Source organism: Athene noctua, chromosome 3 (assembly GCF_965140245.1).
Source record: "Athene noctua chromosome 3, bAthNoc1.hap1.1, whole genome shotgun sequence".
In the NCBI taxonomy this organism is placed as follows: Eukaryota; Metazoa; Chordata; class Aves; order Strigiformes; family Strigidae; genus Athene; species Athene noctua.
In genome coordinates this window covers 35,812,437-36,100,794 of record NC_134039.1, presented here as the reverse complement: position 1 = coordinate 36,100,794, position 288,358 = coordinate 35,812,437, and the positions used below count along the sequence as shown (strand labels likewise).

At 40.2% G+C, this 288,358-nt stretch overlaps 6 protein-coding genes and 1 non-coding gene across 12 annotated transcripts; 4 read left to right on the top strand and 3 right to left on the bottom strand.

Annotated features, from left to right (window-relative positions):
• Window positions 1-38,125: 38,125 nt before the first annotated feature.
• SNRPF (small nuclear ribonucleoprotein polypeptide F) lies at window positions 38,126-39,521 on the top strand. Its single transcript, XM_074901475.1, has 4 exons — window positions 38,126-38,246; window positions 38,389-38,514; window positions 38,768-38,832; window positions 39,403-39,521. Exons 1-4 carry the CDS (start codon window positions 38,244-38,246, stop codon window positions 39,467-39,469), a joined length of 261 nt encoding a protein of 86 aa, XP_074757576.1. The 5' UTR covers window positions 38,126-38,243; the 3' UTR covers window positions 39,470-39,521.
• Window positions 39,522-48,032: 8,511 nt separating this feature from the next.
• AMDHD1 (amidohydrolase domain containing 1) lies at window positions 48,033-60,772 on the top strand. Its single transcript, XM_074901474.1, has 9 exons — window positions 48,033-48,169; window positions 49,850-49,956; window positions 50,945-51,009; window positions 51,597-51,874; window positions 55,816-56,041; window positions 56,983-57,107; window positions 59,487-59,580; window positions 59,993-60,153; window positions 60,607-60,772. The coding sequence occupies exons 1-9, from the start codon at window positions 48,033-48,035 to the stop codon at window positions 60,719-60,721; spliced, it is 1,308 nt and encodes a 435-aa protein (XP_074757575.1). The 3' UTR covers window positions 60,722-60,772.
• Window positions 60,773-64,682: 3,910 nt separating this feature from the next.
• HAL (histidine ammonia-lyase) lies at window positions 64,683-77,661 on the bottom strand. The gene is made up of 20 exons (XM_074901473.1): window positions 77,415-77,661; window positions 76,896-76,956; window positions 76,698-76,725; window positions 76,333-76,407; window positions 76,170-76,242; window positions 76,016-76,082; window positions 75,795-75,832; window positions 75,589-75,714; window positions 74,128-74,267; window positions 72,634-72,681; window positions 72,301-72,448; window positions 72,116-72,211; window positions 71,941-71,999; window positions 71,072-71,152; window positions 70,107-70,172; window positions 69,836-70,001; window positions 67,291-67,425; window positions 66,052-66,160; window positions 65,878-65,947; window positions 64,683-64,832 (listed from the first exon to the last, which is right to left on the bottom strand). The coding sequence occupies exons 1-20, from the start codon at window positions 77,659-77,661 to the stop codon at window positions 64,683-64,685; spliced, it is 1,983 nt and encodes a 660-aa protein (XP_074757574.1).
• A 1,534-nt stretch (window positions 77,662-79,195) lies between these two features.
• LTA4H (leukotriene A4 hydrolase) lies at window positions 79,196-97,019 on the bottom strand. Of its 3 annotated transcripts, XM_074902707.1 has the most exons (19): window positions 96,823-97,019; window positions 95,660-95,790; window positions 93,460-93,580; window positions 92,894-92,962; window positions 92,124-92,228; window positions 88,812-88,864; window positions 88,096-88,168; window positions 87,636-87,776; window positions 87,414-87,437; window positions 86,320-86,390; window positions 86,095-86,206; window positions 85,007-85,151; window positions 84,827-84,930; window positions 84,408-84,478; window positions 83,790-83,844; window positions 82,889-82,984; window positions 82,292-82,374; window positions 80,972-81,076; window positions 79,196-80,819 (listed from the first exon to the last, which is right to left on the bottom strand). In XM_074902707.1, exons 1-19 carry the CDS (start codon window positions 96,967-96,969, stop codon window positions 80,699-80,701), a joined length of 1,827 nt encoding a protein of 608 aa, XP_074758808.1. In that variant the 5' UTR covers window positions 96,970-97,019; the 3' UTR covers window positions 79,196-80,698. The 3 variants fall into 3 exon arrangements, with proteins under 3 accessions (XP_074758808.1, XP_074758809.1, XP_074758810.1); XM_074902708.1 differs by lacking the exon at window positions 82,889-82,984; XM_074902709.1 differs by lacking the exon at window positions 92,124-92,228.
• A 2,825-nt stretch (window positions 97,020-99,844) lies between these two features.
• Window positions 99,845-99,916, top strand: TRNAD-GUC (transfer RNA aspartic acid (anticodon GUC)). The gene has a single exon. It is a non-coding gene; the product is annotated as a tRNA-Asp (tRNA).
• Window positions 99,917-142,446: 42,530 nt separating this feature from the next.
• On the top strand, window positions 142,447-180,620 carry ELK3 (ETS transcription factor ELK3). Its single transcript, XM_074901472.1, has 5 exons — window positions 142,447-142,855; window positions 158,915-159,123; window positions 168,121-168,915; window positions 175,153-175,275; window positions 179,011-180,620. The coding sequence occupies exons 2-5, from the start codon at window positions 158,917-158,919 to the stop codon at window positions 179,107-179,109; spliced, it is 1,224 nt and encodes a 407-aa protein (XP_074757573.1). The 5' UTR covers window positions 142,447-142,855; window positions 158,915-158,916; the 3' UTR covers window positions 179,110-180,620.
• A 3,936-nt stretch (window positions 180,621-184,556) lies between these two features.
• On the bottom strand, window positions 184,557-280,907 carry CDK17 (cyclin dependent kinase 17). Of its 4 annotated transcripts, XM_074902705.1 has the most exons (18): window positions 280,417-280,907; window positions 241,939-242,087; window positions 237,399-237,437; window positions 226,826-226,990; window positions 220,424-220,557; window positions 203,708-203,833; window positions 199,731-199,787; window positions 197,353-197,467; window positions 196,738-196,832; window positions 195,827-195,889; window positions 192,544-192,667; window positions 191,427-191,547; window positions 190,794-190,891; window positions 190,387-190,492; window positions 189,587-189,629; window positions 188,668-188,758; window positions 188,361-188,438; window positions 184,557-187,935 (listed from the first exon to the last, which is right to left on the bottom strand). In XM_074902705.1, the coding sequence occupies exons 2-18, from the start codon at window positions 242,054-242,056 to the stop codon at window positions 187,898-187,900; spliced, it is 1,611 nt and encodes a 536-aa protein (XP_074758806.1). In that variant the 5' UTR covers window positions 242,057-242,087; window positions 280,417-280,907; the 3' UTR covers window positions 184,557-187,897. The 4 variants fall into 4 exon arrangements, with proteins under 4 accessions (XP_074758806.1, XP_074758803.1, XP_074758805.1 ...); XM_074902702.1 differs by lacking the exon at window positions 237,399-237,437 and having other exon boundaries at window positions 280,417-280,904; XM_074902704.1 differs by lacking the exons at window positions 237,399-237,437; window positions 280,417-280,907 and adding an exon at window positions 280,055-280,142.
• Between the last annotated feature and the right edge of the window lie 7,451 nt (window positions 280,908-288,358).

Genomic DNA, 288,358 nt, shown 5'->3' with positions numbered 1-288,358 from the left:
CAGTGACAGGGGAAGAAGGTCTGATATTGCTGAAACTGATCCATTACACAGAAAACTGGAGAAGATAAAGGACAATTTCCAGATAACTCCAGGTAGGATATTCAAAAGTTATCCTGAGTATCCAAAAATTTGAGAGAGCTGATGAACTGCCCTCACCTTGGCAGCATAAGCTTGCTTCTTCGAGATGCTGCTGGCTCACATGCCTTGGTCTCCTCATAAGACAATTGAGTTTAATTTTCTTTCCTGCCTAGCAGTTCTGCATCCTGATAAAACATGTTTGCTCTTCCTAGATTAATTTGTTTTAATTGTTGGAGGCCACACAGTCTGCAACTCTGGCCATGGGTAGCTCAGATCCTCCTGACACCCGCTTCCTGGCTCTTGGCTGCCCTATGGGACCTGCACAAACATGCACCCATGAGTGCACCCAAAGGCAGTGGCTCTGTGAATACTCCCTGCAGAGCTGTGCATGACCACAAGCTGTGGGCATCTTCCCAGGACAGGCCTGGCTGCCTGCTGCTTCACAGGGCTGGTGGGAGTTCAGCAGAGAGTAGAAAATGGAGAGACATTTCAGCAGTTTTGTTTTCTTTGTCTGTCAGTGTTGCCTCTTGAGGTGCTGGAGGAGAAAATCACGTTGTTACGAGGAAGGGAGTGTTCACCTCTCCCCAAACTTTCTGCAGGATCAATGGCTTTTGCTTTCATACTGTACTGATGGTTAAGGAAGAGCAAGAGATGTTTCCAGCTGTCATTCTGCAGAATGGTTGTAGGTAGCTGAGTAGACGAAAAGGCCCAGAAATGTGAAGATCACCTGTCTTTGTCTGGTGTTTGCTTTTCTTGATTACACTTAAAAAGTCTTTACAGAGTGATGATGTTCCCTGAATGTATGTGTCCCAGTAAGTTAGAGGGGAATAAGCAGGAGTGACAGGCCCAGGGGATGGCTTCAGAGGTTCTGAGGAGGCAACCTGGAGCAGGGCCTGCTGATTTGGCAGAGGTCACCGAGGGCATGATACTGTCCCTGGGGAGAGGCAGCAGAAGCTCTTCAGATGGAGTCCTCTGCAGATCCATTCTCCCAAGCCCCCTGCGAAGGGTAGAGACGAGTTGGGAATAAAATTTTCAAGTGAGTGAGTGAAGCTAATTTTAGAAGGAAACCTCATCTACCACCCAGTCAGAGCCATCTGGCTTAGACTTTTGTCATAAAAATCTCAAAAATTCAAAAGATCAGGTTTACTTTTAACTAGAGGCTTGTTCAAAGATCACCGTTTTTGCCATTGGCATCCGTGTAAGTATGCAGAACTCCTGTTATAGTTTAACAGGAGGCCCTTGGGGCCAATGCAGTCTTACAGACACACCTGACTATTTTAAGTGGTGTCACATGTGCCATCTTGGGCCTGCTCATGCAGTCACTGCTTCTCCACACACTAGGCATGGCCTGCTCGGTTCTGTGTGAGGAGCTGAGGTGATACCCAAATGGAGCATCACACTTCGGTGGGAAGATGAGAGGCCAGACCGGAGCACTCTCCGTCAAGCAGTGTAACTGCAGGGCAGCAGTTCCAGCTGGAACAATTACCTACATGCTTTAGCTCTAGAGACGCTTATTTTTAGTTTGTTATTTTTCATTGAGGGGGCCTTTCAGATGTCCTCTGGGCAGGACTGGATGTATCTCACACACAGCTCAGCAGTAGGTTGCTGGTGGGAGAGACAGAGGATAAAAGGATCCTCCCCCCTACAGACACACTGGTGCAAAGTGTGTTGTGTTGTGCTGTACAGAGTCTTTCCCCGTGGAAGCTGCGCCTTGCTCTGTATTGTTTTCATTGACCTATTTATCTTTTTCCCAATATTTTGGGTGATCAACATAAAATATCAAGTGATATGGTACTGGTCCTTTGCTCTACTGCATGGGAGATGGTGATGCTACTGTGTCTACCAGGGGTCTACTGGATCGGCAGAAAGTGTCCTTTTGACTTTAGAGAAAATTTAGTGGCTGTTCTCAGAAAATAACCCACTCCTCCAGCCACAAATGTAGGTTAATGGACTAGATACAAATTTAAGCACATTAAAAGGGCATTGTGGAAAGGAATAGAAATTTATTTCAAAAAAAAATATGGTCTCAATTCAAAGTCCACTGAAGTCAATGGCACTTGACATCTGATCAGTGGATTTTGGATGGGGTCTGAAGCCACCTCCCTCTTGTCTGTTTTGGTACCACATCTTTAATCCGTTCTATTAAAACCTCTCGTTAAGTCTTCCACTTTTACATTTTTCTGCAAATCACTGAAAATCTTCCAACCGTCATCAAATGAGCAATGAAAACATTTCTCTGACTCACGGTATTTTGAAACAGCTTGATTCCTACATGTTCTGTATGAAAATAAACCAAAGGATAATCCAGAGCATTAATTACTGATTAAAGCTTCACATTTCCTTGCTCAAGATCTTGTTAAAGCTGAGTTCTGATATAAGGCGTCACCCTACAGACAACTGGAGAAAACGAAGGAACCAAAGTGCCCTTACTTTTCCCTTCCCTGTAGTCAGTGATCAGCTTTTTGGAGCCAAGTATTTTGCATGCTGGACCAGTGTGCATGCAAGAATGGGAGTCCTTTCATGGAATTTAGTAATTGGAAGTCAAGTCACGGAAGCATTATGGCAATGATAGCGCTGCTCTTCAGAAGTCTGTAATGAGGATGGAAAGGACCTTATTTCTGCCACCACAGGGAAAAATGCAAAAGGTCGGTAGGGAACCTGGAAAAGATAGGAAGAAGAAACCCTGGAGTTACTCACTGTGGTTCATTTTATACGGGGGCAAAGCTGAGACCGTCACAGTCTTTGGGTAGACTTCTGCACATTACACGTAATGATAAATCCCTTTATTGAGCACAGACAAACCCATTTACTATGTAGGCTGGTAAAGATTTGAACCTTTTCTCTCTGGTTATAGCATCGGTCCTTTTAGTACACAAAAGGGTCTCCCCACACCACTCAAAGGGGTCCAGTGCTCCAGCAAGGGTTCATCACCTGGTCATGAAGTCAGGTATCGCTTCCACTTACAGTCTTCTCTTGGGATTCACGGGAGGGACAAGAGGGTTAAGGCTCGTTCACGTGTCCAGGAGGTCTGATAGTTGCTACACTTCCTGACTAACAGCACCAAAATGCCTTTAGGGGCACCACACAGGGCTGGATCCAGGTGCATTAGATTCTGTGTATCCACTGCTAAAAATAACCAACCCAAACCCCTATTTTCAATAATACTTTTTAAAGGTTCTGCCATCTTTCCGGAAGTAAGGGGTGAGTTGGTGTTTTATTCTCCAAACTGTAGCAGCTTGTAAACTCCATCATTTATTGCGTGCAGCTGTTTTTTATCCACAAGCCACAGCTCTAGGCATTTTGAGTTTATTCTTTTTTTTTTTTTTTTCCTTTCTCTCTACCTCTCTTCTTACCATCCATTCTGGACAAGCAGGAATGAAGGGGAACCAGCTAATCTTCCCATGTTCCATTTATAGGAGAATTCAGGAGGAAAAAAAGCTAAGCCAAAAAGAAAAAGAGATGGGGAGGACTTGCTAAAGAAAGAAATGTGTTGGTAGACAGGCAGCATAATTTTTTGCAGTAAGACCTGCGCTTGCCAGATTATTGCCATCAGTTTTCTTAGCTCCCACCTAACCTCTGCCCCTCCTCCTTCCCCCCTTTCCTGGGTAATTGATATGCAGAGATCAAGACAGGGATGAAATTTAAATGCCATAGGAACCCACAGCTCTGACACTTTCTATGTCAATTCTCTGCTTCATCCTGCATGCTACAGATTATTAGGAGGATTAACCTGCTGGCTGCTTCTTGCATGCCACCTCTGCCAACTTCAGCATCTAGTCGTCAGAAAGCCTCCAAAACGCTCCTGGCAGCCAGGAAGAGCAGCTGGGGTGGCAAGAGGTGGCAGGGGCAGTGAGGGGCAGTGAGGCAACGCCATAGCCGGCAGCGTTGGGGCTGGCAGTGGGACGAGGGCGGGCACGGCCCTCCTGGCCCCTCACTGGCTCTTGTTTCAGCTCTGGCACCCGGCCCGAAAGCTGGGAGCAGGGTGCCGGAGGGCAGCCCAGCAGCCAGCAGCAGCCACAGCGGCGGGATATGGGGCCAGGAGGAGTGAGCTGGGGCAGAGGGAGAGGGGTTAAGCGAGGATGCCTCCCATCACCTCTCCACCACCCTCCAAGCCATATGGGGATCTGATCCGGATGCTGTTTTGTGCTAGAAAGCCACCAAGTGCAGCAGGGTCAGCACATCTTTCGTCTCTGAGAAACACCTGGCTGGCCATGGCATACTGCAGCCTGTTTCTCAATTCCTGATGAGGGAATAATGCTCAGCATTGCTCTGCCTCACCACTGATGTAAGGTGAGCCAAACTCCCAGCACCGGGGTTTGGGGTGACCGAGGGAGGTATCCTCTGCTGGCTGGTGTTAATATGTGCATGGAGACAGAAACCACCGTGTCATGCTTCCCTCTGTGCCTTCTCCAGCAGAAAGGGAGGGCAGGGCAGCTGTGTTTGCTCCTGCCTCTCAACCGGAGCATCTGCCAGCAGAACCCATTTGCAGGAGATCAGGTTTCTGGGGATACAAATGCTGGTGGGTCCATGCTACCCCTTCTGGCATCCACTCTTTGCCATTTTGTTCAGTCCCTGAGCATCATCCTTCCAGAATCCTCCTCGCTCCTGGGCTGCTGAGACAGACCCTGAGGACTGTTACGGCATCTGTCTCTTTCAGAGTGACCCGATCGATGGGAATTTGGTTCTGAAGCACATGCACAAGCCTATTGCAGCGTAACTTACAGAAAGGTAATAAAGCAGAGACACACCTTCAGGGACTCTCTGATACAAACACGGAATTTAGAAAATGGTCTTAAAATGTAACTTCATAAGTCAGGAGTAGGCACTGGATAGTCAGGGCTTCCTCCAGGGCAGTGACTTGCTGTTGAACCTGCCTCCCCAGTGGGACTGTTTGAGAACCACATTACATTTGAATTAAATCAAGTTTAATAGCCTTCAGTTACAATCATTACTCATGTGGAGGAAAGATGGTATTAGTAGAAAGCAAGACTGGAAAAATGTGCCTCTGACTGCCTGATCAACAGGACAAGCAGTGAAAATCTGACACACTGAATTTATGAATGCTCAAAGAAGCATTTGGCAGTGGTTTCCTGGCAAACTTGGGGAGGGTTACGTGGTTGTCCAAGCTGGAAAACCTTGGCTTTTGTCTTTGCCCACTCCTTGCCTGCTTTGTTTTTTACTAGCAAGAATTGTGTGATGATTTCTTTGCTTTTGAATCTCTCTTTGGGGCACCAGTTTGGCCACACAGTCAGAAGTTCCAGCCTTGTTAGGTGTGCAGTCTGGTGAGCCCCAGCATGGTGGAAGGTCCCCATTGCTAGGTGGCTTCCTTTCCATGAGACTCTAAGAAAGAGAGCCCTGCATTATCTCCAGACACACAAAGTCTTAATTCAGTGTTGTGTAGCTTTATCCTTTTGTCCACTTGCGAGTGAAAGTGCCACGTAGTGTTGCTAAGAGAAAGGGAATGTGACAGCACAGATATGGTGGGGTACCAGGCACTGGATCTGATGGTGGGTTCAGGCTATGCCTTTTGTGCTAGTGGAAGATGCAAAAAGGTGTAATTTGTCCTGCTGACTCCACACCATCTTTTGTTCTATTAGCTCAGGGCCCAAAATGCTGCTTTTACAGCCAACATTTATGTATTTGCAGGGCAGAGTGGGCATACTGAGAACCAGGAAAGTACAGCCTGGAGATGTGCTGGAACCTCTTGGGCACAGAAGAGGATACCCATGCAGGCACATAGGCACAGAGAAACCCTGGTGTGCTGGTCATGACTGGTTTTGGGCTCAGGCAGGTCATGCTATGTATCTGGAGAGCTAGATTTTTTTATGACATAGAGTGGGACTGAATTTGGCTACACTTCTATTTCCTCCTGTGTCAGTTTATTAACATCTGTGCAGGTAAATTGCAGAACATAATGCATGTGATACAGTGGCATCATTAGTGCTTACTATGATCTTTAGATCTGAGGGGACTTAAGTATCCTCAGGAATTAAACACCTGAGACTGTACGTACTAAGGAGAGTGTTAATAATATACAGGGTAAACAGATGACACTCTTGAACAAACTACAAGGCTGTCTTTAAAATCTTGACCTCCAGCATGTCAGAGAAATCTATGTCCCTGTTCCCTTCCTTAGTATCAGAATCTCAGCTCAGATGTTGCTTTTACTGTGGGGTCTTGGCAGCCCTTCCTAGACATTGTTTTGCTCTAGACATTGTTTTGCTTTCTGCTGGATGTACATGCAGGGTGACATCATGGCTATTTCTGGTCTCTGACAGTAATCTCTCTTTTGATAGGCAGAGGACAAAGCCATTTCATATTTACCATTTCTTGACCCATATGAGACTGATGCGCAGGAAAATATGTACAGTAAGACCCATCACATTAGGATGCATGCTTGGTGCCACAGAGAGCTCATGCACTCACTACAGTCATGCTGCAGGTTACTGGGTGTGAATAACACTGAGTGCTGGCATAATGTGTTGTGGAAAATACACCTTAAAAAGGGAATTTCTTTTTCTGTATGTCTAACACACATCTAGCAAATTATCTAGAGTACATCACATAGTCAAATGAAGTAGCTTCTTCTAAGTGAAAATGGAAGACCACTTAGCTCTTTAAACTGAAAGAGCTTCATAAATGTGGAACGTGCTGTGTCTGTGCTGTTGTGGCAGCATAATGTAACAGGGCTCACATAGCTCATGCATGTGAGTCTGCATTTAGTCCAGTCACCCTCTGGCTGCTTTCAAGATTGGATCACTAGGGAGCTTTTAAATGTCATTTTTTATAGGTAGTTAAATACGACAGACCTGGTTGTTCAGTGTATCCATGGATGTAGGACATGCACAGAGTGGGAAGACAGCCAGGGAACCAGCCTAAGTAACACTATTCCCAGCTGCCTTATTCCGGCATATGCTAAAGATGCCATGGGCCTCATGACTTCTTTTCTGGTTGAAAATTGAGCAATTAAGCTAAATTAGCTTGTATTAAGCTCTTGCTTACAGATAGTTTCGGTAGCTTTAAACCATGCTGCAGGCATCAGTGAAGACATGAAATATCAGCATGGCCAGAAAGAAGCCAAATCCCCTCTGACAGAATCCTCTGGGGGATCTCCATCCTCTTCAAAGCAGCTCAGATTTCCAGGCCCTGGTGTGTGTGCCTCTGATTCCACAACGTCCAGCAGGAACATGGGGATCTGGAGACATTTTGCAGTACATACAAGTAAAACAACAGATTGTTACCAGCCACATGCCTTTAACCGAGAGGTTTAGGAGGAGCTCTCAGAGAAGAAACAGAATTTGAACCAGCTTCACTCTGCGCAGCCTCTTCTCACCCAGCATAGACCCAGGCTGACCAGGTAAATTCACAGGAGGAACAGAGAGCATAGCTGCTAAAGGGCTGGGAGGTCTTAAATGCCCAAGTCACTTCTGCAAATGGGCTGTGGGCCCTACTGAGAAGTCACCCATTTTGCTTGGGTCCTACATAAAAACAGAAGAGACTGCTACATCTGCATGCAGCCAGGTGCAACTGTTCACCTAGGTCTTTCAGCAGGGACCTGTGGACTCATAAAAAGACATTTCAATATGCAAGCCTTCTTTAAGTGATTGCTTTAAACTCTTGCCTGAAATTTGCAGGGTAATTTTGATAGTTGGTGGCTGAAGATCACCTTTAGTGGGCAACTGGAACCTCCATCAAGTACCACTGCTTGATACTGTGACTCTGCTTGGAAGGGGAGGAAAAAGCACACAAAAAAGGACAGATACCAGCCAGACGCTACTTAGTTTGTACAAATGAGACCATTCTATAAACAGCCCTGATGCTCTTGCTCACAAGGGTATATTATTCAGCAGGGAACTGGGACATTTTTACAGTATTTTTGAAGAAGGAGTATGAGTTGCTAGTATGCTTAGACTGGGACATGCCAAAAATAGCGGGGGGTGTGCTCTCTTTTTGCTGTTGCTCTTGACTTGGTTCCCTGCCAGGTTTGCTGTTAAGCCTGAGGTGGGATCTCTGCTTCGGGTCAGCTGGCACAGCTGCACTTTAAGGTATGATTGCTTTTGATGCTTATGTTGGGGAGATTCAGCTCATTCATTTACTGAGGCTGCTGAAGGTCCCTGGCAGACATTACACTGTCAATCCTCATGGCTTTCCAAGCTGTCTCCACGATGAGTCCCTGAAATCACTGAGGGTCGGGGTGCTGCTGTAGCACTTCAAGTCCACGGAAGCATCATTTTCAGGTAAATCAAACCCACTACCTAGGACTGAGTCATTAGCTGTTTTTTTTCAGTTCACGATCTGATTAGAAGTTTGGTTGTTTTCTTCTTGGACAACCTCACATTAAACAAAAGGAACAATGCTAACCATACCAGTTTCTTATTCCTGAAATGAAAATCTGAACAACATTGATTTTTGGAGCACCTTTTTTCATATCCTTAGATGTTATTACTGGCTATGGTCCCTGAAAGTTTTGCTATTTGCCATTTTCAGCATTCTGAAATGCCAAGTTCCCAAAGCAGCTGAAGGAGTGAAAGATGATCTCACGCGCAGTAAAGTATTGGTTTGAGTCCTGGGCAGAATTAAACCTACTTCTCAGGAAAGCATCCTAACCAATCAGCTATTGTAGACTGAATTTTCTCAGTGTTTTTTTCTTGCTCATTTAGATTTCCTTAGCAAATTTCGCAGCCTGCTGCAGCAGAGAGATTGTGCATGAGAGGATGGCTCTATCACCTGGTGCTTTGGGCACCACCCTAGGAAGAATGACCCACCTCTACAGTGATATATATCCAAGTGCAAACTAAACGTATATGCAGAGTCACAGTGTCAGCAGAAGTAAGCAAAAGCAGCATACCCCAAAACACCCACCAAAACCCAGAGAAGTGTGGTAGGAGGTATGGGTGCAAAAGTCTGTAGGTAGAGAAAGAGCTTGAACCAGGGTCTCCTGCATCCTGAATCCTAGATGCACTGCAATTTCCACTGGGATGGCACCAGTAGCAGTCAGTGTTGATACTATTACTGCTTGAATTTAAACTCTGCCTTTATCACAAATGAATAATAAAAGTTGCTGTGGATATTATGAAAAGGTTTATTCCAGCATTTCCAAATCGTTGTTTCTTGTTATAGCCAAATCTATGTGCTTAATCCACGATATTTTCAGCTACTCTGAAATCTCTTTTTCAGTGAATGATAGCTTTGACAGAGACATTGTTTTTCTCCTTGTTCTGAACTGATCAGCTGAAACACATACCATATACTTTAAGGAGGAAAATTTTGGTCTCTTTGAGCTGGAAAATAAAAATATATGACCTTTCATTTCTATTGTGTCTTTTCTTGATCTCCTCTTCTTGGTTTTTTCCTTACCATCACCTCTTGAGTCTCAAACTTTCTCTGCTTTTCCATGTTGCAGCCTAGATCCATCCTTTACTTCTTGCCATCATGGTCTGTAATTCACTCCTGTTCACAAAACCAACCCTACATCTGTAGCCTACACTTGGTATCTGTTGTCTCATCCCTGATCTTTAATCCATACCTGCCCTCTGCATCCCTATCTCCTTCTCTTCCCTCATTCCCCTTGTGCTGGTATTTTTTTCACCAAATTAGTATAAGATTGTGGGTAAGAAATTACCCTTAAAGAATGAGACAATCAAATAATAAAGGAAATGCTCAAGCATGACAGATCATACTTTTCTAGGTCATTATAACATTCCTTACTTTGTGCTGTAAAGCATGAATCCAAAAGCCAAGTGATCTGTGGAACTAAAAAATGTGAAACAATCACTCTTTGTGCTTTCTGTCTTTATAATATGAGTCTAGACCTCTTGGAAAGTGTCCATTGATAGCCTTGACACCCCTTCTCCACAGGACAAGCACAGTACTGCAGTGACAAAGTAACTGTTGTGCTTAGTGTCTGAAAACAACAAAGTCCAGCAATGCAGTGGCATGTTTCCACCATTATGCCCATAAAATCTCTGAAAGACAAAAATGGGAGTAGTCTTGGCACTGCAAGAGTGGTAATACAGTTTTAATACAAATCCCCTGATAATTTCTACTTATTACTGGTTGGATTTGCAGAATGGTTCTGGCACATGAGAACAAGATTTCCTTTGAAGGCTGCTAAATGGGAGGCTCTGCTCCAGGTGAGCACCAGCTGCACTCCGGCACCCAGGAGCACATACAGGATCACACGAACAACCAGTCCTTTGGGCAGCTATAAACCTGCATGACAGGGACATCACAGTCCAAAGAAAAACCCTTGGACATTCACAGAGTAGATGCTACTTTGATCTACTGATCTCTCTAGCATGATTAATTATCTGCTCATGTCCCGGATCTCTAATGCCCTGACCCCTGTAGTCCCATTCCTGGGCACCTAATGCTCTCCATTTCCTTACAGGGAGCACAGACAGCTCACTCAGAGCAGTATGGACAAGAAGGTGGCAAGATGCCTAAAAAGCAGATGACAAGATGCTCAGATTTGCAACACTTCTGTCTATTTGTGGCCCCAGTCCCAGTGGAAATTGCATTCCTACTCACTGAAGCACCACTAAGCCTTTTGACCCTAGTCCTTTAGCTTGAGTTTTATGAGGCCAGGCGATTGGGCTCACTGCCCACTGACAACACAGGTGATGAATTATTGTTCCTTATGCCCCAAGATCTTTTCTGTAATAGAAAAACTCAGACAGGACCTAGAGGGCTGTTCACCACTTTGGGAACTCCACTGTTGGAAAGATGCTGACATGCTGAAGGGATTCGTACAAGAACAGGAAGAATCAAAGGGGGAGGACTGACTTCTGCTAGACAAACAAAGAAGTCTGATCTGGCTGAACAACTGGAGAGAAATACTGACGATATACTGATGGTATATGAGTCATGGTATGGTTGTGCAAGGCAGTAGAGCACACAGAGCAGGTGAGCAAAATAAAATCGTAACTGAATGCCAGGAAAAATGAAATGAAAGAAGAAATGAAAGAAGTTTAGGGGATTTCCAGCTCCATAAAAAAACCTTACTAATGGATAGTATAGGAATATCACAGCGCAGAAAGAGTGAGACAGATGAGAGACTCCTTTTTCCATTTCCAGTTTCTTAATCTTTACAGACCATGAAACAGAATGTGCTGACCTGCAGAGCTAAGATTTTTAAGGGAAGCAAATACATACATAGTTGCATATCAATGAACGGTCTGTAGCAACAAGCAGGATCAAAAACTTTTTAAAGACACAGAGCAGACACTAAACTTTGGGGAATATCTCTAACTATGGTCAAATAATTTAATAGTTTTCCATTCTGGGCTTACTTGGCTCTTCCCCAGGTCTTGGCCATTCTCAGAGATGGGACACTGAATGACTGAATTATGACTGAGATAATGTTCTTCCTTAGTTTAAAAACAGAAAGCACTGGAAAAGCATGAAGAGAGATAAGCAATGCTTCAGAAGAAAATTCAGAATGATCCAGAGTTAGCAAGGCTGGGAATATTTTTTACAGCTTTGGATTTTGGCATCAGACAAAATTCTAAGTACATTCCTGACAGATGAGATCCCCAAACATCTGGAGAGATACAAGCCGATAAGAAACGACTTATTCACATTTCATAAAGGGTAAATTTAGATATTTCTAACAGCTGGAGTGACTGTGAGACTTAGGGAGAGCCATGGACACAAACTATTGGAAGTTCAGCAGGGAAACGGTCTGGCAGCCAGGCTAGAGGCCAGGGCTTTACCTCGCTGTTGGAAAGGGGAGGATTTCTCCAGTGCACAGGGGTAACAAAATTCTCTCCATGTCTTGCATGGACCACTGCAGGTCCAGGTGGTGGGAACAAGTTCCTCCAGTTCCTGTAGGCCAGTGATATCCTAACCCCCCTTATAGGTACCTGGCATGGAAATGTTTACAGGACTCTACAGACTGAAACAACAGCTCTGAACCCCATCCATCCCTGGTGCCCCCCAGAAACCTGCTGCTTTGGGGAGGGGGCTTCTAACAAACCTGGCAGGGACATGGGGTGCTCCCAGGTCCTTCTTTTGTGCCAGGACCTGGCCACGGGCTCCAGCAGCCTTGTGTATCCACAGCAGTTGCAGCACTGCACCCTGCAAGGGAGGGGACAGCCAGGACAAACCTCAGACCATGAACTGGGAGGTGTTTTGGCACCTTACTGCCCTTGCCTAAATATGTCTGAGCTTCTGGAAATCAGGCAGGAGTGAGAACACCACAGGACAAATGGCTCAGATTTTTAAGGAGTTTAAAATAGGTTTGAAATCAAAGAAGATGAGATCCAGTGATCCAATGTTGACTGACGTTCCTGAAGGCAGCCAAGAAAAACAAGCTGCTGTTCAGAAACCTGCCAAAGAACAAAGGAGAGAAGAAGGAGATAAAAGGGAAAATGGAAAAAAGCATGAAGCCACCAGCTCAATACATGTATCTAGCAGAGGACTGCCATGTCAGCACTGATGTCTAATGAGGTCAGATGAAAAAGGATTTTTTGTTTGATAAGAAGATGTTGATGTGTTTGAAATGTCTCTGATTTTAATAAGAAAATAATTTCTAATTTCTAAACACATTTCAAGCCATGAATTCCCTTCCAGATTGGATGAAAGCAAAACAAGTTTTGGGGTTTGGTATAGTTTGAATGGAATTGAAGGAGTCATCTATCACTCTCTATCCATCCTCCAATGTATAAAGCAATACTGCCTTCCCATTTGCTGATTTAAACTGAAGTATCTCCCTTACCTTGTAGTATTTATTTATCCTTTCTAGTGTAGGAAGGCCAGAGAAAAAGAAGAGGCAAAAATGAAATGTACTTGCTTTTTTCTATAAGGGCTTAAAAAAAAGGGTTTATATTTGTCTGAAACCATGTTTTTAAAGCCATTTCACCAAAAATTCTGTTTAAAGTGTTCCAACAGAAAGTAATACTCATTTTGATCTTCTGCTTTATTTAACATACAGCATGTTCCCTGTTGCTGCAGCAATGCATCACTAAATCTGAGCAAACTTCACTATTCTTTGAAAGGCAAGGAGATGTGGAACACATTATTTTTTATACATTTCATGAACAGGAATACAGAAACAATGAAAGTACTGAACTTATCCCAGCCTGCAAAGAAAGTCAGAGGCAGAACCAAGAGCACAGGTTCAAAACAGAGCCTAGAGAAAAGTCAACTGTGATTCATTAGATTGCAGTTGTGAACGGTTAGTCCCCAGTCTTCATCTTCAGTGAAATTACTTATATTTTCTATCTTGGTACAATGTTTTTTTCAGTGAGTAATTATGTGGGTTTGTCTGAGGCCTCCTACACACAGAAGCTCAAAGTATTCTGTGAAAAGCGATGTCTGGTGGGGTTCACACTGAACTGTCTGACAGCAGATTTTAGTGTTCAGTGAACAGCGTATTGTATTTTTGAAAGCAAGAACAGATATGAAACACACTTTAGGTTTCTTTTCCCTAGTTAATTTTCAAGATAATTATAAAAAAGAAGACTGAAGCACAGTCCCCAAAACCCAGCACCCAGTTTGCAAATGTCCATATAACAACCGTAACATTCATGATGTTGCTGTGATATGTACCATCTTTACGGGCTCTTGGTGTAAGAATTTTAATTTATCTTAAGTTAAGAGTTTAAAGCTTGTGCTAACTTGTTGCAAAGACCTTTTGCAATATTAACTGATTTATGTCATGTATTTTCTGTCAGCTATAAGATTTGTCATAAATCACAAGAAATCTTGTAATAATGTAGTTCTGTCTCCAAAAAGCCCCTTTCATAATGGGAAATACTGTCTTATGTTTTTTAATGTCTTTCTTTCCTCCCTTCCCTTGGGCTGTTCTTTTTTCTTTCTTTTGTCCTTTCTAGGGAAAGTAAAGCTTTCCTTTGGAGTATCTGGAGAAAATCAACCATTTAATTAAATTCTACATTTGTATTTTCTTTATCTCCCTGTAATAGAGGCAATTTCTTTTCATCTGCACAAATATTTAGTACAGTGGACTCCACATTTTAGTTTCTCCTCAGTAGTTTCTCATTTGAGAACTTTTAGCAAAGATAGGCATGAGTGAGCTTATGCAAAAGACTTCTAGATGCTGGGGACATTTGGTTCAGAGCCAAACCCACCTCCTGTGAATGACCAACATCTACAAACCTCCAACCTGAAATACCGGAACCAGATAATGCTGCCCGTTGGAGCAGATTCTCCTAACACAAAAAGATCTCCTGGATGTTACTCTCCTTGTATATCCTCGAGAGGGCTAGGGCAGAAGATGCCATCCCACTGGCACAAGGATGCCCAGAGCAAAGGTAACAAAGCTGAGCTGGGCTACATGCCCATTTGCAAATTTTTATGCCCCTGGGCAGTGTTCAGTGGTAAGCCAGGGCTGTGCACTTCAATCTGTAATACTGAAGGAGCATGTGAAACAGGAGAAAGCAGATGCTGGCACTAAAGAAAGCCAGTGAAAGGCTGTCTTTGAGCAGGGAATGCATCCAGGACCAGTTGATGGGAGATGCTGCGTCCAAGCTGATGTTACCACTCTGTGGTGACTCAAGGCAGGCAGCTGCCTTGGCTAAACTGCACACAGCAGTCTCTGGGATATGGCCATTTCAGATCAAAACATGAAAGGAGCAGCTGCTGCAGCCTCTTCAGTTCCAAGAAAAGCCTTGCAGGAGTGTGCAAGTCTTTGAGGAATACGTCTGTGCAAGGCTGGCACGTAGAGTCCCATACTGGGGACTTTGATGTATTTCTGTGGTGAACTGAGAACCCTGTTTTGATCACATTGATGACCTCTTCTCCCATCTCCTTTCAAAGACTGCTGGCTTTGAGGCTGATCTGATCAAATGGTAGTCCTTGCTGAGAAGCAGCTGGCTCCTGCTCAGACCCACCTCAGCATATAAGCTTCATCTTCAAGGAGGGACAAATGAACCTGGGTGAGGCTGTCAGGTCACCTCATGAGACATAGCCAGATGCAGCAATGTAATGAAATAGGAACTGATTCTGGGGCTTTGCTCCAGAGTCTTGTTCAGTGTGGACTTTAGACCCTGAAGTACCCCTGAAATGCCATGTAGCCACCCAAAAAGGCTTTGAGCAGCAATTCAGTGACAGGCAGGACGCTAGAACAGATCCCCTCTGCGGATCCCCTGGTCATAACCTCTCAGGGCAGTCACATAGCAGAGAGTGTGTAGTTTTGGGAAATGAGTCTGAAGCATTTGGGGTTTTTTTAAGTATTAGCTGAATATCTGGGCAAATAATTTTCCAGCTATGGGTGTCCTACAAATTGATGCTGTCTACCATGTTCCACTAACGAACCTTTGTGACCAGGGTGCCTTGTGGGCGAGTCAGTGTGGTTTCTGATTCCCTAAGCAAACACCAACATTCCCTAGCATGAGCAAGTTGAGTGGTGAGCAGTGACTAATGAACAGCTGGTATGAATTCTTGACACTCTGAATCCAGAAATATGTTGATGACTTCTGGCAGAAGTCCAAATATTTGCAAAGTAATGACTAAGGTGGTAATGAACTACAGCTGAGTGGCTTATTCATGTTCAGAGGCTCAGTAGTTTATTCCAGCATACTTCCAGCATCTCTGGCTGAGTTCTGAGTCACCATTTTGTGTCTGGAAGGTGGTGGGTGCCTGGGGATGCCATAAGCAGGATGAGGACCCACAGTAGTACTGGTGATCAGCTGCATCATGCACATGCTCCATTTCAAGGTAACCAGGACTTCTGGCTTGTGTGAGGGCTCCAAGCCCCTTCCCGTGTGCAAGGCAAGGTGCACAGACAGCTCTACAAACAATGGCCCAGGGAGAGTAGGTACCACAGGGAAGGAGAAAACTAAGCATCAAATTAGGAAATGCCAGTGGCCTCACCTTGTACAAGAAGAAGCGCAGAGAAGACCGAGATTGATGAAGGAGATGGAGTGACTGCCAGGCCAGAAGGGACTGAAAGATCTAGGATTAGATCATTTCAAACCGAGAAGAGGATTATTCTCTGGAAATACAACCCTTAGATAAATAACAGAGAGGGATGGGAAAAATCTATGTTAAAGAGCACAGATTCTATACTTTGAATATATGTATTTACAGATGCTGACAGGCACCAGTAAATCTTGTCCTCTTCTAATGGGTCATCTTTGAAAATGGGACCTAGTGTGACTTAGCATTTTTGAACACGCTGCCTCCTGATGAAGCATCTGCTAGATTTATATCAATGCCCTGCACTGATTTCAAAGGTTTCTATTGACATGCACAAAGACAAATATGACCAGACCATCCCTCGGACAATCTTCTTGCAATAACTGAGTACATATCCAGCTTGTCTTCCAGCTCTCCTGTGTAAGTAGATGTATTAAATACCGTGAAGACAGGCATTATTTCCCAGCCCACGCTGGGAATGACACTCACAAATTTCCTTGGGTAGATTCAGGCAGGCATCTCAAATTAAACTAAACTCAACCCAACAAATGGCCTCACTTTTCCTTTCCCTTTTTTTGAAAGGGATTTATTCTAATGATGAATGAATTTAACTAGCAGACAAAACCACAGATGGGTGAACATGACAGATTGATGTAGCCAGATGGAATCATGTTTGTTTTAATCCACAATCAGTAGGCACAGCAGCGACAGCCTTTTCATGCCACTTTACAGGAAGTGAAACTTGGTTGGAATTATGTCATGAGAAATAAATAGCCCAGATTGAGACAGAGATAGTAGAGGGTGCAAGGCAATGGTGGTGCAACACTGCTCCAGGGGGAAAAATGTGCCTTATAAGTTGTTGAATGTAACAAACCCAAGGACTAAGAGGAATAAGCTACCCTGGGGGGACATTTTGGCTGTCACTGACCTCCCATCTGCCATCAGCAAAGGTCTCCACAGTATTCAGGAGTGGCAAGAAATGCAGCCCTGAAATAACAAAAGATGTTTCTTGGCAAGTGACATTTTCCCACTGTCTGCTACAACCGCTGGCCTCCTCCTCCTCCTCCTGCCTCACCATCAGCGCAAGATGCAGACCCCACTGATGCCACAGGGACACGAACCCCACCATCTATGGGCCATCTCCACTGCATGCACCCACTGGCTGGAGGCTTTCTGCTGACACGCAGGGGCTTTGAATCAGGGCAGGATTTTGCTTCTGTGAACAATTTTTTTAGTTTGCTCACCACCAGATTTGAAAGAGGAATCTGGACTGCTGATGAAGTTCTCCCCTCTGTCCCCACCAGAGCCCCTGACGCTTTTGTCATGAACCAGTCATAGTTATTAGTGCTTTCCAAGAAAAGCAGCAGTGTTTTGCTAAAAGTGTCGGCTGGCAGCAGATTGGCATTGGGTTTCTTTGTTAAAAGATGACAGAGCTTATGTTTTCCAGGAGAAAGAAGAGTCTTATTGATATAATAATATCATGCCAGGCAGACAGCCCTGCTTGTGTAATCCACTTTGAGCACAATGCTGTGTTGTGGCTCAAGCATTGTTTCCAGCTGAAAAGTGGCTGTGATTTGCCTGGTCAAGGACGTTATCCTGACTGACAGCTCTACAAAAGGAGACGGCATGTGTGGTGGGCTGAGAGGCCAGAGGAGTCCACCTGAGGGGTGAGGGGATGGCGCAGGGATGAGGGTGCAAGGACCTTCCCATGCGTGCACCTCCCTCCCATGGGTTGAAGGGGTGCCAGGGGCATCCCACAGTGCTGGGGGCATCCCACTGTGACGGGGCCCTGCTTTCCCAGCGCAGCAAGGAATCACAGCAAGGCTCATTGGATTAAGAAGTTTTTACTGCAGGGCACATGGCCACAGCAGAGGAGAAGGAGGAATCCACATCAAAAAAAGCTACCCCCAAGCCCAATCCTCTTTGGGGCTGATAGTTTGATACCTTACCAGAAACAGGATGATGTCTCTTTTTGGAAAGGCTGATGGTGCAGGGTACCTGCTCCAGACAAGATGATTTCCCCCCTGCAATAGTCAAGGTATTTCTATACAAGCTCTGTATGGGGCTATTGCCAAAATCTTGTTATGCCAGAGAAATAGCAAAGCTAGTTTACAACTGCAGTGACAAACTCCCAATACCACTAAGACCACCTTCTTCCTTTAATTGCTTTTCCAACAGGGCTGTAGAAGTACTCACCTTGGACACTGAAATGGCCCTTTCCTCTCAGAGCTATGATCCCTGAAAAAGGTTGGGCATTTAAACTGTTAATTGATCACTGAAAATTTCAAAGGCACTCAGGTTTTGGATGAATATTTTCTTACTGGGGAGAAGAAGAAATGGAAATAACAGATAAATATTAGACTACCGCATAGCAGGTGACTGACTGTCATTACACTCCACCACTAGTGCACCGTCTTGTTTAATCAGATGTCCTAGAAGTCACAGTAAAAAATGGAAAACAGGAGAAAAGTTGTGCTGATTATGTACATTACTAACAAAGAAGAGAGAGCTTTTTTATGTTCAAATTAAAACATATGGATAGTTTCTGCCTACCTAGAATTAGCAATTGGCTGCAAAGGGAACACTGATATTTCTAAATCTGACAGCATTATATAAACAGAATTAGACACTGTTTGAAAAAGACCCTTGATTTTCACTTTTTTTTTTTTTTTTTTTTTTTAGTTTAATGGCTATTGAAAAGCCAAACAGGTTGACACTCTCAAAAGGTGTGATGAATGTGACAACATTTCTTAACACAGAGTTAAAAGATGGTACCATGTCGTAGGCAGGAATCTGCCTTTGGTTTAGATCTGTAAATTGCCCCTTTACCTTCTATTTCTTTTTGACAATTCAGGTGAAATCGGAAGCGCATCATGACTTCAAGACATTGATCCTGGCTTCCTTTGGACCAGACATCTATTCTGTGGCAAAGATGATGAACCATGTGGGTGTTTCTGTCACCCGATGGGCTGAGCTTTGTGTTTGCAACATAGCTAGAGAGTTACAGAGTTGTTATAACTTTGTAGCAGAAAGTCTGCTGCAAAGTTTTCCATGTGTATGTACTAACCTGAAGTGCTAAGGCTTGGACAATAGGCCCAAGCCAGAGTTGACCTATAGATGAATCCTGTATATTTCATAACTGGTAACCATTATGCCAACAGGTATTATACTAAGTTATAATAAACCACATATCCTGATGTAAAAGGTGGAATTGTTGAAGCCTGAGAAACAGGCCCTGAACTGAAACTGTTAACCCGGAATGTAATCCTTAATGAAATATGCACGGAGGATGTAGCTATCTGCAATGTATCCTTCCCTTCCTTTGTATGTGAATAGAATAACAGCGTCATGGAGGCAGGTGTCTGTCCCCAACACTTGATGTGAGACCTTGCGTATAATCCCATCAGATAAGCAGAGAAATTCCTTTGGCTTCTTCCTTGAGCCCTGGTCAGGCTCTGGGGGGAACCTATTATGAGACTGAAACCAGGTATTTCCGCTTAAAACAAAGATGCCAGCTATTCTGGCTTGCTGATTTTTGGGTATATAAGGCTGGGCCCATTTGCAGCGACTTTGGAAGCCTCACCTATGGGCGGACGCGCTGCGTAGGATTTCCCACTTGCCAGGACAGGCTCTCCAAACCCTCACTGTGACCGGGGCTGCCCAGCCACTGCGGGTCTGGATGACGGTAACGTAGGCAAGTGGTGATGGATCTTTCTTAATCACTATTCTCTCTCTCAGGTAGTAATGATTTGATGCATTACCCTGTATTCTCCTATTTGTTTAAGCACGCTGTTCTGTCTTTTCTTACTGTATGTTTTCTGTATTATTCTGTAATATTATTATTTCTAGTAAAATACGCCTACTCTTCTCACTCTGGTGTCTGAGTTTAATTTGTATCCCTGATCAGCAAAACATCACCTTTCTCCAATTGAGGAGCATTTGTCATTGGCAAAACAGTGTCTTCTATGTGAAGTGGTTTATTACAATCACTTGTGTTGTAATGACCATCCCCAAGCCATTGACAAAACCTTCTTTAGGGCTAAACTCAGCTATCAGCTATACAGTGATAAATCTGGTTCACACTGAAGTCTTACACAGGTTGTTCATGTGTCGCATGCTAGCCATTTAAACAGAGGCCGAGTTTCACTCAAACATGAGAAGTGTGTAATAGCAGCATGGCCAGATGAGTGTAGGGATCAGATGGTTAAGCAGGACAAAGAATATGGGAAAGAAGAGAATCGCTCTCCTCTTTGGAGCTTGATACCTCAACCAACATCCTTCCTCTAGCAAAAAAATATTTCAGTATTTTGCTGATGATAAATGAGCATCTGCAGCAGTCCAGCCTGAACCATCAGCATTTTCATTATGTATTCAGGGGATGACACTAGGAGAGGGTGCTATGCAGATGGCCAGCACACGTGTTCTGCTGCATCAGAGTCCTTCTCTGTCCTCTGGATAGGAATTTTGGGATTTAAATGCCAAGTATCTCTGTGCTGGTCTTCAAAATCAGGCTGGCTTTCCCTCCCCACATGGAAAAATGAGTGTGAAGTGCTATGCATGTAATTAAACCAAACTCTGCTCCAGAGTTCAAAAACTGCCAGGCTAAGCATGGCTGGGACAGTAGTTGATTACTGAGGGAAGTGCATCACCCGCAGCCTCTGAGACCACTCCTAGCTAAGGCAGGTAATTTTTTGACAACTTTCCATCCAGTACTGACCAGGCCTGAACATGCTTAATTAGTGAGATCTGATGAGTGCTAAGCCTGAGGTTGTACTAGTCTAGCTTCTAAATTTGGACACATGCTTTGAACTATCAATACAGGAGTTAAAAGCATCATGTAAACACGATTAGACTTGGCTCACAAAACCTTGGCTTCTTCCTTGTTTGAAGGAATAAGAGACAGCAAGACAAAAATGGCTAGTAACTCTAAAAACACACCCTTCAACATCTATCTTTGAGCATGTAAGAACATGGTATGCCTGGGGTCCCATGATGGGTGTCAGCACTTGCAGGTGGGATGATGTGCCTGGGAGGGCAGCACAACTCAGCAGCAGCAGGGAGAGGAGTCTGCCTACGGCCCCCACCAAGCAGAGGCCTGGCTGCCCCGTTCAGAAATATATGCCCATGGGATGGCATTGCACATTTGCAGGGACTGGAGCAGCCAGTGGTATGGAGCAGCCTGGGAAGGTGCATCATTGCCCAGCCTCCCCACTGCGAGGGAGGTAAGGAAATCCAGAGCCCTTAAAGGGAGATGGCAAAAGCCAACTCAGCAAAACTTCCAGGTGGAAAACAAATGAAGTGTCCAGGGAAAAAAAAATTGTGAGGTTTACCCAAGGCTGAGACACATCACTTTGGCTGTTCCCTGGATCCAGATCTTCTGTTGCCAGACTTCAGAGTTCATGGACCAGGCAATCACTGCCTCCGACCAGGGTATGGACACGATGAGCACTGGAGAAAATAATATATGAGAGCCTTCCACTCAGTGGTGTGCTGCAGGCTCTACTTCATCCATTTATCCAGGGATTTGCTGTCTCAGCAGCAGTGCACAAAGAACACATGGAGCTTGATATCTTTGAAAATATGTCAGACAGCACTCAGACCCATGCATTGATGGATGTACACAGCTTAGTATGTTTCATACATCTGAAATACAGCTTTATGAGAGAAATTCAACCTTTTGGGAGGGCAGTAGCTTTCTGGGAGAGTGTCTTCATATGTGTAAATTCAGCCTAGTACACGGGAATCCAGATTCTTATTTGATCTCTTGACATTTTCCTATATGAGTACTAAATGATAATTTATCTTGTCTTCTGAATATGATCATGGATGGCCCCAGTTTTGCAGCTCTGGGTGACATGGATGCTCTTATGTTCATATCATTCTTGTCCAGTCCCCAGCATCGATCTCCCTGAGCAGGGATCTCCCAAGGTAGCCAGAATCCCTTCATTTGCATTTCTGTTTAAGAGAGTTAAATCCCTTTTACGTATTACTTGCCTTATTTGCTTTTTCTCATTTATGTGCAGATGTTTCAGGACTGGAGTGCTTAGGAAAAAAATCTCCCATCTGATGAACAAAAGACAGTACATAATTTAGTTACTTTAAAGTAATCCAGACAAGCCATTCAGACATTTGTTGCCAAACAATATCATCAAGGCCAAGAGGCTTGTATATACTATTCCTATTGTTTTGGTCACTACTGCCTTGTACTTAGAGTAGTCTATAAAGTATTTCTCTCTATATAATGAGAAGGAATCTTACACATGTAAAGAATTCTCCGTGTTTCAGTTTACAGATGTGATTTAACAGTTCTTGCCCTCAGAGAGCTTGACAGAGAAATATCTGAGGTATCTAAAACATTATGAGAGTTCAGAAATGGCACCGAGAACTTAGGGCTGGCTGCTTTTCTGCACTCATTCAGCCTGCTGCAGTGAAAGAAGTGCCTTGACTTTGGGAAAGAATCTTTAATGGGCTTAGAAGGAAGTGTACAGAAGCCAAAAACATCTCCTGGAGAGTTTGAAAAACATCCTCTTTTTTTTTTTTTTTATGTGTTTGCTTTCCCACTGAAAAGTACTTTCAGTGGAACATATCAAAATAGCTCCACTGTGAAGGCTTTCCAAACATTATTAAAACACATTTTATATATAGCCTCCATACCATAAAGTGGAAAGACTCATCTCCTGAAACCATTTTTTCCTTGTCTTACATACTTCCATAAAAACACAAACCCAGAAAGTGGAGCTGTTCACACACTGGGAAAAGTAACATCAGCTCCACCCTTTGCTCTGAGGAATATCAGATGAGTTGTGGTGTGTTGTATTCACAAAGGTGATGGCCCTTAGCATAAGTCTCCTCTCAAGGACCCTCCTCTGGCGATTCCTGCTGACTCGCTTCCCTCCAGACTCCTGCATTTCACCAGACACTTTTGGATTCAAACACTGGACACCACCTCACTTGCAAATCTGTTGTCTGGATCACAGTGAGGAGAATATTGGTGCAGATATTTTATTTGAGATTTTAAGATGCATATGTCACTGGAGGGCTGCAACCAACACAGTTCCGTTAGTGGCTCTGAGATGCAACACTGAAATCTTTGCTCCTTTGGTCCAATCAAGATTTGTATTTCCTTTTTCCTTAGTCATTTTGAGCCCATTTCAAATTCAGTGCTGAAAATGAACTCGGAAGCCAAGCATCATTTTTCTAGTTATGGCTGTTCTGTTGGAAGATGTGGCACCATCAGCTGGAGTCCATCCATGTGCAAGTGAAGGAACCACTTCAAACAGCCTTTAGCAACAGTTCAACCACTTTCAAAATGTAAAACAATTCAAAAATATACAGATATCTCCATGAAGATCAATATTTTCCACCCTAGAAGAAATTTCCTCACCCAAGGAGATCATTATTTACAGAACACTTAAATAAATCCAACAGAACGTGCATTTTCACAGTCACTTTTTTTTTTTTTTTTTTTTTTTTCTGCATAAGCAAGTCTTTAGTACTTGAAGAAAGCTTCCTTGATAATAGTTTGGAAAGTTAGAGTTCCTTGAAAATAGATAATAAAGCTTGTTCTATGCTTTGTACTATGTGCTTAAAGGCAATTCAAGAGTATGAACCTGCTCCAGAAAACTGGACACTGGTGTTGCTGGTGAATCCCCCGGAGGAATGCCTCCAGAGGAAAGCCTCTCAGCTGTATGTGGTTGCCTCCCTCCCAAGGCTGTTCTGTTGTGTACAAAACCCCACCTGCACCCCTGCCTACATCACTGATCATAATTCCTTCTTCACAAAGTTAGAGATTCTCCCTCTAGCAACTGAATCTTCTTGGTGGGTAGGACAAGATATTTCTGTGGTTTATCCCAGCAGCAGATTCTGACTTTTCCTGTCTTTGATAAAGCACATCCACATCCACAGCCATTTCATTCCTCTCCTGTTTGAGTCTCCTGTGAAGGACTGCACCTAGGGTTTAATTCACGTCTTTCTCGAGACAGTCTGGGAACATGTGCCTTGTTTACTCAGCAGTATCTCACCACAACCTCACAAGAGATATCTCACCTTGATGTACATCTGCCAGGCCTCTATTTTTACAAGAGGTCAGTTCCTATGGCACTCTGAACAGACTGCATGTGTTGCAAGCAGCAATGTAAAACCTAGATCAATATATTCAGCTTCCCTTTCAACAGTCATAGTTCCTGAAACGGAATGATTTTATACCAATTCTGCCAGATCATTTTAATCTCCACATTTGTCTTTGAGCAATTTTTCTGCCTGCAACACATCCAAATTTAACATTTTCTACGAATGTAATTGACATGCTCCTCCCTTTCTAGTTCATTAATAAAGTTGTTAAAAACATTTTGTGGCCTTCAGTGTGATTTACTACATGGTTTTGCTTCCATGACTATGGAGGACTATTAGCGGGTCTGGAACATCTCCAGTGTGCCTGGAATATCTCTGTATCTCTATAGTTTAAGTCCTGCCTACAAGACAGGCTGCCTAGAAGACAGCAACAATAAAATAACACAGTTTTAGACCACTGCATGTGGATTCATCCCTTCCCATTTCTCTTCCTTCTGAAACAGAAGTTGTTTCTTTGTGATTTTTACGTCCCTTAAAACTCTAGCAATAGCCATTATTCTTCTTTGGCCACAATGCCTGAGTACTTAGAGACCTGTGGCTTTATTCATATTTCCAAAGCAGCTGACCTATTGGAATGGCACATTGTGAGGATTCTTTTTATTTATTTACTTATTTATGGCCTGAACTGGTTTTTACTTACTCTGATGTCAAATTAGGTCTTGCTGAAATTTGCTTTAGAGTGACTGTCTCCATTCCTGGTAGACAGCATTTCTCCACAGTAGTGCTGAAAATTACTACTCTTGGTGAAGCCCCTTCTTGTTTCTGCACTAAAATGTGGAGGAAACTCATTAAATGCAGCCAGACCTTATTAATCAACTGTTTTGCTCTTTCCAATGATTAAATTTAAAAACATCAGTTAGAGGACGTGCAGTCCAGGGTTTCAGTTTGCATAAAAAATTGCCTCTGATATTACAAGATATATGTAGCAAAGGTGAAATATGTGACCTCCTTTAACATTCTCCGTGTCTTGCTCCCATCCTATTAGAAGCAAGGGCATCTCTTCCCTGTAGTGAACAATCTACTCCACATTGCTCTTGTTGGGTGCTTTGAATGAAGATCTCTCCTTTGCAAACATCACTCTCCAAGCTGGAGGTAAGGTAACAACATTCCATGACAGCCAGAAAAAAATGGCTCTTCATGGATAATCCTCCACATCCCCTCCTGCTGAACCAGCCTGTGGAACTTCTAGTTGGTGGTTTCCATAGACCGGTTACACCCCAAGAGCCCTTCTGCAGGACTCAGAAGTGCCCTGCATATCACTCCAGCGACACAAGGGAGTGGACAGGATCTCACATGTAGTTCTCGACTGGGCCAAAAAATCACAGGGTAGTTTAGTGCATCTGGATTTTAAAAGACAAACAACAGAGAACACTGAAAAGCAATATTTGATATAGTCTTCCTGGTTCTTTTCTTGTTTTCTTTTTCCAGACTGGTACCTCGATCATGATGTCCTGGTGAAGTCAAAGGAGGAAGAGAGACAGCACTACAGAAATCAGACCCAGGACCTCAGAACTGAACTGCTGCCTCGAGGGTGGACGATGTGTTTGTGCGTGCCTAAGCGGAGGGCAGCCTCCCATCCCTTTGAACAGCTGTGGTTTCATTGTAGTATCATACAACCCTCTGCTGGCCTCACTTTCCTCCTCAGCACTTACTGTGCTGCTAATTTTCCTGTCTTTTTCCCCTCAGGATGCTTCATGGAGCCACCCTCCACAGGTGCTCCTTTCTGACGATGAAAGTAACTTTTTGGGGAAAGGATGGCTCTGCAAAGGTCCAACCAGTGTTGCCTGGCATTGTCCTGCTCCCTCTGTGGCGGCAGTGGTGGCAATCCCTGGCAGGAACTGACCGTATCTCAGGCTAATGAGTTGTCAGAAACCCATCCCCATCCCACGCCTCCCAGGCAGGTTATTATTATGAGGCCTGTCAGTGGCGGATGAGGATGGGGCAAGCAATCCATTTCTGCAGCCAGCGGGGAGCTGCGAATCTGTTCACAGGGGATCAGCGGGGTGCTGTGGGAACTGGCCTGCCCTGCAAGCGTCCACCAAGGGCTACCATTCAAGAGAGCGCTGTGGGTTCATGGCGAGCGCAACAAGTTTGCCTCTAATGTATGCCCTAATGAGTCAGCGGAGGGTGTTCTGCCTGCCTGAATGTCTTTAGTGTGGCAAAGCAGAGTGGACATTCCCATACAATAGTGGGCTTAAATTCAGCTTCTCACCGATGCCTAATTCATGGGCGGAACGGCTTTTGTAATACCTATAGAAGAGGAGTACAGTAGGTCATTTCACCAACTAATTGGAGTCGACAATCCCATATCTATCCATATCTCAGAGCCATTTGCATGCATTTGGAATGGGAAGCATTTTGTCTTCCCTCTTGTGGCCAGCCACGGAGAAGGGAAAAATGTATGCATGGATTTGTGCTTTAGACATTCACAGCTTTGCAAGAAAAACTAATATATTCTGACAATGACAATGCCTTTCTCACTTCCTGAATGGCAGGTAGAGCATTAAGGGTTATCTTTCTTGCCCACATTCTCCACCTTTTCAGTGATGCTTCCTTTCCCCCACCCATGGTTTGACATCTCTGCAGGGCACCCTCTTCATGTTTGTCAGGTGCCCCACAGTGCAAAGCTGCAATCTTGCACAAGTCTTCTAGGTGCCATCATAACATCAATAAAATAATGCGATGATGGTCAGAATAATAATAAATGTTCCTGCTTTGCAAATGGGAGTTCCACAACTTGCTGAAGGCCACTTGCTGGACAAGTAGTAGGGGTAAGACCAGTTCTCGTTCCCACAACTGTAGTGACAGAGTGCATCAAAGCTGCCACGTTTTAGTTTTTAGGGGCATAGGATGAATTTTATTTGCTATTATCAACACTTCATTCACTGGCCAATTTAGATACAACAGTTGCCTTTGAGTATGTACCCAGACAGTATTAATTCTTCCATTTTTAATTAGGCATGTAACACCTGGAAAAGAAAACTTCCCACATTCTCTGGGAAGCCAAATGGGTGCTTTGGAGTGCTGTGCCAGTTAAAACTGGACCTTCCCCTTTCTTCAGTAGACCGTTCTGTCCTCAAAAACGTCAGCCACAGAACTAAGTCCTGTCCTCACCTATGGCAGTCTTTGGGAAGAATTAACTGTGGCTTGAGCTAATTTGGGGAAATTTTTGTTATTGTTGTTAATAAAATCTTGGGTTTGTTCATCTGTCATGCTAAAACCTCCAGGCTTTCTCAGTGCAACCATCAACTCCATTAACAGTCTATGATAAAATCATACAACTAAATTAATGGCTTCTTCCACTCACTAAATGTTTATTCCACATGGGATCTGAAATGTGGAACATGGTAAATTGCCTGGTTGGTACTTTGTGCTGGGACTGAAGGAGACTGTAACACCACTTGGATGGAGACAAATAACTTTATGCATTGATCCTATCGACTCAGAGGTAATTTAGTTGTTCTTGATTTGACATGGAAGTTTTCTAAGATGCTCTAAGCTAGGAAGCAGTATAAAGCCACACAAGAAATAGAAAAAAAGATGACAAATTGCTGTGATTTTTCTTTCTGAACATGTTCATTAAGGATAATACTTTGCTTAGGATGGAAATACTATGTTTTTGCTATTAAAAAACAATGATCTGCTGGAAGTGTGGGAAATAAGTTTAAAAAAACCCAGTAAATGGAGCACATGTCAGTAAAGACAGCTCAATTTCGTTACGGTGGTGTGATCACAAAAACATTTTCTACCATGCAACTTTTAATTAGTCTCGCAAAAAATTATTCTGCTTCACTTATACAGAGTACAGTAAATGGCTACATAAATGCATAAGGAATGAAATAAATATGCTTTGTTCAAATGTGGTGACCTTTCTGAGACAAAGATGATAAGAGAATAAAGTTTCTTTCTGTTTCCTCTTGTATTTATCATGCAGCAAGTCAATGTTCCCTCATGAAATACAGTAATTATGATAAAAAATAAACTGAAGTGAACTTCTTCACTTCACACTTCAACAATCTTCCAGCCATACAGACGCATTCATGCATGTATGGCTGTCATTTCCAATCCAGACAATTTTTGATAAGCTTTAGCTATTCTGAGGTGCTGCCAGTTTGAGTGACAACCTTGATACCTGCAACTAAACGGTTAATCTGTTCACCATTGTGAATGTAATCAGTGCTCTCAGACACAGCAGAATCCCACATTTTTCTGATCTTTGAAATAAAATGGTTGTTAGTAAATAATATAGAGTATATATACATATAACATGTAGCACATGAAAATAATATGCATGGTATTGTCTGCGCTGTTGTGTGTTATCACGTGTATATATATATATATGAGTATATATGTATATACTCATATATACATATGAGTATTAAACTAGAGAAAATATGGAAAGTTAAACTTATTCTAAAATGATATAAAATGGATTTGCCTTTGCTATAAATAAAAAAAAAATAATTAAGCGATAATCTGCATTGCAACAGCATTTCAGATGTACAGCTTGGGTCCAAGTCATGTGTGCTCTATGACTTTTTAGTATAATTTAGCATCCATTTCCCATGGAACTCAGGGGCATTGTGCCCTTGAAAGTGTAGTCATTACTTCCATCCTGCTGCTATTTAAACACAGTTTGAGATGATGTGTACTTCCAAATGTGAATAAAGCAAAACCAGTGAAGGCAAAGGTTATGTAGGCAAAGGGTATTCAATTTCCCTCATTTGCTAAAGATATTAGAGCTCTGATCAATGTGCTTAACTTGCACCTTTTAGCCCATTATTTGAGGCTGGAGTCAACTTGGCAACATCATAAAGGTTGTATTTTTCATTTGTATAAGCTATGATATACTCATATATTTGCTCAGCCTCAGAAACACTGGTGTGCAGTATTTTCCATCTATACTAATTTACTGATGTTGACTACTCAGGGGAAAAAAAAATCCAATTTCATGCAAATGAACTTTTTACTTTCAGAATAAACTCCATGAAATTCTGCCAAGTTTAGCACTGCAAGCAACTGATCCATAAATAGAACCTATTGTAAGAATAGCAGATTAGAGGAATGGAGATCAGTTAGATATAACCTCAAAGATACCTCACAAAATACAGGTTCTTAAGTCTGGTAAGTGTTGCTCTCCAGACACCATAAAAAGTAGAGCTGTATTATAAAGGTCATTGTCAACATGGTCTGTGGAAACTCCTTCCACAAACCTAAATTCAGCTAGTTATTAAATGGTGAACAAGTAACATGGCAGTCAGATTTCCAGCCACTCTTATCTTCTGGATGGGTAAAGTATCTGCTGGGGTCTTATAGTGGGAGCTGGTGTCTCAGAAGCACTGTCACCCACCGCCATGACCATGCTTCTCCTTGGACAGCCCAGTTCAGAGGGGCATGGGAATTGCCATCCACTTGACTCTATCCTGAATTATCTTATCAATTGCTTAATATAAAGTCATACCTCCATTAAAATTCTTGGGGTCTCAACATGATAGTACTGTGAATTAAACTGAAACAAGACTGTTTAGCTGTGGCTTTGATGTCTGTTGTTAAATAAATCATCAATTGTACCATTTAATGCTCTAGCTCTCCCAGAGATAAAAAATGAAAAGAGCTTCTTCCTGAGCATTTAAAGCAAGAACCCACAAAACCACAGATGAGCTGAAGTGTTTCATGTCCAATTTACAGAAGCCTGTAAATTCATGAAGTGTCACAGGTATGGACTAGCCCTTTTCTCCATCTAATTACGTATCTTTTACAATCTGTCAAAACAAGTAGTCACTTGCCTTACATAAAGCATCATATGAAAGGAACATCAGTATCAGTCCATTGCAACCTACAACTGACCAAACAACCTTTAGGACAATTTTAGAAATACAACATTTGACAGAAAATACTCAACATTGTTCATGGATATGCTAGATCTTTGTTTATTGTTTAGCAAAAAAATGGTACAATAGTTTCATATCTAAGATAGCATTTATTGTATCAAATCCATATTAAATACATCTGTTTATTAAGCAATGTTGGCAATCCTATTATTAAGATTTCACTGTTTTCCATTCTAAGCTCCTCTTTCTTTGTGGCTTATAACTTTGGCAGCCTTTAAGTGTTTGTATAAACATTTACAGGAGGCAGATATCTAGAAAAGCTTTTCTGAAAGCAGGAAATATCTGCACCAAGCTGATATTCTTCAAGAAAATTCCAGCCAAGAAGGTAATTTCCAAGAATGGTGCTTGGAAAAAAAATAGGTTCCTTTTCCCTTATTTAAAAAAAACCCAAAAACATCTTTCTTCTGGAAAGATTATAAAGAGCTTTGGAGCAAAGGCTTGATTGTCACAATAAATGATCTTTGTTAAGGGTACATCTTTTGCTGCACTTGTGAAATGTGGCCATAGTCTAACCCTTGAACATATCCCAATCCTCCAAATTATCACAGTTTGCACGTGCTGGTCAGAGCAAGCCAGCTCAGAAACCAGAATATGCTTGTTGGCAGAGAAGCAGGTTTTTTCAGTTGCTTGTATTATTACTCAAACTAGATTAAGTATCTCTCTCCTGTATTGCAGTAAACAATATGGTCAGGGCCTGGTCTCTTCACTTGCCTGGTCAGTAGTGTGTTTGTTACTGCATTCTGCGGCAGAAGAGTGGATCCTCTATTGACCATCTCTGGGTCCTATTACAGGAATATGCTCCCCTTACCTACTTGGCCCTTCCTGTTACCTGCAGCGTAAATTGCCCCAGAGAAGACACTGCTCTGGAAAAGGAAGGCACCAAACCCATGTAAATGCCTCTAAGACATGCTACGCTGTTGAGGCCACCCGTGCCAAGTGTAGACAGTGGCTGCTATAAAAGACTGTAAAGAACAGAAAAGTACCCAAAGGGAGCAGTGTGGCAGCGGGGCCAGGTCACCTAGGGCATACAAGGAGCATCACGAATTGTCAGTGCACCATCAGGAGCACTGAAATGGCTCCTGTGGCTCTCCAGGCTCTTGGTGCCCAAGCGGGGAAGCCCAGGGCACATCAGCTGCCTCTTCAGAAACACCTGCTGGGAAGAGAAGCCAGCTCCCAATCTGTGCGCATCAGAAAAAACTTTGTAACAGTTCTGTAAGTGACCTAACAGAGCATTCAGCAAAATGCCAAACTAAATGACAACTTAAAAGCATTACAGAAAGCACTTGTGACAAGGGAACACCAGCACATCAGTGACCTCCTGGCTAGAAGTGAACCAGGTAGAGCTGGTCTCTGTGAGCACTGCTGCTGTTGACACAATGATGTGGAAACTTTGCTAGCCAAACCTCTAATGTACTGAACTCTTGAAGCATTCTGAAGAAAGGTGTTCTTGTGGTGTACCCAGAACATACAGCTGGGCACTGCCCCAAGAAGTATGAAAGTCAGGGCACTGGTAAATAGGGGAAGGTTGGCATAAGCCCAGCATAAACAGCTTTAGCCATGTTCTCTCTCCTGGATTTGCATCAAATGATGTGCGTTGAACCACGGGATTCTAAGTTACTTCTGCCCTGACCATGCTTCAGTCTTCTGTGCTGTCTGCCTTGGGCATCGGGCCCTAATTCACTGACCATCCCTACGGTTAATTCCTGGTCCCTGTAACCCTTCCTACCTTGGGTAGGTTAAGCCTATGGGGTTTGTGGGGTCTGAGAAAAGCTTGCTCACCTACTCAGGCTTGGACTCCTGCCTGTTTCAGGCATGCAGTGAGATGCTCTGAGGTTCTGGTAGCTGACCAGAAACTGGCTGCATGAAAGCTTCTCCTCCACTCCACTCCATGAGGAACGTTGTACACATATGTTTGACTTTACAGCGGACCCTCACCACTCCCTAGCCCTGGAGTGGCCATGACAAAAGGACCGCCAGTTTAGTGGAGAGGCAGAAGTCACTGGTCTCAGATGCAGGGCAGTGACTGCTGCATCCCAGCTGAGATGTGAGCCCTGGGCTCAGGTTCAAGTCAAACATGAAATGCAGACATCACCTCTGGAACATTTTCAGAGCACGGGGGTTTGGGGATTTTTCCTGTCTGCAGACCCTTCCTGAAAATGAGACTTTCTGGCCCAGCTGCCCCAGGACCAACTCTGATTCCCCTGGGAGAGGTGCAAATAGCAAACAGCCCAGCAGACTTTTCAGAGGCTCCAACTTCAGATCACTCTTCCCTTTGGCTATCACAAGAATAGATGTATCCAGCCAAATTAATAAAATCACAGCACATTAAAGCTTCACAGTGTAATATGTCCCTAGAGCTGCCAGTCACCCTCGATGACTCATGGGTTTCTTAGGGACCCAGGCTTCTACTTCTCTGCCTCGTCTCTTCAGAATATTGCTTGGGCTCAGACAGAGTTTTCTAAGAAGTTCAGGAATCCTGGATTTAACTCCTTCTTTTAACACAGCAGCATTTATCTCTTTTACTTTATCCTCTGCAGCTAGTTTCTGTCTGTTCTTTCTCTGAAATTATGAGGGAACCTCTTGTACAACGTCTAGTCTCTCTTGACCAGTGTCCCCTGGTGACCCATGTACCCACTCAATTGCCCAGATGCCTAAACATTCCTTCCTCTTCTCTCCCCCCACAAAATTCACTGTTAAAAATTGCTTTCCTCTGTTTGTCAGGATAACTGTTTGTCCAAGAGGGCTTCAGCATGAATAAAGGATCATTAAGGTTTAGAAACTATTGTTAGCTTTGTACCACCACCACTGGAATTTCAGTCACAGCTGGAGGTAAAAGGACAAGAGAAGCAGCAGACAAGCTCCTCTGTTAAAATACAGCTTGCCACCTAACAGAGAGCCTCCAACACCAGCCAGACTTTCTGAGCTCTGCTCAGACAGGTTTCTCAAAACACTATTACACAGCTATTAGTTTCCATTAAGATGTTTGTGTGAAAGCACAGTTTCCAAATTCCTTCTGCACAATGCTTGATCCTCCCCACTTTTTGACACACACAAGAATGTCATTTTATTATTTATACAGATCACTTTGTTTTCCTCAGCACATAATTTCAATTCCAATTCATTAATGTCAAAGGACAAAAGAAACAACATCACATAAAGCAACAAAAGTTTGCCAAAAGCAGAAGATAACAGCTGATAATTAAGGAAGTCCCATTATTTCTTGGCAAAGGAGCCTGTGTTTACAGAGACACATTCTTAAAGGGCCTCTCTTTAGTGTAGCTGCATAATTTGCATGAATACTATTTGCACAGATAAATAAAGGTTTTCAATATGCATAAAAGGAGGCTTTAATGTTCCTGTAATTTCTGTACAATAGCCATCCCATGCTCCTTCTCACTGGCACAGCCCCAGCCTGGTGACAGGTTCACAGCAGAGCCACTCTGGCAAACCTCCATGGCAGAGGCAAAAAATTGTGGTGACTCCATCAAGATCTGGGGGCTTTAGTTAGCACACACCTGTCACCCCCCAAATCTCATTTCATACTGACACAACTCTGCAGTAAAAAGGCATTGTGTTGATCTGAAACTGCACATAAATCCTCTACCCAAGAAGAAACCCTCCATTTCCATCTTCCCAGGCTCAACTCTGCCTTCTGCCCTGGGATTCCTTCATAGCAAGATCTCTGCTCGCTGGGCAAGTCCACCCCAAACAGACTTTTGCATCTCACTTGTGCTTCCTCACATTAGTATGCCAGGTACTACCGGGAGATGGCAATTCTCTTTTTTTTTTTTTTTTTTTGTGGTTCCCCTGTGCTCTTCCCTTCAGCTGTTTCCAAGAGTTATTCCGCAAGACTGAGCATCTATTCTAGGCTACAGCCTTACACTGAGATGAAAACATGGCAGCATGTGGAAGGAGACATGTTACTTGGATCAAACCTGAAACAGGCTAACCAGTTTTGTGGCTCCTAGCATTTGGATTCTGTATACCCACCCCTATAGCACAGCTCGGCTTTGGTTTGGTTGATGAGGATCTCAGAGAGAAATTACAGAACCCCCATTCTTCTGAAGCCCGATGTCACCCACTACCTACTGGATCCCAGTCCTGATCCATGGTGGAGGTCTGTGATGGATGGTTATTACCTCATTCGTGGAGATTTGATCAAAGATGGTGTTATTAAAGTCACAAATCATCAATAGAGAGGAAAGAAGTTTTACTGGCAGAGTTCCCTGTGCAAATACTGCTTGAACAGAAACTGTTTTATTCTGGCAAAGCCCCAGAAGGTCAAGATTATATCCTATGTGAGGGCTGTCAACAATCCACACATACTGCCACAGCAGTTCCCAAGTGACCAAGAGCTGATAACTGATAAAGATTTTTTTTCACATACAAAAAATTTATATTTCTACTGAAAAAGATTTTTAGACAAAACTTCATCAGATACTTTCTACAGAAAATTTGTGGGCAAGAGTAAATTCTCCATTGCAGTATGAATTATAATTGCAAATCTTCCACTATGCCTATTGCTGAAGGAAAAATAAATTTATTTCATGGCAAGATTTGGCCTGAGTCCTAGATACACTCCACATTTTAGCAGTATTGATACAGCAGCAAAACTCTCCAAGGGTGCACACAGCCTCAAAATCCTTCTGGGTCCGTAAGAGTCATAACCACTGCATCCCCCAGTAGAAGAGAGCTTCTCAGAAATTAGCTCCTGGTCTGCACAAGGCTACTGAACAACTGTCTAGCTTAGACCAAGGCATCATATCACCAAATATTTTTAAGAACCAGACACTGCGGTCTGGGAGCCTGGCAAGGGGGAGGAAGGAGGGTGGTACATCTTCACCTGTGACAGGTCTGTATGGGGAGAGCAGCAGGTTCCTACATGGCTTTGTCAATTATGAACCCAACAGAACCAGAAGCTGAGGTTCATCCATTGCATAGCAGGTCTAACTCTGTGCTACTACCCTGGATGCAACCCTGGATTTTGATGCAAACCTGTCCTTTGAAGATATTGTCTCCTGGTGGAGCTTCTTGTTTTGTTGACTCAGCTCTCCCCACTCTTAATTCTTGGCTGTGCTCTACACAGCTGCTTTAAGTTCTCCGACTGCAACCAGTGCCCACCTCATGGTGTCTTCGGTGTGATGGCAAAGTTGCTGGTGCTACTACTCTGGTGGAGATGAACTGTGTGGTATCAGAAATAACTTGCTTAACGTGGGAGAAAAGCGCAGCAGAGCAAAACCCCATTTACACCTATATATTTCTAGGAAAAGGTGTGGGATGGTCACTAAATGTGCAGCCCAGAAGCTGAAACATGGGGCAGCTCTGAGTTTCCCTAAGAAACGGGTTTATGGCAGGCAGAAGGGGCTTACTGCTGAGAGTTCCTGTCTCGGCAACTCAGTTCAATCAGGAAACATTTCTGGGCAGCTCAGCTTTCTCAGCGATGTGAGGGTACAGGGGCTAGCCCTCTCTGCCTGGCATTATGGTGTGTTAATGATGTCAGTGAGCATTTGCACTTACACAGATAACACCACCTAATGAGTCCCTCCACCAGAAATGCTGCTGCCATTCGATGTCCAGCTGCTTAACGTGTTTTCTTAGGAACAGAGTGTAGGCAGTCATGCTAAATTCCCACCCCTGAGCTGTAAGAGAAAATCCTATCCATCCACCCAAGATCTAAGGTTTGTATTAATCTACGACAGAAACCCTTTCCTGCTCATTTCCTGTTGAGCAGCAGCCTAAATACCTTGGCCCAAAGGCAGAAAAGAATGCAAACGATTACTTCCCCTATTACAGTGGGAAATACAAAGAGGACAAAAGGTGAACTTCACCCCTGTGCTGAAGGTCAGGAGAAGACCCACGTAAGCAAACTGAGTCAGAATGATTCAGTCAACAAAGTAAACAGCAAATTCCTCACAGGAGGAAAAAAAAAGCAAAGGCTATTTTGTTTCCTGATTAACCAAGTTATCCAGTTAACTACATCAGATGTAGTCACGCATTCTGTGCTTTCAGTACTCCCTCCTACCCTACCACCACACAAAATCGCTGCAGACCCAGTCTACAGCTGATGAGATTATTGACGCATGAATTCATGCACTGATTATGAAACTGGAAGTCAAGCTCTCCTGCTCTCTGACTTCTATGCTGACATCTATGACCCTGGGAAATTCTTCTGGTTTTTAAAAATTTTATAACAACAGGGCTGGAATATTTACTCATCTGTCAGAGAAACAGAGTGTATGCAATTGCTGAATGTAACTGCTCCTGCATTTCTTGATACACAAAAAGTTTTCCCAATGTGAGTAGAAGACATTATGATCAAAGTTGGTTCAACAGGTAAAAATAAGAAGTTCTGTTTACAGATAACATACCAATCCTGTTACATTACCATTCACAGATGTACATATTTAGCATTGGCAATTGTCAGAAAAGTGCAAAAATTGTTTCCACAGTATGATTTTATCCAAGACACTCACGCTATGCTCGTTGCATTCTGCCACATTGTACATGTTATCACTTGAAATCAGCTATTCCTTACTCCAAATGGCATGAAAGATTTTGCTAGATATACCATTTGCCATTGTGTTCATGCCTTTCCTATATAGCCTCAACACAGACTTCCTTACAGAAATCTTACAACTTAGTTACTCTTTCAGCTGGCCCATAGTGAGTCTCACTGCCAGGAGACTATTACCATAATTTTGAGGTTGCCTCTGTTGTCCATCCAATACACCCTAAAAGAAAATCACACTCATTTCTAATGATCATGGAAACAAGTATCTGAGGGCACTTTTGATACATGCTGGTTGAAAAGAATTAAAATTCCAACTCTTATTCACTCCTACACATCCATAAAGGTATCACAACCACTGCATGTGAAGACAGTGTGGGTCTGGAGAAGGTAGGTTGTTGAGTTGACAGCATTAAACACTCAGATTTAATCAGGTTTTGCTTTAACATTAGGGCACTAGACTGAACTTTGGAAGGTAAAGCGCACGGAAACATGTAATAGTTCTGTTACAGAAAGGTTAGCCCTTTATATATGTTTTACACATTCAGCATCTAAAGATGAAGGGAATATGCTGTATGCAGGAACACAGACGTTGTGCATTTGATGACTTCAGACATAGAGTAGTACAAGACATTAGCATAGACGTGACAAATGAGTAAACAGTACAAACGCTGGCTCAACGTATTTGCCTGTCAAAGAGTCACAAATTATAGCCAGAGCAGAACTGATGTTTCATGAGTGTGAACACAGGCTACTGCTCCCCACAGCTAAGAAAAGCTCTGGCAACTTTTTCACCTGGGACTCAACTGAGACTGAGCAGAGCACTTGACCATTGGCAAGGACATCACTCACTCATCCTTTACGTTCTCGGATTTTCTATCCGTGCATGCGAAGAACCAGAAACGCGCCGGCCTGTAAATTTATTCGTGTAGACGAAGCGATGTCGCCCCGCTTTCGCGGCCGGCAAGGCTCGCAGGTAACAGCAGCACAGGAGCGTCAGACGCCTCCCGTTACGCGCCGCGGCCGCCGCACAGGCTGAGCGCTGCCCCCGCGCGGAGAGACTGGGGGGAGCGGCGGGGCCGCCCGCTGCCGCCGAGCCGCCCGCTGCCCTCTAGGCTGCTGCAGCTCCGCGTGAAAAGCAACCGACGCCCCGCTGGGAAGGGCACGCACACACTCGGCTGCTCAGAAGCCGGGAGGGCAGCTGCTGCTCCGACCGCCCGGCTTCCAAGGCAAAATGAGGTTACTGCTGGCCTGAGCGGGGCAAAACCGGCCCCCTAGGACCTGCGGGGCCGTGCCGGGCCGTGCCGAAGAGATCACAAGCCGGGAGGGAAGGGCCTTAGGGGCCTGCAGTTCGCAGGAAAGCGCCGGCCTCCCGCCGCCCGGCTCCCCCGCCCGGGGATAGCGGCCCGAGGCGCCCGGCAGCCGAACGGCGCTGCCCCCGCCCCTGCAAGCGCGGAGGACCTGGCAGCGGCAGCGATTGGCCAGAAAGCGGGGGAGGAGGGCGGTCAGCCCAGCCAATGAGAAAGGCCCGGGGCGCCGCCGAGCCAATGGGCAGCCCCGCCCTTCACTTGGCGCGTGAGGGCGCCCCAGCCTATGGGGAGTGCGGCGCGGCGGGGTGAAGGGTCAGAGGTGGGGCGGCGCTCCCGGAAGCGGAAGCCGCAGCGGCGCTGCCTCCCATTCTCTCGCAGCCCGCGGCGGCACGAGGGGTTCCCGCGTGGGCCTGTGTTTGTCGGGCAGCTGCCGCGCGCCGCGTCGCCATGGTGAGAGCGGCGTCCGCGCCGCGCGCGGGAGCGGGAGGCGGGGAGGGGGGGCGGGAGGGGCGCGCGGGCAGCAGGAGCGCGGCCGTTAACGGTCCGGAGGGGGCGGGGCGGGGCGGCACTGACCGGCTGCTCTCCCCGGCAGAGCCTGCCCCTCAACCCCAAGCCCTTCCTGAACGGGCTGACGGGGAAGCCGGTGATGGTGAAGCTGAAGTGGGGGATGGAGTACAAGGGCTACCTGGTCTCCGTCGACGGCTACATGAACATGCAGGTGAGGGCCGGGCTCGGCGGCGGAGGGGCAGGAGCCGCGCCTGGGCCGGCGGTGGCGCTGGGCCTCGGCCCGGGGGGCGGCGGACGAAGCGGGGCGCTTCTAAGCCGTGCCTTGTTGGTGGGCTCTGTGTCGGGTGGGAGCGGGGTCGCTCGGGCTCCCCCGTTCGCTGTAGCCGGGTTGCGGGGAAAACCCCGGTGTGCTTTGAGAAGCTTCTGTTAGAAATATTCTGAGGCTTGCTGGTTTCTTTCTCCAGCTTGCAAACACAGAGGAGTATATAGACGGTGCGTTGTCTGGACATCTGGGTGAAGTTTTGATAAGGTAATGAGGATATTTATGGCAAAGGCAGGGTTTCTTGAAATCTTGCTATTACTTCATTAAAACTTGTATTGCTAGGTGCATTACTGCATTTCTTGTCTAACTGACATGCTAAATGTTAACGTAACGCTTATGTGAAGGCTGTGAGGGGGGTAAACATGAATTTTGAAATATTTGTGAAGTGGTATTGACAACCTCTTCTCCAGGTAACTAAATACCTTTTCCAGATTATTGTACATCTATTAATCTCTTGGCATTAGTAGAGTATATTAATGGTTTCCTACTGAAAGCATTTTGCGTGCTTGGAAATTAAACTTGACCGGAACTGTTAACCTAAGAGTAAAAATTTCTTGTACAGCATTGTCAACCAGTTACTGCTGTTATAAACTTGATGCTTTTGCAGTTGTTATGAACTCTGTGGAAAGCTGTACAAGGTCAACAGCAGCAATTTGTTATGCAGAATTTGTCTTTTGCAAGGCTACGCTCCAGCAGAGAAATGCTTAAAGTAGTCTATATAAGGGGTGGAAAATTAAAACACTTATAGTTAAGGGAGTTCTTTGTTTCTATTTGCAGGTGCAATAATGTCTTGTACATCAGAGGTGTGGAAGAAGAGGAAGAAGATGGAGAAATGAGAGAATAGGTGTTTTGTATATCTGGAAATAAACCTTTTTCTTTTTTTTGTTTTTCTATAATTTTGTAGTTATGTATTTACTTTTTCATTTTATTTTAATATGGGGAAAGTTAACTCTTGAAAAGTCTTTTTAAGTCTTAAGACTAACCTTTATTGGCGTCTAAAAAACTAATGTTGGAGGAATAGGCAATTATTTCAATTTAAAACTGAAAATATTAGAATGAAAAGTGAATATTTAAAACCAAAAAAACCCAACCACCCACAACTTTTAAGTATTACCAGTGTCAACAAATGCTGTAACTGTCAAGGGAAATACCTGAATTTAAGTGATTCATGGAATAAATTAAATCTTCAAAGTTGTGTATACCAGAAGAAAATAGATGGTTCATCCATGTATCAGGTCAGTTTAGCATCAGTGTCAGTACTCTGCCATTAGGTAGTTATGCTGAATGCAGACTAGCGTATAAGAGAAAGTGAAGAAGTTTTCATCACCTGTATGTGACACTTGTGTTACTCGAAGCTGCGCTGCCGAGTAGATTGATGGAGCTGCAGGAATAGCCTTTTCGCTCCATAATGGTAATATGGGGTGTGGAATGAGCAACAGAAAAACTTTTAAAATATCAGCAGACAGCTGATGATTTGGTAATGATTCCTTCAGCTCTGAAGTGGTGAATTAAAGAGGATGCAGCTATAATGCTTTGTAGCCTTATTTCAGTAGAAACTACGTTTCACCTCTCCGTGAAAATCTTCTGTATTTACAAGAACCTCATTCTTAGCTGTCTTCTCCACTTTAACAGCTGAAGACTTTGAACAAAATACCGGTTATTTTCCTATGTGAAATATAGGAAAATATGGCAGTCTACATGTTTTACAGCCTGTATGTAGTTACTGTTTAAATACACTTAATCTTTAAATCTGGTCATAATATTTGGAAATAGTCATGAAGACCTCACAGCAGGTGAGATGTGGAGCTCTGTTATACCCCAGTGTCTGCTGCTTTGAGTCATGAAGCTTGAAGTGTGGCTGTACAGTTGTTATTAAGAAATGACAAATTTGCATTGACTTTGTAGACAATATCCACACAAACAAAAGCCTCCTGGCAGCTATACTGCACAATATATACACTGTGCAATAGGAGTGTACTTTCCCAGTCTCTGTCATAAAAAGAAAGTCTTTGTTACCAGGCATCTGGAATGTTAAGTTCTGCAGGAGCACAACAACCATGTTTTTGGATGTTTACTCTTAAACTTTGAGGTTAACAATGTCCTGTACCTATCAGCATTTCTTAATGAAGGGCCATTGCTTTGTCAGTGCTGCCAGGCTGAGACTCCCTGTTGGAGGCTCTGATGGAGCTATGAGTTGCTACTGGTAAGAGGTGGTTTGGAGGGGCATCCTGCAGACCAGAACCCAGACAGCTAGAGGTACGCTTCATGAACCTAAGTTAAAACCGATGTGTTACTTTAACCCTTTTCTCATCAGTGGTCATTTACCATAATGCTGCTGTCAAATACAGAAGTATTACCACTGTTTTACACATGCTGAAAATAGAATTCTTTTATCCCTCTTTGATCCCAATTGGGGAGCTTCACAACAGATAAAAATTCCTTTGGTCCTCTGCTGGGTCTGCCTTAGACATGGTCATAGGGTGGAAAAGGGAGAGGGAGGGACCCCGTTCTGCTCTTTGCAGACTCCAGCCCCTTCCCTGACCGGATTCCTACAGGCACATTGCACTGAAGCCCAAGATGGTACGGGAAAAGGTTTTCTGGAAGCCTTCAACATGCACCAGGTTGTGTCATGGGCTTACTTGGTTTGTGTAAGGAGAGGAGCTATGTGATGGTGAGCTATTTAGGGAATAAAACCAACAACATATGGCCAGCTTCTCAACTTAGGTTTAAACACCACAGAGCACTGGGTATGAGCTTTGAGTAAACCACTCGAAGCAGAGGGTGATGGGGGTGCTGCCACTGGTGTCCCAGAGGCACCGTGGGTTGCTCAGCACCAGCCCCATCTCTGCATCATCCCCAGTAGCAGTTCAGTGCAAGGGTGTTTGAAATCTGGTATTGCCATGGAGGCAATATGAACTCAATCTCAAACCTCAGTATGCTCACAAATGAGTTTATCTTTCAGATTTAACACCGTTGTCACCTATAGAAAACCATCAGTGGTTTGAGCTGTTTAAAGTGAAAATCTTAAGAGACAAGTCAGTCATGAGTGCAGTTCCACAAAAACTCAGCTAGTGCTGGTTATTTAACAGTAAGTGGTAAATACCCATAGAAGGAAGAAATTCTTTACTACGAGCATGGTGAGACACTGGACCAGGTTTCCCAGAAGCTGTGGATGCCCCTCCCTGGCAGTGTTCAAGGCCAGGTTGGACAGGGCTTTGAGCAACCTGGTCTAGTGGAAGGTGTCCCTGCCCATGGCAGGGGGGTTGGAACGAGGTGATCTTTGAAGGTCCCTTCCAGCCCAAACCATTCTGTGATTTATTCTATGAAATGACCCCACAGAAGTCCCTGCATGCAGATCTCAGCTCTTTCTACCTGGCCACCAAATGTGGTAGAACCCTGCAAGTGCTCTGGCTTTCATTTGTTTTCATACTAAAATTAGAGGTTTCTTTAGTAGCAGACTATAGATGCTGTAGTGTACAGACAGGAAGAAAAATTATAGTTTATCACAAATTCTAGCAGTCCTTGAAGGTAGATACAGTTCCAAATATTTTTTTTTCACCATCCTCTGAAGGACAAACTGTGGAAAGAAAGAAATCTGTGCAGACTGCTGTGTTTTTAAAAGGCCCAGTAAAATCAGTAACTTTCTAGGGGGAGACAGTGTTCTGAACAAAGACCTTGGCCTTAAAACATAGATGAAAAAAGTCAAAATTCTGTGAGAATCTAGGCAAAGATCAATAATATCAAAGGAAAGACAAGTGGACTTTCATCTTGCAAAAGCAAAAGCCCAGTCAGAACTAGGAAAACAAATATATTCTCCTGTAATATCTCCTTTCAAAGACTGAGATCACTTACTTTACAGAGCCTTGAGTTTTCATTCTTAATGAAAATGTACTCCTTTCATGTAGCTTCAAACTCTTGGGATTTTTTTGTTATGCATCTACAGGGTTTTTTTTGATAGATACATTCATTAGACTTCAAACTCAGAAAGATGCTTTTATTTTTGCATAGCACTAGGGATCAAACACACTGACTAAATATCTTGGTGTATAACTTCATAGCTAATCTTAGTTCTTATGCCCACACACTGCAAAGATGGATGCATGTGTTTATCTTTGCTACCATGAAGTGTTCCTTTCATTTCAATGGGAGAAACCATGCAGGTGTAGTTAGATAAAGACTTACACATGTGCTTAATTCAGATTTTGGTCCTAAATGGTGTGAAAATAATTGCAATACAGATGAGGTAAGGTACTCTGAGTATAGCAATGTAACTGGAGCTGGTCCTTAGTTGGTATGGAGTAAGCCCCATGAGTATAAACAGATGTTTCCTTTCTTCTGAAGCAAGTCCAAAAGGCAGAAGACTTGCAACCATTCACTTATATATCTATTAAAGATACAAATAAGAGGGCTCATGATTTTACTTTTGAATTATAAGGTACAAAAAGTAAATAAAAATTTAAATGCTTTCATGTGTTAAATTGTTCAAATTGTTTGTAGGATAAAAGAAATCAGAGACAAAGTGGTAGGACACTCCATCAGCAAAAGATTATACCCTGCAAAACTACTTACTAAATATGGTAAGTTACATAGTCAAGAACAGCCTAGAAAGGCTTACAGCAAGACAGGAGACATATGACACGTAGTTTTGAGCATATTTTTTTGTGTTACTCATTTGAGTATAGGTTGTTTGCTATTTATTTTTTACTTTGAAACCCTCCCATTTCTAGGAGTAGCCAAAAAAAGAGTACACAACCTAGCTAAGAAGACCCTGAATTCTTATTGTTGCTAGGAGACAAAATGCTGTGAATTCTGTCTTGTGCAGATCCCTGTCTGCAAAGAATTATGAGCTTTGGCCATAAGGCCAGATGTTGGCATGATACCAGTTCCTGTGTCTGGATGTGTCCATATCCTCACTCCCAGCAGGACACAGGTGCACACAAACTCATTTTTCCCTTAGCTGCAGCTTTTGTGAAAAGGAAACCTAGGTGTAGAGGTTGGAAAGGTTTCACTATGATCAGAGAGAACCATTCCTGCTGAGTTAGGTCCCCTGGGGCAGATCAGTGTTTCCCCAAAAGGCTCCCCCATCAATAGGGGATTATGGACTTTGCCAAAAAAGTTATTAAGACAGAACCTGGGAACAGAGGGAGGATTTGGGAAGCTCGCCTGAGCAAATGCAATGTTTCCATGGTTTGAGATGCAAAGTTCTTCTGAATAGGAAAAAGAAAACGCAGAATTACTTCATTTCTACTTTTGCAAAACTGCAAAAAATATTCGTTAATCTGATAATCTGATGTAAAACTCAATCTGATATGAGGAGAGCCAAGAGTGCATAACAAATTTGCAATTTAGTCGGGGTGAGCTCCGCATTTCAAAGTCAGTTTTCATCCATGTGATGCAATTTCTGTTTGATCCTCAGGGTCTAATAACCTCTGCTGCTTTTGTAAACAGGGAAACAGCATTCAGTAAGATCCACTAGCAATTAACTTAAAACAAGCATAATGCCTTCTTTCAGGGCATTTCATTGTACTATGTGTATTATTGTAAAGGACTATTTAGCAGATGAAAAAAACTAACATAAATTTAAGGAAAATTTAGCCAATTTTGGACTAAGACTTATATCCAGCCTTCTGTATTTAATTACATGTTGTTTACAAGACTAAACATTCTAAAGTAACTGGCAGTGTATTTGAAAAGGTGATCCTTGAGGAATAAGCATATCATACACTCAGATAAAGCACCAGCAAGAGAGATGAAATCTCAACCAATTGCCAGACACTCAACTGACTTATTTTTTTTTTACTTATCTTTATTTTTACTATTTTTTTCCCTTTCTATTCTTTTTTTTTTTTTTTTGTGAAACGAGTTATTTTCCAACCCAAACTAGCAAACTCAAGGAAATTAAAATATCCAATGATAATAAAGTAAAATGAGCATAGGATATTATCCTCACGCTGTTTTAGGAACACACGAATTTTCAGCCGGCAAAGACCTGCCAGCTCTGTAAAGAACTGGCTTTCCATCTTCTATGGTAAAAGCAGTTCTTTTGATTTTTACCAACACCTATAAAATTTTGGAGAAAAATAAATTATCAGACACTATTAAAGATAGCACATTTTAAAATTATTTTCAAAAAACTTTCACTGGAACATTAAGGTTGTGATTTAAAGTCTCTAAGGAATTTAGGCAGGGTTCCTCTAGCACTCTACTGTCCTCAGAATCATCTAGGTTGGTAAAGACATTGAAGATCATCCAGTCCAACCATTAACCCAACATTAAGAGTTCTCAACTACACCAGATCCCTCAGCGCTATGTCAACCTGACTCTTAAACACCTCCAGGGATGGGGACTCCACCACTGCCCTGGGCAGCCATTCCAACACCCAACAGCCTGTTCTGGAAAGAAATGCTTCCTGATACCCAGTCTAAACCTGCCCTGGTGCAACTTGAGGCCATTCCCTCTTGTCCTATCGCTTGTTACTTGGTTAAAGAGACTCATCTCCAGCTCTCTGCACCCTCCTTTCAGGCAGCTGTAGAGGGCGATGAGGTCTCCCCTCAGCCTCCTCTTCTCCAGACTAAACACCCCCAGTTCCCTCAGCTGCTCCCCATACGACCTGTGCTCCAGACCCTGCACCAGCTTCGTTGCCCTTCTCTGGACACGCTCGAGTCATTCAATGTCCTTTTTGTAGTGAGGGGCCCAAAACTGAACACAGGAATCGAGGTGCGGCCTCACCAGTGCCGAGTACAGGGGTCAGATCCCTTCCCTGTCCCTGCTGGCCACGCTATTGCTGACACAAGCCAGGATGCCATTGGCCTTCTTGGCCACCTGGGCACACTGCTGGCTCCTGTTCAGCCGGCTGTCAATCAACACCCCCAGGTCCCTCTCTGACTGGCAGCTCTCCAGCCACTCCTCCCCAAGCCTGTAGCGCTGCTGGGGGTTGTTGTGGCCCAAGTGCAGCCCCCGGCATTTGGCCTTATTGGAACTCCTGCAGTTGGCCTCAGCCATCACTCCAGCCTGTTTACAGACTGTCCTCTGTTTACACCCAATGAACTCTGCCAACAATTTTAAAATACAGCCCAATGTTAGAATCTGTTCTTTTTGTATCAAACACAAGAATTTCCTTTGGATGCAACCTAGAAACTACTCCTGCATTTACCTTTCTGGGCAGCGTTCTTAAAAATACATCAGGCACAGCACGTCAGAAACCACTGACTTTGCAGTGAATTGACCTTTTGCTGCATAGACTGATATATTACAGAGAAAAATCTTCACCAGAAAAGAACTAGGGCATATACAAATACACAAGCGCAGTTTTAAGTTTTCTGCAAGCAGAATATGTCTGAGAATGAAATACACTCCTATCTTACTAAGCATAAAATCACCTAAGGATTTAGATCAGGATCTGGCCTTGGTTCTTGGAAAAACCTAGTGCACAGAACTGAATTTTATCCTTAAGAGTGTAACAACACACTTCTTTCAGGTGTAAAGTTTTACACAGAATTGATCTTTCCTTTTTTCCCCCTTTTACCACAACTAATGTTATGAGTGGCTGGAGTCTGAGACTGGATCACCAGAAACAGAGCTGCAGATGTCACCTTTGCTCTTTGAATTTCTCTCTGGAATTGCTGAAAGAGACAAAAGGCAAAAAATATGTAGATGGGAGAAACATATATATAAGAAGCATTCAGGCCAGTTTCTGTTTGACTTCCAGCCCTTGTTCACAGAACCAGCAGATGGCCAGGCATTCAACTAAACAGGGATGTGCAAATACAGGTGGGAATTTAATGTTCTCTGGTGGGCCTCTCAAGGGCAGAAAGAGCAGCTCATGGAACATATACTCTAAAATATTTGTGAATAAGAGAACAATGATTTTGCAGTACTTACCCTGCCTTAAGACTGCACTACAGTGAAGCTATTCATTCTAAACCTATTTTCCTGCCATCCCACTGCACAGGGAAGTGAGGTCTGTATGTGCGGGGGGGTGCTCCCTTCTGCTCCAGCTGAATCATCTTCTCCCCCGCTGCTTTTATCGGCAGCACCGATCTCTCGAGTGCCAGACTCCACTACAACGTGCGGCCTGTCATTCCTGACACACCAGTTCTCAACTGCTGCTTAAGCATCCCCCCTGCAGTGGAGTGTCCTGCCATTGCTATGATGCTGTTGCAAGGTTCCTCTTTGATTTCTGCTTTCAAACATACTGCAGTACTGCCAGTGAAAGCCAAAGGCGACAGCAGGAACTCCTGGAAGCACACCTAGTGAGAGTGTTTAGAAAGAAGATGAGATTGTCATGGTGTAGTATTGAGCAAGATAATACCCAATGCTATCGTGGTTTTACTCACTTTTCAGATTTGTTATTAAATGAAAAATACTGCATTTTAGCTGCATATCTTGACTCATTTGCAAACAAGACGAGCAAAAAACTAATTCTAAGAGCTAACATACCCATCTGTTTCTGCAGTACAGGAATATGTATATGCACATACAAACATTTTAAATTGATCCTCCTTTAAAAAAAAAAGGTGTTTAAAGAAGATTACCGCCACCAGATAGGTGTTTGAGGGACCACTTATTAAGAAAGACACTATTTTCCAGCTGGGAATTACTGGATCTCTATACACACTATGAATGTTTGAAGAGAGAAGAAAACTGAAAATCCATGTTGAAAGTATTTGTTCCCTGATTCTCTCATCCCTAATTCTGTAGGGGGCAGCAGCATCGCACAAACCTTTCAGTCTGCCTGGATAAATTAATATCTACTTGGATAAATGAATGTCTGCCTGAATATCTGGTGCAGTGAGAGGTGCTATGGTCCCTCAGGGGCTGGTGCTGGGATGCTGGCAAGGTGATGGGACACCGGGGAGGGGGTACATGGGCAGACAAATGCTCCCAATTCAGAATCTCCTGTTTTCTTGGCAAAAGGAAATCTCCAGGTGGTGCAGTGCGGACAGTGAGCTCTGGGAATCCCCAGCTGGCAAACCCTGTGCTTCAGAGCTTAGCATAAACCAGCACGACATATGGATGTTGTCACATCACCCCAGCCCACAGCAAGAACAGCATCTTTTGCCTATAGCTGGCTGCTGCCAAATTCACTTTTAAAGCCCTGTAGCTTTTTCAGCCCAAATTTCTGCCGAGTGCCGAATGTGGCACAGGTGAGGATGGTCACCACCATCCGCCTCACCCGTGTCCCAGAGGAATCATCCGGCCTGTTCCCCGCTTTGTTTCCCACCTCTGTGTCTTCGCCCCTCTTGGGGGTTGGTTGCAAAGACTACCGCGGCCAGGGCCAGGGCCAGGGCCAGGCCGGCGGGCAGGCAGCGGCCTCTCCCGCGCCGCCCCGGGGGACTTTGAGCCGAGCGGCGGCCGCCCTCGCCCGCCGCCGCCGCCGCCCACCATTTCCCGCGCTGCCCGCTGCCATGGCGGGCAGGCACCGGCTCCTGCTGGAGAACGCCCAGCAGCTGGTGCTGGTCTGCGGTCGGGGCGAGGAGTACCTGCTGCGGGAGGCCGCCGCCAGCCTGGCCCTGCTGCGGGGCGCCAGCCTGGTGGTGGGGCTGTGAGTGAGCGGCCGGGGCCGGGGCCGGGGCCGGGGCCGGGGGGGGTGTGGTGGTGGGATCGGGTCGCCGGAGCTGCCCCTGCCCCGACAGCTGGCCGCGGGCTGCCTCTGCCCGGCAGTTCCCTGCGCTCGGTGGAGGCGGCAGAACGGCGGCCACCTCCCTGAGTTGAAACGTGCCTTCCCAATTTTGATTATTTCAGTCCATATCCTGGTAACTTCTATTATCATCCAGTGTTACGCTTCCAGCCTTGTAAAGATAACTTCTAGCCTAGTGCTGATCATAACTGCTAGCCTCTTCTGCCTCTGCTTTGTTTCTAGGTGAACTGGCGTGAACTAATAGCAATCCTATGAATAATTGGTGTAATTCATTAAATTATAGTTAATTATTAACCTGTATAGTTACATCTCTCCCATTTCTGAATGCTCTGACTGCTATTTGCTCTGTCGTGGTTTAACTAAAAACAGCAACGAAGCCCCACACAGCCACTTGCTCCCTCCTCCCTGGTGGGGTGGGGGACAGCATCAGAAGGGTAAAAGTGAGAGAACTCTGGAGTTGAGACAGAGACAGTCTAATAGGGAAAGCAAAAACTGCGCGTTCAAGGAATTCATTCACCGCTTCCCATCGACAGGCAGGTGTTCAGCCACCTCCAGGAAAGCAGGGCTCCATCACACATGTTACTTGGGAAGACAAACGCTGTCACTCCAAACTTCACCCCCTTTCTTCTTCTTCCCCCAGCTTTATATTGCTGAGCATGATGTCATATGGTATGGAATATCCCTTTGGTCAGCTGGGGTCAGCTGTCCCAGCTGTGTCCCCTCCCAACTTCTTGTGTACCCCCAGCCTACTTGCTGGTGGGGTATGAGACGCAGAAAAGCCTTGACGCTGTGTAAGCACAGCTCAGCAGTGACAAAAACATCTCTCTATTTGCCAACACTGTTTTCAGCACAAGTCCAAAACATAGCCCCATACTAGCTACTGTGAAAAAAATTAACTCTATCCCAGCCAAAACCAGCACAGAATCATAAAAATTCAGCTGTGTGGTGTAGATACCTTCAGTCAGGTACCCAGGATGACTCCCAATTACTACTATTCCAGTGACTTGAAAAGAGCGGGAGAAAGACAAGGCTTAAAGGACAGAGATGCTGCGCATGCCCTGGGAGGGGCATGGTGGAGGTGAGGTGGAGCTTGATGCATGGCTGGAGGCAATCCCTCAAGTGCAGGATTCCCAGTACCATCCTCAAGCTCCACTGGGAGAAAATTGCTGTTGAACTGAAGGTCAGCCCCAAAGAGATGTATCCCTATGGCTTCCAAGGGCACAAGGGTATGATTTGAGGACAGTGATGATAGTTCGATTTCTGTGAGGGGAAGAGTGCCCTGCAGATACTTGCTGGAGGAATGCTGTATATTTGCTGATCCACAACAGAAAAATAATGCAGAAATCAGAACAAAAAGTAGAGGACAGAACAAGTGTTACGACAAACAACTTGAAATGCATGGCATTACCCCATCATTTTCTGTGCATCTATAAGATTAGCAAATGACCTCCTGTGTGCATCTTCAATCCTGCAGAAGGTCCCTAGCCCTGCTTTCAGAGAGTTGTTGCTCCAGGAGCTCTCTCAGTGAGCACTTGACTTTTCAACAGGCTCACGATTCCTTTGTTCGTTTTCTGTTGTTTGCAGAGATGGTTGTATCAAAGCTGTGGGCCAGGCAGATGTTATTCGCAATCAGTTTTCAGGAGCAACATTTGAAAGAATAATTGACTGCTCTGGGAAGTGTGTGTTACCAGGTAGGTGTGTTTTTTCATAATGATACAATGCCAAATGGTGGCAAGTGCTTAGAGACAAAGTACGTGTGTGTGAAATGTCCCTTCGTCCTCTTGCCTCTGTATTCAGTACTGGTTTGATAATACCTTGTGCTAGGGGCAGAGTACTGCAGCTTTTCCATCGGGAGTGCGGCAAGGAGAAAACTGTAGCACTCAGGATGGTTCTTTTGGGCTTCATGGTGGAGCTCTGTCTCCTTTTGTTTCGTCTGACATCTGCTCCTCCGTGTCATAGATCACAACTGTAACATAGCTGGCCTAGTGACTTTTCAGATTCACCTCTTTTCTGTGCCCTTCCTTCCCACCAGCCACGGAGCTCAGTCTTTCCATCCTGTCTGCAGCCAGTTGGAGGGAAAAGGGCAGTGCAAGACTTTAGTCACATACTCTGTAACTTTACCTGATAAAAATACTAAACGTGGACAAGTCTATTGTGTGTTAAACTTCGCAAGTGGTGTTAGCACACAAGCTGTTAGACCTCTGTTTCATTTGGGCATTCAATAGTGTTGGTTTCACAGCTTTTAAAAGAAGCTCCTGCTGGACTAAGTGTACTAAGTGGAGGAAGTGCTAGAGTAAGTGCTAACATGCTAAGCCCAGCCTGAGCACTGCTTTTTTTAAAGAACACAGACTTAGAGCCTAATGAACTCTTTCAAAGTTTGTAATTTATAATTTCTTCCACAGTTTAAAAACATCATCAAAACAATATGAAAAACTCAGCAACTGATGCATTTACAGAGAGACATTTTGGGTATGGTGTTACACCTAAAAAAATTGAAAGAAAATTAAGAGCCTTTGAAGAAAATCCTATTTTTTTTGATGGTTGGATTTTTTATTTTCTCTAACCAATAGAGACTTTATAGGGGAACTTCTGCTGTCCATTTAATTTGCTTGCATCTTCATAACCTTTTCTCTTACACAGTGAAATAACTCGAGTGTATGTTTACTTTGTTTTCTTTAGGCCTGGTAGATGCACATACACATCCAGTGTGGGCTGGTGATAGGGTTCATGAGTTTGCAATGAAGGTAACAGCATAAAATTACACAGCTGGATTTTTCTTCCTCTTTTTTTTTTATCCATAACTATTTCTGCTTTTCAGTGACTCTTATCTTTCATTTGTAGAAAAACATGTAATTTCCATCAGATAATCTGAGAGAAGAGGGATGATTTTTTGAGTACTGGTAGGATGAGAGAGGAGTGTAACTGCAGCCTTTTCAGCCAGCCTTGATATATTTTTGCATTAATTGAAGTAGTACAGGAGTGCCACCTTCTATTACCATGTAAATCTTGATTATTTTTTCTTCTTTTTTTCCATGCAAATGGATTTTTGAGCTAGAGATAGGTTTTTCCCTTGGGCTCAGGGGAAAGCAGATCTTCAGAATAATTCTCTTTATGTCGCTTCTTACATAATTTATTCATTTAAGTGGAGGGGAGAGAAGGGGGGGAGAGAGGAAGAACTAGGGGGGATTTTTATCCCTGTCCTTTTCTCTCTCACTGCAAAGAGACCTCAAGGCACTTTCCCGAATCCCTTGGATAGAAAATGCACATTTAATATCTAATTGGGGGGGGGTGGGTGGGTGGGTTGGTTTTTGTTTTCTTTTTTTTTCCCAAGCTGGCAGGTGCATCCTATATGGAGATCCACCAGGCTGGGGGAGGAATACATTTTACTGTGGAACACACTCGGAATGCCACAGAAGAAGAGCTGTTCAATACTTTCAAACACCGACTTGAACGCATGCGCAGTGCAGGATCTACTTTGGTTGAGTGCAAGAGTGGATATGGCTTAAACTTAGAAACAGAGCTTAAAATGCTCAGGGTGATCGAACGTGCTAAGCAATCCATGGATATTGGCATTTCTTCAACATACTGTGGAGCTCATTCTGTGCCAAAGTAATGTGAATTGATTTTTCTTGCTCTGTTAAGTATTACTGCTTTGCATTGAAAATTGGCTGTTATTTTCAGAAAGGTTTCTTCTGCTTACCCCTCCTAAAATATAACATAGTTGAAACAATAGCCAGTATTTACAGAGGGCTCTTCTAAATTTTTATTTGAAGGAAGACAGGGAAACATTAGCTAGTGGCTACTAAATGCCAACATGACTTTAGCACAAAATGTCTGCCTCCAGCTGATGCTCACACTGAACATAATGCAGATTACAGGGTTTCTGTAAAGAAAGTTGTTCTGCTTGGGTTAGCTGATACCCTTCAAGCGTAGTCTCTGCCACGAGCTTTTATTTTGACCAGCTAACAGAAAAAAAAAAAGCTGTATTTAATCCTTATATACTTCAGTAAACAAAGCTTAATTGTGCTTCCATGCAGAGAAGAATTGCATACATCTTATAGGTATGAGTAGAAGATTAAAGTAAACATGCTTAATCACAAGTATTTTGATGGCTCAAGCCAGCCTTTCTCACTTCAACATTTCTTTCCCTATGATGAAAATAACATCTTCAAGTTACTAGATTTCATTGTATGAAAGAATTAATGAGGAGTTTTAGCTAGGTGGGTGTATGTGTATGTGAAACATATAATTTGACAGACTAAGCAGTAGGCTGCTGCAAAACAAGGCTTGTAAGATGGAGGCAGGCCTAGCATCACAGAGATACTGTGGCAGTCTTTAAGATCAGGTGTTAATTTTTTTAAACAAAGCATACTCCAAAAAAAATCTACCTCTTCCAGCATTCAAGAAAACATGGCCTGAATACATTTATTTGCAATCTAATTATGCTGTATTTGGAGCAGGTTGGGAAATTATCTTTTGTTAATATAATTATTCAAAAGGAATCCTGTATCATCTTCAGTAACTGGAAGATGGTTAAAAATAAAGTAACTAAAATTTGCTGAAAACACCAAATATTTATTTCAAGACATTCTACTAAAGTTTGGATGACTTAATGGTAAAATATAATTGAAGTTTTATGCCAAACTATATATATATTTCTTAGCCCTTCCTTTCTTCTTCCCCTAAAAAAACCTTGGGAGAATTTCAGTCAAAATCCTCGTAAGTAGTCTTTCCCACCAAAATATTTCAAGCATTTCTGTGAACTAATGAAATAAATTCCAGTGTTTTTACAAATATATCAAATCTTACGTGTTAGAAAGACAGGTATGCCATCTCACTCTGCACAGTTCTGTCCCCACTGACGCACATCAAGCGTAACAAAATATAGGTAGTGAGTATATTGTATTTTATGTAAGGAGAAAAGGTACTTATCTGTATTTTCCAGTTTGGGTCTTCTTAAACCCTGTTCTCTTTTCATTCAAATGTTCATGTCTAGAATATCTTGCATTAATTTTCTGCTACCCTTCAAACCTAGTAACTGCCTCAGGTTTTTATTTTGACTGGGAAGAATTCTGCAGTTCTTCCCTGATTCGTGGCCTGATGTTCAGAGCTGTGGTCCTCAGCCTTTGGCTGGCTCCTGAACATCTGGGACAGTAATGTGCTGAGGGAAGCATCCTGCTCTGTTGAGCTTCAGTTTTAAACTCTGAATTTCCTGCAGTTTCAGTAACAGTAGAGGATTGCAAAGGGAATATGTTGCCTGCAGGCTTGGGGCTGGGAATTGCTCTTTCATTTATGCAAATAAGATGATGATCTTGTGGATTCTAGAAGCTGTTAAACAGATATCTTCTAAGTCACTTAAGCTCATGCCAGTTTTCTTTCATCATTGTATTCCATAAAACTGCCCTGTAGTTCAGTTATGCATAATTCATACAAACAAAAGAGTAAGATTGATTTAACTGTTTTTATTTAAATCTTCTTGATTTATGTAGATCTTAAAATATAATGCCCTTTTTTGTTGTAGGTACTTCATGCCAACTCTTGATGAGATTGCCATTAAAAGTCTAATAACCTGATGATTTTGGAACGATCATAGTCATGCAAGTCTGTTACTGCTGATCTGCTAACACTGAATCAATTTAAAATAATTCTATTTAGTGTGAAACAAAAGAGCAGTGTTACACTTGCTCATGGAAAATGCTGCTTAGACACCTGTGGAGCTGCTGCTTAGGAGCTTTGTTAAATTCTTGCTAAGCCACTTGCTTGCTTGCTTCTTACACTTGGCTTAATTTAATTTAATATATAAATATGGCCTCTTAGATCAGAAGCGTCACCAGAAAGTTCATTTAATTGATAAAAGTGTCAACTCTTTCATGTTGCCAAGTCTTGCAGTATGTGTCATGTCTTGTAAAGGTTCAGTATGTGGAATCTTAACAGGAGCCTACCTCCAGATTTGCCAGCACCATTTTTTCTTTTTTTTTCCCACTTGGAAATTAGCTTTGGGCAGATGTTGAGAACTTGCTGCATGTATCTGTGATCTCTAGGTATATGGTCATTCAGTCTGATTTTCTGCTTCTAAAAGGCACCGTTGACACATGATTCAAACTGACCCTGCTCTGTAGCAGGGGTTGGATCAGATGAGCTCCAGAGGTCCTTACAAACACAGTTATTCTGTGGGACTGTGATACAGTGTATTGGTAATAGACAGTACTTCCTGAAGTATGTGCCAGATGGTGCAGGCTACTTTAGCCTGAGCCATCCTAGAGAAAAATAAGGCTGCTCTGTTTATAGTGATCCTTGTTTCTGTCTATTGCTTTTAAAAAATGTTTCCAACCTCAGAACTTCCAGACTTGGGGTATCTACAGTTCTTTAGGAAATGAACCTAAAAAGCTCACAGCAGGGAGGCAAAGAAATAACTGATCTGTCATCCCTCTAGTCATCATTTGGAATCAAATTCATGATTTTGGGGATGTCTGATTGTAATTTTGGGGGTTTTTTGATTGGCAAAGCTTCACTGGGCCCTTTTCATCTTTAGGAAGACATTTTCAAAGTAATTTCCTGTACGGAAGTCTCTCGCATTAAAACAACAGCAGTTTTGCGTTCTAGGGCATTATGTCCCCAAAAAAGTGAAACAAGACTTATGTTTCCCTCTGTTTTGCCTTGGCTCTGGTCCTAATCTTTCAGACCAAATTCCTCCAATGGCTGCTGAGTAAAAGAAGAAAAGGGAGAAGGCTTGGCATGATAAAAGCCTGAGCAACTCCAATGACTGTTTCAGTGAGAGGTGAACAAAAGAAGGGCCACAAGCCAGGTTTTGCTCTGCTTTTTAACTGCACAACCTCGTTTACAAATCCAAGCAGAATTTGGCTTCTTGAATTTCCTGCCTCTGTAAACCCCCCAACTCGCCCCCATGTGGCACTCATGCCGGGCTGTGCATGCCTTACAGTGCCTGAAAAGACGATTGAGATGTCACATTTAGCTGCAGTAGGTCACTTATCTTTAGATCTTAAAATTGCAAAATACTAACTCAACTGCATATTTTTGGATTGTTCTCTCTTTCAGAGGCATTTGCTGATCTCTCCTGGGCTATCTTTGTGTAATAGGGGGTTCATAAATGGTTCTGACTTTGTCAAATTGAACCTGGGGAGGCCCCTCTGATTTAGAAACAGTTATCTAGCTATCAGTCTGAATGATATAAAAGGAGGAGAGGCAAATTTAAAATAATGATTTGTGCTGCACGTCCCCTTTGAGCTTTGATATTTGCATAAAAATATTGCATGAATACCATTTAACATATTTAAATAATCATTTACATATTTTAAATAGTTATGTTTTAGGATAGAGTATAAGGAGGTCAGAGATTATGAATAAAAAAGCAGAAGAATTAGTTTTCAAATATCAAGTATCTTGGTTAGCATCTGAGATCTGAAGGTTTTTGGAGTGATTCCTATTTGCATCATTTTGTAAATAATCTAGTAATTGCATGCATGATCTGAATGTTTGCCAGACTTCAAGGATGTTATTCTTATGTCTCCATAACATTTTCTTTTCATTAGAGGGAAAACTGCTACTGAAGCCGCAGATGACATTATCAATAACCATCTCCCTAAACTGAAAGAACTCAAACTAAGTGGTGAAATACATGTTAACAATATAGATGTGTTCTGTGAGAAGGGAGTCTTTGATCTAGAGTCTACTAGGAGAATTCTTCAAGCTGGAAAAAATATAGGGTTACAGCTTAACTTCCATGGTGATGAACTCCATCCGATGAAATCTGCTGAGGTATGTCTGTCTTAACATTCAGTTAAGCCGTTTCTGCTCTTGCAAGAGCTAAATCTTTGAAAGGATTGCAGTTTTGAAAACCAAGGTTTTCTTTTCTAAGACTTTATAAAATAGACCATTCATAGACATCTATCAGATGATAGAAAGTGCAGCCCTTATGCAGCACATGGGAGGAAGCCTTGACCTCTGAGACTAGCAAGCACTGCCTAATCAAACATTGACTTTGCTTATCTTCCCCATGGGATACAGATGGGGAAGGTGGGTATCTGTGAACCCAAGAATGGCGAAAATATGGTTTCTATGCAAATTGAAAAATCTTTTTTCCTTAAATGTCCTGTTAGCAGCAACAAGTTAGATGTGCAGTGAGCGCACTCAGATGGGTTAGTCAAGAATAGGCTCCCGAATATCTTGATAAAGAAAGTCAGTCTGAGACCATGTTTCACCGTCATGTTAACATTACTTCCTTCCTATGAGGTCTGCTCAAGTTATTCTCTGTTGTATTTGAAAAAAACAAAAACAAAACAAAAACAAAAACTCGATTGATCATAAAAGCCTTTTTGGTGCTTCACCATTGAAGGCAGCACTTGCACTACTAGTTCTGCAACCAGTGTCAGTTTTGTCAACAATTTTCTGCTGTTTACTTTGTAAATGGGATTTGATGATGGTTTTATCCATAGCTCTCCCATAGCTTGCATGCTAATCTGTTAAAAACACCACTGAAGGTATGCTTCCATTCAGTGGATGGTTAATACCTTTTTGTGATCAACTTTTTCTGCAGTAATTTAGCAAATATTTTGTCTCTGTATTCCATTTGTTCTTTCAAGCGTTCTTTTAGTACATTTTACATTAATAGTGAATTGTCTCCTCCAGTCATTTGAAAACAACATTGCTTTACTGAACTAATTGAGAATGGTGAGTAGTTTTCTTGAAAATTTGTTTAGCTTGGAGCTGAGCTAGGAGCTCGGGCTGTCAGCCACCTGGAAGAAGTTAGTGATGAAGGTATCACAGCGATGGCAAGAGCTAAGTGCGCCGCTGTCCTCTTACCAACAACTGCCTACATGCTGAGGTAAGGCTACCTGATTGGAGGAAAACTTTAATAACAGCGAAAATTTTTAGTTTTAGGGTGTTTTAGTGTAAAAGCGTAAGCTTGTATCTATGCCTTAAAGATCAGGCTGGATCAGTGAAGACACAAAGACAAAGAGCTGAATGAGCCTCCTTATGTCTTGTTTCTAGTGGAAATCCTCAAAAATGAGGCGATACCCTAGTTCTGGCAAGTCTCACAGTAGATCTGGAGTGTTTCAGTCAACACTGGAATTTAACCCTTATGACAGGCTAAGGTAATTATCAGGCATTCTTTAAGAAGAAAACTGGTTTGCTTTAATCCATTTAGACTTTGAAAACTGAGTTGGCGTCTTTTCAGGCAAATTATATCTAAATGTATGTATTTACTCACTTGCAGAAGGTTTTACTGGGTAATGAATCCTTTGGTTATCAAAAGAGCTGAAAGATTGTGGGTAGCATTTTTTAAATCTCGTCTGATTTTACCCAGGCAACACTGAGCAGAATTGCCTTAAGAATGCTATTTTCCATATGCAGATATTAGAGATAAGTATAGATGGCTCACCTGCTTACACCTAATGCCAAAAATAAGCCAACTAGATGATGAGGACCATGACCCAATAATACTTTCCCCCCTGAAAAGAGAAGATCCTTGAGCTGATTTTGGTTTATTTTCAACAGCCAACTTTCCTGTGCATTGAGGCTTGTGCCACTGCCACTTGTCTTCGCTTCTATGTCTGTGCTTGTGTTTCTGTTTGTGGTTAGCTGTTCGTGACCTGCACCAGTGCTTTTCAACCACTGACTGATTGCAATTACTTGCACTGCCAAAATACAGATCTCAGGGAGGATGTGTGGTCCTGCAAACTGATCCCAGGCAGGGAGGTAGAGGAGACAACAGAGACGCAGGCACCTGTGGAAAAGGCTGCGGCTGTATCTCACGTCTTACTCCAGAGACTCCATGCAGTGCAGAGTTTATAAGCTTAGGATAAGCCTAAGGTGGGGATAAGAACAAGCTGTAGGAAATGAGGCCTCATTTCTTGCAGTGTCCAGTGCACTATTTACTGAACACAGGCCTCCCAGTCTAATACACTCTAAAAATGATGAAGACATGGGTGAGATAAATGTTAAAAGAGTATTAGAGGGCTGAAAGCTGTACAGTGTATGAGAAGAAGATGCTGTGAGGTGATGTGGTACATCCTTTGCTGGCCTCCCTCAACTCTTTCAGCATCACTTACAAGAGCTCAGAATTCAGGAGGTTTTGCGCCTATACTGTCCCCTGGTTTTAAGAAAAGCAGCAGTGGCCAGGGATTCACCTGATGACTAGAGGCGGGCTGGAGAGTGCAGCCAGCAAGTTGCTTAATGGTAAGCATACTCTCATTTGAGTCCTTGCTAACTGTTGCCTGCAGTACTCCTTAGGAGTCTGGCAGCAGAGCATGGCAGGGGATGCAGAGGCTTGAAGGACACATGAGGATGCAGAACAGCTCTTCAGACAAATCTTTTTAAACACAGTTAACTCCTGGAGCATCGTGTTGTGCATGAACAGGTAGTAGTTTTCTCATAAATCTGTGAAGAGGCTTCTATAGGGAGAGGATTGTCTTATACCAAATGTAAGCACTTCATTGAGATCTTGTTTATTCTTTTCTGTTAACTGCAGTGCTTTTAATACTACTTTTTGAGCAGCAGTTGCTCTAATGTTTCATTTTTATTACACTGGTTTATTTTCAGACACGATGTTTGGTGCTATTGGCTTTACAGCAGTTATGGCTAAAACTTTTTAAGAGAGTGTTATTTCCTAGTGTCTACCCTTGCAAGCACCTACCCAGATTAATCCAGTGTCTGAAAAATTTTGAAATGGCTATTCCAGATACTGAAGTTATTGAAGATATCTTTTGCATTAAGACTAAGTAAGAAAATCCTCTAATGCATACAAATTAAATTCACAGTCTCAACTTACTATTTCAAATTGCCAACAGAATCAGGAAAGGACTATTGCATTGCTTGTGCTACTGCTCATATGTGGGAGCCTGTCTCTGAAGATATAAGGATGGGAAAATTACTTTTTTTGAGAACTGAATATTTTCACCTTGTAAATCCTTAAGTGGCTAAGGTGTGAATAAATACCAAAATTTCAGTGGCCTGAAGCCTGATGGTTGATACTGGCTGCTGCCACATGCTGTTACTTCAGAAGCAGTGGATCACACTTCCCGTCAATGCTGTCCATAGGTGATACGTAGGGAGCCAAGAGGAGAGTTTGGGCTTTCATCTCCAGAAGGATTACTCTAACTGAATGCATGAACGTATCCAAACCGAGTGATGACTTCTGCTCCTATAAATCTTCATATATTAACTAAGTGAATTGTACTGACAAGTGTCTTCTTCCCACCAGACTGAAGCAACCTCAAGCTAGAAAAATGTTAGACGAAGGAGTTATAGTTGCTCTTGGCAGTGACTTTAATCCTAATGCATACTGTTTTTCAATGGTAAGCTATTCCTAATACTTATGACACCATAAAATTATGAAATCTCTTGCTAGTATAACTAGTATAACTTGTGTATAGATCTTGCACACTTGAAACAGTCTTCATAGCCACAAAGAGAGCTGTATGCCCTGCTCAGAAAACTGCTCATGCTTATTTATGTGTTGGTAGTTTTTGCCAGGAATTCTTGAAACCAGAACGGGTTTTATTCTTCATATGCACTGAGAGGCTTATAAAAAATGCTCTCAAAGTTCCTGATTTTAGAGTTCTCATTTTGGAGTTGGGAAGATTTACATTATGCAGGACAACTCCTTCTGTTGCACAAGGAGGGAGGAGAGTGCTTAGGGATTTGAGGCATGAACAGCTTTATTTGTGTTACTGGTAACTCCCATTTTCCACTTAACTTGCCTGCTAGCCTATGGTGATGCATCTGGCCTGTGTAAACATGAAGATGTCAATGAATGAAGCACTAGCAGCTGCCACCATTAATGCGGCTTATGTGCTGGGAAAATCAGACACACATGGCTCCATAGAGACTGGCAAGCAAGGGGATCTTGTTATCATAAATTCATCGAGGTTTGTTCTTCCATTATTGTTTGAAATGTGATTTAACATAAGGGGCTTTGTTTTTCACCATGTTTGGATAGTGGAGAGGTTAGTGAATTTCTTGTGCTTCAAAAGTTATTTTGATCTGAATAAAGGGACATTGCTATCATTTTAGACCAGCTTTCATGCTCCGTAATCACTCCAGTGGAAAATAAAGCCTCAGAATTTTGGGGCCAATATTAAAAATAATCCATCCCTATTTACAAATTATCTAAGGATAATACCTGTTTATGTTGTGAAAGGAATTCTCTACTGATTTGTACATTAACTCACTGTATTCATGGAACAAGAGATCAACATGTAGACATGGAATATTGTTCGCCCATGGTTCAAGCGAATCTTTTATAATTGCCAGATATAGGAGGTACGTGACCTGCTTTTATGCAGGTCTGGCTATTCTTAAACATCTTGTTGTCTTTTTAGGTGGGAGCACTTGATTTACCAGTTTGGGGGACATGAAGCACTGATCAACTACATTATAGTTAAAGGAAAAGTCGTCTATGAAAATGAGAGGTGTGAGACAATGAGCAGTTACTGAGAGAAGACAATAATTTAGGAAGCTACTATAATCAAATTAGCATGGAGTATTTCAGAGCAACAGACAAATCAATTTTGTATTTAGTGGTAAATTGTTTGGTGCTCACCTTACCAGCCCTCTTATTCAAATAAACTTTACCAAGCATTACCCATTTGGTGCATCTTCATGTCCATTCTCCTCTCCACTGCATGAAAATATTTTCTGATTGTATCCTTTTGAAATAAGACAGTTTCCAAAAATGGTTTCCTATACCATTTTAATCTATAAAATTATTATATTTGAAAATAACCCAAACAAACCACGAGTGAATGAAGAAGTTTGTATCCAGATAAGATTTATTGGGAGGACTGATGTTAAATAACCTGTGGTGGAGGGCTGGGGTTCAGGTGTGCACATTCGGAATGGCTCTTCATGGTGCTGGGAGGCCACAGCATCCCGAGGCAATGTTCATAGCTCCCGGGTCTGCTCAGTCTTGAACTCAGCAGATACCAGGAACCCAGTCATGGTGGGAAGCACAGTACCTTACCTCTCCAAAATAACAAGTCTCCTGGTTTCTGTAGCCTTGAAACTCAGTGAGAGTGAGCAGCTGGGAGCCCAGCAAGGTGCTGCTTATCAGCTGATCTGCAACATCTCCCTTGCTGAGGATCTCGCAGCTCCTTCAGGGCTGTAGGGGCACCAAAAGAAGGAGGAGAGGAGAATGCAACCAGGTACAGCACCCACTGGGCTGCTAAAAGTAGGAGTGCACTGTAAGTTAGAGGTTGAATCTGGCCTACTGTTGGAAATCAGTGATGCCAAAATCTTACAGTTTACTCTTAGAGGCAGTTAGCTCAGTGAGGTCTGGTGAGTACAGCCAACTTCTCAAAATTTCAATTACTTTGACATTTAAAAGATCACATGCAGTGCTGTACAGATGTTCTAAAAAAAGACCTTATTTCATTTATTCTAGGCTGAATCTGAAATAACATATGTTTGTTTATGGAAGTTTGAATGTGCTTCTGATGAGAAGTTGAGTGTGAGTATGACAACTCCTACTCAGAGCAAATGTCACAACTTAAGATCCTGGGTTTGTTTAAAGTTTTTTTTTTCTTTCAGCTACTGTCTTTTTCTGGGGATTGTACCATTATTTGGGGATGTGGTATGTAGAAAAAAGGAGGACACAGTTCTGGAGAGTTCAGGCTGTTGTAGTGTTGTTTAAGCAGGGGGTCTAGGGTAGGGAGGGTGTCTGGATACACACCAATGGGGGCTTTTCTCCAACTTTTCAAATGGATGGTGGCTGCAGAAACAAAAGGGCTTAACTTTCTGAAGTTGAAGTCAAAACCACAGCTGACAAGCATGAAGAACTTAGCATAAAAATAATTATTGATATAAGCAGGTGACATAACCTGTGGTGTGCTTTAGTGAACCAGACCCCTGAGGAAGGACAACAGTCTCATTCTGATTAACAGATACTTGGAAGCCATCATCACAAACACACATGAGCTTTATTATGACCTGATCTCCCTGAGCCTTAGGCACATGTGTTAACATCCAAAGTATGTAAACCACCCCATAGAGTATCTTTGTTCATGCTTTATTTGAGCCAGGCTAGCCAAGTAAATCAGTTTTTAAAAGAATTTAATGGCATTCCTGCCACTAGACGCATTTTTCTGTGAGCAGCTGTTGTACCAGATGTGGGTGTGGACCTTTGTTTTTATAGAGCTTGGAAGAACATCTGAAGTATGTGATCACACAGTCCATTCTGCCCAAGATAGCCTTCATAAATAAAATTTATGCAGGCAGTTGGGGAAAGCTGTCAGGGTACAAGTGCAGGCATTTCTGAAATGCAGCGTGTGGCCAGAGCAGTGCCTCTCGGCTTTGCACAGGCATGATGCAAAGCTGAGACCGCCGTGCTGCAGCATGTGCTGGTGGTCCCTTGCTCCCAGGCAGCCAGAAGCAGATGTGAGTGGGAAGGAACACCCAGCGCCTCCTCTCTGAAGTGCCTGAGGCATTTGGGGGCCCACGATTGCATTGGGAAAACAAATATTCTCTTGCTGGACAGGAATAGGCATTCGTGGCCTGAAACTACTGACGTGAGGCGATTCTGCTCTTACGCACACCTTAGCTCTGACAAGAACCTCAAACCACATGCTTGCCCAATCAGCTTGGCTGAATCCAGTATCCATTTAGGAGTATGCCCCAGGGCTGTGACTAGTGGCAGGTTTGCAGTTAAGAGAATGTGGTTATACTTTTGTGGCACGGTTGGCTTAAGTGGTTCCTGACAGCCAGCTATGTGGTCCTACCATTGTGCAGTTTTCAGCACTGTTAGGTGCAGCAGCTGGGGAAGGCACACCCCACTGAAACACAGGAAGATTTTTGTTTATTTGTTTTAATGTGGCTCATTTCAGCAATGATGTTCAGCTTGCTGGCTCCTGCAGCGGCTGGGTGCAGGACGTAGGTAACAGTGCAAGGGTAGGAACTTCTGCTGGCTTTGCTGCTGAAGGAACTGTATTCTTTAGCCATAATGTGAGAATGCAGGCAAATGGTTGACCCTACAAGATATAAGCCTGGCTGTTTGTTCTTACACTTGATTTTAATTAACACCTGATTTTATAGAAAATGGAACAGCTTCAGGGGAAGATTGAGATACACCTGCTACAGAGACCCTTGAGCTGAAAGGGTAGGGACTTGGCACAGGAGGGAGACAGAGGCTGAAGGTGCTGCAAAGCAGGTGCAGAAAGAAAGAGCTGAACTGGGAGCTCACACACCATGGCTGGGTACCCTATCTTCCAGGTTTCTGGCCAGGTTAGGTGTCTCCCTGATAGCCTGCCAACAGGCAGGAGTCCTCTCCTCAGGGCACACAGCAGGTCTCAGACACCTGAGGGTAGCCCCATACTAGTGTTTCAGGTGCTCCCTGCAGCACATCTGATGGCCTGGGAAGATTTCCAGCTCATGCTGAACACCCCGAAGCCATGGCTATTAGGCCAGCAGTGGTTGTCAACCAGCCTTTACATGTCATCACTGCACCATTACATGAAGTCTAAATCCTGACTCTTCCCTTGCAAAATAAAGTCTGTGCCAGAGGTCAGCATGCTCTGTGTTACAACACTATGACACGAGCCCCTTGGTGGGGACAGGGCCCTCAGCAGCCAGGCAGATACCCAGTGAGCCGCAGGAATGTAGATCTTGGTGCTATTGCTTCAGCATGGGTTCACATCCACCACTCCTACATCTCCTCCTCTTCCTTTCCTGGCCCCTGTTTCACGCATCCTCTTGTTTCCAAATTAGGCTTTTGCTTTACATTTTCATCATCATACATGACAGGAAAATAGAATGCTACAGCTATATGTGAAGCCTCAGTCTATTGCAGGTGTGAACCCATATCTCTTGGAAAGCCGCATTAAGTGTAGTTCATCACCATCACCAGAATACAATATATTTGTTCTGGAGCAACGATCTCCATAGCATATTTTTATACACACAGCTTTTCTGATTTATGAAGCACCTGTTCTAAAAATGCTTTTGTTACACATGAACCTGTACCTCAGATATGATCTGCAAAAGAGAGGAGAATTAAGTGTAAAGATAATTTTGCTTGTAGCAGAATGAATGGGACCACAGCAGTTACCCAAAGGAAAAAAGAAAAAAAAAAAAAGGTGAAAACATTAAACCTAGACTGTTTGGTATCATTGGCACAGATGGAGACAAAACAAGCGAAGAGGTGAAGAAACAAACACAGGAAGTCCTGTATAAAACATCCACTGGTTTCAGCAGGAGTCTAAATGTTTTGTGTTTGGAAGCTTGGGAAATTCAGTCAAAACCACACTATCATGACAAAGCTGTCTTTGCTATCTTGTATGTGCTCCTGAGCTAGACCATCAGGTCCTTTGGGTCACCTGAAGAAATCATGTTGAAGTCAAGTAGAACAGCCACCCTCAGGCAAGGTCCTGGACAGGATCTGCTCTCTACCAGAGGACCGCAACTCTTAAAGTTCATCCTCATGTCTGTGGTCGTGACCAACCCCCATATTCATTTCCAGTGATCCCAGGGAGAAAGCTGTTGGTGAAATGGGTCTCGATTCAGGGATATGTTCCCTCCTGTACTTTTCAATGTAAGGTTCAGCCACTTCCCACACCTGTGAAACAAGATAGTGAAACAGCAGAGTCAGAGGCAACACAAAAGATCAGGTAAGACATCAATGCACAAGTTCAGGAAACCCTCTAGAAAAGTTTCTGGGACGGAGGCGAGAACTAGAGACCTAAGTAAATATGCTGTACATGATCAGCAGAACCAGAGACACAGCCAGAGTGAGGTTTAGGGAAGAGCGTGTAGATGGAATTGACAGGGGATGGAAAAAGATATAGCTCCAGGGGAACAGGGTGAAAGGATTCAAGGTGAAAACATTGCATCTTGTCACCAGGATAATGCTTTGTGTGTAATAATTGGGAGAGGATCACTGTCATTTGCTAGAAAACCACATGGTCATGAAGGAGAAGGGGAAGCAAAATGGCAACTGGCATGGACAAAGAAAAAGGAAAGGAAGAGTGGCTGGGGTTTAAGGCAGAAAAGGAAAAATGTTCTAGTGTCCTTTGTCTCTCCTCCTGTAAGGGATGCAAGGCAAAAAAAACCCAACCAATCCACAAATAGGATTTTCTTTTCCCATTTGCTTACTCCTCAGTTCTGCTACTTATATTTTACAAACAAATAAAATAGATCCCAGAGCTGGACAAACACTTGGCCCAGGTTAACACATTTCACCACGCTATTCCCTCATCCACATCGCCTTATTGCTTCCAGACAATGCCCAAGAGCCTCGAGGCTGGAGCACACTCACTGCCCCAGGAATGAGGATCACCATCTGTAGAGACTGCTGACTTCTTTGGACATCTGTGGGGTTATAGGACCCTGCCCTCAAACAATTCAAAGCTGGACCTATGTCTGGACCCTGATAGATCTAATAATGTAAGCTATTTATTACACAGGGCAATTTTAGGAACTTGTTTCTAAATCTATCCCACTAAAAATAAGGAAAACCAAATCTCAGAAAATCTGGTGCGTTCATTCCAGACAGAGGAATAGTTTTAGTGAGGCCATCCAGTGAATGGAGGGTATTTCCAAACCAGAACTGCAGCATGGTCCTCCAGACAGTCCTACTACATGTGCTGAAAGTCAACACTTGCCTTCTGCTCCACAAGCAGCTTGTGAGCTGCTTCAATGTCTGGTGCCATGAAGCGATCTTTCATCCAAGGCCTGTAATGAGACACATTGCAAACATTGGCCAAATATTAACCACCACTGCCAGCAGCCAGTCTCCAGATGGGTAACCTCTGGGGGAGCCATTTATCTGATCTTACCTCACAACGGAGCGCACAAGGTCATAGACCTTCTCCAATGGGGTTGTCGTTCTCAGAGGGCGTAGGAATTCAATGCCCTGGCAGGCTGCGAGCAGCTCAATAGCCAGAACTAGGAAATCAGAACAGTGAAAGGGATTTTCAGCAGGTACAGCTCAAGGCAAGGTTTCCCTTATAAAGCTATCCCTGGCATTTGATCTGGCACAGCTCAAGGTGAGGTTTCCCTTATAAAGTGATCCCTGGCATTTGTTCTGGCCAATATGATGTGGTTTTAGGCAATGTGAAAAGACCAGTGGCTTCACACACTCCAGAGAGGCAGCCCAGCAGCAGGATCATTTCATGGATGGTGCTGGGGGTATCCAGCACTTCAGCAAGCAGATTTTGGGTGCTCTGCCATACAGACGTTTCAGTGTGCCAGGAACTCCTGGTCACCAGTCTTAAATCCACAGGAATCTCTTCCAGGGTATCTTGAATATTCAAATTAATGGCTAACATAAATCGGAAAACCTCTTTAGGACTGAGAAGAAAGGGACTTGAGCTATAAAAGAAAATTCTGCCTATGAAGCTTGCAAGAGCCCATGTGAAAGCACTAGTAAAATTACAGAGCTTTGGAAGAGTCTTCTGTCTGGTGAAGTTTGCCCCGTATCTGCCTACCTCACACCTGATCGTTATTAGCATTAGTTTCTCATTTTCACGAGCCAATTCATGCAAGGAACTGGGTGAACCAACTGGACCTAGGACACACTGTTTCTCAGCATGTTGTTGAAACACACGGTTTCTCAAACTCATTTTTCTGCACATGAAAAATGTATTTCTATAGAACTAAGTCTTCAGAGCACAAAAATGTATAAACTTAAGTGGGCGAGTTCAATATTTGTGTGCCATGTATTACTCTGCTCTTCCAATAGCAGCTGACACCTGTATCTAAGCATACTATCTGCTAAATAAATTTTAAAAAAGGTAAGGGAGCAATCTGTCCCTTAAGCATGAGGAAAGTTTCACTGAGTGTCCTGCAGTAAGCAGTTTTGTTTCACAAGAAACACTTAGTGCTAGATTTACCTCATTTCTGTTAGAAAGATCCAAATACTTGTAAAAGTAGGTAATTAACATAATATTCTTTAGATAGTTCTTTCAGATGCATTAACTTCTTTTTTCTTAAAATATATCTAAAACGAATGGCACTAATATCTTAATCTAGTTACATACATGATGCCTGTCTGGAAATCAGCATTTTCATTTTACCTTGTTCCACGTGTTCAATAACTCTCAAAGCTTTTCTTGCAGCCCATCCTCCCATGGACACGTGATCCTCCGTAGCAGCACTGGTTGAGAGGGAATCCACAGAAGAGGGGTGGCACAAGGCTTTGTTTTCAGAAACTGAAAAAAAGCAGCACAGTGAATGTAGGACAGAATGGGCACTAGACAGCAGAAGCAATGGCCAACCTGGAGCAAAGAGCCTATCCACTACCTAAGGTCCAACTATTGCTCCTCTTCGAGAACGCATCAGTGTTTTACCTGGACTGAGTAATCTGTAATAAACATTTGAAAACTACCATTGTCTCTGAAAACAGTAACCAATATCAGTCTTCAGATGCAAATGTTAACCAAATATAGAAAGACTGCTTACTCCTCCTCCATCTCTGGAGCTGGGTTGCTCTGGCTCAAAGGCCTGATGGAAACTGAAGAAAACGAGTGGACAGCATAACTGAAATACAAGCCTGGTCTTGCCTGTTACTTTAAGGCAACTCTTTGTAAAGAGCACTGGTTCCCTGTGGTTTTGGTCACAGATACTGCCCCCACCCTGGTTGTAAGAAGAGACATAGAGATCAGCATCTGGTCTCTACTCATGAGAGCTGAGGCACTTGCAGAACTTGCTCCAGGAAGATGCTGCAGGAGCGTGGTACAAATTCTCAGGGGTGTGTGTGCCCAGAGAAGGGATGTGGGCAGCTCGTAGTGAGGCAAGGAGGGTAGGAGTGCTCCGGCTTTGAAAGCCGGGTGCGAGACCTGGAGTAAGTCTCATGCTGCACCCAAAAGCAAGGGGAATTTGGCTGCAGGAAGGGCTGTAGGCACCATCTGACAACAATCTGAGGTTGAGAATTGCTCTTCAGAAGAGAAGAAATGAAGTCTGCATTCACGGTGCTCTGGCTGCATGCAGACCTTTTCTCTCTGAAGCCCAGCAGGATGCTGTGTAGCACCCTCACCAAATGAGGGGCTTCAGAAAAGCAACAAGAGCAACAGAGAGGTGGTGATACCAATTGCAAATAGGCTGGGAGTGACACAGTCCAGGGCCAGAGCCCAGCTGGTGCATTCAGGCAGGCAACAGCAGGTCCCAGAGAGGCTGCATGCGGATACTGCTAACAGTTTGCTCTGGCAGGAGCAGTGTTACCAGAGAGGAAGGGAGAGACCCGTCCAGTGGCATTGTGAAACATCTGCAAAATTTTTGTAGCTTTATCTATTAACCCTGTAAACAGGGTTAAGAGAAGTGAACAACATTAGATGGTACACAAACACCTTAGAAACTGGCAGAGTGACTTAAAAAATATTAGTAATGCCTTGTTAAAAAAACAGAAAGAGCTCAAACTTCACTTTTAGATAAATTCCTAGCTATTTTGACCAGGGAAAGATGGTTTTAACCCAAGGACTTCTAGTGTCACTGCAGCAATGAGTTAGAAGGCAGGGCTGTCATTTTAATTCCCTGCAGCAGAGACCACAAACTCCCTAGAATCTCTTTCTGCAGACTGCAGTAGTGAGCTGCAAAACATGAAGCCAAACAACAGCTAAGGTCTGGAGCCATCCTAAACTCTGCCCAGCCAAAAGGAAATGTTTTCAGCCTTCCAACAAGGGTACAAGTATTTCAAGTCTTTTTCCAGCTCCACTTCCCAAAATGGCCCCTAGGCAGGATTGTTTTATCACATCGATTTAGTTCACCGACTTTTTTTTCTGCAGGATGTTTATCTACACATTCATCTGACAACTTCTGTGCTTTTGTCTGTTTGTATCTCTACTCATAGCATGTTTATGTTGGCTCATGCCTTCCTGAACCTATGAACTGTAATATCCCAGTGGTCAGCAGGCTCCTTGTTGCCTTAGTCATAAGTACTAGAGGAAAAATTGCACTAATGCTTATTTTTAGTGTGCTCCTCCGATAACCAGCCCTGGGAACTCCAGTCTCCTGAGGACTATGGAGTCTGATATTGATGTATAGACCTGGCCATCAAATGGAAACAGCGAGTACTAAGGGTATCAGGCCCAGCTTTGAGACAAGTGGTGTCCCCATGCTAGTGAGAAGTGAGGAATAGAGGTATACCCTGCTTACTGTTCAAGCAGAGGTTCTAGGTTCAGCAGAGTAGTCAGACAGATGTATGTTTGTTGCCTGCAGCGCTTGCTGTTAATTACAGCCCTATCTGAGCTGATTTGCAGACTCATGGATACACAGCTGTCACTGATTTCAACTAGAGCTCTTACGTTGGTGACTGTAAATCAGAGCACTCCCTGACAGCTCCATAAAGATGCAAACTGACAAGCATTCCCACCGAAGTCCACCTAAGGGCTTGCATGCTCAGAGCACTAAACATGCCCATGGGTTAGTGCAGAATAAAGAATCCCAAGCTGAAATAATTGCAGCTTCACTCAATGCTCAAACTTTGCACCCAGACAGCACGAAGCACATGGAGAAGAGATGGAAAACAGGAGTGAGATGCCTTTGATCTACTATCAAATTACAACTGCCTTGATATAAATTGGTCTTTCTAGCTTGCTCTCTTGATGATATTGCTCAAGCACTTACCGAGGGCAGCTGCTGTGCAGTGTGCAATCATGAAGCCAGAGTTCAGACCTCCTTCAGTGACTAAAAATGCAGGCAGTTCGCTGAGTGAAGGGTTGCAGAGCCTCTCAATTCTTCTTTCACTAATTGCAGCGAGTTCATGCACACCAATTGCCAAATAGTCCAGAGCCTATAAAAGAAGATCTCATTAAACCAGATGACAGAAAAACCAAACAAATTAAAAAAAACAAACCAGAAACTTTTTTTTTTTTTTTTCCTCCAAATGCTTAATTACCTTTGCAGGATATTCACCATGAAAATTTCCTCCAGAAATGGTCTCTGCTCTTTCAGCAAACACCATCTTTAAGGAGAAGTTAAGGCACAAACATGAGTGAAATACAGTTTACATGACAGATATGTGTCAGTAATCAGAATATCTTAAGTGAAAGAATGTTTGTGCTAAGAGACTTTTATTTGCAAACACATTATATTACATCTGCATGTTCACTTTTCAGAAAATGAAGACCCAATCTCAGTTCTACAAACTTGTAGGTACAGTTTTGACATGTATTTTTCCAAACAGACTACATAAAATGAGGTCTTTGTTCAGGGGTGGGAAGAGGGTGCAAACAAACACATGTGTTTGGATCCTAGCATAGCTTCTCAGTTCCTTGGTAGATTCCCTCCATGGCAGATAGCATTTTAGATACGTTGCAAGCAGTAATACTTACCAGCCATCGAAATGATGTTACATACAGTATCATTATGCTGGTGAGGTGAATCCAGCCTTGCTCAGTGCCAGCGCAAGAACTGTGCAGAGTTTACCAGGCTGAGCCATGTTGAGGCTTACCAGCCACGCATCTTTTGTCTGCCTTCCCTGACTGAGCACAAATCTTGCTCTATAGTGCAGGTTTCACACATGCTGCACCAACAGATGTTTCATATAACAAGTCACCATCCGACTACATCCGTTTGGTTGCCAAATCCCATCTATTCAATATCAGTGTATAGAATCTCATCTAGGAAACGTTTAACATGCGTTAAACCACATGCACACGTGGTTTCCTTGCCCCAGCACACACTTGCGTGCACCAATGCAGACATGGGGAAAGGAAGAGAAGTTGCTGTTGCAACCATTGGTAGCTCTTGGCTAAAGCCACTTACGACTTTTTTGCCTCCTACACAAATAATTATAAAGAAGAAAAGCATAAAACAGGGCAAGAAAAGGTTTACATAGAAATGAAGTAATCAAAAAGATACAGGGTTGTCCGTGGCACTATTGATTTCAGTCATCATGATGTCCTTCACAAAAGCAATTGTATCATTTACAACTCCGTGGACCTAGAACAAAAGACATTAGCACCTGAGCTTGGTATCTACACTTCATCTTCAGGATGCTGACTGAGCTGCAGGCATTCTCCTTCCCATCATCCCAGTCTCTACATCCACACATGGACATGGTCTTAAATGTGCAATTAAAATCAAGAGCATCATTGTGGGACACTTCCCATCCTGGATACCTGAAAGACTATATTTATTATTATTATGGCAGTATGGCTAAAAGGGTAATCTGAATATGGCATTCTTTACTTGTCTGGGTTGGTTTACCCTAAATGGAAGATACTCAGTGGCAGAAATATTATTAGGGAAAAGTAGCCTTACAAAGTCCCCTCAGAAAACAAAACCTCTCATTGATTAAATTCCATTAATTCCACTGATTTAATAGCTTTGTTCATGTTAAAATTCATGGGATTGAGTTCTTCCAGTACATTTGAGATATTATACTCTCTCTGCTTCTGGAAACACTTCTCCCCAGCTCATGGTCTTAGCGTCAATGCAGAAGAAATGCCCTACAATGTCTGCAAGCACAGAAACCAGCACCTTCACCTTGCTTTGGACACATGGCCTCTTCCACATCTGAACACAACTTTGTCAGACACTGTCTGATGGGTGTGTGCATGGGATCAACGACTTACCTGTCTCCGTTAACACTAACTTTGAAGTGAGGGAGAAACAAAATAAAATCGCTTCCTCTAATGGAGTCAGACAGCACATAATTGACAGTATTTCTGAGGTGGAGACTGCATCATTATCTATTGCTATGAAAGGAAATAAAAGTCAGTTTTTACCTGAGGGCAGCAGCGCATTGTGTACGCATCCTGAACTCGGTCACAGAACCTATGGCTCTCTGGAAGGAACAAGGGAGGGAAAAAACAAATATTCCTCACACAAAAGCATATGGGCTACTGTAGAAGACTCAGCCTGTCCCAGTAACCTGAGAGGGTGAAGGTTAAGAGTGTTCACCTGCTATTTCTGATGGATGATGGTCAGAATCTAGAAGGGATCTGAATCGAAATGCCACTTCAGCCTGCCCTCGATGTGGGCGCACTGCGTGGATATCTAGTAAAACAAGTTAGATTGTTAGGTTCTGCCCCAGTCAGTCACAACAGTCAAAAGCTGTTAAGCAAAAGGAAAAACCCAGTACCCACCAGTGTCAAAGGCCCTTGTTGTACCCTTCAAGACTTCAAGTGTAAGGGCAGCAATTATGTCAGCTTGTCTAGCTATAGCACCAGCTCTTTCAACTGCTTCACATCCCAGTGAGGTGATCATTTGTGTCCCATTGATGAGAGCCAGACCCTTCAAAGGGAGAGCAGACATTAAGAAAAATTCATTGCAGCCATTCCATATGCTGTAATAATTCTTCTTCTCATATGAATGAGTTAAAGACCTTTGCTCATCTTCCTGGATCATCCTGAAATCATAAAATGCACAGCTTGACGGGACATTGTTTTCCATCAGCTGGCTTCATTATGCTTTATTACCTCTTTTGGTTTCAAGGTAATAGGTCTCAGACCATGGGCTTCCAGAACCTGTGAAAGAAATGACAAAGTAATTAATGAAAAATATTTTTCTTAAATGTTTCCATAAATTAAAAAAAATATAAAAATATTAACAAATTCCTTAAGTGATGGGAGAAAAAGAGCTTTATATCAGAAACATTTTAAAATATTTTTTCTGCTGGGCTAAATAAAGAACAGCATTTTTGGGCTTCCAAACTAGCACCTCATTTACCAGTGCCAGTAAAAGAAGGTAATACTGAAGCACTGAAGTGAGATACTGTCAACATCTCCCATACTGATGGGAGAGAGTAATAGGAGAGAAGGCTGGAAACATCTTGGGAAGGTAGTTCTGCCTCGCCCCTACCTCATAGCAGGTTTGGTTTGGCATAAACTATTCTTTTATAAATGATTCCCAAACCCTTTCCATAGAAAAATCTCCAATGGCAGGAGGAGTCTTACTCAGTTTATTCTATATGTCTATTCTATAGGGCAATCACTCTTGTGGGAATGGTATAACCTTGATTCTGATTAGAATCCTCTCAACCTCTCCAACTGAAGAGGTAATATATGTCGAAGGTGTACAACTGTAACTTCTGGTCCCACACGTCCGGGACACACTGACCTGCCTCTTCCCTGCTCTTCTCCCTGTGAGTTCTCAGTACTTCTCCAACCTACGGTGATGGTACAGCTATCAATCCATGAATAAATCTGGTGTTCAAATATTCATGGATAGGAGTAATAAGTGTAGCAGAACAAACTACCATGAAAGTCTTCGGAGGGGCCAGACTTGGAGATATTCAACACTAGATCAATCTGCTGATGTACCAGTGACAGAATAACAATTAATTAAAATTTAATTTCATTGTAAAGCTTCTACCTTGCAAAGGAAGATGCTCTAAAGGTTCCTTGTAACTCTAGTTAATTTATCAAAAATGAAATGTCCAGACTTGTGTATTCATTTAAAGCCATTATAAAATCAGTAGAAATTTTACTGATAATTTCCTGCCTCCAATAAATCTCCAGTTACTCTCAGCACTGAAGTTCTGAATCTGAGAGATGATCTTGGGTTTGTTGTAGCAGTTTGATGTTCATGGAGCCGAAGATGTAGTAATAGTTCTTTCATGGCTGGTATCATATCCCACCCCTCTCTCCAGGTCCTAAATGATGTCACTGTGGTATCCTGTGTTGCAATACTATGGGATGGTATTTTTTTGGGACTTAATAACATGCTCCATATACACATCTGCTCCAGTGACATGTGTATCAATTATTCCATTCTCATGGATCCATCTTCCTCAAGGTAGAGGATGAGTTACTAAAAGCAACCTAATCCAAATGCCAATGGGTACAAAAAATCCAAAGACTTTTACATGTTATTAGTCTGAGCAAAAACTCTCTTTCTCTCAGTGTTACATGCAATTTGGCAAATGAGCCAGAAAGTAGAAAAAAAAAGCAAATCAGCTGCACAAATCTTACATATTTAGCATCAGCCCAGCCACTCTTTGGGGACCACATCTTTCCTTCTCCAATTAAACCCAGAGCAAGATGAGAGAGGGGGGCCAAGTCTCCACTGGCTCCAACTGTCCCTTTCTCTGGGATATATGGAAGGCAGGATGCTAGACAGAAAACAAAAATTACTCCTGTTAGAGCTTCCCCTTGATATACTCCTTGGAAAACAGAGAAGCCAGCACATGAGTGTGGTCACAATAACATCCTTCAGTCATGGTCAATGGCACCAACAGGACTACTCTTGTTGCAGACTGAGATTTGTCCCTGCTTGCAGGCTAGCTGCAGTTTATAAAGACATAAATTCCCTTAGTTCTGCATTTAGTTTTGGAGTGTGTGGACCACAGCCCAGGGTGACTGTATCTACATCTACACACAGCCAGGCAGGTAGAACATCACTCCTCTCAGTTCTCCATCGCAGGGTGACCACCTGGTGTGGACAAAGCTACCTCTTCATTTCTCACTCCGCTAAACATTGGATAACAACTACAAACCATCTTTGGAGCCCTCTTCCCCCTACCCCATCCCCCTGAGCACCGAAAGTGTAGAAATGAAGAAATGGAGCCCAGAGAACTGCAGAAGAAGCAAGAAAGGGATCTGTCTGTTTCATTTCTTTTGCAGAGTTAAACACTGAATTGCAGCTCCTTCATTTATGAGGGAGGAGAAGGAGGAGAGTGCAAGAGAAGGCAGCACTGCAGAGAGAAAGTATTCTTTGCTCACCACAGCCACGCTGCCTTGCCTCACCAGAGGGACCATTAACAGACATCAGCTAATGAACAGCACAGACACCCCTTTGGTTTCCCTGTCGCAGCATCTGGCAAGGCCACCCAGTTTTAACTGCTTTGACAGCCATGGCCACATGAGCTGCTGACCAGTCATGTTGTTCTGCATGGCTGCCTTGTAGCTCTTGCTCATGAACGCTTATGTAGGTCTCAGGCGGTCTACTCACAAAACAGGTGCTGCTCAAGCAGGTCTGCTTGAAAAACACAAACGTGCAGTTTTCTATGTGGTAATAGCTCCACCCAAAAAGCCTGGCGGCCCAAAAGATGGTGGCACATGTGACAGAACAAACATTAGACACTTGAGCCTTTGTGTAAGAGCTTGCCCAGTCAGTGATGTTCTCAGTCAAGCTGAGCCCTGAACTAATTACTTGGCCTCTTAAGGGCTCATTTCCCAAACTTCTACCTGTTGTATCCCTTTCAGCCTTTACTGTCACTTCTGCTCACACCCATGTTCTTCAACAGAAGAATGGTCTCTAGCCATGATCTTCTACAGGACTGGTCACAGCTGAGCTTTGGTCCTGAACTCTCACAACTACCAAGTCAAAAGACCAACATCCATAGCTTGATCCATCGAGCTACACCCTTTAATGAAACAGTTAGAAGAGAAAAAAAAAGGGGGGAGGGGGATTTTCTTTAAACATCTTTTTACCATTAAATGCTTCAATAACTTGCTGGAGCGTTTCTAGGGATATTCCACTGTATCCTTTTGCTAGGACATTGATCCTCAGTGCCAACAGCATGCGAGATCTCTCTGGGCTCAAAGGTTTCCCCACACCTGAAACAGTAACCCTCTCAGTTACCAACCCGCTACCAACAGTGGCAGAAAAGGGAAAACACCAAGCAATTTCTTATTACCTGCAGAATGTGAACGAACCAAGTTCACCTGAAGCTCCCTATGGAAAAAAAAAAAAAAAAAAAGTAAAAACCCAAAAAAGTCTTGTCAGGTTTTACTTTGCACAAAGCAAAGGGAAATACTGAAGCAGCCCTCTCATCTAACCACGGAGTACAGAGTTGAACTCCTCCCTCCTCTTCCTTTTCAAAAAGAAAGGATGGAGAGAGCTCGCCCCACAACTTACCTCAGCTTACTGTTTGGAATGACAGTCCTGGCAAACTTCCCAAACCCTGTTGTGATTCCATAAACAACTGCAAGAAACATACACTGCTGGTTAAGGAGGGAACTTGATAAAGTGTTTTTTTAAATGAGTAATAGTTAGAAGCAAAAATATTCACCTGTCTGTTCCTTTATGATCCTTTCAATCACTTCTCGTGATTGTTTGACTTTAGTTTCAGCTTCAGGTGTGAGCTGCAACATAGTTTAAGTAGAATTTTATCTATAATTATTTAATTGTAGAAAGATACATATTTTTTAGCTACGTTTGTTCAGGATCTTTACCTTTATCTTGTAGAGCCCCTTTCCTAAATTGACCAAGTCCTCCGTTGTTAGGCTGTTGCCATCTAAAGAAATATACTACACCAAAGAATCACCTTTTAGTTTGGGATATGTATAAAGTTGCTTAAGAATCAGAATTTAAAAAAAAATAGTCAAAACTCAGCAATGACAGGAAGCTTACTCACACTTATGCATAAGGCAGGAACTTGCTAACAAAAACATAAGCAGCACATTATAATTTAGATTCCTAGACCCAGCCAGTCTAACACCCCCTGCTCTCTTGAATGCAGCAATAGCTGAACTCTCAGCACATTCTAGTAAAACAGCAGGATTTGTTACCAAGTTGTAAAATTACTGGCAATTCCCACCTGTTCTGGTTCTCGGTATTTGCTGTATCTGAAAGTTCTGTAAAGGAAAATAAAGGACAGACAGGATTTCACATGTAGTGACCATTCAATTACAGCTGGTAACAGGTTTTAAGAATGAACACTAGAAGAACAGGGAAATCTAGAAAATTATAAATCTGGAGTTGTAACAAAGTCCACAAAATGCTCAGAAAAGGATACAAATGAACTCCTTCTGGCTGAGATGGTATGAAATCTGGAGACATTATATCTCCTTCTATAACTAGAAGAAATATGGAAATAAACATGAACAGTATTACATTGTATTCTATATACAAATTAAGTTGTTATTCATTGTGATACACATCTGTAAGAATTCTAATATGCAGTTATCAGCCCCAAATATATTCGTATGCTTCTAGGAAAATAAGGGACTATGTAGCTTAGTTAAGGTACTCTAAAGGCAAAAGAGCCACCCAACCCTTGGACACATGGTCCATATCCCATACAATCATATAGCATATATGATATCATATACAAATGATGTGCATAAATCCTGTAGCTTCTATACCTTATATACCTTATATAGTTCTATACTTAAAACCTAAGGGTGGATTTTGATATTTTTCCATAAAAATCATTGACACTATCTCAGAAGCAGTTCTAGATAAACTAAATGACAGTTTGCTGACTCAGATGCCAACAGTCACTCTGCGATGCATTGCTTAACGTTTTGCTTACCAACTTCAACAAATTCATTGTCCTCTAGAGCATCCTCCACTGTATCATCAAGATCCAGCAAGCCAAGTCCCTTGCACCTTCGAATGTAAAATTTTACTTCTTCCACGGAGGCAAATCCCCCGTTGTCAGGTTTGTTTTTCATGTACCGTCTCACAGCTTCCTTTCCCAGCCACCTGATCGTGTTCGTGCCGTTCAGGCATGGCACTGCGAGCCATTCCCCTCGGACATGCACCGTGTATCTCGGCATGCTTTCTCTCCAAAATTATCCCTTGATCAAGAAGGGCTGCAGTGTGCAGCAGCCCTACATTTACCACGTGACAGCCTAACAGCAGGGTCTAGCTAGAGTCCAGTGTCGCAATCAGATACCAGCAAAAATCCACCCCCAAAATCCCCACCTTTGTAAATAAGCAAGATCAATGCATCCACCTGACTTCATCCAATCAAACCAAAGCCTGGGAGCACACCCTTTTCACAGAAAGGCAAAAAATCCCAACCCTATTATCTCAGGAATTTTTTTCCAAAGATCACATCAGGAATACGGAAATGAAAATCTGTGAGCTGGAATTTATGTAGCAAGAATAGATAAAAAAATCAGAATAAGCTGGAATGCAACTGTTCTAAAAACTTAACAGGTTTAACAGAAGTTAATGGAGTGGTCACCTGGCACTAACAGAAACCTCTGTGAGGGACAGGGCTGGAAGACAGTCACCGCGTTATGGGTTGGCCATGGCTGCTAGGATCAAAAGGAAACTGGATTATACCCATATGCTTCTATCCAGAGTAGGATGAGGGCAGGCAGGGTAGGAAGCAAGCCTGCTTTGCTCAGTCCAGGTGGAAGTTAGGGAAGACTTTTGTATCATACGGGAGGAGAAGATTAATGGGTTTCCCTCCGTTATCCCTTCACTTATGGTCTGGAAGATGTTGCTAGAACACGTCGCACAAGTATTAGGCTGCACCTGCTAGTACTGAGGCTGGTGCTGTTACATCATGCCTCTTTTCCAGGCAGATGCAAAGTGGAAAAGATGTGGAGAAATACCTGTTAAGGTGGTATCAAAAAAAAGTTTAGCAATAACCATGTCCACACAGAAACTGAATATACGTGTCTTTAAAGACAAAACAGTAACAACACTTGTAGTCCATGCTACCCACAATAGCATTCTCAGACAAAGAGACTACTATAAAGCGCACTTACCTGGGGTGAATTATCGTAAGGAATTTTACCCTGAGACCCATCAATGTCTCTAAGTAGGAGATGTTGCCCCAGCACAGCAGGACAACACTAGCAAAAGCCATGCCTGCCACTTTTTTCCTTCCCCCCAGTAGTTCCAACAGCAAGAAATCAGGATTAGCTGGCAGCATGAACTCCCAACTGCCAAATCACTGCATATGATATATGGGCTTTTATGACAAAATGTTACCCCAAAACTAGTAACATAAACCATTTCTGAAACAAAGAACAGAAGTTCTCAGTGCAATCTGATAGCTTGAACCAGAACCTGTTAACACCAGATACCCCTCCTTCTACCAGAGCCTTGACCAAGAATCCCCGTTCATTCAGGTGATGCTGTAGCAGAAACCTAACTAGATTTTGGGACTGAATGAAAGGAACTGCCTACATTTTTAACCTGAAATATAGAAAAATTCTCAGTGAGTTTTCCAGCAGAGGTTATCAGTCATTCCAAGGAGTAGCAAGAGAATGAGTGGTTCATTAGGTCCTTAACACAAGAAAGCCTGTAAGGACTTTACACACAAGAAAATGACAATATTCTTGTTCCAAAAAAGCCAGTATTTTATTGCGTTTATTAAAAGCTGAGTGTCACAACATTCATAGAAACAATTTGAACTGGGTTTTGAGCCTCAATCACCTAGGAGTTAATTTTTCTCTCATTTTTATTTAAACTATGTAGACATATGTAGGATAAAGTTGAATGGAAGAACTTGGGATGCCTTGAATCAATAAAATCCAACAAGATGTGTTCATGCCTTAATTTATATTAGAGCTTCCAGCATGAAAAGATGAATCTCCTGGTAAAGTATGTAACGTCATCTACTTGAAAGCTTATACTGATCAAAATTTGGAAGAGAAACTGACTTATAGGCCCTCCACTCCCACCTGAAGTGCTATTATTAAATCCAAGCCTTTTGCCACGACCTGTATCTGGTATCCTCCTCCTCTAAACAGCATCTTTTTTTTTTTTTTTTTGGTTACTCCTTGATATGGGGTTATCTCTATGTCAACAGATTAATTTATGCTGATTGTCTCCAGGAAAAGCAGTTATCAGTCACTTCAAAACCCGATCTACAGATGGCAGTATTCACAAGTTTCATCTAAACCACCGACTTGCACCGAAGTGCTGTAACAATTACAAGAAAAACAGCCCTTCAATTGTTTTTAAACTTATTTCTAAGATGTTATATTAGTGTAAGCGGTAGTGCCCAGAACTGGTTAAAAAATGCAAATGAAAGACTTGGGCTTTAGTGCTGCCTGCAATTATGAGAAGTTCTAGAAATATACAGTGGTTGAAAAATTTTGGAAAAAGTTGCTAAAACTAAAATTTGGTTAAAATCCCAAGTTTGTTAAAAAAAGAAAACAAAGAAGTATTTCAGACAACTATTAGTGCACAGCATAGGATCCAATAGGAATAACCAAGTAAGACCATATTGTGATTAATGCAAGGAATTGACTAACATAACAAAGCCATGACAAATAGGGCTAGATGGAAATTCTGCTCTAACACTAGAATGCTGTGATCCATTTAGGTCTTCACAGTCCTCCTGGACCCAAAATAAAAATTTCTCCCACAACAAAGAAGGGCAAATGAAACAAAACTATTATTTCAAAACTTTTCTTATGGATCAATACACAGACAAGTAGACAATGAAAAGATTTAATTTTTCATCTTCAGATACTTGGAAATTTCACCCACATTGCTATGAAAAAGAAAGCTGTGCACAAGGAGCCGTACCATCCACCAATTAATTTTCCATGTTTTTAAATTCCATGACTGACAACTGACTACATCTCAGAACAGCTTTTTTGTGTGTTCTAAAAATCACTTGTAACAAAACCATTCTCCCAATTGCAGAGATTTAGCAATTTTGCTCTTTTATGTGGAAAGGCAAAACAAAGTACTGAACTTGATTTGGAAAGTTCATTTTTAAGATAAATTAGTACCAAAGCAGCAGAGCATTTTATGGCAATAATCAAGCACGTATATTAACTGTCTCTGGAATCAGTCTCTTCCTTCAGCAAGAAGAAAATTTCAAAGAAATCAGTAAATTTGTCACTGATCCTGTTTCAAGTCTTTGCCCACAAGCATTGAAGTGACTGGGTGCATAGAGGCTCTATGCTCCAGAAATGTCTTGACAGCCAGATCTCGACACTTGTCAAAACTGTAAAGGTCCCTGTAAAAGAAGAACAGGGGAAAAAAATACAGAAAATTCTGTATTATATCACTTCAAAACATAAATACATGTACAACGTCAAGTATTATACATTCCATCATATAAAAAAATGTCAACAGCATGAGCTCCTATAATTTGGAGATTACTTTTACCTGAACAATGGTCGAGTAAACTTCATCCTGCCCTGATCTGTTGCCATTTTTAGAGCCAGAGGAATAGCTTCTTCCCACTTGGACTTGATGCAGAGGCGCAGCCATCTGGGGAGGATGGGGAAGTACACTTTTATTTTCATTTGTGGTGGTTAGTTGTCTTACGATTCTATTCCTACAGACACTCTGGGCAGTGCTGTGTCATCATAAGAATGAGATTCTAGCTAAGCTAAACATAAAATATTTACTGTCTGACTAGCATGTTACAAAAGTGGACTTTCATATAAAATAGGAAAAAAATTGCTTCAAAGTTTCTCCAAAATGGTCTGATAATTTTCTGCAACTCTATTTTTCTTTTATATTACAGTAGTTCCAGCTGCATCACTCAGAATTAGAGGAGCACTTATCGTATCTGACCAAGCAATTAAAAAAACCCAACAAAAAATCCAAACAGAACATCACCAGCAACTAGCATGTGCTTGTTTTCTTTTAGAAATAAGAAAAAAATGGATCTTGTTACAAGTAGAAACTGTGCCATATGTTTAAAATACTTAGGTTTCTTAATAACGAACAAAGAACTCCAAGTTAGTTAAGGCAGAATAACTGTCACTATTGCAAATGTATCCAAGTATGTAACAGTAGCAAAACATGCAATACTTCAAGATACTTGTGCAGATTACTTATGTTTAAAAAAAAGGTATTGTTGAGGACAAGTGACACATGTAAACACAACACACAAACACAAAATAGAAGAAATGAGGATGGCACAAGAATCAAGACATTTAGGTAGAAGCATTTCCTACTTGTTTAGAAACGTACTTTGATAAGACAAAAGCTTTGTAATAGCGAGCATTAAAACGGGACAAAAAATTTCAAATTTGTGATGAAAAAAACACCAGAACATCAACAGAAGAACTGATTAGGTAAGGCCAGAAGACCTGGCCCTGACTAACTCATGGAAAATTTTTTCAGGCATCTATCTCAGAGTCACAGAAAGGCTAACTATTGTATTGTTTAATACCACCCCCAAAATAAGTTATCAACCCACTGGGTTGCTTTGCTAGCATGACAGAGCAAAATAAAGCATAGCAATCCACTGGTTACTTCTGGTTCTTCTACTAGACTATATTTACCCAATTCTTAAGTAATGGAATACCACTCTGGTAAGCATGCTTGCACGTGCACTAAAAAAAAAAAAAGAAACAAACCAACCCAAAATACTGCACCAGTTCTGTACAACAGTGTGTCTCGGAGCATTTATGAAGCAGGGCACTGTTTTAGGAAAGCATTTAAGATTAGAAAAATGTCCATGCTAGAACAAACCTGAATCTTATTTCAGAATTGTTTATAGCATTGAAGTCATATACTTGCTGCATTCGCTGGACATGTGACACTGGAAGAGGAGCCTGAAAAAGAAAACTGCAGTCAGAATAAGCCAGAGGCAGACTTTAAACCATGTACTTCCAAAATAAACAGGTTCATTCAAGAATATTGATGCTACAAAGGAATTAAAAGTTCACCATGACAAATATTTGTATTTGTTTCCTTTCACCTTCTCATAGTATTAGGAAAGAGGCAAGGAATAAATGTTAGTAAATTCCCATATCCAGTACTACCAAAAAAGGATTTTCATTCTGTTTTATTTAGATCTTATTTGCTATAACATCAAATACAGACAAATTCAAGCACCTTATGCTTTTGTTGTTACCTTTCAATCCAAAATGCTCTATATGTTGCTTGTTAGCTGAAGAGCCAGACATAATCAGGGAGGCATGGCTGAAGGTTTTAGTAATTATGTGTAAGAATGGATTATTTTAGCAAAACTCAAAAGAAAATGGACAGCTTAATTCCAAAGCACACTTGGGCTTCCGTGTCTGTTTTTATGATACCAGAATCAAGTTGCCACAGGTGTGCATTTACCTCCAGAAGCAACAGTGCCAGGAACTCAATCAACTGATGAGATGACATTTCCTTCAGGTCTGCTGAGCTGAATGAGCCCAAATCACTCTCTTTTGCCTAAAAGAGAATAGTTTAAGTTTTTAATAGGTATTTCAATATACAATCAGGTGTAATTTTTTGTTTGGACATCCGCCTTTATTACTGAGCCATTCCACGTAAAAAAGATACTAATTTGTATTTGTGCATGATGTTACAAGAAGACGAGTGAGGGAATTAAGCTACTGTCTGATGTTTGGTATTCCTCAATTTTCACTTGTTTTCTTTTCACTGATTTTTTTATCTCCCCTGTCTTTCTGTTAAAGTGAAAAATCAAATACTTTTAATATAAAAAGTAACATTGAGAAGAAGAAAGATAACATACAAGTATAGTGAAAAGCCACAGAACTAACAAAAGGAAGGTATGCTGAATTCTCTACTAGTTATATGAGTTTTATGGTTAACATTATGAGAAAACTATCTGATATTAGTTACTTATTATGATTTATGTATTTCAGTTTTTGATGAGAAATGCATACTAGCTCCAGTATAATGTAGAGAAATCAGTAACGCACAGATACCTTGGCATTTGTTTTTCAAACAAGCTATAATACCTGGGTTTCAAAAAAAGTATTCTCAGTTTGGTTACTACATGCACGTAACAAAAAGCTGGATGTGTGCCTTGTTAAAATGTACTGCATGTACAGAAATCATGGCAAATCCACAGACTCTCTCGTCTATGAAATGCAAAATCCCTGGCAGCTGTGCCATCACCATAAATACACTCTCTCAGCAAATGGTAGATTTCAGAAGAGAACGGCTCAATTAGCACGAAGAGAACTAGCTTTTCAAGATACGAACGCTTCATTGTTTCTTAGCTACTCACTTTGATCCATCTTTGGCTCAAGGCTACACAAGCATTTGCTAGTGTCATATCATACCTGTCAAATATTAAAAACAAGGATCACGCTTTGGAAACACAAAAAGCTCCTGTAATATTTTTATAAGAATGCTATAAATTATTTTCAAATGGCTCCACATTTATTCGTTGCAGTTTCCAACTCAATATTGCAACACAAGTTACAAAAGATCTATTATGAAGAAATATATTTCAGTTTTAGTTAGAAGTACTTTGCGTACAGGTGACACTATCCCTTGATCCCGTACATTCCTAACATGATCAATACTTCTGAGCATGCATGCTTGTACATGTATTATAGCTTATAGATGAAAAGAGAACACTGTTTTAACAAACAGAAAAAATAATCCTTCCTGGAAACTCTTAAAGCAAAATAAATTTCAAGCATAAAAACCTGAAAGTATTAACAGCAACGTTTTTTTCTCCTAAATACACTTATATCAATCTCTACACAGTACTAGGACATTTTCTAATAAAACACTGTGTGAAGACTTTCAACCTGTTTATAAACTGCTTTATGACCGTTTGGAAAATCATGTGCAATCTGGAAAAGGAGAAGATGAACTATAAAATAATGCAGCTTACGTAGGCTTCACTGGTGGCATTCCTGGAGCATGAAACCACAAATTCCAATCAACTTTATCAAGAACATCTACCTACAACGCAACACAAATTCTTATTGTTGTAAGTATAATTTTTAGAGAAAAGTATATCCTAAAAAAGCTAAATTCAATCTTTTTTTTTTTTTTAACATCCATCCAATTAACCTGGAGAATCCTATAGAGATTACTTCGAAAGAAAATATTGCCTTCTAGAAAGAAAAAAAAAAGAGCATCATAAGGCAAAGCCATATTCATAAGATTCCAGACTATATCATATTAAGATCTTGAGATGAATAAAGAGAAAGATAAAGAACTGGTCCTTAAAGAAGGTAATTCTTGAGCTACGCCATAGTTTCACATAATTAAAAGGTTTTAAGTAATTAGTTTTAAATACCACCCAACCTTATCCTTGAAGTAGGAGTACAAAAACTTCTTCCAGTCCTCGGTTACTATGCTCTTATAAGCAAACTGCTGAATGTAAGCCTTCAGGAAGCCAATGAAAACATCTAACAGTTAAAAAAACAAACATTTTAGTGTTTGAAAATACAATGGGAAACAACAATATGTCTGACTAACACTTACCTGGTCCTCCAAGAAGTTGTTCAAGGTAAAAAAGCAAAGCAAAGCCTTTCTCATAGGGAACAGATGAATAGGCAACATCAGGATCTACTTCATTCAGATTAGGGATAAGGTTAGTTACAGGATTTTTATCTCCAAGAGTATTTATCTGTGACAAAGACACAAGAAAATACATTCATCTAGGAAAACTAGCATTCTTGAAAATCACTACTCATCCCATCCTATTTATAAAGGTATAATTCATCCAAAACTAAGATGACCTCATTTCAAAGTATTCTTCCTCATTCTTTTTCCCAAAGTACTGAATCTGCACGAATTCCCTAAACTTTTTTCTCATTTTGTTTTATCAGGTTCTGACAGCGTATCAAATAGAAAGATGTTAGGATCAATCACCCTGTGCTCCAGTTATCTCAAAGCAGTTAATTACCATCATGTCTGTCATAATCATGAGCACCTAGTAAACTATCTGTATTTATCCCTTTATTAACAACCTATTTAAACTACTTGATTTAAATAGGTGGTATAAAGCATAAAATACGACGAGGAAATATTCATAGCAAACTAGGTAAACTGCATCACCTGAAACTGAATGAGAGGGAGATCTACTATCACAGGCTGGAAATCTGAAAACTAAACTATGCTACCTAAATACAAATCTAAAGAACCATCCTAGACAGTAACAGATTAGGAATATCCTCAATTATAATGCAGTACACAGGAAAAAGAGCAATCAGTTACTTGCATGAGGCATTGGAAATTCTGATCATGCTTGAAGATAATTTCAACAAGCTTTCAGTTGCCTACTGGTATGCTAACAAGTAATACTGCAGCTCAGCCATACCCAGAACAACTTAAGAGTCTGTAATGATGTTCATCCTTGCAGAACAGCTTAAAAAAGTTCGAAGCTTTATATAATCTCCAAGTATATTATTACCTTGGGAAGAGAACATATACCTTGGAATCAAAGTTGTTCATCCTCTAATAAGAAAGTGTTAGAAAAGCTGACTAGACAAGTCTTTTTAGTGCAAAACACATGAAATCAGCTTTATTTTATTTAAACATAGAGTTATCATAACATTAAAAATATTTACCGTATTCTGCAGGTCCCTCCAACCGCCTAGGGCTTGAAAGTGCCTGAACTGCTCACCAAACAACCGACCACCAATCCTGCGTTCCAGGTACACAGTATGTCCCTCATTCAGCCTGGAAATACATTGATAAAGCTAGAACTGGTAGGATGGCAAAATTAATTTAGTTGGTCTCTTTACAGATTAATTTTAAAATATGATTTGCATGGCACTGAACACCACACCTACCAAAAATGCTCCCATGTTTTGTTTGTTACCAAGTTTCCTGTCCAGCTGTGAGATATTTCATGAGCAATAACCTAAAAACCAGAAAACAATGACAGAACTACTGTTTAGACTCCTCTGGAAAATGAACATCAAATCCCAACAGAAATAAAAAAGTCCTAATGGGATCTCATTTACTGCACTCTCTTCCCAAAGCCAGTCAGAATTCACAGCTCTGTAAATTTACCCAAATAAATTCTATTTAGAGGACTAACGCTCTCCTACCAAACCTTCTCCAGAAGTAATTTTGAATGTGTGGCCTGCAAGCCATACAGTCACACTGATCAACCAAAATAATTCCCCTAGTAGCATAGTGCAGGTACTTGTTTATGAAATCACATTTCAGAATACTGGATCCACATCAAGTGATGGACTAGTACTACTTCCCCACCTCAGCAACTGCTGTAGTGCTGGGAAGTTCCAAAATATCAAAGAGCAAGAAAATAGTCACCCCTAGATGGATAATGATGCATGATACTTTTTTTAATGTATCCATGTCAAATACTTCAGTGTTGTCAGGAAAAGACCATCATATTCTTCTTTAGGCTTTTTTAAGCAGTGTATCGGTCTAGTAGAAAGACAAATGAGGTAAAACAGCATCCAGAGTACTCAACGTCCCAGAAAAAACAGAATTTACTCAAATCATACTCATTTTTCACTTTAAAAGAAAACTGTACACAATGAGAGTTCTAGTGTCTATACAGATATAGGGAGGAATAAGTTTCTTACAGTTTCAGTGAGATCAATTCAGTTCTGGTTTTTAAACATTATACACAGGACAGGAAAAGAGCTATTGAGCAGCTAAATTCAGTCAGTCCTCTATGCATACAGGTATGCCTGGTTTTTATCTGTTCATTATACAAAACAGATATGTCTCCAGTTTTTCTAGAGTTTACTTAGAACTAAAATGCACCTTTTAAGACTTCTTGAGTTATTGCCATAACTTTTAATTCTCCCAATGAATAGAAGACCAAGTTTTCAGGTATCTATTACAAAGGAAGATAAGATGCAACTTTAAGTTGTGTTCTACTTGAAGACATGAAACTATTTGGACTTACATTTGATAGAGATCGATCACCTGCCTAAAAAAAAAAAAAAAAGACAGTTGTCAGTTCAAACAAACCTCAAAACATACCACTTAATGCAGTTTCATGTATGATACCTAACTTGAAAGCAGCAGGAATATTTACAGTTCTTTCTAGGGGGAAGATTAATCCAATTTGTGGATTAATATCAGCAAGCCCTAAGGGAAATCTGACTTTTGTCAGTGTTGCACTTACCAACAGTGTTGGAGTTACAAAAGTAAGACAAGGATTCTCCATACCACCATAAGGAAAAGAAGGTGGTAAGACTAACAAATCATACTGTCCCCATATGTAGGGTCCTGCTAAATCTTCTGCTGTTTTCAGCATAGCTTCAGCCTGAAACAAGAATTCACGTTAGTTTCTAACATGGCTTCTGACTTGAAAACTGAACAAGTTATAGCTATTGATCCCATTCGTTCTCTCCATATTGATCCTTCATTCTCTCTTACCTTGGGATGTCCCACATGCAAAATGATTACAAGACTGTATCAATATTTATGTTCAGTAGTAGTTTTGTGTTGTGATAAAAGAACAGCATTTTTTGGGGTGGAAGGTAGAGAAAGGAGGACTACAGGTGAACAAACCACTGAACTACAATCTGTTCCTTTCCCAAAGCTATGTGAAACAGTTTACAAAACATTTTTTAATTACCCACCTCAGCAAATTCATAGGCCGATTTATCCACTAGCTCCTTTTCAGCCCACACCAGTGTCCTTGGGCCAATCTTTCTGTTTAAAATAAAAATGACACTAAGACACCATGAACTGGAAAGAATTCTATGAGAAACTAATTGAGAAAGGATATGTTTAAATGTGCTTGTGAGTAACCCATGTTGGTGAAGAAACTTGAGTCTTCCTCTACTTTTCCTCTCCATTGCTACAGTAACACTAGAAAAAGCTTTAGACAAACCAAACACACACACATCCACTGTTCAGGACAAATAAACAGGAAACATATGTAAAGATTTTAAAATGCTGTAAAGTCCTAATACAAAAGCATTATTATGGGCTAGATTAACACAACCTTGTGCAGATGAGCAACGAGGCCGAAGCTATCATTTTCTGTCTTTTGTACATTACCTGTTACTGAAGGAAAAAAAATATTATTGCCAGAGGTAGAAAAAGCCCTTAGTGGTTCCAAACAATTTCAAACTCTTCAGGGTATTTCTTTAACTTACAGCAAAACTATATTCTATAGAAAAAATGATGCAAGAGTGATTCAAGATACATGCAGTTAGATACAAATAAACAGGCTCATTGAAGCTCTAAGACCTTTTAAAACTAGAAACAAAGACCAAGAAACAAACAAAAAAGGTAACTCTGAAAATTGATTATGATTATTAATACATATACTCTGTGCAGATTCACTCACCTGCTTTCTAAAGCTCCAACCACTAAAGCAATCAAGTAGCAAGGTATGGGAACCTAATGGAAAACATGAGAAAAAAAATCTTATCTGTAATACAAGTTATCAACACCACTGATTCAGTCAAAGAAAAACAAAAGCACGTAAGTAAAGAAGCGTATGCATTTCCTTCAGAGATTCCTGCCTTATGTTATAATAAACGTACCGGTTTTTCTCCCCAAATGATATTCCTTTATCTACAAAATCTACTTGTTTCATGGATCTTTTATGCAATTACCACAAAATTGTAATATCCTCTCTGTCTGAAAAAAAAATATCTGTGCATCTAAGAATATACAGAAATGCCACTAGTTTGCTTACTGTTCAAAAGATAGTTTTCCATATTCACTTGAGTACCTATTAAAGGAGAACTTAAAAAGATACTGCTTGGGTAACAGACGCATTACACAAAATGATGAACGAAAAGCTTTAATGAATTCAAGTGAACAAAGAATATTTATGGATAAAAAAGATTCAGCAAAATGAAAATGTATATATTTGATTTCCTTATTTGGAATTAAATTCTAAATATTTGGTTTTTTAATGAAAAAAATCCAAAGCTACAGTGTCTTTATAGAGAAATTTTTTCTCAGTGCTCTGGAAACAAAACGGGAAAATGCAGCCATTCCTGTCAAAGTTCCATTTTATCTGACTAAATGCTATTAAATAAGTAAGGCTTTAAACCATAATTAGTCGGAGACAACATTTCAGACAATTTTATTCCACTATTTTTTATTCCCAAACTATTTCAATATAATTTATTAAAATACTCATATGTGTGTTTAAATTTTAAGTATTAGTCCACAGAACATATTCTTGAAAAGATTTAAGCTGACGTGTATAGACATGTTATCAAAAGATTGTCAATATATCCCTACATTTTGATGCTCAATTTGCTAATCTGAAATTTTAAAGTTACTTCAAAACTCACTGGATGTTGGGCAATAAATTAATTTTTTACAGAGGCAACCACACTTCTCACCAGTCTGGCCATGCAGGACCAAAACAAAGTAGTTTTAGGTAAGGTCAGCACACATACGCATTCAAGAGCTCAACGCATTTGTCTTTTTTGTCTAATGAAACATAGGCCTTTGCTAACAAATCAATCTTGTGGTATGTTAGATGATGTATATGTCTTTTTTAATGCATTTGTCTCTTTTCATTTATATCTTTTATGATTAACAAATAAGATTTTTTTTTTGTTTAACAAAACAATGCCTTTTCTAACAAATTATTGGTTTTCTATATTAGAAAGTGAAGTATAATTTCAATTAGACTAAATGCTATTCCTTGTACAGGTCCAGCAAACTTATCAACAGTGTCTTTCTAGATAACAGACAGCTCTGGATAACATACAACACAGAAGACTTATGCGTTTATGTTTTGGCTCCACAGAGAAGGCAGAACACTGCATACTGAAGAGCTCACAGCTAACATGACAATTTTTTTTTGCCTCTCCTCTTGCCTCTCAGGTTTCACATAGCTGCCAAATAACAGCTGCTGCAGTTCAGGGGAGGTTCCCCTCCTCTCATCCAGTCACATAATTCCATCCCTCCTTGCACTCATTCTGTCCCTCAGCTGCCCAGATCAGCTTACTAAAACAATTTTTTTAAACTTATGTTAATTGTTATCTGCTTGTTCAGCAAAATGAACTAGATGCACCAGGAGATACCATAAACATCAGAACTGTAACCCAGAAAAGCTGTGAGAACAAAAAAGCCAGAAGAGTAAATTAAGACTGCTATTTTAGGAGCAGTGGAATCATTAAACTAGCTGCACCACTTAATAAAACTTCATCCTTAGAGGAGTAATCCCTAATTAGCTGGAGACACTCTCTCTAAAAGTCACATTTTCACCTTTTAAGAAATCTGTTGCCAGAATTTGCTTACAGTCAAGTAATTGGTTCCAATGCTCAGCTTCACTGCTAAGGTCTTGGCAAACTTAGAATTTGCAGGATCTGTTTTTCAAAACTCACTCCCACATTATTCAAGACCACACATTATTTCCCAAGAACCAGTGCAGACAGAATGGGTTTTGACAGTACTAGCTTTGAGTATACTAAGCATTCTCAGAACTTGACAGGCTTTTCTGGGAATGCCAAAATGATGAATAAACGTCACCAGCACCTACTGACTTTTTAGAGTTGGAAATTTGTAATACCCCGTATTTTTATAGCGGCAAAGAAACATTGTCAAGTCACATGACTGAGCTGTGGTGAATGAAGTTAAAACCACGGTAAATAATAGCCGGTCACGGGTGGTGTTCCCCAGGGCTCAGTACTGGGGCCAGTTCTGTTTCTTATCAATGATCTAGACAAGGGGATCGAGTGCACCCTCAGTCAGTTTGCAGATGACCCCAAGTTGGGTGGGAGTGTTGATCTGCTCGAGGGTAGGGAGGCTCTGCAGAGAGACCTGGACAGGCTGGAGCCATGGGCTGAGGCCAACTGGAGGAGTTTCAATAAGGCCAAATGCCGGGGGCTGCCCTTGGGCCACAACAACCCCCAGCAGCACTACAGGCTTGGGGAGGAGTGGCTTGAATGCTGCCTGGCAGAAAAGGACCTGGGGGTGTTGGTCAACAGCCAGCTGAACATGAGCTGGCCATGTGCCCAAGAAGGCCAACAGAATCCTGGCTTGTATCAGAAATAGTGTGGCCGGCAGGACTAGGGAAGTGATTGTCCCCCTGTACTCAGCACTGGTGAGGCCACACCTCGATTCCTGTGTTCAGTTTTGGGCCCCTCACTACAAGAAAGACATTGAGATGCTGGAGTGTCCCCAAAGAAGAGCAATGAAGCTGGTGAAGGGTCTAGAGAACAAGTCTTATGAGAAGTGGCTGAGGGAACTGGCGTTGTTCAGTCTGGATAAAAGGAAGCTGAGGGAAGACCTTACCGCTCTCCACAACTACCTGAAAGAAGATTGTAGCCAAGTGGGTGTTGCGCTCTTCTTCCTCAGGGCAAGAGGAAAGGGCCTCAGGTTGCACTAAGGGAGGTTTAGATTGGGTATTGGGAAAAAATTCTTCACTGAAATGGTTGTCAAGCATTGAAACAGGCTGCCCAGGGTTAAGTCACCATCCCTGGAGGTATTTAAAAGACACAGCACTTAGGGACATGGTTTAGTAGTGGACTTGGCAGTGTTAGGTTAACAGTTGGACCCAATGATCTTAAAGGTCTTTTTCAACCTAATGATTCTATGATTCATCAATGATATGAAAACCTTATCTGAAGTGAAATGCACAAGTTAAAATAAGACCCTAAGCATCTATTTACTAGCCTGTAGCACTTACGTTCTGACTGAAACGATATATCTTCCGACTGCTGTCCTCTGGGTCAGGAATCTCTCCATCACGATTAGCACTCATAAGAGCCACCAACTCTTTAGGAACAGAAATCTGAAAGAAGGTCATCCAACTATGAGGAATTCAGATGGCACACAGGATTATATAACATACTAAAAGCAGCGACAGTAAAAAGTGTAGCCCAGATTTGTTCCTTTGTTAAGTTCTCCCCCTCAAGTAGAATACAAGGCATAAAGAAAATTTTGTCTTAAAGGCTGGCAATATTTATTAAACCAAAAGGACTACCTTTGACAGGAATTGAAAGTTTTACTTTCTTCAGACTACTGAACTGTAATGTCACATTGGCCATCTTGCTTTTTGCTTCCTTAAACTAATCAGACTATTTATGCCAGGACTGCAAAGATCCTCCAACTATGTACCAGAGGACGTTACTCAAGGCATATACGAGAGTAACTTCAAGTAATTCTACTTTACAGCACTCTTTGTTGTTTTACTGTCAGCTTTTCCTGATTTAAGAACATTTTTCTTTCCTATTATAGCACTTTTTTTTTCTTTTTGAAATAAAGATACACGTAAATGAAAAAAAGAGATGAGATATATATATATATATATATAAAATGGTAAATCCAGAGAAATGACACAGGTTTTGGTTCTTATGTTAAGCTAGAAGTCAATATTCTTTGTTTTTATTTTAGACAAAAAAAAAATTTCACCCATTGTGGTAGTCTTTCAGACCCACATGACTTAGGTTCATCTACCTCTGCATAGTATGTTAGTTTCACAGCAGGTGTGTCTTGGCATGGAAGGATGGCTCTGCAGTGGGTAGCCTGGAGAAGAGGAAAAAAAGAAAAAAACTAAAACATAAAAATCTTTCTAATGCAAAGGACTAGAAATAAATCAAACTAATATATTAGATTGGAAATCTATACAGCTCCTCCAAAGAATTCATTACCTAAAAGCCAATACTCCCTATCATTTATAGATTATAGTAGTTTTCAAAGTTAAGGCTTTTCTAAAAGAAATAATGGTAAGTAAGACAAATCAATAGTCACATATATTGATTGCAAAGGACTGCATGTTCTTCAACAAGAATACTGGAGAGCGTAAAGCAGTTCTGGAATTATTAAATCGCAAACGTAATGTCAGGATATTGCTGAGATGTTATTAAGTGTTTTCATTTAGAACCTCTGACACAGACCACTGGAAGTTATGGGCTACTGTACTTTTGCCTACCTGCCTTCCTCTCCAACTCTGGAAACCAGAGGGAATTACAGTGGTAGGTAAACAACAACTTTAATACCAAAGTAAAATTAATCCACTCAACCTGACACTGGCTGAAGAGAAATGGATGTTTCTTTCCAGACGTTTGCTCTGGGGAAAACCACTGGAGAGCTGAAGACTTTGGAGAGCTTTCAAAGGAGATTTCAACAATTGCTTCTTGTCCCCTGTGTAATAAAAAATATAGTCAGACTGTTCTGATGCAACTCCTGATCACTACTGAAATTCCTCTACAAAGATTTCTGGAAAACAGGTCTGGAGCACTTTTTCAAAAGCATTAAAAATAAGAACAAGTAGCATATTAAAAACTTTTCCCTTTCAATTAGGATAAATTAGCCAGTTTGTTTCAACTTTCATGTCCCAAGACACTTCTATTATTGTTTTTACTAACCAGAAAACTCTTTCTCTCCTTTCTTCAAGCAGAACATGGACTTTTTCTTTAGACTATTTGGATGAGCCACATACATACAGTTTTGTTACAACTATCTAACATTGTACACATAAGTATAAAAAAATCCCCACTGCAAAGAACAAACAGAAAAGTGTATAAAGTCTATGTAAGAACATACATGCCTTAACGACATAGAATTTGTGCAGTCTGTAAATAAAAAATTCAGATTTTGCAGCTGTTGTTATATCTTTAAGTATGATCCTTAAGCAGAAAAAAAATACTGAAAATAGTAATTACTGAAAAACCCTATTAACAGTAGGGTTAACAAGAAAAATAGAAAATGTTCAAATTTTATTCAGGGTTTCAGAACTGGTGTAAAGTAAAAACTAACAGCTCTGTGCAAGACAGATACTAGCTTGTTAACAAGAGAACACACACAAACCTGACACATTTATACTCTTACCTTTTAAAAGCATATCAAAACCATCACTGACACCAAACACACAGAGAGGTACTTGCTTCTGTTATCTGGAAGTTCCAGGTTATACATGCACTCTCTGGAATTAACAATCCAACCATAAATTGGAACAAACTTCAGCTAATCAGAGGAGTTGGATGCTAGATAAGCTGACCAGGTATATGTATGTGGTTTATAACCAGTATTCCAAAGTACACATTTGACAAGAAAAGAGAAAATAAATTGTAAGGCACATTGCTTACTGAACAGTCAGACTTTCAGCTGTAACTCCTACCCTTTCCTATTACTGTTTTATTGCTACTTACATGGGGAACTATATCTCACACAAGATTATAAATTCTTATGATCACAACTCATAACTCCCTCTTTGTAGCTTTTTTTCTTACAAGGAAATCCAGAAAAAAAAAAAAGCTGAAAGTCAAACAAAAGAAACAGGCCTATGTTTCTGCTGTGCCGTATTTAAGTACTTAATTTGTTTAGTTGCATATCAGATCATGTGTTACCCCAGAAGGGACAACTATCATATGACGTTCTTTCTCTTCCACATTATGTGTGTTTCTAAACTGCACTAATTCAGGGAACAAAAAAATAGTAATTAAAAACCAGACATGAGTTTGTAGCAGTAATAACCAGTTTTGAAAACAAAACAATAAGCAACTTAGTATACAATTTTATTCACACAAAGGAACTTCCTTACTTACACAACCACAGCTTTCAGCTTTGGTATGTGAGATGCCATGGAGTTACAGCATACAAAGCAAATGGCCAAAACCCACACTGATTTGGCAACAACTTTTTATTTCATGAAACTTAAGAGGTAGATTATGGCTAGTTTACGCTCCATCATGCTGCCAAAACTCAAATTCCCGTTTTCATGGACTTGGGCTTAGCTAATCGATACAGTAAGAATTTTATTTGAAAACATGTTTCTATCTAATCATAGTGGTAACCTGCAGTTCTACAGAAATACAGGATCAGTCCTTGTATAAAAGAAAACAAAACAGAGGTCTGTAACTCCATACATATGTTATACTGTAGCAATTCTGAACATGTCTAAATTCAGATAGTCGAAGCAGAAAGAATATTAGTCTTATTAGCACTGGAAAAAAATGTGATACGTTACACATCAGTTTGCTACTTAAATTTAGCAAGTCATTTTGCACATAAGACCTGGAAACAGGTACAGAGACTCCCAAAGTTTTGGCTGTCTGATGAAAGACAGATATTAAATGAATCTGCAAGATCGTATACCAAATAAATGCAACACCCTCATTTACAACTCCCTTTGCAAGCTTTACACAACCACCCTACAGGCAGACAAGCAGTTTATACAGTGCATTTTGGAAACTACCTAAAGGGACAGGCAAAAGCGTATACCTTCTTAGTTCAAAAGGAAGTGTGATTTCCAGGGGGGTCCCCTTGAAAGGGTGTTTTTCTCCAAAAACAAATTTTGCATCCTGTCCATTTACAGTCACTTTAAATACCTGTAGGTCTTTCGTATCCAAGACCTGTAATGAAGCAAATACTTGTTAAATAGCGTAGTAATGAACATAGCACTCATCACATCTTAAAACGAGTCTCTCTGAAGGAAAAAGCATTTACTAAGTAGAAATCAGAAAAACTGAGCAACTATGTTGAATACTGGGAACCAGCACTTTAAGAGAGCAGTACTGAACTTGCAGAACTGGAGGGGGAAAAGGAAAAAAAACCAACTTCTGACCATAAAAGTGTAAACAGGAGTTTACTAACTAAACTACAAAGGTAAAAAGCTTCACAGTGCCGCTTTGAAATGAAAATGATGGAAAAGCCCCTGCCAAGGCTTCCATCCTGGAACTAGCCACTATGAATCTAGACATTCATGCAACAGAAGATGAATTAAGTAATGCGGCACTTCCATATGCAGCAATAGCAAAGTTTTACTCTTTAACAGGATGGATTTTTTTCTAAAAAATAAGTGCCAATCACAAAAGGATTTTATGGACCTGCCAGAAAAATCCCACAAAGCCAAAACCTGACTTTGCATATGGAGTAAAGCTAAAGAGGTTTACACGTTTATTTGCACAGCCGAGAAAGTAGCCAGTGTAATAAAACGCACACGTGGAAAAGCCACGAACGCAGCTTTCCAACGGTTTATTCTCATCTTTTCGGCAACAGGCTCTTCGCCATTTTAACGGGAAAACGCATATTTCTGCCCTTCCGTCGCACAACGCGCCGGCCCTAGGCGCGACCGGCGGGAAACCGGGCCGCCCAGAGGCCGCGAGGCGCACGCAGGGGCCGCAGGCGAGCCCGACCGCCGCGGAGGCTCCAGTCGAGCAGGCGGCAGGGTCGAGGAGCCCGAGAGGCGGCTGCGGCGGGAGAGAAGGGCGCGCCGGGCCGGCGGCCGCGAGGAAGGACGGGAGAGACGGCTGAGGAGAGGAGAGGCGGTGTCCCGCCCGCCGCGCCGCTCCCCCTCGGACGGCGGCTCCGCGGTCGCCCCTCACACCCCCCGGGCGGCGCGGGGGTCGCGCCTCCGCCCCCCTCCCCGCCGTCCCCGCCGTTACCAGGCAACGCAGCGCCTCGCGCTCGGCGCGCGCGGTGAAGGCCGCCGCGCCCCGCAGCGCCCGCGCGCCGAAGTCCACGCGGCAGCGCAGGTAGAGGTGCCGCGTGAGGCAGCAGGAGGGCGACGCGAAGGAGCTGGGGTCCGCCATCGCCCGCGCGCGCTGCCCGCACCCTGCCGCGCGCCCGCCGGCAGCGCCGCCCCGCCCACAGCGGGCGGGAGGGCAGGGGCCCGCGCACGCGCCGGCCCTGGGAGGCGTAGTGCCGCCCTCGGCGGGAAGGAACGGGGTGCGGTGCCTGTGCCGCGGAGTCAGGGGAAGGCGAACGGGGGTGCTGTAGGAGGAGTCTACTATCGGGCACCCACCCAGGACAGAGAGGTGGATGAGATACTCTATAGGCACTTAGGTGAAATCTCACGATCGCTTGCCCTTGTTCTTGGGGGGGGACTGTAACCTCCCAGACATCTGCTGGAAATACAACACAGCAGAGTGGGACATGTCCCAGAGATTCCTGGAATGTGTGGCAGATAACTTCCTGACACAGCTGGTGAGTGAACCGACCAAAGATGGTGCCCTGCTGGATCTCCTCTTTGTGAACAGAGAAGGACTGGTGGGTGATGTGGCGGCTGGAGGCTGACTAGGGCACAGAGATCATGAAATAATAGAGTTCTTTATTCTTAGAGAGGCCAGGAGAGGGCCAAGCAGGACTGACATCCTGGACTTCCGAAGGGCTGACTTTGTCTTGTTTAGGCACCTGCTTGACAGGATCCCTTGGGAGATGATTCTGAAGGGTACAGGGGTCCAGGAAGGCTGCACGCTCTTCAAGAAGGAAGTCTTAATGGCTCAGGAGCAGGCTGTCCCTAGGAATCATCCTGCTGTAAGCGCAGCCGGTGGCAGAGAAGACCACCTTGGCTAAACAGAGAGCTTTGGCTGCAACTCAGGGGGAAGAGTTTACAGCTTTTGGAAGAAGGGGCTAGCCACACACAGTGATTACAAAGAGGCTGTGAGGCTATGCAGGGCGGAAATCAGGAGTTGTAAAGCCCAGCTGGAAATTAATTTGGCCTCAGCAATCAAGGACAACATGAAAGTTATAAGTATGTCAGTAGCAAATGAAAGACCACGGAGAGCCTCCATCACCTTCTAGATGCAGGAGGAAACATGGTAACCAGTGATGAGGAAAAGACTGAGGTGCTTAATGCCTTCTTTGCCTCAGTCTTTAATAACAAGACCAGTTGTACTGAGGGAATCCAGCCTCCTCAGCCAGAAGACAGACTGGGAGAACGACCCCCCTGCAATCCAGGAGACAGTCAGTGACCTGCTGCATCACACAGATACACACAAGTCTATGGGACCAGATGGGATACACCCGAGGGTGCTGAAGGAGCTGGCTGGGGTGCTCACCAAGCTGCTTTTCAGCATTTACCAGCAGTCCTGGCCGACTGGGGAGGTCCCAACAGATTGGAAATTGGCCAATGTGACGCCCATATATAAGAAGGGTGAGAAGGATGATCTGGGAAATTACAGGCCTGTCAGCTTGACTTTGGTGCCCGGGAAGCTGATGGAGCAGCTCGTCCTGAGTGCCATCACACAACACATGAGGGACAACCAGATGCTCAGGCCCAGTCAGCATGGGTTTATGAAAGGCAGGTCCTGCCTTACAAACCTGATCTCCTTCTACGACAGGGTGACCTGCTTATTGGATGAGGGAAAGGCTGTGGATGTAATTTACCTTGACTTTAGCAAGGCCTTTGACACCGTTTCCCACAGCATTCTCCTGGTGAAAGTGGCTGCTCGAGGCTTGGATGAGCACACGCTTTGCTGAGTGAAAAACTGGCTGGATGGCTGGGCCCAAAGAGTTGTGGTGAACGGAGTTAAATCGTGTTGGCAGCCGGTCACGAGTGGTGTCCCCCAGGGCTCGGTTTTGGGGCCACTCCTGTTTAACATCTTTATTGATGATCTAGACGAGGGGATCGAGTGCACCCTCAGTCAGTTTGCAGATGACCCCAAGTTGGGTGGGAGTGTTGATCTGCTCGAGGGTAGGGAGGCTCTGCAGAGAGACCTGGACAGGCTGGAGCCATGGGCTGAGGCCAACTGGAGGAGTTTCCATAAGGCCAAATGCCGGGGGCTGCCCTTGGGCCACAACAACCTCCAGCAGCGCTACAGGCTTGGGGAGGAGTGGCTGGAGGGCTGCCAGTCAGAGAGGGACCTGGGGGTTTTGATTGACAGCTGGCTGAACAGGAGCCAGCAGTGTGCCCAGGGGCCCAAGAAGGCCAAAGGCATCCTGGCTTGTGTCAGCAATAGCGTGGCCAGCAGGGACAGGGAAGGGATCTGACCCCTGTACTCGGCACTGGTGAGGCCGCCCCTCGATTCCTGTGTTCAGTTTTGGGCCCCTCACTACAAAAAGGACATTGAATGACTCGAGCGTGTCCAGAGAAGGGCAACAAAGCTGGTGCAGGGTCTGGAGCACAGGTCGTATGGGGAGCGGCTGAGGGAACTGGGGGTGTTTAGTCTGGAGAAGAGGAGGCTGAGGGGAGACCTCATTGCCCTCTACAGCTCCCTGAAAGGAGGGTGCAGAGAGATGGGGATGAGTCTCTTTAACCAAGTAACAAGCGATAGGACAAGAGGGAATGGCCTCAAGTTGCACCAGGGCAGGTTTAGACTGGGTATCAGGAAGCGTTTCTTTCCAGAACGGGTTGTTGGGTGTTGGAATGGGCTGCCCAGGGAGGTGGTGGAGTCCCCATCCCTGGAGGTGTTTAAGAGTCGGGTCGATATAGCACTGAGGGATCTGGTGTAGTTGGGAGCTGTCAGTGCTAGGTTAACGGTTGGACTGGATCATCTTCAATGCCCTTTCCAACCCAGACGGCTCTGTGATTCTGTGAACTGCGGCCCCCGTGGTGCGTTGCGGGAAGGGGCGGTGCGGGTGCGCGCGGGGCGGAGCGGTTGGCATCAGGGCCCGGGCAGCCCCCGCCGCCGGCTGCGAGCGGGAGACACCATCTGGCGGCTGCCGGAGGAACCCTGACAGTACGGTTCCTCGTTAGTATAGTGGTAAGTATCCCCGCCTGTCACGCGGGAGACCGGGGTTCGATTCCCCGACGGGGAGGTACGGTTCTTTTTTTCTCGTTTTCTTCCTCCCCTTCCTAACGTCGCCTCTACCCTAGAGGCAAAAAGCAATTCTTTGCGAAATCAAAACTGCTGCCAGACAGCCCTTAGAAGACTTAGAACGACTTTAAAACAGGAAGCCCAGAAGAAAAACACAGACGGGGTCTGGCTGCGTACCTGCTTCAGGGCTGAGGCATCCTGGGGGCCAGCGGCGTGGTTGAAGGAGTTACAAACTCAGCTGCTGAACTGGGAGAACACGTGGGGAAAGTATTTTCATATTTAAATAGCTCAAACAGCTGAACAGGGAGCTTAATTAAGCCTTCCTTAAACATTCACCTTTTTTCTTAAATCAAGATGGGGAAAAAAACCCTCCTCAGCAAAACCCATCAGGTAGAAACAATGGGAAGAGGAAGAGGTCAAATGGGCATGGCAGGAGAGGTAAAACAGACATAGCAGAAGGGGGAAGGTGGAAGGCTGAAGGCCATTTCCTGGCCTGTGGTAATTAAGCTCCTCATTTTAATCCTCAAAGCGAGTACTTTGGAGACCGGGAAGCCTTGAGGCTGCACTGGTCCCAGCCCCAGCCCATACTTCCAGCCAGCAGGCTGGTGTCATCTGCTGCACTAGCAAACATTGCAAAACAACTGTGAGACTCATCCCTGCTTGCATTTACTTAGTATCGTTGGAAATGCTTTTTTAGACACACCTCCTATTTTTTATTCCTTCTGCCAAAATGCATTATTTATTTATTTATTTGTTAACATTTTAGCACAAGGATACTAATAGAGATCTCCTCCCTTCTGTGGGAGGATGGCAGATGCCAAGCAGTAAATGCAATTGCCCCAATTTCTCTTTCTCCAAGTCAGGAAAGAGCACCATGGCCGATCACATGTAAAAAGGGTAAGGAATTAGGACCTGAGACAAGAGGCCAAGGCACTTGGCTGCGAGGGGTGCGGGCTGCGTGTGCCTGGTGTTCAGCACAGGAGGCCCAGAGGGCCCTGCTCTGGCCCAGCTTTGTGTACTCAAGACAGTTGAAATAAAACCAATTTGACACCGTGACCCAGGCATTGAAAGCAAATTTTTCTGTACCACGAGTGACCTTGCATTAACCACACAAACACAGCAGCAAGCACTCAGGTGAGGATGTACACAAGAAAAATTATTTCTGTGGAGTAAGAGCTGAGGTCCAATTTGGCAGCAAAGTTTGGAAGCAAAGGGTGATTACTCTTGACAAAACGTTGCTGGAAGCCGTGGATGTGATGCCAAATGCAGAAGCTAACTTTTGTCACCCTTAGAAATCTGTTCCCAAAACAGCACGTTTTCAGCCTGTGTGCTCACAGCCGCAGGAGGAGCACACCAGGAGCTGTGGGGAGCTGCAGGCACAGGAGGGATGCAAGGCTTGAGGTACAGTGCGAGACTAAGAGGTACTTTACATGGGCTCACCAGCTGGTGGCATAGCTCATGGGCCTCCCAAAAGCATTCCACTACCTCAGCTGTCCCGTCTGGATGTGAGAAGCACAGAAAGAAGAGGGGATGTGACATGGATGTCATCAACAGTGACACCCTGGAGCTTTGTATATACCAGCCACATGCAGGCAAACCCAGACAGGAGAGGAAGGAAATTTCAGTAGGTCTATTGCTGTGTACATTATAGAAAGAAGAAATAACCCCAACATTTTTCCTTTTGCAATTTCTGAATTTCCCCCCATGCCCACTTCCCTTTCTCAAAATCCACATATATGTCATTAGAGACACAAGGAAAATTATTTTGTTTAGTAGGCAGTTTATTTCAAAACAGAGGATGGACCATAAAATAAGATGTAAGAACCATTTAATAGTTCATATGTGTTGGCATCCAGTCAGGCAATTTCAGCTGTCATAAAACAATAAGGTATTAGAAAAGCAATTCGTTCAAAACAGGAATACGCTGACAGTGCTTTGCAGGCATAAAAAAGAGTCTTGCAAGCAACTCCATACCTGCTTAGTCAGGATTCCTGTTTTCAGATTAAGCTTTCACAGCGTACAGGCAAACTACTAAAGAGGCAAAGTTTTGCTATAGACATGCAGCTTCTAGAGCCCTGGGAAGTCACTCTAATTTGTGCTCAGGGCATTGAGCATTGACCTTTTATAAGATCAGCCTTTCTCTCCCTGCAGGTACTTTGTCCTCGCCTAAGTCTCCCTCAGGTCAGCTCAAACTTTCCCCTCTCCTGTGGTATGGAATCCTTCCCATGCACCCCCACGGTGCTGTCACACCCCACCTGGCAGTGTGCAGCCAGCACTGCTGGAACACCAGCAGCGATGCCAGCAAGCTCAACCCCAGCAGCCCACACCACCTTGGACCGCTGTGAGAATTCTGGTGTGGTTCCAGTTGGCTTTCCTTTGGGCAAAGTCCACAGGAGGCACAAGGCTAGGGAGCCCTGTCAGGAAGCCTCCTGCAGTGTTTTCAGAAGGGAAGTTTGAATAAGGCCTGGCATTAATGAAATCTGGAGGACAAATACTGTTGTATTGCTAGCAGAAATCTTGCCCTGATTTTGTCTTCAAATGCCTACTGAATTATCCACATACAGCTTTCATCTGCATCTCTTTTGATGTTTCCAGTCATCCCACTTGGCTTGCCATCATGTTTGTGTTTTATTATCCTCACCTTATCAAAAGCTCAGGGAGAGCTTGTATCACCTTATGGCTGGGAGAGAAAGCTGTGGCCAAAGGTGCAGGACAAGAGTGGGCTAGGAAGTCAGCTACTGCTTGCAGCCTTGCTAATCACACACACAGTGTGGTAGCAAAGCAGCGCCGAGGGGAGGTCTGGGCTGGAGGTTCAGCCTGGGCATGTTAACATCACCTTGTTAAAGCGTCTTGTTTAAGCATGTTCAAGCCCTGGGTACTGTGTAACTCTGTGTATTCTGTCCTCTGTGTTGTATCTACATGTGTGTTTAAATATGTGTGTTTTATGTATGCTTAACTCTGCCAAACATTTGAATTAACCTTTGTCAGAAAGATTTTTGGAAGGCAAACAATTGCTTGCAAATGTTGGAAACTGCTTTATATCATTAGTAATGAGGAAACACAAACTTATGAGCACTGAGAACCTTGGAAGTTTTATGTTGTTGGCTACTCTAAGGGCAAGGAAGAGAGGACCCCCTTCTTAAACTTAATAACTATAGCAATTAATTTATGTTTTAAGCCTAGTTAAAAATAAGTTCTTGGCAATTATTCTAGGCAGTCCCAATGGGGAAACTTAAACAGAACCAGCTACTGAAAATATGCTAATTGTGTTCTCACTTAGAAGGAAACTAATTAATAAATAAAACTAACTAATTAATAAAAAGGTAGAACAGGTAGAGCAGAGTAAAAAATGTTGTTATAAGTGCTCAGCAAGGGCTAATAGCAGGAATAGATAATGTCAAATTGTTCACAAGCTTTCTTGCAGGTCAAGACATCCAGTGTAAGTGGGATGAACTGACAATTTAGGAGGATACAAGCTCTCTATTCCACCTTGATTCTTCTACAGAGACTCCTTGGTGCTAAACCTTTTGGCTGGTAAGAGGAGAGGGGAATGTGGTTGCTCCTCAGAAGGTGCTGGAGCATCAGTAACTGCTATATGCTTCTGATACCTACACATGGTGAACAAGCTGATCAAATAAATCAAAAAAAAAGCATCCTGGAAGAATTTAATCTTCATTCAAGAAGATTAGCCTGTCATCATTAGTATCCACTAACAGTGGACCTCAAGGATCCCAGCAAGCTCTGCAGTCTTCTCCCTGCACTGAGGAATCTGGCTGCCAGTGCCCCTGACAAGCTCTGTGATGGTGCCAGCCTTCAATCAGTTCCTAGGAAAAGACTTGTGTGAGGATGAAAACGGGGCCATGGCTGTTCCTGGTTGCTGCCACCATCCCAGCCCTGCTCACCTTTTGTGCGTGCTTGCAGGGCTGTGCCCTTGTTGGTGGAAGCACGGCCCCACCAGCCCCCAGGGAGCGGCCCACACCTGCAGCTCCTTGAAACATCAACTGTTGCAGAGCAGGATGGAGGTCTGTGAGCACATCGTGCCACCTAGGAGCTGGTGGTGGAGTCCCTTCACTGAAAATTTCCAATCTCTTTACACAGGTCTGGGTCTTCAGGTGCTGTGTGTTGCTGCAGCCCAATTTGGGTCAGTGGAGCAACGCTAATCTAAGCCAGATGGGATGCCGACCTACCCGCCAATTAAAAAATACCCAGGCCACCATCAGGCATTTGATCTCAATGCATGCTGTGGTTTTATGACTCCTCCAGAATAGCCTGGCATCTTTCCATGTTAGCTTATAATAAGGGTAAATTAGATGTCCATTTTTTCCCCAGTAGCTCTTAACATATCGAGCACTTAATACTTGAGCATAATGATTTACAAGGAACTGTTCAGTTTTGTACATGAATGACCAGTAATGGATCCAGTTTCCTTGGACAAATAGGGTGAAAAATATTTAAAAGTAATATCTTATTGATAGTTTATCCTGCATTTATTCTTAAGCAGCTTTAGAGCATCTATTCCATTTCTGTTTTTCTGAGACAGTTTCTCAGTCCTGTCTTCCCTGCAGAAGCCAACAACCATTTCATACAGCTGTATTTCTACATGTCAAATGGTCTGTTAAATATAATTTCCATCATCCTTCTTTTCATTTAGAGGGAATCTATTTTGTAATTTTTTCAGTTCCTCATTTTTTTCTGATTTTTAAAATACTTTTGCACAGGCAGTCATTTTTTTTTTAACTTCCATGTTTTTAGACATGCACACAGCTTACACCACCAGAATGATTAGCTTCAGCTTTTAGGTGCTATGTTTAAGGTATCATAGAAACCCAATGTTCAGAGTCACTCATATTATTTCAAAACTAATGCACCCAAAATCACAATAAACATTTGAAAATGTTAATCTACAACTTTGGGATACAGTATTAAGTAACTAACCTTAAAATTGCCACTTTTACTGCCTGTATTTGCATTTCTGGTTATGACACTATACAATTTTACTGCTTCAAGGTGTGCAGTGTGTTTTGTTCTACAAGAGGATGTTATATAACAGCATGCAGAGGTCTGGCAACCTCAAGATGTCATCATGACAGGCTCAGTTAAGGACAATTCCTGCCTCAAAAATGAAAATCCAGATGATGAAGAGTTAACTCTCCTGTTAATTTGATGCTAAATGTCTATTACACCACTTAGCTTGCTCAGCATTTTGTTTTTTCTGAGATATTTTTTTTGTAAAAGCTTTTGAAATATGGATGCAACACTTCCTCTTTCTGGTCACATTATTCACATTTACCAATAGTGGGCTGCAGCATCTTTCTCCATCTGAGAAGCCTAGCACACACAAAACTTTGTTATACAGACAGAATTGCAGTATTTGAAGAAATCACCTATGTTTTCTATGTATCTATACCTATTATTAGCTTCATAATCTTCTCAATTATCAATTTTTAAAACAATCTGGGTGATTGGGTCCTTTCTGTTCCATGAAGTACCAAAGAAGTTCGTACTAATTTTTAAGCATCCAATAATCGGTGTCGAAAAAAAAGGGGTGGTATATATGTTTCATACAAAGCATGTTCATAAGCACTTTGCTTGAATAGGATGCAGATACTTGTCTTCTTGCAGAATAAACTCTCAAAGGGATTTTTGTCTCTGTTGTCTGATATATAAAGGTTTCCAAGATGAGATTTCTTGTCTGTTTTCATAGTGTTCAGCTTTAAGTGAACTTTTCCCTGGAGATCAGTACAAACTAATCTCTGGATAAACTCGAGGTATTGTTTTAGGGGTAGGACTGCTATTGAGTTGTGCCTAAATCTAGTCTTGACTTTCACCAGCAGATGACAGAAATACATCCATCTCCTCCCTCTTTCACTTGAGGCAATGGCTTCTGGTCCGTGTAAAACATGCAGTAATTAGGCTGCTGTTGAGCTCATTGTTGAGCCAATAGTTTTCATCCGTAGATTGGTAGGTTGGATTTCCCTTAACTAGACTTGATGGTTTTTTAGTTAGATATGCTTCTTCGAGCTGTTTTTGATTCTTCAGGGAGGCGGTGCAGAGCTTTTGCATGCAATTATCTGGATATTTATCCCTCATGTCCAAGTTTAGAGCAGGAATGCAAACCAGAGCAAGAACACAAGTAGAAATTAAATAATTGTGCAGGAAAATACCATATTAGCCAAAAGCTTCAGCAAAAAGCTGAAGTCTCATACATGTCAACTACAGGTGTCTTTACTCAAGAATGGGAGCAGAGAAGAAATATTTACTAAACAGCAAAAGCTTGTATTACAATTTTGGAAGAAAAACTTAGTCATGTGCTTTCCTCTGGTTCTGCTGTTAAAGGAAATTGTCACAAACCATTTGATTTTACATTTCTGCCCCCTCTTATGTGTAGACTTGGAGTGTGATCTGAAGACTTCAAGCATTAGAGCAGTGTTTATATTACTACACATGCTTACGTGGTGTTGCCAGTCCCTCCAAATTTCAAAGACTTTGTGTCTGGCACAGAAGAATCTCATGTTTTTAAATTGGAATTTGTCTCTGTGAACCTTCTCCTAGACTTTGCCTGGCAGCAACATTGGCTTCAACTTGTAGAGGTCAAGTTGGGAAAATTTCATGCCAGTACTTAACAAATTCTGCTTTTTCACAATAAGCAATGAAAGAGGTTTAGTCAAAAAATACTGTATTATTGAGGAGGAAAAAAACAAGAAAGGAAGCAAAAGAATTTTCAAAAAAGACAAAGATAAATGTTTTCTTCAAAATCACTGATAATGTGAGACTTCATCACTTCACAGTGAAGGGCTGTGAGGGTGTGAACAGCAACCGCTTGTTCACAGCTTGTTGTACTCTTTACTTCTCAAACCCAGGTATGCCTTCGCTTATCCTCATTTAGGCTACTGATTGACAAGTCCCACCATTTACTCTGCAGTGATGAGCTGCTCCCCGCAGTGTTCTTCATTGGTTGTCACTGTTATTCCTTTGCCCCCGAGATTTCAGCCCCTTTGCAGGAATACCCACAAAGCTCACACAGTGTTCTTGCCCTAATGGGAAGGCTCCCTAGAAAGATGTACTTGCAGATTTCCCCCTTTGTCTGTGTTGGGGATGCTCCAAGCCTGAGAACAACCGGAGACAATTACCACAGGCATAGTCAGCTTTTCACAACACAGGCAGTAGCTTCCTGATTTCTCTCATAGTTGTTTTTGGTACGGCTATTTCGTAAGGCAGAATTGCCTTCCTGCCTCTCCTGCAGCTTGTTACATAACATGCAACATAACAAACTGAATTAGGTCTGCTGTTTGGGTGACACTCTCTTCACTAGAAACCTGTGGAGCACACCATCCGTCGAGGTTTCCATACCTGTGATGTTCTCAGCAGTGGGATGGATCCCTTCTTGGCCCACCTTGCATAACCTCAGACAAGTGATGTTGCTACACCAGGATGCCTGTAACCCTGCCCTTTCTGTGCAAACTCCCTTTCCTCCTGTGAAGCAGGACATTCTTAGGAAAGGCCACTGTGCTGGTTTAGGCCCTGCTGGGACCAGAGACCACGTTGCTGTTGTCCCTCCTCTACCCTCGGAGCGAGTAGGGCACAAACCCCAGGGTTGAAACAAGGCGAAATTTAATACAACAGTGTAATAAACAATCTGAACAACCACAATAGCAATAATAACAACAATAAACAGTGATAACAGTAAAAAAGACAAAAGATATACAGAGAAATACAGCAGTGAACACAGCCAGCCCGAAGCGCATGCTTTCCATGACAAAAGCCACAAAGGAAAGCTTCCCGCGCTGCCGTGCTGGACCTGACTTCAGCATGGTATGAATAACCCGGCTGGAGATCCCTTCCTCCCGCTGGGGAACCTTAACCCTATCCTAGCTGAACCAGGACAGCCACGCACCCAGAGGAAAGGGCTCCTGTGAAGGTTTGTGCAGAGGTGTTCTGGACCATGAACTGTAGACCTTTCCCCCTTTCTCCCTCAGCTTCCCTGCTGAAATAGGTGGGGAAAATCCCCAGCCTGAGGGAAAACTTTGGGGCTGCATCCTTACTGCCTGACACTGGTTGTGTTCAGATGGCCTCATCCCAGAGCACTGACTGAGATGATTTTCCATTGTACTCAACACATGACCTCAGAAAGGTCTTTGCTGAGTTGTCTGGGACCATCTTCAGCAGAGAAAAAGGTTCAAGAAATCCCAAGTGATCAGAGCTGAAAATGCCAACTGAACAAGAATAGCATCAAGGTACAGGCGGGCCCTCAGGCTTGTTAAGAAATGCTGCTTGTAACTGGTTGGACTCCTCTGTTGTGGGATCCTCTCATCCTGGGCACTCATCAGGATGCCTGGGCAGACGTTGCGCAGCCTGGACTGAAGAAATGGCATAGATGGCTCTAGCAATAGCATAGATGCTCATTAGATGGCAGGAGCTGATGTCATTTCGGCTCAAATGGTCTCACTAAGGAGAAATTATAAGTTTGAGAGACTTCTTCAGAAGACATGCTCACATACATTTATTTTTAAAGTGCCTGACTTCTGCAGGTATCTGTCTGAAGTCCCAGGCAGCCCATTTACCTATCTAAAATCTGGTTTCAGGCACTCCAGGGTGGCCAAGGGGGCTGCATACCTTCCATAGCTTTTGGAATTTGGATGTGTTAGGACCAGCAGTGAGACCTTCCTTCACTCATGCCCTCTGTAAACCAGGAGAATAAACAGTGAGCAACAAAGGATTTGGGCTTTTGTGAGGAATAGAGCATGCACCCCAGCTCCCCATACTGGCACCTTTTACCTTCCTGCCCCTGTTAAGCCAGGGCTGGGCTGCAGGGAGCACTCCAAGGAGCCCATGGCCCCACTGATCTTTGGTGGGTCTCAGGAGAAGTGAGACCCTGCTGAGGTGGGTCTCAGGAGCAGTACAGACAGGCCATGGTGAGTCTTGTGCCAAAACCAGGTATAACCCCTTAAAGCCTCCCCAGCATCCCTCCCCACCTGTTTTTTATGAAGCACAGTGCAAAACCTTCTCATTGTCCTTCCACTCTCAGAATATAAAAATGAATATTTCTACTGAGAGTCAATAGATTTATCTTTTCAGTGTTGTTGCTTTGTTTTTGGTTTTGTTTTTTCTTTTTTTTTCTTTTTTTTTTTTTTCTAGCTGATTCCCCTCATTAACTTACCAGCACCTCCTGGCAGGGTAAATTTTACACCAGTGTATGGGCTGCCAGAGGGAGTCTAAAAGTCCACCAAATACCTTAAAGAAATGAACAAACAAGCAGGCACAGACATGCTGGGTAGCCCCTGTTTCCTCTGGGACAGCAACTTATGTCTTATCAAAAGGAAATCCTTTCACTTCAACTTATGTCTTATCAAAAGGAAATATGACCTTTCACACTGCAGAGCCTCACTCCTGAATTTATTAGAAATAAGCAGCTACGCCTAGTTTTGACTTCAGCTTGCATTTAATATATAATTGTACCCCATGCCTATTCCCAGCTGGCAGCAAACCTCAAAACATGGGGCAAATCCCCATGCACACAAATAGGTGCTGGAAGTTAAATTGCTGGTTTGGAACTCGCACCCACCGGCAGGTGAGGTTTTCCAGCCATCAGTCCAGATCATGGGTCATGCAGCACTTGCCCTTCTTACACTGCCAATATCCCTCTGCAATTTTCCTCCAGTTAAGGTCTGGAGCAGGAGCACTCTGAGCGTCTGAGACAGTCCAATGAGGGAAGTATTCATCCAGTCTCACTTTAAAATAAATACTTCCTACCAAACTCTAAAAAGGAAGAAGCATTATTGCTGCACAAATATGCAAAACAATGCAAGAGGCTTGGCTGGACATATTTACTTCTGTTGCTAAAGTATGTAGCTGGACAATAGCCATGGCAGGCTTCAACCCAAGTAATATAAAACAGGTTATATGTTTACGTCAAGGCATTGATAAAAGGTCAGGGAACATATTTTTAAATGTGTTTTAATATAGATGTCTCTAAAATCACAAGTGGCCTGGAGAAGATGAACTGGGAATGCTTATTTATTGTTCCTCATAAAAGGAGAACTAGGAGGAATTCAGTGAAATTTTTGGCAAGCAGGCAAGTGAAAGAAAGCTCTTTTTCATGCAGTTAAATGAGTTAAATGCAGCCATGTAAACTATGAAACTCGTTGCAGGATGTTGTGGATACTGGGAATATAAACAGGTTCAAGAGTTAAACAGTCATAAAGCCTAGATCTGACAGTGCCTTTAAAACATTTATCAGTGGACACAGCTTCCAACTCCTGAAATCTATAAAGTGCTGATTTCTATAACCTGGGAGATTACATAGGGGGAAAATCAATCCATACTTCATCTTTCTTAAACTGTTCTCCTTAAACAGGGAAAAGATACTGAGTGAGTTGGGCCTTTGGTTTGGTCTGCTTCTGGAGGCTCTTAATCAGTTATGTTCTTAATTAGATATATTGCTTTTGTCCCTGTCAGGCCATATGTCCTACAAGGTGCTCGTTTGGACTCAGAAGTGTCGTGTCTGACTGGAAGAACACAGGAATGCTCAGCATGGGTCTTGTCACAGACACTGACTAGGATTCTGGAGAGTGTTGTGTACGTTCAGGCTCTGCCACAGACTCCTTGTATGGCTGATTTAGAAATTTTTGCTAAATGAGAGTAATTTCCCCTTTGTCTATGTTGTGATTTTGACTGCAGAGTTTTGTGAGGAAGGCATGTGTACTATACACAGAACCTAACATTGTGGGGGCCTCTTCAGTCTCTTTAGATACATCTAAGAAGCAAGAGAGCATTGCAAGGAAAGAAACCACTCTAGCTTCCTCCCCTGATGGGACTAGGGTGGAAGGTAGGAAGAAAAGATTATTGCCACAAGGTCCTCACACTTCGTTAGGTTGGTGTTGCTGCCCCAACAGTATGGAAGAAGTTGCCACATCAGAGAAACAAGTCTGCACAGTTTCAGGCCAAAATGACCTCGTCAGCCAGTTAGTGTGACAGGGTGCTCGCCCGTTAGCAAAGATTACAAATATTTTTAATTCCACATTGTGACTCATGTTCTGTCCTTCAGCCACTTGTTTATGTTGCTAAGTAAATGTCAGTTACAGCAGGAAATTTTAATCTTGAATTTCCAAAGAATTCTTGTTTTTTTAAGATATTGAATTAATTGGACAGACATTGCCGGTTACAGTCTGGCAATTCACCCCCCTGCCCTGGCCACTGTGCTCAGGGGGCTGGAGCTCTCCCAGCTTTCAGAGAGTTGGGTCAGGCAGCCGTGCCAGGAGCCAAAGACTTACAGGGTTTGCCTGAGGTTTTGTTAGGAAGCCAAGCTTGCACATACCTAATCTGGCTGATCTAGGCATTTTGGCCATTGTTTCCAGTTTATGATGAAAGCTTCCACGTAAGGAGTTATTTAGCTCCACGCAGGGATTACTGATCATCTGAATAATCGTGACAAGTTAACAAATATTGCTGTAATTTCAAAAATCTGTTTCGTCAAGCAGATGACATATGCTTTTCCCAATAGTGGTTTCGTACTAACAGTGTTTAACTCCCTGTAGTACAGTCTCATGTCATAGGGAAGCTGTAGAGAGTTATGGTACATGAGACAGAGAAGAGAGAACACAATTCAAGTTGTGTTCTCCACATGAAACAAAACTATCTGTGTTAACCCCACTCATTTTGGGCCTGTGAATCCACAACTAGACTAGTGGTCTGTCAGATGATGTGAGGCCAAGTTGCATCATGTGCAGGGCTGATCACCCATTGAGGGCAGCAGCAAAGGCTCAGTCCCAACCATAAGCAGAGGACAAGCCAAGAAGCAAGGCAAGCAAGGCACCCTGAAGGCCAGGCAAAAGCCTTGCTTTGCAGTGCTGAGGCTGAACGTACCCAGAAGTTAAAACCTCAATGTGAAGAGCCTGAAACCAAACTGTTCCCGAAATGGCAGAAGTTTTGGGGATCTGCCCCGTCTCATCCAGTACCACTCTGTCCACACACTTAGCTTGTTACCCAGGAAGATTGTTTTGTTGGAGTAGCCTGGGGATCCTTAAGAAAGAAGTACTGCATTTGTGATGTTACACTACTTTATAGATTTATCTCCTTAGAAATCTACTGCTGTGGAGTGGTGACACCTAATGGTAGGGACACAATGCAAGACACAGAAACAGCAGTGGTGCAAATGAGCTAAAAGAACTTTGTCACTCTTCATGGATATGAAGCAAATGTTGAGATATCTTACATGACTTACACCTCCAACTGTGCAGAATTTTAATGCAATGTCTCCATTCAGTCTTTTCTATCTCAGTGTAATGTCTTATTAAGATTTGCTCATGGAGACTTCATTTAATGTTCTGATACCATCCTAGTCCTTTCCCCTTCCTATCCCCTCCTGTGTTATCCTCTGCTCTGCTGACTCTAGCCTACCCTTTTTTTATTAAACCTTGCAATTTTTAGCTTGTCTCAGAGCAGCTTGTTCAGATTAAACTTGCCTAGGGGATAGTTTAAATTGCTCACATGACTTCTTGTAAGAAACATTACACACATGTTAAATTCATGAGCCAAAGTAGGCTTGTGTGTGGAGCACTCTCCATTTCCCTTTGCCCTTTCCAGGTGGCTTTTTCCTCATCTTTCCATACCTTTCCCACATTCCCCTTTGCCTTCCCCCACCCCCCTTCCATGCCTTTGTATGGAAACAAAAAGAATCTCATCTCTGTACAACAAAATACAGCAATCCAGTCTGACTATTTAAATATTCAGAATTGGAATCTTTCCCTATAATACCTGCTTGTAGATAATTGTAATACAGTATGCAAACATAGCTGAAATGTGGAAAGAGAGCAGAAGGCGCCATTCATATATCCAGTGCATTAATACACAAAGGAGGCATTTTTGCCACTGGTTCTGGAGAGCACAAAGCAAAAACTGTTGTTCCCACTTAAATTTAGTTTCAGATTGCCCTGTATAGCTCTCAGTGCAGAGAATAGCAACTTTCTGCAGTCCTACTCTCAGTATGACCCCAACGTGTCTTCCAGAGCTGAGAGTAGGACTCCTGCAACTTTGGTTACTGGGATACCTTTCCTGCAAAGAGTATCCCTGGAGGGTCAGAAACACCCACCTATGTCTCTGTGACTCTGCTATGTCAGGAATACAGCCTTCTTCTAACTTCAGCTTCTTCTAGCTCTTTGCTGGGAGGCTAGCAGGTGGTCAGGATGCTGGTGTGTGCAGACAGGTTTGTTTGGAGGTGGGCATTTAGGAAACAAAATCACTCTTAGTGTGTCTGAGACTAGTTACAAATAGAGGGGTAACAACCAGCTATGCTTAGCCCGGCTACTGTGAGCCGAAGAAATGATGCTCAGTAGGGTTAAATGAAAATTAATAATGGGAAGAAAAATCCTACTAGTGCCTGTATTGAGGGGAAGGCTGTGACGTTTTGCCATCTTCTTGCATTTTCTCAGGAAGAGGAAAGTTATCTGCTAGAGTTTACACCTCCTTTGATGCCAGATAGTTCAAATGTGAGAGGTCTTCCTAGTTCCACCTCCTTCTCCTTCTGGTTACTTAACAGACTGTGGTTATTACACGTGCAAATGGCAGTATGGCAATGCAATTAAGCCAGTCATCTGTTCCAGCTAGCAGAGAATGGGCAGAGCATGTTTCCACAATGGGGAGAACTGGCTGAAGGAATGACACAGCCACACCATTTTCCTATTTGGATGTAATCTGAGCTGTTAGTGCTATGTAAAACTGGATGGTAAATGGTTTAGAGGCTGGTCTTGAGGACCACATCTTCCACCACAGACCTCCATGGAAACTCAGACAATCAGAGGCGTTTTTCCTGAAAGTCTATAAATGTGCACCCAGGATGTGAGTAATTTTCAGCAGAAGGACTTCAGCTGTGCAGCACGCTCCTCTCAGCAGCCTGCTGGACATCACTGGTCTGCAGTAACGTTTACCTAGCTGATATCATGCCTTGACTTCCTAAGCAGGCTGGGAAGCTGCTTTTGTGCTTTTTGGTCCTTTGGTCTAAAGCTCTTCCAAACTTAAAATTTAACTACAGGGAGTTCCCCTCTTGAGAACCTTCCTGCCCCTTCCCAGTGCTGGAATCTATGCCAGACTCAGACCTGCCAGCCCTCCTGTACCCTGTACTCTCCTGCTCTTCCAGTCTCCTTGCTGACCCAGGGTATTTCCCCAGCACGTCAAGAAATGTAGTCCAGAAGAAATCCCCATCCTTCCCACAACAGACTGCCAGCTGTGCAGTGCAGTACCGCAGGCTGCTTGCCCTCACTCCCCACCTCTTCTTTTTTCCTGTGGCCTCCGGACTTGCCTGTGATCTTTTCTGTAACCCCATCAGGGTCAAACGCTTCCATTTACTGAACTGTTGATAAACGTCCACCTGTTCTGAAAGCTGTTCCCATAAATGATCATAATGAATGCCTATTCACTCCCTGGGCACCCCCACTCCCACTGCTTTCCACTTTATTGAGCATCTCCTTTAAAATTAATTAGTGGGAATTATGGAAAGTTCTTTTTCATACAACCAGCAAAGGACAAATGTGTCCCAAAGCAACTTGCTGTCAAAGACCAGGCCCTCTTGATTTAGGGCAGCAAAGGTTCTTCCTACAAATTTTTCAGTTCTTGGTTACGCGCATTAAACCAGTAAAGTCACAAGGGCTTTCCTTAAATGTCATATGATATGATGTCATCAGACAATGAGAGTCTGGGTATGCACATAATTGCTGACAGTAAATATCTGCTTACCATTTGTGTGCCTGAAAAATACATGTATTTGCTTTGCCTGCACACCCCCTGGGACTCCTGGGGTGCTTAGCCACAACACCAACAGCAGAGCCACAACACCAACAGTGGGTTGGAACAACTGCGTGGTAGGTAGAGAGCTACTAATACTGAAGGAGCATAGCTTAATTTCTTCAAGGAAGACAGTTCAATTTAAGGCTTTAATTTTCATCAAAAACATACAAACCATATTCACTTGGACTAGGACATTATTTATTAGTGAATATGAGTAAACAATAACAATGCAGCTGAAGCAGTAGAGCGCATGCTTTCCTGGCATGCTTGGTTATAAAAGAAATCTGGTGTGTTGCATTGCAATGTATTCAGAAATGTCTTTATTATTTATTGTTGTATTAGTGTTTCTTTATTTGGACTACACAAAGCTACTACACGAAACTATACAGAGAAGACCAACTTCTCTGCTAATATAAATCATGTTAGAAGGAGATAATTTCCATCTACTGACATCCTGCCCAGTCCAGCCTCAACCAAGACTTCCTGATGATAGCTATGTAGATGTGGTAGTTCCTGGCTATATTTGGTGTTAGTTGAATATTTCACAGAAAATGGTGACTGCCTTTGCAAAGTGGCAGAAGGAACTTTTTAAGAGTTTAGGTTTCCAGATTATACTCAAAAGCTGACTGAGAATTCATAAATACAGTCAGCAACTATGTGGAAAGAAGAGAGTCTTCAATGAGCTGTACATCTTGTACTGAAGTACAGGCAAAGACATTCTTAATGTCTTTACAGTGTTATTATTCGATGCCCCTTTAATTCACGTTCATGAACATGTACAATGCAAGTTATTTTACTTAGATTTTTATTTACTATACGACTATTGCACAAGTTACAGAACCCTCCACACACACACTTTTCCTTGTGGACGTCTCTCTGGAGAGACACACTGTTATAATTTCCAATCCAGTACATATTGTTCTGTGCATCCAAAAGGTTTATATTCTAGTCATGTTTTTATTGGGTGTACTGACTTATTTGGCCTTGATGCTGTGTTCTGTATAAAAAAAAATATTTTGATGTCCTGATGGTGGCAGTAGGAGCTTTTACAACAGAGTTTGCAGAAAAAAATTATCCAGCAGTAAACACCCTCATTATGTCTTAGAGAGGAAAAGCTGTCTAACACATCATACCATTACTTATTTTGGTCTCTCCATTCAAACACAACTCAAGTGACACATTCTCATTCACAGACATCAGATAAATAACCAGGAATCATGAGCTCTTCAAGAAGCACTGATAAAAGTGAGTGATTGCCTGAAACACAGAAATCTCCCTGTGTAAAGTTTTCTTAAGAGGAGAAAGGAAGAAGCATAAAGGAAGAGAAAAGCTGCAGAGAGAGGACTCCTATCCGTGCTCTTCAGACAGCAGAAAACACCACACACCAACCATGAGCATTTCATCACCTGTGTCAGGGCATTCATCCTGCCCATCCTTGGGGAACAAAAGGAGGTTGTACCCATGGTGATCAGAGGCTGTCTGTTGGTGACAGCGAGTGATCTGTGACCACACAGGATTTGTGTGGGAGGCAGGAGCAAGCCTGCTGTGTTGCAGACATGCAGCACCAAGCACATGCCTGCCCAATGATCCCACCTGCTTCACAGCTTGCTGCAGACAAGAGATATAAAAACAAGACTTTTTTTCCCCTCTGTCTCCTCTTGCTGTGTGCTTTGTGCTCTGGCAATGTGTCTAACTTTGCTCACTTGACCCCCTGTCCATCGGGGGCATGAGATGGGTGGGACATCCATAGACTGGACTGGGTGAGCCCCGCTGCCCAGCAACACTGGCCCTGCTCAGAGATGGGAGATGAGACCAGTGTGTCCTTTACCATCCAGCAGAGGCAGCAAGGGTGACTGGCTCTGAGCTGTCCTGGTGTGGCAGTGTGAGGGTGACAGGTAGCAAGGGGCACTACAGCTGGACATGGTGGGGGCCTGGTGTCCCAACATACTACCAGCAGACACAAAGACTGTCTTGGTCCTGTAGACCTTACAGTGCCAATGTGTTCATGATGCAATTAGAAAAGGACTAAAAAGACAAAAGAGCAGGGAAGCACAGGTACAAACGTGCCACAAAGTGACATGAGTGGGTAGATGCATGGTTTCAGCCTCTGCTGCCCTCTCCTTCATTCAGCTTGCGGCTGACACAGTGGCCGTGTTAACTAGGAGCAATTAATGAGAGACTTAAGCAGCTCAACAAGTCTGCCAGATTTTTTGTACTTAAAAATTAAACAGTGATAATTAAAAGTGGTAATAGGGCTTTAAGAGACATTAAAAAGAGAAAAAAAAAATCTCCATGGAACGGCCAGAGACTCCTTAAAAATTATGTTACAGGAAATGAATGCCGGGAAGTGGAGCAGAATGGATATATTCACTACCCATATCGCAGAGGCAGACTCTGCTACACAGATCCTTGGAAAAAGAAGCTGCGAATGCCAATAGCTTGATCCTTATCCTGCACTTACCCTGGTGTAAAGGAGGAGCAGCTCTGCAGGGAGCTCAGGGAGTTAAACCCACTCTAAAACTGATTTGCATGGGACCTGAATCACCCCATCTTGTGTCCAGAATAGTGAGCTGAGATTGATAAAACTGTTGCTGTGGCTCTTGTTTAAAAAGTAACCTCAAACAAAATGGAGATACTGCTGAAAATGAAACAAAAAAAATGTGGTAGGACCTTAATAACTGGGAACATGCACCAGCTATTGTTTCACAGACTGAAATAATAAACCTGTATTAAGGCCATCGGAAAATGAATTTGGAGCATTAAAAATTTATAAAGCCTTTTGAGTCCCTAGAAAGATCATTACTAGGCAACATATTGCTGTAGTTCCCGGCACAAGGCGCTGAGATGGTACAGACCTGACTTCATATCAGCCCAGGTCCCTCCACCCTTGTGGTGCAGAAGAGGGAGCCTACTGAACACTTCAGTCCCATAAAGTGCCTTTGTGCTAGATGTTTGCTGCTGTGAGGAGCATCAAGTCAGCAGGAGTCTGCTGAGGCATGTGGAGTTGGAGGACTGAGGTCTCCAGTTATCAGCATCCCTTGGGTTGAACTATAGACAGCCTGGTTATTTCCCACATTTGCTAATCAGTGTAGCTTTGACCTTTTCCTTAATGTGAGTTCGCACTTTTCCCCTCTATTTAGCAGGTTGAATCTGACTCAAAATGCCCCATGGGAAATACTTCAAATGAACAGTTTTCATAAAAATTCTTTGACTCTAAAATGGCTTAGTATTTCATAGGTACTGCTACTGACTTCATCCAGTGCGACTCCCCTTTTTATAGTGTGTACAGTTTTCTCATTTACTGCTGGGTGGTTTTGTGGCAAAAGCACTCAAGGGGCTCACAGTCTCCTCAAGGCTCTGCCTTTCTCTTTCGGCCATAACACTGAATGTGACACTCTCTCTGCAATAACTTCTGTAGTTTTGAATATGGAAAATAACACACTGCCTCTGAAGTATTAAAAACCTCTGTTCCTCATATTTATGAAGTGCTTTCGGTTTCAAGAGGAGGTGCAATGTGCTGTAAATGCAAATTATTAGTAGTTATTACTCATGTAAATAAAGGACAACTTTTATTAGGCGGGTCTCAGATGAAGTGGAACAGTCACATCAAGTATGTGCTGTGTTAGTAACAGATGGGTGAAAGGAAAACCAAGATCCCAAACTGTAGGGATTCATATCAAATCTACACACAAATGTATTGACAGAGGTCAGTGTTAGGTCTAAGGATCTGCTAAATGTTAGATAGGATTTACTAGGCTGTTGTTCTCTCAACAAGATTTATTGCCAGAAGGTTGTTTTATTTCTTATGTCCATTGCTTTATACTGTATCGGTTGTTTAGATATTTGTGTTCATTCAGGAGCAGCAATTTCATCTCTCCAACAGAAAAATGTTGCAGCTGGCAGTGGCTCTGGGCCAATAATACACAGGATGTTCGAGCAGCCCTGTGTTCAGTGTTCCTCTGCTCCAGCAATCTGGATTATGTTTTTGTAAATTTATTTGATCATGGCACTCATGAAAATTACAAATCAACATCAGTAAGTAGGAGCTTACATGGTCTCAGTGCATCTTGGATAATCTTTGCCCAGCTTAGTCCTGGCCTGCTGCACTTCTTCCTTTCTCGAGGTTATGCTCCTTTCAAGACTGACGCTGATGGTGCACCACAGAAACTGCAGATGGTAAGAGAAATGAAGGATAATGACCAACTTTATGTAATTTGAGACTAGTGTGAAACCCTGTCAAGGTCCCTATAATGAGAGAAATATGAAATAATAATACTTCAGTGCTGTAGTAACTGACCAACCATCAAGGTTTTCATTAAAGCCCTGAGCATTTAAGAATATAGTTAGATACATCCCTACTTTGCAGAGCATTCCTATGTTAATATAGCATCCTTCATTCACACAAACTTGTTGATTGCCTTTGTTTGTGCTTTAAGTGAATAGTTACTCTTGAATATGATTGTAAGATTTCATCCTTAGATGAAGAGAGTCTTATTGATTGATTGAAGACTGGTACATGATGGCAAAATGACGCTGTTTAAGCCTGCAGTACTAATTTCACACACATACTCATCATATCAATCTGTGTTTTTTAACCACTAGAAAGTGACTTACTTCTGCACTGGGAGAAATATTAGTCATCATCATGGATTTTGGCAATACTGAAAGAAAAAACAACAAAAATTTAGCATCACATAGCAAGTTATCCACACTCTACATTTGCTAAGATGACATCCCAAATATGCCTTGGGAGGGAGGCAGGCAAACATGAAGTTGCCTCAGTGAAGCCATTTACACAAGCAAATCATCACCTCCCAGTGTGTAAGTCCAGATGAAGCTTATGTAACTAACCTGAGGAAAATAGTCACTTGCCCTCTGAAGAGCTGTTCAGTAGGTGAGAGCAAGAGAGATCAATAGAATCAGCTTTTGCCTGAATTTTCATCATGAGAGCTTACAGGAAATTAAATGGAATTTAATGTAACAGCGTAATACCATACTGACATTTAATTGCATAGTAATATATCACATAAAATGTTCCCCAAAGTTTAGCCTGTTAGTTCATTTGGTTAATTGAACATAGCACTTCCTCCCCTGTCTCCCTACCCTCTGTTCCCTCCTCTTCAAAAGAAAAATTGATCGATTTATTCATTATTGTCTCCGCTGCAGAATAATTTGCTCTCCTTTCCAGTGGCAGTATTCAAGTGTCCTTATCAGTTTGAAAAAACTAATAATAAGAGGGTGAAAGAGAAAGAGAGGCTTTTAAAAGGAAATCACAAGCTAAAAACTGTAACATTTGCAGAGAACAGTACACTTCAAATTTTAACATTACTTTCCATTTCTGTGACAAGCTAAACAAATCCATTACATCTGAGCATTCCCACACTCGGATCTCAGGCTTACCTTTGCTCTGCAATTACTGTTCCAGCGGTTTTAATAGTCATAACAGTTGGCTTAATCACATCCACCTTTCCAGCAGCTGGGGAAGAAGGCAGCCTGCCAGCACACCCCCAGTGCGGAGCTATTGCTGCCTTCTCCTGCCTAGGTGCAGGCTCACTCGGTGGTGTGCCTGAGCCATGGTGCTGGCCTGCATCCTGTCTCTGTGCTCCTGCTGGCACACCTCAAGTTGCTTCTACACATGCTCATAGTGCCAAGGAGCAGCTTTAGACTCCTTCAACTCATTCCTGAGAAGTCAGCAGCTAACTAGGTGATCTACTCTGGAACTGGAAATTTGAAAATAAAAATTTTAGCAAAGTCTGGCTCACAATATTTTTATTAGAAAAGCAGAAACATTAGGAGGAATGAAGATTCATACAGCTGGTTTTCCCCAGAAACTTCCCTCTTCTACTTAGAAATTATGTCCAAACAAATTCAGAGATTTTTTTTCATGCTTATCTCAGATTTCCGGATGTTTGATAGCTATAACTGATTGTACAGAACTATCTCAGAGCTGGGACTTGGCCCTCACTATCAGATTTGACCATACTGTGGCAAGGCACAATGTCACTGATAGTTTAGGGCAATGCGACTTGCTGCTTTGAAGCATGTGTTTCTCTTGGGCTCTGTCCCATCAACATCACTACCTGCGAAGTTGCATCAGGGGATTCAGAGAACAGGATAATTTGCTCCATAGTTCTGTACTGCACACTGCTGCACGAGATCGGTGCCTTCCAAACGTTACCTCTGAACCCTTGTAAAGGTGTGACCATATGGGAATCAGGCTGAAAACAGAAAGCATTGCAAAAATTAGGGCAACACTGTAACAATTTTTGCAAATAGTTAAAGAACATAAGCCCTGTAAACAATGTCCACTACATTTTGTAACTCAAAATGCTCAGCTAGCGTAGGCACTAGACCCTGGAGTTGCATACAAAATACTTCTAAGATGTGATCTGCGATTTTGCTCAAATTTCTGCCTGCATAGCGTTAAAAGTCTCGTAAAATGGCAGAAAGTAGAGGACCCCACACAGAGGAACCAATAAGCAAAGCTGATGGAACACCTGTTGCAGGTGGCAAGATGGGATAGTTGTGCAAGCTTCACAGAGCATGATGTGCAAGCTGTCTGATTTTGTGTGAGAGCACTGGTCCAGTTAGCCAGTAAACACAGGCTGGTTTATGAAAAAGGCATTACCATGTTGCTCCAGTGGCAGCTCAAGCTGTGAACAGCAACACTGGTTTTTTTTTGTTTTCCTTGAAAGACCACAATATGTCCTTGCTGAAATGTAGAAATCTGTTGTAGCTTAGTTTTGGCCTCTCTTGGGAGCCTTGAAACAAGACAAATATGACTACTCTGTGAGCACAAGGCAGAGCAACAACACACGACTGAAAAGTTGGAAGCTGTTCTTCCTGACCTCAGAGAGGAAACACCAAGCTCCTTTTAGCTTTGCTCTGGTTTTCAGTTTTCACAGTAGGTTGTTCATGTCACAAAGTCCTCGTGCGGGAACCCCATCCAGCTAAGACCTGCTCCAGGTGGCTCCAGAGAGGGGAGAGGAAGCAGTCACCAGAGTCATTGCATAGGCTGCTGATGGGAGACCCTGCAACACCAGGTCCAGAAGAGCCTTCCCAGAATTAGACAGGAGGAATAGCAGTCTCCTCTCCTCTCCTCTCCTCTCCTCTCCTCTCCTCTCCTCTCCTCTCCTCTCCTCTCCTCTCCTCTCCTCTCCTCTCCTCTCCTCTCCTCTCCTCTCCTCTCTCTCCTCTCCTCCCCTCCCCTCCCACATCACCAAGCTTTGGAATAGGCAATGAGATAGTAATTCTTAAGACTCCCTGTATATGCACAAAGAGCTGCTTAAGAAATGCTGAGTTTAAGAAATGAGATTTGCCTTTGGTTTCCACTCACAAAGCCTTCAGCCATTCCTGTCTCTTATGTGAGCAAGGGGTGTGGTTTAATCCATTCCTGTGGATTTCCTTCTATTGGTAATAGCATTCCTGCTCCAAGAGGATGCAGATGTTAAAGCAAGGTGTTGTCACAGACAGAAAGCACTGGCCTGTCTCAGGAAGGACTTTCCTACCTGGAGAACTGGAGCTGAACTTTGCATTTGTTGGTGACCAGTGCTAAGATGAGCATCAGTGTGATGTGGCTGTGCTGCCTCGCTCAGCAAGCAGAGAACTGGACAATCAAAATGTGTGCTGAAGGGAGTTTTTTTCCCAATGCACAAGTACAGGAACACCTACAACAATTTGCAGCTATACTGGATGAATTGTTGATGCTAAAGATGCTCTGACACTGTGTCCAGAAGTTCAGCTTTCAGGCTATTAAAGGGTTGTGATTTTCTCAGCAGCTATGATGAGTTTTAGCTCATCAGCAGCTAATATGAAGTTTTAGCAGTCTTGAATTTTAGGGTTATTCAGAAGCATTCAGGCATCTAAATAGGTCAAAACTCAATCAATATTTAGGTTATGTGCACAATATTTATCAAGATGGCATTGGTAAGGACAGGCATTATCAAGACTTGGGAGATGAGGCTGAATTTTTGTGCTACGTATTCCAGAGAGATCGAGTGATTGCTAGTGCTCATGCATTGAGTTCAGTCTAAGACGATGATGGCCAATTCCTGCCGTTTCTACTCACCCTGCAGCCTCTTGAAGACCTATACCAAAGAGCTTGGATACCTTTTTCAGGATGAAGGTGCACGGAGCTGGCCGAGGTTGCTCACCGGTGTTACAAGTGCTGCCTCTGCACTATGATCTGGCTGGTAGAAATCCAGCAGCGAGCAAGCAGGATGTGCTGGAGGCTGGGTTTTGCTACTGGCAGATCTCTTGATGGCAAAGCCCTTTCACAGGCAGTTGTAAACCAGAAAGACAACAGATTTTAGTTGTCTCTGACCGAGAGGGCATTTAATGCTCTCATTCTGTCTAGGTCTTATCTGTGCAAATTGGGCTTTTTTCCCAACGGGCAGAGATAAAATCTAATCAGAAATGGCCTATTGCTGTCTTTGTTATCCTATTGGAATAAAATTTAGACCTCCAGAAGGTAATAGCCACTAATATCATTATATTTTTCACAGGAGTAAAGTACTCAGAAGTAGGAGGAAGAAATACATAGACTAAACCAGAGCTGATGACTGGGAGCAAAGAAACATTAAAAAGATGGAGCATGCCAATGTTGGCTCATTTGTCAGAATCAGTGGCTCTCTGATATGAAAATGTCAGATCCAAGGGTTTATAAATCACTAAAGGGTCTGTTTCTTCTGCACTGTGATGAAGAGGATGCTGTGTAAACACCACCTTGTGTCAAAAGTTTAAAATACGTAGTCACTTGAAGAGCTTTATCATTTCTGTGTATCAGCATCATAGGAGCAATAAAAGAAAGAGATGTAGGAGTACAGGTGGATAAAAAATGCAGCAGAAGGATTTAGATGTGTTAAAAAAACAGCTGACAAACCAGCAATGGGCAAATGCTAAGAAATTATCAGACCAACAGTTGAGGAGACTGAACTGCCTTTCCACTTGAGTTGAGGATCCAGGTGCAGGGCTGATGGAGATGTTAACATGCCTTCTACCCTCACCAAATTAGATTAGTGACTGAGAAAATGTTTCAGTTCCCTTCAGCTGGCTCACCTGCCAGGAGGCCACACTGCTGCAGTAACTCAAACACACAATTATAATGTGTGGAACAGAAAAAATTGCTTGTTGAAAAGAGCACTTACTGAATTTGTCACTTTGACTGGGGCAGTTGTTCTGCTACTGTAAGGAGATTAATTCCTTGCATGTTAGATTATTATTTTTAATGTTCTGGAGGAGATGAATTACTCAGGATTAGGAAATATAAACTACCGAGCAATTTTGCAGGTCTGAGCTCCTCTTCACAGTTATAACGTCCTAATTGTTCTTCAAAATTTACTGTAAGGAGGGTCTCACCCACTGAATGATGTGTGTAATCTAAAATGGTCCATGATAACATTTCCTGTATCTTGAAAACAAAATGAGGAGAGGGGAAAAAAAAAAAAGAAAAAAAGGCCAAGAAGAGAAACAAGAGAGAAGGAGAAAAATGTAGGAGAATTTTGGTTGTATTGTTACTGAGGCTTTGAATTGCTACTTTTGATGATCCTTTTTGAGAAAAAGGTAAAATGGGGAAATGAGAGAGATTCTCTCATGCCTATTTTTAATATGTCTTGCTGTCTCAGAAACCTATGCTGAGGATTCAGACATCTGTTCTGTGGGACAGACGTGCTATAAAATACAAATTATGATGTCTTTGTGGCAGAAGAGGTTAAGCCAAAGCTTGTTAAAGTCAATAAAAAACTCCCGGTGTTTTCAATGGGTTTTGGATCAGGTGCAAAGTAAGTGATGAGGAACTATGGGGTCTGTGCTACCTGCCCAGCTCTAACACAGGGTTCCCAAGTGACCCCACTAACTAATTTATGTTTTATGCCTCAGTTTCCCTACTTCTCTCAGTCTTCTACAATACCTACCCAAAAGCATAATTAGGTTTAATGGCTCATAAGGTGATTGAAAAATCTTAGAAAGTGCTATAGGACTGCAAGGTATTCCTGGTACCCAGAAAATGTTTTATTTTATGCCTGGTTAAACACTTAATGTTTAAGATATAAGGGGCTGGTGAACCCAAGGTTAATAACAGGTTCCATAGATTAGGTTTTCTCCTGTGGGTCTACTTTGAACTTCATTTCTCTGTTTATTTAGCTGTGCATATGTGTGTGTGGCCCTGCATGTAGCAAAGGGCCAGAAGGACCGAGCCCCTCCCTGAGGAAGCTCTAACAGAGGATCTGTGCAAATGTGCTTCCTCTTCCTTTTACTCCCCAACCTTAAGGTCAGAGGATCTGGAAAATCCTCCTCCACCCTGTGACTTGATCTGACGATTGTAAGAGAACCGTGGTTCCCCTACGCCTTCCGCTCCCCACCCTTCCCTCTTGCAGGCCGGTAACCCTTTAAAGCCTTCTCCAGATTGATGCCTATCTATCCTGGGCTCTGAGGAGGGATGCAGGGGGTGTTGGGTGCTTGTATTTTTACAGGCTAAGCAGCCCTAGGTGTCACAGGTTGTAGGTAGGCTGTTTCTGTGACCCTCATGGGCCAAGGCAACACATGAAAACAGTGTCTCAAAGGTTGCTCAGGGGCACTGCTTCCTGCTCCCAGACGGACAAGAGGCAAACCTGGAAAATGCATCAATTATTAACTCAGTTGAAAAGAGTTAACTGCTTTTTTTTTTCATTCTTAATCTCAGATATTTGGATTCAGGTCAGCTGAGTCAGGAATTCCTGCCTTTGGCTTCCAGCTCCGTTGCGGCATGAGGGGCCCTCACGGCAGCTGGCAGCGCCGTGGCCGGTGCTGGTGGCCAGCATGGCTGGGAGCATCAGGGCTGTGAGGACGCTGTTCAGGGGTTCTGGTTTGGGTAGAGCTCTCCCATTGGGACGCTTTCCCACAGTCGCTGGCACTGCACTTAAACAACTGCTTTAAGGGCTCTCAGAAAAGCCTTCAGGGACCCCTGGGTGGAAATCACAGGAAAAGGGACAGAGTGTCTCCATGACCACAACAAACGTCCAAGATGGATGCCAGGCAAAACTGTAAGCAACTTCTTCTCGGAGCATCCCTCAGCCCCAACAAGGCAGCACGCTTTCCACTGCCCATGTCTCCACCAGCCACCTCCCTGTTGTGGCATAGAAAGATGGCAGCTGCACTTCGGCCCAGGGAATGTGGAGACTGCTGTGCCCCATGCTATCAGCCACAGCGTGGCCACCTTTGGAGAAATCATGAATTAGCCTTCTTTGGGCTGAAGATTTCTTAGAAAAAAACAAGAAAACCAATGGCAATTGAAGTTGGTTTTATATGCCTTCCAGCTTCTGAGACTTTTAGGGCTTTTCTCTGGCCCCATCAGAGCTAGAAAGTTACTTTTTGTTTTCAATGGAGGTGCAATTTCCACAAAGAGGAGCTGAGGCGCTCTGACAAACACACCAGCCTCAGTCAGAGAATTAAAGTGTGAGTGCAAGCTGCATGCCATCTGCAGCCCGGAGGCCTGAGCTGTGGTTCAGGATGGACACTGTCTCCCACAAAGAGTGGCCATGCGCTTGCTGAGGCTGACTCATGGCCCAGCATGCCCCTTTCTTCCACCCAAAACCAAGTGATCTTGGGTGCTATGGGACTTTCAGACTGCAAATACTCCAGAGCTTGGCCTCAACTGCCATTTTTAATGTGGCTTCAGTGAAATGGAGTGCCCAGCTTCCCAGTGGAGGGAAAACAGCAGCTGCAGCTGTCCTTCTCACACCACAGCCTGCAGGGCCTCACCTCCTCGCCTCTGTCCTTTGGAGGATCAGGCTCATGTCCCTCTCTGCAGCTGCTTCTCTGAAGGAAGAGACCTTGCAGTGTGGCGATGTGACCATCAGCTGCTGGTTCAGGTTGCAGGTTCATGCCCGTCGGCCACCTGGCTGGGTTGGCTCTTCCTGCACACCAGCCCTTGCATGAGACGGGGGTGCAGGAAAGGGTGCTGGAGATGGGATGGCTTGGCGTGTCTCCAGTGACAGCCTTTGTAGGTCCTGGGCTCATTTCAGTGAGCGAAGGAATGGTCCCCTCTAGGCTGGTGGCAGTGTCCCCCCTGCTGCTCCTATTAGCAGGTGAAGAGTTGATGCAGCACTTTCCAGAGATGGTAAATGTGCTCACAAACTCTAAAAGCACACCCACAAACCTGATTATTTCATATTAATCTGAATTTTTTTTAAGGAACTGTTTATTAGGATTTGTTCCTTTTGTACGCAGTCTGACATTTCTGGTGTTGTGTGTAGACTTTGCCTCCTTAAAAGGAGCAGAAGGTACTCCTCAAATTGCAAATTCAACGTTTGCCTCCGTTTCTCCACTCAGTCTAGACTGAGCAAACATTTTAGGTTCTATCAGTGTTTGTGGTCTGCAATTAAAAAAGCTGAGACAGATACAGGTTAGTCTAGTTCTTCTGTAGAGTGATTTATGACAGACATGCAGGCCAGGGACTGCACACTGCAGCAATATGTCTGACCCACAGAATAAGTACTTTCTAATATTAGCATTGACCCAGGCGAATTACACAGAGATGCTTGCATAATTATGTGTCTTTGAAAGGCCTTTCAGTAAACATATATGTGTATAAAGTGTCTTTCATTTAAAAAACATTGAGTCTTATTCCATTCCATTTACACTAAGGCGCTATTACCCTTCTGTGGAAGAGAAACTATACTGGGCTTCAGCCTGGGGAAAACCACAGGTGTTTGTGTCCTGCAGCAAACATTTCTGGGTGCCTACACTAGCATTTGTAGAGGTAATCACAAAATGAGTTACCATGGGGCCACAAACCTGGCTATAAATATATGCACAAATTTCACGTTTCCTGAAGCAGGAACTGCTATTTATTGTGTACAACACCTGACACAATGCAGTCTTGACCTGGTTAGGGTTCCTGTGCTGTCCTGCAGTGAAATGGTAAATAAAATAGCAATACTGATGTTTTCTCCTTTTTTTCTGCATGGTGTTATTGCTGGGGTGTTTTTGTTTAGTGGGTCTAATTAGCAAACTTGTGGAGTCACTATTGAATGAAAAGGATTTGGAAAAAGACACGTTTTTGCCATTTGTAGAGTCCCATCTGCTTTAAAACAGGGCATGGGTTTCTTCAAATTTTGTAAGAAACAAAACCATGCTTTTTACAATAGTAATGAGTTCTATGCAGTGCAAAAGGTCATGTAAAAAGCAGCAGGAGGACAGGATGCTGGGATAAAACACTGAGCAGATTTACTTCCTAAATTAACTTTTTTTTTTTTCTTTTTTTTTTACTCTCCCTGGGACTTTGTGGAATCTTGTGCTACACAAAGGAAATGAAAGAGCATTAAGTACAGGTATACTGCAAACGTGGTAGGCAAAATACTGGAACATTTCTAAAGAAAACCAAAAAAAGAACCCAACAAGGAATGCAGATTTAAGGGGAAACATGCAGTTCAGCTTATCAGCAACTTTACATTTTTATTCATTGTTAAATGTATTGGGAAGATGTTAAGCGGTCAAGTATATGTAGAAGTTGTCAAATATGATCAACAAGAATGAAGTCACTGAATTTATGAGAAACTCATGTGCATCTACCCATGCAAGTATGAAGTAGGGTTATTATACCTCGCTATATATTTCCTGATTCTGAAGAGACTGGACCAAATTCTTCTCTACCACAATTTCATCAGTCTTCAGACATTTATTAAGCTCATACTTGTCTGGTGTCAGTGCCTGAAAATGTAAGCTCCAATAACACTTCAATCCAACAGATGTATGGAAGTTTGTTTTAATAAATGTAAGGGTCACAAATTCAAATGTTTGAGATGTTTGGAAGAAGTTTTAGTTAAAGACAAGTTTAGCTCACTGCAGCGGCTAATAATGAGCTTGTACAAGGTGTTTGACTCATCAAGAAAAATCTATGGCAAGGCATAAAAAGTCACAACATAGACTTTGAAAACCTTGCTAAGTTTACAAGAAGGGCCTGTACACATTTGTTGCTTGCTTTACTCGCTGGGGCCTTCTGCCTGCTCTGGGGTCTCAGGAGGACTCTGCACTCAGCAGCCCCAGGCCAGCAGGAGCACTGGGACACTCTGACAACAAACCTTCCTCCCCAAGTCCTCATCCACTTGGTGGCAGGACTGACTTATCTCACTGTCCAGCCATACCTTCCAGCCAGTGCAAGAGGGGGTCAGCGCCTTTCCTTGCCCTTCCCTGTCCTCCTGCATGCCAAGGAGATGTATAAAGAACTGTCCTGACATCTCTGCCCATTCTTCTCTTTTAGCGTCCTCCTCCACGGGACTGTTTCTAATTTCTTGCCTTGCTGTCACACTTCCTGGGCACACCCATTCATCCTCAGGTTCCTCTGGGATAAAAGAAGGATTGAGTTGCCTGTTTTCTCTTTTTGGGCAAGAGTTTCAGAGCTTTTTCCTGTCCTGAGCCCCTAGTATCCTGCAGGGGCTCTCCAAGGATAAGCTCTTGCAGAAGAGAGAAAGCAGAGAAGACAGCCATAGCAACAGCACTCCTCCCTCCTATTGCTCTGCATCTCCCTGCATGCACCTTCTGGATTTTTGTCTGCAGAATGGAAAAAGATAAGCTTTGCCCCCTTTTCCTTTCCAACAGGCACTGGAAGATTACCAAGAGGGCTGGGAGGTGTAAAAAGGATAAATATTAAGGAAAAAATAGGAAAAGCTGCAAGATAGAGAAGTGTATAAGTAAAAGGAAGAAAATTATGAAATAAGAGTGAAGTAGAGGAAGGTGCAGAAAATAAATCATTATCCCAAGTACCTGTGTAGCTGAGGCTTCCACTTCCACAGTAATGTGCCCTTTCTAGATTGCCATAGCTGTTCAGTAGCATTTTGTGCTCAGAAACACTAATTTCACACAGAACCTGTTGAAAGGATCACAGAAACCCAGTCTTTTATGAAACTATATCCAAGTTATAGTTCCGGGGACAGGGAGAAGACAATACAGCATGGTGGATTAGAACATGCTTCCACGTTCTGCCTGATGTTGTTCCCCAAATCCTTACTGGAATAAGTTTAAATATTGAAGATCTATGACCAGTACATACAAATTGCATCCTCCTTGCCTTTTCTTTATCATCTTCCTCCCAACCTTCCTCTTACTCCTTTGGGTCAAAAAGGCACAACTTCCTGTCTGCTTCCTAAAGCTATAGTCTTTTTTATTTTGAAACAAGAATAAGCAGAAGATTAATTTTATTTTGCAATAACTGAACATGAAAACATTTGAAATAAATAGGAACAGAATTTGAGTGCTTTTATAAAGGAAAAAAACATGCAAGCAAAGTGATTCCCTCAGAATACTTGCAAAAAAGAAACAGATGTGAAAAAAATCTAAATGTGAGTATGAAAATAAAATCCAGACCTGTAAAACCTTTTTTTTTTTTATTTTTCAAAGAAAGCCAGATTCATTAATATATCCTCAAAATACGGAAACAACATATTTGAAAAAGTGAAAAATAAGGTGAAAATACAGCATCATAGGCATTAAAAAAATCAATGTAAAGAACAAAGTGAGTGAGGATTTGCAGAAGTCAAATAAACACTGACATGACTTGAAGAGGGCAAATAAAATAATCCAAGCTAGAAAAAGGAAGTCTCTGCATCATAGCTGAAAAAAAAAATGGAGAGATGACACTTAGAAAGATGATCTGTCATTTCCATCAAGAATTTCCTCGCTAAATTCTGACCCTAATGAGGTTGTAGTATAACATTTCTGCAGCTGATCATCATGCTACTTAAAATTATGTTTGTTTATCTTTTAGAAATCGGAGACTAAGGCTACTTTGAAGTTTCCAGATATTAACATCACATATACTCCACCACAGTGTGTGGGTTGTTTCCAGAATGAAAACTTTAAAAAAATGTACAACTGATCTGTGAAGTACAAAATTCATCCCAATGAGATGTATAAGTTAATCAATTTAACATACATAAACTGGTTTCTTCCTCACTATTTTGAGGAAGAACATAATAAAAGCCACACAGGAAAAATGTGGGGTTAGAGACTTCATCCTTATCTGTTGAAAACTTAGCACACATAGCTATAATCCTTATTCCCACTAGCAAATTAATCCTCATTCTCAGTGAACTTTGATGTTCAAAATACAGGCTCTCTCAAAAAAATTCCAAGTATGTATCTGACTAAACCCAGGAGTTTGGTTGTTACCTGATTTTCTTCTTCGTAATTTTAAGACATGTAAGATGTTACACACATAGTTACAGATTCCTATTCTTCAATGCATTTGTCTTGCAATATGCAAGAGGTCAACAGCCAAAATATTGGAAAGAAAATGTGACAAGACTTTTGATTTTTTCTGCAGAGATTTCGTTTGTGTCATTGACCAAAAAAAAGTGAGTTCTTTAATTATGACATCAGTGCAAGGTCTTTCTGAAACTTCTTAAGCAATGATGAGAGCCTAAAGCAGCAACTTCTAAACTTTCTTCAGTTCATATCTTACAGACCAATAATTTTATGCAGCTCCTAATGTTGGATGCAATACTGTACTGTAATCTCATATAGTAGCACAGTCAGTACAGAGCAACCCTATACTTCAGTGTTAATGTCAGCGAACACAAAGAATTTCTGTTGGGTGTATAAGCTACATCTGAAGGTATAAATCCCGATTTATGGTATTAGCATACATAAACTGCTAGATAGCTGTTTCAATCCTCTTCTCTTCTCTTCTCTTCTCTTCTCTTCTCTTCTCTTCTCTTCTCTTCTCTTCTCTTCTCTTCCCTTCTCTTTCTTCCCTTCCCTTCCCTTCCCTTCCCTTCCCTTCCCTTCCCTTCCCTTCCCTTCCCTTCCCTTCCCTTCCCTTCCCTTCCCTTCCCTTCCCTTCCCTTCCCTTCCCTTCCCTTCCCTTCCCTTCCCTTCCCTTCCCTGCCCTCCCCTTCCCTCCCTTCCCCTCCCCTCCCCTCCCCTCCCCTTCCCTTATCCCATCCTCATCTCACAGACAGGTGACTTCTTGTCATCTCAATTTACCATCAAAGATTGCCCTCCCCTTTCTATGCAATTTAATTGAAAAGGTTAGCAGATAATGCCAGAAGCCCTAACTTCGACATCTGGGGCCACACCTTCTCCTCATGTAAGTACTAATACATATTTTCCAGGCAGAGGACCTCCCTTTTTCTCCAGACCCAAGAAGGATGACAATACAGTAATTTGCAAATCACTGCAAGATAATATTCCCTTAAAGATATAAAATATTCTCACAGTTCAGCAAAGATCTTGAAACAGCTAGTAAGTTCTCCATTCCTGAAGCAAAGAACCATTATCAATAACTGCTCATCACTTCCTGGCACCCTTTGCCACAAGACCCAGAACATCTCAGTTCCCTGTTTCACCCCATTCAGCAGTTACGCAGAACTTTGAAGAGAGGGGCTGAAACGACATGCATTTTGGGAAAAAGGCACCAAATCTGTTTTGGTAAAGCTCCATGGAAATTAAGCAGTTTTGTGAGCAGAAGAACTCATTAAAAAGGAGCGAATTGCTGCAATTCCAGATTGTGCCTAGAGGTCTCTAAATCAGCAGACCTACCTTAAAAGAAGATGGCAAAGCTGCAGTGAGTCAAGACAGAGGTGATTCTTGTTGGGAGAAAGACAGGCATCATAGAAGTTGCTGTTTCCTCTACTATACCACACATCCTCAAGGGCATCTGTTTCTAGATTATTAAATTAATCTTTAGCCTGTGACTCATTTTTGTTTCTTCACAAACATAAACTCCCCTGACAGCTGTTCTGCTCGACTGAGGAAAATATCAGGCCCCAAAGGAAGGTTTTTGCATGTGGGAGAGAAATGGAAGTGGAGACTGTGGTACCTGCAGGGGCAGGTGCAGCCCAGTTCTAAATATATCTTAGAGCAATGATTTAGTGATGTGGCCCTTGAGTGCATGGAGGTCTTGCAGACCTTGCTAATTGGGGAAGTTATGAGGAAGAGGAAGGAAACCCTTTCAGCATCATGGTAAATGCCCAACTTTGTTACCTCCCACAGGAGATGCAAACCATGATTCTGGCTTCACTGTTTTCAGAATGACACAGAGCACTCATCTTTTCGATGTGTCTTTACCTCAATAAAATCCTCATAGAAACACACACATAGACCTTTCATTTAAATTTAACCAGATAATGAAAGAGGTCTTCTGGGGTGATTAAATAATTGTTTGGAGCTGCTTGTAGGAGGTTTAAACAAACAAACCAACCAACCTCAAAATGCTGGCTCTGAAATAATTGCTAAACTAAGAGGATGTTATTTACCTTTAGTAAAAAGTCTTTCACTAGAGCATCCCCTGTCCACTTCCACGGAGCCCTGGTTCCCCTTGTGACACCACCGAGCAGTAATTTAATGATAAAAATGCATTAACATAAGCATCACATGAAACCAACCACCTATATGTCTCATAACTCAATTTTACTAATGCTGGTTTGGGTTCATAAAGGTTTCCACTTGCCCTAGAGGAAGCAATGAGTTTACAGCCTTACGTATATAGATAATTGGGGAAACTAGTTCAGAAAGCCACTGGTTCAAAACCATCTGTGTGGCTGTGCAACAAGAGAACCCTCTGGAGACTGAAGAAAGCCATTCACCAAGCTACTTGTTTATATTTCTTTTCCTCTATGAAACTCAGCTGAGACTATCTTATCTAATATAGCTGATCCAAAGTGTAACTGATAAATTAGGGTAAAATATGAATTTCTTCTGGTTTTGCTGAGTTTTCACCTTGTTTTTAATAAATGTTGTTCTTGTTAAGATCACTAGCACATATGTAATTTTACGCTGATGCCCTCAAGGAAAGAAGACTCCTGCAACCTCTGGGGGAAGGTATTGAACAGCTTGCACTGCTTTTGAGGTTAATCCAGAGTGCAGAACAGAGTTATCTCTACCTTCTGAAATGTGGTTTCATGAGGCTCTGATAGGCAATCCAAGATTATTGAGAGAACCAGAAAGACCAAAGAAGAAAGATATAACAAAGGAGAAGCAGGCTGAAGACCGTTAAGTAATCTATGTTTAACTGGCATAACACTGGCACCCAAGACAGACCGGTCTTTCTTAGTAGTCTCCTGTGTGTGTTGGACAAGTAGAGTTGAGTTTATATCTCTGTGAAGCTGTGCAAACCCCCAAGTTGTTCCAGAAAAGAAGAGATAATGAAGTCTGGCTTCATATGGCTTTACATATTTTGACTTGGTGCCTAGTAAGTGCAAACTCCAAATGACCCTAATCACATGACTAAAGTTTTAACAGCGTACCATCATGTGGACTCACTGGTGTCCGTGACTTGTGGAGTTCAGTTACACTTCCTCTTGTTGTAGCATTAACAGGGTCTTTCTTCTGAGAGCTAATTTTCACAGAATTTTCATGGAACTGAAAAGTAATGTTGGTTGGACCTTTGAGACCGTTTCTGTGAATTTTGCTGAAACAGGACAGCGGAGTTATTTGTTATCAGGGAGAACTGTCAGACACCAAACTAACACATCAAAGTGTGCAGAGCTGGAGTTGCACAGACATAGGTTCTCTTACCTGCACTCACATGGTGTGTGATCACAGGAGATTAATTTCTTCTAAAAAATGGGCTAAGGATATTTCTGTTTCTTTGGGATTGGGAAGACAATATTTATTTCTGAAACACCAACAAGGGCCGGAAGTTGTTCATAATTAGCCCAATGAAAATTCAGAGTAACACCAACAATTTCAGTACAGTTCTGTTAATTCAGACATGAGGGAGCCTCAGCAGAACAGGAATTGGAGTCAAATCCATTAACCATAAAAACAGAAAGTCTAACACAATCAAAAATGTTCACTGCATGCAAAAGTATAGTTCCCACTGCTAACTGGGATCTTGGGATTTGCTTAGAAAAAAATATTCTCATCGATTTACAGTGTCATTGTATCAATTTTAACCACATGGGATTTTAGGGACCATTCTTTGCCATATGTTAGCCTTATGATAAATTACTTATTATTTAATAAATAATTTTAATAGAAATAAAGGTCAGACAGAAACATTTTAATATAAATGGTAGGATAAATAAAATAATGGTTAAATTGATATATACCTCTTAATCAGTTTGGTAATCAGCACAAGTTTTAAATGATTAATTTTGCTGGCTACATCCTTATTTTGTTCTTCATACTATTAATTTCCTACAAGTCAAAACATTTCCCCTTATTCTGTTGCCTGTTCTGTTTAGCACAAAGGGAAAATAAACAGGCCAATAAAATATATATATTATCAGAAAAGGTGGAGGGGAAAATCAAAGACTGATAACTATAAGAAACTTTTAACTCAGCAGATCTCATCCAAGCAGAAGGAGGCGGTTTTTGTTTTGTATTATTTTAAAGGTAAATTTTAAAACTGTTTGCTATGTGTTTCAGCAATTTGTCTGAAATCTCTACATATTTTTAACTCTCTGGCTTTTTACATTATTGTAATTTGGCAGCCTTGTGGATTATTTATCATTTTACATACACGAACTTAATTTGAAATGAATAATCAGTTGGTTTTCTGATCTTTCCTGTCTACCAGGCTACAGAATAATTCTCTTCTGTCTTCACCACTGTCATGCCTTATTGCTATTGCTAGGGAAGAACTGCTAAATGATCTAAACGAGAAACATACATATAGACATCTGCATTAATACATGTGTAGGGTTATAAAACAGGCTTCCAACATACAGAGCAACAGTTCAATGGTAAAAGCCTACACTAACTGCTCAGGAACATGGCCCATTAACATTAACTAAGCTTTTAAAGTCCTGTTCCTTTATTTTATTGCAAGTATTGACTTTTAGAATGAATTAAGACTAAAATTCAGATCAAAGGCCCTTACTAATTTCCTTACTTATTACTGGGAGTTAAGAAATTTCCTTACAATTCCTACTAGGATGCAGACAGAGTCTGGACAGACAGACAAGTGAAAAGTGGGAGCTAATGAATATTGCTCTAGTGTCAGACAGGTAAAGCACTCCCCCCTTCCTGTTAATTCAGTCGAAACAATGAAGAGAAAAACCCAACCCACCCTTGTCTGGTTTGGCTTAGACATGAACCCTTGATAAGATGCTGGAAAACAAGAAACTTTGTAATAGATTTTAACTACCTTTGGCTGAGAAACTCATATGTCATAAAAATGTAAAAATAGTGGTGTACTCCTGCAACCAATGTACAGTCAGCTTGTTATGTTGTAGATAACAGAAAATGACTGAGATAAGGAATAATATAACATTTTTACTTGAATATTACATACTTTACACTTCTCTACAGAAAGGATATCCCAGCAGGAAGGAGAAAGGTGGAGCACAATCCCTGTAGCATTTCTTGTTCTGCATTGTACAAAACTTTGTAGGGACACAGGAAGAGGATACGGAAGGTTCTACAGGAAAACAGAGAGAAGTTCAAACATAAACAGCATCCAAAAAATTTACCAACAGTTTATAACATTTCCTTTTTCTCTTTAAATGTTTAAAGATACTTACATTACAGTATAGTTTACTATACATTCTATGTGTATATATTTTTACAATTTCTCTTACAATAATAGCTCAAAGCAATTTTAAACATTAATTATGCCAGCTATATTACATGGAGTAATGTAGGCAATAATCTATTTGGTATAGCATCTCCCTTTCAACAGAATGGGCAAGTGTCGGACTAACAAGTCTATACTAAAATATGTGTAGGATTTTGAATAATCTTGATATTTAACCAAAGTCCCCCTGAAGAGCACTTCCACAACAAACCCCTGATTGAAACCCACTGAAGTCAAAAGAAACTTGCCATAACCTCAACACATTTTACACAACGATGTAAGATCTTGCTTCAGTAAAGCTTAAGAACGTGCTTAAATCTGGTGTTGCATGCAGCTGAAATGTGAATGAGAGGGTTAATAGCCGAAGACCTGTCCTCTTGCTTGGAACAGCCATGCTTCACTGGATGGTGCCAAAGGTGGGATACAGCCATGTTAGCCATTCCCATAGGTTTGTGGTTGCTTGAATTTATTTTGTGTTTAAAATGCAACATAAGAGCACATGGTTAACTCTTAAGAATTTGTTTAGTAAGTATGAACTTAGGCTTGTGTTTACAGTCTTTTGCTAAGTCTGTTTATGAAGGAGCCTACAGTTTGTATCAAAAAATCTTTCCATGGAAATGTGGCATCTCTTGATAACACCCAGTCAAGAGTGAACAACAACAGCCAAGGCCCTCTTCATATTGTACTGTTTGCAGCTCTGGGGCCTCCGGAGTAAGAAAGACATGGGGCTGCTCGAGCAGGTCCAGAGAAGGGTCATGAAGATGATCGGGGAGCTAGAGCACCTTCCCTGTGAGGGCAGGCTGAGAGAGATCCAGTGGAAGGTGTCCCTGCCCATGGCAGGGGGGTTGGAACTAGGTGATCTTTAGGGTCACTTCCAACCCAAATCATTCCATGATTCTATGATTCTATGATAACTGTAGTTTGGGATGCACATCAGCAATCTTCTTAGAACTCTATCACTAATACATGATAAAAGGGTATCATATGGGCAAATGGGTATCAGATTTTGAACTTGTATATTTAAGGTACAGGCAGGACAGCAGTCCTGATCTAACATAGAGGAAACCAGTATATGAAAGATGTACAAACTGGGAATTTTTGGAGGAACAAGATCACTTGATCATTGCATGCCTACTTTACTTGAGTTTTTAGAACAATCAAAATGCTGTTGCTTTTAAATGACTTAGATGTAAGTATGTCTACACTGAAAACTTTTCGTAATTGTAGTTCAAAGGTATAACAAAAAAACCCCACCCAAAACCCTGAATAAAATCCCCTCATAGGCAGCTGAAAAGTGATTCCACATTTCAGCTGTACCAAAGGCACAATATGAATCTAAGGGGTATCTATGTCTTTTGACTCTAAGCACCTAATTTGGGCAGCTGAATTAGCTGTGGACACTTCCCAGGATCCCTGCATAGTCAGCAGAGAGAAACAGGCACCTCTAGATGCCTGACTTATGGCAGGGTCCTAACTTACATGCTTTAAATTGTTTTCTGAAGTCTCTCTCTGTTACCATTCATCAAGAAAAATGAGTGCACATTCACGTGTAAGGTAAAGGTATTAAGACACAATCAGTTTTTAACTTTCTTGTGTGACTTAGAAAAAGGATTTTCTAGCAAGCAAAAGGCAGCTACAATTATGCTAATAGCAGTCATTTCCCATAAGAAACACATAATGCATGTACTTCATGGTCTGCACCAACGACTGATAAAGGAGTTAGTTTTGACTTTAAAAAAAACAAAGGTATTTTTAAGGTTTATTTGCTTTTCCAAAGTGTTTTTGCATGAGGCTTTTAATTATGGCTATGGAGTATGAGAACAGGGAGGGCTTTAAGAAAACATTGATTATTTTATTAGAAGATGCACATCACCAAGAACATGCATAACTAACTGTGTAACTACAAACACAATAATACAATCATTGGAACATCATAATTAAATGCACAGTAATTAGAAAATAAAAGAATATTATCATTTGCACCTAACTGAAAATTGTTAAGTTCTACATTTCTAATGTGTCTCAAAGTGTGCGTCATACTGGGAAACATAAAAGCTATAAGGTCAATGTTGAAGATAAAATCTGCACGATTTAATTTTAATTCGTCATCTAAAAATCTTAGAATTAGTGTGGGCTGAACAGAAGTGGCAGTGAGTTGCGCTCCATTTGACCAAAAGCACTTGAGAACAGTAAAAGCAGTTTAATTATATTCAGATGCTATGGTGATATTTGGCAGTAGAAATACCTTGGTTAAGTTATATTTAGAGATTAGGTTAGAATAAAATAGACAGATGGGCGACAGGGAAAAAAAATATAAAGAGACCAATAAAATGTAACTAAAGTTCTAGCCCAGACCTTTAATTAATTAGCCTGGAAAAGAAATAGCAGTAGAACAGATTGAAAGACTTAAGAGAAGAACAGTGACCTATGAAATAGTTAATCTTTGCAGTTAGAACAGACCTCACGGTTATTCAAGGATTCTTGGAATCCTCATTCCCTGTTTTCATGAGTTGCTCATTTAGGTGCTATAGGCTCCTTCAACACACAGTGACACAACATTCCTTAAATGACAAAAAGTCACGGGCAATTACACTACACACAGGAAGCAATTCCTTATAAATCTTTCACTAAGAAGGCAAACCTAACGAAATCGTACACACAAGTGATGCTTTTTTCGAAACATGTTGGGTCATGTGCTTTCTTCCACAACACAGAGAAAGCAAAACATTCAGGAAAGCAAAAATGTGCCAGAGGAAGAGGAGTGTAAAAGCAGTAATTTTCCCCCAACACTCTTTCCTGATCAAGCCTCACAGCCTTCCGGGGGTGGGTAGGGGAAAAGAGGAAAACCTTGGGGTCTCCAAAACATAATTCCCATAAGACCAAAGGCAGATTTCTAATTGCAACCCAGCAGTGATTCTCAGTCACAGCCTCTGTCACGAGGGACTGGAACATGCTCCGAAGGGAAAAAAGAAGTCCCTGGGAGGATGGAAGAGGTTCCCGCTTTCTTGCCGAGGTCCCATCATCTGCATGGTATGCTTGTTTCATGGTGTGAAGAAGCACTTAGCCCTTCTCCTGCCCCTGACAGGAAACCTTTTAGGTTAAAACTTGCAGAATTTCTTTGTTCCAGAAAATATGGCTTGAGGTTTTGAACCTTTTGATGATGACATGCAATTGTTTTTCCCACTAATCTGATCCAATTTCAACCAAGAGGTTTCTCAACAGCGAGCACAGTTCTGTTGATGTCTACCATCTAAAACCTTTTCTAAAGTTCACAATTTTACTCTAGATAGCTCAGCAAAAAGCCCAGGAAGAAATAATGCTTGTCAGGGAACAATGTGCAGTCCAATCTCTTGAGTTTACATGGGTTTATAGTCAGTGTTACACCCTGGAGGTAGCACTGTACAGTATTGCAGACAACACTTTTCTCGCCAGTGAAGCTGCCTGTGAGATGAGATAAAACTGAGGACCTGACCACTTTGTGAGCAGTATGCATCCCCTGGGACTTTTTGCAATAATGATGTTGTTGGCTCTGAAGCCTGTGTTTGTCCAGCTACAGGAAAGTGTGAAAGAGAAAAGCCAAACCTGCTAGAGGAACATTCGTCAATACTGATGCAACGTTTGTAAGGCATTTAAATAGTATGTTGTGAAGGGCAACCAAGAATCCTACGTGAATTAGGCTGTCATTCCAACTCAGGTAATTCGTTTCTATATACTCGCTTTCCAGACTCCCCTGGAAATCCCCCTGTAACCTGGCAGGTGCTTATTCAAGCTAGAATTACTAAAAGATAAGAGAGAAAAACGGTTACGAGTGATTCTCACATAGAACCTATTAGTTTTGTTGTCATAAAGGCAGACACAGATTTGAAGCCTCTTCACTACAGAGCCTATAATCTAGAAAGAAACAGAAAATGTTTAGAGAGGGTGAAACAATGTATATACATTCATTAAATATATTCACAATTAAAATATTAAAGAAAATTACAATTATTTCCAACTGCTTTCAACTTTGTTCTTGATAATTACACATGATTATAAGCATCTATGTACATTTAAGGAAAATCGTGCACCGCAAAGTGACATTACAATTATTTAATGTAATTTAATAATTTAATTACAGTGGGACTCAAGGCTCGGAGTGAAATTACACTAAAACCTAGACCAACACAGACACGAGCCTCAGCCTGAAGAGCTTAAACAGAGATCTGGTGCACAGCAAATCTACCTTTATTGTTTTGTTTCCTTCTTCTAGATGGGTTAATTACAGCAGCCCATGAGATTTATTGAACAGTTTAAAAATACGGTAGAAACAATCTGAAAGGACAGACAAAGCCTGGTTCCTTAATTGATGTAATCTAATAAAAATGAGGCAGAATTATAGTCGCTATACTTAGGAATGCTTTGGGGCAATTTTTTCAACAGAAGGACAGGTTTATAAATATGGGCTCTTTTACAAACTGCACTATCCCTAGATAAACAGGACACAGAGACAACCCAGGTACGTATGTTTGTTCAAGGATCGCCTGAACCCATCAGATTAGGACTTTCAGCGGCAGTAACCTGCTTTACTGGTTGAAGGGGAGCTGTCTCTAGTTACTCCTAGTCCTTTATGAGTGCGACAGCTGTTGTTTGGACCAACTCTGAGCAAGGAACAACAATTTCCAAAGCTAAACCACCAGATCTTCACAGCTTGAGGACAGGATTCAGGCTTTATAATTAACAGTTGTAATGATAATGTGTGCTGATGAATGGATGTGAATCGAGACAGAAGCTGACTAGTGCCTCTAATAAAAACATAACTAGCATTTTTATGACTACGTTAACAAACAGGTTTTCTGAGTGGAATTGCTTTTGAAGAAGAAAAAGGCTTCTACACAATAAAAACCTGCAATTTTCCTCATTCATCATCTTGTATCTTTGCATCAGATAATCCTTAAGGATAAGGATACAGCAAGAACTTCATCCACTACACATTTTAATCTAGGAAATATACTATCTCAAGTGAAACATTTTAATGCTTCTTTATTTGGGAAACATGAAATGAGGATTTAGCAGACCTCGCATCTGTATGCTAAAATTCAGAATGACTTCTAAAAGGGAATTATTTAAGGAAAATAACCAAGTTATGTTATTTGATGTGCCAGTACCATGTTAGTCTTGCTCCCCCATGGCACGTTAGAAGACGAGAAGGAAGAAACCTGATGGACTTCCACAAGAGACTTGCAATTTGCTCACCACCAGCTGTTCGGATGCTATTGACTAATGCTTAGTGACCAACTGTGACGATCCTTTTAATTCCATCAAAGCATACTTTTGTTCCCAATGACATCGTAAACAACAACCCAATAGAGTGGTTAAAAAATAATCATAGCTTCTGTGTCATTGCACGTCAAGAACATTCTGAACATTTATTGTGTTGGAATGATAAATCTTGTGACTGCTAAAGGAAATAGCACAGTATTGATTTTAAAGTATTATGCGTCGAACATCGCGGATGAACTGGGCAGACAGAAGATAATGTCACTCACTGAGAATTTCCAAATAAAGTTAGAAATAGACAGTACAATGCAGATATACGATACTCAAGAAAAGACTTAAAGGATGTAAACTCCGAAGACTGGAAATGTGTCCCTTTTAATGAATCCACACCAACAACCGTTGATCTGAGGTCTACAGCGTGAGGGTCAAAACCTAAATCCCAATCAGCAAACTACCACTGGTCTGTCTCCGAGATGCGACACGGAGCTGGAAGATCCAGCTCAGATTTGCCAATCTGAGTGCCCCTTGGCTTTTAAAGCGTCGTTTCCCTCGGTGTACGTCGTGCCGTGTGGCACCGTTTCTGTATTTTGCCATCTACGTGACGTCCGGCTCGGGAAGGCGTCCAGCGAGCCAACCACCCCCCCCCCAACGCCTCAGCTTCCACGGACCCAAAGCGGAGGCTTCAGCCAAGGCTTCGCTCCGCCGCGAGCCGAGCCCCCGCTTTGGCGGGGCAGGGACGGCCGCCTCTCCCAGGGCCAGCGCCTCGCCGAGGTCCCTCGCGACCACGCTCCGGGGGGACGGAGCGCCGCTCGTAAGCGCTTCGCCAGCATCTCTGAACTGTCACCCGCGGAAAAGCGGGTGTGATTTTTGCCAAGCCACTTCGGCCGGCTGGTAGCCGGGTGCTGCCGGTGGGCCAAGCGCGGGGCTGGCGGGAAGCTCCTCCCCAGGGGTGTAGCACAGGAAGAGGTGGAGGTCGGGGGAGCCGCCGGAGCTCTCTGCGAGCCTGTGGAGTTACCGTTACCCGTTTTACTATGTGTGTGTCTTATATTACAGCCATGCTGCACATCAGTGGCCAGAGCGAGGGGAGAGGGGAGGAAAAGCCTGTTTACACAGACTGCAAACCGCCTGGGGAATAATGCAGGAAAGGAAGTGAGCCGGCTCTCTGTCTGACTGCTCTGACTTCCTGCTCGCTCTCTCACACGGGCACACACACACACACACCCCCGCCCCCCCCCCCCCAAAAAAAAAAAAATTTTGAAAAGGGAAAAAAAATAGGGGGGAAAAAAATCAGGATCTCGTTACAGGAGCAACAGAGCGTTTGCAGAAGACTGTCAGCATGGAGAACCTGGGCATTTTACCCAGCTCCCTCTAAACTACCAGGAGAGAGCGGAAAAGTCCCTCAGGCTCTGGGTAGGTACAAGTGCCGCTGCGCCGGCCCCGAGTCCCGCAAAGTTTCGGGGGGCTTCGGGGAGGGGACGTGGAGGCCGGCGGCTGCTGCGGGGGGCTCCGGGGACCGGTGCCCCCCTCGCTGGTGGGACAGCGCGGGGGGGGGACACGACTCCGCGGGGCAGACCGCGGGCGTGCTGGAGGTGAGGAGCGCCGGGCGGAGCGCGGGGCGGGGGGCTCGGAGCCCCCCACGGGGCCCGGGGGTCCTGCCGCAGGCTCGGGCCCGGCCAGCGCGGCGGTAACGAGGGCGGCGGGTGGAGGGCGCCGGGGGCGGCGAGGGGGGCTCCCGCCGCCTCAGGGTGCCCCCCGCCCGGGTCGCGGGCTGCCCCGGGGCCCCGCCGCGCCCCGGGAGCTGGCGGGCGTAGGTCAGGGGCCGGAGCGTGTGTGGGGGGCGGGCGGGCGCGGGGGCAGGGGCCGGGGGGTGAGGAGAGGCAGGGCCGGGCGGGGGGCGCAGCGGGTCCGGGGGAGCCCCGGGACCCCTGGCTGCCCCGCAGCCCCTTCAGCGGTGCCGGGTCGTATCCTACTCCCCCCCCCCCCCCCCCCCCCCCGGCGGTGTCCGGCGGCCGGGGCCGCGCGGACCTGCCCCCTACGAGCAGCATCCTGATAACGGCGTTTGGGGCGGCGGGGGCCGCCCGGGTGCCTGTCAGGGCGGCGGGGGGCGGCGGGGGGCGCCGCGGGGTCCCCGGCGCCGCTGCGAGGCCGAGCGGGGCCGGGAGGGGAGGGGGGAGGGAGAGGAAGGCTCCTGCAGAAACTGCAGAAGGGGCTTTAAAAAAGGGAAAAAAAAAAAAAAAAGTGTCGGGAGAGTTTCTGGCTTGTCTGGAAACAGCAAGACTAATTGCCATGCGCTTCCGGTTTGAAACTGGCAGCAGACAACATCTTGAAAATGAGTCACTGCAGCTCACAAAGAAACTCTGTGGTTTTCTCCCTCTCAGGTTTATATATTTGCTCCTTTTTACAGTTTTCTTTGTAGTCTTCTGCCTTCTCGGCCGTCACCCTCCCCGCTTTTCTTAGCCGCCCCCTGCCCCAAGACCCCTTGGCCGACGTCGGTAGTTTCCATGACCAACCGAAAAAACCCTAAAAATGTTTGTAAGGGAAAGGAAAAAAAAGGAGGGAGAGACAGAGAAAGGGAGAGAAAGCGGAGAGTTGTTTTTGGATCTGGCTTTGCTGAAGGTTAGAGGGACTCTGATGCTGCAGGGGGAAAAAGTTCCCTGAATTTTCCACTGGCTGCAGGAAGAGAGCCCATTTAGTCATGGCTAAGTAATGTCTGCACACACACCAACTAATCTCATTAGGAGTTTCCGTTCCCTAACACAGGAGGGTTTTGTGAAGCCCTGTCAGCCTTTCTAACATTGCAGTTGAAAGGGAGACAAGTTACATCTTTATTTACTTAGGGGTGTAGTGCTAAGACAAGTTTATACAATGCAGCATCTTTTCATTCATGAGGACTCCCAAGTTCGGAAGTCACTGGTTTCATTTAATTTCAAGCAGAAAGTCATGGTTCATCTCATATTTTGCTCATACAGATTTTTTTTTATTATTTCAGATTAAATGTATTTTATGCATAAATAGTTTCATAGGGTGAAGTGCAGAAATGGGATGCACAAAAGGCTGTGTTACTACGTCAAGCATGTTCTATGTGTCTGTGATGATAGAATGTAATTGCACGATTGGAAGACTCTTGTGCCAAGATAGTAAAGTGATGGGCATGTTTGAAAAGTATATTCACTCATATAACCTTCCTGTATTGGTACTTTACACATCTAAGTTTCAAGTGATTTTGTACATACCCCTTTTGACTTAGTGGTTTGTATAATTATTTCGTGATGATTTATTTTCACAGCGGTCATGAAAGAAGTCTGTGTTCAGAATTAGAAAGATTTTTGCCATGCCCTTTAAATTAGAAGTTAACAACCTTTTGCAAAAAAAAAAAAGTCTGAAGCAAACAAAGAAAATGGAGCCTTGCTTGCAAGTGGGTTTTAACTTAAGGAAATGTCGAAAAATGTGAATAAAATTGCGTGTAATAGGAAATAACACTTAGCTATTTATTGAATTACTATGTGATAGTTTTAAACTAGCAAATATTGTGCAAAAAAGTAGTACTAATTGGAGTATACCACGTGTTTTACCTTTGAGGATCTTCAGTGTTTCCTGTACTTCCTATGTCCAAGCTGCACAGAAAAGTTCTTCACTAACATCACGTTACAGAGGACTTTTATTAGTGCATTAGTGAAACAGTCTCCTCTCGACTGATCAGATGCCTCTTGATTTCCTAGTTGGACAGAGAATAAATTTTAGAATATATGTAAAGCAGAAAATGCCTGGTCTCTGTTTCAATCCAATACAATCATCACGTAGTGAGAGCTGTTTTCTGGAGTTTTATTTCTTTTGCAAAGTTTTGATTTTTCGAGAGAGAGGTACATTATTGGGCATAATGTTCAAAAATCTGTTAAATGTTATGGAACATTTAGTGTGGCATACAACACCAAAGCTTACTGAAGAGCACTCCCTAGCTCTTATTACCTCTCTTTGAAATAATGGACATTAAATTGTAAACTTATTGCATTAAATATTTGTGGAATTTCAGCATGCTATCTGCAGAATCAGTGTAGATGAAGCACACACATTCATACATGCCGATATATATATAGTCTGTCTACACTATATAAATTTCATATATTGTATTCACACAGCATAAGTAAAAACATCTTGATGTCCTCATAGAAAAAGAAGATGCAGTAGTAGTGTACCGGTCATGTGTTCTCTATATTTGAAAGAGTGAGTGAGAAGTAATCCATAGATGTGTTAAAAATACAGCAGTTCCGTTTGGAACAGAAAAAAAATCCCAGTATCAAATAATGCATGACAGTTCCCACTCAAATTATAAACAATTCTTAAAGGTGTTTTCACTCTAAGTATGATTTTATTCCTTAGCTGTTTTAATTTACAAAATATAAAAGTGTGTGAGAGGAATATATACTGTCTGCTAAGGGATGAGATACTATCATAATTGCTTATATCTCGATTTTCCAAATCACCTCCTTGAGTTGTTCCTAAAAAGAAAAAACCTACAGGCTTATATCCTTTCTGGTATCACCAACTCCACGTAAATACGACAGCTGAAATAAGTGACACGCTCTCAGGGGGAGAAACCCAGCTACAGCCTTCCTTGTAACTGTATTTCTAAATCCCTGTGCACATGGATGCTTTTGTATGTAGAAACAAAAATCTGTTTTGTTTTATTCATTAGCAGTTCTCACTGCTTACTGTTTCACAGTGGTTGTTTGCTCCTGTAACTTAATGTTATTTCATTAAACTTAAATCCTGAAAACAATTCAAATATTTCACTCCAAAGGCTGAAGTATTCGCCTTTGCTGTACATAAAGTCCAATTACGTAAACTTTACCTTCTTGTTGTAACGTCCTTCTTGGGATGGAGGCCTTCTTATGATAGAGGTATTCTTATGGGAAAGTATTACTGATCAAGTGACTTAATGTAATTGAAACTGAAATTTACCTTAGTTTAAGAATCTGTTCTGGAGGACTTGGCACAGAATGAAGGTCATTGTGCAGGTTCACCAAGGTGCATGGAGCTTGCTGCTTTGCAGTGCTCATATGTAGGAAGGTTACATGTAGGAAGGTAGGTATGCGTAATACGGAGATGGAGGTCCATCAGCTGTATAGAAAATACAAATCTTAGCCTTGGGAGTGCAATCACATGACAACGTGTTGCTTCAGAAGAAAGAAATAGACGCCAAAATAAACAGACACTTGGCTACTAAAGATAAGGGAGAGTGGGATAAGGGTGGGAGAACCAACACATAGTTATTTGTGATGCATGTATTTATAAAAATTGATTTTAGCTAGTGTATCTTGGTGACATCATAAAAATTTGTATGCTCATGTAGTTACTGTTATCTCTGTGAGTGGTTCTCTGTCATAGTACTAAATCTAAGATAGCAAAGAACTGATAAATTAGCTAGCACTTCCCACAAAGATATGGCAAGTTGGACTTATGCAATTCAGACTATTTATCAGTCTATGGTTTTCTTCTCGTAGTGGTGGCTCCAATGTGCAGCATGCCTGGGCACTGCTGCTTGAATGCATCTTGGAGCCGTGACACTGATTATAGGACACTCTCAGCCTGGGCCAGTTTCAAAGAGGGCTGTGGGTTTTGAGCTGCTGTGTATCTTTTGTAACCACACCCAATGGTTCATGCAACAAGCTGTCACTGATGGCCCTTTGAAAATCATGTTGCGCTGTGTATCCCTGGATTGATTCACCATGGCTTTCTCCTCGGTGTTTCCCATAAGAGGGAATCTCACAGTCTTGAATCATTAGACAGATGTTTGCTTCGTCTGTGGCTTGTTAAATGAATCAACTAATATTCTGGAGGCTGTTGAGAGCTCTTGAAGGACTGAATATGTCTGTTCTCATGTTGAAGTTTTTTGTTGAATAGTGAGTGATTAAAGAATTAGTCATGATTTTTGAGGAGAATGTCAAGGTGTAGGCACAGGAAGTCCAGCTCACTGCACTGCAAAATACAAGGCTGCATGTATGGAAACTGAGCAGATGAAGCACAAAGTACTTCTTATCTATGCACTTCACAAAAAGAAAATGCATCTTTGTCCTTAAAACTTTCTTTAACTCATTATCATTTTATATCCCAGTAATTACATCAGAATTCAAATTCTCCAGGGTTTGCTGTTAAGAGTGGATTTTAATTCAAAAGCTCTTTGAAGGTTACTTGCTGCTTTTCTAAAAGCAAAAACTAAAGAAAATACCTGCTGTAAGCATTGATGTGAAAGTATCACTGAGGCACTACCTGCCAGCTAATTCAACAGCAATTAATAACTGTACAGTCCTTCTGCATTTTTAATTTTGTGTGAATATTGTGGTAGTTTTTGCAATATCTAGAAGTACCCTGGAATTGTTGATCTGCTTAATCAGTGTAATTCATGGTCAGTATCTCACAGTGTACTGAATAACTAAATATTTAAGAAATTATTTTAAAGTTATATTACTGTTAAGAACATTAGAGGCCAAATTTTGCCATGCCCTAAGCAGATACAGCTCAGCTGAAAATGATACTTTTTTACTGCTATGGAGTTATGGTTACCAGCACCGTGTCTGATTGTGGCCTGCTTGTTCAAGTGGCCTTGCTGTGACTACCGAGAGCATTGACGTTTGTCCTTTTCGCATCTGTGGATCCATAATTATTTTTGAGTGGTTTTGCAGATGCCTGTGTTGCAGTTGAGCCTACTTTAGTACTGTGGTACTTTTGCCTGCGCTTCCAGAGGAATCCATTGACACCTCCATGCATGGGCCACATGTAGAAAACTGCTTACCTGTATGCTGACATGAAATTTTAAGATAAGTATCAATTAACTATGTAAAGAAAGGTTTCTAAAGACTATGTGCTCTGTCTACATCTGAGCAGTTAGATACAGCTCAGGTCTTCAGGAGAATTTCTGTAGGAAGCCACAAACTTACTTTGTTTCCATCTTTTAAAGCACTTAGGCGTGTATTTATTTTTGAGTGTGTCAGCATTTCTGTGAATGCACCGAGACTAACTGCGTGTTGCACACATTTAAATGCTAACTTACGCTTTCAGTGTAACTGAGGCATTGGAGTAGCTCTTGCTTGCTCTGTGCAAGTGTCCTAATCTTCCATAGCTTTGCTCTAAATTTTGCAGTGTTGGGTGTGTGAAGGATATTGCCCATTTTATAGCTTCCCCCAGACCCATTTCAGAGAGTCATTTCAATCATGTCTGTGTCTCTGCTTGCCATTTTACTACTCAATATTTGAAGATTCAGAATATAGCTTTGTAAGTACTGATTACTACATGTTAATGTATTTTGCCTCTCATGCAAACAACCCTGTCAGTTTCTTCAGCTTTACAGTATATGATTTTTTTTATCTTGATCCTAACTTGAAGATCATTTGAGGTACTAGGAGAGGAAAATTTACATCTTACATATTGTCTTTTAGTTTTAACTGTCATTAAATTATGTAATGAGTCATTTGGTTGTAATTTTTATGATTCTTACCAATGATTCAAAAATGGTAAAAGCTTTCTAAGCACTAACCTAAATATTAAGTCCTGTTAATACAATTTTACAAGATGAGTCTTTCTCTGAAAATATTAGTGAACAAGCAAAGAAGTTTGTGTAAAATACACTTTTGCAGTTGTACAAAAAAAGGCTAGACTTGGATTATATACTTTATCTAAAGAATCTAAATGTTTTTAATCAAATGCCCTCCTATAATTTTCCCATCCTCATTTTGCAGCTGACAGTTCATCTGGAAAACAGATTCCTATTATGGCTTCCATTTGCCTCTAATGTGGTGACAACACCTCTTTACTGTATCTCTGTGTATTTCTTCATCTCTTTTTTTTTTTCTTGATGTGAAGAAAATTGATCAGATGTATTTTAGTTTAAGCTTTTTAGGAAGGATGCTAATGAGTGTTACTGTTTTTAAATGTTTATATTGTGGTAATTTAAGTGGCCTCTGTTGTATCAAGTCACAACACAAAAACTTTATAGACTCAAGTACCACTATTATCTCTTCACAGCAATTAGCACTAATCCATGAGAAGAAACAATCTTCAAAAACCTTTTAGAAAGTAAGAAGAAATTCCTATTGCAGTTCTGTTAGCGAAATCTGGAGAAAGTTGACTACCTTTACAGAATTTCTTCCATGCTATACTAATATAGCTGAGATGGGAATGTGGGTTTAGATTCTAGATATAGACCTCTGAAGTCCGGTGACTCAGAGCAGACTCAAGAGCAAGTGGCATGTGTGGTTAGTTTAGCAAACTGTGAGCATGGCAGAGGACTGGTATAGAAGGTGTGACTGCAGCACTCCTTCAGTACTGCCGCTTCAGTACTGAAGCTCTGCAATGCAAATGCTTCCAAAACAGGTCAGTGTCAAGGCTGGACTGATTCCTTGGGAGTAGGATACAGTAAAATTTACTGCAGTCTCATCCAAGTTGAGGAGACGGGATAGAGTCTTTACATTTTATTTAAATGTGGAATCTTATCCAGGTTTCAGTGTACAAATCAGAAGAGCAGCTGTTGCGTATCCTGAGCAGCAGAGACACTAACAAGCTAGCTGGTGTACTGATGTCGCTTCTAACCGTAGGCAGTCTAGGCACTTTGTATACAACAAAGTTTGCTGTAATCATTGAAACATTGTCCCATTTGTTGCTCCTTCAGAGTTCGCAGCAGCCATGGGAATTAGTTTAAGCACACAGGACACAGACAGTATTCAGATCTTCTGCTGGCTGAAATCTCATGTATTTTGTGATACATTCTGTTGGGTATTCCCGTGATTAATGAACAATGTTAGGAGAAATGTGTAGGTGTGGCCTTCAGGTTCTTATTGGTGTAGTTGACAAGTGAATAATGTCAGAAGATAAGAATCTTTTCATTGGGTTTCAGTTTAGCTTAGCCCATGATAAACATGCATATCAGAACTTTGATTAGCACTGAGAAAGGAGGAGAATAGCAGACTTTTGAGATTCTGACATGTAAGAGTTATTCTTAATTTAGGTTTCTACTATGAGACCGTTGTGCACCAAAATAATAGCATTTAAAGTGAAAAATATGGACCTTGACTACTGCTGTGACTAGTTGCTTATTTTTTATGACTAATGAACTTAGACCCTGGCTTGTGCTCCAAGAAATACTGCAGTAGTGCTAATGTTTCTGGGAAGAAATTGTCCAGGTAACATGCCTCTGTATGCATGCAGGTTACCATCTGCTGAATTTGCAGTATTTAACCATTTTCAGTCTACTGCTGTGACTGACTCCACTTGCAACATGATAATACACAGGTAGGCCTGTATATTACTTAATAGTTTGATGGCTCATTTTGCTAATTCAGCAAATTCTGAACATTTGATGTGTATAGAAAGGTGAGCTCTGGCTGCCAGTGTAAGCTGTGATGATCTTGCTGTGCTTCAGGTTTCGTGGAAATTGCCAGCCACCTCAGATTGCCTGAGCAGAACTCCCAGGACTACATTTCCTTTCCTTTTGGCCAGGTTCTTCTCTGCTCACAGTATTAAAAAGACCTGCTTGTTTATCAAAGTCAAGGAAAAATCGGGTGAGAGGGAAAGATTAGTTTAAAAATCTGAATATGAAATGTATTAAAAACAACATTTGAGACAGTTGATAGTATTAATACACCATTTAAAATATTAGAGCCACTAGCATAAGTTACAGAGCATTTGGTCTGCTGTCACAAAATTGGAAATTTTAATATTTCGTTTTAAGAAGGGAGAACAGATAAGGAAAAAGCATTTACATTTGGGAATAATCATTGCTTGATATGCCAAGTAAACTTTCAGAACAGCCACTGTTCCTGGAGGCTGTACTCTCTGTCCTCTAGCTACTTTTTTACTTTCATGCATATTTTCTCTGTATTTATCAGAGCGACTATCAGAAATTTTATATAGGACAGTCAAATAATCATGATCTGTGTCCTACTGATGCCGACAAAAATGTAAGAGACAGTCATGTGGGAAAAATAAACATATAGGGCTGGCTTTGAAAGTAGAAGTCCTTCACATTGCAGTGTAGCATATTGCCAGCATGCCACAGATGTGCACCACATGAGCAGACAGAAAGCAGTGTGAGGAGTCTGCATTCGTTTTACATCTGTCCCAAGGTGAACGGTTGGAGCCATTATGGATTTATGTAGTTTTGTTTACAGCTAGCTTTAGAAATAGTCGAGCAGATTTTTTTTTTTTTAAGCCTTTCTCAGGGAGGCAACTAGCCATATTACCTCTTGCTAAGGGCTTTTACTCCATTTAGATTAAAACTGTTTCTTGAATTGCATCCTTATGAAGAATCTGAAAACACTCATGTTTTAGAGGCGGTGTCATCACACCTCTACTTGGCAGGCAACCAGTCCTTTGTTGTATTGATTTGGAAGTTGCAGAACTTTCTTCCTTTGGACATCTGTCTCAGCCTTTCTTTGACTTAGTTAAAAACGTTAAAAACTGCGAACACTGTATTACCAAATGTACCTACTGGAAGAGTTATTGGACATGTGTGTGAGTGCTTTCTTTTCTGCAGTGGAATTTGATGTTATCCTGTAATATTTTGCTAGATCTTGCTGCTGTCTCTTTTGTGTTGCTCTTAACCACAGGAGTCTGTTTATTTTTTTAAATGCGCTGGTCCAGAACAGTGGGTATTCTTGTTTGAGAAGGAGACCTTATAAATTATTACTGTAAATAATCTTTTAAATTAGAATATAAAATTAAAAGAAGACTGTTACACAGGAGCGGCAGAGTAGACATACTTCAAGTGACTCTGTTAAGTACATTGGCCAGCAAAACCTTCTGTGCTTTTTTGGCACATCTTTAAACTAGTCTGGGTTTGTGTGGCAATATTACTATAGTTTTGCTGCAAATCGCAACTTGCATGGTGGGGTACTCTCTAACTTTTTCTAATGTTTCCACTGGGTGGTGCTGCAGGAATTCCTTTTTTTTTTTCTTTTTTTTTTTTTTTCTTTTTTTTTGTTTTTCACTTGAATCTGCATTTCCCAGAAAGACGCCTCTAAAATATAATAGGAGGAAGTCCTGATTTAGAAAGTTTTTGCAGTTTCAACACAATGGAAGAACTCTGAGGATGCTCTGGCAGGAAATGTCCTGGTTGCTGGATGTGGAAAAATTACCAGCATTCTGTATCATATGCAGTCAGTTCCATAAAGTGCCCTGGGTATGGATTGCACCATTAGTTTGATTTATTACCTTTAACAGAGAAAGTTCTGCATAAAGTCAAAACAGATATATTTACACACTTAGTTTCGAGCTTATTTTTTCAAGGCCAATTAAATTAGCAGTGCAATCTCCTTTGAGTATTTGAAAACTTTCTGAGTAAACAAATTGATATTTGTTTTTCCTTCTTTCTGGCAGAATCACTAACTTTTCACCAACCACATCCTATTTATCACCCCTGAAGCATCTCTGTTGAGAAATAAAGTGTGAGGACTGACTCAGACTTTTGCCTTGTTCTTTCAAATGTTTTTGAGCAAACATTTGAGCAGATTTGGCAGTTGCCTTTAATCTCTCATGATATACTCATTGTTATACAGATGAATTTTCAGTGGAAAATATTACAGCTGCCTGATTTCTTTTATTTTTCTAGAAAAGTCTCTTTTCTTGATCAGCACCCTTTTGCTTCTGTAATCAAATGCAAACCCAAGGGTGCTTAAATTTTTAAGACAAGCTAAAATGTAAAAGAGAAGAATCAGCCTAGAAGATTTGTAGGCTGTTCAACTTTCCATATGGACATTCACTTTAGAACTATGTTAAAAATGTATACAGCTGAAACAGCTAGAGACTGCCATATTCCATATTTTTCTCTAAATATAGTCTTTGATATTTGTCATTATGGAATGTAATTGTTCTGGTAATTTCCATCAAATTTATTTAAAACTGACATAACTTTATTTTTCAGGTATTAATATACTTGAAAAATGAGTGCAGTTTAGCAAAATCTCAATACCTAGTATTGAGAAATGGTGGTTAAAAAAATAATGATAAAACAGTCACATTCTTTCACGTGTTGTCACAGCAGTCATCTCAAGGGTTAAAATGAACCTGAGACACTTAGAAAAATAAAACCAGAGCTGCTATTACAAACTGGGACAGATGTAGGAGGCCAGGTTTCCTGTGGCCCATTTTCCAGTTTCCTGGCTGCAACCTGCAGAAATAAAGGAAGCCGAATGCTAACGTGAATGAGAAGCTAACAATGCCCCACGTCACGCTGCTCAGAGAAACGTGCTGTTGGCCAGAATTAGGATACAGAAGCAATAAATGGACTTACAAATATACACACCTTTTCCAGAGTAGTCGAAAAGGGGAAAAAAAAGGCATCTGTTACAGTGAAATGCTGTGTGCTTGCAAAAGCACACACTTGCTTGTAAGGGAAATGTAAGTGGAGGTGTGTGCGTGCTGTGGTGGGGCATATGAAAAGGAGCCGAATCTTTTGCAGCTGCTTTGGCTACAGGAGGAATCAGCAGTTTCTTAATATGCTAAGGGAAGTTAATTTCCCTGCCCTGACTCTGCCTCTTATTCCTTTTCATGTGCATGTCTGATTACCATCTTTCTGTAATTAGCTATGGTGCATGATGCTGGCTAACATCTTCTAGGTCTTCCTGGTTTAACTCCAGCTGATTTTTTCAGCCTCTGGACTCCCCAGCCAGTCTGTCCCACTCAAGTGTCCCTCCTCTGCCCCAAGTCCCACGGTCTGGTTTATAGCTCAGAGTCCCAGATGTTCCTCTGTGGACCCTCTAAAGCAACAAGGGGCTGGTTTTGATCCTAATGCCTGGAGAGCTTCCTAGTTTTAGCCTTCAGAACTTGTTCAGGTTGGTTGATTGTCCAGGATCAGCAGTATATCTCTTTATTTTAGAAAGGCTGTGGGGGAGCTGACATAGAGTGGGGAGAAAGAATCCAGGTAGGAACCTGGACTATGTGGGGGAACAGAAGATAAGAACACAGCTGTAACATAGTTGTATGGAAGCTAAGGACCTCTGCAGAGTCCTGAATGCTACAGAGCTGCTTTCCAGATTTCTGCCTTTTTCTTCTAGCTTTTCCTATGCAAGAGTCCTAGGAAACTTAATGCCCCTATATATATAAAGACTATACTACTTATCTCACAGATCATGTAATAAATATTTCTGATACTGAGCTTTTTATTTAGCTAGCCTTGTTTCTGAGCCTTCTGGTTTTCTACTGCCTTAAGATGCCTTGTTTATTTGTTTTATTTTGCCCAGGAGGTTAATAACACTTGCTTGTGCTGGTAGAAGGAATAGATGTTTCTTACATAGGTTACCTGTCTCATTCCGTACCACAGATGGATGTCGCTATCTAAATAAGCAATTTTAAAAAAATATTTTTCTTCTAATCCATGCAATTCAGTATGTATTATTTATTGCCCAGCATTCAAATCCTGTGCTGAGCACAGAAGTAATAGGAATATTTATTATTACTACTTAATAAAGAGTTGAATGAAATGTGAAATATATGCTCTGTAGGAAGTGACCACATCCTAACACAGTTTCTGTCAAATTAAGGCAAGACACCGAATTCCTTTTGAGTCAGTAAAAATTCAAAAGAATTAGAAAATACATAAATGAAATACAATGTTTTCTAAGATTTCCAACTCTTCCCAATCATAATTTATATTTTTTAATACAAGTGGCACATTTTTGGTTAAATTATGTGTCTTATAATACATCTGTCATGATTCTTTTGCTCCATCACTCAAATGAGGCACAAGTTAAGGCTTAGTACACTGTATGGCCATGTTGTCCTCCCAAGAGGATAGTTAATACTTTGTGGAACCCCCAAAGTGGTGCCTACAGAGAAAGACAGGTTAATACTTCTGTTGTCCTGATTGGAAATGAAATACTGTGCATCAGTTAAAAAATCCTGTCACCGCAGGATCTTATATTTTTACTGTTCTCCTGCAAATCACATTTTAGAGAATGGAAATGAGATGTAAAGATTAAAACCAGTTTACCGAATTGAAGGTATTTAAGATTTTACATCACTGTATATGTTGAGCACAAAGCTTCTGTTAAAGGTAGATACAGCTGTGAATATCCAGTGCAACTCAGACCTGAATACCTCAAGTTGGGTACTCAGAAGAGAAGGACTATACAATTAATGATCAGCTGAAAATGTAATTTGCATGATTTGCCTCATGTAGGAATCAAACATACAGTTGTTACACAAGCAATATGGGGAGCTTTATACAGGAACTCAGTGACAAATAGAGGGATGGAGTACAATAAAGCATTGTGCTGTTTTAATCTCATTTCTGTATGAACAGACTTGGGTCATATCCAGTAGAAGATTTATACAATTAAGCACATTGATGCTGAATTCTGAGGTGCACAGCTCCTTTGTAAAGCCTGTTCAGAGCTGTGCACTTGGAGAATTGATGGTAAGGCAAGCAGGGTAGGGAGGAGCTGCCTAAATCTAATCCGACTACAGCCATCCACCCTGGATCCAGCACCTGAAGGGCCCCCCCGAGATTATGTGCATATCTCATCTGGTTGAAGAACTGATCACCAAGAACTGAACCTCTCTGAAAAAGGTGGCAGTAGCCTTTTATATAATAACCTGATAGAAGCCGCCTCTCCTTAGTCACTGGGACAGATCGCGTGGAGTGGGTACTCCTGTGGGATGTTCTCACCCAGGCTTGCACCGTTCGTGCATTTTATATTACACCTATGGCTGAGTCACTACGAGGCCCACAGTAGATAAAATGGAATCCAAAACTGTTTACATTTTACAAATGATAAGCATCAGAAAACAGGTTCATAATGGAGAGTGTAGTGCAATGTTAGCTGTAGGTTACTCTGTGAGTGTCGGGCGGAGGTGAATGAAGATTAAGGAAACTGCAGCAAAATGCGCTTCACTGTGAGTTCAGTTCCACGTAAACACTCTGAAGGGGTGTGACTGCTGATGATCTGTAGGAAGATGGAATTTAAGGTCTGGATGAGAGAAATGCATCTCTGATTTGGCTAATGGCATGGTGGTGGAGTTGGTATTGGTGCTTCTGTCACTCTCGCATGTTTAATTTCCTCACCTAAAGTTCTACTGACAGGTCTTTGTAGCATGATACACCTGTACACATTTTAATACAATTATGAAGAAAGGTATTTATAAGTCACCTCTAATTTTCCAGAGGAGAAAAAAGTTCTATTTGTGATTTCTTGTTTGGAACAGTTTTATGATACAAATTGAAATTATGAAGAGTATTGCTTATAATAAGTGATGAAATTATGAAGAGTATTGCTTATAATAAGTGATGAACAGAAATAATTATTTTAAAGTAATATGGCTGTATATACACATTTAGTGAAGTTGCAAAATTTATAAATATTAATTTTAAAGTATGTATATATGATGCTAGATTATCAAGGATACTTTATTAGCTATGATGTTTTAGATAAGTAATCCATTAAAGATGTTAATACTTGTACAGATGGTGTAATTTAAAAGTTTTTTAAAGACTGTAAGGTGACTCTGTAACTTTCAGGTATATTTAATTCTAGCTATACATTTTTTTCTTGCCTTACACCATATGGAAAAAGATTTGTATAAAGTGATAAAAAATGCAACAAATGAAATGCAAACATTTGAAAGTGCCAAATCATCCATACAGGCAGTTCTGTTTCAAAGATCCCTAACAGTCCTGGGAGCCTCTGCTGTCTCTTGAAGGTGCTGTGTAGTTACCGTGTTACACAGCTGGGTGTCAGGGATAGATATTTTTGTCCTTGTTATTCAGTCTGGATTCTCAGTTAATCAGCAAAATGAGGGATAATAAAACCATCCGTTAATTCTGTAAACCCTTTTTTTGGCCAGTGTACTGAGAAATTATTTGGACTAAAACAGAGCTCCAAATCCTGTTTTTCTGTAAAATTATTGACAACATTCTGTAGCATCTTAAACTTGCTTTTACACTAGTGAAGCTTATGCAGCGCATTTTCCTTTATACTAGTGATGTTCATGCAACGTGATTTCCGTAGTGCTGGGGCAGACTTGAAGAGGCAAATCTTCCCTCAGCCGCGTGTTGCCCGCTGCCATGTGGTAGGGAGATAGTTAGAAGTCTTGTGCCCTCTCGTGGTCAACACACCCAGGGAAACGTCAGGCGGGAAGCCTGGCATATTCCGGCTGTGTAATCTGTTAGGGCACAAACAGTAATACATTAGGAAACAAACTGAGCAAGGAAGTTAAAAATCATGAGCTGCTTTAGATAAAGACAAAAATACCCGTTGTTACACGTACAAAGATGTCAGGTAATAATTAGCCCCATTAGCACCATAGTTAACCCAGTAATACCATCATCTTTAAATCTGCGTTAGTTAGATGTAACATGTCCAAATTAAAGTATCGGAAGAGGCCAAGAAAAAAAATTATTTGATGCAGTGTTAACATACTAAGGCTGGCAGTGTTGTTGAAAGTGGGGGGAAATATCATTTTGTAGTTCTGTAATTTAAAAGGTCAATTTTAGCAATATCTTCTTTGCAATAATAAATTGTCTTCAGTGGTAATGCTCCCAGGTTTTAAGTTGTGTATATATCTGTGCTGAGTTGGTTCATAAATTTGTCCTTCTATTGCAGTGCCTAAAAAACCCGTTTATTCAAGGGAGGGCTCAGTAGCACAGGCGGTTAGTAGAGAAAAAAATTTCAAACAACCTTCAGCAGAGAAAAAATATTCAAACAACCTTAGAAGTAAGACTCGGACACTGTTAAAAATATTCTTAGTTCTCAGTCGTACATATAGTAATGAAAGGGAAGATTGCTGTTAGAGAAAAGTTCAGGGTACACAGCACTTACGTTACTGTACTTGAGCGTACTGAACTTTCAGCATTTCTGCAAAACACATAATATCTTTTGACCTATTTGAATTGGCAAACAGAAGCAGCAAGAGCCATTTCAGGCCCTGGAAGATACAAAGGCCATATGACACTGGGGAAGACAGGTGTGTGTGGTGGCAGGGGGAGGTTTCTGGTCCTCTAGCCAAAGGTGACTGCTCTGGCCTTCCCTTTTCCTCCCCTTCTTCACAGTGATGTGTCCGAACGAGTTATACTGAACTCTTCTCATGACAGTAAACAGCAGTTTTTCGTCTCACTTCAGTGGATAGTTACATCAAGTCCTTTTTTTTCCCCCCTGTATGTTCCTTTGAAGGGTGATTGCATACATTGAATTGAAGACACTAACCAGAGATAACCCTGTACCATGTGAACTATGTGGGCAATGCTTTTCTAAATACTTACTCTATTTTATGTGTCCCTTCAGAAAATAGCAGTGGAAAAAGTACTGAAATGGGAGTGCCAGACCTGTAGGTCTTGTGGATGTTCAGTTGTAAGTGATGCAGTAGCTTCCTTTGCTCAATTACACAGGATGATTCCTACACAGAGCTTATTACTGAAATGAGCGTTGGGTGAAACACCTGCTCCCAAATGTTTTTCACACTGTTGCTCTCCTTTGTTCCTTGTAGGTATGGAGAGTGCAATCACACTGTGGCAGTTCCTTTTGCAGTTGCTGCTAGACCAGAAACATGAGCACCTGATTTGCTGGACGTCTAATGATGGCGAATTCAAGCTACTCAAGGCAGAAGAAGTGGCTAAGCTGTGGGGACTCAGAAAAAACAAAACTAATATGAATTATGACAAACTGAGCCGAGCGCTCAGGTACTATTATGACAAGGTAAATTTTGTTATTCTCATGCAGACTAAGAAAATAGAAACACTACCATTTAATATTTCACCTCTATATGGAAGGTATTCTAAAGTTCCTCTAACTAGTTCTTACAACAGACAACACTATTGAAGGCAATCGCAGTGGAGGTAAGAGGACAGCTAAAAGATGTCCAGGAAAATGATGCACATCCCATTTCCTGAGGAGAGGAGGTTTTCACCTAGATTTACACTTAATGATACTTTCATGCGTTTATGCATTTGGCTACCCAATATTTTCTGTAGCTTTTGCAAAGAATAAAATAACTGTGGATAACAGAGAACTGTTTGATTATTACAGCCTGCATAGGATCTTCTGGGACGCAGGGACGTGGTAGAAAGCAGTGATACTGTGATACAGCAGGCAGAGTGGCAGCTTTACCAGCAGGTATCACCTATGTCAGAACAAGGAAAAGTCAAACAGCCGACCCAAAAGCATAGAGAGCAGGGTTGAGTTTTCACAGTTTTCATGGGACACATGGGAGCATAGATCCTGTTGGCCAGTGTTTTAGCTAGTCTTGCCTGAGCTTTCTGGTAAATCTTTTCTACAGTTGTATTGGGTCCTAATTTATTAGCTGGAAATACAGTGCTGAAACACTTCTGCAGTTATGACAGTGCAGTATTACCTTAGCAGGATCTCACTGTAACTATTGCTGTGTTAATGCTCAGTGTTTCTAAGAGTCTGGAATTTTTCCACTGTGTCATTTTAGGACAAAATCTGTGTTAGCTTCCACAGTAGTCTAGATTATATGTTGCTGTCATTTAATTAGCAGCAATATATATGAAAGAGCACTAATGTCATGTCCTACTGGATGAAAGTGCAGAAGAAAAGCAAACAGAGGGAAAAGCAGCTGGTCAGATGCTGGGTGTCAGAGCGGGGATATGTTTGGGTCTGTTTGTCAAGGTAGTAGTCTCATGCTGAGCTCATCTTAGCTGAAGACTGTATCTGCTGTAGAATGTTAAGTTCCCAAGTCAGAGTGTATTTATCTTCTGGGTATCTCAAGTCAAAAGAGTGGAACATGTGCTTTGGTAGGTGTTTCTTCATCCAGTTTTTCTGCCTTGCAAGACCTACTGAATCTTGCCCCTCCTTCACAGATACATCTGTTGAGGTTTGATAGAACTAATAAGACCCAAGAAATCAGCACAATTTAGGCATAAACCTTTTAGCTGGCAAGCTGTGGTTCTTTGCGTGCTCTCAGAAGCTGGTTACACCTAGTGCGGAGCTGTTGGCTGTTGAGAACTCCACTTTCAACCTCTTTATTTAAAACTGAAATCTAAAATAGTAACATATTGAACATAGTAATCTGGAATTATTTAGATCACTCAGTTTTCTTCTGATTTTCAGACATCATGAGCATGACCACAATCTAGGAGAGGTCAGTAGAGGTTACTGGTAGCTAGCACCTCTGAAAATAAAATTTCTGTGGTATAGTGGGAGTTCATAAGATCACTGTCACTACTGTGAAACTGTCCTTCCCTTTGACATTTAGTCTTTGGTCTTATTCTTCAGCCTGAAGCAAGGTGGCAACAGTACAACAGAGAATGCAAAAATGAGAACAGGGAGTAAGAGTGTATGTATTAGATTGCTGTAACAGAAAGATATTTGAAGAGAATCTCTCAGATGTGTCAAGATATTAGAAGGAAAAAATTGTAGCACGCAAATACAGAGGTGCTAAAATATCTTGCACATCCATCCTTCTCAATTTTAGACTCCATCACATTCAACAAGGAGTTTCCAGATGGTTTTTCCAGCCTTTTTTGGCTTAACTGTATATTGGTTGTATTATATCTTTTCAGGATTAGTTCCCCGTAAATGGATATTTTTTATAATATTTCTAAATTAATAGGGTTTACTATTTCCTATATTCTTGAAGATTATTAAAGAGAAGGACTGTTACAGATATTGTGTATTAAAAAGGAAAACTTCATAGCCATGCTTAGTGGTCTGTTCTCATCTTGATTTTCAGAAAAGGCAGTGAGATGAGATTATACAGTGAGTAAGACCAGTGTTCAGCACAGTTAAGCATGCATGCATGCTTGCTGCCTGCACAAGGCAGAGGAAACTAGTGAGCTCAGAGTACTGTTGTCATGTATTATTTGTAGTGCACCAATTCTTGAAGGGCATGGTAGGGCTGGGTGCTATGCAGCCAGTCTAACAGACCAATCAAAGAACATGTTGACTGCACATTAACTGTGCATGATTTGATGATCAGACTTTTCATTACTCACATTGGAATTTGGAAGGGCTCCTTCTTCTGTAAGATTTTTGGTTTCAGATTTAGAGCTGTAAATTCTGCAATGAAATGTTTTTAGTATTTTGTCCACTAGAAGTCAGATTTTTCCACTTAACATGTTTCAAAGGTGGCCTGACTGAGAAGGCACAAAAGGATTCAGAGAGGACAGTGCAGTGGCTGTTCGAAGCAGTTGGTGTGATGAATTCCCCTTCACTAAGTGCTTTCTGCTCAGCGTGAGGAAGCTTGCCTCATTATATGACTCCAACCCCTCTGATTATAAACTTGACTGGGATCAATGGAGACAGAGTGCCTGCTGGTGAATGGACAGCATATCCAGGCAGAGCCCAGATACACAGGGGCTGAACAGACATTGCTTAAATACAAAGGACAAGATATTTGTAGCACTCATCCTTCAAGATCTTTCTGATCTCTTCAGATCAATGGAATATAATGGCTCCTTACTTGAGGCTCCCTTTCTTCTTTTAACCTTTTTTTTTTTTAACCCTTGTACTGTTTTCAGTTGCCCACCCCCCTCCACCCAGCACACACCCTTTGTCATCTGTTTTGTCTCTGCTAATGCAGCATCTGCTAGAGGAGTGGCTGTACAGTTTCTTCACCAGGGCTCTGGCTGAGGTCATTGCTTGCTGTTCTTACAGCTGCTTTCTTTCTTGAACTGTGTGCTCTCTTCTGTCTGCAGTTTTATCTAGGTGTGGCACAAGGATTTTGGCCATTTTTCCAGGAGTTCTGCAGCCCAGTGGAGCTGGTAGCTCCTAGATGGAAAGAAGGATAAGCTCTTCCCTATGTATTGTGATCAGGGTTTGAACCTCAAACCAAAATCATGCCTATTGCTATTTAAATTGGAGAAGTCCTTTAGCAGAAAACAGTGGGAGCTTCTCACCCACTGTGGGGGTTTGCTGTGTTGTGTCCTATTGGTTCCCAGGCAGTGGAGAAAGGCAGATTGTTAGGAAAGTGCAGAGGGACAGGGGAACTTGCTGCAGGTTTTGAAATATGAGAGATACTGGCAAGGATAGTGGATAATGAATCCTAGTAGGCTGGCAGGAAGTGCTTAGCAGTGGGTTCAGTCCTAAACACTTTCTCTGCCTTCAGTTCAGTCTGTGCTGCATAGCACAGAAAGGGAAGAAGTTGAGGAGGGAAGGAAGGGCTCCTTAGCATTCTTCTTTCCCTTCTGCAGAACAAAAGAGGAAGGGCTGGTAGAGGTGAAAGAGCCTCTCAGACTTTTGCACTCCTCTCCCCTGGACCATTCACCAATTTGTGGGATAAACCAAGAGCAGTGTAGACCTTGAGGTAGCCTTGAGGAGCCTTCTGAGATCCTTGTCCCCTCCATTGCTGTTGGCAGTGATGGCTGTGTTGGCAGCTGGATGTGCAAGGGCAAATGCGATGCACACTGAGCAAATAGGATAAACATTGTGCTGCAGTCTGGGGAGTGGCAGCAGGAAAGTCAAGAGGTGGAACTCTGGACAAGACTTCATTTGAGTTGGGGAATTATCAACAGGAACTTCTCTACCTATAACCCAACTGGTCTGGCAGTATGTGAGTTTGAGGCAAAGGGCAGTGACGTTTTAGAAATTATGATGACACATGGGATGGGCCTTCCTTTCTTGGGCTGCCCTCTGCTGCTACTGCATTAATAGCTGTCGCTACCTGAGCTACTGCTTCATGTTTTGTCTTTGAAATTATTCACTGTGGAGAAATAAAAACTGATCACTGGATAAATGGAGGTTTATGAGCTCTGCTATTTTGCTTGGGGGGGAACACCGGCTTGTTAAAATTCATCATCTGATTCATCTGAACTTAAAAATTAAATTAATTCCAGTGCTGGAGAAAATAACAATTAGGACAAGTTCCTTAGTCTCGCTTTGAAAGCAAGCATAATGTGCTCTTGAGGCTGATGGCTAGATTTATGTTAAATTCACATATAAAGCACCCCAGGAAATGTGGAGTGTGGCATATCTTGACTGTAATTTCCTACCATGATTCTGTTTGCTAAAGGTTTGTAGATAATCTGAAGACTTTCCATTTCCTGTTTCATTTGTACCTGAATTCCCCTCCTCCCGTTTTATTTAGTGCATTTCCCCTGTTGCCTCAACAGAGCAGCAGAACAGATGACAGATAGCACTGAGGAAAGGCACCCTGCACTCTTTACCTACAGCTTGAACAGCATGTCCGTCATGTTACACACTTCTGCTGGTCGAAAATCTCTTGTAATGCTTTCAGGCAAGGAAACCCTTCACATCTATTCCCACGCAGAGCACTCTTTAGCTTCATGTATAGAACTAAAATACCTTTACAAGTAGGATTAGTAGGTTTCTTTTTGCTGAAGTTGTGCAGTTACTTTGTTTTTCTGATAGCATAATGACAGATACCTTTTGGAAGTCTCTAGGGGTTTCAGGGCTACTAAAGGTCCCCATGAATATTTCAAGATGACACCACAAAAGGAAGCTAGTGAGTTTTCCCCATGAGGTTTTTTTTTTTTTTTGAGGGAAGGAGGGCGAATCCAGGAAATAACATGCAGGTAATAGAATGTAGCAGTTGTGGAATTCAAGCCCTCAGAAGTTAGGAAATGCAAGAATCACAGTTCCCTGGGTAACCTTAATGTTTGCACGAGTTAAGCTTGCATAATTAATTGCACAGTCACATACTGTTGTGATGAGCAGATATTCGGTATTTTTGCATCCTCTCTGAACAGTATGTGGCCCCAGGCTTTACTTGGTGCATGCTATTCAATCATTTTAGTTTCTGTTAATGGCTGCCTGCTTGTTTAGATGGGTTGGCAGTATGATGTATGGTATATAAATAATATGGGCTTATTTGTGCTTGTTGCAGTGTGGGGGACAGAGCTTCTCAGGTGCTCTTAGGATTCAGAGGTGCCCTCCCCTCCTGTAACAGGTCAGACCCAGTAGCCTGGTTACTAGTTCCTATTTTTAGTGCCCAAGTGTGAGAGGCAGGGTCCCAATCTGGTCTTCCTGCCCCTGAGGCCCCTCGTTAGTCTGAAGTTCAACTTGGAACCAGGATCGCATTTCCCAAGTGGCTCCTGCAGCCAGCAGCAAACTTGCTAGCTAAGAGGCTTGAGCCAAACCACTAAAATCCTTGTGTCACGCTGGTAGCATTGTTACACCTTAGCTCTAGATGGCTCAGACAGGGAGTAAGAGTCAGAGATGATGAAAATGAAACACAAACACTTGATAGAAGAAATGAAGTCTGAGTTGCAGCAATGCACAGGAAAACTTCTGGGAGGAAAGAAAAAAATGGAAAGAGAGGTCATGTGCTGTTGAGACGGGCAAAAGCTCCTGTGTATTTCAGGAGGGCATATGCATAGTTGACACAAAAAACCCCGAGCCACATTATTGACTGGTTTAAGCTGCAGGGGGAACCAGGCCACTGAGCCTTTGGCATCTGGCTCACCCAGCTGGTCTGTGGAGGACAGGGGGAGAGACCATTCCTCCTTCTGGTGATTCAGAGCACCTGGGTAGGGCTGGTTTTGGAGATGCTCATAAGTGAGTGTCTGAAGTGATATGGTGTGAATAAACCTGAGCTCCCTGACACAGCTGATGCACTAGAGCAGACGTTGGGCAGTGCTGTAGCCAGTTTGGATCAGCAGCTTTCAAAGCACTTTGCAATGGGGGATGGTCATGTTTGCTGTATTCACTGTTTTACAGACTGGAGACAGAGGAGAGGAGCTGTAAAGTGTTCAAGTGAGGAACAGTCAAGAAGCCAACAGAAGAGGAATGTTCCCAGTTCCCTGCCCTCTTTCTAAATGTCAGAGTGCTGTCTCTTGATAAGATTTTTTTTTTTTTCCAAGCTATTGGACTGGAGCCCTTGGTCCTGGCCTGGTTGTTCAGTTCTCCTCCCCAGCAGTTGCACTGGCCCAGCAGTTGCCTTACTGGCAGTGCAGCCCCGGAGCTCCCTGCAGCCCTGGCTGGCAGCCGCTAGCACTCGTCGTAAGCCTGCTCATGAGGGAATTTACCTAGAAAATTCAAACAACAACAAAAAAGGGCTAAATGTGCACATGTACTTACTGTCCTGCTACCAAGCAAGTGGTCTAGTCTCCCTGCAATTGAAGTCCTTAATATAAGGAAGCCTTCTTTGCCCTTTCAAACTGAGGGTGGAAAACCCCGGCTTGTCATGATGCCTGTCACTCTCTTCTGTGGTTTGAACCATCATCCACAGCTCAGAATGATTCTGACAGATCACTGAGGTGGTGGTAAAAATAAGCTGCTTTTTACCTTCACTTCAATTACTTGTCAAAAAAAATTTAGAAAAGTCAGTGGTGTTTCGGAGGCATTTAATTATTTGCATCCTTATTTTCTCTAACACGCTGATGGAGATATCCTCGGGCTTCACATTTAAGAGAAGCCTGCAAAGTGCTTGAGGGATCTGCACTTGAATCCTTTTCATCTCCAGCCATTGTTAAGTGGGCCTTTGCTTCAGGCTTATGGAGTCAGGGGAGCTGCACTGATAGACCTTCTTAAAACATAACTATATTTAATAATAACAGAGGAAGTATAAACTCACCAGCCTGTTTGCTTGCTTTTTATAGCAGTGTTCCCCTGTTTTAAGCTTGTACCCGTGTAAAAGTGCCACCCTTAAATACATTTAATCTTTTTATGCTGGGAGTCACATTTTCCAAGTAGGAGCTCTGTTGCCAGCAGTTGATGTGATAGTAAGTTAAAGCTGCCAGGAGCAGAGGGGAGGTATTACTTTAAATTAAAAAATACTTATTAAAAAAAAGAAAACAAAATCTATTTGGAGGGGTTTTTTTCATATGTTGAGTAGTTTGGAGATTTTACATTTTTCAATAAGAATGTAATAGAGAACAGAGAATGTGTGTCCATCCAACATTTCACCTAATTAGCACCAAAAAAAAATATGTAGGCCATGGGAATTAAAGCTCATGCAGACTGAGATGTCCTGAAATTTTAGAGGGCAAAAATAGGCATTGCAGGATCTGTGAGGTGGGTAGACGTGTGTACAATTCGTCACGGAAGAGGGCAGTTTTGTGCCTTTAGTCTGAGCGTGCTGAATTTAATTCCTCTCCTTGCTACAGATCCCTGTTATCAACTTGTGAAACAACTTTTTCCATTTGTGCCACAGCTCCTGACCTGTGAAGCCAAGCTATATCCCAGAGCTCTTTGTAGGATTAATTTTGTATTCAAGAAGGTGCCAGGACGTTTAGACGGATGAATTACAGGGTGCAGTAGCTCAGCTGAAAGATGGAAGAGGTTCCGATACCCAGGTGCAGACTCTTCTTTCCCAAAATGAGCCTTGCTTTTGTGACAAAAAAAGGTGTCATGCAGGCACTGCAAGCATCCAGCACTAGGTACTGTCCATATATAAACAGGGATAGTGTTTGTGTTTCTTTTTCTTTCTTTAAATTCTTTAAATTTCTTTTAAAATTTTCAGTCAATGTAACTAATGTTTCCTCTACTGGTCTCAGAATCTGTGGTAGAATGAAAAACAGATTTTTAGGAATATTGTAAATATTTACATTCCCACATGTACAGCAAAGCAAATGTCTTGTTTGCAGGGTATCAGCTGGAGGTGCAGCAGACGTGCTGCACTAAAGGGAAGCTTCTTGGAAGGGTTTTTCAGAGGTGACTTAAAGACAAACTCTCCACCAGGGACTTCAGGAAGAGAGAAATAACTATGGAAATTTCAGGAAATACTGCTTCTTGCCTTCCACAGCACTTGACTTAGGGTGGTAAATGTTTCAGTCCTTTCCGTAGGCCAGGCCAGGACCTGGTGCCTTACAGTGGAGGAGCTCACATCACGTCCCTGGGGACACCACACATGGTGTTAGAGCATGCAGCGTACCCGGGTTTGCAGGAAGAGAGCTTAGGACTGAAAATGGGACCTTCATGAAAGATTTCAATTTCAAAGGGAGTCAGTTGTTTCCATAAAGGGGACACTTTCATTATGGCAAATATGAAGAAAAAAATAAATAGTTCTACAAACCTTTGAGGGGTTTGGGATTTTTTTCAGGAATTAATTTCTATAACCAGTTTAGACTGATGGAGACCTTCTGCCTGCACCAGTGAGCATCCTGAGACTAAACCTGGAGATAGCACAGGCGATACAGCAAGACACAAATACTTTTCCAACACATGCAAGTGATTGCGTTTGTCACGGACATAGTTCGTGACAGTTGAAGGAAGGACAGTCACCGTAAGCCTAGGTCAATCCTTCTGCACATGGTCAGGACAAGAAGGTAAATGACTGGAGCAGGGAGGCCGAAGTAATTTTGTCCCTTGAAGACATTTGAGCGTTTTTCATACTCTAAGTAGTTGGTGTCAGTTTTGGGAGGCATAAATGAAGGAGTTTGCCTTTGTTGTGAAACACAAATGGTGGCATGGCTCGAGTCTGCAAGGTGGCAAAATTGTTTTTACTAGAAAAAAAATATTCCTAACATACCTCAGAGGAAGTTGGAGAAAAACAGCTCACCAGCAGCCAGCAGGTCTTTATCACCTAGTAATGGTGATTTTGTTAGACACCATGAGTAGCTGGGGAGGGTCGGGGTGGGGGGGAATGGTCTCCCTAGCTGAGCAGAGCCATGTGAATGAGCCAAAGATGAGCAGCGTTAGAAGCCTCAGGGGAATGACCTGCTCAGCTTGAGGAGGAAGCAGTGCCCCTCCCTACCCTTGTGAGCCCCCTTATATTTGCTGGACTCAGTGCCTCTCAAATGCCGATCTTTCTAGCATCTGCTTTTGTATTTGCAGAACATCATCAAGAAAGTGATTGGACAAAAATTTGTGTACAAGTTTGTCTCCTTTCCTGAGATTTTAAAAATGGATCCACATGCTGTGGAAATCAGCAGAGAGAGCCTTTTGCTGCAGGACAGCGACTGTAAGATGCCTTCTGAGGGCAGGGATCAGCACAAGCACAGCTTGTCAGCATTGAAAAGCACAAGCCGTAATGAATACATCCACTCTGGCCTGTACTCCTCTTTCACTATCAACTCTCTGCAGAACCAGCCAGACCCTTACAAGCCAATCAAAACAGAAAAACTGGAGGAGAAGTCAGAAGGAAACACACCAGTTGAAGAAGTTCGGACTGTTATAAGATTTGTGACAAACAAAACAGACAAACAAGTTATGAGGCCCATGGTGTCATTGCCTTCCACTTCTGAAACAGCAGCTGCCTCTGCTTTTCTCAGCTCATCAGTATCGGCTAAAATATCTTCCCTAATGCTACCCAACAGTGCCAGCATTTCATCTCCATCATCATCTTCCTCCAGGTCACCGTCTCTGTCTCCCACCTCACCCCTTCCTGCAGAACACAGGAGCCTCTTCCTTGAGTCCAGTTGCCACGACTCAGATTCCCTTGAGCCTCTGAACCTCTCCTCAGGCTCCAAGGCAAAATCTCCATCTCTTCCCCCAAAGGCTAAAAAACCCAAAGGCTTGGAAATTTCTGCCCCACCTATGGTTCTCTCCAGCACCGACATCGGTTCCATTGCCCTCAACAGCCCCGCGCTTCCTTCGGGATCCTTGACTCCTGCTTTCTTCACTGCACAGGTAAGACCTGACTGTCTCCTGTACTCTTGGTTCAGCCAGGTATTCCTTCTGTGTGGCCAAGAGTGTTAGCTCTATGGGTCTGTCATCATCCAGTAGAATATAGAAGCATATGGGGAAGAGGGAAGTATCAGAGGTCTAAACAAAGGGTGGAAAGTAGGTTCCTCCTGGGGTGCCTACGTGAGCGTGGGAAAAGTCATCGCAGTTCACAGACTGCCTGGAAGGATGGTGAGATGGGCAGCCGATAGTTAACACGATTTAATCGCTTATCAGTTCAAACCAGCTTCCAGGTCTGCAAAACAAGCAGGAAAAGCCAACAAGAAAACCACAGGGGTTTTTTAGGTCATGACTTGAGCATATGCATTGCGGGATGCTTGGTTAGATTTCTCTACTAGATGTTGTATCCATTCAAACAGTGTGACCTTTTAATTAGTTTTTGAATATGGAGCAAATTAAGTGGTTTCTAAGACAAGGCTCTTAAGCCAGTTTCAATTTCCAAAGTTTTACAGATCCAGAGAGTACTTGCCAGAGGTGCCTTTCAGCACAGACCTACTGAATAACCAGTAGGTTATTTTGTTCTTTTTTTAAGCATGTGTTTGTGGTAATGTCAATGGCAGGTTCTCATTTTCAAGCAAGTCTATGAAAGAAAATCTAGCAGTTGAGAGGAGAAGAGGAAAATCTCATAGGTAATGACCTGGTGTGTTCACTGGTGAGTTTTGTCTTACACTACTACTGCAAAATTAGACAAAAGAATCCAAAGTAAAATCTAAATAAAATTATCCCAATGGGGAACACCCCCTAACTTCCTCCCCCACCCCAAAATAAAAGTTGATGCAAATACTAGCATTGAATGAAACAAACTGAACAGTAAATAAATAAATACAAAGGTGTGTGTTACAAGCTCTCATTTACTTTGGGCTGTCTGGGGGTCACATAATCCCCTTACCTCTTCCCTTTCGAAGAGGTTTTGCACAGATGATGCCTGCAGTGCAGCCAGGTGTTAGAGGTCTTCCAGCTGGGCATGGGCAGCATTGTGTGCCTGCACAGCACGAAGGCCTGGCAGAGGTGAGAGTGTCAGCAGGAGCTCTTGACCGGTGCGGCGCTTGCTGTTATTGAGGTTTTCAGCTGGCTACAGAGCAAGTTTGTGTAAAGCTATTGCAGTTGAGACACACCTGTAAGCTACTGAGATATGAAGTTGTGTCACAAAGAAAGAGGATTTTGTGGGCTGTTATCTGTGATATTTGACATCATGAAGCCTTCAAGTGAAGGTATGTTTGGCAGAAATAACAGAAGGGTGGCAAACCAAAACTGAGGTGCATTGACCAACTCCTGTAACCTCTAACTGTGGTATAACCACAGTAAGTATTTTGCTTGTAGGGAGCAAATCTGACAAATAAATCATATCAGATGCCAACCAGGCACAATGACAGCATGAGTTATTACAAGCTTGCTTTAATTTACTGCTCTTCCAAGACTCAGTATGAACAGAGATTTCTTTCCTCATTTTGTAATTATTTCTTTGAAAAATAATTTTCTCATTCATCTGTAAACTGGTATACTTGCTGTCCCTGAAGGACAAAGAAGGGAATTAGGTGGATGATTGTGGCCCTCCTTTAGCAGGATGGCTAGCTAAGGCCGTGGTTATTGTTAGTCAACTTAATGCCATTACATATCTTTTTTACAGGTTAAGCTATCACTGAAGAGGCAGGTGGCACCCATGTAGGGTAGTTCCTGGATCTGTTTATTTAAACTTTAGGCTATACAGCAACATAGCTTTTTCCCTCTCTTTTAGCCTTCTATTTCTAGTGTGGGTAAGAAGCACCCTGCATCCTAAATACTTGACCTAGTGAATATAAAAGAAAAACAATATAACAACTGTGGTCAGATAACTCTAATACCGCAGTACAAAATAACTAAAGCCATAATTTAGGCTGGAAATACGCAGTCCATCCCATTATCTTAGGAAGAGCATGCATGATATCTCAGATGATCTCTGATTTATCAGATCCGACTGGTAGACACCTGCTGCCAGGGGCAGGTGCAGAACGGGATGTCAGGCACAAGTTCCTGCTCCAAGAGCGATGTAGGTTCGGTGAAGGTCCTGCTGCCTGAGAGGGTATTTCACATAGCTTTCCATTGTACCTGGTCATGAGGAATACCCTCGGATGGAGCCCTGCAAAAGGACACGTGATATGCACAACCAATTTCACAACAGAACAATAGGTCTGAAGATGTCAGTGCATATAGTACCGTACTTTGATAGAGAAATACCAGCTTTCCATTTGTTTAGCTTCAAAGAGAGATATTTAGATTTCACTCAGTACTTGCTTCTTTTACAGATTATTTATTATTGTTATTTTTGTTGGCTTTCCCTTGGCCAATATGGATATATTATTTTGACTCACTCTCTTTCTTCAGGCCTCTACTTAAGCATTTGTAACATTTACAACATGCTGTTTCCTTATGGACAAAGTAGTGTGCCTGCAGTCAGCATGTGCGTGATCTGTATTATATCCACATACACCATCCAGGCTCTAGCACATGCCTAATGACCTGGGAAATAATGTGCGTGTGACAGCACTTGTCCATTATCTGACAGCTAGAAGTGACAAGAAAGCTTGTACTTACACACATTCTTTGTCAGAGAAGTTAGGAGCCATGAGCATTGTTGCTTAACATAATCATCTCTGCGCAATGAATTATTTCTATTTAAACTGTTCCTATGCTTAGATTATAATGATTTTTTTAAAGCAGGAACTTCCCACTGGGTTCCACATCTAATACCAGATGTACAGCTGTATGAGGGCAGAAAATGAAGTGACACATCAATTTCCACGTGTAGTTTAAGGATAGCCTGTGCTGTGGTGTTGTTTACACTTAGGTTTCCTCTGGTGGTTTTGATGCTTGGCTGATGGCAAAACTGAGAACAAGCCTGAGAGGCCCTGTGCTCTTTTTGCATTAAATATTAACAGATTTGGAGGCTTGCTTTGGCTGGCTTTTGGCTCTGGCAGAACTTGCAGACATTAGTGTTCTGATCATTGGAGGACATGCGCTTTTGCTTAGCACTGTTGTTAGGCTTGTTAACATGCTTCCAGAGATGAATGGAGGACATCTCTGCTTCAGCTGCATTTTCAGTTCTGAATATCTGCAGCTTCTTAGAGAAAAAATAAAGAACTGAGGCATAGCGCATTGGGGCTCTTAGTACAGTTGGCACAATACTGTGTCCTTAGTCAAATATTGTTGGGTCTTGCTGCTTACATCTTTGGTTTTAAGGTTAGTAGGCTCTTCTGTAAGTAGATCTCTGAGTATTTATCCTGACCTAATTCAGTGTGTTCTCTGTCAGTCTTGTAAATCCCCATCAATAACTGCCTGCCTGTGGAGCATCAGCTTGTAATGCAGCACAGGAAAGGTGCTTTCACTGGTACTGCAGTTTTCCTGCCCCATGAAAGCACTGTGGTGCTGGGAAGAGGGCGTTTGTGAAGGAGCTGTTCACAAGTGCCTGCTTGTCAAGTATTTTTTCTTAGATATCTTGACAAGAGCTGTCACTTGCTGAGATCAAGACAGAAGTTTTCTCCTTGCCAGGCCTCCACCAACTCTTTGTCCCTTTTGTTGTCAGCCAAATATATGCAAACCCTGACCTCACTGGTACTCCAGTGACCACCATACCTGCTATTTTACTGCATAAACACCTTTTGCTTTCCCAGCAATACCACATGTTTATTACTCCTTGTGACATAACTGTGGTTTCTTCCACGGGGGTTTGGTGTTTCTGACCCACCTTCTTCAGCACAAGGGAAATGGCAGTGTCCTTTTCCTTTGCATTTCTCCATGAACCCTGCTTCTTTTGAGATTCCTTAGAGAAAACATCCCTTTCAAGAGCAGTCAACCTCTTTGTATTAAACAGCCTTTCAGACACCTTGCGACAGAATCACTGGGAGGACCTTAATGTTTGCTGCGCCTTGTCTCTCCCATCTATTCTGCTGGTGTTAAAATAATTGTTTGACCCGGTTGTGAACTCCAGTGCAAGCACGTCAGAGCAGGTCTGTATTCCTGGGTGTTTGCACAGAGCCTCAAACACCACAGCTGATCCTTCAGGCACTACTTTGCAAATAACATGTCCATCATATTGGAAAATCCACATGACCCGTGGTACCTGCCTTTCTGAGCCTGCTCACTGCAGAGGCTGGTGACAGGATGACAGCCCATGGTGAAGCAGTTATTAAGTGAGACCCCTGGTTGCAGTTGCCATATGTGGGAGTTTTTATCTCTGGCCTGGTGGGAAGCTAGCAGGTACCAGAATGCATGACGTGCTGTTTACTAGGGGGAGATACACCTTATCTTCAATCTTCTATCTTTGCTTTATGTGTTTTAAACTCTGGACGAGCTGGTGCCCCAGTTCAGCAGAGCACTGAGGCACTTGTCCCACACAGTGTAACACGTACTTACTTGCTAAGTGTGCACTCAAATTTCACAGAATTACATAATCATCAAGGTTGGAAAAGACCTTGGAGATTGTCTAGTCCAACCATTAACCTAACATTGACAGTTCCCAACTACACCAGATCCCTCAGCGCTATGTCGACCCGACTCTTAAACCCCTCCAGGGATGGGGACTCCACCACTGCCCTGGGCAGCCCATTCCAACGCCCAACAACCCGTTCTGGAAAGAAATATTTCCTAACATCTAGTCTAAACCTTCCCTGGTGCAACCTGAGGCCATTCCCTCTTGTCCTATCGCTTGTTACTTGGTTAAAGAGACTCATCCCCAGCTCTCTGCACCCTCCTTTCAGGTAGCTGTAGAGGGCGATGAGGTCTCCCCTCAGCCTCCTCTTCTCCAGACTAAACACCCCCAGTTCCCTCAGCCGCTCCCCGTACGACCTGTGCTCCAGACCCTGCACCAGCTTCGTTGCCCTTCTCTGGACACGCTCGAGTCATTCAATGTCCTTTTTGTAGTGAGGGGCCCAAAACTGAACACAGGAATCGAGGTGCGGCCTCACCAGTGCCGAGTACAGGGGTCAGATCCCTTCCCTGTCCCTGCTGGCCACGCTATTGCTGACACAAGCCAGGATGCCATTGGCCTTCTTGGCCACCTGGGCACACTGCTGGCTCCTGTTCAGCCGGCTGTCAATCAGCACCCCCAGGTCCCTCTCTGACTGGCAGCTCTCCAGCCACTCCTCCCCAAGCCTGTAGCGCTGCTGGGGGTTGTTGTGGCCCAAGGGCAGCCCCCGGCATTTGGCCTTATTGAAACTCCTCCAGTTGGCCTCAGCCCATGGCTCCAGCCTGTCCAGGTCTCTCTGTAGAGCAGTTAATTTCATTAAGCACTTTGCTAAATAGGACTGATTTTGATAACTGGCATCAAGATTACTGGTGAGATTAACTCATTATGCCAAATGCTTTGTTCAAAACTGTCACATCACTTTCATGTTCTTTTTTGGAAAGATAAAGTTACTCTGGATACAAAATAATTAATGTGATTCTTCCTTTGAATGGAGATCTGCATGTGCTTTAACTATACCTCCCCTCCAATTGTGCTTTGGAAGTGCTAAGAGCATTTCCAGGAATGCTTGTGTACCACAGCACTGGAAGGAGCCACTTCCAAGCTGGAAAAAGTCTTGGATTCTTAATTCTTGACATTTTGGTTCTTTTCAAATAATTAGCTGTGCTGTCCGCCGTGCCCCTGGGCACCCAACCCATACACTGGTCTCTCACTGTGTCAGCCTGCCAGTTTCTTGAAACTTCTTCCGTTTTGAACAGTTGCCATCGGAGGAGTAAACTTTAAAGGCTGGCAGTGGCTCTTTGGCTCCACACACAATTGCATTAATGCATCAAAAGCTGAAGTCAGTTCAAGCAATTGCTACCCTTCAGAAGTTAAAAAATAAAGGAGATAAGGCTGTGTTTACAGACACTGGGGCATCATGGTATTTTACACAGTCGCATGAGCATGGTTCACATAAACAATCACTGTGCTTCTCCTTAAGCAAATTGCAATAGAACTGAAATCAATTTGCATCTGAAGGAATATTAAATGTGCAGGTATCCAGTATTGACCACTGTGGAGACAGGATGCGGGGCTGGATGGGCAGTTGCTGCCAGCCAGTATACTCAGTATGTTATGTTGTATGTCTGAATTCATTGGGAAAAAGAGCCAGTAGGTGAGGTGTAAGACTTCAGAGGTTGTGATTGTTGTATGGAGCTGTAACCCCTGACACACGCATCATGGGGTTTTTTTTTGTCTTGCAGACCCCAAATGGATTATTGCTGACTCCAAGCCCACTGCTGTCTAGCATTCATTTCTGGAGCAGCCTCAGTCCTGTTGCTCCTCTGAGTCCTGCCAGGCTGCAGGGACCAAACACTCTGTTCCAGGTAGGTCTTTCCAATGCACAGGTTTCATTTCCAAAAGCACACATGTGGAAGAGACATTAGGGGAGCATCTCCTCACATTGATCTGGAGCTCTTCAGATAGTTAAAAAAAATACAGGAGTTAACATGCACTTTTAAAGAAAGGCCTACTTACTTGTACCCTCTTTAAACCCTTGCCAGCACAGTCAGAACAACAGGGAAGTGTCTACTGCAGCAAGCACACACGTATTGTATGAAGGAAACAGAAATAAGTGCTGGACCACAGTAAGAGTAGGTAACTGAGCTCTCAGAGCTTCACGAAGAATGTGCAGACCAGTCAGGGACCAGCCAGGAGAGTGATGGAACATGGACCCTGGGAAAACCAAAGCCAGTTTGGATCTCACACAGAGAGGTGGGTGTAGGTTTATCCTTGTCTTAATGAGTTACTTCTCACTCAGAAAGACAGGGCATAGTTGTATTTACAATAAGGGCACTCTGAACCTGAAGGCTCAGTTGTGCAAATTATCCATGTGTCCTCAACGAAGTTACTTCATACCTCTGAGCACAACTTCTCCATATGTAACTCTCATGGGTACTGGGAGAGTAAAAATCTCAAAGTTTTGGTAAATACAAAAGTTATTAAGTAAACTGCGATGGCCACAGCACTCAGCTGAAGCATTCACTCAAGGCTTAGGAAGAGGATGGCAGGGATGGTATTAGCAGCTCCAGCTGTAGCTGCTGCAAAACAGTCAGTTCAGTAAATCACAAAAGAAATTCTGCTGATCAGCTAATTGGCAAGAAGCACAAGAAGCTGATGACCACCCAAGTGGCTGAAGAATGAAGGGACACCCCTGGAATGAACTCCCTGAGTGCTGTGGAGGGCCAACGCTAACAGAGGGGGCTGCTGCTAGACAGGGATCCTGCTGTTAGTCTGAACCTTCAGGGAGACTGACTGCCCAACTCCAGGGCTGGGCTTTGGCTCAAGTGCTCTGCTCAGGCACAGTCCTCGCTGGGGTAGTAAGTCCTTCTGCCTCCAGTGGGACATTGAGCATGGAGCCCTAGGGCTCCTTGTTTATGTTTCAGATAAACTCATTTATCCCTATTGGACCTTAGTTTTGCACATGTGGTTGAAAACCACCAGCCATTTCATTTGAGAGGGAAGTGTCTACACCAGGGCCTGGAATGAATTTGCAGAATATATGCTGGCCACCCACTGAAAGTGAAGAGTGGCCTTGGCTGTTGCCTTTCTGAGAGACCCAGGCCTTATAAATGATGTTTGATTCAGGCAAGGGCCACAGTGACAGGTTTGTAGAGCACAAAGCTTTATTTTAACAGCAAATAGGAAACAACAACCACAGCTGAAGCCTAGTGACCGCACTGAGAACTGCTGGTCATCCCACGTAGGCATTGGGGCAGAGCTCTCACTGGGCTGCCTGCACAAGCCAGGCCATTTCCACGCAGCTTGTCAGGGAAGGGAGGAAAGAGCTGGAACTGCTTCACAAATTGCTTTTGCTTTCACCTGGTCATTTGCACTGGGAGTTGAAAGAAAATTTGGTCACTGCTGAAGGAGTCAGAATCCTGCCAGCAGCCAGAGGCCAGGGCAGCTCTGCAGCTGCCTGCCTGCCACTGCACCCTTGCCTGCTGATGTGCATGGAAGAGAGATCAGATTGCTGTATTTGTTTCAGGTGTGTGCTGCTTTTCATAATGGCGCTATTCCTGGCACTGCCTACAGTTCTTTAGTATTAGTCTTTGCATAGTACAAGGACCAGGAAGGGAGCCATCCACATCCATGGTCCCACTGAGCCCAGAACAAGCCTATGGGAAAGTGTGGTCCCTCCTTTGGTGAATCAGGAGGAGTGCTGGACACAACTACTTGCATACTCCCTCACAGAGCATGTAGATGCTTATTAACTTGTAAAAACTGTCATTCGATGTTTATAAGGTGTAAGCAACTCCCATACACCTACGCCTATACATTCTTACAGCCTATGCAGAGCATCACTGAAATCTGCAGTCTCCTTCCACACAATTTACCTTGATATATTGACCTACTGGGAGAGACATCCCTTTAATTACACAGCAGTGTGGCTTCAAACTTATTTTGATGTTTTGTCTTTAGTTTGAAATTACCACATAACTGGAACAGCAAGAGACTTGCACAGAATTGGTTAATTCAAGAAAATGCAGCCAAACTTAAGGACTACCAAGTTACCTTGAATTAAGTGCTAATTAAATCAAGTGTATTTTCCTTGTTACTACTGTAGAGATGGTAGCACTGAGAGGCCATAGTCAAGTCCCAGATCCCCACTGTATGGAGGTGTATGAATAAAGAACATCATCCCAGCCCCAGGGGCTACAGAGACAACAGGAAGAACGAGAGAGCAGAGTTGGGCTGGAGGGCAGGGGGAGAATGAAATCGTGATGTTAGCATTGTTTGCATCTCAGGCCATAGTGCCAGCATGCCACCCGCCTCGACAGACACCAAAGATCACACAACCCTCTTTTGCTAGCTTTGGGAATCACATGAAACACATTGTAATTTACATGTCTCGCTAGAAACCTAGACTAGAAAAGCAAGAGCTTGTAATTTAGTTCTGTTTTTTAACGAATCTTGGCAGAAGCGATGGAAACATTTCCTGAGGCTTGGGTTGGTTAAAAGCGAGGTATCAGCCAGTCCTCTGCACCAGGAGTGTGGTGCCAGCCCCCCCCAAGCACACGGCTGCGCCTGCGCTGCTCGGCCTGATTTTCAGCTGAACGCTGGAAGATAGGTATCATTAACTAACATCTTAGTGGAAGAGTAATCCTGCTACAGGCACATCATATGCACGTGTAGAGGTTGATTACACCACAGCTGGCTGTTGAAGGACTGATTTGGTACGGGGTAAAAATACAGCAGACACTTGAAGTTGAGAGCTGTTACTCAGCTCTGTCTCTCTCAAGCTAACAGGAACCCAGCACGGCTCGTGGAACTGGGCCTCAAGGCCAGATTGGTATCTACCACTGGGATAATTCCCACCTCATGCTGCAACAAGTTCATTCCACCTACTTGCTTTGCTTTTTCTCGGGTCAGATGTTAAGAACTAGTCAATACATGTCACTGCAGGCAAGTTACAGTCAGGATGCTGTCATGAACTAGGAATATACAGTTTATGTATTAAGTATTTTTTTGCACAGCATTTCAGAAGCAGAAGGTTAATACCATGTACAATATATTCTGCTTCACATGATCTGGTATAGCTAGTTTATGGTTTCTTAGTAAATCCAGAGAGAAACTGCAATTACTTGAGGGTAACATTCCCCATGCTTTGTATTCACAATTGTACTTTTTCTGCCCTAAAACTGCATCACAACTTTCACTTTCACAAAGCTCTTCCCTGCTTAGATTTTAAGAAAGGCAGACAAAAAGTATGTATTTTAATTAAATTGTAGACTGCAAAACATTTTTGGAAGCAGAATGGATGGCAAAGATTTCTCTATAGCACTCAATTTCCCAGGGTGATGATAAATGTGTTATATGAACTTTTATATAAAATATAGCCAATAATAGATTTATATATCACTGTACATTTACAAATTATTCAGGTTTCTCCCTTTTTTTTACATTCCTAATGGCTGATGCAGGCATTTGGTATGTGTCTTACTGTATAGAAATCACAAGTCTTGAAACCATCTGGAGGCAGTTGCTAATGCTAAACCCATGTGCTTCTGGGCTGAATGCTTTGAGATAAAGAGTAATTTTTACCTTTTGGCCTCTTACAGTTTCCAACTCTGCTAAATGGTCACATACCAGTGCCACTCCCCAGTCTGGATGGAGCCTCTTCTCCAGTACTGCTTTCTCCAAATGCTCAGAAATCCTGATGATGCCTCATCACACCAAGGACTTACTGGTGGATTTAACACTTCATTCCTATGGGCTAGTTTTTCCTGTGTCATGAGAAGGACATTGTGAAACCCTCTATTACTTTGGTTTGCACTTTTCATTACATGGATAATCTACTTTTATTATGTTAGCATTTTTAAACAGTGTTTATATATAAAAGTATATATAAATCTGTTTTGCATTAAATGAATTATAATTTTTTTATATCATAGCTCTCAAGTGTTGAACACTTCTGTTGTTAAGTACTTTTCTTAATGGGTTGCAACAATGTATCTAATAAGGATGTGAAGCTTCTTTTTAATCCCTTTTTCTGCATATTATGCATTGTGCTTGTGTAAACTATAACCGGCCGTGCCTTCTTTTGCATAATGTCATGTAAATGATTTATATATTTTCTAGTATTAAGATAAAAAGTTGAAAGAAAAAACTAGTATTGAACAGCCCTATGGTAGTATTTCAGTATTTTCTCCACAGATAGGCCATACGATGCAGTGTATTCATGTAACTTTGTATTAAGTGCTTTCAAATTGTATAAAAATAGCCTTATAATTTTTCTTTGCTGAAGTGAAAAACGTAATCAACGTTACAGTCAGGAGATACATTTAAAAGCCACATTTAACACATTTATGCCCACCTTCTTCTGTTGAGCTGCAACAGGGAGGAACTGGGCTGTGTGTATTCATGAGATTTCCAGCATTTGAGAATACTTCTGTAGAAGAGGAAATGTTGCTCAGAATTTATTTGGTATCTATTTCTTACGAACTGTCAACATTACAGCTGGAAAGACTGCAGGTAATCTCTGTCCTCCCAGGGAATGAGGATCATTCCCAATAAGAGAATTTGCAGGTGCTTTGTTCAGTCGTGCCAAGTGCCTTCTACTCCTTCCCTGGAATGATTATTCTAGCTACTAAAGCTCAGAAGGTCACATTTCCCCTTCCCCCAAAGCTGGAAAAGTTACAGGACTGTAAACTAATGCCTGGTGCTTGTGAAGAGGCATACTGTACATGTGGATGTTTATGTATAAACATCTGGATTAAAAAACAGCACTGTGTTACTATATGCTTGCAACTTGAACTTTCTGGGTATGTCCTTTACCTTGGGGTGGTGGTTTAGTCATCTAAATGTCAGGTTAGGATTAGGCTAGACTCCCTGGCACCACAGATTCTAATCTTGGCAGGGCTGATGCAAATCTTCAGTTTTCTGAAGTGGCTAAATTGGGTTGAATGCAGCTTTAGCATGTAGGTTTTCAGATGAGACCTTCAAAAACCAAAACAAAATCAGAATCCTGTTTGCTACAGATCATTATAGCTTCTACTTTGCTTTCTAGCCAAGCGGCTGGCCAGAAGTCCATTCATTTTGAAATTTATGCAGTGACTTGTCTGCTGATTTTCTGCTTAAATGCATTTCAGTGATGATGTGTGTAGTTAATTGTAAAGTGCTTTTGGATCCTTCAACCTGAAAGGTGCTAAATAAACATTTTATTAATGCAGTTCTGATGTTGAAAAGCCATTTTTCGGGCAGAGGTAGTCTGACAAAAGACAGCAGGAATTTTCCTCAGGCTCCTGGGTTGCACAACCAAAAATGACTCCTCAGTTTCACTCACAGTAATTAACAGGATAAAAAGTTGCTCTGTCTGTATGAAGTACCAGTGCTGATAGAGCAATTAGATGCAAGACGTAAGGAAAAAAGATGAAACACATGGGAAATCGTTCACTCGGTTCAGTGTTTTAAGCACTCCAAAAGCTACCACCTGAAGGAGTCAAAATCAGAAGATGATCCTATGCAAAATTTATGAGCGAAGGTAAATTTTACACAAAGTAAAATCAGAACAGGTTAGAGGAAAAGGCAGCATATAGATGGGATAGACTAGTCTCATGGAGACAAATTGGGCTTGCAGATCAAACGTTTCTCTTTCAATAGATTCTCCCAGATACATGGAGTATTTTCCAGTAACTAAGTTAGAGAGTCAATTATTCACACTCTAGAGCCAACTCTCATCTTGTTTTTGAAGAAGCACAAATGCCTACTTCAGTTGAGTGTCATCTTGTACACACCAGTATAGCTAATGGGAGAACAAGACACGGAGATGCAGTGTTTCTCACTAAGTGTTTAAAAAGTAAAGAGAGATACTCATGAAAATTTGATCTTTAACTTAGTAAGAAGTGTCGAATACCACACTGCAAAAAAGAGATGAACACAAGAGGAGGGAGTATGTGACAGAGAAGATAGTCTTAAAAGAAAAAGCATTCAGATTCTCATAATTTTGTTTCTTCCAAGGTTTTACTATTAATAAGGCATATTTTTTCTTTCCACAACTCAACACCCTCAACAGCCTCAACACAACTCACCACCACCACCCCCCCTCCTTTACACACACCTCCCCTCCCACCCTCCTGCCCCTTGAGTGACTTTGTTCTTTTAAAGACAGCAGAAAATAGCAAGCTTGGGACAAAAAAAAAAAAAAAAAAATCAAATCTATTTCAACAAATTACTGTAAAGGAACCTATAATCCAGTAGAATTTAAAGGAAGACACCCAGGAACAGGAAAGTAGTGCTGTCTTCTCACCTTTGAGAGACTAAAAATAGCAGAAGAACACATCTTCTGCTAGTTGACTTCTCAATTTTAAAAAAAATAGGTTGTCTAAATGAAATCTGTCTTCCAAACTGGTCGATAATGTGGAATAAAAATTCTCCTTACTGGGAAGAATTTATACAAATGGAGTCCAGCCTCTCAAGTCTAACACTTACCTAAAACACTAGATTGTTATGCCTTATGCTTTGAAGAATGTATTTTATTGGCAATTTTCTATTGAATTTTACTAAATCTTTTTAACTGTAGAGAAAGAATCAAATAAATGTTTTTAAAATACTGTGAAAGCATCAATATTTCTGTGGCATGGAGAGCTCCAAGCCAGCAATCCTGGGGAACAAAACAGGAGTTATTGTCTCCTTCACTATTCTTGGCAGTAATTGCAGTTTGATAATACTTGAGGGATTTTTGGGGTAGATTTACACTTTATTCATGCTTCAGGGTACACAAAAAGTTTTCAGCATTATATAGGCTGGGTGCACAATTAGGCTATTTTTGATTCACCTCTACATTGTTTTTTCAGAAAAGCAAGCATCTACCAGTAGGGCCAGAGCTACTGGGCAGCTTTGCCAGGAGATTGCACACATCATCTGCCCTGGCACAGGTAAGTGGCTTCAGTTCTAAAGAAAACTTTCAAGGTGGGGAAAAGCGATGGGTGATAATAAACTACAGAAAAAGAAAGATCTGACACACATCCATTACGTCAAAGAAAAACTTGTTTTGTCTGAATAAAATAGGCACTTGCCAATCTGGAATTACGTACCAAAGAAATAATGAACTGTCAACAAGATAACTGTTTAAAGGGGAGATCGTCTTTTAAAACAACTGTAGCATTTAATTTCAACAGAACAAGTCTCTACATTAGGAGGCTGTGTAATCTTGTGCCTACAGGAGGCATCTTCAGAAGCCACCATGACCACCAAATGAATTTAGGAAAGGCACTGTTAAGTACAGGTAGTTTTTTAAGTAAGGGTATTGCTGTTCCCTTCTGATCTTGAGATGGGCTCTATCCTGTAGGACAAACACAGATGAATCAGATTTAAGAATACCTCTATGAAGTTGTCAGAAAACTACAACTTTTGAAATCCCTTTTAGCCCCAAACTGTAAATGCTCTTACCGATTAATACACGAGTGCTCTGCCTACATGGACTACAAACCTATTTCTGGTGGGAAAAGAGACCTACTGCACCAGTGAGGAGGAGTATAAATTTATTTAAATGAAAAAAGGAAAATGAATCTCAGGCAAGGAGCCTGGAGCAATCAGCATCATTGTCTGCCTTGGGCAGGGGTGGTATTTGTAGAAAAGCGCCCCGGAAGAGAGTTCTTGTTCATTCTGCAAGAAGGCGAATAGGTAAACGTTAACCTTAATTATTCCTACCATGGTTCCAGGCCAGCTGCGGCCTCCTGCAAATTAAGGAAAAGGACATGGAAGAGGGAGAAAAGAAGTCTTTGAAAAAACAAGCTCAGGGTGTGAAAGAGGAGGAGCAGGCAGCCTGATGCCACCATGCAAGGCCTGGAGGGAGATGCTCCTGCCAGAGCAGGCTAGAAAGGGGATAGGGAAGAGCATTCTCCCTGGTTTGCAATCCACACTGATGGCAATTCCATCAGCAAGAGGATCCCACTGCAACAAATGAAGGAACTTCATAGCTCTCTGGGGAAAAATGTGTTTCAAGATACAGCATCTGAGCTGAACAAGACACTTACTTCATTATGAGGACCATAAAAGCAATCTGCTCAGGCAGGCCTGCTGCTTAGGGGATTTTGGAGAATGCAGCCAGGACAATAAATTAAGCAGTTATTTACAACAGTAAGCATGTGCATGTGTGCATTCACAGTTTAAGTTGGCTCAAAAAATTACAGAACTTAGATTAGTTAAGGGATTTTATAAAAATGTGAAAATAACAGAAAATTGTAATGGACACATTTTTCCACTGACATAAATCTGTTTCTTTCAGTTAATGAGACAGTGACAGTGCAGCCCAGTGAAAATCACACACAAAAAATTGAAAAAAATTTCCACTGTGGCCTAGAACAAGAGTGTGATTTCTGTGCAACTAAACTCCACAGATGAAGAGGCTGTATGCTATGAATTACAAAGCCCATGTATCTACTTGGCTTTTACACTTCTCAAAATCATCCCACCTGTACAGCCAGAGCTCACTTTACAACGTACCAATTAGTTGAACACTTGTACAGTGCTTCCTTTCTGTTTTACAATCTATACTTGTTATCTTGTCAACCTCTTCAATAGGTCAGACATAGATGCTGGTGACATACATGGATATTGTTGAACCACATACAGGCTAAACAGTAGCATTAAATCTCTAACAGCCCAGTCTCCAGGGGGGGGGGGGGGGGGGGGGAAATCTGTGAGAAATACAGATTCAAGTTCCTCCCCTAAATTAAGAAATTTCATAGAAATATTGCATTTATTTCAAAGCCAAACATTACTAAGGGAAAAAAGGTACTGAAACGTGCTAACAAAGGTGCATGAATTATTTCAACTCCGCCCACTGAGTGACCAGACAAAATGATCACGCGTTATCACTATCTGCATTTCCATGCCCTAATTCGTTTGGATTTCTTTCAAGTCTGACTTTAATTCCAGGTATTTCCTGGGTTTATGATACTTAGCTTGGGGATATTTACAACATACCTTTCAGACACTTTGTCCTCAATAACTGAAGGTATTCTAACCTTAATTCCATCTTAATGTTGCAAAACAGAAACAATGTACCTTTATCACACTGAAGAATTCATACGCAAACAAGAAGCAAGCAGCCCAAAGAATGCTACCTTGCAGTTTTTCAAATGATTTGCAAATACAAAGTATGTTGATTCTTTAATAATTGTTTATTTTAACTTTCATTGCCCAATTCAGGGATACACTCTGGCTACTTAATGCTGTGGTAAAGCAGCACAAAAATAACACAGCTGTGTTGAGATGCGCGTTCCACTAGAGCATTGCTGAGCAGCTGGTTTTCCCCCTTTTATCTCTCACTCTGTCCTCTCAATCCCCATCCTCCACCCACCCTCTCTCTTCCCTTCAACCTTCACTTCTGTGTGCACACAACCTCATCACCACCTGCCTCTCTCTTGTCTTCAAGCCCACCCGATTCCTACACGCACCTATGCACGCACCTTGGCATTCCTACCCCGGGGTAGATGGAATACGCCGGGTATCTTCTAAAAAGAATTAATCAGCAGCAACTTGCAGGCCATTTCTCATTGACTGATCACTCATCTTCAAGCAAAGGCTGTCACACCAATCTTGGAAAAGTCATCCATTTTTAGCAACTATCTGCTTAGTTTTCATCACGGTTGAGGTCTTCCCCCAAAAAGGCCAACATGCCCTACAGTTCTCAGGGCAGTGAAACCAAGTCCAGAGTGCCTGGTGCTGTCAGACAGGAGGCAGAACATTGAACTGCACGAAAAGGATGTCAGAGAAATGCCCAGCGACTTCAGACTCACTGACTACTGCCCCAAACAGGCAGCTGCCACAGAACTGTCTCTGCTGAAGTTCACTTATAGACAGTTTTTTAAAAATAAAAGAAACTGACTTGAACACAGATGCCAAGTTTCTTAAGAAATATATTCTTTAAAGCTACCTCCTAATGAAGCAAACTGATTCCCTTGCAGATTCTTAGAAAAATGTCTTTATAAACAGAGTGCTTTAATTTTATAGAAGATCTTTTAATCTGTAACAAAAACCCTGAATTCCTATTTAAAATTAAAGGAAACCTCCTTTCGTTAGCTGCAGCTGATCCCTTTCTATATTTGTTAATGCACTTCATTTTACCAGTTAAACCTTTAAGTCTTTTCCTCTTTAGTGCCACATTATTATTTGTTCTTTTATCATCTATAAAATATTACTGTTCTAGAAATGCTAAATCCCACATTTATCCACAGTGAACATTTACTCTATAACTTCACTACTTTTGTAAAAAAAGATGGTTTTCTGATACTTCTTTCTTTAACACCACCACGTCTACAACATATTTCCTACAAAGTTAATCAGTATAAAATCTAGATCAGATCCATAGCAACTATAAAAAAATATATAACAACTATTTCAGGACAAAGGTTTTTCATCAGTGCCAAATCTGCCTCTGACACACGCAACGCTCCCGCTGGTATCAGTGGAAGACCCACGTATGTGTCCAAGAGACATATTACGAGCCTAGACCTAGGCAAGACTTCTGATACCAGGTGACATGCAGGACTTGCTTGCTAATAATCAGACTATGGACCATGTTTACAGTAAGATCCTGAACAGCCTCAGTCGTGGAGAAGCCAGATTACTTTTCACCGCCACTACTTCTGCGTTGCATGAATTAATAAGCGGCCAAAGTTAACACTGGTGACTCCCACAACACACAGATCTAGCTAAACATTTCCAACAATGCCCCAAGAACCGCAAGTTCACTTAGTCTGTATTTTTAACAACAAAGGGCCTTTGTTATTATAAATTTCAAAACAAAACCAAAGAATTCCACATAATATTTATACTTGCAAAAGTACAATATTAATACAGGTCGGTCAGTTAGAAATAACAGCAGTTTGTTAGGTCTACAAGATTTAACGTAAAACCGGTTTACAAATGCTGAAAAGCAGTAGTGGTCCAATAGTCACCATTACACATGAATTTCTCTCTTCCAGAAAATAAAAAAAAAAATCCCAATTCAAATTTACCAGTATCAATGAAATATTAATAAAACACCCCCAAACATGCCACAATCACTATTCACAAATAAAGTTAAAATGAAATATACAAAAATTCACTTAATACTGTTAAATAACAATAAACTACAAGATTTCCTGAACAGAAATGGTAGGACCCCTGAATGTTTTACAGTGAATGTCAGGAAAAATTAAGTTATCTATGACTATTTCCATGATATACCAGCCAAAGATTTACATGACCATTTCAAAATATACCAATAAAGATTTACAGTCTCTTTAAGATGCACTAAACAAATAGGTTCATAAAGGTGAACACAAATGCTTAAAAATACTGTAACCATCACCAAGGGTGTACTTATGATACTCACTGAGATGCATAAGCGTAGTAGTAACATGTTTACTATCTCTGGTAAACAGATAACATCTAAGATCTGAAAAACTCTCTAAGTTCCCATTGTAAAAGCTCTGTAGTATAGTGAGTTCTTATCAAGTACAAACTTGCATCTTTCCAGTTGATTTCAAGTGAATAACGCACAAATGGGAGAGCAAGAAGGTGGGAAAGTGTGACATTATTCCCATGTTCTTTTAATAAGTTGTCCCGTTCCTCTGCAATGAAATTCTAAATTTCAAAAGTAAGTCAGGGTCCAACATATTATATGAATCATCTTTTTGCTATTTGTATTTCTAAGGTAAAAACAAGGTAAAAAAGTCATCGCTTCTGCAGGCCCCATATGCACAACAATGTGCAAGTATCTTATGCTGGAGTAAGCCTGACAAAATTTACCATCCAGTCTCCATGCTCTAATTTATCAACAACTAACATAGCATCTGAGAGCAAATAACAGTTACTGTTCACTTGTTTGAATCAACTTTCACACCATGTGCTTTTCAAAAACATAATATGCATTACAATTTTTCAACTATTTCAACACATACTTCCAATGTTAAATAAAGAATTAAGTGCCATGAACTTAGAGCATTAAAGATGGTTCAGCTATAGCCAAGCAAAGCTATGTTTACATTCCAGGAAACACTGCAGTTTTAAGAAATACAAAAAAACCCTGCAGCAGTAGAACATCTTATGAAGAGAAACAGATGCATTCACATATTATAAAGCCATTGCAACTTCTTCAGGCATGGAACTGTTGTGTTAACTATACAGACAGTAGTTATTTAGCAGCAATGATTCCGCAATAAATAATGCACTGTGTTTCTCAGTCCTGCACAAAAATTGCAGCTACAGTTACATCAACAGCTGTAACCTACTGGCTCTAGTGGCAGAGGAGACCTTAAAACCAACTGTACAAAAAATTGTCACACTGTGACAACAAATATAAAAACATAATCTGCAGGTTGGAAATAAAAAGACTCCACTGTGAAGAGGACAGTGTAGACAAACTGCGATTCCAAGTCCACCAACAGAGAGCACTGCCTTCAGATCCGAGTCCTTGATTGACAGGATAGGCTTGGGCTTGACTCTGCACTGCCCACTTCAAAAAAGCATGCTCTGCCTTCTGTTCTTCCCATGTCCTACAACAGAACATGGACCACGGTAAGAAACCCGAAGCATTCGCACAACAGAGTATTCAATTATTGTCTACATCTTCTGTCTTTCTGTATTGAGAGAATAACCTTTGTGCTTAAACCAATACTGACGTTTTCCTTTTAATTGCACCTACTGTATTATTTTTTTTTTTTACTTTGCCACCGTTCAACACCTACACAGTAAAAACTCCAATGTTCTTATATTAACAGTCCCTCTGCCCATCCCTAGTAAAATTCACCTCCTTCTGTGCATTTGGCTTTTATGTCTCTACAAGAATCTGAGCAAATAGTTCTTGTTATTTGTTTGAGTACATTCACATAGACTAACCTAGCAAAGTATTTTTCAGTTCTGAATGTCTCTGGCACAGCATTCTGTCTGCAGATATGAGGAAATATTAAGCTTTCCATACCTGTCTCTGGGTAAGTGGAATTTCGAAAGCCAGGGTCTTTTTGCAGTTGAATATCTTTTAGACTGAATATTGAAACACCTGGAATGTAACAAAGAAATTAATATTCAAACATAAGTATACTTTACTGAACAGAGTTCTGTTAGTAATTATACAGTTTAGATTAAAAAACCCCTCGTTCCTATTCCCAAATATTTAAGTCAATATATACCAGACTTCTTTAATAGAATAAAGAGCTTTTCCTTAAGCAACGTACTTAGCTTTAATGTACTAGCTCAATAGTACTCTGCTACTTTACTACTTCTCTTACTTTCAGGCAAGGTGTGTATTCTTGTTCCAAGACTTCTGAAGTATGCATGTTTCATGGCCTCTTCTGCTGAAATTCTCTTCTTCGATTCATACTATTAATGTAAAAAAATACAAGTGTGTTGGTTTTCATTAAAAAACTCTGCATCAAGTGATTTCATTGAAGGGAAAAATAAGAGTTCTACTGCTCAGTATTTCCCACTAACTCACTAGGACAAATTTCTTTTCATTACTTTTACTTCACACATGAAAAATCTAACATACGTTATCTAAGTCAGTATTATCAACATACAACAAGATTGCTAAAATAGTCAAAATAACTGCTGTAAATGGATGCAAGTCAAAAATATACTCAATCTTTATTTATAGATATAACAATGACTGGATGACAGACTTCTGCCTAATATTAAATTGCAATGAAATGCTATTACATGAGATCACAAAAGTTTTCCAATTCGATGGACTATGCTGCAGTATTCTGTGTAAAATGGAACTTCAAACATGTTCTAAATACAACTTGCAAGATCAAAGAGTAATATTACACCTTAGTAACTGCTTCTTTAGTAGTAAGCTAAATTAATCATTACAGAAATTTAATATTTGTATTTAATATTTCTGTCACAAGAGTTTTAATTTTTTCAGGGAATTAGCTAACACAGAATCATTTTTACAAAAAGTAGTAAGAAAAAAATTGCTTCTGGCAAAAAGAAAAATAAAAGAAACATCAGTTTTTAAATTTTTACAGTACATAGGCTTTCCCAAACTGTCATCCTTTCCTAATCTGTCATCCACGACAGACTCAGATGCATATTCCACTTTGAGACAGATCTAACAGATACCATAGCTTCTAATACATTTTGTAAATAATATATTAATTTCTAAAACTGCACTTTTTAAAAGTAAAGCCACAAAGCACATCTTACTTGAAGGAACTTCGCTATCAATTCAATTCCTTCTGTGTCTAGCCTAAAAATAAAAATAACAAATTAAAACAGTTATTGAAATATATTTATGAAAGCAAAGCTGCAAGGGAAAGGACTTCATTATATTATCTCAAACCTAAAAATTAAACATGGAAATGCTTTCACCTAAATGACACATAGAAGTACCAACATCTTAGAACAAGATTAAAAAGCACTGGAGACAGACAAATCCTAAGCTTTGGATTGTGACTGACTAGGTTGAACTGGATCATTTATTTCAGCAAAAAAGATTTTACTTTTTTTTAAAGCCTAACGCTACTCATTTACTAGAAGGACACAATGTTAGATCTTCTTCTTCAGAGTCGATAAAAAATCTGGTAATCTTTGTTATAAAGTTTATTTATAATAACTGTGCAGATCCTTCAAATTCCTCATAATGGTTTTAGAATGATTTCAAGAAACTGCTCAAGAAAACCTGGCCATTTTAACAATGGGCCAACAACAGAAGAGAAACTGGGTTATTTAGGAAGTGCTGTGTGAATACTCCTACTTTGCAGGCATTATTGATCAGAGTTTATAGTTCTACAGGTCAGTAAGGAGCTGTGGTATCTCGAATGATATTAGACAAAGTAATCACAGAGTAACAGCATTATGCTTTCTGTTACTATCTGCCCACAGTAACACAACTGATGTGTCGTTTTCCAGCATTCAGTAGCAGACTATACTCGGAAACATGCTCACATTTACAAATATGCAAAGCCGCAGGGATGCATATTTTCTATTAATAAAACATAAAGTACCGTGGTGCATGGTTGATGAGAGGCTGTGGTTTATACTTTGGAAAGTTGTAGTTTCTAAATTCGTCACTGGAAGAAATGCCTGGCCATGTTTCTTGACATGGGGTTCCTGCATTTAAAAAACCACACCAATTCAACTTAAAAAAGAAACAACTTTGACATAAATAAGCATTTAATCCTGTCATTTAAACAGGAAAGAAAGAAAAAAAAAAACCAGTCAATGAGTCTATGTTGTACAAACTCAGCTGTGCACTCAGCTCAATCATTTTTCATCAAGAGTACATTAATTCACCTTAATTACAATGCCATATAAAATCATTGTTTATAAATAAAGATCTACAGTTCTCATGGAAAAAGTGTTTAGAAGAACAAACACAGCATTAACATTACTGCTAAAAGCATTCACTTACCCAGAAGTCTGAAAATTAAGTGCAGTTCATCTTCAACAGTCGAACCAGGAAAAAGAGGCCTCCCTGATGCCATTTCAAAAAATATGCATCCGACGCCCCTTTATAAAAGAGGAAAAAGACAAATTAAAAACAATCCAACAATTTAAGCTTTCAGCTTAAAGACTTCTGTGTTTCTCTTCAATTAAAACAAATTATTAAATTAGTTTAGTCACATATTGCTATTAAAAATAGTTTTGAAAAATGTGTAGTAATAAAAGAACTGTCCCAACACTAAACAAAACCTATGTCAGAGCTACATTATATCGTCTTCCTTCAGATATCAAGTTTATCAACTGTATTAAAGCTCATAGTAAAATACCACTTTATCATGTCATTAGGAGAACACATTTGGTTTTCCTTCCCTAACACTGTGGGCCTAACACCTGCTTACTCAAAGCAACAAAAAGGTACTCTGCATTTTCAGAGAGAAATAACAGCATCTTTCCATTCTGCCAATCCTTTCTCTAAAAAACTCTCAGTTGTAGCCTTCAAAAATTCAAAGGATATTTGAATGCTACTATATAATAATAAAGAGTTGACATTTTTTCAACTTGACTGAGAACAAAAATTTAAATTAGACAAAGCTATACAAACCACATATCAATTTGAGTTGAATACTCTGAAGATCCAAGGAGAACATCAGGTGGTCTGTACCACAATGTGACAACTTCATTGGAATAGGTCTTTGTAGGAACAGACTTTGCTCTAGCCAATCCTTGATAAAAAGGGAAATAGAGTCACATATGCAACTTGCTGAAATATTTTTATTTGCATGAAATTGAAAAAGAATTTTAAAGAGCTAAATCAGCCACTTGTTGAACACCTTCCCTTAATGTTCATTAAAAAAACCGTAATAAATACATTTCTACCACTTGTGATTTGCCTCTTAGTATTTACAGCAATCTCATGATCAGCATTTTTAAGCATAGAAGTCAGGTGAACACATCAAAACCTGGAGCAATGCTACAAATTTCATTAAAACAACAAAGCATTAGATCAGCATAACGCCACCCCCCACCCCCGTGAAAATCCTTGCACACCATTTCCATTTGAGAATTATGTTGCAAAAGGCAACAAATGAACAATGAAATGGTGGAAACAGACCCAACCAGTGTTGGATCAGCAAGGGTTTTCCATCCTGACACTGTCAGTTTGTCAGTAATATCTTCAATAAAACTTAGGTCTGTCATGTTAGATGCAATCTTCTGAGCAACTGTCATTTACACAAAAGGGGAAAAACCAGTGGTACCACAACTTGCAAAGGACCTTCCTGACACAGAAGGTAACAGGAAACTGTGAATGCCCCACTCTACTGGAAATTGCAAAGTAACTCAGTGTATCAGTGATGGAGTAACACCTCACTGTTGAGCAGATGGACAGACACATTCTCTCTCCCCTCAGGGTTACTCTGCTTTGGAGTGACTATGGAGTGTTAGGAAAAGCAACTTGAGATCCACCTTAAGGAGCTGACTAAGTGCCAATTCCAAAGGAAGCTGTAAGACTACTTTCAAACCACAAGTCAAGCAACAGTATTACCTATACATATAGTCCTTTGATTACTAACATCTGTAAAATGCTGACACTCATTTTCCATTTGAAAACACAGAAATTCACTACAGATCCAATGCTCTCATCTTTCCTTTATAAGGAAAGATGCCTCTCTTTTGCTAACTGAAGAAAATATTTGTTACAGAACAATTTCAGGCCATACCAAAGTCTGCAAGTTTCAGTTCTCCTTTCTCATTAATTAGTAGATTTTGTGGCTTCAGATCTCGATGTAATACCTTTCTTCTATGACAATATGCCAAACCACGAAGAATCTGGTATAAAAATAACTACAAAAGAGAACATTTATATAAATTAGACTAAAAATGTTCATCTACAGATTACACAACTGTAACAGCCCATTTGGGCACTGCAGAGTTAAGGCTCTGCATTGTAAGCAGGACAAAAATACTTCTCAAAACGTATGTTACTTTTCCATATGAACACACTCTGAACATCATCCTTACTGTTTAGATTTAAAATCCCTTTATGCTAATGCACTACTTTAAGATGATACTTCACAACAAAGATTTTAAGAGTAATTTGTTCTCCTTAACTGAAGGGAACCACAGGGCTGCTTATTTTTAAGTAAGCATTTACCAATGCTCTTCCCCACACTAATTGTCTCTGACCATTCTCAAGTTCCCTTCTGCCACAGAATCCCTTCTGAAAATGCAGCTCAGCATCCTTTCTATCCAATTGTGCAAAACTATGTAAAGACAATTTCGGTGTGCCATTGGAAAAAATACACTTGGATTCACAAGCTCACAAAACACAGAGAAATGGGGAAATGAGGATTACTAAAAACAGCCCAAATGCCTCTGGCATTTATATACATCCCCTCACCTTGACATACACACGTTTATTTTAGTCCTTTGCAACAGCAAGCCAAGCAAGCAACTTCAGCAATGCATATTAATGCTGCACATACACAGACATAAAAGTAGTAAGGGATGAAGAAGGGTTTAGCAAAGGACAACCAAGCAAGTTTACTGTATAACTGCACTAAGAACTACTATTTTGCAGTTTTTGTCTGTATAAAGGGTCTGATCCTGAACATGGGACTTCTGGCCAGCCATTGCTGGCATTTACCACAGAACAGTCCTTAGCCAGTATAGGTGATCAAATGTACAACATAAAAGACAGATCTGTAACGCTCTGTATTTTTTTGCTGTACATTTGATCACCTATACTGGCTGAGGACGTTTACAAGTGTTTACCAATGTGACAAATTCAGCATATAACAGGACTTTTGAGGAGAAACACTAGAATGGTTTTATATGACCATTTTCTAAAACATCAGTTTATTTTTGTACCAGGTGACACCACCAAATGCTTTTTGTTAAGATGGACATATCCATCTGTTCTCAGTCTGCTTATGTGGGATTTATCTGTTCTAGAAAAAAGGAATTGGTATCGATTTTTTTTTCCTTTTCTTTTTTGTAGAGCAGAATGAGAAGCAACAAGTTTCTTCTCATCTACTCATGTTCATACTGTTGCAGGATTAGTCAGTCCAAGAGATATTAACAGGACTGCTGTGTACACTGGGACTGCAAAGATTAGTCAAGAAGGCAAAGCAGATTATTCTACAGAAACTGTGGCTCTTCACCACAGCTGACAGGGATCCTTTTGGAAATGCACAGGATGGCATGTATTAGCTCAGAGTTCTGTTTGAAACAGGTAATACCTGCAGAGATAACAAACATCTTTATATTATACATCTTTGTTTCATTAAAACTCAAAAACCTAAAAAAAATAAAATTAGCTGAGGAATGTGAGGGGAGTGATGATAGGGAGGTCTCTCAAATGTTAATAATGACCCAACCCGCCCAGTTACTGTAAGGTAAGCCGCTACAGCTACCACAGTTAAGCAGCTGTTCTGGTTTCCCAGTGCCAAAGGTACTGACCATATAAACCCGCTCTTAGGCCACAGCTTCAACCATAGGCAAACAAGGAAAAACAGTTCCTCTGCTTAGCTCAGATTACCACAAAGAGATTCTGCTTGTTCTAACGGCACTTCCTATAGGAGCCTGCTTCCCACTTACAGCTTCTCTTTTTTCTTTTTTTTAGGCCTAAAGCACTACTTATTAACTTGTAGCTAATTAAAAACACAAGCATAATTATGTTTTTCATTGTCTCTCTGAAGTAGGTACAAATTAAAGAACTTTCCTTTGTAGACTCCCAAAGGAAGCAACTGAGTAGGTTAAGGGCAGATGTCTTTCCCTAGAGGGATTTACTGTAATGTGACACAGAATAAAAGAAAAAACTAACCAAACAGTAACCAGTATCTAGACTGAATTCCATACGCAATTCAACTAAGAACAGACAACATGCAACTAAGCCAAAACCAAGGATGACAACTCTACTGGAATGCACACAAAGCTCATCACAGTATTTAGTACATTGTGTTGTCAACCACATTTGTGCCATGTGCTACTACTGTATAAGAATAAAAGTAATTTTCCTACCATGTGTGCACATTCATAGTTTTGTTCATTAGGATCACAGTTAATTTTTTTAAAGAGGCACAGAAGATTTTTTCAAACACACCTATCATACAAATAACACCCCTTATATGAATTATATGTGGCTTAATGAAGAGGTTTTGAAGGTACAGTCAAGCATAGGCTGCAACACAGCAGGATGACACTGGTAACTCAGCCTCCTCAGACAACTTCATCCATTTCAAGGCAGGATTGTCCTCTGTTCAGAATCTTGTTTATAAAGCCGCAATAATTGAAGAACATAAAGAGTTATTCCTGTTTTCCAAATCAAAACCTGCTTGTTGCAAGAGATGTTATAGTTGAACCTGAGTTAATTTCAGCTGGCCAGATTGGAAACCAAGTCACCTGACCTGGCCACAGCCATAGTTAGAAGGAACAGACAATTAAACCTTAAAGAAATTAATTTCCATTTTATTACTAATGGAAAGATAAACATCACTTGTTCTTAAATATGTATTTTAGACTTCTTTCTTATGTGGTAGGCAGTGGCACCCAAACCCATATTCATGATTGAGGCTACATTTTCTTTTGTGTGTATATATAAATTTTAGTTGAGGATATATCAAACTACAGACTTGACTTAATAAATGAATATAAAATAATGGAAGGACATTAAGAGGTCGAAAGAGTTATGAATGTATTATTTTTTTAGGAAATTCTAAGGTTTAAATATGTAACTTCAAAGAGAATGAAAACATATGAAGTTATATAATTTCCCATTCTCAGTGCTTTCAACATTTAAAAGCCATCAAAACCAAAAAGAAAGACTCCATCTGATGTCAAATGCAGTTAAGCGAGGGCCAAAGGTCAAAAAGGAATTTAAGTCTTTTAATTTTGATTTTTATTTTTTTTAAAAAAGCCATTAACCATATAACTCCTGATTATTAAATTCTCTGAAATCCTTAGAAGAATGAAAGCTGGAAGACTGTCACTAAAAACACTCACCTTTACATTGTGCATACTCATGATGTTACCACAGTCATCCATGTACTGTTTCAGATCTTTGTCCTGTCAAAACACCATCAGCATTATTCAGTAAAATTGTGGACAACAGATTACATGACTGTTATTTATTGTTAGAACTGAAATAATTAATCAGAAAACTGAGTTTTATACAAAAGCTGTTCAGTGATAAAAACCCCAAAAGTCTGAACATGCAGAAAACTCTGGCTTTCCAGAGGATATAAATACCCATGTTTTCCAGCAAGCTACACCATCTCAGGCAACATATTTGTTATTGCCTTCTCCTCCATCTTGTGTGTGGCACAGTATTTTATGAAATTGCTATATTCTCCAGTTATATTGGAAGAGTTCTTCTCCACCCTCTTATTATGCTTATATATTCCAGCATATTATATGGAAAGAACATTAGGTAAAGTTTCCATGAGAAAGTGAAAAGTCTACAATGCAAGAGGGAAACGACTGAGGTAAGTAATTGTGGATATTTGCTTGAAAAGATTGTTACAAAAAGAAGGAATGTGTTGTTTACTTTGAAGTATATTTTTTTCCTTAGCTAACCTGTGAGAGTTGCATCATAACAGAATATTTTTGTTTGAATAGTAGTGTGATTATCCTTTTTTACAGTTAAAAATATTGGTACAAGTAGACAGTTTGCTCAAGTAGATCACCACTAACTGCTATTAATGAAACTCTGGAATGATTAGAACAGCATTTACCAATTCACAGCAGTTTAAGAACTGAAAAGACTTTTCTCATTTTTGGTTGAATGATTCCAGATGCAGGAGAAAACGGTAACAGTGCCAGTATTTTTAAAAAGAGTACACAACTTCGTTATGTCTGTGTTACTTAGAAACAATAAATCAAATGTAATGTTTACTAGTTGTTTAAGCACTTACCAGATATTCGAAAACAAGAGTCAAAGACTTGTCTGTGTGCACAATATCGTGTAATGTAACAATATTTGCATGCTTCAGATCTTTTAATAATGACACTGAAAAAGAGAATTGTAAGTCTAAGATAAACACAAAACACAAGAGCAATAAATGCATTTCTAGCAAGTTCATACATACAAGTTTTTTAAAAAATTAAAAAGCTATTTTTAAGAACATAATACTCATATAAGATTAAGTAAATAAGAAATGTATTTAATCAAAACACCAAACAGACATTTGAGTAACAAACTGTAAATAATAATAAACTGTATATTTTCCATTTCAGGCATCAGTAGTAATTTGGTAAAATGTATTCTGAATCCATGAAAGTTACTCTACAGTCTAAATTCAGTATAAAATTCCGTTTATAACACTACATTTGAGAACAAAATCACCTCCCCATAAACACATTTGAAACACTCTTAATATGTCTAGACTAAAATTTTTCTCAGCAAAACTAATAGCAATTTCATTTATCTACCACGTAGCCTCTGTATTTCTAAGTACCAACAAGACTTTGGTCAAAAAGAAATGCAGAAGTATCCGAAACTCTACGAAGTAAAAAAAAAAAGTTATCACCTTCTCTTATAGCTGTGCATGGTGCTCCCTCTTCATGTTCCAGGCGTATTTCTTTCAGAGCTACCAGATTCTCTGTCAATTTACTTCTCCCCTTATAAACTGTCGCATAAGTACCCTACAAAATGGAAAAAGAAGGAAAGTTTTACAAGTTATTCCTTCATTGAAAGGTCAGTCAAGAAAGAAAACTTTTGTCTGAGGTTCTAATAGGCTTCATTTTGGATATGAATGGTTTTTACATTTGTCTTCTTTTGATATATGTAAAGCTACAAAAATATTTTGTAAGCACAGGTCTGAACACACACAAGACAAGGGACATGTATGCTTAACAACTCTGAAAATTACATAGAAAGCTACACACCACATAGCTATTGAAAGAGTCAGACCAGGTAGTATTAAGTTCACTGCTGGGATCCATTTACCCTCTTCAAAGTCTCTATTTGATTAAAACTAGCTCAGGTATCTCTATACTACACTGCAGTTGTTTCGAAGGTTGCAGACATACTCTTCCAGTACTTATATGAAAACACAGAACTGCTTTTGATAGCTTCTTGTCTTCATTACAGATTTCAGAGGAGTTTGAGGGCAGGGGGGAGGCGCTGGAGGGGGACGTGGCCAAAGTTTCCTTTTGGTTGATATAAAGAATGTTTAATATTATGAAGCTTATCTTTCTCAATTTTACTTATTTTTTTTTTTTTTTTAGACAGTAAGATTCAAAACTCTCAAGGCATATTACGTAAGGACAAGTCATTCTGACAAAACAGCAAGTAGGTACAACTAATCCCAGCAAATGCAAAGAGGAAGCAACAAGGTTACAGAAACTACCCTAGGTTACAGCACAGTACTGTAAGGCTCCACAGGGGGATCTGGACAGGCTGGATCCATGGGCCAAGGACAACTGTATGAGATTCAACAAGGCTGAGTGTCAGGTTCTGCAATTGGGTCACAACAATCCCATGCAATGCTACAGGCTTGGGGAAGAGCAGGAAAAGCTGGAAAGCTGCCTGGCAGAAAAGGACCTAGTGACAGCTGGTGGAATATGAGCCAGCAGTGTGCCCAGGTGGCCAAGAAGGCCAATGGCATCCTGGCTTGTATCAGAAATAGCATGGCCAGCAGAACTAGGGAAGTGATCATCCTCCTGTACTAAGCACTGGTGAGGCCGTGCCTTGATTACTGTGTTCAGTTTCAGGTCCCTTGCTACAAGACAGACACTGAGGTGCTGGAGCGTGTCTAAAGAAGAGCAATGATGCTGGTGAAGGGTCTAGAGATCAAGTCTTATAAGGAGCAGCTGAGGGAATGGGGCTTTTTAGGAAAAATATCTTCACTGAAAGTGTTGTCAAGCATTGGAACAGGCTGCCCAGGGAAGTGGTTGAGTCACCACCCCTGGAGGTTATTTAAAAGATGTGTAGATGTGGCACTTTGGGACATGTGGTGGACTTGGCATGTTTACAGCTGGACTCAGTGGCCTTAAAGGTCTTTGCAAACCTAAACAATTCTATGATTCGACATATATGGTGTTGTCCACTACACTTTGTAAGCAAGTGAGATAATATACATCCACAGCTATGACTTGATAGCTACTAGATTAACATTACTCCAAAGATACACAATGTTACGTCATGCCTAGTGATCCATCTAACAACTACTAGAGGTAAAATAAAAAAATAAATGTTTGGAAATTAAAATGTTGCAAATGGAGGACTGGCTACAATATTCACAGCAGAGATGCCAACAAGCCTTGCTTCCTTCTGTAATGTTCAGTGTGTCCCATTCCTGTGCTCCTTGTCCATTTTTGATCCTGTTGGCAAACCTCAATCACCTTGGACAGGACGGATACCTGGGCCCTCCTGAATTCTACCATTTCTCCAGAAGACAGCAGCTGAGTGGAGGTAGAAAGCTGTACTGCAGCCCTCCTTCACTTGGCAGCACCTGTCTGGCTGCCCAGCTCAGACAGGCTTTCCTACCAGAACACGCAGAGCTACTGCCTGCTCCCTGCAAGTGCTGGCTTTTTGTCCAGCATGCGTGCTCCTGCCATGAGTTAGGTGTTAGGGAGGACACCAGACTTAACTAGTTTTATTATCAACAGAGTAATTTTATCTATCTGCACACAAAGCCAGCCACAGATCATTTGCTAATGGAGTCTTACTCTTCCCCAGCTCAGTGATAGTTCCTCCTTTTATTTTTTTTCCTTATTATATAAGCACAGAGTATTTGTGTGGTTATGACATTGTTACACATGTTAAATATGTTTCATTTACTGAAAAGATAAATTCAATGGGTATTTTGAGGGATATGGAGATTTTCAGTTAACATTTATGTAACACTTTATATAAGCCATTGTCATCAAGGCACTAATCATTTCCAAAGAAAGCTATACATACCTCTCCAAGCTTTTCTAACTTGATATAGGTTTCCATTTTTCCAAATCCAATTTCTGACTGCAATGAAAATAAATGGAAAAATCGATCACTAAAACTGAATGCTTTATTTATACATCACTTAATCAGCAAGTTAAACTTTGTTTTGGAAAAATACCTGATAGTACATGACCAAACACTCCACAATTCAGCTATTTTAAAAATAATTTAGCATATTATGATATAAATGCATCCCAGCATCCAAGCCTAATGCTCAGCCTGTTGGCCAGTCTACTGTGTATCCTAGAAGGGCTATATACAGAGTTACATTTAGACCAAAATATCACTTCACTCTACCTCCTACTTAGGTCTTCTCTACTCTTCTGATATGATTACTACTACTGAGGTTATTGTAGCACCGAAGTAATCTCAAACTATTCCATCCCTTTCTCTGGCTCAGCATAACCATAGGTTGCTACTTCTTTTGAAATATTTGTTATTCAAGATCTTACCTCCAGGTTTCTTCTCCCATTCTGACCACTCAATGCTTTTCAGTCTAAAACTGCCAGTAAAATCCCTAAACATTGCTCCTCCACAAGTTTCAGCTTTATCTCAACAATTTACGTTTCATAACTTCAAGTCTTGGTGTATTTTACTTGGATCTATTCAGCACCTCTTTTTTTGTCACCAACTTAGTTTTGCAATGCAAGCCAGGAGGGTTTGCCTGACTATATAACAATTTTCTCTGAAGACCGTAAGATCATTACTCTATTCATGTTCAAACCCACTGCTACTCTCACATTTAATCCACTTATCTCTTATAGTTATTTTCATATAAGACCGCTGTCAATTATACCAAAGCTTTATACTGTTCTTACAGTGTGAAGAATGCTGAAAGTAGACATGTAAAACATGTGGATTTTTAAACAATTTGCAAAGTGCATACAGCCTGTACCCCATCATAATGCAAAATCCATAGACTTCATGGGGTTTTGCTTTACTGACAATTGAACATACATCAAGACAAAAAAGCCAGGTTTTCTCCCTAGCATCACCTCCTCCTTCCACTTCCAAACACAGCTTTCCACTTGTTACTTCTTTTTAAGGAACAATACTTTGACCCCAGACTGGCTTCAGCATCTACGTCCACAAGTCAGAAGACACTGATCTGCTCCTAAAAGTCTGATGGATACTGAAGTCGTATATTATTCCATGGTAATACAACGTAACATGAATACTGCTGACCACATTAAGATTTGATAACAACACAAACTGAAGGAATACTACCAGAAGTTGGGTTAATACTTAATTTTCAGAACACATGCATGAGAATACATGGGAAGTGAAAGATCTTATCTGCAAACATATCTGACATATCTAAGAAAAAATGGGCACATAATTATGTTAACATAGTATTAAGAGTAATTTTGCTTTATTAAATTAGTGTTAGAATTGAAATGTTTTAAAACTGCATAAGGATACTTCAGCATCAAGCATATTTAGGAGCTTGTTGAAACCAAGCTGTTTATCACAAAATACAAGCAAAATTGATATCCAACAACCTTTGTAACTCCAGTGAGATTTTAAACATACCACTGATATAGGTACAATATTAATAAAATAGTATTGTGATTCCAAAGTGCATTTTGACCTACTTAAACATATCTTGAAGTGAGTATTAGATGGTATATTAGATGGTATTAGAATTAAAAAGATAGGCTGCTTAGTTTACAGGGGAAACTAAAGGAGAACTCATAGCCGTTGGCCTTGTTATTGCCAGACAGTCTGAAGCACAACTTAAAAGTCTGATTTCTAAGAAACCTCAATGTTGTTCATCAAGGCTAATAATATCTTATATAGACAATAAAATCATACAATATTTCCTACATCCAGAGGATATTCTTCAAGACCTGCCTTTCAATGTGTTTAACTTTTTAATCACATTTTAGTTGCCTACCACTCATAAGAAAAACTAATTTTTACATTCCTCAAACTAAGATCAATTTCATTTTCCTTCACAATAGTTTCTGAACTATTTAATTTTATTCTGCAATACACATCCGTCTATCTTGACTTACACAGAAACACTGATGCACCATATTACGGTGTCTTATTTCTGATGTGTGGTGCGTAACATCTATGCTACTGTGCATGCAATACTGCACACGTCCACACAAAATACTGTAAAAGCTATTTTTTTTCTTGTATTTCAAAAAACCCCACCATACCTAAAGTATAACAGGTCATCATTTGATACTTTTTACAGACTCTTTCCTTTGACTTCGACTGAGCCTTGGAAAGAGACATGCCTTTGAAGGAGAGCAAAATATTCATATATTGTAATTAACAGTCTGTCTTGTCAATTAGCAAGCTTTCAATGACAATCTCAGAACAATGAGTCTTTGAATTTATTTTTTTTAAAGATTAGTTTAAATCATGAAAGAACAATGCAGCAAAAGCATGCCAGCGTACCACAGCACTGTTGGCTGGTTTCATTTCAGACTTTTAAGCCCTGAAAGCATTTTTAAAAGGCAAACCAAAACAACCTTGTGACAGGAAGCTTGATTCACACACACACACACCATGTTCATTAGAGGGCACTGGTTTTCTGTCTGTCTTCTAGAAGGCAAAGAGGAGAGAACTTCAACTTCTCTCATGGCTCAACATTAAATGAGCAAGGGGATTTAGATACATAGAAAAATACCCCCAGCCCCCAAATACTATATTCTGACACTGAAAAGGTTCTGTTGAAAAGGAACTTAACCAGGATCTGAAAAGAGAAGGTCTGGGGAAGTCTTTTCCTCAGTTCAATGCTATGTCAGTAACTAAATGGTTAATGAGCTACAAAATACTTGCACAAATATTTAAGGTTGCTACATTATTATTACTTCAAGTGCTTTGAATCAAAGGCTTCTTCTTTTAATACTGTTCTTGTAAAAGGTGACATGCAGATCAGAGCTTCAGTCTAGCACGCTAAATTGTATTTTTTCAGGAAAAAAAATACATGACAAAGCTCTACCATTGCTTTGTTATAGACATTATTAATTCACAAAGAATAAAGATATTTCACACTTAATAAAACTAATTCACTACATGTACTTTCATATTTATTTTTCAGAGAATAAGCCATTAAATCAAGAAAACAAAGAACAATGAGGATTTCATAAACCTATCCAGTTTTTCTCTGCAAAGAATTTCTCACCAATGAATTTGCTCAGGAATTCAGTAGTGGTCTAGCAATTTTTTAAGACTTTGATTAACATCAAGAAAACTGATAGATCAAATTATGACTGAAGCGTAACAATTTTTGTAAAAATAATTTTTTGGACTATTTTATGGATGTGTGTATTTTATATGAGTGTTCAGAACTTCTAGCATTTATACTCTAATTACAGTATAGGAATACTCATTCTGCCATCTCCAAGGAAAGACTTGTTTTTTAAAATAACCCAATCTGAAAAGGTATATGTGAATTTATAAATTCAGTTTCTTAGGAATCCATATATGCTTTTCAAAAAATTAAAACAAATAAACAAGATCTATCATCTCAACAGCAGTTCTGAGGACGAAAATTTGTTATCAAATACAAAAAGAACAGTGAAGAAGACCTGCCTTCATATTATGCTGCTTTAAGACCTTCCTACTACATCAAGTGAAAGCCCCAGCCTTGACCTATGACTATGTGGCCTATCTATCAAACACATCATCTCTGCTCTGAAAAGCACAAGGATTTAAGTATGTACTTTCGGAGCTGAGTTTAGGCACCAATTCCAATGGATCAAGATCTTCACTAAGAAATAACAGGGCCAAGTTTGCACAAGAAAAATGAACGAAAGGGTGAAATTCTTCAATGGATTTTGACAGGTGCACACTGAAATTCTGGACATAAAAGCCAAGGTGTAAATGAAGTTGAATCACACCTATGGTATACAGACATCTGCATTAAATGGAATCTAAAGACCCGAGAGGTTGGTTTAGCATGGCAGATGCATTATACTTACTAGTGATGCTCTACGAGAACGTCGACTCATTGGCTGATCAAACGGCGGGCTGTTAATCTGCAGCTTTTCAAGATAGCCATCAGGTATCCTGATGTCAGCAGGCAGGGACAAACGCTTGTTCAAATCCTGCAGTGAATAATTTTAAAAAGAGAAGGGTCAAATATAATTCAGAATTTCCTGAAAAATCTTTTAACACCTGTAGTGTTAACTGTTACTATAGTGTTGCTATTTAAAACGGAAATATTTATAGAAATGAAAAATAATGGTTTTAAAAAACATTCTCTAATAATACTTCAAATTGCTTCAGTAACAGGTTCAAGAATTCATTGCTTTACAAACTCATTACTTTAACAAGGGAATGAAGTATTAAAACATAATTAGTTACATTGTGGATAAAGGTACTGAGTCTACTTGAATACTTATGCATACCTGGAATACCAGAAACTGAGAATTCAGATGCTGGTAGATATATTTCTCTTCACAGAATAATTACATCAGAATAACAAGAGAACTCCACAATTAAAAATATATCACTCTCCCTTTCTCTGACTACTGAAAGTTGGAAACCTGCTTCAACTTTCATTTTTTCAGTCTTACAAAACAGAATCACTTCATTATTGAGCCAAACTACTACAAATGTTAATACATTTTTCTATTTTAAGCTCTTTAGTATACAGCATTTAGAAAACCAAACTGCCATTATATAAATACAGTTTTCCCCACATCAGATTCTGTTTTTCACCAGTAGATTTTTCCAACAACAGGTATAATTTCTAAGACAAGTGGGAAACAAAATTACTTCACCTTTCAATAAACGTGAAAGAAGTTTTTTGGGGGGGCAGCTGCACATTCTCATAATTTATTTTTAGTTTGTCTTTAATCTCAAACATGCCAGAAAATGAAATACCAAATATTCTCTTAAAGCAGCCAGTCACTATCACAGAACTACAAGGGCAGCATAAACAAACTCATAAAAAATGGTAAGTAATTTCCATGACAGCAGTAATTGTTTTTCAGTAAGGTAGTTTATCCAAGCAAAAAAAAAATCACACTCAGCATCAAACTATACAATCCACCTCCCCACATTCTACCCTGAATTTAAGAGGACGTCTCTGGAATGACCATTGTTTTCACACTTTTTTCCTGAAGAGGGAAACTCCAGTTTTCTGCTGGTATACCTCAGATTTAATCAATACTGACCTGAGGGCAGTAAGCTCTTGATGTTACCCTATTCTTTTTTACCTACCACCTCCAGCTTTGAATTCTGGGCATCCTGAGCTAACCCAAACACTGGCAGCTACGTCCCCATTCGGCTCCCCTCAGGCTTGGCCATGTGTTTCTACTCATGTCTTTGCAGCAGCTTTGAACTATTCCAGCATGCTAAATCATCGAGAAACTATCTCAGGCAAAGTGCACAGCTTCCTGCCAGTGTTGTGCTCCAAACAGGTTCAGTGTCAGGTCAGACAAGCTCACAGCCTGAATACAGGGAAGGGAGGCAGCAGGGCAAGCCCAGGAAGCCAGCAGCTAAATTGGATTAGGCTGCCAAAAAACTGGATCATCAGACTTTTCAGGACTTGAGATCTTGGTGGACAATATACTAAGTCGATAATGCATCTGAACCACGTACATGCATGATCCATACGTGCACTTGGATCAACAGCTGAGAAAAAATATCTGTTAAAAATATATATATTAAAAAAATGAATGCAATTTGGCAACCAGTTGAATTTCAGGAAGGACTGAAGTGCTAATATACATCCCTCAGTGATTGATCTACATGTGTTATTCACTATGGTCACTGGATACAGGCAGAAATTTTTGGAGAGATGCCAACAAAGCTTTAACTTCTGGCAGCTGACCCTCCTGTTTTCCTTTCACTCCTCACAACCCCCCTAGGTACACAGCAAAGTCTGTTAGCTTCTACTCTGCTGTCCAACATCAGCTACTTTGTGCAACTGGAAAAATCAGTCTGTATTTCTTACTTTGTACAGAATTTTTTAACTGTCTTTAAACAAAAGAAGCACTGGTTCGCATTATGGCAGCTTTGACCAATATTTTAAAGTTCAATTAAAACCCAAAAGGATGCCTCAGTTTTGGCAGCTTCCAGTTGCTTTACTAATTTTCAACTTTGGTATTTCAAATTTTTTAAAACACCGGCAATATTAAAATTGCCTGTGTGGTTTTTGGGAGAGTGACGAAGCTAATTAATTGTAAAAGGAGCTAGCAGTAATCCCTACAGTAAACCAGTATTTTCCACTAAAAATTTTCCTTCTTTTTGACAGGCTCTGTCTGCTACTGCCATTTTTGTAACAGGCAACTCAAATTTGTTGAAGTTAATGTCATCTGGAAAGCAAAATGTCTCTCCTCTACTGAAGAGGGCTTCAGATTATTAAATAAACTGATACATTATCTCTATAATTTATTGCATTCTTCAGAAATTCAGGTAGCTCATCAAAACAGATGAGTACAAAGCAAAAAGTTTCATGCCGCCTTAAAGAAAGCAGCTGGATCATCTCCCTGCAGCAGGAAACCATGGAACTGCTGGAATAAGACAGGGATGACAGGGAGAGGACCAGCATCAATAGGACCTTCCTATTGTAATCCCCGATCAACAGTGGGACAATATCCTAATTTTCTTTCTTCTGTTGCTCAAGAACATAAAATAAAGCAGAAATTTGACAAATTCCAAGAGAGCAGAAGAAAAGAGCAGTGGGATGTGTTTCTCAGTATAACTTCCTGAATGCAGGAAGTATCACCATTATCCTATATACCCTGTGGTAAAATAGCTTCCTTCTATCTATTCACTCTATGGCACTGAAACCTGCTGTAGTGCTCTCTTCTTACTGTCCCATAGTGCTTGTTTCACAATAAGTATTTTAACAAAATCTGTTTACAGATATCCTGAAATCACAAACCACAACTCAATGGCCTCATGAAATACTGAGTTGACTGCACCCCAGAGCTCTCCAACTCCATGTTCTCTCCTCCCACAGTCCTCATCCTTGGGACAAAGTGGTGCTTCACACCTAGCTTGACAGCCTCGAAGAAACATTTCAAAGCATACAGAGTCGATGGGTATGTAGGAAGAAGGAAGCAAAGGCAGCTTTTAAGCTGTGATGGCAATTTGAAAACTATGCCATTAACCGTGCCCAGCACCTGCCATCAATAAACACATACCTTTTCAAATGGAGAGGAAGGGAAATAAACCAAGTCTGAGATGCTTTACAGCTATTAAGGATTCATTACTTTAGAGTCCAGCTACTGTAAAAACTGGAGATAACAATATTTTAGGTACCAGAAAATATTATGATGGTAGTTAGTTGTAATTCTATTACAGAATTTCCCGTTCTTCTCAAAAGCTCTACCTATGCCATTTTGCAACAGGCACTTGCAAAACCCTCCCATGACTTACTTTCAGAAACCCATGACATCCTCAGTTCTCAACTGAGCTTAAGCTCTAAACTTACATTTGGTGCTCCACAGTGCAGAATACAGGTAAGTAAGTACTGATGTAAAGGCCCAAATCTATTCCAGTTTCGGGAGAAAACCCACAAACAATAGTGTACTTTAAGTATACAACAACAAGCCTCACACCCACCTCCCTGCAATGTCTGTTGTAAAAAAAAAGAAAAAACACACCCCCCCCTCACCCCCTCCCCCCCCCCCCCAAAAAAAAAATCCCCAAACCCCAACCCCACAACACAGCCTGAGGGGAAAAAGTAGGGAGAAAATTTTTTCAGGAATGTAATATCTGTTTCTAATATAATTTCTCTACTTACATTTGTAATATAATGAACAATACATGATAGTAAACACTCTTTTTTTCCCCCTCAAAAGACCAGTGTTTAGTGCTGGAAGCCTAAATTTTTGTCATGTTGTAAATTAAATCAAAGCACTATCCATTCTCCTTCTTAGAGCTGAAGAAAGTTTCTTTTCTGAGAGGAAAACATAATGATTTCATGGAAACTGCAGCAGGTACTTTACAGATATTTCCTCCTAACAATCTACACTACTATCCTACTTGAAATACTCATGCATATTTGGTTGTGTTGAAATGTCAACCAAGCCAAAACTTCTTCTTTAAAACCATGTATTAAAATTGTTACCTATCAGTCAGAAGCCTTTTACGACACCAATATTTGAAAGATTATATATAAAGTTACATATATAGAGTCATGTATATAAAGTCATCTTTGTATTATAATTACCCTTTACCTAATTGCTTAAAATAAGCAAAATTAAAGAAAGACATTTAGGCTGCAAACCCAAATACATGAAAGATAGAAATTGTTATGTTTGTCTGCCTGTACCACCTTATTTCTTCCCAGTTTTTGCAATAATTGAAGCAACCACCTCTTGGGAAAAGAAAGCAGTCATAATTAAATGCTATATAGCAACGTGAAGGGGGATTCATAAGACATGCATGAGCACAACATTTCCCAGTGGCTAAACAGAAAAACTGGAAACTGAAATTGTGAGTTTGATACAGTTGAAAACCTTGTTAATTTAACTGAGATTATGTTAAAAAGAAAAGCAGGAGTCCTACCATACACCAATCAATTTTGAGCTTTGAGTGTTCAAGACCAGGCAGTCTGCTGACACTCAGGCAACCTGTTCAGCTGACAGCAGCAGAAGACTTATTGCCCTGCTGTGGGCTGGCCCCGGCAAACACCCTGCACCCAGCTCAGTGGGGTGCCTGCTCCCTGCTTCTGTGGAATGCAGAGAAGACAGAAGGATGGTGAGGAGACTTGTGGGTGGAGGTAATGATGGTTTAATAGGGAAAGCAAATCTGTGTGCCCAAGCAGAGCGGAAAAACGATTGATTCACTGTTTTCCATCAGCAAGCAGGTGTCAATGCGCTTCCTGGAAAGCTGGGCCTCAGCATGCCCAGCAGTTGCTCAGGAAGTGGAAGACAAATGCCATAGCCATAAATGTCCTCCCTTCCTCCCTGCTTTTATCACCAAGCAACGTGTGGGACGGTAGAGAATAGCCCTTCGGCCAGTTTGGGTCAGCTGTCAAGCCCAAGCGAAGCAACCCATTTCCCTGCTGGTGCTGAACAGCCTTTATAGAGAGGCTGGCCTTAGCGTATGAAACCCTGAGTTGCATGTTAGACACAATCGCCATCTCTGTTCCCTTACGCTGCTAATGCAGACATTCCATTGCAATCTTGCTATTGCTGCTTTAGCAGCGACAGAACCTGCTCTTCCAAACCCATGGCTTGCTGCTCTTTTGGTAGAATGCCAGGCTGGAATACACGCAACGGTAGGAAACAGTGATTTATGAGGATTTTTAATTCTCTTAAACCTCTGTGGAATTCTGTGAAATGATGAAAACTTTCTGGACAGAGGACTTTGTCCACACTGATTTCAGTGACCAACTGAATCTAATGATGTGTTAACGTTTCTCAGAAAAAAGAAGTAAAAAACCAAGGAAAACAATGAAACCAAGACAGTTTTTATAATGGACATTATTATCAGGATGTTAAAACATGCAGGCTGTTACAAGATCCTGCCACTATGCTGTTTAAAGAAATAATAAGGAAGCACATAAAATTAATGGCATGACTGATAATTTTCCCTACACTTAAATTTTTGAGCTTGTCAACACTACAAAGTTAAATGTCCATTTTTAACACTTTTGAATCCCTTTATGGATCTTTAAAAAAATGAAATATTAAAATCTTTTAAAAGATTTTAAAGGTAGTAAATTAGAGTAACTATGTTATCTTACATGTCCTTTTTTAAACATAACAGGTGTATAAGTGGTATACACAGACCTTCAACTACGCGTAGGGAATCTGGGAGCATTCCTTTGTAACTCTTAACACACAACGGTTTACTGGAACGCAAAACCTTAGCTTTCGGGGGCAAGAAAGTACCTCAGGTAAAACAATATTTTGCAATAAAATAGATCAGTGTTCAGTAAACACAATACTGTTAAATGCTCAAATGGCTACAGTTAACTGTATGTTGCTTAATGAGCTATTTTTGGATTCAGAATATTTTCTGGAGAACACATTCAGACACCATTTGTTTGCTAGTGTAACCAGAATGCTTGCGACATTCCCCCCTCCTTCTACAACTTAAAAGCGTATTTTCTATCTTCATGTGCAATGCTCCCTCTCAGTCTGGCTTTACTACTGGTATTACTAGCAGAGAAATGCATACTATTTTTATAATTTGCCTGAAATAAGAATCATATTTGTCCTACTCTTCTTAATGGCAGATAAACGCATAAGCATGCATGACACTAACATAACACTCTTTTCCATGGACATAAACTACTGCAACTTGTGCTTGTCTTTACCATCTATACTGGATGTTGTCTACCACCAACTAATTACACTTGGGCACAAGAAAAGGAGGCAAGTGTTTCAACTTAAATCCTGCAGGTCCTGTGAGCTGAGTAATTCAACATTGGGTAAACAAGCATGTCCTACAATTAAAAAACCAGAACCCAAACCAGAACACCTCCTGTTCTTTACACATACTTGGAAGTAAAAAACAAAAACCCAGACATCTTTTATTTCTTTACTTATGGTTCCTTTTTGGATGGCCCAAAATACTGTTGCAAATACCAGCTTCTTGACTTGCCACCCACAGTAAACCATTCACACGAGTTTAATACTAGAATTTTGTTACCACATTCTGTTTTTCACATCTGACTCTCAAACAACTCTATTTCTTTGCTGTCTATCCTCTTCTTATCCCCTGTTCTTCCTAATACAAACTTACCTGCTATTCCTCTTTCTAATCGGTTGACTTGGCCCATATAATACTCTTTAGTGCCACAGAATGACACTTTTCAGAAAGTCTCATTCCTGTTAAGCAGATCCATTTTCACTTCTCTTAAATGCTGTCAAAAAAAGTAAATTTTTCCACAGAATGAACCTATTCTTATTTGTCAAGACAACACTGTTAACATTTTGCACTTTTAAACCAGGAATTAAAATCAACAACTTCTGTTTTTCCTTAAATCACCATTTATTTTTTGCCAAGATGCACTACACACTTCATTAAATTTCACTGAAGTGAAACAAAGATGATTCTAACTCAGGATACAGAATGTTTGAACTCAACATGTTAAAACTGCTTTAAAACGAAGCAATTGGAAATAGTCACACTTTTTAGTCTTTCTTTTGATGACCCAAGTCTGTCTTTTATTTATATAGCACATTTAGACAATAAACACTAATATTTTTCACAAAACAAAATAACAATAATCAAAATTAAAAAATAAATAACCAGAAAATTGCCCCATGGAAGGATTTGTTGTCTTCCTGAGTCCAATTTTCACTATGCTACAAAAGCCAGAAAAACTGAGGCTTACTTTTATTATCTTTTAACAAATGTGCCAATTTGCAGACCCTTTCTTTCTTGCCACAGTAGCAAAAATAAATCTCTCTCAAATCTATTGGGCTACACATGCCATTGATCTTTCAACTGCTAGGTTGTTTCAGGCTGCTACTGCACTTAACTGCAGCAAGGGAAGAGATTCAGGCTTCTGCCAGTGAAGCAGTAGGTGGCAAAAAAAAAAAAAAAAAAAAAAAAGGGCAACCCTGTAGTACCAAACAACTAGTCAGAAAAACTGGAAAGGAAAACCATGATAGCATCAGCCTCAGTTCACTATTACCTGAATGTTTCATTCAGCTGATCTAACAGCTGACTACCTCCAAACCTGGTATCTCATTGCCTGTGACCAGATGTCCCCATTGCTTTTTGGAGGAGAACGGGCTCTAAGAGAACAATGCAGTGATGCGGTGTAAGAAAATCAACTGGCAGAAAACTAGCCCTCAAAAACAAAGTGAATAATTATCTGATGATGCAAGTTTAGGAGCCAAGAGGAGAAGGAAGCTGGCTCTATCAGGAGCAGGTAGTCAGTGGATGACAGAAACTATATTGCCAAGCTGCACTGTCATACACCAATCCAATGCTTTGATTCTTCAAGGCACATTTCCAGACCAACTATTACTTATTGTATGTACTTACTATATGGCAGCAGACAAGCCTTCCATCCCCCCCTGCAATTTTAGCTTATCTTTAAAGAGTTAACATTGTTAAATACCATCAATAAAATTTTGTTACAGCCTTGCAAAGAAAAACTGTTCTTTAATTCTACAGACATTAGTCTCAGAGCCCAAACAATCGGCTATAGATCAAATGAAAAAGCTTTGCTCTCTTGTGTAAGCATCTGTCTGAACCAGCCTTCTCACCAGTTTTAGTGAGCACCAGCAAGATGTGTCAGCTGCAACCACAAGCTGTTCACTAATAAGTCATAGTGCTTTTGTTCACTGCAGAATGCTCAGCGAGATCTAAAATGCACCTCTGTGCAACACAGTTCAACTTCATGACACGTTTACTGTAAAAATAATAAAATCCACTTCTTACAGTATTCTTTCGTTGCATATTTTAAATAAAAATATGTATTATGTGTTAGTTCCTGATACACAAAGCAAACAAATTAACTGGAAAACATTTGCTTATACCAATGAGAATTTAAACATTTTAATATGCAACCTTACATGCATGTACTTACTGTACCATGTTAGTATCAAATACCATGTGGAGTTTTTTCTGAAGTTTGCCTTATCAAATTTCAGTGCGTTTTTGTCAAATGACAGTTCACACAGTTGAAGCCAACTGAATCCTCTATAGAATTATAACATACAACAAGACTGTATGCAAGACTGCTAGAGGCAAAAGCAAATAGAAAAAAGTTCACCTCCAAATCAGAGATTTTATTTATAATTTTGTTGTTTGGTTACAGTCCTGTGGACCTCCAATGACTTGAAGCAAAACACCAGCATACACATCCATCAGATTAAACCTGTAGCATCCTCACAGAATTGTCTTTTAACGTCTTTATAAATAAGCCTTGATTACTGTAACCAAAAGGCTATTTTAACAGCTGGGGTGAGTTAGCTGCACCAGTTTTCCTTATGAGTATATAAAACCATAATCATTTTTCCCCACTCAGCTGACAAGTTTAACTAATTTCCTTGTGATGCAGAAAGTGCATTTTTTTTTCTGCCTTCTGCAGAATGGTTTACACTTGAGTACTGTATTTTTACATTATACTTGAATGTTATTTTACTGAAAATATTAAATCACAATTAATCAATTACTATTCTGTTAAATTTGAGGAAAGGGTCATCAAAGCACAGAAGCAATAATGAAAACACAATCTGAAGACCCATCTACTACAGAGGATCACTGCTACCTCTCACTCTATAAATCCATGCTGGTTTTCAGCCAGTCTATTGAAATGCAACACAATTTAAGAAAGAATCAATTTTAAGCACTGAATCAGATGACTTTTTATATTTGGGACAGAAATGACCCAAAATATGGAATTCATTAATCAATTAAATAAAGAGGTTTTTTCCAACATGTTAATCAAATCAACTACACAAAGTACTCTCAGAGATTTTATGAGATTGAGTCCACAGACTATTCCAGACCCAGAAGAAATACTAATGACTACAGATACTGCATGTTCTCTGCCCTCTCCCAAACATAAACATAGTTTGTCAGATTTCATGTTGAGATGCTAGGTAAAGACAAGGAGCAAAGTGTAATCAGTGATATACTAGATATACTAATATTATTAAGAATTCCAAGGTTTAATCCCTATTTTGGGACTAGGAGACACATTTTCCAGCACATCTATCAGTAATCATCAAAGCAAGGACTTTACTGCCAGTATGTCAAGAAAGTTACTGCTAGTATCTATCTACAGTATCTATGCCCACTCAAATAAAAATACATAGTATTTTTTGAAAAAAAAAACAGAAACCAGAAGTGCAAGCAGATAGCTTTACTTTTATTTACTTTAGCACAATGAAAAACTTATGAAATCTTCCCAGTATATTTTCAGTAATATTTGTAACGAGCGGTATTAACCCCAAAAATTAGAATTATATGTCAATAGGATTTTTTCATGTAAGTAGTTAAAAATAGAAATTCCAAACAAAATACTTTTACAAGAATTTTTATTTCATGGATGTGCTGCTTAGACTATTGACTAGCTGAATAAAACCTGCTCTTTCATTCTTTAAAAAACAAAAACAGGCAGTTTTTATTTACTTGGTATCTCCCAGCAGTTTTAAGGTAAAAGGCTGAAACTGTTCAGCACAAATACAGTATTCAGAAACTTCATTCCAGGAACTTCTATTCACAACCAATGAAACCAAAACAAATACATGTGACATAAAGCCAGTTTTGAAAAATCTGAGGAAAAATGAAACTCGAATGTGAGATATTACTTCATCAAGTGTATAAATACACAGGAAATTTGTGACAAATTATGCCAGAAATACGTCAAAATTCTTCCTAGGTGGATGTTATTATTATTATTTTTACTGCATCTCAGAGAGCTTGTAAGGAAGTGAATTTAGATAGTATAAGGAAAAATAAGAAAAATAATAACCACCGTAAAAAGATTGTGTCTGATTTTGTTTGTCTGGCTAAATTATCACCTAACAAGATAGCACTCTGTGGCATTAGCCACAACATAAACCCTGCTGAAATCCAGGGTCTGATGGCTGACTCAGTGGTAGGTGCTGGGCAGTAGCAGGTGCTAATAAAGCAAGCTCTGCCTCATTTACTACTACATCTTCCTGATTCTTAAACACAGATTTCTGTATGTTTTCATCAGTTTCTGTAACGGAGTAGTAGGAGAAAGTGCCCAAAAGAAAAACGTAGCATACGTTTATCAGTTTACAAGAAGCATGAGGTGGAGGGGAACTAGAAAAAACACCACAAGAAACAGAATGTATCACCACAAAACTGCAAACTTGGACCCTTAAAACAGTTCTATGTAACTTTAATTACTAACATGAACCATTTACATCAACACAAAGCTGCAAGTACTAAAGGGAAAGTCCCACAAAAAAACTGGGTAATTCAAACTTAATCTAACTTCTTGAATACGGAAACTTGAAATCTGACCTTCCTGGACAGGACAGTGAGGCTGGAGTGCAGGGTATGAAACTGCACCCAAATACAGACTTCTCATCTCCAGTGATTACTAGTGATGTGTTTTGTAGATGGCTAAACACATCCAATATGATAGCAGATTACTCTTAAATGGAATTTAAAAGGAAAAACCAAGTTATGAAAAAGCAAATCCAAGAAAGGAGATATTCCATCCTTACAGGAAGGGTACTGCCTAGTGCAGTAACTTTTCTAAGGGAAGTAGCATTTGCAAGTGGAATACAAGAACTTTAGCATCAGGATTACAACGGTTCCTAACAGAAGGGCAAAAAAGCATCAATTGCTGATAACAGACAGTTACCTCTAGAATATCCATTAAAAGGTAGGTTAAAAAGTCTGTCTGTTATCCTGGTTGAAATTATTTTTCTTGTTGCAGTATTTTTTTTTTCTGTAGAAGAAATGAGTCTGCTAATCAAATAGATCAAAAGGAGGTCCATCAGTTTCATAAAACTACACTAGTAATTTAGAACATACACTTGTGTCTTTAGAAGAGCATTTCAAAAACATCAAGCTTCACATGAAAGCAGGAGTTTACAAAAATAATAGCATATTTTCTAGAGTAACCTTGCAAAAGGTTGAGGTAGCATGACTGAATGGAGATAATACAGCAACCACCGCAAAAATAAAAAAAAGTCTTGATAGTATTTGGCTCCAATTTTTTTCTGTCTAGTACTGAAATCTTCTGGTAGGTGACCACATGCTTAGGTTCACAGAATAAACTATCAGGAAGGGTGAAGGAAGAACCTCTGCTCAGAGAAGGCATCGTACATTAATGCCTGCTGGGGAGCCAAGGGAGTCCCTCGAGCAGCAATGCTCAGGCTGAATGCTCAGGCTGTGTTTGATGCAGTGCTTCCTGCGTCCAAAACTAACGACAGGAGAGAATGCTGCACTTCTAACTGAAAGCCTGTGTCAGTACTGCCACGCAGTCTGCTGTTCAAGTATTCAAACAACTGAACACAGCAAGAGTATCCTATTTCTACACGTAAGTGAGGACCTAAGAACCAAATTCTAATCTGAAGCCTACAAACAGAAAATTTTAGTGCCACATCAGTTGAAATATCAATTACTTCTGTGGGTTTCTCTCTGGAGAAGGTACACTTGCCCAGCTGGACCAGCAGCAGATCATTTTACTCAGGCTGTGTCAAGACCCCTGAACTTGTCACACCCCCGATAAAGGGTGGAGCTCACCAAAACCTTATTTCTGATCTACATTCGTTCTTTCCAAAGGTAACCAGTACAACATACATATGACTACAGGATCACTTCACAGCCTTTGTATTTCTCCCTGTTTAGGTGAAAGCACTAACCCTGCAGTTAATCCTCCCAGGGGAGAATTATACCCTATAGCAGTGTGGTAGGAGCAGCCTATCTGGAACACGCTCCTGTCACTAATGTGACAGTCGGATGGATAAGAACTGTTTCTCAGGATAAAATATCTGGGAAACAGGCTGGTGAACAGTGGGTTATGGCCCTCTGCCAGTTCACATGCAAAGACAGCTTACAGACCTTGGACTTCTGGGAAAGGGAAACAGATGTTTCATTTTCACAGACTGTATCTCCCTATTTTTTATCCACCACAGTTCTTAATGTAGCATTCACTACCCAGCACACGGGCACAGGGCCCCCAGTGAACATTTATGGCTTGAAACATGAATTTATATTAATGTATTACTGCCCATGACTTCTTTTCCAGCAAATCAAAGTGAAAATGCTTTAAGCTGTAACTCCATCATCTGGAGAAGTGTTTCTCATTACATGATGAAAGCACCTACACTTAAAATACAGACACACATGTATTCATTCTCAGGCTGTATTGCTTCTGGTGCTTGAAAAAATTATTCCATACATCTACTTTGATGAACAGTTTTACCGATTTACTAAATAATCATTAATATTAGCATGAGATTAGTAGGCATTTTAATTAAAACCTAACAGCTGTTTGAAGCCAAATTCCTCACACAATAGATGCTCACACCTACTGTCAGCATGGTTCCTGAATGAGAGGAAGGAAGGATTAATAAATAAAAAACAACAAAAAAGCGCCCATGCTTTATGGACCATTTGTAGCCTGTGGATTACAGGCAAAATCAACTTTATCTAAGCAACACAATGAGATTCTGGTATGTTCTCTTTGTTTTCTAAGCACATGATAACAATGAACAATCATTCAAAAAAACAATTTCTAGTCCCACAACTGCAGTGTTATTGAATTCAGAAGCAAATGCCTATCATTTCACCGTGTAACAGTCATGCTGGCCTAAATTTTATGTCATTTGGGGGGGAAGACAGATTGAAAGCTGATCGCTCTATTGCTGCTACTGTGGGTGGAAAGTTTTCACTCCAGCAGACCTTTACTGCAGAAGAGGATACCTTCTCATTGCAGTATCATCACCATTTTATATCTAAAATGCTTCCTATTTAGGTTACATTGCAGTATGACCATTTCCTATCTAAACCAGGTCAATTTAAGGTTATGAAATTTCAGCTTTCTATTACTGTGGATATTCTGCTACAATACACACATTTTCTAGTTGCTGCACTTCTCTATCTTCCAGGATATTTCTACATGAAAATTTTAGAAAGATCAAGTTTTCTTTCCCATCAAAATCTTTCATATACTCTGGACTTCATATACATCTGTCTGCTCTTTGTCAACATTATAGTTTTATTTGTAGCTCTGAAATACTTAACAATTACGCAGAAAGTAGCTTTATTATATGATTGACTGCAGTAGGGATGGACACTAAGAATCAAAATGTGTATTCTAATGTACAAAGCATCCCAGGAATACTAACTAATACTGGTAATTATCACTTTGATTACAGTCTGCATGTTTTTAGCAACCGTTTAAAAAAACTGGTTGGGTTTTTTGATGGTCTGCTAATTTTCAGAATTCTAGAGGAAGTTCAAGCTAAGCATGAAAAATTTGATTATATACGCAAAGTTCTTACAAGTAAAAAGGACTGTTCCAAGGTTCCAGTTTTACCTGATTAGTTACATTCAAAACAAATCAGGACTTCTGTCAATTCAACAGAGAGAAACAAACATACATAACCAAGAAAATATGTACAAAAATATTACAAATACCATGAACACTGGTCAAAGTAAACACAAAAAAAGGATACAGTGTGACAGGCATGTTCATCTTAACGAGGAGGAACGAGGAATATTGCTTTATCGAGTTTCCAACTTCATATATTTAATCAAATACATTCCACAATGGATTTCCAGTGTGACTAATGACTTTAGCAGACTACAGCGAAAATATACTATCACACACATACTAATTTACTCCAACCTGTAAGTATAGCATACAGCTATAACTCATCCTAAATGACTATAAATGGAATATGGCATCAGGCTACCCAATGATGTCTAAAGATGACAGACCACCACAAACCAGCAAAATAAAACAAATAATAGAAACTCACTATACAACAAAATTGTTTCTTGCTCTTTATATAAGCCAATTACTACTATTGAACCAGACAGTTCCATGGCACAGATCACCCAAGGTATGCAGGCAAGATTTGGTACAGGAGGCGACCATTATTTGGTTCCCTCAAAGGCCAAGGAAGCAAGTGATCCCATTCCATGAACAGCAAAACAAGTAAGACCTGGCTTTCTATGGATGTACATCTTGAGACTCATATGTGGATACATATGTGTTTAATAAAGGCTGCATCTTTCCTAGCAGTGGATGCATTAGCAATCTCTCCTGATGCAGAGCTTTTTTCACAGAAATTATTAGAAAATTAGCATCTGAGATTTCTATCCATCTGTCAAAACTGACAGAAAATGATCCAGGGGAAAAATAGGAGGAGGGACAGACAGGCAGATGATGTAATCACTTAAGGCTTTTTCACTTAGGAAACGAGAAAGTCAACTGGAAAGATTATTAGAAAGGTATTTTATTGAAAGATACAAAGATTGTTATAGGTTTTTTCCTCTGGAATGCACAGAAGGTAAATCCCCCATCTACTCTGCTACAAAGCTCTTCTAAGAAGTAAACTTAAGTCAGCCAAAAATATCTCTCAGTGATAGCATTCTTAAAATTCAGAAGTGAGAGTGTTTGCAGACTTTAACGTGAAACCTTACTGGAAAAGTCACTATATCATACTGAAGCGATTTGGAGGAAACATTACAATTCTCACAGAATATACATAAATAGCTGCCAAAAAATTAGTGCTCTCACTGACTGAGCCAGTCAATGGAAGAAATAATGTTAACTTCAACAATCAGAAACAAGCATTTGAAGTTTGGAGAAAAATGAGAAAATTAGCATTGGATAAACAAAACTTAAATAAAAGCTTCCCGAAGCCTCTTAAACAGTAATACTAGAATTGTTTCACAATTAAAGAGGTCAATGAAAAGATGCCTTTATTTGGCACAGGAATTTCCTGAATTTTAATGACTATTCCTGAGTTCTTTTGTAATTTCTTTTGCAGTTGCTTGAATCCTAATCTAAAAGAGACTCCTTTAATGGTTCTTAGCCCTCTTCGGGAGACTTGACACATCTCCATTTCAGGTTGTTAACTGCATTACGTATCATTAATTTCCTTATTCCTTTTGTGTTCTAAATGTACATTTAAAAATACAGAGGAAACAGACAATGAACAAAAAGTAAATAATCCTTTAAAACAATTTGCTTGATTTTTTTTCTCCAGCATACATTCCAATGTGCAAGTTTTCACAATTTTTTTTCCCCCCTTAATTTAAGCATCCCGTGCAAATCGACAGACCTATCTTCCTCCTCCCAAGTAAATAGTTTAACAGTCTTTAGAACAAACCTGAGCTTAACATATAAATTTAGAAATCTGAAGATAAAACCCCCTAAGCACAAGAAATGATATAAATAATGCAGCTAATTCACAAGTTCTTAGAATCATATCAGCATTACATACTTGGAGTCTTGGAATTCCATAATGGAATGCCTCACAAATAAAAAATTTTTGGTATGTACACACTACTGTAAATTATCCAGATCTGTTTCCCCAATTCTGTATTTGATATCAGGCTTTAAAATTTTACAAACTATGCATATTGGTATGTGTGCTATAAAGCAACTACAAAATTTTTCATGATTCTGTAACAAAGGCATCATTGTAACTGTAACTTTTACACACTCAAGAAATAGTGTTCTGTTTTTCTTCACCAAGGGAAATGACAACAAAGCAAGCACAAGGGTGGCTAGTATTCATAATGAGACTCATAAATAAAGGAAATTATGTGCACAGTTATTCATAAGGTACTTTTCCTCCTTTTGTTTACCATCCTGCGAAGTTCCGTTCATTAAAAAACAGGAAGAGGGGGAAAGGCTGAAACAGCCAAGACCATTGCTGCTGTAGCACTAGTTTTACAAAGATTACAAATCAGTAAGTAAAAAATGTCTAAACAGTGTATCTTCTTCAATAGACTCAGTGAATTGTACAGAATGTGGCAGAAAGCTATTCAAATGCTATACCTAACAAATTCTTCCCAAAAATCCAAGTTTCAAAACACACTTAGATTTTTGAAAATACTTTAATTCTCATAAACAATGCATGATAACCATCTGATTTCTGTGTGACAGAAGTTTAAGTATTATTAAAAAAATGCTCTCTACACAGAATATGTCAGAACAGTTACAATTAATTGAGAAGAGAACCAGTTACAAGAAATAATTAAAGCAAACCCCAACTCTATTGTCAACTTAAATGATCTTTATATGAAAAGTAAATTACCTCCATTGAGATTCGTCTATGTATCCGGTTTCTGAGACAAACACCTGTGGGAGACTGAACCTCATCAGATGACGTTCCAGAAGCTTGGTCACTTTCACCATCTGACCCCATTTTCAAATTTTCATGAACAATATCTTAAAAATAATCCAAAGAATTGAAAACAGTTAATCAGTGTTCCACCAAACATTTCTCTGGTACAGATGGAAGACAACTGTATCATTACAGTGCATTAGGTTATATGGCAGAGTCAAAGATTCACCAGTCATGTTAGTCTCCATATACTTTTTATGTCTCAGGAATCACAAAATCAACAGGATTATTCAATTTTCCAAAGCAAAAGACAGTCCAATCTAGATTTTAATTCCTATAAGCCTCCTTCTCCTCACAGCTTCAGTTCCCAAATTCCTTCGCTACCACTTCTCTTTTAGCTGTTCCTGGATATGAAACATTACTGAAAATACTAAACATTTTCCAATCAGACTACCTGATGCTAGTAACCCAAATGTATCTTCAGAAAGCTTAAAAAACCTGAAAAGTATAGGTACTATTTTCAGAAATGCCGAATATGGAAACTTCAGATATAAAAAACTACTGGTGTTCAAGTCTGGAGGAAGGGAATGTATTCTGGCCATCTAAATAGAGGCCTACAACGTACAAGTGGATTCAGCAGAGGACCCAATATTTAGAAGCAATTAAGTGAAATCTGTGACCTTATGGAGGAATTTCGGCAACAGACTGCTTGAGTTATATGGTGTTGCAGGATCTTTGTGTCAACTGAAATTGGTACTTTTAACACAAATCCTGTAGATTCATCCACACAAAAGTGTTTATGCACATCGTGTATATACATACACATTCCTTTTGAGCACCACAGGATCTTCCATACTTTGGAAGACAAACACTGCAATGAATGAAGAGATCAAGGTGGTGTCATTAATAGCGTGAAGAGCCAAATAACTTGCAAAAGGACACACAATGGGAAATTGGTCATACAAGCAATTCACTATGAGTAATGCTCCATCACCTCTGAAATATCTGAACTCCAAATTATTACAGAGATTAAATACTTATAAAGGAAGTCCTTCAAAAGACACCAATTTCCCTGCCCTCTCCTAATCCTTGGTACTAAGCATTATCTTGTACAGGGTAAAAAAGAACCTGATGAACAACAACTAAAGATCTCAGAACTCTATCCCTAAAAAATGCTAATATTAGCAAAACACACAGAGTTCAATTCAGCCTTACCACCAACATACCTGTACATATTTAACATTTGCACAGCCATACAGCAATAAAAGAAGGAGAAAATGCAAGTTTTATCAATATCAACAAGCAAGAAAGCTGGATTTTCTGGGAGAAAAAGCCTTTAGGCCAATGTTTGGTTACTAGTATATCACCTAAAATGTTTGTCTAGTTTGGCTCACATAGAATCATGTAAACTTCAAAAGATCAAATTCTTCCCCAGTACAAAGAATTTCCTTTTATGGAACACAGAATGGATATAAAAATATTAACTCATAAGTTATCAGCATCATGTATTTTAACTCAAAGTACTGTAATTTAACACACAAACTAAGCATGGATCTCATGCACAAAGCAAATTTTCCAGCAGCAACGCCAATCTAAATTGGATTTCAATTAAAAATCCACATTGCATCAGAGTTTTCCCTGCAAGTCATGCTCAGATTTGAGCTGAATGAGAAAAAATATAAGCTGCACTCCTTGCATAAGAAGCAGCAGAAAAGATTTTCAGAAACTAGTCCTTAAAGATCAGCCTTAACCTTAAGCTAAGCAGACAAAACATGACTCTTTTTTGACAAGTCTCTAAGAAATCTAATTGTCTCTAGTGACTTGATAGCCATCTTTTTAAAAAACTCTAACAAACCTTAGGGAATTATTTTTAGTAATACAAAAGCATTACTGAAAACACTACTTCTGGCAAAGCTGTTACACCAGCATTGTTTTATCTGGTAAACAGCACATTCACCGTATCAGTTCTTTAACAAAGATTCTCTTTTAAAATACTTCTCTGAGAGGTCATGTAATCCATTTTATCAATTACAGCTCTCAAGATTCTGTCTGCAAAATTAAGTGTAACAGTTACTGACAACTGTTCCCCAAAATATTTATCCTCACACTAGTACACAGCCGTTGATTGGGCCCCAAAGTCTATTTTCTTTAGAGAAGCTAGACAAGAGACAACCTCACAAAATAAGACTGACAAAATTAAAGTAGTATTGTATTTTAAGCCATGGAGCAATTACTTTTTTTTTTTTTTTTAAAGATTGGCACTTATTAAAAAGTAATTGTGATTGATAGCATCATATTTTTTGTCTTAAAATACAATGTTCAATTCAGAAAAGTGTATGTATTACGAAAATACTATAAAAAAATGACACTTCAAAATGCAATGCTCGGAACTACAAAGAGCATCCTAGTTGACAAAGATAATGCTTCTACTAAGATGACCACCTATGTAATAATACATAACTAAGGACTATTTCAAGAACTACTAACCTAAACCCATACACTGGGGGAAATAACGTAGCTGCAAGGAGATTATGCTCTTTATACATCAGGAATGTGATGACAAAGTGGGTCTGTACCACGCAAGTCTAAAAATGTAGTATTTCAGACTTAAATAAGATGATGGTCAGTCGATTTTGAATACTGCTGTGATACGATTAATTCTGGTAAGTCTGAATAAGCTACACACGTGTAATCAAAAGGGTTTAAGCGGGACACTGGTTGTAGCATCCAAAAATCTATCATTAAACACATGCCTGAATTTCTGATGGGCTAAATATCCAACTGCTCTTATCTATAAGGGCTTACGGATGTTTTAATTATATTCTAAGTACAGGTAACTTTTAAGCTTTTTAAAAATATCTTGATTGTGTTATCATCCAGTATGTGTCCTTTTATTTTATTCAATTAAAAAAGCATTAGTAGAGCCTTATGTTCATTATTTTCATAGCAAAACCCCAGGAATAAGGCACTAACCTAATCATTTTAACCTTTTTACACAGGTGCATGATGATATTTGATTAAGCAATGATGAAAATCATGCAAATATTGCCTTAATTTCACTAAGCTTTTGTATAGGCAGGTTCACCTGCACCAAAGACAGCTTGCATGGTCTTCAGAGGTTTTAATGGTTCAATAATTTATTGAATTGCTTTCACTGAATACCCAAGACATTCTCTTACACAGATATTTATTTTAATGTACTCTACATATCTACTTAATTATCCAGTATGGCCATTTAATGAAAATCTGTAGAAGACTACAATACAACAGGAAAACTATGGAAGTATGTTTAAAAGAAAAGGCTGTCCTCATTTCACTGTGATGAACCCACCACAGAAGAAATTCATACAGGGAACCTACAGTGCAGCAAATGAGAACTCCTCCAAGTGAGCTAAAATAATATCCACTAATTAGTCAGTAGTGAGTCAGACTGCATGATCTTTCCATCTTTTTTCAAATTATCACAAAAATAATCACCTCACTTGCATATAGGATTCTTTCCAGGGTGCAGTATTTCAAAGCTTACATTTCTATGAAGTGGCTACATTTCATGATTAGTTTCACTAATAACAATTCAAATTGAGGAAGGCCATAGTGAGAAATTGCCTTTGCTGTTAACATTGCCAAACGATGAAGGCTGTATGGAAACATCATTCCTTTCGATTCCAATATTTGTGACAAAGAAACAAAACTTCTCCATAACTATATCAACACAACTGTCAAAAGTCAAAAGCAGGGATAAACTGTCCCCTGGCTATTACTGAGGTTTACCAGGAGGGTCAGTTTCAGTTGGCTTTGCACATTCCAAGAGCCCCTCCAGTGTTCCCAGTAATATAAATATGGAATAAGGACAACCAAGTTAGCTCTGCATTCAGCCTGGTCATGTCCAAAAAGGGTTTATTAGCTCTGGCTCTATCACAGACCATGGCAGTTAAATGCTTCTGAAGGTGCAAGACTTTGGAAACTGTATAGATATATGTGAGCTAAAAAAACCTCAGTCAGACCTTCATTTGTGTCAGTGGCATGGCCAATTCACAATTTGGCCTCAGAATCATCTATGTTATTTAAAATCATCACGATAATGAAATGCTAAATTTTAAATTACTACAAAACTTTAAACACAGACATATTTTTTAAAGATCAGCTCAGAATATTTATCTTTACAAAACATTTTACAAAACCCAAAGCTAACAGAGATACTTCCAAGTAGAAATAATTTTTAAAATATTTTGGGATTTTATATGTTACCACAGCAGTAGGAACTCATGTTCAGTGCTCAGAAAGGAAACTAAACTCCTAAACCCTCCCGGGCTTCTCAACCATTTTTTATGTTGATAATCTAGTCCAAAAGCAAGCAGCACGAAAATGCACCTGTGGCAGGTCTCATTTTAAGCTGTTTTTTAACCAAACCACCATCCTTTAACTGTCATCATTTTGTGATATTTCAAGGATATCTCTCTGATAGCATTTTTCCACCACTGAATAGAGGATAAAGTGGAAAGAAAAGAGAATAAATGAAGAAAGCGAAGAAAATAAAAAGTCTCAGGTAGTATAGCATATTTGACTTTAATTTCTGATGTCATTATCCCAACAGAGAAAACCTCAGCATCTTGCTGAGTAATAACTGTTCTCATATGGCAGGAACAAAAGGAGGAAAGATGTGAAGAAGGAGCAGAAAAACCATTAGTAATTAAGCTTGTATATGGTTGTACTTAGTGGTTTTATCTACCACTAAATAACATGTACAAGTAGCTTAAATTTTCATCAAATTAGGAGTAAAAAAAAGGCATCATTAATGACATCATTGCATCCAAAACAAAAAGAAGTGTTTAACATATACATACGTACACTCAGTAAACCCATTCCATACTACCTCAATGGAATTACAAATTCTACAGGAATCTGTAGTTATATAAAACATGTTATTTTAACACTTCTTACAGACTAACGTATTAAAATTGTGAGTGCTGTTTAAACAGTTGATCACCTGAGAAAAATAAAACTAACAGCATTCTTCTGAAATACTTAATATGTAAGTATCTTTTTAGGTGAGAAATAAAGCCTTGAGAAAACTGGTAAATCATTATGAGACATAAACTGTTTATGAATCTTCCATTTGCAAAGCTGATTTGAAGTTCATAGTGAAATTTTGAAGAGGAATAAGTTATTGGTAAATTTGCATTTTTGAATGCCGTAGTATATTTTTAAAGGCAACACACAAGAACAAGAATACAGAAGTATACATCTCTGCTGTTCCTGTACACAGTTTATACACATGTGATTTGACAAATAATCCATAAAAGACTAAACACTCCTAACCAGAAATTTACATACACAACTATTTTTTAAACTTTGTCTTCTTATTAGATTCTTGGCAATTTGAGAAAAGCTTGGCTAGGCAAAAAAGAAAAAAAAAATAAAGTGTATAGGACTTGAGTGAAATCAGGAATTGATAGAGTAGTCAAACTGTGCACACTAAATTCTGTTTTCTTCTGTGAAAACAGCTGCTAAAGTCCATTCAAGAGGATAGAATTATTTTTTCAGTTTGAATTGTATAACAGTAAAAAGGCAAGGTTTTGAATATGATAAGTCATATTACATCAAAGGAGAATTTAAGTGGTTTGACTACTATCTTGAAGACTCATAGGTTAATCTTGAACATCAGTTTATCATACACTTCTAAAGAAGGGCAGAAGATTGAAAAATTCATAAAATTCTAATTAAACTGTGACTTGCTCTCATTTTCTAGTATCAATTAAGCATAATTTAAAATAAATTAAAAGCATGGTAAAACATTAATGGTGACTGGAGGCAGCAACATTACAAATTACTTGGAGAAGGAAAAAAAAAAAAATTTCATAACATACTTGCCCCACAGAACCACATATATAGCTTGGGACCACAACAAAAAGACAATTATATTTGAGTGGCCTTAATTTATCACTCAAAAAATCTTTTTTTTTTTGCTTATAATAATGAAAAGTCTAAGTAACACACCAGTTCTTTTTAAATTCCACATATAGGATGATTTTCCTCTGTTTTTATCATATTCAGTTTATTTTAGTGCTCACCAATGCTTAACTGAGATAAACACACAGGTTTCTTGCAAAGTATTAAGAAATAATATTTTATAACTTTGCAATTTGTCAAAAATTCATGGGTGACTTCTGTGTGTTCTTGAAATTGCTTTCTTCCTGAATCTTAAAGAGACATTCAGTACCTTAAAAACAAGTTTCTCTAACAGCTCCAGAAAAAGATTACTGCATTCCCAGAGATCTTATTAAAGCATTAGAATAACTGTATCTCTTGCTAAGAATCAACACAGACATTATTCTTCATAGAAAAATGAATTTAAACAAAGTAGTAATTTACCTAATCTGCTCCCATTTCTGGGCATTGCCATGAAAGAGCCGAGGCTGCCCCCTATGACGCTATGTGGTCTCCGTAAAGGGGGCTTCTTGAAAGATCCTGTGTATTGGTGGAGAAATGAGTGCATGCTGTGAGACGTTGGAGGCCTGCCATTCTTCACAATAGGCTCTACAATTCACAAGGATCAAAATATTCATTCCCATAAGCAAGTAGGGGTGTCAGGAACAAGCCAGAAGAAAAAAAAAAAAGAAAAAAGAAAAAAATAGTTACTAGACAGGAAATCACCACTCTGGTATGATTGTCTTTAATACTAACAGTCAACCACCATACTACTCCCATTTCTCTATTAACAAATTATTACATAACATGACATTAAGTATTACCCAAATTTCATTTTATTAAATTCTGTCACTCTGCTGCTGGATCAATAAATGACCTGAATATACAGTCTAAAAATGTGAATAAAACCAGAACATAGCTTTTAACATCAGTATAATTATTTTCTTCTGAATTGATTATTTGCCTTATCACACAATGTTTCATCTTTACTATAGTTTAAAACAGACTGGCTGTTAGAGCAACTCACATGACGAGCAAATTCAACTGCCTTTAGTAATATTTTCCTTCTCAAAATTCTTAAGGGTCACTAGGAGCAAGGCCTCACTACTGGAAGTCCTTGCAAGGAAACATAGCTGTCTATACCCACCAGAGCTGTCATGCCACAATTAAGATTATTAACTTAAAGGATACAGAATAATTAAGTATTCAATGAGTTATTTTGGCTTTCTATTGGGTTATGTCTCAAACAGTTCAATGTTCTTAAAAAAAATCTTACAGTCCTGGTTTTAAGTCTAACAAATTATTATTACTGATAAATACTTTCTAAAAAATATGAAACATTAAAACTTTTAAACTCTTATATACAAATGTGCACAGAATTTGAATGTTTGGGTTCTCTCAGCAACCTGACTCTGGACACATGGACTACCACTCCATGGTACTAGAAGCAGTCTAACTCTCAAAACACAGAGGACTTTTTACCCCAACAAAAAGCAGAATAAAGGTCAGCTTGTATTGACTGTCACAAAACTGGACTTATAACCACTGATTAAGTTATTCATACAAGAAATTAAAGAAGAAATACTCTCACTACAGAAAAAGTACCCAGAGGACAGGCACCCGGCAGCTACATACAACCATTGTCCCTGTACTAGGAAAAAGACCAGAAGATATGCCCAAAAACCACTTCAGATTCAAGTAATTTTATTTTTCCATCATTTGATTCTTATTACCATTAGAGATACATATACATATCCAGAAGACAGAAAAGGCAGCAACCATGGACTGAGTACCCACAGCGTGTGTACTACTGAATGGACTGGCACCTCCTGAGGCATTTCTGGAGCCACTGCTCCCAGCGTGTAATGCAGCTGGGATCTGCTCTGAGCTTTACTCATGTCTACTGGGCCAGGGAGCAGTCTGGAATGCTATTTTGTCACACTGACTTATAGTCTCACATGCAGAGACCCCAAAATATTGCTTTCCCCTCCAAAATAACATAAAAATAATATAGACAGAAGAACTTATTTTATGGAAAGCAGAATTTCAATGGCGAAGAAAATAACAGCAATACCTACTAACCTAAGGAAAACAGGATCCTGAAGGGAAGCTCCTCCCACCTCACACATACAAAAACCTTTTGTACATATTATTATGATTGGCCTGAAGCAAAGATACAGACCAAAGACAGGCCAGTGACTTTAACAAATAATTATGGAAGGAATTTTTGCATATAAACATGAATATGGTAAGATAAAAAAGACCAAAAAAAAAAATTTACTTTAACCCAGCTGCTGCATGAAAAAAAAAAAAAAAAGCCAAAAAAATAAAGCTTCAGGCAGAAAACAGAATGTGAAAGGACACATCAGCAATGTTAACCTGCCTGCATCTTTCATTCAGCATCCTACATAGACACAGCTTGAAAGTGAGCGAACATGAGGAAAAATACACCATACGTCCATGTGTATGTTCAAGAGGTACAATCAGTCTTCATCTTCAAAGGGCTGTACACCTCTGCCCCAAATCCTTATTTGTGTTTCTAATACATTTCATCATCTCTTTTGATTTGAGTGCTATCAGCTTCCTTGTCGTGTGCCTTCAACAGCTGATTTTTCCTAGAGCACTAGGCAGCATATTCCTCATCATTTTTTGAAGACACTCTATTACTACTTCCACGTGACAGGAAACAGGTTCACACACAGTACAACTACTGCTTTTCCTTCTTAGGTATTAAAGTCTACTTTCTGCTTTCTAACTTTCTTACTAATCTTTGATTTGTATTTGATCTCATTTCTAGACTAAAAACCTTACACTGAATTTACACACAGTGCTGAACAAATGAATGGTAACACAAACTCCAAATACCCTATGAGTACAAAGTTTGTTCTACTGAGACAGTCATCACTGGTTATAACTATGATGCTTGGTGGGTTTTAGTGGCTAGTTTGCATAATTTTAAAGTTTCTACTTCATTTGTATTGCTTATATAAGCAATAAATAATATATATTAAGTATGTAATTCTACTTCATTTTAATTGTTTCTAAAACTAAATTTTTATGAAAAAAGAGAGCCATCTAACTCAAGGAGATGTTTTTTTTCTGGGAAACAAAACTCTCCTCCCTTTGACCAAGCCCTGCTACACTAAGAAGAACAAAAGTTCCTCATTTTTTTTGTTTTGAAGCCCTAATAATAACCGTAGGAAGAAAGTTCTCAGACTTTTTTTTTTTTTTGTTAGTATGGAAATGTACTGCTAAAAACCACTCAAATATTTTTTAGCTCTGCCACTAGTGTCAGTAGACTGACACTTTAGAGGGTCACTTAAGCCCTAAGCAAAGTGCTGAGACAGACTGATGTTTTGGTCACTGAAAATGCACCTTCCATGGTAAGATTATTGTCTCACACACGAAGTAAACATTAGCTTTCTCACCCTAATGAGAAACTGAAGATGCCAGGATACATCTCCACAAAGGCCAGAGAAGCACACCAAAGATAGCACAGGAAAGGGACAGGGCCATACAGCTGGAAGCAAAACTGCCTGTGAGTGTGACAGTACACGCCTCAGCCATCCTGGCCACCCATACCCACCTCTACAGTCACAGTTGCTGAGGATTCCAGTACCATCAACCACACTCAAGTGTATGCACACATGCAGATTATAGCTGCATTCACAGAGCACAAAGTTGATAATTTCCCTTTTATGTTACGGCTTTTGTCTACTCATGCTAAAATTAATCTATCTGTAGTGTAGTGCATAAAAAAGCCCAGAGTTTGTGGATATACTGAGTAAGTAGAGATTGAGTTTTATGTTCATTACTGACAGGACAGTGAGATGAACAGAGATGATGGTTTGAAAAATTTTTTTTCCCTCATGGCACTGGTAGATTTGCACATATTTGTCAGTTTAAAACAAAATTCCTAAAATATCTTAACATATGAAAAGTTCAGCTCAAATATAACGATAAACGCAGATCACGTTAATAAGCAAATAGCAAATTTATATAAAAATGAAAGATAAATGGTTGACGTAGTAAGATTCAAAGACACAGAAATAACTTCTGCTATCACAGGCATGTTACCTTTCTGCACTGTTCTAAGTACTGTTCTAAATTATGGAGCCCATTATAAAATTTAGCAACAGTAATTCAGGTCATGTAGTAGGGCAGGCAGAACTACCAACAGACAATGGAAAGAAGGTTACAAAAACTCTCAAATTACTAGTATACTTCTGACTAAGAGATTAATAGTACTTGCTTACAAATGTTTTCTAAAATCCTAGTACACATTAATTTACAGAAAGGAGGGATCATACGGCATTTTATGATGGTATAACATGCAGACTTATGGTCTGGAAAAGTATTTTTGTTTTATGCAGTTAAGTTTGCATTATCACAGAAGCTTTTAAAGAAACATTCACATGAATTCTGCATTGTCTGCTGCCTCCTCCCTCCAAATGTGACAATAACAGCTAAGAGCTGTAACAAATATTGAAAATGATCAAGCAAACTCTGCTGGAAAATAATTTACAAGACTGTTTATTATTATTTTCGTGCATTTATGAGATATAAGATTTAAAGAAAGTGCTTTTGAAAAAAAGTATTTAAACTCCCTCTGTCCAAACATCCTAAATACTTCTTCCAAAGTTACAATTTCATTTAAATTCACTTAAGAATTAATTTTTTTTTCAGGATTATTAGTAGGTTGAATCACTACATTTAAAGGGTAATGCTGAAATTTTTAAGGTGTTAATTTAGTGCAACTGCTTGGTCTTGAATAAAATGAGTCAAAACTGTAAAAGTTAAATGCCTTTAATACATACATCTATAAATTGCTTCTTGTAATTTTATCTCTGTGATTATACGTTTGGTTTGTCTTTAAAAAAAATGTTTTCCTATATAAAACTGACAAACATTCCTTACTTTAGTGTCACTCGACTTGGTAAATATAACTCAGTAACTACTCAAAGGCTCAGCTGACACGATGGAGGTGTTTCCAGTAGCACTGTAGGTATTTTCATGGTGCTATTGGTTTAATATTCAGCCACAACCAAAATGAATGATAGAAACTAAGAGGGGAAGTAGAAAACCACCAGAAAAATCACTATTCAAGTGTATGAATATACTTAATTTTTAATATCATGCACAGTTCCGGTCTTCCTCTCTCAAACAGATTACAACTGCAGAAGTATGATACAACCCACAGACGTGTAGTAGGGCTGAAGGGGGCACCCTAGGAATCAGGTACATCCACCATCTCACCAGCACAAGAGTGAGGGTCACTGAAAAAGCCAGCTGTGGCAGGTTGCATATGGCACATGGAAGTGGTTCTTCATAACATGCAGTCTGTGGAAACTCCTCATCACAGGATATTACAACTATCAGAAGCTTCCAAGACTCAAGGGGAGACTGAACAAGAAATCTGCTCAGGGTTACTAGCTGCACAGAGACTTGCCTAGTTCAGAAAGTCTCTGAACTAGAAACCAGTATGGTACTCTGGGGAAAAGGTGTTACATTTTGGGCTCTAATCTTAGACTTGCCCTCAAATGTCATCCTCAGAGACTGGGGAAGAGACAGGCAGTACTCCAAAGCCATCCTTACGGTGCAAGATGTCTGCAGCACCTGGACAGTTCACTCATGTTGGCTCATGCTGGCAGAACCAGGCCAGCAGGTGCCTTATTTAATTATCTCTAGCTCTCTTTCCTCACCCTGTTCTACAATATGTAATTCCAAACTGATAATACTTACAAATATGGAAAGCAAGCTGAGAGACTTCTCAGTGATTTTTTTTTTTAATTGTATTTGGTCAGCTGTTAATGTACTATCTTCTTATTTTGGCGAAAAAAATCACTTAATCTTTGACTCATCTTCCAAAGAATATAATTTCAATTCTTACATTTCTTACGCAACCTACTAAGCCTTCATGCAAATCTGGTCTTTAAATGTGAAAAAAGTTAAACATTCTGAATGAGAATAATTTCTAAATATCATAGTGGTGTTCAGGATGAACACACGGTTTTCTTTTCAAAACCCCTAAACACTTCTTGAAATATAAATGTGTCCTGCCTTGTTTTTTAAAAAAAAAAATTATATATACACACACTTTTTTTTTAATGCCACATTCACGTTCCCTTGCTTAAGTGTGCATCTTCAGCAAGGTTTGAAATTGGGCAATGCATGGTGACTGTGCACTGTTGCATTACTTGATTTTCAAGTTTGGTGAATGCTGAGCTGCTGGTTTATTTCACTTGGATCATTTTCTTGTATTTCTTGCATCCTGTCATCCAAACTTCCGTTATTATTGGCATAATGCAAAATAACTACAACAGCACTATTCAAAGAAAATACTGTTTAAAATACAACCAGCCTGGCTTACTAATGTTGTAAAAGTTGCTAGACCATGTTGCTGATCTGTTGTTTTAGAATACACATATATACTTTAAGGAAATGGAGTACCCAGTAAGGTAGCACTGCTTTGCTAATTTTGAAATAATGCCAACACCAACGTACCAAACATACAAGAAAAGAAAATAACTCAAATAAGCCACTGAAATCTTTCAACTGTGAAGTGACAGAAATTTATGCCTGAACATAAGTGGAACTCATTTTTTTATTTCATAATTATGAGAAATGCCAGAGTCAAGTAGAACAATGCTGTATATAACCAAGAAGCTTGTCCAAGGAATTAAAACCAACTATTTATGAGGTTATAAAGATGTCTCCTCTTTTTCCTTAAACTGCAATTTAAATTAACCACAAACCCTGACATGAAATTACTCCCAAGTTAAGCAATTTTTCAATAAATCCCCTATGTTTCTTTTCCTTGTCCATCTATCTTAACAAAGAGCCACACTACCACTTTCTTTCCTGTGCTGGATTTACTTAACTGGATTTACTTTAATCTGAGCTCCAGAGCGCCTGCAGAATTGCCTGGCATTTCTATGCAAGGCCTCAGCAACTGACATACTGTCACACATCAGTCTGCTGGTGGATTAAAGAAAGTGTTTTCATTACGAATGTAAATGCATTTTAAAACACATTTTATGATATATATAATACCATGTATTCAACTACCTCTTTTTCTTTTCTTATGTCCCATGAATATCTCTATTATATGACAAAAAGACTAAACTGGCGTTCAGATTTCACTGCCTAAATTTTGGAATGATATTTGCTTCAGCTATCTTTAATTAAAAAAAAAAAAAAAAAAATCACCTGTCATACATAGTGACATTTTCCCTTAAATCAAACATCCCTGATAGAGCTGAGTAAGTCTGCAAGTAAATGTATTATAATTCAGTAACCACTATCTATTCTGGACATGGAAACAATACAAATACATAAATATATATTTAAATTTCATACAAATAAAGTAAATAAGAGTTTTCCTAATCAAAATAAGACAGGTATTGGAAACATAGCCTTTATGATCTCTGATTTGGGTATATAATGGCAATTGAAACCAGGCATGCTCCATTATTCTAAGTATGGATGAACTTTTGTGTGACAGCAAGCCCGCCACAATTCACTGCTGTTACCAAAGAGGTGGCTCAAGGTCCAACCCCAGCAAAAAAAAGAAGTGTAATTTTTGATTTAGGCTTTTGAACTAGATCACCACAGGGCACTGAGAGTGCAGATGCTGACAGAAGGGTAGAAACAGACATCACTCATCACTTTTAGCTGCAGCTAGACTTTGGACCAGCTCAACTATAACAAAATCTTACTAAATGCCCTGAGAATCAGCTATGGGTTTTTATAGGACAGGATGCTATGCAGTTTTTTGTCCACCCACCTTGACCTTACCCTTGCTCCAGAAAACTTCAAGATTGGTTGTTTGGGGTTTTTTCTTTTCCATTTTGATAGAGAATGGGGAAGTGTCAAAACTCTACATATGTGAAACTAAATATTCATTCTCTAAACAGCCTTGCATTCATGAAGCTTGTAATGCATCATGATAACCTTTGAGAATTATTTATATTGACATATTTATAGCTCAAATGCTACTGTCATATAGTTTAATCATATTCTGGCATCATCTATGCATTCATTTAACTAATCTGAATGTATGCTCTGTTAACGATTACTCAATTTTTACATGTCTATTGGAAATAAAGACTGATTTTTGGAGTTGCATTACAAAATATTTTGAGCAAACTTCTTTCCTGGAGAAGCTGTTGTCAATAAGCCCTTTATTTTTTTCAGAAATTATATAATGTAAACAGGTGAATTTCAGGCATTTTAGAGCTGGTATGTTGCACTGTACAACATTTAATTACACTGCTGTAAAGCTGTCAGACCCACTCAGTAAAATTAGCTGATTACAGGTGATGACTCCCACAGAAGAAATATTTAAATAACCAAAAGCAGCTATACATTTGCTATGTACTCTCAGGGAGCTGTATGAGGAACACTGTACAAAATACTGCATATTTATACATTATTTCACAGGGTTGTTTCCTTGGACTCTGTTATGTGGCACCCAGGAAAGCATAAGGTCACCCCAAAAATAGAGCAACCACTCAACAGCACTTAAAACTGTATTTATTCATTGAAAAATAAGATGAAACATTCAAACTACTGACTACTACAATATTAAAAACTTAGCAGAACCTCAAAATTAATCCACTTCAGTACAGTAGTCATGTCTAGAGCAAACATTCTTCATTTGGAAGACACAGCAAAAAATATTGGTAGCACATTTGAAGAAATAGGCTGACAGAAACCTAAGAAACACAATATTCAAGTTTCTCCCAGAAATGAAGTACTCTGATGATTAAAACGGCACTGTAAGGTCCTGTAAACTTTTTTTTTTTTAAGTTCGGGACAAAAAGAATAAAAATTTTTCCAAGGAGTCTGTTTAAGCCACAAAAACAAGAGATAATACACAAGGCAAAAAAAATGAGATTAAGGTATCTAAAAAACACTACAGAAAGCCTTTCAAAGTTGAGTTCACATACAGTGAGGTTTTGCCTTTAGTCTAGGTACCAAAACAAAGAAGATCACAATCAAATGAAATATTTTCAAAGTAAGTCTGCCTTTGAGATTTATGTATTTCATGCTGTTTAAAATATAATTCTCAAGATAGTACTTTTGGTCATCAGAACATGTATGAGAACAGAAGCACGGTAGTCCCATATCGCCAACCATATATTCATGACATGCCACCAGTTACTAATCTTTCCTTTGAAAAGCCTAACTCCAGAAGGCATCACACTACAACAAACCCTTCAGAACAGTGTTCCAGCTACAGTTTAAATCAATGGAAGTCAGCATGGTAGCCAATACACAAGAATCCCTCGCCTGCATCCTTGCATCCCCATGCATTACCCTGTAGCTCCCACCACAAGTATCTGTGAAGCCATGCTGCCACAAATCAGGAAATAGAGGATCTGTCTTCTTTTTGCCCTACTTTCAGAAATAACTATGTATTTTATGATAATATTTTATTATAATATATAACATTATAATATTTTATTATATTTATAATAACTTGTACTGGGTCTGGTAAATGGTATGGAATAAGGAGTGGAGACTGTATTGGGTCTGGCTGAGCTGGAATTGGTTTCCCCTATAGCAGCCCTCACGGTGCTGTGGTTTATGCTGGGAGCTGGCAGGGTGTTGGTAGCACCCTGGTGGTGTGGCTGCTGCTGAGCAGTGCTTACACAGCACCAAGGCTCTTGCCGACATTTCCCTCAGTGGGACGGGGTGGGCAAGATCTTGGGAGGGGACACAGCCAGGACAGCTGACCCGAACTGACCAAAGGGATATTCCAGACCATATGACGTCTGCTCAGTACAAAGCTGGGAGAAAGGAGGAAGGGGCTGGGGTCACCCTTGGTCCTTCGAGGCAACCACTACACGTATGGGAGCCCTGCTCCTGAGAAGGCCCGACAGCGCATCTTCATGGGAAGGAGAGAATAAATCTGGTTTGTTTTGATTCCGCACGCAGACCTTTGCTTCGTTTTGCTTATATTAAAACTGCTTTTGTTTTACCCACAAGGGTTGGTCTATCTTATTTTCTTTCCCCTCTTTGCCCTGTTGAGAAAACGGGGGGGGGGGGGGGGGAGTGATAGAGCGACTTGGTGGATACGTGGCATTTAGCCAAGGTCAAACCATCACATAACTGTATTTTACTTTTCTGTACTTAACAAGTGCATCTGAATGCCATTTGAGAACAGATCTCTACATATCCATCAGCGAGCCTACACTAGCAGAAATCCAGGGTATTTACAGAGTCCACTTCTGCAACTAAGCATCCTATTCTCCTGCCAAACCTGCGTTCTGCCTGTGAAGGAAAACAAAGAGTGGACAAGCCCCCCCACCAAGACTACGGGTCTCTGCAGCATGCTTTCAGGCACTGAATTTTCATGCTCATTTCACTTTATAAGCACTTCCACACATGAATAGAGACTCCAGGTTTTGTGGGAAGAAACAAATTAAAACAGAAGGGAAGAAAGAACACTATGTTGCGCAGTGTAGGTGGGATGGAGAAACCATACTGAACAGTAATAACAAAAACTGATGTATGCCACAGCACAGAAGGGTGCATACAGACTATAATAAAACATTGTTAGCACAGTGTAAGGGGCAGTACAAGGTTTAATATTGAGCTGTGACAAATGCCAGTTATTTGCAGTAATCTGTAGCTCTAGAATGAGCTCTAGCACTTCTGGGGATTTCTTCCCCACCCTCACCCCCTGGTATTTTTAGATTGATACTTTCCTCCGGTATCAGTGCAGAAATTCTAATGATTTATTACCAGTATTTCTGTGCTCATATTTTCAATTCAAGAACACTGTCTTGAAAATATGTCACAACACACTGTTTTTCTTCCATACTCAAGGAATGACACATAGAAGATGGAATGGGAGTTTCTCAGTTGTACTGAAGATGATACAACTACAACTACAAAGACATTTGGATGTTCTGAGACAGTATTGCAGTGTGTCAATTTTTATAAACATTCATTCCTCTTACCACAGTATTAACTAGTCATTAAGGCCTTAAACCTAAAAAACACTTACGCACTTTACTGTAGCTGATCCTTCCATTATTACTCACACCTGTAAAATTACAAAAAAATTATGCAAGTGTTTGTGAGACCGGATCCTATGATCACATCGCTGAGGTTTAGCTCAAACAGACCAAATAGAGATAAGTATCAGAAATGCATGAAGCCATTTCTACCAGAACCTCACTTGTTTTAATATGGCTGTGTGCATATATCTTTCTATAAAAATAAAAACTAGCAATATAGAATGGCTTTCCAAGTTATTTATATATTAATGCAAGGGCTGTGGATGTATTTTTGAATGTATCTTGTAACTATTCTTAAAAGCGTGCTTGGAGTTCATGATAATGCATTTTATATTATTAGACAATATGGCCACATTTTTCACTTTCATTAGAGAGCATATTCGTATGTATTTAAAGTATTTGCATAAATTTCACAGTTAATTGGGTTTTAAATACGCATTACTTGGATGTTACTTCTAGCCAAATTTCATTAGTATGTCATTGGCAAGGAAAAACTTCAGGAGCAAATTTAGTTGTCAACTGCTGTGAATTACCATTTAGTATTTTTAATATTAATCCGAATACGTATATTAAGGTAGAACATTGTTAGTATGCTTGAATCAAGACAGAATGAAAAAGAAGCAACAAATTCAACTAATTGGTTTTATATGATAAAACATTAGAGATCATGAAAAAATTCTGTACTTAGATAAAAGAATAGCTCAAAGTATACTTCATACAGTCCACAGTTCATAAGGCTTCAGATGTGCATTAGGCATTTCACTAGTCCCTCTATTTCTGTGGTTTAAGCATCTGATTTGGCGATGCTTCCTCACCCAGAAACCAATTATGATGAATATCATTTTTAAGGCAGATTTAATTATATATAGGTTTCTGGTCACTAAATAATTTGACGGTATTAAAAAAAACCCAAACACCAACCAAAAAACTAAAACCGAAACTGTTGACTATTCCACATTCAGTGCAATACCTCTGTGCTACTGCGTCGAACAATATGGATTGATCCCTGCTAATCCCATTTTGCTGCTGATGGATGAGTGCTGCATATTGAGATTGTACTGATATCAGGCAATGAAGGAGGCTGTGTATGAAATGAGATTGCATACAAAAGGTTAGCTGATTCAGTGGTATCAACGCACTGCGAAGAAATCAGAAGTTATCTATTTTTATGTCTGTGAACTGTTAATGGGACAATTTGTTCTGCATTAAGAGTACTGTTCTTTAAAGGTGAATCTTCAAACAACCCACTCAAAGCTGAAGCCAGTGACAAGGTGGGACTCTGGATTGGAGAAGCAGTTACTTGAATCACAGGCAGTTGTTCTGGAAGAGGAAACATTTGGCAGGGTCCTGAACAAGACAGGTTATTGCAAAAGGGTGACTATGAGGAAAGGTCCCTGGTACTATGTGCATGTGATCTACATCTGGAATCGCAATGCTAAACTGGAATTTTGTAATAAATTTTACAGGACATGTATGTGAAAATCAGACAGAGATAAGCATGGTCAGCACAGATGTGGTTTTCTATGGACATAGCCTCTACAACCTCTACAGTCCAATAACACAGCCATTTTCCAGGAAGGAAAAAAGCTAGTATGTATAAAATTATATCCTTCAGTGAACACGGCCATCAGAATGAATGACAGGAGACAAGACAGCTGATCTCCTATGAAGAAAAAAAAATAAAACAAAACAAAATTGGACAACAACAATGGAAGAAAATTCTGCTTGTAAAGGCCTTTAGTATTCAGGGTCTATCCTCGCCTTCTGGTGTGAGAAGAACAGTTGCAATGCCCTTCTACTCTCATTTCTCAAGTTCATGATGTAATAAGGGTTGAAAATAAACCAAATATGAAGAACCGCTTTCTGAAGACTGTATCCCTGACTTTGATTGTCTGTAGATCAACATATTGGCTTGCCTTTGATTTACTAGGCTGTGCTTTTTAAGCTCCCTTAAGAACAGATCTAAAGCCTGCAAACTGGATGCATCTGTATTTCTCTGTTCCTCAGGGTAAAGGAGCTGTTTATTCTTAAAAGCAAAACTAGGGAGATGGTTACTCCTGCCCTCTGAGATCAGCACCATCACAGCAAAAGATGCGCTTTCAGGATCTTAATGCAGCTATCACTGGCTGCATCCTCTCATGTGTCCCAGCTGGACATTTACAGTTAGTACAGGCTTCTTAGCACTCCAATTTTATAAGATGCCAAGGCAACCCTTTCTCATTTAAGCACTCCTCTATAAGTGATTTCTTAAAATCATGTCCACTGAAGGATTTTTCTTCCAGGCTATGTTCTCTACCAAACTTGTCTTTCACCAAAAGAGAGATCTCGTTTCCTGACTCTTTTTTCCAGCAATTGTTGTTGCCCAAATCCCAATTCCTATGTCTGTCTGAAAACTACTCCTTTCAAGATATCTTGATCTGTGGGAAAGTTAAATATTCCTTTAAGAAAAGCAGGACTAGCTGGTGTACCAGGTAACCCAACTTTCTACGAAAAGTAGGTCCAGAAAGGAAAACCAAAATAAAACAGAAATCCACAAAGATGTATCGTGCTCATCTCTGAAAGATCAAAGACAGGACAGATTCCAATATCTGAATTCTAGAAGTATCAGAAAAAGGAAGCAAATATCAATTTTTAAGTGACATAAAATGATGAGTTAAAGATTTCATGTAGCAAAAGTATAGTTTGTAGTTATTTTTCTTCCTCTAAAAGTGGATCAACAACACCTCAGTGTATCCAAAGATACTTTACTAAGGCATTAACAACATTCTGCAGTTGTAAGCACAGCATGTATTGTACCACAAAATATAGCATATAAGCTTTTATTTGGCTAACGAAATGTGGAAAGTAAAATAAAAGGAGAACTAAAAGCTAAATAATTAGTTTGTCATTAGAAACGTTTTCTTAAATTGTATTTCTATCACTTTAAATATCTATCTACTGAGAAGTTAAGTTTGTCAAAGTTTGGCAACAAGCATGCAAAAAGCATCTAAGTATTGCTGTCTGAGATAATTCTCAGATAAACACTACAAACTGCAAATAGATTCATACATGGTTTAAGATGGCATAAGCTCATGCTTCTGTAAACAAGTTATTGTGTGCTCTGTCCCTTCAGCTGGCACCCAGAATATGGTCCAGTTTAAAGTAAAATCTTTTTATTCTTTCTGGATCCAGTTTTCAACTGCATCAATTCAGCAACCCAGTTCACTACATTCACAGATGCTGGTGACAATTTTTCGTGTTCATTTCCCAGCATGAAAGTAATATTCTTAGCACTTCTTTGCTTAATGAAATCGATCTGTCAGAAGCATATACAGGTCTGAACAAAATAAGCATCAGTAACAAAGGCTAATACAAGTGAAACCATGTGGGACAACTGCTCAGTGTCTCAAAGCACTTAGTAGATTGTGACATGCAATCAGTGCAAAAATACAACAATTACTGTTTCAGAGTAGACCTGTTGTTATCAAACACATAGAAAGTTGTAATAAACATCATTTTCCAATCTATTGGGCATTGCCCATGATGAACACAGGACAATAGCAATGAATATACTAGGAATTAAGGGTAAAAATGAAAAACATTAAGAATTTTATTTTGCCAAATGTAAATTCAGCTTTCAAAAGCTTGGTATGCAACAGATCTTGGATGGGGTTTTAAAAGTCTGCAGGGCAAATTCCATTGCCTCTACTTCTGTTCAGATTTCCCAGACCTGACAGTTTTCAGTGGGAAAATTCAGAATCATTATTAGTGTGAAGTGGGGGTAAAAAAAATTCAGATCACTTGATACTTGAAAAAGTATTAGATGTCAGCAGAGCAAGAAATAACACTCATCAGCATAGAAGATGGAGCATAACTTAAATGCTGCAGCCCAGGAAACAGAGCAAAGCAACAAAATCTCTTCCAGTCATTACTACTGCAGATTGCATTCAAAAGCAGTATCATCATTAATGTGGACTTTACAGCAGCCAATACATTTATGGGATCAGCCAAAGACTTGTGTAAGAATACCTAGGCAAGCTGGTTATCCTGAATGTTTCTAATTGCCTTCATATTGCTGAAGAGAAGTACTATTCAGAGACGTGAAGAGGTGACAGAATTCTCAGACTACTGCACGGCATCACCAATGATAAAGTATACAATTTTATTTATAATACTTAAGCAATTACTATCCATCATATTACTGAATAATGAGTTTGAGATAAAACTGCGTTTGAAGCCATATGAAGTTGATGGGAGACCCACTAATGAAAGAGCATCTATGTTTCTTGCTGCACACCACATGAAACTCAGTTTAGGTAGCTTTTGATAAATAGCTGTATAACACTTCAATATCAAAGCAAACCAAACCAATACATAACAATGTATCAACCTTTTAAAAGAACCATGGTAGTCAAATCTAACATAAATCCAAACAAAAGGTTAGTAAGTCCATGCAATTGTGAAAACTGAAATAAAATCCAACAACGCCCACTTGAGTGTGTCCCGACAAAATTCTTACATTTTCTGGAAAGTGAAAGATATGCTTACCGTTATCTTTGCTGCTGTTTTCTTCAATTGTCATTTGTTCTGCTAGCTCAGACAGCGATTCATCAATGGTCTGGCTTCCACGCAAGGTTAAGGAAAGTCTCCTCTTAAACTTTTTCATTCTATCAATATTAAGTCTGGCTTAATGAAGCCTAAAAAAAAATTTAAAAGCAAAAAGAAAAAATTAGTTCATCAGAAAATGAAATTTCATTACATCACATAAAAATGCAGGAAGGCTTACAGAAAATACAGTCAATATGCAAGGTATCCTTAAAACAATATCCTCAAAGCAAGTTTACTGGACTGAAGAAGAGTATTTTGAGAAGTAGGTGTTCGTATGTTTTCAAAATTTTATTTCTGTTAGAAAAGAATCTGCTTTTTCAAAAAACCAAAACAGCTAATTTGATCACTAATTTTACAACCCAATAATAAAATAAACAGTCATCTGAAAATTTGATGTGTGCGCTCTGTTGCGTCCTCCTCCACCTCTTTTACCAAATGCACTGAGGAGGAAGAGGCTGGAACCTTCTCTCTTTCAGCCCATTTGTTCATGAATGAAAAGTTACTGAACTTCTCTATATTTTGCCTTTTCACAAAAGGAGGAAGGGGACAACACCGAAAGCCTTAAACACAAAGGCAATTCTCAAATCCGATCCCACCAAGGGAAATAGATAGCCAGGGCCTGGTAACAACAGCCAGAATGGATGTTTCTCTACAGTCAGGCATTAAGACTAAACTGGGAAAAAAGCAGGAGGCACTTTCTCCTTGGAAAGTGGTAAGCAAACAAGCAATAACAACAAAAGTCCAGGCCAATAAACATGTTGCCATAAGTCTAAGCTGGTAAGCGAACTTGCAGTGTGCCATACGTCTGCCCTTACACAAGAAGCGCAATTCTGTCCTTTGTTACTCCATATGGACAATTCACACTAGATGTTATTTCACAATAACTTATCTTCTCATAAACATAAGCACAGCATACTTTTAAGTTTGAACTGCTCATATATTTTTTCCTGCATCAGACTCTTTGAATGCCAATATGCATAATTCACATACGAAGTTTTTTTAAAAATCAGTTTTACCTCAATGTCCTCCTTTAAACAGAAAAATGCTAGAAGTAGTATGTGAAGATCTGCATTATTTAATAACAAATTGTGAATATGATTACTCTTCTGTTGACACTGTCCTTTTAAGTATACACATTTGAACTGCACAGCTTACTCTTTGTTTAGATGCTACATATAAAAAGGAGAACAAATGTGTGGAACAAGTCATAAGTGTTTTTTGGTGGTAGGAGAACGTACACATAGACAAAACTATCACAAGTCTTGATTGCACAGGACAGTAAGTAACACATAAGGACAGATAAAAAGACCTTTGAGATCTGAGCCCCAAAGTCTGAGATGATCAGTATAATCACTGGTAAAGCAGCAGCTGCATCCAAGGGAAAAGAGGCAGATTACAAAACAGGACAATTTAGACAACCACAGCTACTATAGGCAGAAAGAGTCAGGGACTGGGTACTGGTATATAGGAAATAATAATAATGTAACTGCTGGAGATACTGTTACGCTAGCAGTTTCAAAACTGCCCTTGTAATGCGTTGCTGTATGTGCAATAAAGCCACACCTTAGTAGGAGTAATTTTGCTCTCTCACTCAAAAGCAGGATATTCTTATTGTTAAGAAACTGCATTCAGAGAACATTCCAAGGAGAACATTTACTTTTCCTGTTCAGAACTTGCTTTAACGGTCCTTACTTGAAAGTGCTTTATTTCTGTATTTATTTTAACTTTTCCAAAACAATGGCCTATGTTTCTTTTAAAAACCTACTTTTTAAAAAAAAATATTGGAAGGGTACATCCTTTATATGTAGTTTTACTCAATTTTCCTATAGTGTTCTTTGAAACCTGCATCTTCCTACATGTATTATTCTCAAAAAGGATACGTGCAATTTTTAGCTATGTAATGCCCTAAAGCCACCCGATAGCACAATTTATTTCTAATTTTCCACTTGGGCAGTAACTGAAAAAACAGATGCCTTTATATGGAAACAGGCACTTCCTGGTTTTTGATCTTGCAAATATTTAAGCCTACATGATTTTTTAATCAAGAAGAAGGTCTACTGCTGAAGAATATTACATATAAATTAACAAATACATGGATTAGAAAATCCAAGATACATTTAAAAACTCAAGCTAATATAAAAGCAAACATTTTGCTAACTATAGTTACAAAATTCCTGCTGTTGGAGGATGGTCATGGAGCGCTGAAGTACCGTTTTTACTAAGATTCTGGATTAACTTCAGGGCTTGATTTCAAGAGAATTTAACAGCAAAAGGAATCAGGAGTGGGAATCCATGTGTGAGAGAATGCTTCCTTCTACTGAAATGTAATTCTTTTTTTTCAAGGAAAAGATGCTCATTGATACGAAACCAAATTTTCCTCCCCTTATTGTCAATTAATATGTGTAAAGGATGTACATATTTATAAAAAAAGGAGAAAGAAAGAAAGAAAAAAAAAAAAAAAAAAAAAAAGAGAGGTGCGACCAGTATCTAGCACCGAGAAAGGTCCTGTAGTTTTTACTCCTTTATTCTCACTTCTGGCCAAAGCTGAGGAACCTGGTAAATCTTGGTGGTTTGAGACAAGGTCTCAGTGAACAGAGCTTTGAAAATATGATCTATAGAATCCAAAGCTACCATTGGTTCTCTAAAATGACAGCATTTTCACAGAAAAGTCAATTTTAATTGTTTAACAAAAAGAGGAATGGTCTGATACTAATTTTCAGCAATTCATAACAGATGCATGCTTATTTTCTCCATTTAACAGCAAATCTAATTTAAATCTAAAACTGAGTTACCTTATTAGTAACTGCATCTAATCATAGCCACTAGATGTATACAAGACTCCTGATGTTCCCCCAAATTCTTACCAATTGTGAAAAAAATATGCACTATTATTTTTATTTTTGAGCTTTAGAACAGAGCCCAGGGCTGTAAATTTATCTACGCTGAATAAGCTGTACCCAAATCAAATAATTTAGATGTTATGGTAGATAAATGCATACACTTGAATGTAACTAATTCAAATTCTAGTCTTCTGCAGACAGAATGAGGACAAGCAATTCGATACGATACTATCTGATACAACCCAGAAAATCTGGCAGAGACATACTTGTTCAATCCTTATACTGTTATGAAACGAAGGAAGTGACAATGTATTAATGGAACTGCTGCTTCTTACAATCTCCAGTCTAACCCTGAAAAGTTGGTATTTTTGTCTTTAAAAGCAACACAAGTTAATTTGTCAAAACTATGCTAGAATTTATCATTTGTACACATTTTCCTCCTTAAAACCTATAGAAAAATTATTTTCCAGCATTCATTGTCATTAACTCAGTATGCGTCAATAGTCTTAAATACCCGCTTTGCTCTCAATGTCATTTAAAGGTGATCTCTTTAACACAGCTCTGAAAACAAACTCCACAGTTATTAAATCATCCAGGTAAGATCAGATTTAAACAAGTGAGTTCTAGCTCCCTTTCTCTGTATCAGACTGATCCTTTCCACAATGCCTTATGTATATGTACATAAGTACATATGTACATGCAATGTATAAAGCACTTCTCATTTAGCAAATGCGTATGTCCACAACTCCCTGGATATATAGCAGAGACATTAAAGCACCTCAGTTCCAAAATAATAAATCAACTAGATTCTGCACACATCTATTCACCAAAAATCAGAGATCTTATAAACTGAGAGCTAAAAATTCTCAAAAAACCCCACCACACCCTTCAAGCTCCCAGACTCTTGGTATCTTGTTAAGCGAAAAAAGGAATGGAGATCTTTATAGGCAATTAACATATTCTGTGTGCTTAATCCTTGTGAATTTTAACAAATTAAGCTGAAATTTTCAAAAGCAATGAATTTATTTAATAGCTTACATTTTAGCCAGTTTATTCCAGAAGGGCCACAAATTCTAAAAGCTCACTAAGATTTTGCTGATTTAAAGCGCTTTGAAGTCAATGGAAACCCGTCCTTCAACTTCAATAAACTCTGGATCAGACTAAATGCTGACTCTTCTGTTTCTAGATGTTATATTACATTAAGATGCATCTACATAGAGATTAAGCCTTTTAAAATTACTTTTCCACTCAGATACACACTGAAGTTGCTATTTGACAGTTTTTACAAGCTGTCTTACAAGGCATTAAGTGTTTTCCAAACATCTAAATACAGTTCTGAAAAACTCATCTGAAGACGACAGCTAAAATCAGAGGAAAGGGCAGAAACAGAACCCCTACAAACAGCAGCACATGAACAACAGCGTGGACACAGCATGGCCCTTAACTATGGGTTAACAAACTAAAGCCACAGGCATAACACTGAGGAAAGCAGATAACAGTACTCTGTATGAACTCATAGGATAGGAGGAGGCACTAACACACGTGGGACACTTAACCCGGTTTCATAAAATCGTTACAACCAAATGGGAACATTTAAACAGCAGTGGGTCAAACTGTGTAAAGACAGTTTAAAAAACTGCAAAAAGGTGTAGTGTGACAGAGCTCTGAAGATTCTGTAAAGAGACTTACTTTTTTAGGATCTAAAGGTAGAAAATCAAGTAAGGTATTGTCAACTGAAGAATAAAAACAGTCCACACAACTAGAAACAATAACAAGAATCATGAAATTCACTCTCATATGGTCCTCAGCATTACAGTTAATGATTTGCAAAATCATGGCGTATGATTCAAATCTAAACAGACAATAATTTAAACTTCCGCTAGCATTTTAATTACACCAGTTACAGGTCTGTTAAATGTTTTCAAGTACACAATAAACTACATGTCATATGCTTGGCTACATTAATAATTTCAGATTAATCTAATTTAAAAGTAAGTATTTCTGAAGCTGATAATCCAATCTTTTGTCAGAGAGGTCTGAATACCTTAGAGTACTGCAAAAAAATATTCTAATTAAAAACAGAAGCAGGAAACACCTGTCAAGGATATTGTCCCCTTCATCTAAAATGAAAACCAGCTTTCCATAGTGTTTATATTTATTAAATTGTTCTCTATCTACTTGAAATAAAGAAAAAAAAACCACTATTGATCACTATTGATTTGAGCATGTTGCACAAATACAGAGCAAACTATTACACTAATAAGAAATATATGGATAATTTATCCAAGATCATAAACCACCAGTTTGAGCACTCCTAAAATTCACATCTAATATTGATGCACCTCCATACAATCAAAATTCTACTCTACAAGAACGGATTATAAATATGGCATCTTAGTCATTACATCTGTTCTCTGTATTTGTCTCAACTTGCATTTGTTCACATCAGTGAAAAAAATTTTCTACTGTACTTTTCTACACTCAGTCTTGAGAAACAAAATTACTCTGGCCCACTAGACTCTCTTGTCAGGGACAGAGCTACTTAAAACATTATTACCTTTTTGACAATTCGGTCAAAGAACTGACATGGTACAGATATAAGCAACATCTGACAAACAAAGCCTTCGTTATTTAGGAAAGAAAAATAATTGTGAAGTTAAATATCACAGACTAGTTTGACCATCCAGTGAAAAAAGGACAAAGGAACCTCAAACCCTTTTCCTCATGAATAAAAGTATTCAATACAGAATTAAACTTTTGAGGTGAAGCCCCTTTTATGTATTTATAGAATCGCAGCCAAACAATTATTGAAAACTGGAGATAGAAAGGTATTCACAAAGGTTACATATCTGAGGCTAGTTTTCCTAGTTAATATAGGCAAAAAGGCTCCTCTCAAAGTGAGTAAGGGCATCTATATTCAGCTCCTGATCTAGATCATCAACTGAAGAAACCTCTGAGAACAGAGGAAATATATGTCCTGTAATTAGATTGTGAATACTTCTCCTTATCTTCACCCCCTCCATCCCCTTTACCCTTAAAGAACAACAAGGGACAGAAATCAAACTAAGTATTTTTATTTAAAAATCATCCTTTAAGTTAAAAAATATACCGATCATTACTACAGACATATTTAACTATACTACTGGTACAGAATTTGAAGAAAAGAAAAACACTAAATCTGCCAAAAGGGTCAAATCTTGCAGTCCTTTTTTCATATCTTATGCTTTCCTTCTTTCTTTTGGACTCAAAAACCTTTATTTAGGTAATCACAGCAAGTTTACATTCTTTAAAATATACACATGTATTTTCCCCCATATAGATACAAGCAATATCAAATAGCAAAATCAACAGAGACTATTTATTCTATTCTATTTGATAGATCTCCCTATATTGTACTGATGAATAGCTCCACATTAATTATCAAAGGTTCTGTTCTCTCAACAGCCAAGTGAAAAAACACAGTATGGGGCTGGTTAAATTGGCTGCCATTTAAGCCAACAAAACATATGAGCTGAGTGGCAAAGCTTCTTCCATTTGCTGTCAGACCCATAAATTCGAAGTCTTTCTTCTTTTGAAGGTGAATGCAAAAACCAGGTTACATGGATGTGGCATATATGCTACCAACGAGCCATGGAACTTTCCATCTCAAAAGATACAAAGTGCACTGGAAACCAAAAGCAATGTCTAATTTTACGAGCTTTGATTAATAAGCATAAAGCCTTAATACAGTGTTCAGAAAAAAAAAAAATCCTGCAAGTTGTGCATGAAAAGCTTGCTGCTCACTAATAATGAGATTACTTTAGTGTCAGATTTACAGTGTTGCAGTCATCACACTTCTGGGACCATCTTCCTTAGTCTTGCAAATGAGCCAGTCTTTGGGGGAAAACAGAGCAGAAAACCTCTCCTAGGCTCAGGAAGACTGTGTTAGTTCTAAGACTGAAAAGTATCTGTAATCTTTTGAGAGCCTGAGCAATTCCATCAATAAAAGGCACAGACTTCCAAAAACTGAAGGCTTGCTTCCTCTCCCCCCTGCCCTCCGTCACAATTCAGGCACCAAATCAAATCATCTCATACTGAACAACCTTTTCGCAACCTCTGGTAGCTCTCAGCCCAGCACCACCTGTCCTGTAAGCATCTGAAGTTCCAGATAATTCCAGACCAGAGTCTCCAACATTTGCGTCTTCTTGTGCTCACGAAAAATTTGTATTTACAACCCAACACCTAAGGCAAGGAAAAGCTTTCAACTTACTTCAATATTCTTGAATCAAACACCAAGAGACACAACAAATACATCACAGCAATATAAACTAAGAGAAAAACTAGAGACACTCCTGATTCGGATAAACAAAGAACAGTGGTGCAAGTTTCTAAACAAAATAATAAAAGGTTTGGGCCACCTTCTCTTTAAAACAGAAATTAATTACACTGGGAAGCTGTTGACAAAACCTTATCATGGCCTGCCTGGAAACTAACCACCAAGTGAGAGCTGTAACAGAGCTCATGCCAGGAAAAAAGCTTTGTAGTTATTAAAACTGCAGACAAAACAAAGACCATCATAAAAAATTATTTTTCTATGATTAATTGGTACAATTGCTGTAAATTTACAGCTCACAATTTTTTCCTCCAAATGTCTAATTTTTGGGTTCATTACTTGTTCAACCTCATATACAGTCTGTATAATGTGAACACCACCACCACCCCCAACCCAGAGAGGAAGGCCTTCCTTACATTAAAACCTACAAAACAAAAGTAAAACCAAACCCTTCCACAAATACTGTATGCATACATGCTTGTGCACATGAGTAGTATCAAAGAGTTAGGAATGGTTTAAAACCAGACAGTTTTAGATGCATTTCTCTTACACTTCTATGTGCATGCAGTAGAGAACTTTTCAAAAAAGGCAAGAGAAACAAAGCTGTTTCCTAGTTGAGGGTTTTGTTTTGCTGGGTTTTTTGGAAGAAAGCACAGTATAACAACACAGGAAGAATTTTCAATTAGCGAATAGGAGACACTATAAGCAGCACAGTGTAGAGCATGTTCTACAGTACTGACAATATACTTGTATATTTTTCCTATGAATAGAACGCCACTTTTAAGATCTGATGCACTGAATGCATTATACCAAGACAAAAACCAAGACATTAAGAAAAGTATGGTATGATAAAACAGACTCTTTAGATTATTAATGCATGTATCAGTCTCTTCTGCATTTTTCTGGAGATTTCTGACAATAAGCAGCTGTGGTACAATTACTATTTCTGAAATAACAGAGAGATAGAATACCTTGGGTACAACTAAGAAAGTAACTACTGAAAGAAACAACAGCCTAAACAAGTTTCTCATAGTCAGGCAGAGTACATGCAATATCTTTACTGAGATATTTTAAAGAAAATTCCAGAGGGGCACTAAAACTCGTTCTTGCAATAAACAATCTTTGAATTATAGTTTTGTTGGTTTTTTTTTTTTAATCAATTAACATATTTTACATAAACTTATAAATTGCTCTGATCTGCTGTTTTTTAAAAACTCAGAAATTCTTTTCTTCCCTTCTCCAGTCCTGTAATTGGTACAACTTCAGAGATTCCTCACTAATGGAAAATCTCTGAACAATAAGTCAATTACAGATTTTTCTGCTATATTAATTTTTACATAGCTGTCAAGATGTCCCAGCATGGGACCGATTTGTTCTGTTACAACATTCACACAAATGTTGCTACATCTGTCTTAAGTGTTCATGTTGCCATTTAATGGTCAACTGGATATGCACACATGGATCATTTAAAACACCCATTGCCAGGGATACTAAACACATAAGACATACACTGTTCCTAATGCAAATTGTTATTTAGCTGACAACCTGGGAAAGAAAGAAGAGTTTTGACATATGTTTGCCAAGCAGCTTTGCAAATAATTATGTTGGCAACAAAAAGGTGGTGGCAATATGCCCTACAAGGCAGAGAAGAGAGCATGAGCCTGCTTAAGCCAATTTAATACCTCCATGGAACGAGAGCACTGATCATTAGTGCACATCAAATGCAACGTGAGACTGTCCTCACTGGGAGTAGTGTGATGTAACTGCTGTGTATCAGAAAAGTAGCTGGAAAAAATGCAGAGTTTTGCCTTATGCTCATTTAGCCTAGCTAAGCAAAAACTGAGATCTGAAATAAATGCAATCTGTGAACAAAATAAAGGACAACAGCAAATGCTGTTAAGGAAAGATGACATGGGAAAACAAGAACAAATAGATACAAAATACAAGTAAAAGCACATTCAGCACAAGTGCCTTCATCCTCTGCAATAGGTTCAGGCCATTACAATTCCCTCCGCACAACAACCACTGCAGATTCTTCTTTTTCTGTCTCAATGCTTCTGCAGCAACATCCCACTCCCAAATTAAGTCATCCTGCCAAGCCTCACAAAAGGTATTTTTCAGGGCACTTTCAAGGAGCAGAGGAAAAAAGAAAAGGTACATCTTCATTTAAACATACAAAATAAGGCAACTGCTACACATTAAGCTGTCACAACTGTCACTGTTGGCTGAAATCCAAGAACTCTACACAGAAACTAACAGATTTGGAGACTGAAGATCCTTCTGCATCTACTGGATGTTCCTTTTCTCTGCCTGTGCTGATAATTCTTCCCTGTGTGTCTTTTACACTCAAGGTTACATATTGCTTGCTCTTCTTCCAGATAACTGAGAGTGAGTTCAGAAAAGGGTTCTCAAATTCTGAAACTAAGCAGAACAACTAAATTACAAATCCATAATTTGGGCAACTCCAGTTAATCAGTTTGAGAGGTCACGCCCTTCCCAGACTGAGCAAACAGTCTAGCACATCAAAGGATACTACTCAAACTTTACATTGCCTTCTCTTAGTATAACCAGTTCTCTACCTGAACGTATCCAAGCAAGTTTTCTGGACCTTGAACAGAGACCAGTGGAAGATTAAGAAACAACAATAATGAAAAAAAGTTATTGACAGAATTAAGACAGTGACAAGACGTCCGCTAGACTCAGTGGAGACATGGTAAAAGTAGAAAAATCTGTAAGTAAATGACAGATCAGTAAGACAGCATTATTTTATAGGAAACCTGGGAAAGTAACAACTGTTAATGTCAGTCAATAACATTAAATCAAACATGAATAATTAGCAAACAAAACCTGAACAACAAGTAGTCTCCAGAGGTTTTTTAACAGAATTATAAAAGGTAAAATAACTGTGGCTAATACCAGGCAAGCAACACTGATACCATCAACAAAAGCAGTTACACGTGGAAAAGCAGAATTTCTCTAGGACCCTGCAAGCTACAGCTTAAAGACAGAGTGAGGAGAGCTGGATATTTTATTATAAAGTCTCTGTAAAGAAGCAGAGAAAGGTTCACACAATACGTACAGAGCACCATTTCCAAATATGCATTTGTGCTGTGTAGACCCATCTGCTCTATTTTGTTTCTCTGGCAGAAGACAGATGTGAGATTTTATGTTTGTCTTCAAAATAATTTCTTCTGAATTACAAAAAATCTATCATACTTCTGCTGTTGGGGCCTAGTGCTTATGCAATCTCATCCTGCCAAGGACTAACAGTGGGCCAGCCTTTTCCATAGTAAAATAATTCCCATTATGGATCTTAACTGTGTTGCAGGGTCTGATATTGCCACTGCTGTCAGTGACTTGGATAAAGCCACCAAACTGTAAGTTTTGTCTCACAAATGGAAAATGTTTTATGAAATGGTAAATTTAAATCACTGCCTCAAAAGATACTCAACATTCCCTAAAGAATCTTACTTCAGCAACATTTAGTGTCGTAGTCTAATATCGATCTGCACTGAACATGTTTTTCACTTGGAGAAGTACTGAAGTAGTTTTGCTGTAAAATTCCAGGGGAGAAAAAAAGAGCCCTAACTGTTATTATAATGTCACTAAATGAGATAACCCTCAAAATAGTCCAGTAGGGTTAGAAGCATTGAATGGTTTGGGTTGGAAGGGACCTTTAAAGGTGATCTAGTCCAATGTCCCTGCAATAAGCAGGGACATCAACTAGATCAGGTTGCTCAGAGCCCCATCCAACCTGGCCTTGAATGTTTCCAGGGATGAGGCATCCACAACCTCTCTGGGGAACCTGTTCAGTATTTCACCACCCTTATCATAAAAGATGTCTTCCTTTTATCTAGTCTGAATCTACCTTTAGTTTAAAACCGTTACCCCTCCTCCTATTGCTACAGACTGAACTGAGTTGCCCAAGGACACATGGGACCCCTATTTCTCCACAGTGAAAGAGCCGCCCAAGCTCCTCTAATTTTTCCTCCCTCCCCCATTACATTCTTTCAGTAACTTGGTTTCCATTCTGGTTTTTTTGTTCTGGAATCTATGTGCTGGAATGAAGATACATATATTAGGAAATTCAGGTTAAAGAAGCATTAACATTCAAAATTAGTATACAAAGTTTAAGGGCAACTGATGTTAACCTTAGGAATTAATTTGGATATTTATTTATTCTCACTAGCTATTTGGATCTTTGCTTATCCTCCTTTGGAAAACCCTGCTCTAATGTGCTGCCTTTCAACCTTTGAGATACAAAGCCTAATTGATGTAATCTCAATGAGAAAAAAATATTTTTTTGATTGATATAAGGCCAATTTCCTTAAAATTTTAGGACATTCTATTCCTTCACCAAACTACTGCTTCTATGTCAAGTACTTTAGCTGTTCTTGAATAACCCAGTTCAACAGCCTTGGAAAACAGTATCCTCTTTGACAAAATATTCTTTAAAATAAATATAGCTGCATTCTAAGGGAGCTTTCTATCTGTTTTACCACCTGACTATGGTACTTTTCAACATACCAAATTATGCTGAAGAGTAACCAGAAGAAACCTCCCACTGCAATTTATTTCTTTTTGATAACTAGGATCATAAATCTGAAATTAAACAGTCTAAGAAGCTTCTGTTTTCAGTTGCAGTACTTGTAATTCAGATCTATAGCTTAGCTTTCTTTAAAATTAGTCTACATTTTAATAAAAAGGAACCCAAGAAAATGTCTTCAAAAGGACTAGTCATCTATGCCTCATTAGTAATTTGTAAAAGCACAAAATAATCAAGTACTATCATAACAAAATTTGTCATGCATCTTGAATACAGTTTCACCACAACACCTGGTAAAACAATATCAGTGAAGTAAAAAACCCAAGCTGTTAAATTGTTTTCATTATGAAAACCAAACTACATTTGCTTTTAAAGAAGTTATTTTTAAATCAAATAACTTCTAAAAAATCCCCTTTAACTTCACACAATTATTTCACTCTTACACTGCAGTGAAAACTTCAGAATAAAGATCTGCCAGACTGTTGCCATAAAATGAGCCTTAATTTTTTATCTCCCTGAACTCTGTGTTTTTAGTACACCTTTATAACAAGACTTGAGAATTAAACTTCTCATCAGCTGAATGGTGAACCAGAATGGCAGAGGCTATCACTATTACTATTTACTTTAGTAAACTATAGGGTTACTTCACATACAGACAAGACACACATACATAGATAACTGTCTTCAATAAAATAAGCAAACTTTGCTAGCAACAAAGAAACTGCAGTTTTAATGAAGGCCTAGTTATAGCACCCATACAACAGGGAAACAGAAAAGTGATTTATTTCTGTCTACTGAACTGTGCATGCTTCCTTCAGCTGAACTGTTCGAACATAAGCATTCTTATTTCAGCCATTTATGATTTTAATCATATGAAAGAAACAGTTGGATTGCAGTCCAATGGATATCCTGCCTAAAGCTATACTGTATATGCATATAGCATAATAAACCCACATCTTTTTCTTCCCAACAATGTACATGTAATATAGGTGCTATCTCTAACAGTAATCCTGTAGGCATTACAATTTCTTGCAAAAGAATGAGTCACTGCAACAAGCCATACCCTTTGATTAAATTTACAGGAATTGAGAGCAAATTTGAGGTTTTATTTCCAGATCCTGTTACCTTAAAAATTATTCAGTGAAGGTATTTCAGTTAAAAAGTACTACAGTCAGATATCAGTTGACTGGGTAAATCCCATGGACTCACTTTTTTTTTAATTACTTGTCATTACAAACAACTGAGACCACCCCACTGTTTCAACAACCTTTTGGGATATTTGTATCTTCTTTCCCCCACAGTCAATGAAACTTGGGACGCCACCATTCCTTCACTGTCCATCTCTGATCCAGGTATGTCCCTAGTAGGTGTCATAAGGAAGACTTTTTGAAGGGATTTTTACCAGGGTATTTAAATAAGCACTTCTGACATAATCTCGGAGGTTCCTAGTTCTTCTAGATGATCTTCATTGCCTCAGCGGGCCAATAGTTCAGGTTCTTCTTTCACTATAATGCTATGGTGCGCATAGACTGTAAGATTCCTTGACAAAGGACTATAGGTTGACACTCTCTTCTTCCCTTTATCTGGTCAGGCATGCATAAACTTGCCTTCTGCATAATATCAACTACCCCAACAACTATACCTTCCACTTATATGAATGTATTCTTACTGGAGGAGAGAGGCTCCAACAAAATGCAGGTGAAGAGCTCAGGACATCAAATGAATTATGAAAACCTAAAAAAGAATAGAATCCACCACAGAACTAAACCAATGTCATAATATAGTTAAGATAATGAATGTTTACAAGATTGTTTCAGAAATCAAGACAGCTTTGGTTCTTCAAAACTTAGTTATCTCTGCTGTTGGAAGCAGGGTCCAAAATGCAGTTATTGACTATGAAGAAAGAAAACAGATACAATGTGATTATAAAGTATTTCCCTTCCAAATTCATTAACTTTATTGAGAAGAGCTGTAGGAGAAACTGGATGATGGCAGCAAATGTGGGAGGCATGAAGCGCCTCCTGTGTGACTAAAATTGCAGTAGAAGCACATTCGTTTTTGCTTTACACAAAAAATATAAAACATACTGAAGTTAATAAAAGCAAAGGTGCTTTCCAAGAATCAAGACTGAATGTTTGAAATTAAAGAGGGGTTGCTAAAAAAAATCCACTTCAATTTTCAGAGCAGTAACAACTAAAAATATGTTATTTATCTTGGTATATTGTTACTGAAACCAGACAGATATACAAGAAACTGCTAGTGAAATCTCATACAGAAATCTTTGAAGGCGTCAAGCAACCAAGTAAACATACAAGAACTGCACAGGTTATAAAGATCAAAAACTAAACCTAACCTCACTGTGATGATTGCTGTTTAACAGCTCAACCTGTACTATCATAAATTATATAAAAGCTACTTCAATTGCTTCAGCTATCAGTCTTCAATTACATTAGAGCATATAAGCTAGTGAAGAGAAATTATGCCCTACCACCACGCAGTTGTAGGGGGAAAAAAAAAAGTATCAGCTATTTTCATTGCTAGTATCCTACCAGTATTTAAACATCTACTGAGACTGTGAGCAAACTATACATCAGAAAGCCATACATACAAGCTTGGTCTTGTTAGGGAAGTTACACCAGAGTCTACAATTTTTAAACTTACAACAAAACAATTTCTAAGGCTAAAACTACACTGACGTTTCCATGATAAAGCAACTAGAGCCACTGGAGAATGAAGCTTGAGAAAGGAACTGCAATGGGCAATCAGTGATAGACAGACACAAACTAAGAAATGACAAGAGAGAATAAACTGAAGCAGAGAGGAGAGTCACGAGGTATTGAAAAGAAATTAGAGAAAGGACCAGAGCAAACTATGCAACAAGTTCACTCACCAATAAAAAGGGAAAACAATGACAGCAACTTTATCTACATCTCACGTCAGTTAACCTGGGTATTAGACTGCCTAATTACCAGATCAAAAACCCACACATCCACACGATGCAAAGCACCAGAGCTCTCCAGCTTCTCTGTATGACTCTGTTCAAAACACTGTAATTCTGTTCCAAATCTATGCTGAACAGAGATCAGCTGTCCGACCACAGCCACCACAAAGCTGAAAAGCAGCATTGTTGCATGTTCTGATCAAGTCAACAGAAGTTTTATTATTTGCTTACATTTGATCTGGATCAAGTTTGTACTGATGGGTAATCCCACAGTGAAAGTAACGAACTAATATGCTATTGCTAGAGGTGAAGCTGTGATCTGAGGTACAGGAGCCCACATAAAGCTAGTTGTACCTTTCCAGAGTAGTTTCCAGCTTTCCAGAGTAATTAAACAGCAACCAAAAAACCCTGCAGCCCCCTAAACAATCTTATTCCAGGCATCAAAGAAACAAGTGTTTTCAGTAAGTCCAATTACAGGTTAATATTCTTACTTTACATTTTGTTTAAAGAAACCTTTTCTACCATTACTTAAGTTAATAGCTTGCTTCTTCAAAAAATCTTTATCATTGACCTAATTACTGTCCCACCGAGGATGTTAAAACTCCCATCAACTTCCAGGAGAACCATTAGGACAACCTAAGACATCTCAAAGAGCAAAAGCCTTGCTTTAAATTTAATTTGTGAACTTAAGTTTTACAAAACTTACATAAAGCTCAAGAAGGTTTATAGTAAAATAGGAAGTTTACTATTTTCTAAACCTTCACCTTCCCAGTTTTCAAGTGTTTCCAAGAAAGAAAAGTTTTATAACCACCCTATTATTCCACAGGACCATCTTTAAACTAAAGATTTGTCTTGCATAGGAGAAAGAATTGAAGCGTTCAGCCAAGATACCATTCTCCTCTTTACTCAATGGCATGATTATTACTTCTTACTTATCTTTGCAAAATCAGTCAGATATCTATAAAGTGTTTAGTCTCAAGGTACTGTTCCTTCAGAAATGACTCCTAAGAAGGACACACAAGAGTAAAGGACAAAGTTTGGGCTGGTTTGTAGTTGTGAAGTCTTCTTATAAATGTAATGCAAGAAAGGTTGAAGATCTATCATCACTTTTGCTCTATCATAAAGTATGCTAATGATTTGCCACATGCAGTTAGTGAACCCTTAAGTGCCTATGGCACATTTTAATCTTTGAAAAGGAATGAGACACAAGATCTCCAGAGCTTCAAAGATGTCTGGTTTCCTTTACAGTACACAGGAAGCCTTAAGTCAATGTAGTGTTACTATCTAAAAATCATTTGAACATTTAGTCAAAGGAATGATGCCTATTGATACCAGAAAAAGTGCTCTAATTCCTCAGAGACATAAATACACTACGCAGACTCTATTTTGGTACTCCCTTCACTTATCCCATCCTCAAAGAAGGTGGAAAGACCAAAAAGTGTGATAAAACCAGAAGTCAGGCCATGAGAAACTGAAGTGAAGAAAAAAGCTTAAGAACAGATTTATCAGAAGTCCTCAAAACCCAAAACTTTTTTTTTTTTAATTCAGAAATAAGGTAATATTAAAAAGGGCTCTTTAACAGATTTAATTGTAACTCATCCCCTGCAGGCAAACAACAATTTCTGTCCTTTTCAGAAACAGCAAAAGATACATACCATGATTTATGTGAGGATGCTAGCAGAGAAACAAATGACAATTCTTACACAGAATAAGAACCAGAGCAGTATACAAACTTCTTACTTACACAGTCTAGCTAACATTTTTAATGTGTGCTGCAAAACTTACTATTTTTATTAAATCAGATATATCTTAAAGCAATGGCAAACCACTTTAAAGTTATTCAGGTTTAGTATCATGTATTTTACAGCTCTTAAAACAGCTTGCTCTGAAAAATTTTGAATTGTTCTAGTCAAAGTTTTTAAAAGTGTATTTCCTTGCCTGTAAATAGAGTAGTCCTTTCAACTATAAAGTAGATCACTAGCCAGTCATTACTCTGCCATCTGTGTTTGGCCCCTTAGCCTAGATGGCCAATTTAAATGTCATGCAGCTGAAACTATTCAAGTAAAAATACTGAAGTGTGCTATTATTTCTAATTATCTTGTACCCCGCATAGTTCAGTAAATTTGAAATACCTTAGCAAAAAAAAAAAAAGTTGAGAAATATGTGACTCAGCCAATTTGACAGGAAGGTTTGATATTTTACATAATTAAAAGCCGTCACAATGCATATTCATATCCGGTTTTGAAGCAATTACAACTAAAATTTCCAATGCAATAAACTATTAACCTGCAACAAGTTTTTAAAAAAATCCTTAAAATAAGGTAAATACACTAATAGCTGCACAATAACATAGTCCTTAAGAAATCATTAATATTCAGGCTTAGGAGGAAAAATATTCTTTTTGCTTATGAAAAGCAATACACTACAGTTAAAGGCTAAATGGTGGTAAGTGTTGATTCTTCTTTTTTCTTGATACTTAACATTTTTAAAAACTATTATAACTTCAGTGAAAAGCAAGAAACAAAACAAGACAGCTTGGAAATAAATGCATTATTACTGAAGGTAAAGTTATTCAAAACATTTGCAGTATTTGACTATAAGAGCAGGTATGGCTAAACGATCAATACCCAATAGAATCAGACAGATATACAGTAATACAGACACTTAAATTAAACAGCTACTTGATGCTTTCATCCCTGAAGGTGGATTGTCCCAAATGGATAAATTTAACAAGAAAAATATTAACATGATAAAAATCATAACTTCCTTCATTGTATTTGCATGGCTACTGTTGAAAACTACGTCTTCAGAAACAGTATTTCTGGAAAGAAAATTATGTAAAGAATATATACTAATCTTCAGAGAAGGATCTACTCTGTACAAATGTACATAGCAATCTCCAGGTCTCTGTACAGATTAAGTCATGCAGCAGACAAATTGGGATTCAATACTGGGATGAAATGTTTTCAAGGAGTTGAAACATGAAACTCATTCAGAATAGTTAAGCATCAAACTCTCACATGGAACAGTATAAAGTGGTCAGTAAGTCAATACTACAGAAATATACCCATTTTTTCCCAGCAACTTTCAGGACAGCTTACCTTGATACAAATTCAACTAAAAGCCTGACATCAAAGTGTAACATATGAATGTGGGTTTAGAATCCACTTTTTCATCTTTTTCCCCACTATCTAATCTATGATTATTTTATCTTTGTAATGGTATAATCAAATATTAAAGCCATATTTAGAAGTTCACATCTTGCTATTCTAAGAATGAAAGGAAGTAAATGCATTTTACGGTTGCTTTTGGTCTGATCCAGATTCCATTATGATGGACACCGCTCAGAAAAGTATTTTCAGAATCTTACGTATGCCTTAGGGCAGTGGAATTTTTTTTTCGTGTGATTATATTTTTTTTTTTTAATAAAAGCATTAAAAAAAGAAAATGTGAAAGCTCTTGCAAACTGTATGCAAGTTGAATTTGGCTCTGAAGTAAAAACAACAACAAAAATCCCCAGTAAATAACCCTCAAACCTTTCAAGCAAAATAAGAAAGAGCATTGACAATGGATTTAGTCTCTCAACGCTCCATGATCTCTACAGAATCAAAAGTCTTATACCCAAGATAAGACTGTCTTAGTTTTTTAACTGCATGTGTTTACAAGACCATATGAGAGTGCCTTTACAAAATCCACACCACTAAGCCAGAACAGTTTAAAAATATTCTCCTTACATAAGTGTACTTTAATATGCATTTCTGCTCTTTAGTTTACTCTTAACCTTGTTTATCACAGCTTATTCTTGATTACACTAGATACGCGAGACATTAAGTTCTCCTGGCTCTGCTGAAGGAATCCTTTCTGCAAATAAAGAAACAGATACATACAGCCAAATAAGCAAAGCTAACAATGAAGATTTGAAATCCAAAGAAAAAAAAAGTAATTTGTGACTGAGGTTTCTACTGAAAGCATCAGAAATGACCAACTATAAGGCTGAAATCCTGACAAATACTTTTAGTATTGTTTTTTTCCTCTTCTAGCATTGATTTTAAAAATGTCCATTTCCGAGCTAGACTTGTTTAAAGTCAGCTACAATTTTTATGAAAAATTAAAATATCCAGCGTTGCATGTTTACAATGAGAAATTGCCAAAAAATTTAAATAATTTCACAGCTCTATTTTTAACATTGATAGATGCTGAGAGAATTACGTATGAAATCCTATCCTTTACAGGATACGTAAGAAATATGTAAGAAATAATATAATTTTTCTGAAGTGCCCAAACTTGAGTCAAGTAAGTTATTGTGAAGAAAAGCTGAAGAAATGAAATGGGATCATAGCAAAGATATACACAATCAGGTCCTTTGAAAAATAAAGATCACATTTGGTTTAGCTTTTCTCCAGCTAAACTCTTAACTTGCACATCAATAGCAAATCTGAAATATTGAATCAATTTCTTTATCAACCATCAAAATATTCACCCCAAGTACTGATCCCCATGAATCAATACTTATCTATCATATAGACTGGAGAATCAACACAAATGTATTAATGTTACACCTTAACCTTAAAAAACTTTGGAGTAATCTGAACCGAAACAAAGAAACTCCATACTCTTCACACTTCAAAATGCATTACTTTTTCTTCCCTCTCTATTTTTGATATGAACTTACATCTCAATCTTGCCATTAGACTGACAATATGAAAGTCAATTAATGCTTGTGGACACCTGTTGTCTAGGGAATAGGCAAAATAATCAAGCTATTAAAGAAACAAAGAAGAAAAAAGGCAGAAGTGACTTCCTGAAAACCAATTACTTGACTTTCCAGATGTGGAAAAAAAGAAGGCTTGGTCTAAAGGCAAGAAGTTGCAAGCAATTTTCTAGTTCGGTAGAATGAAGTGTTAGTAATGCCACACAACCTGTTTTATAACATAACTCTTACTGATCATTCAAACAGAAATCGTGACCACTTAAGCTCATACACTTCTCTGAACACATAAGGAAGTTAGAAGCTGTCTATCCCCACAAGAAAAAAGCCCTACTAGCATTACAACAGTGGAGGGAAAGGAATAGTACAAGGACTGTCAAATACTATTTCCTATAAAATATTTGTCATTGCATATTTCCTTACTGATAGTGCAATAGTTTTCCTTTAGTTTTGAGAACTCATAACATGACAACAGGTGATGACAATCCAACAAAAAACAAAGTTTCCAAACAAGCTCTTGCTTCATGCAGCCTCAGCAAAAATCTCAACTTCAGCACAACATGGACTATTTTTATTCTGCATATTTAGACTGTGTTTTCAAACTGTACAGTAAATTCTCGGGGCAAGGGGAAATAAACACTCACTGAGCACTTGTAATCACAGACTGAGAAACAAATTGTTGAAAAAACATTTACTCCTGTCACTGAACATTGAAGTTAAATGAAACATGGAAAAGTGAAAGGGAAATGTTTTTAACCTGCATGGAATAAAAAAGTTCCAAGTGATGGATGGGGATAACTGGAAGACTTCATAGAAAGTTTTTCACAAATAATTCCAACAAACTGCTGCTCTCAGTAGCAGTATGTGAACCAATTACTTTACAGCCAGATCAGGTATCACCACTGCTGTGACTGAGGTGCAGACAGAACCCAAGATAAGGAAAAAGATATGCAAGCCACCACATTAAGAGTTGTGACAGACTATTTCTTCTCATGTTTTTGTTTGAATTGTTGCTACCTATACCGTCCTCATGATATGCTGAAGCACAGATCGAATTATAAGCTTTCACAGTTTAGATTTTTACTAAGTTTTTGAACTGCCTTGGCCTCATGCTGTGATGCAACCAGAGTATCAGGTGCAACTGCTTCTGAATTGCAGGTAGCCTTCCACTTAGAAATACCTTAATCAAATGTGTAATGTCAATACATGATAGCTATTCCAAGTAGTCCACATACAAGCAGATGATCTATGTGGAAATACTCTCTGCCCAGCAACATCAGTGTTGCCAGGCCCCCTAAAGATACCACTATGAAGAAAAGAGTAATTTTCTTACCCAAAATCTAAAGAAACAATTTCTGTCTTACAGAACTGGAGATTAACCTGGCCTATTTCTTCTCAAATTTCTTTTAATTTTAGCCTCTATCACTATCTAATTTTCTCTCTCTCTCTCTCCCCCCCCCCCCCCCAGTGTGTAGGAGGAAATCCTAGCCCCACTGACAAAGGAGATGGTGGGAGGTAGAAATTACTAATGAACTAGTAAGACAAGCTCATTATAAAGCAAGAATTTAAGAGAATCTGAGAGAATCTGAGTAAGGAGAGATATACCCACACTTTCCTTCAGTGGTAATAAGGGTGAAAATACATTTCCGACTCTCCAACAGCTCAAACTACATTCCCAGAATGATGCTTCTTGCCATCACGTCTCACATGTTGGAAATCAGGTAAGAAAGTACAAATGCTGTATGTATATTCAGAGCATATTTTCCAAGCTCATACCAATTAGTTCCTTCCCTTCTGTTTCCTATTGCTTGAATGAAAACATTGCAAAAGATCCAAATAATGACATTTTGACAGCAAAAAAGCAAAAGGATTCAAATAGTAACAATGCAACTCTGAAACAAACTAAGCATGGAGGTACCTCTTCTCCCAGCAACTAATTTCCTGTGACATGCTTCCATGAACTCTGTTCAGATCCTTAACAAAGATCATACGCTTCCCACATACAACATAAATTCTTTAGGTACAGATCAACCACCTTCCCAAGAACCAGACTACATGGAATAAGCTTGAAGAACTCTATGAAGTGTTAGAGACTTCTAAAAAAGAAAAAAAAAAAGAACATGCAAACATAACTAAATGCAGCTTGCACACCTATACATGTGCAAGATCTTAGCCTCATGTAGAGAACAGGACTTGTGCTGATAAATTTATACTGCACCTGATAAAAGTGATGCCTGAAGACAACCTTCTCCCTTCAACAGAGAACAAATTAACATATTTGCACATTTAATTTCTGAGCTTAAGTAACTAAATATACGGCTACCTAACAACCTGATAGAAAAAGCTCTAAATTTTGAATTTGAACGATTTTAAAATTAGCATTAAATTTACTACTTGCCTCTCATATTAGACATCATAGGGGAAAAAAAATGCAAAGTTCACATGCTGAATGTCAGACACACACAGAATCAGGACACCCTAGGGATGAGACTGACTGATGTGAGTTGTCCTTTTCCCACGTCCATCTCCCACACTTCTTGATCACTCTAACAAGACTGCACAATAAAAATCTCTATCATCCCATTAAAGAATCTTCTATCTACATAATAAAATTAACACTGATTTGTTTTTCAAATACATATTTATCATTAAATTTTTATGTTATTCATTCAAATCTGATTTACAAAGTAAAGCACCGGTTGGGGCCAATGCTTTCTAAGCCTATTCTTGCTACATGTACTGTCTGCACGCTGCACAAATCTATTACAACAGAGCTACATAAACCAGGTATCTTGCTTTTTTCCTGACAAGGTTAGCTCTTGCTTACCATTCAACTGCAACAGCCCAAGAGACAAGTAAGAATGACAAGCAGAAGATATTTTTAGTTGATTAGAAATTCTAATATAAAGAAAGTTAACCTTTTAAAGGCTCATGTATCCCAGTACGATGATGTAAAATATCAGAATACTAGGTCAAACTAAACGCTTTTATTTGGTAGAAGGAACACAGCTTTTGACAGAAAAAACAAACTGGAATCTAAAGACTGCTAAACTAATGAGCCACCCCAAAGCAGCTGGAATAAGCAGAGGTCAAGTACACTTTTTAAGCCAAATCTGATGATTTCTGAACACTTGAAATACACTCTACATTTTGTATCATCTTGTTAAAATACGTATTATTATATTTTCTTCACAGCAACACAGAGCAAACTGAACATCAAAAAAGTAAGGGAGGCAAATAATCAAAACACAGATATTGCCTCTCATACTAGCAAGAAGCCTTGCTAAACTTTCCATTCTCAGGTGTAGGAAAACCACATCCAGTTCTAAGTACCATGCTGAACCGTTGGTGCTCAGTCTTCACAGTAAAATAAAAGAAAAATAAAGGATCTAAGTCTTTCTATGACTATCAAAACAGTATGATTCCATCTACTGCTCAGCACACTTTTGGAACTTCATTTCTACTGCAGCTCATGTTTTGCAAACCACCAGCAAATACTGTTATTGAATATATTTCTTTAAGATAGCCTGGGTTTTTTTGTTCTGACTTACAAGATTGACATAATTTGTTTCACAATTTATGATACTTGAGAAATTGTTGAAAATGGTTTAATTATGTATTATCCTAACTGACGTTTAGTAAAACACTATGAGGATATGAAGGGTAAGTGTAGAATAAATGTTTCTTATTAATTAGGCTTGTAATTAAGATGTTTCATGTGATCGCTTAATTTATGACTACTGTCAAAGTATCCTCAGAGAGAATTACCTAATTTAGTCATTAAGCCAGCTGAAAGGCCTAACCATCTCCCTTCATTATGTAAACACTACACGTACTTTGCAGAGCATCTTGGAGGACAAATTGAAAAGGCGCGATTTTCTGGAACATACATGTTTGATGAGCAGCAGTCCAACACATTAATCCTTAGGTCAATGAGATATACAGCAGATTGCTTCACCGCAAATAACTGAAGTAAGAGAAAGAGATGACTAATCATGAACTCCTCTCAATGGCATTAAATTAAGCTACCACCCAGAGAGAAAAGCACTGCATATTTACCACCCTGTTTGCAGCCCTATCTTTAGGGGGGTAAAAAGCACTGCATATTTACCACCCTTCTCCTTTGGTGAAGGCTGCAGAGCAGGAAAGCTGCCCTGGAGCACCAGGCGATGGAAGAGGCCATCCTTCTACTCCAGCCTCATGACCACCACAGTGCACGGAAAACACACCGTGGGGACAAGGCTAAAGCAAGTGGAATTAGTGTCATGCATGGCTATTTCCAGTTTACTTTTTCAAAAGTCTACCTTTATTTTCAACCTCATGTACAGCGCAACAGGGGGATAAAAAGAATTTACTCAAGTTTGTTCAGCTTCAGAACAGGCTGGTACTGAATACACACGAATCTACACGAATATATAACTATATATAAACACATTTACCAGTGCCACCAGAGCTTGCTTACCCAGTTTTTCTGCTGGATCTGTAGAATAGCAGGGTATAATGCCAGGCACAAATCCACAGTTCAAGAACCCTTTTAGAGTACTAAAGCAAAGTTTTGGTTTGTGCCTCACATTACAACTTCATGAACTAAAAGTGAATGTCAGAAGGACACACAGGCTTTTATATGGACAGGCAGAGCTAACCAAGGAAATACCTTGCCACAAAAGGATCCTGTCCATATTGGTATATTTATCGAGTGAGTAATGACTTTTGGAGGTGGCAGTAAAGACACAGACACTTCAAAGCTTTTTTACTCTTAAACCGCAACTTCTTTTTATCCTTAGAACAGACACAGCATGAACATGTGAAATATCCACCCTGCAAATGAACATTCATTCCCCTGTAGCTCACAAAATTCTCAAAATATTCTCTTCCCTAGAGAAAGAAACCTTTCTCTGTACCAGCATAAAGTTTTTATAGACTGACTAGAAAGACCAAATGACCAAGTTAGTGAGAATACATACAGAAACAGGAACACAGAAATTTACTGAATATTGCTCTTAGAAAGAGGAGGATTAATGAAGATATTTAAGAAGACTTTCTGAGCTTTGAGGTAGCAAGCTGGTTTTATCATTAAAGAATGCACCTGCTGGAGCCACAGGGGGAGCGATGGTAGTCACAACAACTTTCCCTGACACAGTCATGCTATGAAGAGCTCAGTCCTGGCCCATGCCCTGACCCCTGTCAGCCTCACACCCCCTAGGACAGGAATGCCACTCCTAGATACCTGTACACCTAGAGAGGCACATTTTATTAAAAAGCCTCAAACTTTGTTTTTGATTCAGATTATGTATGTTGATCTGACTGTATTAATAAAAACACCTTGAAGATACTCCTATTTTCATGCAATGATCCCAAATTACAGTGCATCATTTTGATACACAGTACATCATATGCTACAGGACAGGTTTATTTTAGTACTGCACACCATTTCATACAAGAAAATTCACTTCCCCCTTTTAAATAAACAATTAACTTTGAATAATTACAAAGTGTAGTTAAAAAGCAACTTTCTCTTTTAAACCTACTAAATGATTAATACTGCTGTTTTGAGACAGTATGTGTAAATTGAGAGACAGTTTTAATAACAAAAAAGAACGCTACGTGTAGTTGATTTAGTGCTTGTATTAAACTTCTACTTTAGCACGACAGACTTGAATATTATTTATTCATACACTGGATTATTTCAAAATGTAGTCCATGTACATCTGATGCAGTGAAGAATGTAAACACATAGATATTGCTGATAACAGCATTTAGGTCTTAAGAGAATTCATTTACTCTCTCAAGTGTTGCTAGACAATTCTGTGTAATGAGCAGTGAAAATACTGAATAAAGTATTTATGATTTACAGAGTATAAATCATATTCTGATATACCAGACATGCATTTATAACATGGCCAGTGCACATTAACTAATCATGAAGTGTGCAACAAAAGTAACCGCAGAAATTGCTTGGAGAACATGCTCTTGCGTGTGTGAAGAAAATATGGTTGCATTTCTTTACATCTCATTTGCTATATACAAATTTCAGCCAGCCATAAAATTGCAATTTTAATCTCCTCCTCTCAATATATGTGAATGTTTCCCTAAAGAAATGCTTGAAACTTCTTTCAAGTAAGAACAGTTCCAAATATATCATAAGCAGGATTTTTTATAGTCCAAAAGTCAAACAATCTAAAAATGGGACACATTTATTAAAGTTACTTCCAGACAAAAATATACACAAAATATAAACATAAATATACAAATAAACAAAATAATACAAAGGCCTCTGGTACAGAAAGCCTACTAATGCCTACTATAATCCTAAGTACCTTCCTGTTTTCTACAAGGTCATAATGTTCTTCTATCCATCACCTGCCTATTTTCTGTGATTTTAATTAATTAATTTAATTTAATTTAATTAATATAGATTTTTCTCTTTTTATTAATTTGAATTCAGAGTTAGACTGCACACCACTTTTAAAAAAAATCTAAAAAAACTTCAATAGAATAGACAGGCTGTCTCTAAATACTGTCTCAAAATATTACAGAATTAAATCATTCTAAAGGGCAATTTACTACTGTTTTCAAACATAGCTTTCTCATTCTAGCAAATTATGTAAAGTGTAAGAAATACACATAATCAATTTTAAAGTTAGTTTAAAATATATAATTTTCAGATGAAGACTCCAGCCTTCTCAAATAGCATTAAAAGTATACACACCAGCAGAATTCCAAACAGGAACTATGAAAAATATTAAAGTACATGTTACATACTGTGTTATACTGTTAAAAAAAAAAAAAAAAAGAATAGCCCTAAACATTGTATTATTGCATACTGAAATGTCAGTATCGTTTTAAATTTAATAATTTTTTAAAAGTCAAACGAAAAATTAAGCCAGTGAAGTTACAGATGAGAAGCTACAAGTTTCAATCTTTATTACAGCAATACAACTTCTTATAGTTAATCTCACAGAATTATTTGAGTAAATAAATTTCTGCACCATGTATGTAGAAAAGAGAGAAAAGAGCAAGGAAAACCTGAGCTGAGAATAAAATTCTCTAACTTCACCACTTTGCCACTCAGTGATCTTGGACGCTTGACATAACACTAAAACCAGCTTTGCCATCTGATGAGCAAGGCAGATTAAAACTATTATAAGGGCTCTTAAGAAAACGTATCAAATTTTTTTTTTTTTTTAAAAACCTAGAATTTAAATTCAAATATTAATAATGTCTAAATTCCTAAAAAAGACAAGGACAAAAACCAGATAAGCTGTAAAGATTTATGCATATAAAAATGACCAACAACAACATCGTATGCCTCTTGTGATGCTCTGATGCTCCCTACTAACATTTTTTAGGAAACACAGCACTTCCCAAAATACTGATGGACAAAAAAGTAACAAAACTACATTGGAATTTAAGAAGAAACACTGCTTTTTGCCTTTAGGAAGTTTTTTGCGTTTAGGAAGTTTAAGCCTTATTAATGAAATCCCCAGTATTTAACTTTCACACACATAAAGCTTCAAGGGTATTAAAAAAAAGAGTAGTAGTACAAGGCATTTCATAGCATAGTTCTGAGATCAGCACTCCTCCATTCACAGGTATGGAGGTGCTGAAGTGCTGCTGGTCAATAAAAACTAGTATCACCACAAGTGTTAGGAGACCTGAAACATTTCTTAGCCTCAATTCAATCTCCTCTGTCATAAAACTTTTGATGCTGCAGAGCATGAGTTTGAGCATCATCCAGTAATCACCTCTAGCCTTTCTACAACATTATATTATTAAATCCACAACATTTCATGACTGGAATTAAAAAAAAAAAAATTAAAAAAGGATAGCTAGATACATGCCCATGGCCTCCTAAAGTTCAAAACGCTTAATTATCCTTAGAATAAATAATCAGCACATATCATCAATAACACTGTATGCAGCATCTCTCAAAGAAAACCTGCACTACAGGGATCTAAGAGCAGATTTACATAAAAGTGTTTCACTACATAAACACAGATGTTTGACTTTTTAGATCAAAATATTGTTGATAGCACAGACAACGAAGCCCTAAGATAACCCCTAGGCCTTCCTCCGGCTTCAAAACAAAACAAAAACCCCACCAGACTCCTAATATTTCACAAGAATGCATTCCAGTAATACCCGATTCTGAATGCAGCATACCAGAATGCTGTGCCCTACCTGTAAAGCTCTCCTTTGGTCCTACCTATGCACTTCGTGCCTCACTTCTGACTCCTGAATTTATCCACCTTTTTTTTTTTGTTGGGTAGTAACCCACAAAACTACTGCTAATCCTAAGGTTTGGTTCAAAACCACTGCAAAGCTACGTATCCAAGGAGATGAAAGGGACTTTATTAAAAATAAAAGTTCACCTTTATGCCGTAAAACACAGTGCAACTTCTCTGTATTTCAGACTGCTTAAATAAAAACACTTCGTAGACTTCATCATAAAGAGCCATGATAACTCAATCCAACTGGAACACCGTTACTACCTAGCAGAAAAAGCAAGGCTTGTGCACGCCATGGAAGGAGCTTTGTCGTAAGTTAAACAAGATGAAAGGAACATCTATTTTTGCACAAAACAGAACATGTTACTTTTCTGAAGCCTCTTATGATCATAGAGGGACAAACAGTTTTAAATCAGAACATTACACAAATAATGTGGCAACTACCACAAGTAACTGTGAAAGGATATTAACCTATGTAATTTTCTTTATCCCTTTGAAATCTCTGAATACAAGGGAAAAAAATTCTATTATGTCACTAGGATCCACTAACAGTTAAATATATTACCTTTCGGGTGTGGCTCTTCTCATAAAAGTGACTATACAGAAAAGGAATTTTCTCTGTCAACAATTTTGCTTCCTGTGCTTTATCTGAGGTTTGAAGTTTTTTTTCCTTCTTAAATGACAAAGACTTTTTTTTTGTTTTCATACTGTACCACTGGAAGTTCTGTATACCCAGTGTAGTTAAGAGAATATTCCCTGTAGAAGACAGTCAAGATGACTGCTTTCCAAGTCTGTGCGTCAGGCCTGTCTGCAAGCTGTGAGGTTATGTGTGTGTTAGTTCTATCTGATGTACAACTGGAAAAGGTACCAGTGCAATTACCTAGACTGAGATCCAAAGCATTAATGTAGGTTAATAGTGCAGGATAGATTCATTTGCATTGGCATAAAAAGACAGAGCAAGACACCAGTTAGCCATAGAAAAGGGAAAGCTATCCTACTGTGTTAGTACAAAGCTAGCTTACCAGATTTTATAGATACACCATCTTTGCTTTTCCTCCAGTTGTTTCTTAGAAATGTTTACCAGAATATATAGCATTAGGTTTTCAGACACTGTTGAGGTATTTTTGTTAACATGCCTCTGCAGTCAACACTGTTAAGGCTCTGCACCCTAAAGATTAGCATCTTAAAGAAGCCTCAAGTAAAGCAATCAAAAATTGACATAATCCATCGCTACATACTTCTTTACCCAGTGATACACTACTTTCCATTAAAATTAGCCCATGTCACTACACACAACTTGTTGCAGTTATATCCTAAAATAACATCAATAGGTTATCTAAACTTGCATAAAACATGGCAAATGTCAACCAACCCAAGAAAGTAATTCTCAATATACAAGTAAAACAGATCCCACATCCTAGCTTCCAAGTAAAAACAAAAAACAAACCCTGAATTAAGATACAGTTTCAGTTACCATGAGCAGATACGACAATACAATCATGCAAAGATGTACATTTAGAACTACCTTAAGGCAGTGTATTGTCCTTAAAAAGACAATCATGAATATCGACTGCAGGTGTAGTAAGTGCTCATTTCTTCACTAGGCTTATTTTATCATGGAGTGTATATATCCTAAGAGCCAGGCTCTCAATACAAAAAACCCCAGATAATTTTTATTTGTCCATGCAACCCTAGTTTCTGAAATTGCCACGAGACAAAATGAAAGCGATCATTCAGCAACCTATTTCAGTATTAAAATATACTATCAGTACTACTCACATGACTGGAATTCTAATTCATGCTAAGCACCTGCAAGCAGAAGTGAAGAATAAAGAAAAATCTGCATGTCTTCTTGGTTACATATTAAAGCTCCAATTGCCTAAGTTGCAAGGCGGATTCACACTATTCATCTTTAGGCACCCGAGACCTGAGAAGAAAGTTTCATACCAGTTCTGGGGTCAATTAACAGTTTCCCACCAGTAAGAAAATGCTTGGCTCCACCCCCAGTTACCATCTCTGCCTTCTTCACCATCATCCATGTAATTCCCACCATCTCTCTTCCCTCCAGTACTTTCCAGATAGTAGTGGAAACCTATTCAGTTTACTGATGCAGCAAAAATTATTCTGAAGCAAGTGCTTAATTCAGCTTAAACTGTAATGCTGTAATACAAAAACAATGACTATGATGGGCTCCCTCCAAGGTAAACGTGGACAGAGAGGCAGCTCTATATTAAGATCTTTGGATTATCCTCTGAACCTGTTTCTCTCTACTGAGGATGTAGAGATGAGCATTAAAAAAAAAAAATTAAAAAGCAAATCCAAATCAGGCAATCCAGCACAATTTTGTATTTTAGATGTGAATTAATTATTTGCTAAAAAAACCCAAACCACACAAATCACCCCGGTTTTATCTACCCACTCCTAAAAACAGATGATTAAAAAGAATATAGGCATTTTGTTAAAATGCAGCTACAGGTGCAAATCATCATTGGCTATCCATTCATTCCCAAAATAACTTTTACCAATGACAAAGAACTTATGACTTAAATCCTTCAACTAATGTCTACCTCTTTCACTACCGTAAATATTCACAAATATCAGGAAACCAAAACTCCTATTATGTAAGGCCACTGAAAAAAAAGTGCCCATTTTAAAGGAAGCAGGTTCAGAACACTTTGTTAATGACACTCCAACACTTCACATATATACACAAACTAAAATCAAACACATCCTAAAATGTAGTAAATGAGCTTTCTTACCAATGCATAGCAAATCCGTACCTTCAGAACTCATAATCTACTTCATATCGTTCCTAAAATACTAAAACTGCATAATTCAAGAAGAAAAGCATATACCTACCGAACTATACACCATTATGTTGTTTCTCTTGTGTTGTCCAGAAAAAAAAAGAGCATGCTTAATAGCAAAGGGCCTTCTTCTGCCTAAACAATTGTAAAGCTATTTTTTGGCTTACAGATCTAACATTTGCTTTTGAGAATTCTATTGAGATGTATCAGAAACAAGCCACAATAAAACATTTCGGTTAACTGCATTCCCTGATAAACAACCCAGAATTATAAGCAGCAGGTTTAAAAATACTGTGACTTCTGCAAATGGGTACACTGTAAGCTGTTTATCTTGCTTAATCCTGAAGGTAAATAGCATAAGCTTTAAAATATTATACTTCTTTGCCATAACCTACCAAATCATATTGACAAACAAAATTAAATACTATGGAGAAGCTTAAACTTGTGGACTTGACTCTGAAACTGCTTTATCAGAGTATTGTACAGGACATCATTCTAAAGAACACGCAGTGTAAATTTCAGTGATTTAAATCCAAACTGTAGGTTCAATAAAGCAAAAAAATCTCATCTTGTCTCCCCTGAGGTGATCACTTCTTCAGAAAAAACAAGAACCCTGCACAACTCCCCTACTGGACCGCCTTAAAATATGACCACTCTAGTTACTGGAATTTTTTTAATTGTTGCCTATTGCAAATTTTTTTTATCTCCTACCATAGCTCAATTCCAGCTTATGTAGTTCAGGTTTTAAATATTATTTTCAAGAAAAAAAATATTCTTTTCAGTTTCCCTGATTTCTTTCCTCCAACACTAACAACTTCCACACCAAAAATCCTATTTCCTTTCATAACTTCCATCTCAAAGATATACCCATATTTAAAATTAAGAATATATTTTATCAGATTTATCAGTAATTATTTCCCCGCTGTCTCTTCTTATTAAATACAAAACGAAGTTTTTGAGCTGCTATTTTAAAAAGACTTTAGTACAGCATATATATTTAGCAGTTGAAGACCTCCTTTCTTCTCTGTATGACAGGAAGTTTCCCCTCCCATCTGCTCAGGATATTTAAAAAAGTAATTACAAACTGTTGTTTTCCCATTGATTCTGCAAAAAGTGACTATCATTTATGTGTGAAAACAAAAGTAAAGTTGAACCCAAATGCCTATTATAACCTCCATCTGTTCCCTGACATCGTCAAATGGTCACAAGGTACAAAGGCAGGAGCGTAGGGATGAGAGCAGCAGCCAGCAAAGGGAAAAACCACCCCAGCTTAGGCAACAGTGCCAAAGCTATGCCAGTTTAAACTGTTCGTGGAGCAACAAAGTTATTCATAGCCCAAGCTCAGTCTCCCAGAATCATACACGAAGGCTCAAGTTTTGTATTTAGTTTTCAGAGCAAAGATAAATAAGGTGAATTATGTAATAGTTTCTCATTTTACAAGCAGACACTTAAACAATTTATGTTATGATATTTATGACAGAGCTTTAAGACCAAATAGTACTTATGAAGGAAACAAGTCCCCTGCGTATGTAAATACTCTACTGCTGTTTATGACAGCCAGATCTTGACGAAGAGAGAAAGAACAGAGGAAGCTGCGCTTGCAGTAACTTAAGGACAGACTAAAGAAATGGCTTTTAATTTTCCCCAGTTAAATGTATACATGATCACAACTTTTTTGGCCTACACAGAATGTTTATGAATTCTGCATTTAGAAATTCATCTTTGCTTCAAGATATACAGAAAACTTTTGGAAATATAATAAAATATAATCTATTATTTTATTACTGATTCTCCCCCTCTATTATTGAATAATTATAATTTTTAAAATAAAAGCTTTCTCCAAAACCCACATACTGAATGCAGATCAACACTTAATATCTGGTCTGTATTATACATGAAAAAATATTTCAAATATTTACAAAATAAATTCCTAAACTAAAAGCTAATATTGATAGCTGCTTATATCTGATATGTTCTAATTACAAAATATCATGAATTAATTTATTTTAAAAGTTAAGATACTGTATTCAACCTTTTAAAGCCTGATATAAAATGCCACATCAAGTAAACAGTCAGGGAACTCCCATTTTTTCAAGCATCCACCTTGCACTAATGACCTGTTCTGCAGTATCTCGTTTTCCCAACCTTCTGGGAGCTACAAAAAGGATCAGCAGTTTTCACTGACTTTCACTTCATTAGCAACAATGCACACAGCAGGCACTGAGCAGGTTTCCCAGTGCTCCTTCATGAACGTACTTTGACGATGAGGAGCCCTCATCATACACAGTTACATAACAGCAACTATTTATAGTTAACCACTCGATTCACATTATCTGAATCAGTCATGTCAGGTTTTAAACCATTTCATACATAGACACCTGATCTATTGTTTTAGTTCCTTAATCAAAATGCCACATAACAGTCAAGTAAAAGGTTTCAGAGAAGCCTGTCTGCAGCATCAACAATATTACACCACAGTCTTTTAATCTCATCAAGAGAACCAAAAGTTAATTTTATAAGACATCTTCTAGAAATACATGCTGAACAACAGCTATTTCCTTTACTTAAACTCCTGCTCTGTCAATACCCATTACTATGCATATTGCTAACTTGTAAAACCACTGAAAGAAACCTTAAGTTGTGCTAAAATTACATACCTTCTCAGTGTTCTGAGACATACTGAAAAACATGATCTGCATTAACACTCAAGAAAGCGCTGTATGAACTTTTACAATTCTTACCATACAACTTCAATGCCAGCTGTTTAACATCATGAGATTCTTTTCGAAGGCGTCTCAGAGGACCATATATGAGTGTCATCTGGTTGACTTCTGAACATAGCAGTATTTAATAAACATCAACCACTTCTGAAGATCATGCTATCATTTCTTTAGCATTTCTAACAGGGTAATGGCTTTGTTAGAACCCATTTTCCTCCTAAAACACACTTTGCTTTATTGCCATAGTCCATGACAGCATGGGTTGTCCTCATCACTGTCTTCTGTTTATCAGTCATATTCACTTAAATCAACTTCAACTTCTTTACCTTGTGAACTGGTTTCTTTACTCATATAGGCCACTATAACTTTTTAACCCAAACAGTCTTCCCTCAATTACAGGGCAGTGGGTTTGCTGATGAGTAATACACTTTGATAACTCGGTAATCTATATTTCCCAAAGATCTTTATTTTAGTGAACACCAGTAAGCACCCATTGCTGTAAACCTCATTAAATGTTACCTTTAATGACTACTTTATAGAAGCATCTTGCACATACCTGAACAAAATGCAAACAAATCAAGATACTTCCGTATCAGTAAGGTAAGAGTAGGAATTCAGAAATAATTGGAGACATTTCTGAAAGAAGACTATGCAGGTTATGTCAGCTTGCTATGATATAAGCATATCAGTACAGCTACATGCCTGCAAAATGCCCTAATCCACTGAGCACAGAAAAAGTCATGATCCTGACAACTTCAACACAAACTGAAAGCATCCTTAGTGAAGCTGACAAAGCGCAGATGTTAAAAATGAAGATACCGTCATGCAACTCTACCAAGCCTCGTAAACAGCAGCAGTCAAGAGAAAGGAGTACAATTACAGGGTATAGATTATAATTAAATGAAATAGGATTAGAGGGCACAGAGTAACATTCACTTATGCAAGATATCTAGCAAGTCCAACCTAAAATACAAAGACAGGCAAGAACTGCAGCTAGGAGTGTAAATGAAAGACATGTCGTTTCTTTGTTCTAGTATAACAACACAGCCTTGTTCATCGTAATATATGCACAATTAGTTGTTCCAGGGAAGAAAAAAAATGGAAAAAAAGGTCATAAAGAAAATTTAGGAGAATACTGTTCTTTGGTCTACCATATTTTCAAGGTATTACAGAAATAAGCAAGCAGAAAATTGACCTGAAATTCAAGACAAGTCTTTGAGTATTTACGTTATATAGTTGGTATTTTCCTTCTTCTTAAAATCATTATGCCTAATTCTGCCCCACCACATGAAAAATTAAAATGTGATTTGATAGTCATTTCTTCTTATGCTGCATTTTTTCACAGTGCTACTCACACATTCCTTTTTTCCTCTAACATCGTGCTTACACATAGCACTCTTGATAACATAATGTTCCCTATGTAAGAAACTTCTAATAATTTAAAAACGGGCACTAGACGACAAAAGGCCAAATATGCCAGTAAAGCACAAAGTTACAATGACTTCCTGTATCAGTGTGTCTATAGTATTTTATAATACAGTCAGATATAGGGTATAATGATCTCCAAGGAAGCAGCAAAAGCCTTATTATCCAAGGACTGATGTATCAAAAACTGGTCTGATGCAAATTACCTGATCTATGCATCCATTAAGGTTACTGCTTTCCATATAATCAGATCACAGAAGAACTGCTTTTTTTTTTTTTATGCCCTTGTCCTTCAAGAGCTAGCACACTAGCTCAAGTTACAGTTTTGTTTATTCCTTATAACTATCAACATCAGTGGTTAAACACTCGAGGTTTAAACTGCTGTTTGTAGATGTTCTAATTAGCTAGTTCTACTGAACTCTCAAGTTGACGTTGCTAAAACTAGTTCAGGAAACCAACAACTCTGGAAGAATTGCCCATCCATCAAGTTAGTTAAGAGTGCGCATGTATGGATTTGTATTCAATACAGAATTCTAAACAGTCATATGTCTAAAAAAACATTAACTCTCACTTCAGAGAAAAGGTGTCAAAAGTGTATCATGACTCTTCACAAAATACACAGGAAAAAGAAAACAACCCACACCATTAGTGGACATTTCTGGAAAGCTAGCATTTCTGCAGGAAGCAGCATCCGCTCTTCCGCACTTCACAGGAAAAACGTTACTAGGCCCTGAAAGGTATACACATCAGGATATAAAACATTTAGTAGGTTTATTAAAAAGCCCCCTAGCCTTAGACTTTTTAAAGGTTTTTAAAAAGTAAATAAGAATTACTGTCTAGTGATCAAAATATTGAAAGATAAAATGCTTTTACCTCTAACATCCAAGTAAGATAGTCTCTACATCAACATGTGAACAGGCACAAAAAATGTTTCCAGGTCTTACACTCAAAAGGAAAAAGTCATTGCTTTAATTATGTGCATTGCAAAAAAGACAGTGATCACTAGCCATACACTTGTTTAGTTTGTTCTATAGATGTGAAGCATAACTGCTGAATAAACATTTGGCATTTTAAAAGCATTTGTACATGCTAAAGTTGTGGAGTAGTGCTTTATATGAAATCCTAAAGTGCCATCCATTACAGTTGTGTCCAGCTGCCTCAGTAGACACATATCCAAAGCTTGCTGTAAAAAATAAAGCAAGCATTAAAACGCATGCAGCTAAGAACTTAAGATATCTGTAACCTAAGAACTGCAAGCAACATTTCGTGAATTTACCCTAGAAAAACTTTATTATTATTATTGAGCTTGATTTTTAGACATGATCTTGTCCATTTTCATATCACACCAGATTATACATTCAGTAAGGACACAACTAGGGCATACATCTTTTTAAAGTACAGCTGATTAGCTTTCTTGGCCAACAAATAAAACCTGATCAGTACGTGAAATATCAACAACTTCCATTAAATGTGAAAAGAGGGTAAAAAAGCAAATTCCCAGAAAGGTTTTAATGCAGACTGCTCAGCGACCAGTCTCCAGCGAAGCCTTTCCCGATTGCACTTTTTTGGTGCAATTACTCAAATATACTGTACTGAACCAAAACTGATTAAGACTAGAGAAACACTTTTTTTCCTTCTAGCAGCAGGTAGTCACTTAAGAAATTAGAAGACTTTGTATGTTAGTAAGCCATTCAAACAATTCTGCATCGTTTTACTGGAAGAGCGCCACATTGTAACAATAGCACAAGCATACAGAACACCTTAACATCCATGTCATAAGCTATATCAAATTTTCACACTGCAGTATTAGGCAGAAATTGAAGCCAGAGCTTTTCAGGGGAGAAAAACAGCCCTGCTCTGGTTTTCATTTATTCTCAATCTAATTATATTTGGAATTAAAAATCAAGCATTTTGCTACACATCAGTGGCATTTTACATATTAAAAAGATCAATTACGCACTACATCCTCAGCCAAGCTCAAAATAAATGACTCGCCACTTTCAAACTATAATTTGTTTCAGACAACACAGGCTCCAATTTGCAAACTCTTCGGTGTGGATGTAGGCAGACCCCACCTACTGATTTGTGTAGAGCTCAATCCTGGGTAAACACAGGGCTACACCACACAATATGCAAATCCGAGGTAGGAACTTCACTGCCTTATCCTTCCTGAAGATTTTTGTAAGCCAGACTCATTATTGTCAAAGCAGTATTTAACTAATGTCACCAAAAAAGATGCTTTCATCTTTCAAATTTAAGTGGCCCTTTGAATGCCAAATTAAGATTATAATAGTTTCTCTATGTTCAAGAAGTAAATTCAGGTTGTTCTTTCAAGTATAGGAAATTTTTAAGGAAATTTTTCACTATGGTTTTCAAACATACTATTTAATGTTTTCATATCTGTTACTTTTTTGTTAATTATTCAAAACAAGCCTCTCTCACATCACTTACTGAGTGCGGATATAAAAAACAAGAGCTGCATATGAGGATATAGAATTCGTACAACAAAGCAATATGTCAATTTATATAACATCGTACATACATAAAATACCAGATCACCTACTTCACTTTTACCTAATTCTAATAAGAAAACAAACCTGAATTTGGTACTAAATCTAATCTCATAAATGTTTTCTTCTGCCCCACATCTTCCAAGTATTTAACCTTTGGTCAGCTAGTTTCCAGCTCAATTAATACAATTAAAAAAGGAAGGAGGAAGAGGAGTAGACGAATGTCAAACCAGGCTTCCTTTCCTCATATCTATGCCATGATAGCTACAAGAAAATTGCTGCTGATCTTCTGTTAAATTACGAAAAGAAGAAAACACATGTAAATTAGTCACCTTTTTTTTTTTTTTAAAAAAAAAAAAAAAGGAAACAGATGCTTTTAAAATTATTTAGTTTGGACTATGATATACCTCAGCCCCATTTCCCTCACAATACCCATAATACTGTTAACCACCATTACCAAAGTGCCAATGACAGCAATGAGTTTAAAACAACTCCAGCCAGCTACCGAAATTGTTGCAGGATACAAAGGGGATCAAGGTCAGCATTCTTCTAACGCAGCTGCTAATCCACTCCTATGAACACGGTATTGGAACTGGTGGGTGTAGTAAATTTCCATGAAATATAAAATATAACTAATGCCACCTCATTTGTCTCGTCCTTGCGAGAGAAGAACCATTTTGCTCCCACTGGACTCAAGCCATTACATATGTGAAAGGAAGGGGAGGAAGGAGTTCACAGAAGTTCAGGGTCAGCGAATGCTCATGTATCGTGTCATCTGCGAACTCGAAGCTCAGAGCACAAAAACTCTTATGCCACGCACAGAAACCTACGTATTTTGGGTGCGCGGGGGGGGGGCGGGGGGGGGGGGGAGACCTGCAATAGGGAGCGAATGTGTCATACGTGCGGAGGCTGCGAGGAGAAGAGCTGTCAGGAGAAAGCAGCCTTGTTTGAAAGGGAGGAGGCGGTGGGGAAAGGACGGTTACGAGCACGGGATCGCCAAAAAACCCCGCTCCGCTCACCGGCTGCAAGCCCCGGCTCAACCCTCGGGCCCGGCTTCTCTCGGCTTCCCCCGCAGACGGGGCTCAGCTCCCCGGAGCTGCCGCGGCCGCCGTTCCCAGCCGCCACCGGGCAGCGGAAATCCCCCACAGCCCTCCCCGGCCCTGCCCCCCACCCCGCCGAGGGCTCCCCGGGCACCCCTCGGCCTCTCGCGGGGCGCCCTCCCGCCCCAGCTCCCATCACCTTCCCCCCTCCTCCGGGAACACGTTTTCAGCTCACCGCCCCCCGCGACGTCCCACGCACAAGCAGGCCAAGGGCCCCCTGCAGCCCCCGCGGGCCGGACCCGCACCCCGGGGCCAGGAGACAATGAGCAGCCACAACTCACCAGCAGCTCCGAAGCTCCGTGGGTCCGGGGGCGGCTCCTCTCCCCGTCTCGTTCCCCTCCTCCGCCGCCCAGGAGCGGTATCCGGCCGCCGGGAGCCGAGCCTCCCCCTCCCCTCGCTGCCCCAAGAGCCGCCGCCTCCGCCGGGCCGCCGGCCGCGCTCCCTCCCCGAGGAAAGTCACTTTATTCCCCGCTCCAACATGGCTGCTCCCCCCCGCCGCAGCCTTCGCCTCGCCGCGGCTCGCCGCCGCCGCCGGAGAGCGGCCGCAGGCCGTGCTCGGGAGCCGCCCGGCCGGCCGCTGACGGTGCCGAGAGCGGCTCAGCTGGCCTCGCGTTGACCGGGCCGGGCCGCGGGGGTGCGCGGGGAAGGGCCGAGCCGGGCCGGGCCGGGCTGCGCGTCTCCGCTGCGAGCTGACGCCTCCGCCCGCTCGCAGCGCGGCGGCTCGCCCTGAGACAGCCCCGCCGGCAGCCGGAGCGCAGGAGGGGCCGCGGGGGAGGCCCGGGCGCCGGCGACACCTAGCGGCCGCGGCGGCCACGACGCCGTCTGAGCCGGTGGCTGCGCGGGGAGCGGCCCGGCCCGGCGCGGAGGAGCTGAGGGCGGAGCGCGGGGCCGGCGCCGCGGGGAATGCCCCGGGCGGCGGCGGGGGAGGCGCTGGGGCCTCCCGCCGCAGCCCTTCCCTGGGCCGCCCCCCTCGATGGGGGGAGCCTGCCCGGCCAGGCCGGGCTGAACCGAGCGGAGCCGAGCGGGGCGCTGCTGCTCCCGCCTCGGCGGCCCTGCGCAGCCTCCTCCTCCCGGCGGAGGAAGCGGATTTCCCCGGCAGAGGCTCCCCCAGGCCCGGGAGGCCGCCCCGAGGCCCTGCCCGCCGCTGGCCGCCCGAGAGTTTTGGGGAGAGCAGTGTGGGAAGGGGCGGTAGCTCGCTTCATGTTTTCTGGCTCGCGGCAGTGTTTCCTCTTGGGTTTGCGGGGTGATGTAGCTCATCTCTGAGGTAGCGGGCATCCCCCCCTGCTCTCCCCTCCTCGCCGACAAGTCAGTAACTGAAGTTAAGGAAAGCCTTGTGGCTTTTTAGATCGATTTCTAACTCATATAACTAACTCTTCCCATATGTGGTATTTTCTCTTCTTTGTCTCCTGCATTCACGGTCCCCGTACCATCCCTCTTGTCTTCCTTGCCATTGCGCTGCCAGCACCAGCTGTGCTGCTTCCTGTGCTTAGAACCTTTTTTCCCTTCAAAGTGATCCAGTTTGCGTTCCCTTGCTTCTCAGCCCTTTCCACCCCTATATGTCTTAGTCTTTGTGTGTTACTGAACAAGATCTAAAAGCCAGTTACTCTGGACTATCTGTTGTTTTTGTATTCCCACCACACAAAAGAACAAAATATAACAGTACGGCCAAATCCTAGGTGATTTTAGTGACGTGGGTTTGAACTTCCAAGTACTGGATCATAGGTACACTTAGGGCAGAATTTGGCAAATTGGTTTTTTAACTTTTTAACAACTGCTGATCCTCGATGCCTGCCTGCTTACCCCCTTTGTCAGCTAAAGTTCAGTGTCACAACCACAGGGCCTTTTCTCAGAATGGGTCTCCTGGTGTTGTGCAGACCAGGGTCACTGACTGAATATGCCAGGCCATGTCACAGGCTCCTTAAGGGAACTAACTCACAGGTCTTTCAAGTTTTTGCTTCACCACACTCCTGTATGCGCTGAAGAAGGCCAAAACTCCATCGTTCTGCAAGTGGGTCTGCTGTGCTCTCTCTATGTGGAGACCAGAGTGTATTTTAATTTGCAACAGCAGCAAGGTACTTTGAGGTACTACATGTGCAGCTTATTCTAGCCAGTCCCACAGTAGGGCCAAGTGGGAGCTGCCTTCTCAGGAGCAGTGCCAGCTGAAAATTCCCCTGCTTCCAGCTCCTTTGTACCCTTCCAGCAGCACAAGCAAACCAGAACGCGGATGAATATGTTTCCCAGTAAACAGAAGTCATTTGTTCTTGCCTAAAAAAGGAGTGTAAGCATGAAACCACTTCTTACATGCACAGAAATTCACTTCACTCATGCTAATGTATACTTCTGGTAAAATCAGTTTAGGATAAAAAGTGGTAAATATGACTCAGAACAAACTTGCTGTTTATAGAGACAAAACATGATTACTGAGGTCTTTTTGAATGTTTTCAAGATGTAGGATAGCTACCTTACCTTTGCAAAACTTGAGGGATTTTTAATAACACAGAGGAAGCAGATATTCAAGCTTTGAACTTCCTGGTAATGCAAAGGTATCCCTTACGGATCTCCTTTAAAAGCTCAGGACCTACCAGTTCTTGCTAGACCTACCAGTTCTCCTGATCTGTGAATGCTAACAAGATGATGTGTATTATGTTTTATCTTATTCAATTTGAAGGCTATTTTGGGTAAGTAATATCATTATAAATGATTATATGCAAGTTTGTTATTATATACGTGATTTGTAAAACAAGTTCTTGAGACAGCACAGCAGTGAGTGCATTTATTGCATCACATCCAAGTAAATTAAGTTCCATAAATGAGGTACAGGGAGGCGGAGGGTTGGAAGTCTATGAAGCCATGTTTTTGTTTTCAAGTATTAAAAATATCAGTAAAATATGCTTGGTTTACCTGATACATATTCATGTCTGCCATTGATACTTCTGTTATGACAGGAAAAGTAATTATGACAAACAAAAGAAGAAACTAAAAAATTAGTAGTTAAGATGATTCACCCAGGAAATAAGGGGTCAACACCAATTGCAGTGCAATGATAGTATTTTAAGGTTTTCCACTCATAATAGGGACAGTAGTGAGTTGTTAAGAGGGAAAAGTCTGCAACACTGTAACACTTGGTGTCCACTTGGCCACTACTGGTGCCCTCAGAGAAAGATTTTCACATCTGGGCAAAACACAGTACAGAAGCAAAATAGAGTGACAGACAGAATTCTGAACTGTAGGCACTGATTTTGATTAGTTTATCCCATGAGTCTGGTTTTATAACTGTAGCTATTGATTTATTATGTAGTGGAATATGTAGCAATCAATCATATTTCCATCTAGCTAACCATGATTATTAATATTTTAAACTAGTTTTAAGATGGATTGGCTGGTGAGTGCAATAGGTCTGCTTTCTAAGCCAGTGAGAAAGGAGTACACCCAGGTTACATGGAATGAATTATTGGCACTGAACAATCTGATGAAATCTATATCAGCCATTAGAATATAAATCCAGCTGTAAGAATACAGTGCTGTCAGGGGACCAAGATTTCCTGCTTTGAATATGAATACACTGGCTTTGCCTCTGCATTTACTGAAGGACACAATTATTTTGTGACAGTAAAAGTATCGGAATTAAATCAGTCAATTTCACATAATGGTAGATGGAAACCTTACAGAAACGCATGTATTTTTAACACAGTGTATGTGGAAAGCAGTTACTTTCCAGCCAAGAGCCAATTTCTGTGTTGCAGCAGCAGGAGTTAGTGACCTCGCAACCAGCCAGCAGTGTGTGAAAGCATTCTGCTCAACTACAAGGGATGTGTTCATGTGCAGGGAAAACACTAACAGTCTTGGCAGGTAATTAAAAGGGGAAATGATTTTCAAATACAACATTTTGTTTTGAAATGCAATTGTTTTTTTCTATTGGATGCCAAAAATTTCTGCAGAATGCAGTATCCTCTAACTAACTGTATCTCTGCTCTAAGAGAAGAAACAGAGCTATTGTTCTGCTCACAGCATGAGCTATTTATGTATTAGTGTGTGTAGCACTCCTTTCTGTAATGATCATCTTCCACCTACACAAAACTCCAATCCATTTAAAATAATCAAACTAAGATAGTTTCTTGCTTTCTTCTACCAAGCTGGTATTCATATAAAGTATTTTCCAGGTTACTTGGATTTAGTACAAAGTAATACTTGCAGGCCTCTAGGCTAAAAAAAAAATATTCTCTAACCTCCCTGGAAGACCAAACCCCTTTCCTCTTTGAATGAATGGAAGCAGGAAGTGGCAATAAAAAGGTCACCCCTTCAAGAGGCAAAAAGCCGTGTACTTCTGCTAACAAGAACTGTAGCCACTTCTACCATGATTTGAGTAACTGATAACTAGTCATTGACTTAGCTGCACTGTATATTTCAGGTAGAAATAAGTACTATTTTTTCTTGTAAACCTTGCTGGTTTGGCAAGCAGAAAAGAGTTCCCAAAGCCCAAATAGTGGAGTGTTTGTTATCTACACTTGAGATTTGAATTTGTGTAGCTATCAACTGCTACCAGCTATCAGTGTAGCTATCAGAATGATCAGCTGATGGAGAAGTTACCGTTACTGGGTGGTCTGTGTCATCCAGTGCTTATCCCTTATCTCTTTGTCATTTTATAGCATATAAATATTTATTATATATGACATGATGTATACATATGACATATCATTGTCACTCTTTTCTTTTTCCTATTCCATTATATTCCATTAGTTTGCATATGTGACTTCACAATATCCTATCAAAATACTACTTAAATATTTCTCATTTCCTTATACATTGTATCACTGAATTTTGAAGATTATTTATTATTCATGTATATAATCATGTATGTCTTTACAATATGTATTTAATATGTATTTTATTAATAATGTCTTTGCTTGATGCTTTTATTTATATCTGGCATTTCTGGGACTTGGACATACAAAGTGTCTACCAGTTGTGCATATTTTTGAGATATGCGGCACTGTTTCAGTGGAAAATCTAGTTTCATTGCTTGATTTTTCTTGATTTTTTTTCTCTAGTTGGAGGTTCCTCCAACTAATATAAATGAAGTCGTTCCATTGATTTCAGCAAGATTCAGGTTAATACTTTCAGAAGGAAGTTAATAGCACGGAGAGAGACTTTTTCTGTACATTTCTGCCCTGGTTTGCAAACAAATGACTAGACACTCCTTTATTTCTATGCTACTTCTCTGAAAGGCAGGACATCCTGCTTTTCAAAACCAAAGATATTAGGCCTACCCCAACCCGGTACAATTATCATACTTGGATAGGAAATGGTGAAGCATTTTCTATAGATTGTCTAAAAATGGGGTTTCTGCAGTACAAGATAGGTCACTATGAAGATCTAGCATAGTGAAAGAAAAATTTTTTTTCTATTCTGTTTACATTTTGTGTTGGACACTAAAACTGGTGAAAAGAATTTGAGTGAAACAATGAAGATATCCAGAAAGCTGGTCACTCGTGTGTGCACACCTCTGCTGCTTCTCCTTTACAAGTACCATTCAAGGATACACTTCTCCCTTTATGAAACAGAAATCTGAAATGGCAGGGAAAGAGGCTCCTCTTTTTCTCTGTTTTTTTCACTCAAGTTCTGGGTCTTGGACAGAATAGCAAGCATCGCTTCTTCATTGCAAGTAAATTGCTTCATAGAAATTTGCTGTCATTACTCACTGAATTGATTAGAAATGCCATCAGTGAGTCTCAGAACGTTTGTACCATTTCCAATTCAAAGTACTTGGTTGATTTGAAAATAAAGCACAAAATACACTGATATTCCTGCAGTTACAAGATTACAGGTGACAAACTTCTGATTTTTTCCTCATTATAATGGTTGCTCTCTCCAGAGTTTAGGACTTAAGTGAAATTTCTTTCAGTCATGACAGCTGGTTACTTTCCTGTAATCCTGTTACAAAAAAATGCAGTTAGTTCTAGCAAAGATGGTATCTGTTCCAGCTAATATGAAGCCAGATCATTCTCAAATTTATGTTTTTAAGGCTGGACAGGAAGGGTGAGACATGAGAATAAAGAAGTGGGACTAGAGCTAAAATCTGATGTAGAGAATATGAAGAGTATGAGAAAGGGCACATGAAAATGGAACTAGTATGTATAGTAGACATTGGAGATGAAGTACAGGAAATCTGGGGACAGAATGAAGTGGGTTGAGGGAAACACAGGCTACTATAGGGAGGACTGAGTACTGCACATGTTGTTCTGTGCATCACAAGTCAAGGTTTTATGTTGTATTGTTGATGTGCTGAGAATTCCTTATAAATTCTAGAGATCCCTGTGCATGCCCAGATCAAGTACTTTATGGACTTTTCTGTGCACTGGCAGCTGACTGTCAGGACTGCTTTCAAATTTATAATGGTAGCTTTTGAGATGTCAGTAGGAGATAGTCTATGCAAAACAAGCACTAATGTAAGAGAATGGGGGACAGGAGAGCTGGGATGGATGAATGATAATGCAAGAGAGAAGATATGGAAAAAAACACATGAAATGAAGAGGTAAGTAGATGTGGGGCTTTATCCAGCAGTCTAGGCCAAAGGCTTTTACTGTCTTATGAACTTAGCTAGGCTAACTATGCGAGGTAGAGATGTAGAATTAAGATCTTACTTTTTAATGCATTACCGCCCCAGCTGGTTGCCCCACCCTTCTGCTGAAAGTTGTTACACCCTGAGGGAGAGGAGACAGGAAATGTACCTGCTTCTCTGTTCAGTGTGGCAATTAGCTGTAACCACTAGAGAGGACATTGAGGCAGGTGAGTCAGATGCCTATAGTTTCTTCTGCCACACCTTCTATAAGGATGGTACCCTCTGGCAGATGAGAGGGATGAAGAGGTGTGGTCATTACAATGTTTTTTTAAATCAGCAGAGCCAGATCAGTCAGACTTCTCTTAACTAATGCTAAGCTATGAATCCTCCTACTTTAGGCAGCCATGTGTATATTCATAGGTTGGTGCTAGAATTGGAAGACTGCAATCAAGTGAGAAAGCATAAAAATGGTGGCATCAAACTGGAAGGGTATAGATGGCAGCTTCTATCTGTGCATGGAAAGAAAAGCTTCCTCTTAGGTACCAGTGGAAACTTTACATTTCTGCATGTGCATTTAAGGTTGACATTTGATCCTGGGCTGGCTTTCTTATGAAGAACCAAAAAAAAAGACAATTGATTAAACTAATATGTAAAATATGGAATATTTCTGACACTGAAAATATCGGTGCATCTTCAAATTAGATTAATAATTTCTACAGATGTAAACATAAAAAAAGGTCATTCATAAATTCCAATTAGTTTAATTGTGAAATTTCTAATTGATTTATTTTTGTGTAGCTTCTTGTTATTTACTTTGCCAAATCATTGACTGATCAACTAAACTGTTCTCTGAGTCAGGCACAGCATTTTTCAAGGTCTGTTTCAGCACAGTATAAAATAATTAGAGCTATAAACAAAAAAGAACCAGGAATACCACAACCCCCCACATATCTATTACTTGTCATATGTAGAGTCTAGCTGTTACCACGGAAGCATGTTAAAATTAAATGCTGAGCTTTATTTAACATACTTATTGGTTCTCTCCTTTTTTGCCTTTATCCTTCTTGTTTCAAAGCTCTTTTGTTCACTTCACAACATGGCATATTCATGGTCATGTAGATATTTATAATCCACAATAAACTGCTGTACAATTACACTTAGCGTTTAAAACCAAACAAATGTTCAGTTGGAGCTTTTGTAGCCACTACATAGGTGGCTGTTACGGTTAGTTTTTTGCAGGACAGATTTTAATCAGTTTGTAGACCATATGGAATTTAGGATAAATGTCTACTAGAAATTAAAAAGAAAAATAATAAAAAAGAGGAGGGAACTAGGCACTTAAAATTCTATATTAGTGTGATTTCACATCATTAGCATTCGCATGCAATACGTTGTTTTAAAAATGAGTTTACCTTTTTATAATTAATCAAAACAGTTTATTTTGCCCACCAATAAGCTCTCCATAGAAACAGTCGTATCTTAGTAACACACCAAGAATAGAGTTCAGGGAATACACTGCATCTGTATGTACTACCCTTAAGGAGACATTTGTAGTTAAAGGGAATATGTGAGTTGTCTTTCCACAATTGTAGTGGGTACAGCACTGCAACACAACATGTCTTGGTGCTTCCTAGACTGATCTCCTTACATGTAAGATACAGGTC

What these genes read in the sequence shown, in the direction of transcription:
- SNRPF (XM_074901475.1), top strand. An exon ending in ACGGCTACATGAACATGCAG is followed by an intron (nt 38,515 to 38,767) that starts GTGAGGGCCGGG and finishes TTCTTTCTCCAG; the next exon opens with CTTGCAAACACAGAGGAGTA. An exon ending in CTGGGTGAAGTTTTGATAAG is followed by an intron (nt 38,833 to 39,402) that starts GTAATGAGGATA and finishes TTCTATTTGCAG; the next exon opens with GTGCAATAATGTCTTGTACA.
- AMDHD1 (XM_074901474.1), top strand. Translation starts at nt 48,033, where the DNA reads ATGGCGGGCAGGCACCGGCTCCTGCTGGAGAACGCCCAGCAGCTGGTG. An exon ending in TGGGAAGTGTGTGTTACCAG is followed by an intron (nt 49,957 to 50,944) that starts GTAGGTGTGTTT and finishes TGTTTTCTTTAG; the next exon opens with GCCTGGTAGATGCACATACA. An exon ending in GTTATCATAAATTCATCGAG is followed by an intron (nt 60,154 to 60,606) that starts GTTTGTTCTTCC and finishes TTGTCTTTTTAG; the next exon opens with GTGGGAGCACTTGATTTACC.
- HAL (XM_074901473.1), bottom strand. Translation starts at nt 77,661, where the DNA reads ATGCCGAGATACACGGTGCATGTCCGAGGGGAATGGCTCGCAGTGCCA. An exon ending in CAGCCAGAAGGAGTTCATTT is followed by an intron (nt 76,726 to 76,895) that starts GTATCCTTTTCT and finishes CAGAACTTTCAG; the next exon opens with ATACAGCAAATACCGAGAAC. An exon ending in AACAAGGGCCTTTGACACTG is followed by an intron (nt 72,212 to 72,300) that starts GTGGGTACTGGG and finishes TTGTTTTACTAG; the next exon opens with ATATCCACGCAGTGCGCCCA.
- LTA4H (XM_074902707.1), bottom strand. Translation starts at nt 96,969, where the DNA reads ATGGCGGACCCCAGCTCCTTCGCGTCGCCCTCCTGCTGCCTCACGCGG. An exon ending in TTCTCTTCAGCCAGTGTCAG is followed by an intron (nt 92,963 to 93,459) that starts GTTGAGTGGATT and finishes CCTCTTCTCCAG; the next exon opens with GCTACCCACTGCAGAGCCAT. An exon ending in GGAGGGACCTGCAGAATACG is followed by an intron (nt 85,152 to 86,094) that starts GTAAATATTTTT and finishes TCTTTGTCACAG; the next exon opens with ATAAATACTCTTGGAGATAA.
- ELK3 (XM_074901472.1), top strand. Translation starts at nt 158,917, where the DNA reads ATGGAGAGTGCAATCACACTGTGGCAGTTCCTTTTGCAGTTGCTGCTA. An exon ending in TCAGGTACTATTATGACAAG is followed by an intron (nt 159,124 to 168,120) that starts GTAAATTTTGTT and finishes TTGTATTTGCAG; the next exon opens with AACATCATCAAGAAAGTGAT. An exon ending in CTGCTTTCTTCACTGCACAG is followed by an intron (nt 168,916 to 175,152) that starts GTAAGACCTGAC and finishes TTTGTCTTGCAG; the next exon opens with ACCCCAAATGGATTATTGCT.
- CDK17 (XM_074902705.1), bottom strand. Translation starts at nt 242,056, where the DNA reads ATGAAAAAGTTTAAGAGGAGACTTTCCTTAACCTTGCGTGGAAGCCAG. An exon ending in ATGCACAGCTATAAGAGAAG is followed by an intron (nt 196,833 to 197,352) that starts GTGATAACTTTT and finishes TCTCTTTTTCAG; the next exon opens with TGTCATTATTAAAAGATCTG. An exon ending in CTCATCAACCATGCACCACG is followed by an intron (nt 189,630 to 190,386) that starts GTACTTTATGTT and finishes TTTTATTTTTAG; the next exon opens with GCTAGACACAGAAGGAATTG.